The sequence below is a fragment of the Centruroides vittatus genome, unplaced genomic scaffold (assembly GCF_030686945.1).
Source record: "Centruroides vittatus isolate TY-2023 unplaced genomic scaffold, ASM3068694v2 contig_484, whole genome shotgun sequence".
In the NCBI taxonomy this organism is placed as follows: domain Eukaryota; kingdom Metazoa; phylum Arthropoda; class Arachnida; order Scorpiones; family Buthidae; genus Centruroides; species Centruroides vittatus.
This window is the reverse complement of record NW_027122274.1, coordinates 844389-1122178: the sequence shown is the minus strand read 5'-3', so window position 1 is coordinate 1122178 and position 277790 is coordinate 844389. Positions and strand designations below refer to the sequence as shown.

Below are 277790 nucleotides of genomic sequence, written 5' to 3'. Positions count from 1 at the left end.
ATTTTGTATTGTAATATTGTATAAATCTTTCAACTTATATTTCTACAATTAAAATTTATACTGCTGTTAAGGATATATGCATACTGACTTTGTACATAATGTGAAGAGTTTAATCAGTAATTTAGTTTGAATATTTTAAGATCTGAAACAACTATGATAATTTCAGTTGATGATCAAAAGTTTTAAGTTGCCCAAATTTTTCCAAAAATTATTTCACCAAGTTTTATAAATACGATCATATGGCAATTCTGAATTGTAAGAGTGATCCGTCCTCCTCTACCGCTCAACAGTCCTAGGTGCAATGTTTGGGAAAATATTAAAAAAAAAAAAATAATGTACAGTTATATTTTATTATCATATTTAAAAATAGATGAAAGAAATGTCCTAGCTTCATCAAAAAATAAACATAAGTGGAAAAGGTTAACAAAATTAGTTAATTTGTTCAGGTATGAGTGATAAAATAAGTAACAAAAATGAATAACAGTAGTTATATTTAAACCAAAATATCATTTAATTTGACCTAAAAACGTATTTATTAATGCTTATTTATATCATGTAATTATTAATTCAAAATTTTTATTTTCATATCTAATGCAGTTATTTTTGCTAATAATGATTAACTTCTTTAAAAATTTACTATTAAATATTCATTATAATATTGAACATTTCAACACAACTAATGTTATAATTATACTAAAGTCTTAGAATCATCAAAAAGTGATATATTTTTTGAAATTTTAATTCAGCAAAACTGGTAAATACTGAACACTTTTTATGTGAATTATAGGTTTTAAATAAATCAGCTTAAATTTATACAAAAAACTTAATATTTACAACTGATTTGAATTATATTTAAAATATTTAGCCATTTAATTACATTATAACACTAAGATAATAGCTAAATGTGCTAGGATAATTAATATTTTGATGTTATAATTAGTTAAGATTAATTTTTATGTAAGTAAAATGGTTGGAAGTTTGATCAGTAAAATGGAATATGTTGAATTTTAAAGCTTCTAATCTTACAAGCATAATTATTTTTCAATATTGATAACAGTTGATATATCATTTGTCAATTACATATCACATAATAATCTTTATTGTTAATGAAACCTGAATGTTTTAGCATTACATAAATGTCTTTTTTCAGTAATTGAGTTAAAAAATGCACTTTATTCATATTGCAGGATGTCCTAAAGTGCGGAACCATGGAAATTATTTTTATTTTTATTATTTTTTTTTTACATGTAAAACATGGCTGAGTGAGGGGAAAAAAATTCAAGTTAATTTGATGGTGGGGATCCACCACAGTCAACATGAAGTCAATGAAGAATTTAACAGGCTTCTTTCGAACTTCCTATCAATCACACACTGAGTGGATGCAACTTGTTAAACTCCAGTAATTTCATGCTAACTGCAGGTTTCTACCATCAAAATAACTTGAATTCATTCTTCACTTAGCAGTGTTTTACCTGTAAAAAACTAATGAAGATCAACATAACTCCTATTGTTCCAGACTTCTGGGATATTTTATATTTGTAATGCATCCTATTTCTTGGTAAATATTAATAAATAAGTTAAAGTAACAACTACCTATTTGGAGATCAATCTGAGAAAAATTTTCTTTTCTAACACCTTTTTTGTTTTAACTTAATTTCTATACATACTTTATAATTATTTTATCTATTAATTCAACCAAATGCTTGATTTATTTTTGCTGTGATTCAAATTAATTTATCCCAAAAAATTTAATCATTCTTTATTGAATCAAAAGATTTTAGGATAATTTAATTTGAATCATAGCAGAAATAAACCAAGCATTTGGCTTTTTTTTTATAAACCAATTTAAGGAAATTTAAGAATTTCAATTATTTTGAATGAATCTATAACTTCAGTTAAAGGAATCTAAGATAAGAAACAATTATATATAAATATTCCATATACTATATTTAAATTGAAATTTCTTTTTGTTAATTTTGTAATTTTACTTCTACTATTGTTTTTTTACATTTAATGATCATTGCTGTAATTCATGAACTTTCTATTTTAATGTTTTTACATTATCACATTTATTATCAAATTATAAAATTATCAAAACATTGGCTTCCTTTACCAATATCTTGTACAAATGATAAGAGAGAGCACAAAAATGACTATTTTTTCTATATTAAATTATTAATATATTTTAACTTTGTTGTTTCGTTAGTTAATGTTTAATAAATGGTGTGAAGTTGTATATGTCAATGTTCCGATTATATGATGAATTTTAGAACAAAGTGATTGGCATATGTACAAATACAGTATGTATAATTCATTTGACAATCAGTAAAACTGTTAAAAAAAATATTTCATCACTTTTAGCAATAAAATTGAAAGGAAAACACCATGCACAAGTAAAGTGTGCAGTTTAAGAACTTGTTAATAATTTAAAATTGTTGAATTTAGTCAGAAAAAATGTCAGTAAAATGACATTTACATATTCCGTGTGTATGGAATTTTATATCATTTATTCTGGAGCAATATAATTCTAGTCTGTCTCATTTCTACTTAAAAACTGACTTGAACTTGTAGAAATAATTTTTGCTTTTCATTAAATAAAAATTGCTGTAAATTTATTAATCAAGATTTAAAAGATGGCACAATTTAATTCTTGTCTGTATTTAAATAACTTGCATAACTAATTTTATTATAAGACATTATATATTTTATTTTAAAATAATCTGAGATGGTTTCCCCCATTAATTTTGTAACATTTTTAACTTTGAAGCTAAGCCTTGTATTTTACATAATTTTTAAGTCACTGAAAGAATCTCCAAAGAATCATTTCCATATTTTTCTTTTTATATATTTCATATTATATCTGTATTTAGTAATGATTGAGTGTGTATTGCAATTACGCCAATGCAAATAATCCAGGTAATAAACTTTTGTTATGAATTTGTTTATTCAATTTTTATAATAAATTTCACTAATAGATATTTATTGAATTAACTTATAATTTTAAAAACACACTGAAATAATTACAATAAAATCAAAAATAATTTCTGATACATTTATTTTGTAAATGTTAATTTAACAGTTTCATGCAAAATTCCAATTCTGTTAATTGATTTTCCGATTTACAAACGTTGATTTACTGACTTTCCTGTAAGAGCTAATAAGTCCAAAACAATGCAAGCCATTATTGTTCTGTGTATACCTTATAGATGAAGTGTAAATAATTGTTATTAAACATATTATTTCCCTCTACGCTGGAGCCAGCAAGCTGAATGGAAAATAAAATTTAGCTTACTGGATAGCGAATTACATCACAAACCCGCCATATTTAGTCCGGTTATTACTGTTTTCGTTGTGAACTGTGTGCTGCGTTACTTTATAATAATGAAATGACCTGTCATTTTTTGAAATCGGATAAAATAGGGATGAATCAGGCAGATAGATTTTATACCAGAACAAATTAATTTTGGTTTTACGTAAAATTTGTTAATATATTTTGAAAATTGCATCTTATAAAAATAATTTTTTTTTTCAAATCAGATTGTTTACGTATGTTTTAATTAATGAAAGATTGAAATCACAATAATATATAACGCAATGAAAAAATTATTAATAAAACGATGTCGATAACCAAATACTGTGATTTTAAATTTTGATTTCAATTAATGTGTTAAATACTTTATTTTTAATTGGTTATTATAATTCCAATTTAAAATACTGTAGTTGTAAAGAGCTTGAAAATTTCACTTTCCCGTTTGCTTATCGCGGCCATCGAGAGGCAAGCTGGAGGTTTTTCTCTGGGCCTGTACTAGTTCCTATTCCTATAAATTTATTATTTTTACTGACAAAAAATAAAATCTCTAAGAAAATAAATAAGTGCAGAATGTTTTCCTTTTATTCTCTATATTAATTTGTTTTTAAAAAACGTACATAAAGGGCTGCTCTACTCCCCGGGTTCCATACCTAGCTTTCGACAATCCTGTCGCTTATACTGTGTGTGCATTTTACGAGATGCGAAATAATTTCCCCGTCTATATATATAATCGAGACGAGTTGATAACAATAATAATAATCAGCGCAGAGCCCAAACGGTTAGGAGTTAAAAGTTGAAATTTGGTACACGGGACGTCACGAGAACGCACGCTAAGAAGGGATTTTTCGAAATACCTCCCCACGGGGAGAGGGACAAAATTAAAGCTTAACACTTCCATCAACAATGTAAGTGTTAAGTAACAATGGAAGTGTCAAGTAACAATGGAAATGTCAACAATGAAAGTGTTACGTAACAATGGAATTGTTAAGAGAAAGCGACGTGCAAGACGCAGTTGCAGTTTCTTCGTTTTTGCGGGAAATCGAACATACTTTTAGACCCATCTAAAAATTTTGTAATTAATCTAAAAACAGGGGGGACCCAATTCTTGCATTCTGTAAAAACGGGTAAGGATGACTGAAACGTAATAATTTTAATTTTCGCTAAAACGGTTAAGAGTTGAAAGTTGAAATTTGGTACACAGATAGGGTACCAAATTTAAGTACCAAAGTATTAAGTAACGATGATCGTGTGAAGTAACAATGGAGAACAAGAGAAAGTGACGTGCAAGATTTACGGGTTTTAGAAAAAGAAAAAAGAAAAAGAGTAATATGTTAGAACACGTTCGATTTTCAAATTTAAACAGATTAGTTCGGTTTTTCTCGATCTTTCTTCTTTAGAACATTCGATGAAAATCGAACGATATAATCAGAACACGTCGTGAAAATCGAATAATAATAGAACATTTCGACGTTCAAATTCTACCTTTCTTTAGAAATACTTAGTTTGTTGTTGAAATCACTGTTTTTTTTTTTTTTTTTTTTTGTGTGTGTGTCTATAACGTAATAATCTTAATCTTCGCTATCGTTACTTTGCCCTAGCAACGTCGAGCCTACCTGCTAGTACATATATATTCTTGTCGATGCTCAGTCTTGATTCAGTACCGGCATCCAGTAATCGAATAGATCCTAGACCTTATATTTTATACATAGTAAACGTAAACTGTGAAGCCTCATTTTTAAAAGAGGCTTCACAGTTTACGTTAGGCCTCTACCATTCTAAAACCTCCAGAGGATGGGAAGGGAAGGGCTTTATTTCCTTTAAGATTTCTCTCTTGAAATTTCATAAATTGGTGGTATTCACATCTGTGGCCTCCCGAGAGGACTTTCTATGGAAATAACTGGTCATATTTATGTGTTACAACATCAAGTAAACTCGAAAAACTCCACAACGCCAGCCCGTAGGGACTTACGTAACGCTGTATAAAAAACTCCTCAACTCATAAGGCTACATAACGCTGGTATAGATATTCACCCAAACCTTAGGAAGGCTTCCATAAATTATGTAACACTATGGTCAGACGTAACCATTGATCAATCACTGATGATTTGCACGAATTTATTGATTCATCGACCATCGATGGTTTCGAAGTTATTGCACATCACTAGTAACAGTTGTTATTTAAAATAACAATAACAATCTGTTACTGTTATTTACAAATAACTTCTTTGCCTATCACTAGTTTGCTGACATCACTTACAAAACTTTCTTATTGGTAAAATCTAGTGATGTAACGAATATTCGGTTAGTACCCGGTATTCGGCCTATTCGTCCTATTTATCGCTATTCGGCCGAATACCGAATACCTAAAAACAGGAGTAAGAAATAACAAAAAACACAGTAAATTAATCATTTTGGTAACTTTTGTTAATGCTGAACATTAAATTATAATTATTAAAGTTAATAAGAAATAGCATCTAACTCTAGTATTAAATTATTTCGTAATTAAATAATAATATAGCCTTTATCTAGCCCGATATCTTAGGACATTGATGGCATGTAAGTTAGAATGTATCCGGCATTAATGTTATTGTTTGGTTGGTACTATGTACTATAGATTACCCCTATGGAATTTCAGGATTTTGATTATATATTGGAACTCGGGACCGAGACGAGTTCAACGGTACCCTATTTTTGGACCGGAGACAAAAAATAAAAAAGTTATCACACTTTTTAAGTTACTATACTATTTTAAGGCTCTCACGAAGACGGCACCGTAGTTGTTAGTACTGCCATCTTGCGGTAAAGTCTGCAAACCATGACGTCGGACTACAGTCATCTCCAGTAGGGTTAATAACGCGATACGAGAGCGGAGAGAGCGACGCGACTTCCGATCATCGCGCGATCGCCATTTCGGTTAATGTTACTTATGGCAGCGAACGTGGCGGCCGTTCCGACTGTTCGTGCTCTCGACTGACCTCCCGGAGGGGAGCCGCCGGCAGGCCGCCATGTGCTAAACGTCACTAGTTATTGATTCACGGTAGTTATTGAACAAAGTAAAAAAAAGGGGGAAACGTCTACTAAAGGCAATTTTAACGGCAAGCGACGCGACTCCCGATCGCGATAGCGAGGCCGACTTAGCGGAGAGAGCGACGCAACTCCCTATCATCGCGCGATCGCCGGAAGAAAGTATGATAGCTTTTTTATTTTTTGTCTCCGGTCAAAAGTAGGGTATCGTTGAACTTGTCTCGGTCCCCTCAGTTCAGATATATACTCAAAGACCCGAAATTCCATAGATAGTAATCTATAATATCCCCGTTTGGTTAATTATGTTATATTCGTATTCGCGTATATTTTAATATTTTTTTTAATCATATTTTAAAATGATTTACGAAACGTTTTATTGAAACTTATCGTATTTAATGAAAGAATTATTTATCTATTTCAAGAAGATGAGTAACTAATATATAATTTATTTTATATATAAAGCAAAGAATGAGTATTTCTCATTATATACAAAAGATAACATTTAAAATCATGTTAATTTTAAAAATATTGACAAAAACAATAGCAACAAAATTTCACAAATAGAAACCCCAATAATATATTTGAACTGTTCCACAACTGAGGAGAAACTAGACCATATGTTCCCATTAAAGTATATCCTTAGGGTACTATTCAGTCGACAAATACGTAGTAAAAACAAAATTTTAGTGTTTAATTAAAGAGTTAGAATGATCGATTGCAAATAAAATAACTTATAAGTTATAACTTACATCTAAATATTAACAACTGCCGAATCATAGCGGGCTATTTACGGCTATTACATAAATTATAAACCAATTTGGCACTAGAGGTAGATGTTAGGCTCCGTCTCATATTAACTTTAATAATTATAATTTAATTAATTAATTTAAATAATTTAGACCTACTGGAAGAAAAAATCGTAGTGACAGCGGGCCAATAGAGAGCAGGGTGCGCGATCCTTTCCATAATGCGGTTTGCGCGCCAATTTTCATACGTGCGTTAATCAAGCCGAATAGTTTGGCCGAATATTCGGCCATTCGGCCACGCTCCTAGCCGAATATTCGGTATTCGGCTGAGGCCGAATATACTATTCGTTACATCACTAGTAAATTCATAACTGAAAAGTTGAGCAGAAACGAAAAAGTTAAGATATTTTCTACTTTGCATTCATGTGAGATTTTTTTTTTTAACTGAAAGCAGAAAAAAGAATGAAAGTTGCATCATTTTCGTTTCAGTTGTACAGGTACACTCAGGTAATGTGCAATCTAGGTCAGTCTAAAATTGCTGGTATTATTAAAAATTTGACTACATTGGGAGAATAAAATGATAAATGGTTTCAAAATGGCATCTATTTATTAATTTTTCAATTGTTTTTTTTATTTTTTATTCATAATTGTTTTAAAGTTACTTATTGCAGTAAATAATGTGTTAGGATCTGGGGAATCCAGCATCGAATCTGGGCTAGCAAATTACCAGGAATTTTTCGGGGATGATCTATCCGGATAGGTCGCGTTCTGCCTTACCACTGGACGCCTTCATTATGGATATACAGTAATTTACAAACTTTCTTAGTGTTCACAGGGCAGAAAGAACGAAAAAATACAAATATTTAATAAAATTTGTATAACTTCAAATAAAAATCTCGCAAAATTACATTTTTTAATCATGTAATGGTCTTGCAAGAAACAATTTAATCTTTTATTAGAAGCGTAACTTTAGTGCAGTGTTATTTTCAACATTGATAGTTTTCGTATCAAGAGAATGTAAACTATCATAATTTAATTTAGAAGTTTATAACACCATTAAATGTTACAGATTAAATTAATTTTCATTTTATATAGTCAATATTTTTTTATAAACTTCATTTAATATATATTTGATACAATTTATTACGAGTTCAAATATTTTAAATTATTCATTCCTACTTATTTATTAATTTATTTATTCTTCTAACTCAAATTTGTCGTATTTATTTATTTATTTATTTGTTTTTCATTAAACATTTGTTTTTTTTTAATCAGATATTTAGTTATTAGCTGAAACATTTATGAATTATTTTTCTTTAAAGAAATTTAAAATATACTTACTTATTTATCAATAACATTTATTATTTTTATCTTAATGGTTACATTTATATCAGTAGTTATAATTTATTTATTTTACTTCTGTAATAATATGTCAAGAAAAAATAAATGAATTTTTTGCTAATGTCAAATTAATTTGTATACATTTCTGACATTATTTATCTGAAATGCAAGATTTGTTTGTTGTATATAATTATTTAATCGTTGTAATTCAGCAGCATGACAAGAAATTTTTTGAGTTTAATTTAATAATAAATAAATAAATGTTTTCGAAAGTAGGAATCGAATCTCGGACCTTCCGATGGAAATCGTTTTGTTTTCGTTTTACTTTTGTTTGTTTGTATATGGCAACGCAACAAGTGAGCGATCTACCAAGAGGGATGCCTCTCGGGAAGACTTTCTACGGGAAACTAGCTCTAGTTTGGTGTTACAAACATGAAGAAAATCCGTTGGCGACGCGAGAACCAAGACCAGTATTTACTGGTTTTTATCTACTTGGCCACTGGTTGGCTGTTTTTGTTTGCCTGGCGCAGATACAACAAACAGATCAATTAGTTTTATTGTATGTGTAAACAATCTCGGATTTAGAGTTTTAGGTGCCCTGAGCCAATAAGCTTTGGTGCCTGTCCGAGTTTCATGTACCGTACGTTAAAATTTACAAGACAATTTGTAATTAAGACTTTCCACTGCCTATAAGTACAGAAAATTGGGGGCCTTCTATATAATTTACGATATCATAAACTAATAAGGTCTAATTGTAGTTATAGAATTATTTATAAATTATAATAAAGCAATTTTATCATTTCAAATTTTATTTTTATTTATTTTTTTCAATTTCGGAGCTTCAGGGAATAGTGCCTAGAAGCTCCGAAGCTTAGTGCCTCCACTGCCTAGGTACAATAAGGTTCCGGTTATGTATCATTTTATTGTAACTTTAATGTATTTGAAATGTTATTCCGAAAGAAATTTAATATATGTTCACATTTCGAAGTTAAAGACAATGAAGAAAATATACATTTCAAGTCTATGTTTTAATCCATTTTTTACACCAGCCACAGAAGTAACAGCTAAAAATACATGAAGATAAACTTCACGAAAAAACAAACAGTAAGTAGAAAATTCACATGGTTAAAACGATATCAACGTCAGCCTTTCTATGGAGGATCTGACGTTTTCACATTAAAAACGGAAGTATAATCTTCTTACCATACCATCAAGTCCTTAACATATTTATAACTGGTCTGGCCCTCTAATGGTGGTTCTGAGTATTCCAATTTCATTCATTTACATGTCGTTACATAACTCTGGATATCTTCTATTTCGAAGTTAAGACAATGAAGAAAATATACATTTTCAAGTCTATGTTTTAATCCATTTTTTACACCAGCCACAGAAGTAACAGCTAAAAATACATGAAGATAAACTTCACGAAAAAACAAACAGTAAGTAGAAAATTCACATGGTTAAAACGATATCAACGTCAGCCTTTCTATGGAGGATGTATTTCTTGAAAATGTATATTTTCTTCATTGTCTTAACTTCGAAATAGAAGATATCCAGAGTTATGTAACGATATGTTCACATGTTACCGCTAAAGCTCGAAAGCCGTTAATGTGTACATTACCTAGCTAATCTCCAGATTAACTAGGGTGATCCGTTAAAGTTTCGAAAATTGTTCCATTTCTCAAATTACCTAGGTAATGTGCAGATGCTCTAGGTCAGGGGTGGCGAACCTATGGCACGCGTGCCCAAAGTGGCACGTAAGAGAAATCATCTGACACGTGACGTATCATATGATTTTTGTCTTTTTCAATCATCCTTTTTCAATCAGATTTTTTACATTTATTCGAATTAAAGTGTATTCGTTTAATTTCTTTAAATATCATTATTCGAAGTCTAAGACTTTGACACGCATTAAAATCTTTAAAGCTAAGTATGCTTACAATACGGCACGCGGACTCAAAGGTTCGCCATCCCTGCTCTAGGTAATCTGCAAATTTTCTACTAGGCACTCGGTATAAGTGAAAATAAGATCTTTGCTGGAACAACAGCAACGTTTCTGTACGCTTACATTAACATAATGTTATTTATTTAATTTTCGATATCTAAAGAATCAAGTTAATACAATCAAACAATCAACAAATTAGTTTATAGAATCAATTATCAATCAATTAAAAGACTGTAATACAAAAAAAAGGGTTTAAAATATTATTACAATTAGGGAAATGAATTTGCAAAACATATGATAAAATTGTGCTTACTTATTAGTGCAATCTAAAGATCGGTGACACTTTGAGTTACATAGCAATTGGTTTTTGCGACAAGCATACCTATTTGTGGTACATTTAGATGTGCAGTCACATTTTCTGAAACCCTGCCCAGTACCAAGGTATTGTTTTATTGCTGTTTGACGTAAAGATATTTCTACAGCAGGGACATCTTTCGTTAAAAATCTCTCTTTACAAACACCGAATTCAGATTTTGCGTACAATTGTTTTAAAATACCCGTTTTAGTACCAAGTTTATAAAAGCCATCCTCTGTTTTACTAAGAACCACAGCTAAAATTGAGCGTGTATCAGTTTTTGCTCTGTCTTCTTCGGGAAGTAGTAGGGAAAGGAAATGAGAAAAAAAACTTTTGAACTTTAACGATACGGAAGCCATTAATGTGCAGATTACCTAGGTAAAATGCAGAAAACTCTTGATTTCCTGCACGTTAACGGATCAACCTAGTTAATCTGGAGATTAGCTAGGTAATGTACACATTAACGACTTTCGAGCTTTAGAGGTAACACAAACTAATAAGAAAATAAGGCATTAGTTTCAACATTTTTCGCCTCTCAAAATTTGGCGCCCTGGGCCAAGACTCCAGTAGACCCATTTATAAATCCGACTCCGAATATAAATATATATTTTGTATTAAATATATTTTAAAATATATTTTACTATCTTATCTAAGTGGAAGTATACAGAAATGCAAACTTAAACGATTATTCTTCCAATTAACGATATCTTTTTATTTCATGCAATTCACATCTCACAACAACCAGTTAAAATTTCACTGACAACAAGAGCAATGTTTTAAAAATAAAAATTCGTGTAACAAATTTGTTATACAATAAACGTGAAACAATGGAAAAGCGATTTTCCATTTATAAATGAAGGGTTCGGGTGTTAAATGATGGTAAGTGCCATTTCCATTATACATTATAAAATACGTGCTAACAACTAAACAGCAATGTATTTCAATTTAAATATTATATGCAATTTTTAACTATTGCACGCACTTTATTCTGATTGAAGAAAACAAAACAGAAAACTTCTTAAGATGTTTAACTTTTCCATTTTCTGTAAACTATTATTACGACGCTTACCATCTTTTATACCAGAACCGTTCAAGTTCATGAATATTTTTAGTGAGTTTTATTTTTTCTAGTAAATAATGTGTTAAAACATTTTAAAACTTGAAAAATTTCAGAAATTTCATTGTTTTAAAGCTTGAGTGAAAAGCAATATTATTCAAGTTTTGTTTAACATGAAATCGCGAGGCGAATTGGAAGTAACCGCTCTTGAGCATTTGACATTGTAGAATTAGATCCTAGGACTCAAAAACTAAGATCCACTTTAAAATCACGATGATTAAAATGATAACTATGAATTTACGATTGTTTGTTGCAACTTGCCCAAACTGAAACATGGTATTCAACATTTTTTTAAGTATCAATACTCAACATTAACACTTGTAGGCATAAGTATGATGCACGAACTACATTAAAATCAACCAGATATAATTTCTTTAGTTTTAAAACGATCAATGACACACATTAAATCTGTACATATTCATTTCTGGCTCTACAGATAAAACACTTGAAACGTCAACATGAGATGAACTTCAGAATCTTTCATTGTAATGTTTCAGGATCGGTAATAGTCAGATATTCATCAATGGCCTTCTTTAAATGCAAAGAAAAACAATATTTAATGAATGATGAAAGTCTATGGAGTGGTTCCTTTTCAGATTTCTTTGCACAGACATATAGAGAAAATCATTCCAAAAATCTGAAAAAAATGTAAATATATGTAATTTTAGTGTACGGAATAAAAATAATATTTCATATTAAAAATTGTTTGATAACTAAAATTTTATCGGTCTTGTTTAATACATTTAGGATTGTAAATCATACAATATTGATATTGAACGTTGGTAGTTGATTCCGGGATCGAACCGGTCTGAATCTGGGACCAACTACCAACATTCAGTGCTGGCTGCGTAGAAAATTTTGAGTTCTATTTACGTGTCTAACACCTAAATAAGCGATAGTTTCCCATAGAAAGTGCTTCAGTAGCAGATCTCTCAGCAGATCACTCGCGTGTTGCGTTGACGTATCTCATCAAACCAATTAATTTTCATTTGTTATATATATATATATATGAGAAACAATTTTGGCATAAAACTTGCAATTTACATTGAAAAAATAAATAAATAAAATTTTCACAGTTTGGTGAAAATCGAACCTGAGTCTTCCCGTTCAGAACAATATACTTGGTGAGACAAGATATAAATCCGAACTTTCTTTGCAGTCCAAGGAAGCCATATTGTATAACGTACGTTACTTTTTACAACTTTTTACTTTTATTGAGATTATTAACATAATTTTTTATGTTCTGTAAAAGTTTTTGGAAACTCTTCTGAAAACTAGAATATTTTCCCTTTTAATTCAGCAATCATTCAATTCAAAAACTCTGTTTAAGGTTTCGAAAGAAGAAAAATTTCGATAAATTCACTCCTTTGCAATATACCTTTATCTCTGATCATTTCCGAAAAATTTCGAAAGTGAGAAGTAATATAAAAAATACTAAAATATTTGGTAAACGATAACGGAAGATACTTACTAAAATGAAGAAAATATCAATACTTTAGTTTTCAAGCAGATAATTTTAATCTAAAAATGCTGTCAAAATTCAGATGACTCGCTTTTACTTGATTTGAGGCTATTTTTGTAGTACTAAAAGCAATTAATTGAAAAACCGATAATCAGTTTTAAAAGAGACAGAATCAATGTACAAAAGATGGAAATACGATATGAATTTGTTATTATTTAAGTATTAATCTTTAAGAAAAATGTTAGAGAATAATTAGTTTTGGAAATCATTTTCAGAATGTTCAATTTCTGAAGCTGAAAACCTTAGACCCCACTAGTGGTTGAGTGGATAAAACCACTAAACACCAGTAGTTGCAAGCGGGTTCATGTTTCGTCAAAGGATTGGTTGCGCGGAGTTTTCGGGTTTTCTTCTCTTCTCATATAAAATCGAAATAAGAACCATTTTCCTATAGACAGTCCTCCCGAGAGGCACTCTCTCTCGGCATGTGTTATCCTATGTGTTATCCTATCAATCCAATCCAATGTCTAGGGATATTTTTTAAAACACTGTTATATTAAAATGCATTCATTTTATTAACAATAATTATGCAAATAAACTGCAAGTAAGAATTATACTGTAACAAAACACGTTTTAATCGAATTGATATACCAATTAATTTACAACTTATGTGCCGAAACTTTTACGAGCCAAAGTCTACGCTCGGGGCGACTCCAGAAAATGCCTATGGTTCCTCTTCCTAAAGTCGTCCTGGTATAGATGACGAATTGAACTGGCTCCTAGCACAACTGCTAATAATTAATACTAATAATAATCATTATGAATTTAACTAACAACTAATGCTTAATTATTAATAAATAATAGTTTTGAAATGAAATCTGAACGTACGAATGACAATTTTTACTATCTATCACAGACTGAGTGGATAAAACCACTGAACACTGGTAGTTGGTAGTGTTTTCATGCCTGACCAACAAGCTGGCCGCGTGTAATTTTCCGGTTTTGTTTACGTGTCTCAAACCTGAGTAGCGGCCATTTTCCCATATGATGTCCTCTCGGGAGACACTCCCTTGACAGTTCGTTGTATTGTGTTGCCTTATTCCATTAAACCAATCTAATTTTCATACTATTATATAACATTTTAAAATTTGTGAAATATGCTAACACCATTATAATTAATAATTAAATGCCATAACACAAATTAAATAAATATAAATAAGGTCTTGTTCATTTATTCAAAGTATTATTGTACACATAGAAAAAGTTTTCTAGAAATGTTGTTGGGGCCTATCTGTGTAAAAGTGTATTACCAGAAGCCATTGGCATAGTTGTGCACTTATTATTTGATAATTTGTTACGATCGATGAAATTCGATTTGTAAGTATGAATTCGTCTCAAAAACCAAATAGGAGTATAAAGAACAATAAGAATAAACGACGACTTTTGAATGAATTTAAATCGTTTATAGTTAAAATCTTGTATTCGTGTATAGCTTTATTTTATTGCTGTAGGTCATATGCTTTAAACTAATTACAAATATAAACATTAATAAAATTAGAAAAAAACTAGTAAATAGCTAGGACGATAATTGCATTTAAAAAAGGCCCTGAGGTGTGAAAAGGACGAAATATGAAGAAATATAAAGAATCCTCGTGTTTTTCGTCAATTACTTTCTTGTAACTTTTTTAAAATGTAATTAAAAATATGTTTAAGCCATATTTGAACGCTTTTAAACATTGGAAAAATTTAAGAATTTACTTAAATTTGGTATTTTTTAAACATTTTTACTAAATAGCCAATTACTATCAAATACAGGAAATGACGTCATATAAAATATTGTTCAAATTTAAAAAAAAACAAAATTAAATTTTTAACAAACTTTAAACAGGAAATCAGACAATATCTTGAAAAGTAACTGCTGTAAAGAAAACTACTTTTACAAAAGCATCATCTATTTAATGATATTTTAAGTTAGCTGATAATTTAATCTCATAAAATAAATAAAAATATAGAATCAAACGTTTTCACAATTGTTGTCCTAAGTGTCGATATTTTCTATACGCAAAACAATATTTTATTGTCAATTAAAAATTATAAGACAATTATAAAAAAATTTTCATACAGAGATGTATTACAAATTAGCTGTTCTCGCAGTAGTTTATAGGATTATACGTTAGCAGGTACAGTATATGAATTGCTCCGAGAACAACTAATCCACGATACGTCTCTTTTGTCATATGTTCATTTTGTCATATTCATTCATCTAATTGATAATTGTTTTATAAATTCTTTTTTTAATACCTCATGATGTTAAGTATCTTATTTAATGCTGTCTAGAGAGATATTTGAAAGTTCAAGTAATTTCATTATATTACCATCATTTTTATTTACATTTTTCTGTTCCTCTTCAATAAATTATGCAATAACAATCTTGTTTACATTCTTACTCTTTTAAAAAAATCGAAATAAAATTCAAAGCATAAAGGGGAGAAAACATAGTACGATTTCCTTAAAAATCATAACATTTTACGTTGGAGTCAATGTTTGTACTGCACAAGTCAATGATTGCACACGATTTAAAAATTGCAAGATCTGACTAAAAAGGCCGAATAAATTATACTATATTTTCAATTGCAACAGACGAACTCGGAGGCTATTCAAAATTGATCAATCGGAATTTTTTAAAACTTTTTCCGTCCTGTAGTCACTATGAGGGCTTCTTTTTTAGCAAGTCCATTATGGGTTCTGCTAGATTCATAATGAAGCACCTAGTGGTGAGAGACAGGGCTCGACATGTACGGACAGACCACTTCTCGAAAAATTCCTGGGATTTTTTTTGATCCGTCCGGATTCCATCCCGGATCTCCAGAGCGATAGGATGCTACCTTAACCACTCGGCCATCCGCCCGTCAAACCAATCAGAATTAGTATATTCTACACAGGTTTGCCATTTAGCTATTTTGTAGTTAGATCTATTTTAATTTTACGTTTACTTATAAAAATATAATTTTTTTTTATTGTCAAGATAGGGATTTAGCTATTTTTCCATTTTTTCCAGCTATAAAAAAACTAACCTTTTCCAATGTTAATATAGCACTTTAGTTACTTTTATGTTATGAATAAACTATTTTTCTTTGACAACATTGATTCTATGTCCGTGTGTAACAAGAAATCGTCTTTGGTTTAGGTTAGGTTGATTTTAAACAGAGTACTAACTCTTATTAGAAAATTTATAGAAGAACAGAGAAATGTCTGCTCCTCTTTCCCGAAAAAAGTAGATAAAAATGATGGTAATACAATGAAATTATCCAATTGTTGAGAAAAATTTAACAAAAGAACTAACATAAACAGGGTCATTGACTCATTCAATTGAAATAAATAACAAAGCAAAAATGGGCTAACAATGTCACAGTTACTTATCGAAGTGTGACTATTGGAAAGGAATTATATTGCAAACCTAAATTTTTATTTGATATTGTAGAGATTATTTTTAAGATATGGCAATTAATAATAATAACTGTTATCATTTTACATATATTTCCTTTAATGAAAATTAATTGTGTGTATTATTATTTTGATAATGATACTCTCTAGAAGTTATTTTATGCTTTAGAAAAATACAATTTATTTTAAATAATTTAACACAGTTATTTATATTAAATAGTTTATTTTTATAACTATATATCATTTAGCAATAATACGCGTAGTATACTATGTATTTCTTTAAATGTCATGGAATATAGACGACCGATGACCGAGGCTGTTATTAAAGCATCGAGCTGGTGCTCTTTCCGTCTTTTGGGTCTATTAGTGCTCACAAGAGACCGCGAATGGCCGAGCGTTCAAGGCGGCAGCCTATCGTTCTGGGGGACTCAGGATCGAATTCGGACGAGTCGAAAAATTCCCAGGAATTTTTCAGATGGCGGTCCGTCTGAATATGTTGAGACCTGTTCTCACCACCCCGCCTCCCCTTATTAAGACAGGCCCTCTTAGTGCTCATAAGGCGAAAGAGTTTTAAAAAAGTGCTCACAGGACGGAAAAATTCAAAATGAAATATTATAATTAAACAATTTTTTGCTATTGTATCTATTCGTTGATCACTATTTCGTTTTGAATTTGAGTCAACTAGTAGCCGAATGGATGAATCTACTGAACACCGGTCGTGGGTTTATGTCTCTCCAACAGGCTGGCCACGTGGGATTTTCCGGGTTTCCTTCACGTGTGTAACAAACTAAATAGGAACCAGTTTCCCATAAACAGTTCCTGGGAGATAGCCTTCTTGGTAGATCGCCCTCGTGTTGTGTGCCGTATTCCACCAAACCAAACCATTTTGAATTTATGATAAAGAATGAATTTTTGGTTTTTTTTTCCATTATCTGAACTAATTTTTAAAATTCAGAATATATTCTTAAAAATAAATGAAATTTTTAGTCAAAAATAAAAATATTGAATTAATAATAAAAAAAATTTTTGGCAATCAGAAAAATTGCAACTGAACAAAATACCCTGCTTGTCCTCTTTCAACCTAATTCTGGCCGATCATGAAATATTAAAATTGTAAATATAACTTCTGAGAATTGTTGAATACTTTTCACCATCTGAAAGAATTTTTTTTTAAAGTTTTATGATTTACAGGAATAATTTGGATTTGGTTGTTTGGAATTTTTTTATCGATAGTCTAGCCCAGCGTAATTATATAATCGATCTCAATTTCGCTTATTGGTCAGCAACAGCCAGAGCTGTATTTACGTATAAGCTAAACGAGCTATAGCTTAAGGCCTCACGTTACCTGTCCTATTCATAAAAATTTATAACATAGAGCCCATTATTATTTGATGAACAAGGGTCTCCTATATATTGTCAGCATAGCGCCATAACAAGTCTAAATCTGGCTATGGATACAGCTCTCATATTTTAAAGAGAGGAACAAAATTCAACTTCTATGCTTATTGATCCAGATCGAGAATTACTTACTGCACAGTCATTTTGCTGGTGAGACATTAAAATCATTAACAATTAATTAGTTTTGAAACAAAATTTCATTATAAACAAATAATTGTTTTAATTAATATTATCAGAAAGTGTTTTTTCTATTCGAGGGAATTGACATTCAGGACTAGGACCGGACAAAACATTATTAGACCTGTGACACCTGTGGCATAGATATGATAAATAAAGGAATCATATTATGAGAGTAAAAACATAATCATTCAAATAAAAACAATAATTTACTTGTTTGAAATTATTTATAATACAATTTGTGTGGTTTTGTAACGGGAGCAGCAATCATAAGCAGATTTGCAAGACGGCTGGATGTGTTTGTTTCGATAAAATATGGCGACGTAACATGTAGGCGATCTGTAAAAGGGACTGTCTCCCGGAGGACTTTGTGTGGAAAATGGGTCCCTTTTTGGGTGTTAAACTCGAGGAGAAAACCCGAAAAGCCTGTTGGTGAAGCTAACCCATGGCCGAGGATCAGCCTACTGCTCTGAACATCGGGTCGAATCGGAATAAGCTGAACACAACTTCTTGCAAGAAGTTATGTGTTCAGCTTATTAAATAATTTACTCAAATTTCTTAATAGCACCTTTCTAAATAGCGCCATCCTCATAAAGCGCCAATGTATACTCTATAACTACTAAATAGAGATCCTTTCAACATCACCGAATTTCTAAACGTACAATTTTGGATTGCAAAAATCACGTGAGTTTCAAACTTCCAATGTGAAACTTGTATGTAAACCTCTTTACATCATTGTTATTGCTGAGAAACTATCATTTAGCGCCACACTCGATTTAATGCGCCATTTTCAGAAACAAATGACTATGTTAAATTGAATTTAACTATACTCTAGAAAAAATGAATTGATTTTTTCATTTTGAAAAATAAACATAATTGCGAGTACTTTCCGATTTTAAATATAGAATTCCCTAATTAAGGTTCTCGAAGTTTAACAAAGAAAATATTGTTAGCCAGACGAAAAATAATTAGCCAGGTTGAGGCCGAAGTTTTAAACGCGAAAATGTGTACGTCGGACGTTCAGCGCCGCTTTCCTGTAAGCCTAGAAGTTTGACAATGGCGTTTGGAATGTCGAGCATGATTCCACTGACTTTCCAAACGCTATTGTCAAACTTCTAGGCTTACAGGAAAACGGCGTTGAACGTCCGACGTACACGTTTAAAACTTCGGCCTCAACCTCGCTATTATCTTCAATCGAAAATTAATTTAATCTTATACAAAATATTAATATTTATAAGATGAAAAATAATGACATATACAGTCGAACCTCTAATAACGGCCACTCCTCAATACGAACACCTCCAAACAGCGGCGATTTTTTAGGAACTTTTTTTTATTTTAACAAAAATTCATACAAAATAACCTGCAAACAACGACCAATTTTCATGTTCCAGTCAGTGGCCGTTGTTCATAGGTTGGGCTGTATATTTAATTATTAGTCACAGTAAATTAATAGAAGTTAACCACGAATTATTTTTAAAATACTTACTATAAAATATGAGGATAATGAAATTTGAATAATTTCTTATGTGTAATATTTTATTCATTTACTATTTATAGAATAACACTTAGAATCGAATTTGCATTAATTTGTTGAACGTTTGTAATTTCCTCAAAGTAATAATTTGTCTTGAAAATTATACGTCACTCACCTCTAAAGCTGCAATTCCACACCCAATAACCATAAAAAGAAAACTTTCTTCTTTAATAAATTGCTCCAATTTTTCTAGACATGGCTGAAAAAAATATTATTATTTTATTCATGCAAATCGTATTATATTTCTTTATGAAGAAAGTTGAAATGTTACCGTTGTGTGAACGTAATAGGCAGTTTGAGACTGACACAACGTTTCGTTAATGGGATGAGGATTTAAGTAGGCTTCTGGATCGTCCATATTTGATAGAACGCAACAAGATTTACTGATATTGTCACCTTTGCCCATTCCCTGCTTTTTCCATCTGCTTTCTGAATAATCTTCGGCACCTTTTACTCCACAACATTTAAACTAAAATATAGAACTAAATTAAAATAACTTTAATACATATACGTGGTATATTCAAAAAACTATTACTCATTGCAGGGGCGCGACTAAGGGGCAGGTGGGAGATGTGCCAGGTAAAAAGGCGCCTAGACGAAAGGATGGCTATTTGAAAAATAAATTATATGGGATAATTTATCGGCGCCAGGTAGGATGCCGACTCTTTGACAAAGAGCCAAATTTGAAGTGGGACTAAGTTCGTCAACATTTTAACTCTTATTGTTATCTTAAGAATGACTTGAGTATACAATTACAAATTAATAGCTGTGATAATCGTTAAATCATAATTAATTTTCAAAATGTAGATTAAGATAAAGCATATATTTTAATATAAATATTTATTCGATTTTTATTTATGTAACATTGAAAATAATATTCAGTAGCTTGTTTGTTATATGTTTCTAAAAATCAATATTAGTCTAGTTGAGTGCAAAAATAGAGTTGTAAGTATCAACAGGTAAGGGAAAAGGGGTCAAGATACCATTTAATAAAGAGACAGAGAGATTGAGGTCAATGATATATCACAAGAGAAGTTAAAATTCTAGCAGATGAATCCAATTTAATTCATCAAATCTATTTTATTCCTTAGGAAAAATCTTCGAAGTAAGCGACCTTTAATTTGTATCGAATTGGTTTACCTTCAACCGAACGTAAATGCAAATAACTTCTTTTAATAAAAATACAAATTCAACTCTGATAACATTCAAATGAAAATCGTAAACATCTTTTGATCGAAAACTAACTAAACATAGAATATTTTATATTTTTAAAAGACAAACTTTTTTTTTTTTTGTATTCATAGTCATGAAATATCAGGATAATAATGAACTCAATTACTTTATCTAAACGTTTTCTCCTATATAATTTATTGCCAGAACTCTCAGAGTTCGAGAGAGGGCCTTACCATTTACCTTTTTGAGGCCCTTAATAAGTTATTCATAAAAAAAAAGAAAAAAGCAGAGTTAAAAATTATATTATATATTTTTAAAATAAAATTTGGCAAAAAATTTAAGAATTTTTTTCTTAATGCATAAGAAATCAAACAGAATTAATAATTTGTAAGAGGTGTTTTTGAGGAATTCGTCTATCCAGGGTAGGTCAGGCCCCTTTCTTCACCAATCTATGGCGCTAAAAGAAGACCCTCTAAGTGAAGAAAGAGTTTTAAAAAAGATTTAAAGTTTGCAGTAGTTAAAATATTCTGATTAATTGTACTTTTTAAGTCTATTCCTTATCGCTTCAGAATTTAATTAAATCTTTTAAACATCTATATATTATGAACAGCTGAAAATCTTCAATCATTGAATTGACAATTTTCATCCTACTCGAAATAAAAAAAAAGCATTAATTAAAATTAAATTTACAGATTTAATTTTACTATTGTAACTATATATATATATATTTTAAATGTATTAGGCTATTCATTAACGTTATTTAAATATATTTTCTACTAAAAATGAAACTAACTCTTAGAGAATTTAATTAAGCATTTTTTCGTAAAGATGGCATCGTTAAAGGAGACATTTTTGGTTACCTTTGACCAGGGTGTGGTTTAATTACGTCTTTAATGCCTATGAATTTATTATGATTATATTTATGATGCTGTTAGAATGAATTCCTAACCTACCTTTGTTTGTGTTAGATCAATGGCTTGTGTCAATGGTTGGTCAATACCATATTCTGTCTTGAGAATATCCGTAACACTCTTTTCCATATTTGACGTCACCTGATACGGGAAAAAAGGGCAGAAATTATTGGCTTAGTACAAACATTATTCTTAAAATCTACTTATTAAATATCATTAATTTTTAAACACTGTTAAGAAGATTGAAGACTAATTAATAAGAATCCATTTAAAGCATATTGAACTGAAATGAATGGATGTGTTAAGTAAATATTTTCAAATATAGAACTTAAAAGCGTTTTAAAAATAAATTTTTACTATATTATTTCGAGGGTTTAATACAGTCGAACCTCCAACAACGGCCACCTCTAAATAGCGGCATTTTTTTTTCCATTTCTGTCAGTGGCTGTTGTTATTAAATTGCAAAGCTGCATTACTGTTGCTATATAAAGATTAATTAAATATTTAATAATGATTTTAATTAATTTATTACTCGAAAGAAATAAGATATGAACTTATTATATCAGTTTACGAATAAATAACTTCAAAGTTCTTATACAATTTGGTTAGATGCATAAATTACGTTTATTAAAATTAATTAAATTTATAAAAGTATTAATTAGTTTTGCTTAAATAATTTGTTTTTTGATTAGTCAGCGAAGATAATTTTTTTTTGTTTTTTCTTAACAGCATTATGTTTATTCTGGGTACGTTCAGGTTGTCTGTTTGTACACTTAAATATAGCATTATAAGTTTTTTATTAACTTAAATTATCTAATTAATTTTATGAATATATACGTATATTAAATTACATTATTTTGTTTTTAGCGTTATACCAAAGAATATCATGAAAATTATAATGATTAGAGGGTGATAATTTAAGTATGAAGACTTAATATTGTTAATCATTTCGATTTAATGAATCATTCTAAGGCGCATTCGTATTGTCAAAACAATATATATTTTTCGTGTCTATTTGATGTGATTTTGACATTTCGTAATTCGAAAACGTATAGGAATGACGTCAGATTGACGTAAAAGTGTGCAATATTTTGATAAAATGAAAAGCGCTTTCGTTTTGTTAGAACAGTGCACCCTTTTACATCATTTTGACGTCGTTCTTATGCTATTTTTTTTATAATAAATAAGCATTAGATGACATCAAGTTGACTTAATGACAAACATTATTCTGATGTAACGAATGCACCTGAATGCGGTGCTAGTTAATTAAGGTGTGAACCATTTATCTAACTGGTTTTGGTTGGTTTATTCATTTAAGGCAGGGTTTTCCAACAAATCGATAAAACTTTTTAAATATAAAAAATTTATTTAAAAACGTTAAAAATTTTACACATTTTCCCCTCTAAAATAAATATAGGAAGATTTATTTGAGGGGGGAAAACTTATGTAAGAGGCCTATATTAATACATAATATAATATTGTATAATATATAATATACAATATTGAAGTGGGGTCGATGGAAAAAGTTTTCTTAAAAGGGGTCGCTACATGTAAAAGATTGAGAACACGACAACAAAAGTTAGATTTGTTTTATACGGCAATACGATACGTGTGCGATCTGCCGAGGAGAGGATGCCTCCCGGGAGGTCTTTTCATGGTAAACTGTTCCGTATTTAGGTGTTACTAACGTAAAGAAAATCCCGAAAACTTCATATGGCCAGAGAGAAGAACCCAAGACCAACTACCAGTGTTAAGTGATTTTATCTACTCAGCCGCTTGTGGATCGAGTGATTTCGTGGTTGAGGGTTTGAAAGCAGGAGGACAAAAAAGAAATTAGTATAACTGGAATAAAGGGAAAAAAACGTTTAAAACATAGCAAACTATGAACTTCTGATTTCATTCACGCTCGTAAGGATTTCTCCCTTCCCCAAAATGGATAGATTTTTAAAATATATAACAATTTATCTCAACAAAATATAATGTACAACGTGAAAATATATTTTTTCAGCAGTTTTCGTAGCTGCAATTTCAGAATAATTTCGAATTTTGTAGCTGTAAGAAATGAATGACAGCAAATAGTTCGCTGTCATTCAAGTGAAAACATAAGAGAAAAAAATTGGAAAAACAAAGATAGAAAAATACTCGATCAAAATATTGTAGAGAGATTGAATAATATTTTATAAATTTCATCACGACATCATAAAAGTTATAATTATGGTAACTATGGAGGATAACAACTCATTCACAATTCTCCAAGAAACGTCAAAATTCTTTATAGAAAAATATTTTTAGAAAAATGTCTGTAAATACTCTATCTGTATCGTTAATCTGTATAAAATGAACGTTTAGGGCATACATTAGTACGCCTTAATGTTCATTTTATATAATACATCAAAAGCAATTATACTAATAGAAATTTTTACTTTATTATCTTACTGAATTTCTTATGTAAATATTGTTTATATAATACATGTAATTCCTGGTTTTAATATATTAATATTTTAAAATTTTTATGTTTAATTTTATTTAAATATTGTTTATATAGTTCACTAAATGATAAATGTTAATATACGAGATTTAACACTATAATTAATTAAAAATAATTTATTTTAACGGTTTAAAACAGGCAAGAGAAAATTATTTCACCGTTTAAAAATAGAAGAAATTAAAATTAAAGCGTGCTAATAAATTTGAAAATTTCTCATCCATATCAAATAATTTTAAAAATATTTTAAAATAATATATTTCCTAAAATGACGAAATACTCCTCGCTTTAACAGAGCTTTCTTTGTAGGCTACTGAAGGAATTCGAAAGACTTCAATCCTATCTCCAACTATATTTCGCCAGAATTTCTCCGTATAAACCTACAGTAGCCTTTCAATTCCAACAATAGCTTAAGAAGAAAAGTCTGTTTGAGTAAGGACTACAGTACCTCATTTTTAAAACGTTTTTCGTTAATAAGCGAACTTTTAAGTTTAGTTCTACAATTTATTATACAGCTTTTATATTTAAAATTTTTATTCATTTACTACTATAAAAATTTTGTATTAATATCTCTATAATTATATATAAACTTGAATTTATCTGTGTGTCTGTCTGTTTCGAGTGTCACATGAGAACGACCGAATCCTTCTCAGTCTATATCAGGGGTGGCCAATTTTTGTGTACATAACATCTACTTTTTATCTTAAAAATGTGTCGCGATCGACTTGTTGTCGTAGGCATAGTCTAAGTGGGGGGGGGTACGTGTGAAATACATACTATGTTTATACGCTGTGCTTCAGTACGAGGTGCACTGCTTATGAATCGAGTCATAACTGCATGCATACTGTTGCGTTCGGTTACAAAATATGTAATACATTAAGTCAAGACATCGCGAGCGATTGACCAAAATTGGCTTGGCGATGGACCGGTCGATTGCAATCGACTTGTTGGCCACCCCTGGTCTATGTATTTAACCCCTGGTTAATGTATTTAAAGTTAACTTCGATGTAAAATTGTTTTTGGTGATGTCTATTATATTCTAAGTTTATTATAACTAAATATTCTTTTTCTGTACATACATTTTTATGTGTGCGTGTTTTCATATTGTCTTAACTTAATAGCGAGGTTGAGGCTGAAGTTTTCAACGCGAAAACGTGTACGTCGGACGTTCGGCGCCGCTTTCCTGTAAGCCTAGAAGTTTGGCAATGGCGTTTGGAAAGTCAGTGGAATCATGCTCGATATTCCAAAGGCCATTGCCAAACTTCTAGGCTTACAGGAAAGCGGCGCCGAACGTCCGACGTACACGTTTTCGCGTTTGAAACTTCAGCCTCAACCTCGCTAATATGTCGTTCTGTCGAGAAAAGCCAGGCATCTCAGCTAGTAATACAATTAAAACAAACAAAATGTACAGCTGATACTGTTATTTACATAATAATAATAAATAACGAGCAATTATTTATTGTGACGTCGTCACAATTACGGGCTGCAATTTTTAGTTATATTTTAAATTTAAAATATATGCTTGCCACCTCAAATTAGTAGTGTCTTACCTCTGTACGTACTGTACATCATATCTTTCCATTAGCAATGGAGTCGTGCCGATCATCTATCTAACTCTTTTCAGGAAAAAATTTCAATTGAAATAACGTGGCTTCCGGTTTGTACCAGAAGTTCGTATATAGTTAATCGGGGCCTCCTGTCCCCATGGTTTCCTATGTAGTCTCGTCTTTCATCTATCTAACTCCATTTTCGATATTAAGGAAAGACAGACGGGCAGACAGACGGACCACAGTTGGAATTTATAGGGTTACAATTTTTTCAAATGCAGCCCAGTAAAAAACTGTGAATGAGATAAATATTTCTTTATTGTATTAATCTCTTATTTTTTCACATTTCAGCAAAATGCTGCTTTTATTATGTAGCTTGATGTTTTGATTATCTATCAGTAATCCATTTTTAATTACCTAAACTGATAACTCTACTAATTTACTTTAAAGATTCTTAAAATAAACTATTCTACTTCAGTTATAGAACTTACAAAGTCCTTCGTTTTCTATCAATGTAGGTTTTTCTTCCCTCTAATAAAATAATGCTTTGTTTTACTTTGAATAATTAGTGATAAAGTTTTAATTAGATTTTTTAAATGAAGATTTTAATTTAATTTATTTAAAACAAAGCCAAGAAATTTAATATATTTCAATAAATTTTCATGGGTTTACAATAACACGTTTGCTTAATATTTAATGTGTTAATTAATTGTCCATTATCTCGATTTTTAATCAAGAGTAGATTGACATTCACTTCTTTAAAAAAATGGCATTTTAAGTATTCCAAATTAATAAATATATTTTATTTAATGATCAAAAGCCAAATTTATTAGTGCTTTAAATATTTTCGGATCCTCAGCATTGTACTAGTACAGTTGCCTCGAGTATCATTATGATCATTAACTATCATTACTCAGCTATTAACTATAGCCGACGTTAGGAATGTCACGCTTTGGTTTCTAATAATAACTGGATCCTGCCATACAGATGCTTTGTGGTCATGCTTTTATCGAGGAAAGTCATATTGAATTTTCTCTTAAAATGGATTCTATCGCAGTAAAATCGGGAAATCTTGTTCAAAATATCACAGCTGGATACTTTTAAGTTGTGCTACTTTTTCCTTTCAGTTGTTTCACTTTGATATGCCCACTCAGCGTTTTTTATAGGGAACTAAAAGAACATTTATATAATTACAGAAATTGAAATAATAAAAATAACCCGAATATTATTAACATTTATATTAATTGTTAAAGATAATAATCTGGCGTCACAAACCAGTTCTTAGTTTTTTATTAATTACTTAAAATTCATAAGAATTAAAATTGATACCATGTTTTTTAAGCAACCAAGATATTGATTCAATGCCTTTTTGTCAGTTATGGATAAAACCACTGAACATTGGTAGTTGGTCGCGGGTTCGAGCCTCACGAACATGCTGGCCGTATGGAGTTTTCTGGTTTTTCATCACGTTCCCAGCATCTGAACAGGAGTGAGTTTGATATAGAAAGTCTTCCGCGAGCCACCACCCCTTGGCAGATCGTCCATGTGTAGCTTTGCCTTATCCCATAATCCTACATCCTACAATCCTTTTTTCCATTCATATGATATTTTGTTGCAAAGAAAGTCTCCTAATAAATGCTGAGATTAGGTTATTGCTAGAATGCTTTCTTTTAACCTTCTCTCCGTTTCTTTAGCTACAACATTACTTATAAAAATTAATGGGTAATTAGTGGCATTTTGTACCGAAGATCTTTGTTTTATTCAAAAATTCGGATTTAATATTTTCAACTGATTTCGTAAGTATGATTCATAAACAAAAAAATGCTTAAATAATTGAGCTTTTTAGTTTTAGCTATGATCTTGCTAAATGAACGATGTCATAGCTAAGCAAATAGAATTATCATAGAAATCCGGAAGATAAAAATATAGTATTAGAAAAAGCACAGTTAAAATTTTAAATTACAGTCAAAACTCTGAACAATGGCCACTGATGGGAACATAAAAATGTCCGTGGTTTGGAAGTTACTTCGCGTGTATTTTTATTCAAAAGTAGTTCTTTAGGAGTGGCCATTATTGGAAATTTGACAGTATTATTTATTATTATTTTTAATTTAATTGTTGAAAATGAAATATATAAAAATTAAAAACTTGTTTTATCTTATTTTTAATAATAATTATAACTTGAAACTTTAAAAAAAAAAACATGAGTATAAACGTATAGGAAAAAATTCTGAAAAATATTATTAAACATTATAAATACGTTTAGAACATTCAGGATGAACGAGAAAAGAATTTATGGTAGACAAATTACGAATCGACAAGAGCAAAACCAGATATTGACACTTTAAGCAAATAAGATTTTCGAAAGCAGTTAAGCAAAAATAGCGACATTGTGTAATGCTGTAAAGTTCAATACAGATACAATGATTCAATATAGAATAAAATTAAATTTTAAACGTTTTTACGATGTCGATTTTTTGAGACAAATTTATTATGGGAGTAATGAAAGCATTAAATAAGATAATTTGTATAAATAATCATTATAATAATTAGTAATTTTCTGCAAATAGTATTGAAAGCTTATTCATTTCTCAATCGTAAGCAAAGAAATTAATCTTCCCATTGCCGTGTTCTAAAATAAAATTTTTGAATTTTTTCAACAATTACTGTATTCAATTATTCTAAATCAATAATAAGAAGCGCCGAGTGGATAAAATCGTTTAACAGTGATACTTGGTAGCGGGTTTGCGCCTCGCCAACTAAGTAGAGTCTACTTTTCCATAGAAAGTCCTTCCGGCAGGTCGTCCATGAGTTGCGTTACCTTATCCCATAAATTCAAATCAATAATAAGAATTTTGTCTTTGAAATCTTAAAAAAATAAATAGTTATTTTACAAAAATCCGTTCTTTCCTGCCGATAACATAAATTTCAATAGGAAAGTTAATTGTTTCATTTAAATTTAGTGTATCTAAACATAGTTATGTTAACATAGCCATTATTTTCCACGGATCAATACAATTGTTAATCAATCAATACGAATTTTTTTTAAATGTTTAGTATTTAAAAAATATGATATAATATTCTAATTTATCTAAATGTAAAATTCTAAAACACGGACAAAATAAATCAAGTATATAACTAAATTAAATTTAGCGAAGGACGTAATCTAAATGAATTACAATAAAACTGTTACATAAATCAACGAAGAAACGATTAAAATGAGATAATTTGGAAGTGCAAAACGTAAGAAGAGAAAATAATGAATGATGTGATGATAACAAACGTACTGCTGTAATAAAACGTGTATGTTGTTGCACATTTTCTAAATTTTATAGCAAAATTAATTTTCATTTATAGAAACAATATATGATCTGTGGACAGATAGCTTAATTATGCTCGGGATAATCGAGGTACAACACTAAAAATAAATTATTTATATACTACGATAAATAATGAAACAATATACAGTTGAACCTCCAATAACGACAACCTCCCAACAACGGCCACACGGCCGTTGTTGGGAGTCGTCTGTATAATTAAACTTTGCTTTGATTAAGGATATAATTAGTATTTGTTAAAGAGTAAGAGGCATCTTCAGAATTTTATTTAGTAAACTATTCAGAAATTTTTCAGCAAATGCAATAATTAAAATTTTTTACATAAAACTTTAAAGATTGACTTCATTTAGTTTTTTGTAATTAATTGTATGGACTGGTTATATATTTCTATCAATGACCAAAAGATATTAAAAGTAGTATTTATTTCAAGTTTTTCTTGACATTGACCTATGTTATTTTTGTAATATTTTCACATATGTTTATATATATATATAGTAGGTAGCTGTACTTATAAAATAAAATATATTATCGTACTTACCAAAATAGTATATATACATATATTTTTAATGGACTTTTCTATAAAAAGTATAATACAAGTTTTATTTCGTAAGAAATTTTGAAATTTTTTATCACTTATTTCTTTCAATGAAAAGTCAATTTTATTAATAATAAAGTTGACACGTGAAGAAAATCCTCAAAACTGCACGTGATCGGTGCGAACCTATGACCAGTGTTTAATGGTTTTATCCATTCGGCCACTGATGGGCACTCTATGAAAAGTATCTTAATATAATTTCTTATATCAGATTTTATATACGACAAAAGAATGAAAGAATTAAATACAAAACTCTAAAATAGCATTAGAATGAATTTATAAAGTGTAGGTTGTTAGTTAAAGCTTAAACATTTAGTACAGTTAAATCATTAAATCTACGATTACGAACATGAAGAAATGTACGAAGTTTTATATTAAATCAATTTACAAAAAGAAATTTGATAATAGAGAATAATTTGAATTTTTGTAACAGTCTAAACTAATAATTACTTGAATATAAACAAAGAGATGAAATTTAAATGCGGAAAATTAGCCTTAAGTAAAATCTGAAATTTAAGTACGCTTTATCGCATTATAAATAATGTATTTTATTATTTGCATCTTTTAAATTTATTATAAATTGTATTAAATTTCATATATTTCATAATTTTAATATCATGGGTTCTAAAATTATTTATATCAGATTAACAAGACTTAATCTAGTCGAACCTGCAATAACGGCCACCTCTAAACGGCGGGCATTTTTCAGGAACGTTTCTTTTTAAATGCATACAAAATACATAATTTCCAGCAACTGCCACCTCCGAACAAAAATAAGCCCAAAAATAATAAATAATAAAACTTAAGTTCCGAATTTATTATTAAATTTTAAATGTTAGATATTTTACTTTGTAAAAACTGAAAATTGTATTTAAAATTTAGCTTTTCTTTACGAAATTAATAAATAAATAATTGAAGTGTGAATAATTCAATAATGGTTTTTAAAATTATGTGTATAATATCATTGAAGATATTGGACCTTGCAGATAAATTTCGAAACATTTAAAAATAATACAAATTGAAGATTAAAAACAAATAAAATTTGGTGTCTTCTTACATCTTTTCCAACCAGAGAAACACAATTAATATTGGCGGAGTAAACCTTTCTTTGAGGATCTTCCCTGCCTGCTATTATGCAAATTGATTAAAAGTTCCCGTGGAAACGAATTTTCGTAAAAACATTTGTTGTAAAAATTTAAAAATCCGAGGATGAAGTATAGATTTAAAAATAATACAAATTTAAGACTAAATACACAGGATTGAACAAGAATACACGTGTTCCTGTGATCGGAATGCTGAAGATCGCAAATTTTATTTGTTTTTAATCTTAAACTTGTATTCTTTCTAAGTGTATAATTTAAATTTTTGCAGAAAATATTTTACAATAAACCGATTTCAAAGATATAATACAACAGGAAAGAGTCTCAAAGAAAGGTCGACTCTATTATTGTGTTCTTTTGTTGGAAAGGGTTTAAGAAAACAAGTTTTATTTGTATTTAGTTATCAATTTATATTATATTTAAATATATATTTTATCTTTCAATATTAAACTTTAAAAAAAACAAAATATTCCATATAATTTATGAAATTTTTACAATTATAGCAAAAATCTCAACCAATGATGAAAAAAAAAAATAATAATTTTTCACTCTAATTATTTCCAAAGCGTTGAATAAAGACCGAAATTTTATTATGAAATTACTTTCACTATATTTATTACTTGCAGATATAAATAAATGCATGTTTTAAACATTCTGCGAAATGTTTTCCGATTAAAAACGATTTTATATTTTACAAAAATCATTTTAATTAACTGTTTTGACATTTCCCAATTCTACTATATCGCAATTGTCTTGATTGTTATCTTTTCTTAAACAAAATATGTTTGTATAATTTTTCAAAATAGAAAACGAAATATGACCTCTCAGGAAAAAGAAAAATGAAGTTCTGTTTGACTAGTACAGGATAAATTTAGAATCTAGAGAAGTACACGTACTTTTTAAAATTTAATTAAAATTTTTTCATAAGAGAAAATAATCAGATATTTTGATTCTTGCAATAATGTATTTCTTTACGTTAGGTTAGTAATTTTTCGTGTATAAAATTTTTAAAGTAACACTGTATGATGTAAAAAAATAATAGCTTAGGTTGATGGAATAGAGCAACCCAACACAATCTATCAAGGATGCCTTCTGGAAGGACTTTTATGGAAAACTGGGATTTCCTATCTAGATGAAGAAAACCTGCAAAACTCCACGAGTCCAGCTCGTTGGTGAGGCGCAAACTTGCGACCAGCTACTAGTGTTTACTAGTTTTGTCCACTTCGCATCTGGTGGACTTATAAAAAAAAAAAAAATTAATTTTATTTACAGAAATATCTTCATCTGGATACAAATTCTGCTTAACTTTTTAATAGTAAAATTTCTCAAAACATGTATAAAATTTTCAACAGACAACTCTTTTCTCCCTGTAGAACCAAGAGGGCCTTTTATCCAGGTAATCAAAAATACGACCGATCCCACAGTGGGACGGCCGGGAACCCGAAGTATCCGGGACATATCCCCAGAAGAATTCCTGGTGTTGCTCGCTCGGATTCGATTTCGGATTCTCCAGAACGGTAGGTTGACACCTTAACCGTCTTGGCCATCCAGCCGGAAACTTACATGATATAAATGTTAAAATATATTAAAATTAAAAATGATATTTAAATATTCGATATAAGATAATTTTTTTCTTTAAAATAATTGTATAAAAATTAAGATAAAAGTTTCATTTACAAGCAATACATAAATTTATTTGTTGCAGATAATCGCTATCTGCATTTTTTTTTCAAGTAGAGTTTTTTGCATCAAATTAATAAAATATATAAATATAAGATTATATAATTAATTGCGTTATATTCTTATAAAATATCCATTTAAAGTCATTTCCTTATTTATGTAATATTTGCGGTTTTAATGATTTCATCTCATGATTATATAGGCCTATATCATAGAGTAAAATCACGTCCATATCATTCAGAAAAATTCAAATGATTTGTCATCTGTTCAGTTCGACTGACTTTTCCTTCCCAAAGAATTCATTCTGATTTAAATGAGCTTTATTGAAGGATCACCAATGCCTGATCTTAACTTAATTGATTAAGAATAATTAACATAAACAAGATTTCGTTTTATTGATCAAAACTGACATTTTTTAATCATCATAAAAATATCCTGTTCAAGTTCAAATTTTATAATTTAGGTCAAATTAATGACACATCGATCGATTGATTAATAAACGCGAGATATCAACACATTGGAAGTTTTATGTTCGGCTATAATTATATCCATTATATACGGACGTGACCAACAATGTGATAGACCAGCATGGATGAGGTATGGCAAGATGTCCCGATTAATTATGGGATTTGAACCGTGTTCGAACTCGAATACTCATGGAGATAAGAGATCCTCTAAGGCAGGGATGGGCAACCCGCGGCCCTCGGGCCGTATGCGGCCCGCAGTAATATTTTTTGCGGCCCGCGTGGCATAAAGTATGAATAAATATATCAATTTCCCAGCTTAATGAGATATTCGACAAAAATTCAAACGTTATTTTCTACAACTTATATTTGTGAACAGTTTTTTCGCAATGAATTTAGTAAAAATTAAAACAAGAAACCGGGTAACAGACACATCGAAACTAATTTAAAACTAGCAGTGACTGATATTTAACCAAATATTTCCGATATATTACGTTTCAGATCGGTGCCAGAAGCTATATTAAGTATACCTATGCTAATTTATAATTATATATGAATAAAAAATTGTGATTTACCGACAATTCCCCCCTCTTTTCTCTTGTGTGCGGCCCGCGTCAGTTCAAAAGTTTTGAAATGCAACCCTTACGTAGAAAAAGGTTGCCCATCCCTGCTCTAAGGTAACCATCGTATGTCCATTTTATTGACAAAGTTTATTAAATTTACATATATACCAATGTTCAGTAGTTTTACCCACTTGGCCAATGGTGGGGTAAAAAAAAAAAAAAGTTAAAACAAGAAATTGGTTTAGATATGATCGCAAAATGAATGCCACATCTTGAGATTGTTATTGCATGAAATAAAATATACACTAGCGAATACAAAATGTAAATTTTAGAAATTTATGCGTTAGAGAATTTTTTTTACATTATACTAACTCAAATTTGCGAAAACAGAAATAATTTTGAGCATATCCTTTTAAAATTTCAATAAATTTCATTTAGAACAAGTCTTTCCTTTTACTGGAAATGGTGTCACTAAACCAAATAATATATTATTTACTTGACAGTTGACTTATTTCAAAAAAGACATTTATTACTCATTTTATTTTTTTCTTCTGGTTCAGCTGGATAATTTTCTGCCGTTAGATAAGTGCATGCTGTAAACAGTATATTATGTACGAAAAGAATTGCAAACGTGTTTGAGAAAACGTCAAGAAATAAAATAAATATATGTCATATACAGTATATTATAGAAAATAACAATAAATCTAATTATTCTATATATATAAATTTCATTTATTATTAAGTTTAATTATTTAGTTAACATCGATTAAGGTACGGTATTCTTTTTCATGCTTAACAAGGACACTAGCTTATATCATGTTTATTTATTCATTTTTTTTATTTTGTTAATAGCTATGCCACAAATTATGATCTCTGTAATGTTAATACTCACTTTTAAAAACAAGCATGAACATCTATGCTTTACGTCGGATTCAAAATTGTAGTATTGATGTGTTGCATAGAATTAATTATATTTTTGCAAATTATACTATTATGTTATAAGCATATGTGCATGTATATATATACTATATATACGGGGTAATCTACGGGAATCTATATACGCGTGTTTAAAGTGTGTCCAGGAATATTCAGTAACGGCGGTTGCCCTCTGAGATTGTTACTAGATATTTTTGCACACACTTTACATACACTTACATACTAGATATTACACTTTACAATATGTATACTTTACATACTAGATATTCCTGCACACTTGTTCCTGGATGGGTGGGATTTGCAGATAAGCTATACAAGCTGCAGCTTAGGGTCTCGTGTTATGAATCTAGAGCGTAGAGTCTTACATTTTTACATATATCTACTTGGTGAAGGAGAAGGGCCTCCTATATGTTATAGCTTAGGCCTACAAGTCTAAGTCTAGTCCCGTTCCTGGATCCTCCTGCACACACTTTAGACAAACGCGTATATATATTTGTAAATTATAATTTTGCATAAAGTATACAATAATAACACCGATTCAAACAGAATCGAGTCTCCATTATGATTGGCTTTATTTTAGAAAGCGCAAAAAATATTAATTAGCACTTACTATTTTACTAATACCGAAGTAAAAGAAAAATATTTATAAAATTAAATAGGAATTATTGAGATAGGCTAAATCGTATTTTTAACAAGACTAAATAATAACTAACTTGTAAGACTAGAACATCAAGGCACTAAAAATGATATAATTTATAACTTATGAGTTATATGTTATCACTTATAAGTTATAGCTTATAACTAGAGCTAGGATATCTAGGCACTAAAAATTGTTTATATGAATTTTAGTACTTTTATGGCAATGACTAATATTTTATTGATATTTTTTGATGCATAAGACATTCTAAGGACAAGGCTTTAATATATTAATAGTTTTGTTATTATCAGTGTATCCGTTTGTAATTATATAATTTGTTGATATATACTTTATCAAGATTAATGAATTTCAATCGTGATAAGAGTTTCATAAATTCTTTTATATATATATATATTAATAATTTGTCCAAATCTAATAATTTTAAACTGTATTACAAGATATCAGAGTTTTTATCTGTAAGATTACTCAAAAGTCAGTTTGGACTTTCTACACATATTAAGAAGGTTAAAATGTAAAATCTTCAATCTACATTACTATAGTTATATATGATACTTTATATAATTATGTTTTCATTAAACAATTTAATCCTTATATATACTATGAAATTGAACATTAAGGCATTTTTATAACTATAATATATCATATTAAGCATTATAATTCATAGAATAAATATAATTTAATAATAGCAGTCTTCAAATAAACTATAGTTAAACCTCAGAACAACGGCCATTGACGAGAACATAAAAAATGAAAGTTGTTCGGAGTTATTTTATATGCGTTCAGGAACTTTTTTGTATCAAAAAAGTTCCTGTAAAATGGCCGCTGTTTGAAAGTGGAAATTCGATTGCATTAGAGTTAGGAAGTAACATTATAAATTGAAACACAGCTTTAAATTAAATTAAATTATAGAATAGCAGATTAAAACTACATCTTGATTTGCAATATTAGGAAAAGCATTTAAACAGTTTAATGAATTACACTCAAAATGTTTTCAATTCAACATATAACAAATTAATATAATAATTTATGCAATTTACACGATCGACGTTATTCATTTTAGTAGGATTATTAAGCAAATGACTCAGAGTATATTAATCCTAGTACACCTTATCATATTAATCGTCGTACACTAATCCAAACAAATCATAGCCGCAATACCTTAATAATACCTCTACATGATTTTCTCGCAAATCTTTCCTATAATGATCTTATAGACAACCAGGAAGAATTACATAATAATTATGACTCCATACTATTGCAATTACAAAGCTTGCTATAGGATTTTGACCTCTCCGAAACATTGTAAATGGTTGATATCTTTGGAGGGTTAAAATGCTGGTTTTAATTCTTATAAATATATTTTAAATTTTTAAAAATTGAAAATGTTTTGAAATTTCTAGGAATTTTTAAAAATATTTTTACTATTCGTCAAATAAATGTAAACGTAAATAAATAAATAGTTTGTTTATTTATTTACCGTAAACACGAATTTATTGATCAAAAAGTAACTTTCGTTTATTCCTTTTACTTTATAAATTAAACTAAATAGTATACCTTTATTTCTATTTTATAAAATAGAGAAATTTCTACAAAAACCCACAAAATATGCGATTTAGCACGGAAATCCTTTATTCTTCGTATTATAATCTTTATGCTTGAAGCATTTCAGACCAGCCTTGTTCTTAATCCTTTATTATCATTTTATCCGTTGTTCTGAATGGGTTATATTACTCACGCAAAACACTTACCTTCCTCCGCTGGTACAGATAATCGATATATAATATACCATATTAAAACATAAAACTTACATTAACTTACGATCATGCGAAACAAATACATAAATTTTAAGAATAAACTCGTCTGAAATCCTTTTTTTCCTCTTCTTTGTTGCGGTCGAAAGGTAATTAAAATTGATCGAATTATGAATATAATTAAGAATAATACAGAGCCGTCAAGAGGCGAAGAAGCTGGGAGTTTTTCCCGAGCCTCTATAAATTAATGTTATTTTTATTAATAAAGAAACATTCTACGTAGGCTGTTTCATTTTATTAAATAATAATAATAATAATAAAACACAAAGAAGGAAAAGGGGACCCGCTCCGTATCCCCAGACCCCATACAAGCCTTCGACCTTATATATAGGCTATATAATATTATTTCAAATTTAAACTTACTTTTTCTCGGAAAATAACAGCAAGAATTCCAACAGCCAATTCAGATACCAGAATCAAAAACAAGAAGACAAAATACTGAAATAAAATTTTATAATTTAAACTAAGTATAAGATAAATTCTGTGAAATAATGCTATTTTATGTAATATTATATTCTTTAAATTTCGATGCTAAATCACAATCATTTTAAAGAAAAACAAATAAATAAATTTTTTGATATCAAGTTTAATTTAATTAAAAATTTATATCTAATTTATTATTGATAAATTATGTATAACTATATAAAATTTTATTATGCGTAGTTATTCGAAAAGTTTCTGAACTTTTTATGTATCTAAAGCCGAATAAGTTATTTATTAATATAACCTATAACCTATAACCCATAAACTTTTATTCGTGAATTTAGTAGAAAAAACAAATTTTATAAGTTTATATAAATTTATTTTTATAAAATATAGTTTTACAATAATATAAAATATAAATATTTAAAATTAACAATATTCTACGCTAAACAAATTTTGCATTTTACATAAAATGCAATTTTTTTCAAAATATTTTAATTATAATTTTTTTTAAACATTAATTCAATTTTTATTAATTATTTTTAAAGTAGTTTAACCTATACTGAAAGTTGGATACAAGATATTTAATTTTTTGAAATAGTTTTAAAGCATATTTATTATAAATGTTTAACTCACCGTTACGATCATGCATTTATTTTCTTGAATTGCACCACAACAACCCAAAAATCCAACGATTAAAATAAGTCCACCAATTCCAATCAATGCAAATGCCAGATATTGTATAAGAGCATAATTTCCGTCAACAGTAAATAATTGAAACAACGTCTGTTTGTCTTCTTCTACTAAAATATAAATTCCGAAAGCCACAAGTGCACATCCTGACAGCTGGAGATCGGATGCAAATAAAAAAACATTTCAATTTTATTATTAAAAATACTAAATCGATAAATACTTTGCTGTTTAGGGTAATTAAACTAAAAAACTCACCCAAAATACTAAATTGAATGTAATTAGAGCCCCTTTGGCACATTTTGCACCGCAACTAAGTGCCATGATTTATCACATCAATTTTTTCTGCAATTAAATATTTAAAAAATTCAATTTAGATTTTTGAAATTGAATAAATAAATAAATTCTAAACAACCGTGCAAAGCAGTCCACTTATGCAGAACAAATGGTGGACATATTCGCTCCTATCCTATCAACATTTTTGGTTCGTTTTATATTTTATATTCTGATTCTAACTGTTTATAAATATAGTTTATGTTACAATATAAATTTTTTCTAAAGCTTGCTTATAAGTTTGAGCTTACCTTGCAAATTAAATCCGATTTCGAAAAAATCCACGAATACTTCATCACATGCAGCTATCTCCAGTGTTCGACTGATCTTTTGTTAGCCTCCACATCCTCCCCCTTCCGATGAATTTGGAGCATGCTCAGTTGTATCCTACATCTCCAGCATCCCTCAATCGATATACTTTCTACTCTGTATACGCTTTCTAGTTTTATTCAGCACACTTAAAAGAAACGATTTTTAACTTATCACCATTCTATTTTTAACTGGACACGTTTCCAAACAGTAATTCGAAAAACAGATGACTTACCTCAACGGACATTGACACTAAAATTATTCAATGTTTTGGCTACTGACCTCCTATTGTATTTCGATTCATCCTTTTAATTTGTTGACTCCATTTTTGTTGTTTTAATACTTATCATTGTCGCTGCGGTGTTTACAAATTTAGGACAATACTTCTCGTTCTGATTACTTATTTAATTATCCTGCTGTTTCCCACGGGTTATTTACATTTATTATGAATTATATGATATACTGAACTAATAGTTTCCTTCTGAGATATTTATAATTGATATCTTATCAGGGACATAAAAATAAGATGCGGATGAATAGCCCGAGTTTCCACTTAAACTGTTGCTCTTGTAAGCGAGCGATCGTTACAAATACGGAGATTAAACTACTTTAGCTAATACTATAAATAACAATGTTACATTTACAGTTTCATGTTAAAAATATCGGAGTATGCATGAACTGATGGGGGATATTCTTTGAATTTCACGTTCGAATGCACATGACAAGATAGAGGTGATGTCATCGGATGTAGTACTTTTGTTAAATATGAACAGGAAAACGAAACGAGGTCGGTGTTCTTTTTATATATATAATATCAAAGCATCATTTTTTATGGATAAGTCCATCGAGTAAAAAATAAATAAATAAAATCAGAAAAATATTTTTCCTACAAAAATGTAATTGCTTTAATTAATTTAAAACGTTCTCCAAATGCTAATTTTCTTCTTTCTTTTATAAGCGCCTACAATCAAATAGTCTATATATTTTTAAAGTATTTAAATTCGGATAAAATAGAGAATTTATTTTATAGAAGTTTTGCAAAACAGATTTTAATAAATAAGCTTAACGATATTCTAAGCTTATTTAAAATATAATTACAGAGTCGAATCTCCAACAACGGCCACTTCTTAACAAAGGTTACTTCTAAACGGCGCCATTTTTTTCAGGAAATTTTTTTGTTTAAATAAAAATACATACAAAAAAATCTCCGAACAACGTCCATTTTTCTGTTTCCATCAGTGGCCGTTGTTTAAAGGTTCGACTATTTTAATCCTTTTAATGACATTTTAAATAATCATATTAACATAATTATATTTCCTTTTCTTTTTTCAAGATTAAGTTTTATTAATTTAATATTTGTTATTAAATGTTGCAAGTTTGCAGAATCGATTTTCTGTTTTAGAATTCTGCTAAATATACTTTAATTAAAATTCATATATCAATAAACCCTAAGGGCATATTTATTAAGGACAATTATTTTTATTCATTCTCATTCTAAGTTTATACAAATGCATGCAAATGCACGCAATTGCATACGTTTTTTCGTGCAAACGTGCAATTTAATTCAAATAATATTTTATGAAAAAAAGATACTTTCTTATATTTAATACACAAACCTCCAAACTACGGTCACCGACAGGAACATAAAAATGGTCGTTGTTATGAGGTTATTTTGTATCCATTTTTGTTCAACATATACATAACAATATAGCAATTGTATACAAATAATTTTAAAATTAAAAAATAAAATATTATAAATTGTATATTTGCTAAATAAATAATTTAAAAAATTGTAAATAATAACAAAAGATATTAATAAACATTTTAAATACGTTTCATAGATATTATATATATTGTTAAATTACTCTATAGTTAATATTGCTCCAGTCAATAGAGTAATTAGAACCGATATTAGGCGGGCTCGAATTAGAACTTGCAAACCTACATCCACCCCTATATCACTAGCATTGTAGATTGAAGAGTAAACTCTTATATATTGTATAAACCCACGACTGTAAGTGCATTTGCCACGTTCAATCTTTCGCTGGTACTTATTTGATTTTTCTCAATTTATTTATTTACAAAGGTACAGGGGACCGAGCCTCCTGGGCCCCTTCCCGGTTGGACTTCTAGTTTAAATTTTAACAAATTTACAACTGCTCATGTCTCGTTAAGTTTAAATTTTTAAAACTCAGGTGTGACAGAATTTCAATTTAAAAAAAGAAAAAAGTTATCTAAAAATTTAAAATTTGTTTTAAAGAAATTAAAATTTTTTGCATTTCCATTTACTACTACAAATTTAATTTTAATAGTACAAAATTATGAAACTTTATAAGTAATGAAGGTAATAATTGTTTAATATTGATTAGTTTCGAATATTATTATATCCTCTATTAGTTAAATTATTTTTGATTAAATTAATTCTATCGTGCTTGTTTAATCAATAAATATATTTAAGCTTCATTTATTTGTAGTATAAATCTTATATTTTAAATCATATTTAAAGTTTTAGAATATTAAAGTAATTTAATCATTAAAAATATTTATGACTTAGTAATGTTTATTAAACGAAAAAAAAACTGTAAAAAAATTATTATTTTTAATGTTACTTTTGAAAAATAAAAGTAAAAAATTTAACAAAATTAAAATTAGTTTTATATAAAATTATCACTTATTTTTTAATTTTTAAACGTTTAAATTAATTTAAATTCTAATATTATAATTATTTTAATACTAAAAAATAAAAAATTAAAAATAAGTGATAATTTTATACAAAATTAATTTTATTTTTATTTTAAACGAATAACATTAAAAGAATTTATATATATTTTTTTCGTTTCTTTCATAATAATAATAATAATAATAATTAAATATTTTATAGATAAATATTATTTATAAGTAATAGATGTTTTGAGATATTATACATAAATAAAGAATATTTATGTACGATAAATATATTTTTTCAAATTTTAATTTTTTATAAATTAATTAAAATTTATGTTTATTTTTAAAGTATGTATGAATAATTATTTAAAGTTAATGTTGTTTATGTATTAATTGTTATTTTGTTTTTGTTTTAAATTAATATATAAAATATAAATAAATTATACTGGTTGCTAGAAACAAGATAATATCCTGCAAAAGGAGCCTATCAGGACAAATTGCACCAAATATAGGTAAAAAGTAAGTAAATAAATATAAAATACAAGAATTTAGTTAATAATGAACAAGATATAAATACAGACACTGTACAGTGGTTAAGTATGAGAGTTACATACATTAGTGAATTAAGACCATTTCGAGACCCTAGGCACAGATGATTGAAGACTTCTCTACATAATTTTACATCACAAACTAATAACATCTAATTGTAACTATAGAAGTATTTATAAATTCTTATATATAATTACAATGGTAAAATTATTTTAATTTCTTCCCCAATTTTAAGATGCCCGAGACTGGAGCACCAGGTACTGTACAGTACGTGTCTGACGTTCTTAGTTAGCAATTCGACACTGGTTGCACAATCCTTATATATTCATATATTCATATACTTCAAAGTTCTCATATAGTTGCAGTATATAAGTGTATGGGAACTTTATGAGAATTTTTAAAGTACATCAATACACTTCACTTATTAATTCCTTTAAGATGATCAATAATTGTAAAGTTAGTACAGTGCTGATCGTCAAATAATTTCGGATATTTAGAGGAACAAATGACTAAAGATTTCCGAATAGAGAGGCAGAATTTTAATTTTTATATAGCACATATAGGGTAATGCATAGCCGAACCTCCAAAAATGGTAGGCCTACCCCAAAACGGCCATTTTTCAGAATTTTTTAAAATAAAAATGCATATAAGATAACCTCCAAAACACTACAACCTCTGAATGATGTCATTTTATATCTATAAAGAAAGATAGAGGATATCTTATATCCGATATATTATAGACAATGTAATTCTAAACACTACTGTTTAACCCTTTCCTTTTTCTGGAAAGAACACGATGCCAGAAGGCAAATCTTTAACCTTTATTTTACAATTATGCATTAAAAAAAAGCGAGGAAAGGATAAACAGTAGTGACGAGAATTACATTGTCACTACTGTCACAACACATCAGAGACATTTCATGTTCCGTCAAGGTACGTTCTTCAGAGGTTTCATTGTATCATAAAAAAAAATTATGGAATTGTAGCTTTAAGACATTCCTTTATAACATCTAGTTAAAATTTATGGTGATTAACAAAATAAATGAACATTCATTCAAAATAAAATTAACACCAATTTATATGTTTAAATGTGATATTAAGATATAAAAACTTATTTAAAAGATTAATTTTATCTTATTATTTTAAAAGAGATTCCTCATTCTTGTATGAAACATTTAATTCAACTCAAAACTGCAAAATACGGGAATTTATGAATTAATTCTTAAATTTATTATATTAGGTTTTTATGCAAATATCAAACAAGTAAATATATTTCAAATAATCAGCATAAATTTGAGTGTATTGTATAATTTTATAAATAATAAGTTTACAAAAAATTATTCATTTGTAAATTTTATCATATACTTGTAAAGTTTTTAGATTGGATTGATAGAATAAGGCAACGTAACATGATCTGCCAAAGGGGATGCCTCCCGGGAGGATTTTTATGGAAACTTGGCTGCTATATAGGTGTTAAACACGTGAATAAAACCCGGAAAACTCCACACGGTCAGCGTTTTGATGAGGCACGAACACGTGACCAACTATCAGTATTCGCAAGTTTTATCTAATCGGCCACTAGTGGGCCTCACTAATTTAGTTACAGTGCGTATTCAAATATCGGGACACATGGAGTGCATAAATAAACATATAATATAAAGGAACATCGGAAAACATGCAGTGCATTAAAGTTATGCACTTCATGTTATGCAAATTAAAGTTATGCACTGTCAAACATTCTTCATAATCTAATAAGAATTATTCACATATGAAGAATGTTTGATTTGTTTTCACGTTTATTTAACTGCTGTATTAGAAATGCGCATGAATAAGTAATGGTTAAATATTTTTTCAATAATTTTCTTTAATAATTTATATTAAATTTTGGGGGGTCAATGAATAAAAATCACTGACCAACCTCAAGGAATTAATAATCCGCATACTCTTTAGGCCTTCCTGATCTCTATGCCCTTTCGTGCCTTCCGTTTATGTATGAGATTAATTAAAATAAAATGCATTTATATCATTTTTAATTAAAATTTTTCTATAAATAAAAAAAAATTAAAATAATTTGTATTAAAATAAGTTAAATATTTATTCATAGTTCTAGTGCTAGAAAAGGGACCGAATTGTGTTTATTACGATTCCGGAATGCTCAGAAATCCGTAAAAATTTAATCAAATTTTATAATTTTATTTATTCTTTTAATTATTAAAATTTATTAATACACTTTGAAAATATGCGAGTAAATATAAATGTTTTTTAATTCAAGTTTGTCAATTCATGCTTGTTACAAAAAAAATGTCCACATTTTCAGGGCCAGATTAGCTTATATAATCAAATCTGGCCCTGAAAAGCTGCGGTTTAGGACCTTTCGTTATGAGCCGATAGCTTAGGACCTCATGTTTCTACATGTATCATTTTTGATGGAAGGAAGGTACCATTATATATAACTTAGGGCCACAAGTCTTAAATTCAGCTCAAAATATTTGTTTGATTAGTAAAATACTAATTTAAACATTATTTGTTATTTAAATTACTAAACATGATTATAAATTCATTTAAACGACATTAATACGTTTGAAGAACGTAAAAATACTTTTAAAAAATGAATTTTACAAAGTTTATTTTTACTTTTTTTCCACAATAAAAAATTTCGGCGTGTGTAATTTGTATTTATTTTCTTGTTCTTGTTATTTAAAAATTTATATTTATTGTTCTATCAATTTATTATTTTTTTATTAAAAAATAAGACTGAAATTATTTTTAATATCAAATAACGGTGTGGGAATTAGAGCTTGATAGGCAATTTCGTTCAAAATTCAGATTACATTTAAATTTGATATAAATTTTAAATGGACGGAACTATTTAAAATAAATTGCGCCCCTTGCCATCAATGAATAAAATATAAATATTTTATTTATTATAATAATTTATCGATTCTTACAACTCTTATTCGCAGTTTGAGCTGTCAAAATTTCTCATTGAAGTGGTAGATATTGGAAGCTAAGTGCTTTACTGAACAGGCAAGATAATTTATCTCCAATTATAAAGTAATTTTTAAATTATTATAAATAAATAAATTTATAATTTATCTTTCAAAACGTTTTATACGTCTTAAAATTTTATTAATTAGTCGAAGCCATTAATATTGATTTTAATAAATTAAATCCTTGATAACATTAATGCGTATTGCACTAAGTTGTGATAATTACGTTACATGATTTATATTCAACAGAATTAATTTCAAATAAATATAAAAGTATATTTTTTTAATTATTGAATTATTGAAAGAAATTACGCTCTTGCTCTGTTTTTGATACTGCTATTATGCTACTTTAATTCTTAGAGATTTCATTAAAGTGCAAATTACAAATGCTTAATATATGATCGTAGTGGACTCTCAGGCCTCAATGTTCTTCCTTTCGATGATTGGCATCGTTAATTTTTTGCGATAAGGAGAATTATTGAAGGCAACACTCTTATATCACCAGACATGTTACATGTCTTACATACAGGATCAATGATCTGTGCAGTGGTTGCAGTGGTTCTTACCAGTATAAATTAACTGACAAAAAATAAAATTGTTAAGACTTCTTTTTATTAATAAACAAACATTCTATGTATTTCATTTGTTCAAAAAAACATGGCAAAAGGGCCCATTTTAACCTCGCCCTCATACAAGTTTCCGACGGTTCCTTGTACCACATGAGCGAGGTGATGTCTTAACAGGCATAGAACTTATAATTAAGTGGTCATATCGAAAATATTATGCAACTTTGATGCGTTTTGCTTATGTAAGGGAACTCTTTCGCACTCGATATTATTTGTATGTATACTATTTAAAATGTTTTTAATGTAAACAAATTAGTTTTAAATTATATATCTTATAAGAAAAGCATTTTAAAATTAAATGAATTAGAAAATATTTTAAAAATTTCGAAATTCATTCTTAATCTATATCTACATCTAAATATATACAGTATATATATAAATGGACGTGTTTGTGCCTATATCTCACTCTGCAGCCAAAACTACACATCGCACATGAATGGTGTTTGTGTGTGGTAGTAGCCCCAAGTCTCCCATCGTGCACTATGGTGGTTGTGTCTCGATAGCTATAAGGGTGTGGGAGATATGGGGGTTGAAAGTGGTTGACTACAAAAATGTATGACGCTTCAATGAGAATGTTCCAGTTTTTTCTAGAAATTTCCAGAACCTAGAGGTGAAATTTGGTACACAGTTAGGGTACGGCATGAAAATGCACACTAAGAAGGGATTTTTCGAAATTCCCCGCAGGGGAGAGGGAGAGGATTAAGTCTTAACCTGAAGAACGGCTTTCTACTGTACTATTTTAGATGCGATTTTTTGTTTTTAATTACGTTTAGTCTTCATTGAGTACAGTAGACCCCCCTATAACACGGTAGATACGTTCCGTGTTATATGAATCCGTGTTTACGAGTCCCTTAAATATATGAGCCAATCACAGCCCGGCACGTGTGCAGCTTAGGGGCTACCGCTGTTTGAAAGGTTTTCTTCCATAAAATTAATCGATTCTAGAATAATTTGACTCAACATTTCCAAATCACGTATAATTTTTTGGAAATAATCCATATAAATTATGCTATAAACAAAAAATTGTTGGATTACTTACCGAGTATGCACCGTTCGAAGACGCCATTGCTTAAGCCTGTTTTCGTCGCGGAGCGACTCATCGAACGGCGAATGCGTTTCCTAATAAGTTATTCTTTCTGCAAAGAATTTGCTGAACTTTGGAGACATCATTAATAGAAATATAATTTTTATGGCCGTTGAATAATACTGTAAATGATTTTTTCACAAGAACTGTATAAAAATTTATCAATACTTTCTTCTTCTTCTTCTTCTTCTTCTTCTTTGTTCCAGTTTATATGGAGATTTTAGCCTGTTGGCCTTTTCTCCGATGTACACCGCTTGACGATTATACGAAGCGGTTGGAACGATATATGAAACGTTCTAAAGCTTCCACGTGCTGACGAGGAGGAAGGTCGACGTGAGCCCAGTAAATAGGAGTGAGGGTTTGGACTAATGTTAGATCTATTGATAAAGTGCGACCGAGGTCTTGACGGGCCTCCTTGTATTTTGGACAAGTAATCCAAAAATGGCGGGATGTTTCCGGAGCGCCACAGTTTGGGCAGTCGGGAGAGACACGAAGACCTCTGGAAAAGAGAAACCCATTTAGCGGGGCTGTATCGGTTCGAAGGCGGGCCAAGAGGGTTTCGGCGTAGCGAGACGAGGCGTACGAATATGGCCAGGGAGCAAAAGGCCGGAGGTGATCCCGACCTTTTTGTCTAAGACTAGTAAGTAGACCAGGAGTCAATGTAGGTGTTGATAATAATATCGCGTGTGGCCCGGATTAGATCGCGTGCCATGAGGGGCTGCCTCCAGGAGCCGGATGGATTATCTTTTCTTGCCGCCTTGTCTGCTGCTTCATTGATTTGAATGCCGACATGTCCCGGGATCCACCCAATCTCGACTGCCTGGGGGTGCAGACTGATTTCGGCTGCTAAGTCAATTATTATTGCTGGGGATGAAAAATTAACTTTACCCACCGCCTGTATGACAGATTTGCTGTCTGAGAGAATGACAGTCGGATTGTCGAAGCTGGAGCTGATTTGTAATGCTCGTTTTATTCCTAGAGCCTCTGCACCAAATACGCTACAGTGCTCATGAAGGAGCCAAGTTTCCCGGAGTTCGTGAGCCGGGGAAACTATTCCTATCGCCGTACGGATACTGGATTTGGAGGCATCTGCCCCCAAGAGGCATTTGCCCTGCCAGGACGACTCCAGAAGCTCCTGAAAACGAGCACAATTGACCTCCGGAGGGTCAGAGGTAGAAAATGATAACTCGTCGAGGCGAAGATGAGGAAGAATGCTAACTGTGCTTGGTGCCATATGCGTTTGCCGATAGAGGCGAGTCATTGGCAGACCCTCTCGGCGGAGATGGGATAAAACCCGGGAAACGTATGGACGCTGGTACAGGCGCCAATGATAATATTCCAAACAGGATGCCGTGAGAAAAATAGAGTGAAGGGGGCTAAACGGACCTCTGGAGATTTGAACGATAGCGTGGGACATCGCTCTTTGGCGAATTTTTGTCTGTAATGGGATGTAGCCTGTTTCAGCATAAAGCGAGATAAGAGGGGTAGACTTAGGAACACCCAACGCCGTGCGAAGAGCGGTGTGTATTGGTTTTTCAATACGACTAATCGTGGTAGGAGGAGCGCCATCAAGAATAGGAGCGCCGAAGGTTGCCATGGGACTTAGAACCGTGTATACTAGACGAAGAATGTCAGCTTTTCTGGCGCCATTCCGGCGCGAGGCGAAATATTTTAATAAGGAGCTTGCGCGAGTAAGTTTCGATCTCAGGAAGGTTTCGTGTACACGCCACGTAAAGGTCTGGGAGAAATGAATACCTAAGATACGTAATGACGAACGTTGGGGGATGATTCCCGAGTTTAGAGACAGTGTTATAGGTGGGCGGTGGATTTTCGGAGAGAAATCTATAGTTGCACTTTTGGTGGCTGAGAATGATAGGCTCCATGTTGTTGCCCAGTGTTCGAGGTGGTGAAGAGCCGTCTGAATGCGGCAAGCGGCTTGGGAAGGGCTAGTGCTTGTGGTTAGAAGATAAAGATCATCAGCGTAAAGAATTGCCGTTACATTGGCTGGGAGTGCTGTCCATAGGTCCGCCATATAAAAAGTGAAAAGGACAGGGGCGAGAACGCTTCCCTGCGGAACGCCATGCGGAAAGGCGTGAGGTGCTGATAAAACACCCCGCCAGCGGACTTGGAATGAACGATTGCGGAGGAACGATGAGATCCAAGTGAGCAACCTCCCTCTGATGCCGAAATACTCCAGTTTTGCCAGGAGCCCCTCCTGGCACACTGAATCATAGGCCCCCTCTAAATCGAGGGCGACCAGATAGACCCAATGGCGTCTCGCTCGGGCTACTGCTATATGATGATGTAGTACCACTAGCGCTTCCTCCACTCCTCGGTATGGGAGAAAGCCAAAGTGGTGACTATGAAAGAAGTCGGTATGTACGACCAGGTTCAAGATACGATACAGAATCATCCGTTCGAACAGTTTGGTGATGTGGGAAGTTAGGGAGATGGGCCGATACGAGGAGCAAGACGTCGCTAGGCGGCCTTGTTTTGCTATTGGAATAATGATGGCTGAAGACCAATCTGGGGGACAGGTCCCAGAGATCCAGATATCGTTCAAACGGTCCAGTAAGATAGAGAGACCCACGGAGGAGAGAGCCCGTAACGCTAGGGCCCTCACCCCCATCTGGACCTGGAGTAGTTGATTTGATTTTGCGAAGAGCGTTGTAGAGTTCTATCTTATTGAATAGACTATCATCAATTATGAGAGGCCTCTGACGAGGGGTCCCTAGAGGAGCGAAAAAACCCGTCTGACGGGCTCGCCCGAAAAAGGACGCTAGGGCGTCTGCTTGTTGTGTTGGAGTTAAAAGAGTGTCCGAGGTCTGAATGATGTTGTGGGTCTCCTCAAATGCCTGTGGGGTCCTCAGGCGACGAAATATCCGGTAGAGAGTGGACTGGGATGGAGGGAAGGCGCACAGGCGCCCCCACCACTCCCGTCGGGATTGGCGAGATTTTCTTCTGAGTAGCGCCCCATAGAATTTGTACCGGTACCACCAGTCGAGAGAAGCTAATTTGCGTGCTTGGCGGAAAGCACGACGTTTCTTTGCTCTTATCTGGCTGCATTCGATGGTCCACCATGGTGGTTGTCCCGACTCGGGGAGAGAGCGAAACGTGGTATTGGCCGCCACCGCCTTTTGGAGATGGTCAACAAAATCCCGATAGGAATCGGGTTGATTTTTATCTGAAGACCAGCTCTGGTCTAGGTAGCCGGAGTATTTACTCCAGTTTGTAGTATGGTGTAGGCGTCGAGGAATCTGCACACGATGGGTGCCCGGAATTGTGATTGTAATGAATATTGGAGCGTGATCACTAGTGAGGGTGTCTTGACTTGGTTGCCATATTGTTGAGCCCAGTAAGTCTGGGGAGCCAAAAGATATGTCAATGGCCGATGAGCCGTTGGGATGGAAGTGGGTCGGTTCCCCTGTATTCCAGCAGCATACGTTCTCTGATGAAAGCCAATCGAATAATGCCCGATCTGAAGCGTCAGGGAGGATGCACGAGGCATCCCAATGGGGATGGTGTGCATTCCAATCCCCGCATAAGCAGAGGCGACAATCGACTGGTAAGAGGTCATCCAGTGAAATCCCTGGATTTACTCCGTGAGGAGCATATACGTTGACTAAAGTTAGGGGGGATCCTGTTATGAACACTTGGGTCTCCTGAACCTCTATACCTGTGATGGCGGAGCTGGGCGGGTTGTGGCGGGCTGGCCACCGATTGGCTATAGCTGTCAAGAGACCTCCCCCCTGGGTTGAGGGGCGGTCCCAACGGAACAACGTGAACCCTGGGAGAGAGAAGGTCGATTCCGGCGTCAGCCACGTTTCCTGGATAAGTAATACATCGGTCTCTCGCAACCATGGCGACGCCAAGAGGAGATCACGTTTAGGGCGTATACCTCTCGCGTTCCACTGCACTATACGGAAGTTATTCTGACTTCCAGCCATGTTAGACATTTGTTGGTTGAGTTTTTGACTGATATCTATGTATTTTGGCCTGTTCGGCCGGGGAAGTAATGTCTAAGTCATACAGAGTGGTTGCTCTAGATGGGCCAGCGGGATAAGGTAGGTCTATATCAGATTGCGGACCGTCTGTATCTGATGTAGCCGAAGCGGCCGCTTGACGAGGTTTTGGACCTTTTTTTCTTTTTCGGATGAGAAGGTTGTGTAGTTGATCCCGACTGTTGGGATGGCCGTTTGAATGGCAATGGTGCTGCCATCGGTTTGTCTGTGCTTGGCTCGCGTTCGGATATGTAGACCTCCTGGTCTGGAATTGTGGGGTAAGATCGAAGTATTTCGTGGAGGTGACAAATCTCCGCACGCAACGCCTCAACTGTGGATTCTAGTTGAGAGATTCTTTTTGTCAAGGTCGGGAAATCGTCTGTTGGCTTTAGGGGGACGCGGGTATACTTTTGTTCCTGCCGAGGGGGCTGGCGAGAAGCCGACTCATTTTGTTTCGGCTTTGGTAGTGAAGCCACTTTCGCATATGATGTGGGTTGGCCGCTTTGCGATCTCTTTGCGTCCTGATAGGAACATCGGCGGGTGGTGCATTGTTTTAATATTCGAGCCTCTCTCTGGTAATCCGGGCAGTGGGGGGAGTCCGCTTTGTGGTCTCCCCCACAAAGAACGCAGCCACGATACTCGGCATCGCAGTTAGCTGATTCGTGGTCCGCGCCACATTTGATACATTTGCGTCGGCCTCGACACGACTGTACCGTATGGCCGAAAGAGAGGCACCGGCCACACTGACGCGGGCGGGGAATATAGCGTTCGCAGCGATATCTCTGGTAGTAGAGGATAACTGTCTCCAAAGGGGCCGCACTGGCCACAGAGAAGTAGACAGTGGGACTAGGGACAAATATGTCTCCTTCCTTACGAGTGAATCGACGTATTTCGATCACCGGTATGTTGTTGTTGGAGAGAATATCGTATATCTCCTTAGCTGAGATGGACATGTCCACGCCGCGCAGGAGATAAGCGGTAAGGGCGCAATCCGGCGCCAAGCGGGCCCGTACCGGAATCCCGGCTATGGTAGTAATGCGGAGAGTCTCTTCTGCCGTCAGAGAGTCCCGGGATTTCACTATTAGAAATCCAGCCCGGGAGTAACGAATGTCTAGAATCCTGTTTGGATTGGAGAAATGTGGTTGGAGGGCCTTATGAAGTTCTGCTGGACGTAGGCGGTGGAGGGGATCCTGGCCCTCCAAAAAGACAGTGTATATTTGGTCAGAAAGGACAGATTGACGGATGGAGTCCAGTTTCTCCAGTTCCGTGATAGGAGAGATGAATCGAAGCTCCTCCGAGAACGAGCCCGCCGCCGTTTCCGGTAGACGCGGCTGTGGACGTCCGCGCGGAGGGGACGTCATCTCCGAACGTGGAGGGGCCACTACACCGGATAGTCGAAAAATGCTCCTACCTGAGAGTAATGAGTTGGTTGAGAATCCAGAAAAACGCCAACGCTGAGAGACCACCGGCCTGAGAGCACGTTTCGCGCCAAAACTCCAGAAACCAACAAAACTCAATAAATAAGTACGTTAGACTGATCACTGTTACGTCTAATACTCAAGATCACGATTAGACAGAGAATCAAACTCGAACGGTGAAGAACCTTACGATACGAATTGAAAATCGCGCCAGTCGCTCACGTATAATCGTTAGCGAGTAGCCATCTTGAATCCCCTACTATCAATACTTTCCCGCCTAAACTCTCCGTATATACGCCTGGTGCTGGATAGCGGCAAGTAGTTCGGCTGCTCGTCCACTATTGGTCCACAATCGACCAATCCTGTCTCGACACGAGTCGGCGATGACGTTTTACCGTGTTATACGAGTCTCTTTTAGCGTGTTATACGAACCCGATCGCAATTTTTTCGCCGTGTTATAGGAAACCGTGTTATATGAACCCGTGTTATAGGGGGGTCTACTGTACTTAGGGGTATTAAATTAATAACATTTCAGATATTGATATAAATAGTTTTATATACTTCGATTTTTTAACCAAATGTTCGAACCGTTTTAAATTCGAATTTGTTATTGCATATTGGTTCGATTGTAGAACGATTGTAAACGTTCCAGAAAATTTATCAAATTAAAAACAGTTGGTTTGATTCTCAGCAATTCTCAGCGGTAGGTGTTATATAACAATTACTATGGTTGTTGAAATATTGAATGTAAATAGGGTGGTTTGCTTGCAAAATCCGCGCGAGCGAAGCCGCGGGTAACAGCTAGTTTATTATAGAAAGCTCCCGAATCCTGTTCTTTTTTTTTCATTAAAATTACATGTGAAGTTTCATTAAACTAAGAATAAAATATATAGGCCTAATGTATCCAATTGTTTAATGGAATTTTAAAAAATACGAATACAACAGTTAAATCTTAGATCTGATAACTATCGGTGTAATATTAGGAATTTTTCTCAGGATCCAGAATGAAATCCGATCTATAAAACAGGATTTTTAGGTTTGGTTTGATGGAATACATCAACTTGCAAAACAAGGGCGTTTTGCTAAGAGGAGGATGTCCTCTAGAAAGACTTTTTATGGGAAACTGTTTTCTATTTAAGCATTAGACACGTGAGGAAAACCTAGAGAACTCCATGTGGTGGCCCGCTGATTAGGCGCAAACCCACGACGAATGGTTTAGTGGTTTCATTCACTCGGCCACTGATGTGCCAAGATTTTCAACGGATGATTTTGATATATTCAGTTCCTATGTTTATAATAATATATTTGTTTCTATGATTATTATAGCCACAGTTGGATCTTTCTAACACTTTCAATTCAATTTACTAAATCAAAGCTACGGAGAAAAATCACAAACAATAAAACAATAAAATATTTTCGAGTGTAAAGCGAATTTTATTACACACGCTGATCCGAAAGTCTTGTCATTCCACGAATTTATTTGAAGTTATATATTTAAATACATTTCATTATTCATTTCAGATGGTTTACACAAGCTCCTATAGTTTGGAATAATGGCTCATTGCAAGTGTATGAGCTCAGAACGTCCATAAATTTGAAAGAGCATGTGAAATCGAAATTCACGGCTCATATTGATTTGCGTGTTTAACAATGTAACAAATATAACAAAAAACATTGTAAATATATCCGCTTGTAGTAGAATAAATATGAAGTGCAGTACTTATATATTTATTATTCTACTACAGTACATTATATATTTATATTTATTCTACTACAGTACATTACATTTTATGCGGGGAGTGACTTTCGAACCACTTTGTAGATAAAAAATTCTATATTCTATTAATGTTTTATCTGACTGTACGGCTGAGGCGGTTCATATGTCGTCTACTACTCTAGAGAGTCTGGGATCAAATCCGGGTGGTCGAAAAACCTCAGGAATTTTTCGGGAGATGGTCTGTTTCGGATATGTTAGGTACCGTTCTTTACTACTCAGCTGCTTCATTGCGGATCTACCCGAACCTACAATAGACGAACCCATGGACTTGAATAGGGTCTTATTAATGTCCACGGGGCGGAAAAAGTAAAAACTTTATACACAGTATATTTTATAAAAAAAATTTAAAAATTATTTTTAATTGTAATCAATTTATAGAAATGAAGATAATATGTCTGGTCCGTCTTTAATGACCAGGCGGCCCCGTTGTGGGCCTGACCAAAACCATAATGGACTTGCTATAAGACCCTGCTTAGTGCCGACAAGTCGTAAACAGTTTTAAAATATATTGTAAAAATTCATTATTTTTAATTATATCTATATTAAATTAACAAAACAGAGAGTCTGTATTAATTCAGAATTCATTTATTAATGTAAGATTAAAATTAAAAATTTCAATTTTGCAAATGTTTATAAATAATATGATGTTTGTAACATAATACTTAATTTGTTTAAATGTAATTGGAAAAAATTTCACTCATATAACGAAGGAATATTTTAGTTACAAAGATTTGTTAAAATTATGATGTAAGAAAGTTAAAATAATATTTTTGTTTTACAAAAATAACCAATATATATGATTTTAAAATTTATAAATGCAATTTTTTAACGTTTTACTTTCCCTTCTGTTATGTATACATAACGAGAGAAAGTTATTGGAATTGACCCTTCAAGTTTTTCCAAATCTCCACGTTTTCAAACCTCTTGAATTCAAAAACGTAATAAAGAAGAAAAATTTTGTGGATATGTATTTGTGTGTGTGTCTCTATTTCGTTTAATATCTCAGGATGGGGTAAAGATTTAAAAAACGAACCTTACCATGGTGGCTTGTATATGAGAGGCATTGATGCTATTAAATTTTAATGGTTAAACTTAGAGAAAATGAGGAGATAATGGTTTTTTATTTTTAAAAAAACTTTCTGCTCTGTGGGTACTAAGAGGGCCACTTTTAGCAAGCCCATTATGGGTTCAGCCAGGACCACAATGAGAGAGCCGGGTGGTGAGGGGCGAGGGCCGACAAATCCGGTCAGATCATGCCGAAAAATTCCTAGGGATTTTTTCAACCCATCCTGATTTAGGTTGCCCACCTTGAACACTCGGCCATCCGACAGTCTAAGATAAAGGGGGTGTCACGTGTCATATATCGCGAGGGGTAAGACTTATTAAAGATTTTATTTGTTATTAACATTTGTACTTTTATTACATATATATAACTCACCTCTTTCTTCAAAATTAAGCTTTTTGCCATTGTATAGTAATTAAAAATATAAAAGTTTTTATAACAAAATCTCATAACAGATGACACCGCATACAATTTTATTTACTTTGCTTAATAATAAAGAAGTTTTTTAAAATAAAAATTAATAACAACCGGAAAAATTACGCAACTCTTGATGATAATTTTTTAGTGACAAATCGGAAAAAATCATCAGTCAGGTATACGATCATATCATAAATATCATACGATTTCGGTTTATCAACTGTTTTTTTAAATCATCCTTTTCATTTTATTACCCTATTATCTTTTTTCAATCAGTTTCTTTACTACTAATAGAAGTGGAAAAGTGCCAAGTGTTTAATAAATAACATGGTCTTGTGTTTGATGCTCAGAATACCTAAATTATAACAGTTTCTTTACATTTATTCTAATTAAAATATATTCATTTTATTTATTTAATTATCGTTAATTGTAAATCCGAAATTTTGGCATACATAAACATTTTTTAATATAATCATGCTCACTATGTGGCACACGGACTAAAAACGGTTCTCCATCCCTGATATAGGATAAGTTGAGACTTTATGGATCATTTCAAAAACAGGCTTGTTATGCTCGCAGAGAATATTATTTTAACAGATCTGCTTACAATATTTCTATTAAAAATCTTATAGTTATAAGTAATAAGTGATGGTTTTTGGTTTTAAACATCTTTTTAGCAAATATAAAAAGAAAATTACAGTAGAGCATCGATTATCCGACTTAATTAGGGACTGGGGATAACTGGTCGGATAACTGAAAAGTCGGATAACCGAAAAGTATGAAAAAATACATTATTAGTATAGTGTATTAGACCTGGTTTAAATACTAGCCATGGTCGAGCCAGTGCTGCCAGCTAAAACATGCAAAAATTTAACAAAAATAATATTAAAGTAGCCAAGACATAACCAAATATTGTAGCACCACATTACTAGCGGATGTTTGAATTTGCCGACTATAACGCGGTCGGTTAACCGATAAGTCGGTTAATCGGGGGTCGGATAATCGATGCTCTACTGTAATAATAATCTATATATATATAATCGAGACGAGTTGTAAATAATAATAATAATAATTAATAATAATAATAATAATAAAACTCTCCCGTGGTCACCACCTGGTCGTGGTGGGAGAGCCCAGTAATTTTACTGATCCATAGGGCAATGCAGGCTGGAGCATAAGCTCCTGGTAGGGACACCCATGCCAGTAAGGTCTATGGGGAGAAATGAAGCTAAGAGTGACCACGCCCACATTCTGTGGAGATATTCATCATGGTAATAACTAGATCAAAGTGTGATACCGGCTCGGACGTCGCCCGGGTTAACAAGGTCCGCGTTCGTGGGTTAGGCAGAGGCTCACGTTCGAAAAATAGGTCACAGTCTCCCTTGGTTACCGGTGGCGAAAGCAGCACCGGCCCAAGCATGGCTACTGCAATGCCCTCAACAGATGTGAGGAACCAACCCAGCCTTGGTGTTTCTGTGGCAATGCATCCACAGACCACAAAGGCTGGAAAACCACGCCAACGGATGAAATGGACAGTAGAAATGAACGAGTTTATCATCCGTACTTATTACACCATCACAAAACTCGAAACAAACATGACAGCATACAGACAACAACTACACCATAGATTCACACAACAGTATCCTCATCTCACTGTCACCGAACAAAGGGTTGTTGATCAAAAAAGAACAATTATACACAACAACCTTATTCCACAAACAACACTTGAACTTATCAAACAACAGGTTGCTGATCAAATACATCAACAGACAGAAACATCTAACATTAATGAAGATCATGTAACCTGTCAGGATAATCCAGCAACAAGCATTGATAATAACACACATACAACAATTACCACTAATGATACTACAGACACTTCCTCATCCATCACTGATAACATAGACTTGGATTTAGTTAATACGCTCTCACTTATATTTCAGGAAACACTCACTAAATATACAGGTACAGATCCCACACAACGACCACGAATACCAAAAATCAACACGTCAAAGGAAGTAGGAAAAACACTAAATTATGTAAACACTCACTTACTACCACACTACATTCATTCAATTTCTACACTCGCAGACATTCATACATTAGTTTATGCTGGGGCAGTCACAGTAGTGACACACCATGGACTGAAAGTACAATCACAGACAAATACACAGAAAACACAATTCTATCACAAGCCTGCCTGGCAGAGAAGAATAGAAACACAAATAAATGACATTAGACAGAAATTAGGCAGGCTAACACAATACACTAAAAACAACATAACACCCAAATTAAGGAAACAGCTCAAAAACATTTTCAAGAAAATAAAAACACACACAAAACATGAACATCACAACACACGCATTACAGAATACATTGATACACTAAAACAAAAACTTGCTGCCAAAGCACGTAGACTCAAACGATACAAAACATGTACACTACGAAAACAACAAAATAAATTATTTACAAACAATGAAAAACTCTTTTACAGACAAATCAATAACAAAGCAAACACTGATACACAGCACAGTGGCACACCAACAGAAGAAGAACTCACAACATATTGGTCTTCTCTTTGGTCCAGTGCTGTCACGCACAATGCTGATGCAGGCTGGATCGAGGAGGAGAACAGAAACTTGCACAACATACCAACTATGCCCTGTGTTGAAATAAACATACATGATTTCCAATACACTGTTAACAGAACACACAACTGGAAGACACCTGGTGTAGACAACATTCACAATTTCTGGTACAAAAAGTTTACATCACTGCACCAGGAACTAGCTAAACATCTAACACACATCATCATCAATCCACAAGACATGCCAAATTTTCTTACTCAGGGCATCACCTACATGAAACCTAAAAACAACAATACCACAGACCCCACACAATACAGACCAATTACATGTCTTCCAACACTCTACAAATTATTGACATCCTGTATTGCAAACAAAATATACAAACATGTTGAAGAACACGACATTCTAACAGAACAACAAAAAGGTTGTCGTAGAAACCACAGGGGATGCAAAGAACAGTTACTCATAGATTCAGTCATTCTACGGCAAGCACACAGACAACACAGAAACATACACATGGCATATATAGACTACAGAAAAGCATTCGACAGTGTTCCACACAGTTGGCTGCTACATATCCTACACATGTACAAAATACATCCATCACTCATTGCATTCTTTCAAAACACTATGCAGCACTGGAGAACAACACTACATCTCAGGGTTAGTAACACTTCCATACAAACAAACCAAATTTTTATTAGGCGAGGAATTTTTCAAGGAGATTCCTTGAGTCCTCTCTGGTTCTGCTTAGCCCTGAACCCATTATCCAACATGTTAAACAACACGCAATATGGTTACAATATCAGACACAAAAAAACAACACAGTTTACACTGTCACATCTCATGTACATGGATGACATAAAACTTTATGCATCCACACAAAAACAACTTCATCAACTCCTACAAATCACACATTCATACACCAAGGACATACAAATGGAATTTGGCCTAGATAAATGCAAAACAGTTCACATAGAAAAAGGAATCCTGAAGAAAGAAGATTTTGCACTTGGAAATGGAGACATTATTGAATCCATGGAAGAGGGCGAGTTCTACAAGTATTTAGGATTCCAACAGGCCAAACTAACAGAACATACACAAATAAAGCAAAGATTAATTAAAGAATACCAAAGTAGGTTAAATGCTATTCTCAGAACACAATTAAATGCAAAACACACAGTTAAAGCAATAAACACATATGTCATCCCAGTACTCACATATTCTTTTGGAGTTATACATTGGACTCACACAGATCTCGAGCAACTCCAAAGGAAAACAAGAACAACACTTACTAAGCATAAACAACATCATCCTAAATCCGCCACAGAAAGATTAACCCTTCCACGTAAAGATGGCGGACGTGGCCTGATTGACATAGTTAACCTTCACTACAAACAAATACAGTCACTGCGAGAGTTTTTCTACAAAAAACAAGAAACATCACAATTACATAAAGCAGTAACTCTAGCAGACTCGAATAACACACCATTAAACTTACACTCACATCATATGGACACAACACAACATATAAAAAGCATAGACACCATTAAGCAATCGTGGGCTCGAAAGGCACTCCATGGCAGGCATCCTTATGATCTGGCCCAGGATTTTGTTGACAAAACTGCGTCAAACAGCTGGTTAGCTCGGGGATGCCTCTTTGGGGAGACGGAAGGATTCATGATTGCCATACAGGATCAGGTCATAAATACTAAAAACTACAGAAAACACATACTCAAAGATGCAACACTCACAAATGACACATGCAGAAAATGTCACGTCATGCCAGAAACTATACAACATATCACCTCTGGTTGCAAGCTCTTGGCACAGACAGATTATTTACACAGACATAATCAAGTAGCAAATATAATACACCAAGAGCTTGCAAAGAAACACAAATTAGTAGACATCCACAAACCATACTACAAATACATTCCACAGACAGTATTGGAAAACAACACGCACAAAATGTACTACGACAGAGCCATAATCACAGATAAAACAATTTACCACAACAGACCAGACATCACACTCATTGACAAACACAATAAAATCACATACATTATAGACATATCCATTCCAAACACTCACAATATACGAAACGCATGCACTGAAAAAATTAGCAAGTACACAGAACTCGCCCAGGAAATAAGGCATCTGTGGAGGATGGATAGGGTGCTTATTGTACCTGTTGTTCTCTCCTCTACAGGTGTCATACCACACATATTACACAAAAGCCTGGGCACATTGGAATTGGATAGAAACACATACATCACACTGCAGAAAGCCACTATATTGAATACATGTCATATTGTGAGAAAATTCCTGAATACAGACACACACACTGATACACTTCTTTAATTTCTGTTTTGGTTACTATGCCTTGACTCTGGTCCGGCATAGTACACAGCCACCGGTGTTAACCGAGTATATCTCACTTAACCCAACATAATAATAATAATAATAATAATAATTTACAGACAAATTAATAACAAAGCAAACACTGATACACAGCACAGTGGCACACTAACAGAAGAAGAACTCACAACATATTGGTCTTCTCTTTGGTCCAGTGCTGTCACGCATAATGCTGATGCAGGCTGGATCGAGGAGGAAAACAGAAACTTGCACAACATACCAACTATGCCCTGTGTTGAAATAAACATACATGATTTCCAATACACTGTTAACAGAACACACAACTGGAAGACACCTGGTGTAGACAACATTCACAATTTCTGGTACAAAAAGTTTACATCACTGCACCAGGAACTAGCTAAACATCTAACACACATCATCATCAATCCACAAGACATGCCAAATTTTCTTACTCAGGGCATCACCTACATGAAACCTAAAAACAACAATACCACAGACCCCACACAATACAGACCAATTACATGTCTTCCAACACTCTACAAATTATTGACATCCTGTATTGCAAACAAAATATACAAACATGTTGAAGAACACGACATTCTAACAGAACAACAAAAAGGTTGTCGTAGAAACCACAGGGGATGCAAAGAACAGTTACTCATAGATTCAGTCATTCTACGGCAAGCACACAGACAACACAGAAACATACACATGGCATATATAGACTACAGAAAAGCATTCGACAGTGTTCCACACAGTTGGCTGCTACATATCCTACACATGTACAAAATACATCCATCACTCATTGCATTCTTTCAAAACACTATGCAGCACTGGAGAACAACACTACATCTCAGGGTTAGTAACACTTCCATACAAACAAACCAAATTCTTATTAGGCGAGGAATTTTTCAAGGAGATTCCTTGAGTCCTCTCTGGTTCTGCTTAGCCCTGAACCCATTATCCAACATGTTAAACAACACGCAATATGGTTACAATATCAGACATGAAAAAACAACACAGTTTACACTGTCACATCTCATGTACATGGATGACATAAAACTTTATGCATCCACACAAAAACAACTTCATCAACTCCTACAAATCACACATTCATACACCAAGGACATACAAATGGAATTTGGCCTAGATAAATGCAAAACAGTTCACATAGAAAAAGGAATCCTGAAGAAAGAAGATTTTGCACTTGGAAATGGAGACATTATTGAATCCATAGAAGAGGGCAAGTTCTATAAGTATTTAGGATTTCAACAGGCCAAACTAACAGAACATACACAAATAAAGCAAAGATTAATTAAAGAATACCAAAGTAGGTTAAATGCTATTCTCAGAACACAGTTAAATGCAAAACACACAGTTAAAGCAATAAACACATATGTCATCCCAGTACTCACATATTCTTTTGGAGTTATACATTGGACTCACACAGATCTTGAGCAACTCCAAAGGAAAACAAGAACAACACTTACTAAGCATAAACAACATCATCCTAAATCTGCCACAGAAAGATTAACCCTTCCACGTAAAGATGGCGGACGTGGCCTGATTGACATAGTTAACCTTCACTACAAACAAATACAGTCACTGCGAGAGTTTTTCTACAAAAAACAAGAAACATCACAATTACATAAAGCAGTAACTCTAGCAGACTCGAATAACACACCATTAAACTTACACTCACATCATGTGGACACAACGCAACATATAAAAAGCATAGACACCATTAAGCAATCGTGGGCTCGAAAAGCACTCCATGGCAGGCATCCTTATGATCTGGCCCAGGATTTTGTTGACAAAACTGCGTCAAACAGCTGGTTAGCTCGGGGATGCCTCTTTGGGGAGACGGAAGGATTCATGATTGCCATACAGGATCAGGTCATAAATACTAAAAACTACAGAAAACACATACTCAAAGATGCAACACTCACAAATGACACATGCAGAAAATGTCACATCATGCCAGAAACTATACAACACATCACCTCTGGTTGCAAGCTCTTGGCACAGACAGATTATTTACACAGACATAATCAAGTAGCAAATATAATACACCAAGAGCTTGCAAAGAAACACAAATTAGTAGACATCCACGAGCCATACTACAAATACATTCCACAGACAGTATTGGAAAACAACACGCACAAAATGTACTACGACAGAGCCATAATCACAGATAAAACAATTTACCACAACAGACCAGACATCACACTCATTGACAAAACACAATAAAATCACATACATTATAGACATATCCATTCCAAACACTCACAATATACAAAACGCATGCACTGAAAAAATTAGCAAGTACACAGAACTCGCCCAGGAAATAAGGCATCTGTGGAGGATGGATAGGGTGCTTATTGTACCTGTTGTTCTCTCCTCTACAGGTGTCATACCACACACACTGCACAAAAGCCTGGGCACATTACAATTGAATAGAAACACATACATCACACTACAGAAGGCCACTATATTGAATACATGTCATATTGTGAGAAAATTCCTGAATACAGACACACACACTGATACACTTCTTTAATTTCTGTTTTGGTTACTATGCCTTGACTTTGGTCCGGCATAGTACACAGCCACCGGTGTTAACCGAGTATATCTCACTTAACCCAACATAATAATAATAATAATCAGTGCAGAGCCCAAACGGTTAGGAGTTGAAAGTCGAAATTTGGTACACAGAGGACGTCACGAGAACGATCACTAAAAAGGGATTTTTCGAAATTCCTCTCCACGGGAGAACGACAGGACAGGACTTAACACTTCCATCAACAATGGAAATGTTAAGTAACAATGGAAATGTCAACAATGGAAGTGTTACGTAGCAATGGAATTGTCAAAAGAAAGCGACATGCAAGACGTAGATGCAGTTTTTTTTCGTTTTTGCGGGAAATCGAACATATTTTTAGACCCATCTAAAAATTCTCCAATTAGTCCGGAAACAGGGGGATCCAATTCTTGCATTCTGTGAAAAAGGGTAAGGTTGACTATAACGTAATAATCTTAATCTTAGCTATCGTTACTTTTGCCCGAGCAACGCCGGGCCTACCTGCTAGTATCTATATATATAATCGAGACGAGTTGATAATAATAATAATAATAATAATAATCAGCACAGAGCCCAAACGGTTAGGAGTTGAAAGTTGAAATTTGGTACACAGTTAGGGTACGTCACGAGAACGCACACTAAGAAGGAATTTTTCGAAATTCCTCCCCGCAGGGGAGAGGGACAGAATTAAAGCTTCTATATACATTATCGAGACGTGTCCAAACGGTTAGGAGTTGAAAGTTGAAATTTGGTACACAGGGTACCAAATTTAAGCAATTGTGTTACACCAAAGTGTTAAGTAACAATGATAGTGTTAAGTAACAATGGAGAACAAGAGAAAGCGACGTGCAAGATTTACGGGCGCTGGAGGGAAAAAAAAGAAAGAAAGAAAAACTTTTTTTTCCTCCAGCGCCCGTAAATCTTGCACGTCGCTTTCTTTTGTTCGAACATATATGTTAGAACATATTCGGTTTTCAAATTTAAACAGATTAGTTCGATTTTTCTCGACTTTTCTTCTTTAGAACATTCGGTGAAAATCGAACGATATTGTGAGATCTGGAAATCCCCTTGACACAAAATTATAATAAATTATATCCGAATTAATAATTACCCTTTCTTATATCCGGATATAATCCGAATATAAAACGAATTATAATAAAATTGTTCCGTATATCGAATCGAAAAATTTTCCTATTATAAACATCCTGCCTAAAAACTGTCCTGGATATAAACATCCTGCCTAAAAACGGTCCTGGACGAGAAAATATGCGTCCCCGGCCGTATAACTGTCAACTATCCATTGTTCTTACGCTGAGCACAGATCATCTTGCAACTTAAGTTTATAGTTAGCGCCCGAATTCGCCGTATTGTTTCCAATCCCGGGAACACCTATGGCCTAAGCACATGCACGTGACCAAATTTCCCAGCAAAAAGCTATATAAGATGCTTCCTTCCCCCCCTCTGGGGAGTCTATCATCGATTTAGATCGAGTCGCGATCTTACCCTTTGTGCCTACGGAATATATTTGACTATTGTGCCTCAAGTGCCACTGACCCTTCCCTAGAAAGGAATATTCGATCATCGTGACGAACAGCATATTTGAATTACTGATTGTCCAAGAGGTATGGAACCCATTTATGTGAACTCTCTCTCTCCCTTCGCGTGATAAGGATATATAGCTTATTTTATATGTCACCCCTTTTATGTCAGATTTTTGTAACGTATATTTTGTTTTCCATTAAATCGTTGTTATCCTGTTAAATGGTGTCTTGTTTGCTCGAATATTCGCTTATCGCCTTACCACGACTCCACCTTCCCTCCTACACTCGACCGGATAAAAAGTAGTCCCGTCCCTACGGGATCCCTACCGGCAAATAAGCCATCCCTGACACGTGGGCAAGTCACTCCGACTTGTTGCCGAAATTAAACAGAGGTCTGACCTCGTCGTCCCTCCTCGGTACCCACAATATAATCAGAACACGTCGTTAATAAAGTAATGTTTAGCATTACGTCATGCATCATTCAAAAAACAAAACACAAAATTATGAAAAACAAACCACGTTTGTGGATGCCGATGGATTCAGACTTGTCACACCTTTACAAATTTTTCCGTTTATTGATGCATAGATAATCGCTTACATATTTGATATTTCTTCAGTTGTTCGTCCCACGAAGACGTTCCTAGGAATTAGAGCAATAGTTCGAAAGCCTACTACAATACGGATGATATTGGGGGTCACTTAATCCGGAGATTTCAGAACACCATGCTTTCAAGGAGGCACACTACGGTATTTTCCGAGTTCTCTTGCAACAAAGGTTGTGCCCTTATTAAGTGCATTGAAGGGAGAAAGTACTCGAATTCCATGTCATTTTGCCGTTTCAATCTTGCCGCTACCATTTTTGTTTTCGGGAATTTTGCCACGTGATTAATTTTCCGTAGAGTGATTTTGCCACATTGTAAATTTGCCGGAGGATAATTTGCTACTTTCAAGTGGCTACTTAAAGTTGTTTGCTTAAAGACTTAAAGTCAGTGGAAAAAATCAACTGCGTCATTTTTGAAAAAATATATAAAAAAATTAGAACAATTAATTAAAACGTATTTGACAATTCTTATAATTGATATCCTTATTAGAAATCCACAGAAACATACACTAAAGAATTAAGCAAACTAAAAATACCAAGTTAGGACTATGACCCATTACCATTATGACAGATTTCGAGCGAGCTCAAATCAACGCTTATGAGCTAGCGTTTAACTCAGCTGAACATTGCGGTTGTTTTTTTTTCTTTCTGTTTTCATTTGTGCCAGTGCATTTATCACATTATTCATGAAAATTCTGATTTGAGACAGTTTCAACGATGAGAACTTTGCCCTGCACATCAGGAAAATTGCGGTCAAACGATAATCAACTAGTCCTGCAGCTGCTTGTTGATTACTTTGAAGACACACGGATTGGTAGATCAGTTAGAAATGGTGTCAGGAGATCGCCCTTGTTTTTAATAGCGTTATAGAACTGCTACAGTGCTACAATGAATAGATTGTCGTACCAACAATGCTGTTGAATGTTGGTATAAAATTTTCAGTTCACTTCTTTCTGCCAACCATCTGTCAATTTGGAAATTTATGGATGGACTTCGAAAGGAGCAATTTATTAACGCGTTAAAAGTAAACTAGCTAATTGCAGCACCCCAAAGCCAACAGAAAAAGTCTGCAGGAACACAATAGAAAGAACTATGAAAATAAAAAATTATGAAAACCGCAATATTGATGAATACTTGAGTGGGATTGCACATAACTTCCAATTGCAGGTTTAAATTTTGTGATAAACTTCACTTTCTGTGCAGATGTATTGCTTTTTGTAATTTTACAAATAAATGTGTATGCAATTTATAAACTGTGTACTTATTTACCATAAAACCTGGCTGAGCGGCTAAACTGACTACGGAAAATTTACAAATGCGGCAAAATTGCTCGCGGCAAATCGTCCCGAGGAAAATTAATCACGCTGTAAATTCGTCTACGGCAAGTGTGACGGCGGCAACATTGCAGCGGCAAATTGAAGTGACCCCAAATATACCGGGCTGATGAGGCGTAGGACAAATTTGTGTTCTACGGCATGATGAAGAACGTGCTTACAGTGAACATACGAAGCTGATCGGCAGGTGCTAGCGAACTAACAGAAGAAAAGAATCTGAGAAAAGCAGCAGGAAGAACGGCCGGAGAAGCGGATTTTTATAGAATTCATCCGCGGATGGATAATCAATTGGTCCCGAATCTTCCTCGGTTCTTCCCGATTGGTTCCTTTTGTATCCAAGTAAAACTAGACCCGATCGAATCACTAGCCGTGAAACTAATTTATTCCGATACCGCATCTCTATCTCTGACCACGTGATATTTAAACAAACCTTGGAATTTTTACTCGTATTTTGAACAGTTTGTTTTTTCTCCTTGTCTCTTAATAATTTCTATTGGGTGTTTCGCGATATTTTCATTAAACGAAATATTTTATTGCACTTCGAATATGCAGTTATTTTGTCATATTTATGAGCACCGAAGTGAAAGTTCTCGGTCCGGCACGTAGACTTAGGTTGTCCGAGACTTACATTGTTTATTTTCTATCTTTGTAGCGTGTTTATTCTACAAAATTCCTTTCCCGAGTGAAAAACCTTTAGACATAATTTAGTTTGGGATTCGAACCTCGTCTGGAACCTCACATATTTGCCTATTGTTAAATAGCACGTTTGGAACTAATTCACTGAGAACGGTCCCTTACCATGAACAAATGAAGCAAATATTGGTACCCAAATAGTTTTTGTAAGTAGTCATAAATCAAAAATAAATGAAAAAACTATTTCTTTAAATGCATATGAATCTAATAGAATGCACGGTTACACACGAAAATAGATTATTGCGATCTCTGGTAGATAATATAGTCGAATCGCGATAAGTCGACACCCGGATAACTCGACACCCTCGGTTAAGTAGTCAGTTTTCTGTGGTCGCGGCCGACTTACATAGGCATTAATGTTAAAAAACTCCGGTTTACTCGACATCGTTTAACTCGACACCACTGGATAAGTCGACATACTTTTGCTGTCCCACACTCCGATAAGTCGTCACCCTCTCCTGAAAAAATGAATTCACTCCGTTGTGCAAACTCATTTTTTTTTCAGGAGGGAGAGTCGATTTATTTATTAATATATAATTAATTTAGGGGATACTATAGATTACCACCTATGGTATTTCGGGTCTTTGAGTATATATCTGAACTCAGGAGACCAAGACGAGTTCAATGATACCCTACTTTTGACCGGATACGAAAAATAAGAAAGTTATCATACTTTTTTCCAGTGATCGCGCGATGATAGGGAGTGGCGTCGCTCTCTCCGCTAAGTCGGCCTTGCTATCGCGATCGGGAGTCGCGTCGCTTGCCGTTAAAATTGCCTTTAGTAGACGTTTTCCCCTTTTTTTATTTAAACACATGTTTTTTGTTTATTTAAACAAAAAACAACTTACACTATGCACAGTTCTTTACACAATTGAATGTTCGAACGTTTTAAGTGTCCAGGGTGTTTTCTAACGTCGCTCGAAGATAGACCCCGGGGCAGCGGCAGGTGAAGAGATTCGTCGGTTGGTGTCGGCGGCGTTCTCGATGGCCACAAGTACGGAAACTTCCGGGCGTTGGCGCACACGTCTTGAGGCTTCTGAAACTTTTCGGCGAGTTCCCTGTCATGTCCTCCAAAATCGGCCTTCTCAATCTCCGTTTTCTTCCCTTTTCTACCTGATTGGTTCTACGTCCCTCTTTCCCGCTTTGCGATTGGTCCCAGTCTGTTCCCAAGAGAAAAACGACCTCTGTTCGAGTCACGAGAAAGATCCACTTCGAAGAATCTACTTGACACCATCCGTTAACTCTGGACGGAAAGTGCTGATGGAACTTTGGAACTTGCGCTCATATTTTCTCCATTGTTGTCTAGTCTGTGACGTTTTATAATTTTAACGACCCGACGCGATGTTCCTTTTTGTCATTAACCTTTCCCCTTTTCAAAATTTCTATGTTCTAATTATTAGTATACGAGCGCCTTGTCAAAGGTCCATCTCTACTGGAGGACGCTCGTTTACAATTATTGATCATTTAGAATCATTGCGTTCTGTTTTACATCAATAGCATTTTCTTTCTCGTTGCGATTTCACATGACTAGCACAACTAATCCGATCTTTGATCGGTTTTTAATAATGGAGGGTTTTTTTCTAGTTTCGTTTTGACAATTTTCTAATATAAATGTTCAATGTCAACCCGTTTTGGACCTCAAACCAGGAAAGTTACGTAACTCGTTGTTAGATTTTTTACTCTTTATATTCGTTTAAACATCATGCAATATTCCTCCATTTTTTATTTGAACAATTTCTACTCTCCCCCATTTTAAGACCAACTTCATCTAGATGAGAATAAATTTAAATCTTTATACAAACAATTTTATATAATATAAAAGATTTCGGATAAAGATTTTTGTTTGTATTTAAAATTTAATATTTCTTTGTTGTGTTACACTGTTTTATTTTATTTTGGATGTTTACGAGTTATTTGTTTTTCTGTTATTATATTTGGAGAAGTCACTTTCTTTGAGATATTATTTTATATAAATAAAAACAATTTTTTAGAAATCTAATTCGTCAGCTTTCATGTTTCTTTCATTTTATGTAAACATTATCGTACCTTGCTGATTTATCGTGAAATTTAGCACTGCAAATTTTAAACTTAATAATTTTAATATATTTTAAAAATTTAAAATAAACGCTTCTATCGCTCATGTTTTTCAAGATGGAAATGGGAGATGGTGGGTGAGGACATCCTCATCGTATACATTACTACAGTATATTTACCTATTCTATATTTGGTTATGTTTTTCGGGTTGGGAAGGATGTAGATGAGTCCATCCCCTAAAACATAATAAAAAGCATTGTCATCGGATTTATGGATGTCTTCAAAGTTTCAGCTTTTATATCTTAGATATAATGGACAAAATTTCAGTTGCAAGATTTGAAGACAGGATGCAAAGCAAGATAAATAATAGTGTTTAAAAAATGATAATTTCCTTAACATACTCAAAATACTATAAAGTATACACGTAACTAATATATATATATATATATAATATATATATATATCGATTCGATTCTTTTTGAATCTTTTTGACAAACGACTTCGATTCTTTTTGAATCTTCTTACCTACGCCGGCTTTATTTAAACGGGGTAGGAGACCGACTTCGATTTGTTTTTGTGTCTTCTTTCTTCGCCATACGCGGGCTTTATTTAAAGGGGTAGGCGGCCGACTTCGACCCGTTTTTGTATCTTCTTTCTTCGCCCTACGCTGGCTTTATTTAAACAGGGTAGACGCTCCGCAGGACCCGGAATCAAATCTGGACAGGTCGAAAACCTTTCGGAATTTTTCGGTGCTCAGTTCCAGACACGTCGAACCCCGGCCCGTTTCATTCCGCGTCGGACCGAACCTGTAACGATGTTGTTAAAAAAATACGGCCCTCTCAACGTCCACGGAGCGGAAAACATTGAAAAAGATATATATAATTTTTCTGCTCTGCAGACACTAAGAATGTCTTATTGCATTACATCACCGATTCGGCCAGGCCCGTAACGTGGGCAGATTAGTGATAAGTGACGCGACATATGCGAGATAGACCCAGATCGTCAATTCTTGTATCGCTCCATCGGATTCTATTCCGGGTACCCATCGTGGTAGTTCGATCCTTAATTTAACTGCCTCGAACATTCGGCCGATCTTGTAAATAATATCGAGGCTCTTAAATTATGTATTAGTAAAGTTCAAAACATCCGATGCGTACACTATTGGCGACCGACCCGGTGCGCCAATAACATCAGATGAAGTTCCGTAAATTCGGTCAGAAAACACCGTTGATCAGGTTCGTCGGAAAGACACCTTGCGACGATTTAGGTACTTGATGGGTTCACTCGGGTCCAAAACCGATCGTTGAATCTTCTGCTGCTCACCAACCGTCCGAATAGCGTAACGTCCCGTAAGCGTAGCGTGGGCGAACTCCTTCACAACCCGCGTCTATCTGTCCTTTCTCTCACATTCCGAGAGTCAACTCCCCTCTTCCCGCCTCGACCTTTACCCTCTAAACTCGTCGGCAATGGGTCTGATGACCAACCGGTGTTTATCCGTCCACATTCCATCAGTCTCTCCCTCAACCGTCTTCTTGTAACGGTGATCGTTACCAGTCCAGAAGAAAAGGGCGGGAATCATGTCTACTCGATTCCACCCCGACAGTATTAATATTAGTTTTATAGATTTTAAAATGATGTGTAAAAATGAAATTGATCAACATGGATCAAAACTATCTGTACAGATAAAGATTGATTGCAATATAGTCTAATTTACCACACTACATTTTTTGTGTTGCCGAGATAGTTTTATTGAAAAACTAACGTTTTCGGCCTACTCAATAGGCCATCTTCAGGCTTAACGTGAGAAAACGGAACATTGGCGTTCCATTAAATAGAATACATACGTTCAAAAATTCAAAAAATCAACAACGGAAAAAACAAGAAAATAACTGAAAAATAATATATACAAATATAAATATATAATAAAATCAGACATCATAGTAATAATAGTAATAAAAATAAAAATAAAAAAATAAATCTACTGGTGATACTTTATATAAACATAGTAGTAAATTGTTAAGGAAAGCAAAGATTGTGGTACGAAATCTCCAAGTTGTGGTAAGACCACAAGAGCTTTGGTCTTGACTTTGATAGTAGTAGGCAACAAAGTCGAAGTGTTATGGCGAGGATTGAATCTACTACAAGAGAACACTCTATTCATAAAGTGTTCTCTTACGGTATATTGCGTTTCCTAAAGGGAACAAAATTCTTTTAAGGAAACGCACAAAAAATATTCGAATAATCCACATAACACTTATAAATAAAGTTACGTACCCATTAATAATACGAATTCGTATTTAAAATGGCTTTTTTCCATAGTAATTTGTTGTTAGTTGGCTAATGTCGGCTTCCAAATATTTCATTTCAGTTTTGTTTCCTTTACTGAAATGCGGTGTTTCTGTCTTTCCCTTTTCCCTCGATTATTCTTCAATTTCTCAGCTGTTTCTTCCGTTATTTCTTCTAAAACTAGAAAAAATTTCGGTATTTTTTTTTGGAAAATGCCGACGATACGAAAATGGCGATGGATTCCGACGAACAACAATGGCATTTGTGTTGTTGTTCGGTAACAATCATAGATAAGGCTGGAATCTAATTGTTGTCGTTGATGACGTTCAGCTAATGACGTCATTTATTAAATTTCATAAGATCTTCTGTCTTGTAAATTTCGTGAAATTTCGTGAAAAATTTACTCGAATACCAAAGAATTTTTAACATTGGCTTTCGTAATGTTTTATTAATCTGAAAGAAAGTCTCTAATTACATTCTGTACGAGAGGGAAAAAAATAAGTAAAATTATATTAATACAGTCGAATCCGGATAAGTCGACACCATCGGTTAAGTAGTCAGTTTTATGTGATCCCGGCCGACTTACATAGGCATTAATGTTAAAAAACTCCGGTTTACTCGACACCGTTTAACTCGTCACCACTGAATAAGTCGACATACTTTTGCTGTCCCACACTCCGATAAGTCGTCACCCTCTCCTGAAAAAATGAATTCACTCTGCACGTGTGGTGCGAACTCATTTTTTTCAGGAGGGGGATTTATTTATTTCAGGAGGATTTATTTATTAATACATAGTTAATATATTTAATAATATATAATAATATATATATATATATATATACATATTAATAAAAATGTCTTCACATTTTATGTATTTTTATGTATAAAATAATAACAGATAAACAAAAAGAAAATATACAATCTACATCAACATCACACCGAAATCCAATTTTGCATTTTCTCATGTCAGAGGCATTAAGAATCCTTAGACGTTACTTGCCAACAATTGACAATTGCGAAGATGATGTTTTCGAGACGTTCGTGATCGTTGAAAAAGAAAGTCGAGACGGTTAAGTGCTCAAAACCAACAACACTAAACGAATTTTTCAGTTTTTCATCTACAGAGTAATTGTAAATGGAGGACATAGTGTATTGTAAGCCTATACTACTGTATAACGCACTACTGCATTTTCCTAACTAGTTTTGTGGTTTTTTTTAACTTCGCTTTAGTCGTCACATCGGATAACTCGACACATTTTCACTTCACCTTAGGGTGTCGACTTATGCGGAGTCGACTGTAGTTTGTGGTTAACAAAAACATTTGATAAATTTAAAAGCTTACAAATACAATAGCTTAACTTTTGCAAATTATTACGGGTTAGACGGTTGACTTTGAACCGTTTTTGTATTATCTTTCTTTGCCCTACTCCGGCTGTTTTTGAACGGGTAGACGGCCGCCTTCGAAAGGCTTATGTAAAATTAATTTTTATGCATTATTTATTATTATTATGCATTTTATATGTTAGTTTTTATTCATTTTAAGCTAATTTGTATTAAATAAGAATATTTATAGGAAAATTAGTTCTATAAAAATACACTTCCTTATGCAATTATTGATATTGTAACATTTATTTTACACGGATACCATGCTTTTCTGCATAAGATGTAAACAAACTATTAGCCCAAACTATTGCAGCACACCTATTAGTAAATTTGTTTACTACCTCTAATTTTAAGGTGAGAACAATAGGCATTCAGAGACCGGATAATCCATTGACTCTGACACTACTAATTTCAGGTGGATAGCATGTTTTAAATTATTTATATATTGTTATTAAAAAATATATATATTTACAAATATAAAAAATTATCATATCATATTTTCACTCCTTGCATTCTGAACTTGACTGTAAGTAATTGTTTAATCTAAAATAATCTTTACTTATTAACCATGACATCGGAAGGCATCACTGTACTGATTATAATGTTTTTAAATTTCAATACATATCTTTATAAATCCTACAAGACTAAGTCTATGTACTGTTTTACACGTTTCAGATAATTTAAAGAAGATTAAAAATTGCAGTGTGTGGCATTGTGATGATGCCACAATAAATAATCGCTCGTTTTTCAATAAAAATTTCTTAACAGCCCGGGAAAGTTACGCAGCTCGTTGCTGGCTTTTTTAAATGGATTTTTGTGTCCAAAATTTAAAATTACTAAGAAATAAGGAAAATGATTCTTGTTAATGAAGATAATTTCCGTTATTAACTGACATAAGATAGTTGTACAGATATATTATGCTTGTTAATACCGGAAATTTACTTTCTCAAACCAGATTAGAAAGAGAAAATTCAATAATACAAAGCAGTTATTTAATGTGACATCGTCACAATGCGGCCGTATTGCAATTTTCAATCATATTTTTAAATCGTTTAATTTAAAATATATGCTCTCCATCTCAAATTAGTAGCCGCCTGCCCCTGTACATCATACTTTTCCTTTAACAATCAAGTCGTGCTGGTCATCTAACACCTTTCGGAGGAAATTTTTGAATTGAAATACCATAACTTCGATTTGCATCGAAAGTTCGTATATGGTTAATCGAGTCCTCCTACTTCAAGGTTTTCATATCTAGTCTCATCTTTCACTTATCTAACTCCGTTCTCGAGATTAATAAAAGACAGACAAACAGTCAAACAGAGGGATGACAGTAAGGATTTATAAGTCTACAAATTTTTCAAATTTAACATAGCCCAAAAATCTAACATTTAATATTATCATTTTATGTTAAGCAAACTCGATTTAGTTGTGCGAATTACGGGCGGATATGGCACGCAAAGAATTCAATTAGCACGAGTAAGAATAGAAAATGACGTCTTACTCTTAAAAATTTCGAGATCAAGACTGAATCTAAACTTGAATCCTTTATTGTTAAAAGATACTTTACAGTGACATCACTCTTAAAAGACAATATATGCATGAAACATATATTATTAGCTGTTTAAATAAAAATAAAATTAGTTAAAGACAGATATAAAAGTTTTATTGAAACGTAACTTTATTCAGTTATTTTAGATAAAACTGTTTTATCCAAGATAAAAATCTGATGTAAACTAAGAACCAACAGGCTGAAAAGACATATTCTCATTTGGCTTTCATTGATTTGTATTGATGGTTTATATTGATCTTATATTGATTTGTCGATATCAATACTTCATGACATTCAGAACTAATATACTAATACAGTATATATACCAGTATATATACTGTATATACTGGTATATATATATAAGCCTTTCTTTTATATAGTAAAGATTATGTTTAGAAAGCGATAGATAAATTGTTTATTTAGATAATTTCGAATCCAATGAAATTTCATTAAATATTGAATTATATTGACATATAATCAAGTAAACAATACGCATTCAAAATATACAGGCCTAGTTATCTAAGTTACTTTTAAAGTTTTTGAAATGATTAAGTTCATATTGATTTCAAGTCATTTATTAAATAAAAAATTCAGACGTTTAAAATTTAAAATTTTATCCATTCGTATGAATCAGTTAGTTGTTACAAATTACACTCAAGCTATATAAAGTTTATTATTGTACAGTAAATTATTACAATCCATAAAACTTTTGAAATATTTTAAACATCTTTGGGATGCAATTTGAAAAAATTGTAGACCTAGAAATTTCCATTGTCATTCGTCCGTCTGTTCGTCCCCCGTGTTATAATCTTGAGATCGGAGTTAGATGAAATTCGAGATAGATATGGAAACCTCGGTGTAGGAGGCCCCGATTAACTGTATATAAACTTCCGATTTAAATCAGAAGTCACGTTATTTTAATTCAAAATTTTTTACTGAAAGTAGTCAGATAGATGACTCCATTGCTAACGAAAAAATATGATGTACAGGGGCAAGACACTACTAATTTGAGTATGGAGAGCATATATTTCAAATTAAATAAATTAAAAATTACAGCCCAGCATTGTGACGATGTCACAGTACATAATTGCTCGTTGTGTATACATAACATTTCATTAAATATAAATTAAAAATTATTTTAAAAATATATTCTGTTTATGGTGAGATTAAACATTTTGGTTGCATCAAACAAATCAGATGTGATGAAGGTAGATTAGATCATTTTTAATCTTTAATTTGATAAACATTTTCACAGCTGAAGTGAAAAATTACATTAAAACAATTTTAGATTTCATATGGTTTACATGTGTTTTGCATAAACATCATAATAAATGTTTTAATACAATCTGTATTAGGATTAGTATGTTTAAAATTATTATGTACATTTTTGTAATATAATCTTTTGATTTCATAGAGAGCCTTTGTAAAACATTAAATATTAAAAATTTTTTTTTTACATTTATGAATTTTTACATATTTTTTGACCTTTTAAAGAACTAACAAAAAGTAAAAATGTAGACAAAAAATTCATTAAAATTGACAGAAATGATCACTTTTTTTACTACACTATGCGAAACTTGAGAGTTTTTTTTATTATCATTTGATTTTATTTTACTAATAAACCATTTATTTATTTCACGTGTAAAAAATGTATACGTTAATGTGAGTGAGTTTGTACTGTGCACGTTATCGTACTTCTATCACTGCCATTACAATTACTGGGCAGTTGATCATTGCTTTCAACATATTTAGGAAAAGTGGACTTAGTACCTTAAAATGAATGAATGCACATGTTATGTTGTTTACATTTGAATTTTAAATTTTAATGTAAACAACATAACGTGCATTCATTATGTAAAACTACTCCTTATCTGAGAGATCAACTTGTTTCTTCTTGGAGACAACTGTAGCTTTTCTCTGTGATGAACATCGTCGCTTTCGGGGCACTTTAATGCTTAGATAAGAAAGACAATTGGAGAATTTAAATGGAAAAGTATCCGGAGTCAGTGTTCATCTATCACTTGCAAGCTGCACTAATTGGCCATCGATTGTGTGGATGAATGATTTTATTAAGAATTGATGCTCATAATGCTTATCAAACATACGAGCCTTTGTGGTTAATTTCTTATCTTCACGTGGAATGAATCTTCTCCAGAGTTTCAAATGATTTTCTGGCACCCTTAAAAAGTGCCTTTTATTGCATTTTTCACTAGGGTATCCGGAATTGCACCCGGGAACAAAGCACGTTGGCTAACGACTAAATGAGTAAACTCTAAATGACTAAATAACTAAATGCATTAATTAATAAATGCTAATGATTAAATGACTAAAAAACATAATTAAATGACTGAAAAATAAAATGCCTTTTACTATTTTCACTTTGTAGCAGATCTCAAACGTTAGAAGCGTCCGTAGCAGCCAATGCAGTTATTCCCACTAATTTTCCGCTCGCAGTCGGTGACAATTTAATCCATTGACTCTGGTAGTGACTTCCCCTTGTATGTACAGTACAGTACGTAATACTTTTCTTGTTAGCAAGCCCCTGTATACCACACTTTTCCTGTGCAATAGAGTCTTGCCTGTCATCTAGCCCAGCGGTCGGCAACCTTTATGGTCTCACGGACCGCTCAACTCACAATTTTGAATCCCGCGGATCACTATCATGAATTTTTTTAAACAATACGGAATCTGTAGAATAATGATCATAAAAGTTTAATTTTACTATATTAATATAAAACTCGCGTGTTTAATTATAACAAATTAATGCAAGCCTAATGTTCATTGCTGCTTGTTTGAAATAAGTTTATGGATTCTTAGCGCTTTTCCACGAAGGACAACAATCGCATTCACAGTATTGTTTATTGTTCATTATTTATTGATAACAATGGCTTCGTATTTGATTTTAGATTCGAATGAGTGAAAAAAGATGTGAGAGAAAAAAGACCCCAATGAGTGAAAAAAGCAACTAAGCATTTTGCATTTTTTTTTAATACTTTGTGTAACCTTCAGTTGATCAATGACCAATTTCTCCACGGACAATGGTCCACGGACCACCGGTTGCTGACCGCTGATGTAACCAACTCCTTTCAGGGGAAAATTTTGACTAGGTGACTTCCGGTTTACATCGGAAGCTCTTATATAGTTAATCGGGGCCTCCTGCCCCTAACCTTCTAATATCTGTCTCGGCATTCATCTATCTAACTCCATTCTCGATATTGAGGAAAGACAACGAACGGAAAGACGAACGGATGACAGTAGGAACTTATAGATCTACAACTTTTTCAAATTGCAACCCAATAACTTCTATATTATTAGTCATAATAAATAAAACTGTGTGTGGCGCCAACTATTACAAGGCTTTATTATAAAAGGTTTTATATCATTAATTATTATACAATGGCAAAAAGCTTAATTTTCAGGCTAGAGGTGAGTTTTATTTTTAAAAAATCTGTAAATGCTAATAATGAATAAAATCTTTATTAACTCTGACCCCACTCGAGATATGATACTTGACTCCGTTATATCTCCTCATCCCTTGACCTTTAAACAACAAAATTTACGTAATAGCATCAATGGCCCTTATACACAAGCTACCATGCCAAATTCCATGCCAAAGTACTACTTACAACTACTTACTGTTTACTCATACTATCACTTTTATCTACTCATTAGGAGCGCTGAAACTAGGAATCGAATAGAAAGTAGGCCGAGCATATACAAAACTAATACGTAACTTGAATATAAATTAACAAGTAAAACCTTTCTTAATATAATTAAATTCAGAAAACGGGCCTTTTTCAAAATTGCAGAGCTACACTTCCGAATGAATGACAAAAGGTTATGTTTAATACGACCTAAAATTGCACGATTAATTTTTACTTTTTAAATAAAAGGTTATTTAAAATCATTAAAAATTATTTATTTGTCTTTTAAAGTAATGAACCTTTTATCCTTTCCAACGAATAATTGGTTTTTTTTCTTTTACTTTTCCAGTTGTTATGTACTGTATACTTAACAAGGGACGTAATAATCGTGTCAGATTTGGCCCTGCAAATTTCTACGTTTTGAGGCCCCTGAACCCCAAAAAAGATATTTAAAAAAAAATGACAAAAAATTCTGTGGATGTGTGTTGGTGTCTATTTCGTTTAATATCTCAAGATGAGATAAAGATGAAAAAACGAAATTTGGCACGGTAGCTTACGAATAAAGGACATTGATGTCATTAAACTTTGTTCTGAAAGGTCGAGGGGGTGGGGAGAGAGGCTAGTCACGTGTCATATCGCGAGTGGGATCGGAGTTAATAAAGATTTTACTCGCTATTAACATTTACAGATTTTTTTTAAAAATGAAACTCATGTCTACCCTCAAAATTAAGCGCTTGGCCATTTTATAATAATTAACAATATAAAATATTTTATGATGAAATCTAATAACAGATGGTGGCACATACTATTTATTAACCGGGGTCGATAGATATACTAATCCTTGCGCTGCCAATAATTCTAATGCTACTCTACTGGAAAAATAGTGAGGTTGAGGCTGAAGTTTTAAACGCGAAAACGTGTACGTCGGACGTTCAGCGCCGCTTTCCTGTAAGCCTAGAAGTTTGACAATGGCGTTTGGAATGTCGAGCATGATTCCACTGACTTTCCAAACACTATTGTCAAACTTCTAGGCTTACAGGAAAACGGCGCTGAACGTCCGACGTACACGTTTTTGCCTCCTTCGAGCGCTTCGATCGTATATAGTCCTAAGTTTGGCTGGAGCCTAGGGAGAGTCAGCTTTAAATTCGAATTCTTTCGAAATTCGAAATTCTTTTAATATATGAAACTTTCTCGTTTTTTAATCTGTTTTAACGGACTGCTTATAAATACTATTTTAATCCAGTTTTAAACATTACGTAAAGGTCGTTAATATTTATATTTTTATTAACTGTCTCTTTCACGATTTTAGACTTTAAATTGATTAGACTGTTTGTGTTTTGCTTGCAATTTGTGTTCATTTTTAAATATTTTTGGGAGTTTTCGTTAAGGGCAAGAGAAGGTAGTCAAAAAATTTATAGTTAAACCTGTATATACGTTATTAATATGGGATGTCTTCGGGATTCCCGAGAACTCTCTGAATTAGGAAGGAAATGGAATGATGAGAATTATATAATCTAATTATGGAAATGTATGGAAATGTTAAACCATGTGTTAGAGAGAGGATTAAAAGTCAGTAAATTTAGTTCTTGGATTTCAAATATAAACCGTTAAAGGAAATAGAGGAAATTCCAACTATTTAAACAACATATTCAGCATATTTACCGGCACATATAACTTAGATATGATTAGAGGATAATGAGTTAGCGGTTGGCAAATAAAATAGGCAAATATAGGATTCATTTTTATGGACTATATACAATTTAAACAAAAATATCTGAGATGTAGAAAATTACACCTTGTAAAAATTTATGACAATTTAGACGAAGGTCAAAATCTTAGGAGTTTTTCTTTGTTAAAGATAAGCTTGGTGCTTAGATGCGAAACGTCGAAAACAATAATACATATAAAACAACAATAATAATAGTAAAAATCATGTGGGTACAGCTTCTAAGTGCCAAGCTTATCTTTATGAAAGAAAAACTCCTATAAAAATTTGACTATGTCTAAAATTGTCATAAATATTTAAATGGCGTAATTTTTCTACATCTCAGAGGTTATTGTTTAATAATTGTATTATTACGTCAAGACATAAGATGATGACGTACAATACGGCCGGTGCTCGGCGAATGCGACCAAAGCTTTCAAAACGCTGTTTAGAAAAATCGCTATAAAAGTTTGGCGTAAATCTAAGCTTTTGTAATTCTGAGTAACATTTTGAATAAAATTCATTTGTTTCCATGCAATTTTATCATTATAAGCATAAAATTAAGCCGTAAGACTGAATTAGCTCTATAGGAAACCCCGTGAACTTTGACCCATCGATCCGGAAGTTTAGTGAGCACTTCACTGATAACGAGAAAGGCTTAAGTTTTGAAATCTGAGCTTTCTAGACTCAGTAGTTTTTTCTCTATGAGCGTCTGCAGTGCCGGATGAAGAAAAATAAAATACAGCTTTTTTTTGGCGACTTTTGCACTTTTCAATTGCCTATATTTCGACAACCGCATTTCAGAAAATCTTCAAATTTTGCACACTACCTAAGAAAACAATTTTATTTTGAACGAGATATTTGGAAGTACTTCGGGTGTTTGGGAACGGAGAAATCGGCCCCGAAAATCGTGATTCCTGTATATGTCGTCCGTCAGTGACTTTTTACTTGGCGGGGAGTTACTGCCGTGATTCCTGATACAATTTCAATGCATTCTACTGTATAGATAAACTGTAAACATAAAATAATTAGTTCAAATCAATTGTTTTTCTACGTTCAAATTTGATGACGTCTTTATTAACTTCTTAGTGAATTTACATATTTTCTTGTAATGCAATTATAATTGAAATATTTTAAATTTGTAAAGTATTTTTAAAATATAATATTCTAAATAAAAATTAGAACTAGTTAAATATTTACTGTATATTAAAAATAATATAACAAAGATTAAATTATGATTAAACTTTTTAATGTGCAAAAAAGATAAATTGATTTTTTATTAGAACAAAATCATTGTGATAATAGTTTTAGCTAATAAATTGTTTGTTCTCAGCGATAAGGTGTATTGTATGTTTCTACTGTATTCATTAAGAAGCTGAGTCTGAGCAGAAGATAATAGTTACATTGTGAAATTTGGCTTTTCTTCACCTGATCTGCCTACCAGTGGCCGAATGGATAAAGCTACTGACATTAAACATTAGAAGACTGCTATCATCTGTTCGAACTTACTCTGTATTTTTAAAGCGCTTAGATTAGCACGGGTAACAACCCATTTCATCAACTAGCCAAATTCTTTGAGCCCTTCAAAGCAGCTACAGCCACAATCGGCGCGTCCAGCTCGTATGGACTTCAGCATATAAAGACATAACCATTAACGAAGCTGCCGATTAATTATCCAAATCTCTCTCCAGTTACACCATAACGATCCACGCTATTACGGCCGTTGATCTTACAACTATCATCAGCTCTATGTGGAAGTCATCTGGATAAGCTACCAAAGACGCAAGAACTATCCTAGTCTTCATATCAAGCACCAGCGGATCGTAGTTTTCTACGATATTGACTGCCATACAACCTCCCAGAACAGAATACACATAACAACTACATTGGCGATATCAAACACAGACGTGTGCACCCAGTTTCAAGACATAAGAGATCAGGTTCTTTGCAATCAATATCTCATAACTAAACGAATAACCAAAATCAGAGATTGCAATAAGCCATGGCTAACACTGAAACACCTTAAGACTCTATGTAGATATTTTCAAAAATATGAAAACCTTTATGATGCTAATACTCAACGTTCCTTGCACTTTTGGTGGATCGCATAGCCCAGAAGTTTAGGTCTAATAAAGCCCACCGTCATCATCATCATAAAGCCACTAAACATTGGTAGTCGTAGGTTTGTGTCTGGCTCAGCGCCGTAACTAGCCTTTCATGCGCCCGGTGCGAGCATCTGTAACTACGCCCCAAAACTATGACCCAAAACTTAGTCCAGGTCATTTCTGCGCTCTCCAAGGTCTACGCCCTGTGCCTGGGCACCGCTGGCACCTCCCTAGTTACGGCACTGGTCTGGCCACATAAAGTTTTTCAGATTTTTTCAAGTGTCTAGCTCTTAACATGTAAATAGGAACCAGTTTCTCATAGAAAATCCTTTGGAGGCATTTCTCTTTGACAGATAGCCTATGCGTTGCGTCGACTTATCCCATCAAACTAGAGAAATCAGTGAATTTCTTTAAAGATTAAAAAACTTTTACGAATCCCTATACTTAAACTATATATGCATATGTTTGCGTGTTATACTCGTATATAGCTTACATGAACTAAATTTTCTGAAAAGAAATTTCAAACTGTATTTATGAAACAGCTAAACTTTATTCTTATTTTTACTTAGATTTAATAATAACTTTATTTAGCATTAATTTGTAATACGAGGAATACTGAAAAGTGCCTTAAATAATGTACAGGACATTAAAAGATCACCACTTACTATAATGCCATAATTAATGAACAAAGATTCGCTTTTAGTCTACAAACTGTTTCCGTTAATTAATTAGGCGCTTAAACGATTCATACGCGAAAAAGTGTAAACATGAATTAGTAGCGGAGAAAGAACGCATTCGACGAGGAAAATGACCTACACATACTAAGCGTATCGAAAATGAGCAATGTTTTATAATGGAACCTTTGTAACTTTATCAGTATATCTGTAGGAAAATAAACGCATAATGGTAGATTTTTTTTCCCGAACATTTTGTGAATCTTTTGGAACTGGTTTTTGACCCCAGTTTGGGAAACGCTGGCCAATGAGAATCAACCTCAACCTTCATTCTTCTCGGGTTTTCCATAATGATAATGACTACGATGAGTTTAGTCGATTATTTTTCCAAAGTTCTTCTGTTTTTCAAGTTTTTCCAATAAACTCGGTATTTACATAAGAAAATTGCAGAGCTCCAAGGTGAGGTCGAAGTCCTAAAATCGGACTTATCATAAAAATCAAACGTTCTTAAGATTGAAATCGATTTTAAAACGAATACTTGCACATTGAACTATAGAATAAACAGAAAAAAATTATTTATCTGTAAATATATTTCTAAAAATTTGAAGAAATATTTTTATAATTTTATTTAATTTTGACGAAAGTTAATTTTTATTATTATATCACGCGCAATAGTGAAAATATTTATAAAGTTAATGATCCTTTTTACGGATAGAGATAAATTTATGAAATAAAACATTCTGATACTGTTTGTATGTCATCATTTATTTATTTATTTTTTAAAGTTAAGTATGAATTAAAAGTCATTTTTCAAATTTAGTAGAAAAGAAAATCCTTTTTAATTATAATTTGTTTTTTCAAAGCAATATGTGTTATGAGTTGTGACTGAAGTTACGGTGTAAGTTAGGTCGACTTTTTTCCACTTCATAACAGCATTTGAAGAGTCTTGAACATTTCTGACATATTAATGTAAGTAAAGTGTATAATTTAAGAATTCACAAAGAATTAAGTTTTTAAAATATAAATTATTACACGGCGTTCGTGAACTTAGAACACGATAATGGATTAATAACTTAGTATACTTTTATAATCTTTTAATATACTTTATTTAAAAGAAAAGACTATTATTATACAATATCTTCAGGTTTAAACATTTCATAACAGTTTTTTAAAAGTAAACATTTATAATAAGTTTTAACATATTTATATATATATATATTTGTAGTTACTTATCATGAATAATTTATTTTATAGATGATATAAATGCAAGTAAACTGTGCAACTCAGGATCTGTTCTTCATTCAAACCATTCTGAAGAAACGGATTTTTTAATAACAATAAAATAAACTAAACATCAATATGAATTATGTAGATTATAATATCTTTATTTTAGAAAGTTTAGAATATGAGATTCATTCTTTCAAGGATGCAGCTATGTATGCAGCACCGGACTTGTTGTGGGCTTAAGTTATAACATACAACAGGCCTTTCTTCTCCACCAAATAATGATGCATGTAAAAGTTTAGGTTCTTTTATATGTAATGAATGATACATGTAAAAGGATATAAACTGCAGCTTGTTTGGCTTGTCAAATCTGGTCGCTGTATGTGTGTATAAAATAATTCAATTTAACTTATAAATGGGCTAAATATATATAAAATATCTGTTATTTATTTAAAATAAGCAAAAATTTATCTGTTATATAAATATTTTTCTGACTTACAATCTATATATTCCGTATGTGTTTAATTTAAAAAAAATCAAGGCATTAAACGAATTGAACGATAAAATATATAGTTTTTTCTAAAGTTACGTAGTTACGTTTGTATACGATAGGTACAGTACAGTACTTAAACTTATCACAAAATTAGAAAAAACTGTATCCATTTTCACAACACCATTTAGAAGTTTTCATATAAATGAAGATATAATTTAGAAAATAATTCATATAAATTTATGTAATACATTAATATAACTTAAATAATTATCGATCAACGAAATTAAATTATTTATTTATTTAAGAGTGTATATTGTATCGTGTAGTATTGCATTATATGAACCGATACAAATAAAAAAGTTACTAAATCAATTGTGACGTCACCGATTTTTAAAATGAAAACAATTAAATTTGACACGTAATAATGACTACGAAAAAACACAAAAAATTTTATCAAGTAAAAGTGATTGGTTAAAATATACGTTTACTTTTTTATATATATTTATTATTATTATTAAGTGCGAGACTAGTATAAATCAAGAGTTCGTCCATATTCACCGATTTGGGTTGTGTGAAGGATTTATTTTTAAATAATTACGTACGTTTGACCTTCCTTATTCAGCACTTTTCACGTTTCAATTGTATGTTATGTTTTTTTTTAACCATATAAAAATAAGCTATAATTACTAGATACACTATTTAGTTTCTATTAGACCGTAATAGTTAGGCTTAGTGTATGACAAATTGTTTCTTCCTTCCTTTAAATATTGTTTGAGGATTTCTTTTAGTCTCAACTACGAAATGTCGTGTAATAATTGGTAATGATTTGAATCTGAATAGAATCTCAGTTCAGTTAATAAATTTTTTCATTGTATTAGTTATTAGAGATTTGTAAGCTTAATTTAGAATGGTAGCTAAATGGTTAATGGTAAAAAGAGGAATTAGTGATGAGTGATCAGGAAGATGAATCTCCCCTGGACCATATGGTCATAGAAGTAATTAATGTTTCGCCCGAAGGGGCTTTCGTATCTCATCCGAGTGATTTCGTTATTGAGTGTCAAACTGTAGATATTGCAGATTCCGATAAAGAAGAAGGGATGGCTTTGCAAAATACTAGTGACGGAAACTCTGACAAAACGCCTTGTTCGGGTATTCGGTCCAATACGGATTCTCAGACTGAGATAGAAAGCGTATCCGATCCGGACGAAGAAAATGGAAATGCAGCTGGTGTCAAAGAGTTGAATTCTGATTTGTTAGTTTTAGAAAATACGGGTAATGTAATTGTTAACCCTCAACCGTGGGAAATTGTGACTATTCATTGTCCTGAAAATAGAAATGAAAATATAATTCATACTAGTGAAATATCTATAGCCGAGAGTGAAACGGCTAATCGCGATCTGGTTATTGATTGCGCTGATTGGAATATGGAAAATAAATCCGAATTGAACAGAAAAAGTAGTGAAGATGAATTTATTAAAAAAAAATGTATAGGAAATTTATTTTTGGACCATGTTAACTTTCAAGAAAAACATATAGATTATCAAAATTATCAGGAATCTCCTGTCAAGAGAGTTGAAATGGCTAACAACAAATTAAATAAATCTATTAAGAAACATATCTCTAATAATTTGCTAATGAAATGTAAGAGAGAGACAAAGAGACTCTGTAATCGGAATGGACCAAATATGCAACAGAAAATAAATGTATTAAAGTCTTTATCCAAAAAGTCTCGATATGCAAGATCTCATGTAAGAAACAAAATAAATTGTCAGAGTTACAATAGTGAAACAGTAAACGGCCAGAAGAAAAATCTAAAAGTTCCTAGAGAGAAAAGCCCGCATGGTTATTCGAGTAGTACGGAAATTGTTTCAAATAATGATTCCACAGAGAAAGATATACCATCACCTGTGAATTATAGGTATATAATAACACATATCACAAAAGATGAAAATAGTATTTTAACTTGGTGTAATAAAGTAGGGCTTATACCTGTACAGGTAAATTGTGAATGTGGTTCAATGAAAGAGATACAAATTGCAAAAGATAAACCACTTGGATTAATACGTAAATGCCCTCATTGCAAAATTAGAACTTCTGTTTTAAAGGGTACTTGGTTTGAAAGTAGTCATTTATCAATTGCACAGATTATTGAATTAACTTACATGTGGATATACAAATTACCTCAAACATATGTTCAACATGAATTATCCACTAGCAGCCACCACACAACTGGTGATTGGTATATGTATTGTAGAGAAGTTTGTGCTGTAGTTTTACAAAAGAATTCTGAAAAATTAGGAGGTAGGGGAAAAATTGTAGAGTTAGGAGAAACAAAAGTAGGAAAGAAAAAATTTAATAAGGGTAGGTTATTAGAAGGACAATGGATTTTGGGAGGAATTGAACGTGATTCTCGGAGAATGTTTGTTGCATCTGTAAAAGAGCGAAATATTAATACTTTTCTTTCAATTCTTAAAGAATGGATTTATCCAGGAACAACAATTATTGCAGAATGTGCAAAATCATACACTCTTCAAAGTGATGAAAGATTAAAGCGGTTTATTGTCAAATATAAAATTAATTTCATAGATCCTTTCACTAGTACTCATGGTCAGTCAATGAATAATCGATGGAAACAGCGAGATGTACCAGATTCAAGAAAGGAATTTCCAAATACATATTTCTTAGAATATATGTATAGGGTGAAGTATAGTAATAGTGATGATCTTTTTCTAACTTTTGTTAAACACCTATCAGAAGTTTACCCAGGAAAGTAGAAACCAATAATTCAAAATTTAAAGACAAAAATTTTGAAAGTATATTAAAGTTGATTTAGTAAATCTTGTTTTGTTTGCTATATAAAAATAATTATAGCATAAATACAAAACAATTATTTTTTGTTTGAATTTGGGTTATGATAACTTTCAATCAAATCTGACATTGAATTGGCAAGTTTTTGATACTGATAAATTTCACATACATTGATCACAAGAAATTGATTGACCTATAGATCAAACTTAATACACCACTGAAAATGATACATTTTATTTGTTTAATATTTTCTCTCAGTTAAAGGAACTTATTTCATTGCAGCTTGATTCTCAAAATTGTTTGGATATAGTAGAATTTATTCCAGTTTTAAAACTCAAAATTTAAATTTTATTTATTTGTTAAATTATTAGGGAAATTGCAAGCATTTAGTATTCCAAAGATTTATTTAAAAATATGTTTAGCTTCCCCATTTAAAGCTTTCAGAATTGTTTGAAGCTTTTTGTAAACTAATAATTTTCATTCTCTAATTTTAAAGAAAATTTTTTTTATATTCATTTTTTAATTATACTAAATTAATTTTTGAGGCTAAAAGTATAGCTAAATTTAATTAAATTATTAAATGTTTAGATTTCGAACACATAATAAGTTCTTAAATATTTAATACAATGACTTCATTTAATTTTTGATATATTTCAAAAAAATTGTCAGAATATTTTAAAATTTTTGGAAAGTAAAAATATCAAAAGAAATTTCTTAACTGCATTTCCGACATTTGATAAAGTTTTAATGTTAAAAATTACTAAAAGCAATTGAAAAAAACAATAATTTAGAACTTTAAAAAAAATCTGCAGAGTTTTTATAAAATTTTTTTCTAAAGTCATTCGGGTAAAAATATTAACTTTCAATATTTCATAGAAAGGTTACCTTTCAAAATTTAATTTTTTTTTTATATATTATTTGAAGTTTTTCTTTCTTTCTAATCTAAAAATTTAAGTATTAAATGTAAAAGTTATTGTGTTATGGGGAACCTATTATTGTGAATGGAAAGAAGAAATTTTTTTTTATTTTGAGAAAATTACAAGTGATAGACATTTTAAAAAAATATGAAAGAAGAATTTAATGAACATCTGCAATGTGATGAAAAATTAACTTAACATCCTGTTTGATCTTGTGGTGTTTCATCATTCCCTAGCTCAGCATTGCTGGAAGAATCTTAGGTAATGAACACTACTATTCCATTTTAATAAATACTACTATTTCTTAAGTTGTTATTTAATATATTAAGTAATATCAAATTAAAACATTAATTTTATTATGTATTTTTTGAAATTGCTTATCTCCAAATATAAAATTACAAAGTATGCTTTGGGCAATTGAAGAGAATTTAAATATATTCTGATATATAAATTATGTATAATCTACATTTATCAATTGTTGTCTTAAATTATGAGCTATAAAATATTTATATACAGTGGAACCTTGGTATACGACCTTAATCTGTTCCTTATTTTTGGACTTATACCAAAAAGGATATATACCAAACCAACCTTTCCCATAAGAAGTAATGTAAAAATGATTAATTTGTTCTCATGTAAAAAAAAAAACTCCTCTTGATATGGTATATTAATGGGGTTGTGAAATAATTGAAACACTGTTTGAGCACATTAATAAAAGAATTAATTTTATTATAGATTTTTAAAGTTATTACAGTAATAATCACAAATAATTGCTTCTGATACGCTGTCGCCAGCACATTGTTTTTCAGTTATTGAAAGCAAAAGCAATTTTTCAACATGATCTAATGTCTCTGATCTCTGTTTAGAAATTGATTTAACCCCTTTTGCAACGTTAGCAGATGTCTTTATTTTTAACAATTGTCGGTATCATCGTTCTCAGAATACGTTATGCAACAGCTAAATCTCGAACACGCATACCACCTTCATATTTCTCTACAATCTTTTTTTTTCAGTTCCATTGTGATTCTAGTCATTTTTTTAGTTTTCTGTTGCTTTTTATTTGCCTTTTTGCAATTCATGATTAATAAAAATAATAAAGTTTTACTTACAAATTAAAATCAGAAGAAATTTAACAAAGTTATAGACCGTGGCACCGCGAACGTCTAGTCTGGTCTAGTACACCGATAGTGCTACTTGTTCATAGATGGTGCGTATAATTGAATTAAGTTGTATACCAAGCAAAATTTGTTTCGTCCAAACAGGATGTATTCCGATTTGGACGTATTCTATTCAGACATACCGAGGTACCACTGTATCTTATAACAAATATTCATACTTATAAAATAAAGTATACTTTATGTAAAAATTATTTTAATAATGACTGAAAGATTAATTTCATTTTAATAAGGTAACACACCAACCACTGCCATAAATTGATGATTTATGGCAGTGGTTGGTGTGTTATTGCATTGCATCAGGTCAGTAGGGTTGTTTATTTGTATTTTAATGAAGTAAAATGTTTAACAAATTAATACAGATAATTAAAAATATTTTTCAGTTTTGTGTTTTTGTTAATGAATTTGTTAAAACTAAGTAATAGTATTCTTCAATTCAATAAAAAATAGTCTAATTGTGTCTTAGAAATTCTATTAAATATTTAACCTGTAATTTATTACTGATAGCAAAAACACTACAGTATAGAAAACTAGACAGTTTTTAAAATTATATCCAAATGTTGAAGCTTAAGTTGTAATTTGATAAGTAATTAGATGATTTTCTTAGAACAGAATTTTTATTTCTTAGGACTTAGTTTTTAAACCTTAAATCCAATACTCCTTTAACCAACTATTGATGCTTATACTCTTAATCTCCTTGTGTGAAATATCTTCTTTGAGGCAACCAATTTTATCTTCACAGATGGAATGAAATTAAAAACACAACTATATTGTATTAGGTGTAAAAGCTTGTTTTAATTTTTTTTTTCTAGCTTTAATGCCTGAATTTTCTCATCTGGTTCTATTATGGAGAATATACATAATTTGCAACACAATAGGCTACTCAACAACAAGTAACCTATGCTTTATTCTTATTAAGCTAAATAATGTAACAAAGCTAAGGAATTCAATCTTTCCATTTGTAGGGCTAGATAAAATTGTGATTGATGATGACAAACATGGATGGTATTTAGGTATTTTTTGAATTTGTTTAGCCTGAAAGAGGAATCTGTTTGACCAAATAGAAAAGAAATGTTAAAGGCATCATATCAAAAAAATTAAATTAGAGAAATACAAATGTCTATTTCAAATTATTTCAAATCAAATATTTAAGACTATGCATTATATTTTCGCATACAGTATATGTAATTACATGTGATGTATTAATAAATAAACTTTTTTGCAGTATAGTGTTAATCAATACATAGGATTTTAAATAGTTTGCTATATTACCTACATAGTAGACTCTACAGTATTACACTACAAAGCAATATATATCATGTAGTAATACTGGACATAGTATTGTATACCATTATATTTTTGTCACTCCCTTTAACACAGTTGCCTCTTGAAATAACCAGTCTTTCTAATAAAATTAAAAGAGAGAGTTTTTTTTTTTTTTTTAACAGTCTAAGTTTTGGGCTGATTGTTTTAGAGGTTTAAACAAAACAACTTCCAAATTATTGGGCAATTATATGGTAAGTAAATGATTAGAAGTTAATTTGTTTAGAAGTAGGCAGTAATTGATTAGTTTCTCATCATTTATTTAACCATATGATATCCCGATAAGTTGGCAGTTTGTTTAGTTTGAATTAATTATAAATCTGGCTTAGAGGAGGAGATTATATTTAAAGAGGTTTTACTGAATAAAGCTAAAAGTATAAGTTCACTTGTAAAAATTCAAACATCTGCTTTCAAATTACCAAATGAAGAGAAATAGATAATGTAAAAATTGTTTTATTGAAAATAGTATACAGGTACAAATATATTTCAAATTTAAATTTTTACTAACTGTTCATTTAATAATACCATAAGTATTCCTTATGTTACTCATAACATTATTATTATCGTAACATTCAAAGATGTAGAATCATTATTAAATTTCTTAAAACCTATTAATTTATTTTTAAATTAAAGCTTTTCATAATGATTGATTTTCATTTTACTTTTCCAGCTCTGTTATATATAACAGAAGGAAAGTATGGCAATTGGTCAAAAAATGACCCCTCCCCATATTTTTACATTTTTACACTTGGGGTCTTGAAACATCAAGAAATGCAAAAAAAATGACTTTTTTCTGTGTGTATGGATGTTTGTGTATATGGAGGACATGATTATGTTCATCCACTTTGATTTTTGGACCATAAATGACTTATACCATTTTATAATTATTAAGCTGTTCAAATCATTAATTATGTTAATTCTTGCTAATAACTGTTGATCCCCAGCAGCTAGAATGTTTGAATTGGTTTTGTTTGAAAGAAAATGGATGCCTCTATATTTAGAAACAACGGAAATGAATCGGGTTTTTTAATTTTTATTAAATAACATTTTTTCTTGAGTATTTAACATTCAAAAATTATTTTAAATTTGTATTATATATTAAATTTAACTATTGTAAAAAGTGATTGTTTGTCATAAAAAACAAAAACAGATAGTCTTGCACGATGTTTAAGCTATATATTTCAATTTATTTATTATTAATTAAAAAATTGTATTTTAATTTGTTTCTTGAGCAGATAAGAGGTTAATTAATTAAATTTTACTTGAATTATACTTTGCTTATAAATAAGAACAGAAAACAAAATACTATTTTTTAATCTCAATATTTACTTACTTACTTGTTGTTAATTTATATTATGTTTATAAGATTAACATTAGTTTCTGATTTTGGATTGTTGTGGATGTGTTTTGAAATAGTCATGATACTTAGGAGATATGAGAGGAGGTAACTACATCATATCTTCATATTTTCAGATGTAATGGTTCTAGCATTTTTGTACAGTGTTGTTCAAAGGTAATGCATCAGAGGATGCTTCTATGCATATAACACTTATTTATGTACGGTATGGGATACAGTCGGGAACACCTAATTATTGTGTAAATCATCATAACGTAAACATCAAGGTATACTGTACTGATTAGAATGTGTCACATCATATGGTTATAAAATTGTCATAAAATAGTTAAATACTGTAATAAAGTTACATATTCATTAAATAATTAATAATTAACTGTATAGTATACCTTGATTACATGTTATGGCAGTTTACACTTTAAATTACATATTCCGCTGACAGCGGTACAAATGGAAATTTGGTATATATATAGTTGCTATAAAGGGTTGTTGAGGTAAATCTGGAAATTTTTCATGGGCAAGTCTTGCAGATAAGGCTGATGATTAAAGTATACATTTGTCTCAAGTTATTCAAGAAGAAAGCACTGAACAGTCAACAACTGGGACCTGCTCAGACATGTTGCATGAATATGACTAAAGAGCTGCTATTTTGGAATCACTTTGTGACATAAAGTTGCCCTCACAAATCATGCTGTGGTTTTGGCTACAAGAAGACATAAGTTTACAACACAGCTAAGGAGTTCAGAGTGTCTGACAAGTAATATGTGACTCTGATATGGAAACTCACGATAAGAATTCTAATTGTAAGAGAAATGTGAAATTTGTAGCCAAATTGAAGATTGATCAGGATGGTGCACAGAGCTTGAGTGACATCACAAAAGAAATTGGCATGGCAAGGTTGATGATCAGTCTGCCAGCACATGAGGACCTTCAGTAACATTTTTTTTGTCCTCAGGAATTGCCAGCTCTTGCCTGAAAAGAACAAGGACAGAAAAATGAAGAATCAAGCTCTGGTCCTGACTTGTGACATCTGTCCAGCCCTGACTATAATTCCCTTGACTACAGTTGTGGGTTGTGGTTGAAGCAAAGGTAAGTGCAAAGCATCACAACTCCAAGGATGCTCTAAATACTTCCTTCGTGGAAATGGTGAAGAATATGGACAAGGAGCAGTCAAGTGCACATGCAGTTGTTTCAGGTCAAGGAAGCTGATGGAGGCTACATAGAATAATTTTATTCTGTATGTTGTGTACTACTTTTGTACCAATTTTTGTGAGAATTTGTTGATATTTTCTTTTTCTTTTTTTTTTTTTTATTGCTGGATTGCCATACTTTTCCTGTTATAACAGCTGGGAAAGTATGGCAATCCAGCAAAAAATGACCCCTTCTGATTTTTACATTTTTGGACTTAGGACACCTTGAAATGTTGAGAAATGCAAAACAATTTGGGGTAATTTCTGTATGTATGAATGTTTTTTTTTTTGTGCGTGTATATGGAGCACAATTTCGTTCAGCCTCTTTGAAGCTTAATAATTCCTGTGCTTTTTGTCGAAGTTTTATAAAATTTTGTGTATTAGGGAACTGATGCTATTAAATTTTGGTGGTTAAAGGTTTACAAGGTGGGGGAGAAAGTGGGTTGTGTGTTGTATATCTAGTAGGATCCGACTTAATGACAATTTTAATTGTTATTAGCATTTACAATTTTTTTATAAAACTCATCCCTACCTTCAAAATTAAGCATTTTGCCATTTTATAATTTTAAAGATATAAAAAGTTTTTTAATAAAAACAATAACAGATGGTGCCACCAAAATTTTAAACTTTGCAAAGAAAGTTGAGCAACTTGTAGCTGGTTTATTTTTGTTTTTCATTACATGGTGACTTTTCCAGATTTACCTCAACAACCCTGTATATATATACTTGCTATGCGTGGAAGTATCCTCTGGTGCATTACTTTTGTACAACTCTGTATAAAGATGTTAGTGATGGTTCCAAATCTCAGCAGTCTTCTTTGTCTAGTTTGTGATAAATCTAGTTATGAATTCTCCCTCCTCCATCAATGTTTTATAGAAAATTAGATAATCTTTTTTAATAAACTTGTACATTTTTGTATTACATTGTGAGTCTTAGTTCTTAGTTTATTCCAGTGTTTTCCAGTCTGTGAGGCACAGCTTTTACCAAATTATCATTTTTTAATACAGACAAACAAAAAGTCAAATCAGTGTCGGTTATGCCTAATTCACAACCCTTGTCTGTGAACAACTTGGTTACAACTGCTAAAAAGCCATCCACATTTACTGAAAAATCGACAAGAGGAGCCTGGTGAACAATATACTTTATTTAATAAGCTATGTTTTGTAGGCCATTAAGTAAATTATAAGGATAGTATTTATGAAATTAGATTGTTACGAAAATTGATGGGTGCAACAATTTTTTTTTCTGAAAGAGGGGCAGAGGTACAGAAAGTTTGGAAACCACTGGCTTATCCAATGTTTAATTAGACTACAGGAAATGGACTTGTATCACTCATGTAATACAGTGGTTTTGTAAATTTAAAAAGAATTTTAAAACAAACTGTGAATTGTCTATAAATAAAAAGTTAACAGTAAATTATATCTAAATTATTGTTTTTACAATTTTTTCCAAAAATGGACTCCACAACACTTTCATAATAAACGGTCCTCATATTTAGTTTACTTTGTTAATTTATTGACCTGATTATTGTGTTTTCTTTTTTTTAATCTATTCAAAAAATAAGCTAAGGTTAAATAGTATTTAACCTTAGCTTATTTTTAAGTAAAGTAGGTTAATTTTTTACTGTACTTAAAATCTTAATTGTTCTATTGATATCTTTAGCCTCCACATATTTCATAAGTACAAATTAAATTTTCTGTAAATCAAATATATCATTTGATGTGCTTAGATATTTTATGTAGATAATACCTTAAATTAATTTAAATTCAAATATTTTGATTTTAAAATAGTTTTAATTCTAGTTATGTCAAATATATAAAAACATCAATTTTGTATTTATTAAAATAATTTTTATTAAGTTCTTGATATTTGAAAAATGTTTTTGTTCTTATTAAATAATCAAATTCAAATGTAATTCTAGACATTGTGTAGTTTTATGTAATACCAGTAACAATTGTTGTTGATCTATAGACCTGCTATTGAACTGTCTTATTGTTATTAATTTCACTATTATGTATTTTTATTTTGAATTCAGAGTTTTGTTTCATCAGTATATTGTAGATTGTGATGACAAACTACTACTAGTTTTTAATAAATTACTTTTTTCCTAATCATTCATATTTATTAAATTTCTAGGTCTTAATGATTTTTGCTATTATACTAAAATTAAAATTAATATTTTTTAAGGTATTGATTTTTTCCTCTTTCTCTATTAAGTGTGATCAGTTATCCAACATTGTCCTGCCATGATTATTTCAGATAATCAATGCTCAACTGTATTATTCTATATTATTACGAATTTAGTCTCTGTAATCCAAAAAACTTTTGGTAGACTAATCTCACAGCAATATAGTTGGCAAATGATTTTATTAAAAATTTAAATTAGCCATACGTTAATATGATGTATACAAAAATTGTATTTTTAGGATACCAATCAAGGTGAGGAAGGTTTGCCCTCCCACCCATCTATTTAAATATAAATATAATGTTGTAATTTACACCAACGTATATTGTAAGTCCCCCTTTTTTTAAACTAGTTATTGTCATACGTTGATGTCATGTTCTAAAAAATTTTTGTTTATTTGTTTTATCACTGAAGAGGGGTTGGAACAAATTAGACCAACTTGAAATGCATATGATGTAGTTTTAAATAAAATCAATTTGCCAACCATATTGCTGTGAGATTAGTCTACCAAAAGTTTTTTGGATTACAGAGACTAAATTTGTAATAATATCTACTGTACAGCAAAACATTTGTATTATTCTATTATGAGTTTTTTTATTTATTTTTATAGTATTGAAACTATTAAAAGAAGCTAAATTTTTCATTTGTCAAAATTCTTTATCAAAAATCAGCTTTCAATATGGTTTGATTTTTGTATTTTTGTTCATTTGGAAAGTTTTTAATAAAAAATAATTAGTTTCTTATATTTTCATTTGTGACTGTTAGATCGGCACCTCATTTGCAATGCCCAAGTCAGGACTGACACCACTGTCAGGTTCATATGTTAATTTCACACGAGCAGTTACATGTATAAATGGTTGAGTTCAGGATGGAGGGGGTCGAAAGACTGCGCAGTGGAAATAATGCATTTCACTATACATTTAACAACAATTTATTTAACATAACGATTTTACAAGAATGAAACATAAATGGGAGAGTCTAGTTTATAATTGCATAAGAGAGAGAGTTTACAAACTCAGACGTGTTGATAAATACCTAGTTTAGTCGAATTGGCTTGATTAAAGTCTTGATATCATAAATTGTCTTGATGAAGAGTGAAGAGGTTTCCACTGGGTTGGGTAAGGTTGGATTCTTTGATCAGTTGCTATTGAATGTTCATTGTGAAAAGCATTCGGTCGAAGGGATTGGCAGAGCACGGCTAGAAAACATTTGTACTAAAGGAGGTTGATCAGCAAACTCTGCGTGTTGTCATCTGTCCTTTTATTTTCTGGTCCTCCTCCTGGCATTCTAATGCCCATTTTTGGTAAAATGGTCTGTTGCTCCAATCTGTGATTTTTGTCTCTATTTTCCCCAGATGAATAGTCACTCTGAAGCTATGTCACTCATGAAGGAAGTACAGTCCATGGTAAAAAGTTCATTCAGTTCTTGAATGGTATTTACATCATCATTACAGTTTGGCATATAAAATACATAAATTTAAATTGGGAGAATTTTAATTCAAAAAAATTGCACTAGCCCAGGTTCTTGCATATTTATCTCAATATATAATCAAATATGTTAGTAAAGTAACATTTTGTAAACCTGGATAAGAAGAGTAATCATCTCCAGGTTTATAAACTTTAGTTTGAAGAGGGCTTCAAACTGAAGTTGATTTGCATGATGATATGAACTTTTTACTATTATTTTGTTTTTGAAAGCTATTTTATAATTCATTTTCTGCAAAACTAAACTCATGTATAACATACAATTGAAACAAGCATTGCAATTATTCAAACATTACAGTTAAATTGAAAATTATTACTTTAATTGTAAATGTAAATATTTAAAAAAAAATTTATTATACCTTTTCTTTTCTGAAAATAGTTAATTGATTTGTAGATAGTAAAGTACTGGGTAATCCAGAGGACTTTTGACATAGCAGCCATTTGCATTTAAAGAATTTTTGTTAGTTACTTTTTCTTGAGTCTAGTTTTTTGTCCTTTATTTAACATCAAGGAAAGCAGTGATTACTATTACTGTAAATTAAAAATAAGCATTGTATAAATAAATGCATATAATATATAATATTATATATAAACAAAAACAAAGAAATCCATTACTAAACTAAATGGAAAAACCCAGTTTACTGTTGTATAAAAATAATAAAATTTTACATTTTTGATACTGTAAATGACTGCTGTGCCATATGAATACAGGATTATCTGGTATAAGGAAATAAAAATTATATTCTTTACTGATGTTCATGTCCAGTGAACAAAAGTCATAAGGTTGTAAGAGAAAAATTTGAAGGTTTGTTATTTGTAATAATCATATTTTCATTGTGCTTCATTACATAAAATCTGATGTTTGTATTTTTTCTATAGAAAGATTGCACAAGCTTGTTTTAGAGTGAAAAATAATACTTAATGATAATCTCTTAAGTTTTATTTTGAATTAGAATTGCTATGTCATAAATCATTTAAAAAAATAATTTTATCATATTATCTTGATGATGATAAAAATATTTAATTATATAGCTTTTTTTTATTCTAACAGCAAAATAAATTACAGTGATACCTTGTACTTCAAATGCTTCAGAGTTTGAGTGCTAAATTTGACAAAAATTTGCATAGATATTCAAACGATGTTTCAGAGTTTGAACTTTGCATGCACTGAAAAATGCATTTGAACTCTAAATACAAGACATCTCGTGTTATTCTTGTACGTTTTTAGTGCTTTTTATATTTTTGTATGTTTGGTTATATATATTGTCTTTTTTTCATCAATTTTTAACAATTTCTTCCTGCAATTTTTTTTCTCTACAGCTTTTGAATGCCCTGCACATTGAGAACTTCAACAGCTCTCATTTCTCACCTCTGAAAGTCATAAAACAGTTGGGTGCTAATGACTTTGTGAAAGAGAAAAAGTCCTATACTTGAAACTTTGAACTTATTTGGGAGAGGAAAAACTTATCTAGCTAACAGATGATAAAAAAATCGGTTCAAATTTGATACATTTTTTTTATTTTTTTTTTTTATTTTGCCTAGTACCTAGCAAAGTGAGTTTTGTGGGGAAAATTTTATGGCTAGACATTTCAGATAAAACATTAATGGTTTTATTAAATAGTCAGTCAACATAAAAATTAGAAAAATTAGAGCTAAAAAACAGAAAATATAGCTACTTAGTTTGTTTGTTTACCAGTGACTTTGATGAAAGAGCTCGAGTGGGCATGGTTTTGGCGGCAATTTTCCCAGGCGTCAGATTCTCAGTTACTTTAATTGGATAAAGCCAAGTCTTTCAAGCCCAAAAGTGCCAATATTAACTTAAAAGGAGTGTAAGTAATAATTTTATCATCCAATGAAGTGGAAAAGATTCTCCATAGACTTAACATAGAAAGGGTTTGTTTCACTGCATTAAGGTAACATGACCCATAATGCAAAGGAGTGAGTAATCCATAGATACACTTAAAAGAAAGGGATTTGGTCTATACCTTCTGCAGGCCGCATAAAGGGAGCCGTATGTGGCCCCCAGCTGCAGGCTGTGCATCCCAAAATGTTGCATTAATTACATGTTGGCACTTGACATAACTTCATAGAGATGATATATAAGCATGAAATTAATTCACTGTAATAAGTTTCATCTTTTGTTGGTTGAGAGTATGTCTAGTGTGCTTTACTCCAACTACAATTTGTTATCACTTAACATGACTATCAATGTATACATAATGTAATAAAATTTACTTTAAATATTTACTGATTATTAATTGCTCATAATGTTCTATAAAATCAAATGTTACATATGTCATGATATAATAAGCTGTAATAAACTTATCAAAAAAATATATTATTACAAGTTTATCAAAAAAAATATTAACACTATTTTAAAGCCAAACAACTACTGGATTACATTGGGCTACTTTTCCATGATTATATTTAATTAATTTCTAAATAATTTGTTACTAGAGGGTAGTGTTAGGTGCCATCTCTTATTAAATTTAATAATTATAATTAAATAAAATAATTTATAATATTCTGGAAGAAAATAATTGTCCCGGAGTGGGACCCAAACTCTCAACTACTTACTGGGGGATGCATTGCCAGTTATGCTACCCAAGTCTTAAATTATTTAGAAATTAATTAAATATAATCACAGAAAAGTAGCCCAATGTAATCTGGTAGTTTGGCTTTTTTCAAATATCTCAGGTTTCAAGATGTTTGTATATGACTATTATGAAGACTGAAAGGTTTAGAAAAGTGTAATTTATTTTGAAATGAATATATAATTATATTTTTGTTGTAAAAATATTATTTACATCCACTTTAACAGAAAATATATATTAATGCCAATAATTGAAATTTTCTATTTTGACCATGTCGTTAACTTATCATTCATAAAACCTTATTAGTTGGAAAATGAAACGATTGTTGCAACCTCAAACATGTTTCCTGAGACTGCATTTGTTTTTGCAAAATTGAGCTTTCTTTGACATTACTGTGAGCTCAATAGTCAAATGGCAAAACTTTCCTATTAATAATTATCAAATATAATACACAATACAAATGTTCTTTCATACATTTCTAAATTAATTAGCTGTTGAACTTTTATTTATTAAGGTTTACTAGTTGTTTAACATTAATTATCAAGATTTATGATCGATTAATAATAATAATATAAAAAAAATAAAAAGCTTAAGAATATTTTTTGTATTGAATATTAACTTAAATTAATTAGCATATAGAATTATTATATGTAAATAAATAAATTTGTAGATTGAATTTTGTAACTTTATAATAATATACAATTTTTTAAATTACTGTAGAAAAACTGATAATCAAAGTGATAGAAGTTAAGAAGAATGTCTACTGACCGAAGCAATGATGACTGCTATTTTTATTTTTATTCTACATGTACAAGGGTATGTCGACATAATTTTATACATAAATGTTCTCATAATGGTATGAAATTGATGTTTATTCTGCAATTTTTGTTTAAACAGAATGATTTTACTACAAAAGATAAAGAAGTCTTTAAAAAGATTTATTTTGTTGTTTACGTAATTTATGTGTTAATCTTTTATGTTGTGTAATTTGTATAGTGATCTTTGTAAATTGTTTTTACTCAACAGTTTATCATTACTATTCTCTTACTAATGCAATTATAGAACTTTTTAAAAACTTCAATAATTGCATTAGTAAGAGAGTATTTATATACTAAATTTTTTAGTATTTCATTCTTATCATTGATCTCAGAAATATAAATGTATAAGTATGTATAAATAAATGTATATTTTTTTCCACTTTACATTGTGGGCATTAAGAGGGCTTTTCTTAAGTTCTTAGTTCGTTCAGCCAGACCCGCAGTCTTGATGTATATAAAAATTGCTGGTATTTGGTTTGATTTCTCAGTTGGACACTAGAGAAGATCCATAGATCCAGACAGTTTGGTTCAAAATAGGACAGTTGGCAATCCTAGTTATTACAAATAGGTTAGGTTAGTTACATTGATCACCTGAAAATAGGATGCAAGCAGATGGGAGCAGAGGAAAATGATGTGCATAATGCCCAAGCACTTTTAATTTAAGAATCCTGTTAGCTGATGAACATAGATGTTATTTATGTACTAATTATGTCAGTTTTAAGTCAATTACGTAACTGACTCAGTTCTTAGCATCTTGCATAGCACACAAGCAGGTCTGCTACTTACAAGCAAAGTAGATCATGCTCAATTTTGAATTGAATCAAGTTAGTTATATTTTATAAGCAATTAGTTTTTCAGAATTAAATTGTTTGTAATCATGGTCCTAGAATTACTAGAATCTTTAAACTACAGCTTCCTGTATACAGTGATACCTCAGTTTTCATTGATAATCTGTCCAAAAACAATCGGTGAAATTGAAACTAACAAAAACTGAGGCAATTATTTCCATATGAATCAATGTAAAACTAATTAATTTGTTCTAGACACTCCAAAAGATGACACACTGAGTAGGAAAATGGGTGGGTCGCCCTGTGTTTTTGCAAAATTATCAGGAAGTTACATGGGCATGTTAATGAAATCCAAGGCAACCAACAAAAACTGAGACAAATTTTTCACAAAAAAAAAATTGATGAAAACTGAAACCGACCATAACAGTCAATGAAAACAGATATTACTGTACTGTAGTAAATGCTGATTAACTGCTATATTCATACCAAAATGTAACTTACTCTCCAAATTTATGTTGAGTAAAAAAAATGGAGAATTTTTATTATTAAAAATAAATTCTGCATATATACAATATGTACAAATAACTTCTTAATGTAAAAAATGCAAACTTTAATGTTTTAAAGAAATAATATTTGAAAATTTTGTAAAATTTATTTTATTATCTGACATGTGATAGACAAATTTGATAAATTGATTATGAATTTATTTTGGAAATATAACTCTTATTTAGGCATACATAATTACTTAAACTGTGATTACTACAAATTAATGATTGTAAAACTAGAAAAGTATCTTGTAGTTGATACACTAAAAACAAAGTTATACGATCTTCAATAATCAGACAGTGGGTTGATTGAGTCTGTTCTGTGTGAAGTCAATTTATAATAATGATGTTTCTCAAAGAATTTTTCCAAAATTATTTTTAGAGAATGTATACTCCAAATTTTATTCATTTTACTAGATCCTGCTGTAGACAATATTGTATAGAATTTAATAACAATTGCATTTTAAATACAGGTACATTGTAAAATGTTTGTAGTAAAATAGGTTGTTCACATTTTATACTTTTCAAAACTAGGCTGTTTTGAAATTTTTGGATATTACTTATAATTGATGTGGGTTATAATCAGAATGTACTTTTAACAGTAATTCTTTAGCATAATGACAAACTTTTTATAAGAAATATAGTTGGAGACATAATTTTTAAGAAAAATTAAATATTTTTCAATATTATTTTTAAATAAATTGTTATATTAAGAGAATAAGATTTATATATTTTATAAATATTAGTTTAATATAATTTTGCTCTCATGTGCTTTAGGGAAATAAATGCCCTTTTCGTCACTGTGAAGCAGCATTAGGTACAGAAACAGTATGTACATCTTGGAGAGAGGGCTATTGTTCACGTACAAATTGCAAATTTCGTCACATGGAGAACAGAGTGAGTAATTTAAAAAGTTATAAAAATCATTTTTAATAACCATTATAAATGATGTATATTTTAGTTATATCAGGTTGTAACATAAATTTGGTCCAATGAACTGAAAACTAGTGAAAAATAAACCCTTCAACAAGAACTTGCACAAGAACTGGACATAAGTTCTTGTGCAAGTTCAACAGTATATGACCATTCAACAGTATTTGAGACAGCTGAGAAAATGGATGTTACATGCCCTATTGCCATCACAGCTTGAATATTGTATAACTCTATGAATTTCATTGTACTCATGTTACCTCCAAGCTCCATTCTTGGATCAAAGTTTTACTGGAGATGAAAAATGGATAAAATCTAAGAATATTAAATATCATCATCAATGATGATATTTAATAAATGAGCTTATGTTGTATCCATTCTTATATTTTTTGACACAGTCTCTGAGATAAAGTGGCACCTCAGCCATAAGCTAGTCTTCATCTAATAAAGACATTGCTCAGTGTTTGGTGGGATATCTGAGTATGATGTATTTTGAGCTGTCGGGAAGGAATGAAACCATCAAAGCTCATTTATTTTGAAAAATTAGACAGATGAAAGCCCTAGAGAAAAATGTCCAGTACTGGTCAATAGGCCTGTTTCAGTAAGATAATGCCATCACACATGATTCTTATTATCTTTAAAACACTTAAAAATTTGGCTGGGAAAAAATGATACATTCCCATATTGCCCAGACTTTGCTTCTTCAGATTACATTTATTTTTGAACTTAAAAAATTATATTGATGGATCTCAAAAATGCAGTGTTGGCTTGTTTTGATTCTAAGCCAAGAAAATTTTTTAATCAAGGTATCAAAATATTCTTTGAAAGGTGGTGTGAGGTTATATCTAATAAGGAATAATACATCAATGATTGAAAAATAAATGTTTTGTGTTTTGTAAAAAAATTCAATAAAATTTTCAATATTTTTGGACAGAATTTGTTACAACCTTATATATATATATATAATTTTGTTTTATTTCAATTTATTCTGATTTTTAAATATCAAAACATTTTCACTTTATTTTTTATTTGTCATTTTCATTCAGTTAAAATATTTAATTTGAGTATTCAAATGAAATGATAAATTTGTTCAAAACATCATCTTATCTGCTATTAAAATAAAAAGGTTAGTGACAAACATTTAAGCAAATAGCACAACTCCATAAGAAATAACAAGAATAGTAATGCTAAAATTAATAGTCTCCCAAGATTTAGTTGAAATTAAATGTTTTTTTTCCCCTAGGACTAAACATTCTATCATAAGATTGTAGACTTGAAACTAAGTCAGCAAGATCTGGTTATGAAATGTTTGTCCCCACTCTTTTATTTACTTTATTATAGAAAATACTATATTTTCTTTAATAAAGTATAAACAGCAATTTGTTTCTTCTTTTGTTTTGAAATGTAAATACAGTAGAGCATCGATTATCCAAAACAGTTCGGGACTGGGGTTGTTCGGATAACTGATCATGTGTGAAAAAATATATCAACCTGTCTCGTATTGAAATTTTTCAACGTTGCATGTCGCTTTGTGTTGAATTTTCGTCGATGTTAAGCCTAATGAAAATTTTTTAAAATAATAATTGTGGCTATTGTATGGTTAAAAGTTATTTCTTTATTTTGCAAAAACAAAATAAATATTAAAATAATAAAAGAAACCCTTCTAACCTTTTTTACCCGGTGTGGTTCTATTTTTAGAATCGCTTCGTTCTATTTACAGATTAGCAAACGTTTTCACAGCCCCTCCTGGGCTCTTCTTCAGGCTTCGTCGAATAGGCCGTTAACATTGAATATTTTTCAAATGTTAACGGCCTATTCGACGAAGCCTGAAGAAGAGCCCAGGAGGGGCTGTGAAAACGTTTGCTAATCTGTAAATAGAACGAAGCGATTCTAAAAATAGAACCACACCGGGTAAAAAAAGGTTAGAAGGGTTTCTTTTATTATTACAAGTTCCGGTGAATAGAGAGATTATATACAAAATAAATATATTGAAAAATATAAAAACAGAAAAAAATTATATTTTGGAAGTCTGATTCAGCACAACACATGTCTTGACACACAGCCTTCAGAAAAACCACACAAAACAAGCAAAGCTCACCACTCACAATGGGAGAAAAAGCCTTGTTTAAATACTGGCGCATCCTTAAATATGTGCCAGTTCTCATCGTTACACCAGTATTGCCAGCTAAAACACGCACATCAACAAAAATATTGAAGTAGCCCAAGACATAACCAAATATTGCAGCACCACAGCACTAGTGAAATTTGAATTTGCCAATTGGAATGCTTTTGGTTAACCAATGTTCTGGTTGATTGGTATTCGGATAATCGATGCTTTACAGTACTACAAGAAAAAATAGCAGACACATTTTATTTCTATTTTTATAAAATATAAACAGACTTTTTAAAGCTACAAAAACTGCTGTATGACATCAGGCTAAATATTCGCTACAATAATTATAAATTACTGATAAATTTGACCAAAGAGGGAGGCATTAGGCACCATCTCGTATTAAATTTAATAATTAAATTATAATTATTTCTACTTGGAGGTCTGGGTAGTGTAATCGGTAACGCAAGTGGGAGTTGCAGGTATAAGTCCTGCTCTGGGCAGATTCTTTTCTTCCCCTTCAATCTAAAATTATTACTGAATAATTTAGCACAAATAATTAGACTACATATTTAGTGTTAATTTTGAGAATATTCAATTTTTATGTGAATAATATAATTATATAAATATTTGAGAATACAGCTCTCCCTACTTATGAACATTCAATTTACAAACTTTCATATTTATGAACAATTTGACAATATGTTTAAAATTTAAATTTTGTGTGGATTCTGAACTTCTCTTGCCAGTCTTGGAGTGGCATCAAAGTCAGCCTTTGGCCAGTAATAAATAAATATTGTGAATTTATTTCTATTGCGTATTGTCATTTCTTAGTTTTGTGTGAATTCTGACATTCCATCACCACTGGTGAGGTGACATTGAAGTTTGTAATGTTGGAGTAATGGCATTTTTTGCTATTGTTTGCAATTTTTATAAACTTTAATGATTAGTGCTTCAAAAATGTGTTCAAAACATAGAAGTAAATCTAACAATGGTGATGAATGTAAGAAGTAGGGTTCAATAACCATGGAAACTAAACTTGACATGATAAAACTAAGTACATTATGTGAAAAGACTATGTTCAAAACACCTGCTACTAAGCAGTAGAGAGCAAGTAAACGAGTGTAATGTATTCTATTAAGTACATTAAAGGATCAAACATTAACAATACGTGGCTATTCCGTGTAGAAATGTAATTTCTAGATTAATTTTCAACTTACAACAAAACCTTATGAACCTAACCTGTTCATAAGTAGAGGAGCATGTGTATTTAAGTATAAATTTAGTTAATTCTTTAACTTCACCATTAAAACAATTCATTTTTTAACTTTTTATCTCCCTGTAATTTTAGAAATATCGCCATGAAATTCCATGCTATTGGGAAAATCAACCTGGTGGTTGTCGTAAACCACATTGTGTTTTTTTCCACACTAAACCTCGGAATCAGATAAATGCCCAATGGGGGGAGAATTCTGCAAATTGTAAGTATATTAATCAGTTTTCTTATAATTCTTCAAGATTTGACTAACATTACTTTAAAAAATTGCATAGGCATAGTTTCTGTAAAAGAAATTATTCAACTATGTTTTCTTATCTGTATAACTCCAATGAGTAACTTATTTGCTTAATGCAAACAAGTTATTCATTGGAACTGAAACAAAAACTATTTTAGCATTTTACTGAAATTAAAAAGGATGAAAAATTTGAAATTTAACAAAATATTATATTAAAAATGTAAAAACAACTAAATACACTAACTAAACCAAATACCAGATTTTGAAATTTGTTGTTCTACGGGTTTTATAAAAAATTGTAAATGCTAATAACAAGTAAAATCATCATTAAGTCTGACCGTACTAGATATACAACTCAAAACCCACTTTCTTTTTCACCTATGCTAACACCCACATATATACAGAAAAAACTCCCAACTTTTTTTGCATTTCTTGACATTTCAAGGTCCCCTGACTCCAAAAATGTAAAAATCTTTGGGGGGTCAATTTTTGATCAATCATCATACTTTCTCTCTGTTATATATAACAGAGTCAGGAAAGTAAAATCTTGACATCAAAATCGAGTAAACCAGGCTATTAAAAATGAATAATTTCAAATTACTTATCTTCCATAAATATGGAAGATAAGTAATTTGACATGAAATAATTAATTTTCCTTTATTATTTTTATCAAAAATATTCTACATTTACTAATTAAGTTAAGAAGAGTACTTAACAATATTATATTTATTATTCAGGTAAGACATTACATATTTTTGTACATTTTTTGTAAAAAACCAAATTAAACATAGCTTGGTAAAAAAAGTAAATGTAATAATAGTAATCATGGAGGAAAGTTTTAAAAGATTGAGAAATAGTAATTTACAACAAATTAAAAAACCAATATATGTAAATAAAAATTTTTTTGTTTTTAAATTATATATTCAATTTTTAAGTGAACATAGCAAAATTATTTTAGAAAATTAAATTATGTAATATACCAAAATATTAATAGTATGTTAAGATGTAATTATGTTAAAAACTTTAATATTTTTAGTAATACTACCAGTTGCAGACAAACCAGAAAATATGACACCAGAAATAAAAGAAGTGAAATCAACAGAATTATTATTGTCAAATGATGCTGAGTTAACTGATAATAATTCTATTTCACAAGTAATTGAACCTGTTGTTGTTAGTATTGATGAAGGTATGCAAATTTTTTCATTAAGTTTTAGTGAGTAAAAGCTTCACTAATTTTATTAAATTATTTCAGAATCTGATACTGAAAGTACAGTTAGTATTCCAGTGAAATTCAGTTCTCCAGTTAATTGTCAAAGTTTGCGACAGATTACCAATAATAATCAAACACCAGTGAAGAAAATTACTTCCAAAAGTTCTAAAAGTATGTTTCTAGTTTACATTTACTTAAGTTTTTCTGACATTGATAATTTACTATTTACTTCATTTATTATTTATTGAAATTAAATTTTGAATATAGTGTATCAATAAATTATGAACAGATATAATTAGTCTTACTTAAAACATATATCTTTTCTAATAGACATTTATAGTACTGTATTTTTTAATTGTATACATCATAAAATATTAATAATTGTCTACCAATTATTTATATTGTAATGATTAATATTACATATTTTCTATCAGCAGTTATGTTGTTTGAACTGTATACAGGTATCCTTTGATTAGTGTGATTAATTAATTTCTTGATACTATTGTATATATCAAAATCAGATTAATCAAATACAGTGATACGTCAGTTCTTGTCCAAACAATCACAATCCCCTAGTACAAATTTTCAGTTAATAACAAATATTTTTATTTTTAATTTTGTCATCCATAAAAAGTTTCCAATGATAAAAATGGATTACATATTTAAAAACAAAATGAAATCTTAAAGCTGCTGAAATCTTAAAAATAAAATGAAATCTTTGTCACACAAAATTTTCCAGTTTGTCAGATCATGTTGGTGATACATTAACAATTTTTACAAGTTCACAAGTTGTTGTTCATTCATTTTTATCAATTTTTTCCTGAAATTTCTCTTCAACAGTTTTTGGATACCCTGTATGTTTTGCATCCTTTAGTTCAAAATTTCCTGAATGAAACTTTCAGAACCACATTTGATAAGTGAAGTTTAGGACCATTTTCCCCATACACATTAAGAGAATTTTTTACTGTTTGTATAGCATTATATCCTTTATGAAACTTAAAATGAATGACAGGCATATTATGTACAATATGTTTTTATCTGCAGACATTTTTATATGATTTTACACAAACAAATGTGAAATAGTTTTAAACTAAGCTTCTAAACAGAGAATACAATATTATATTAGCAGTAATGTGTTAAATTTCACAATTGTCACAATTAAACTGCATATCTCTATTGGAAATCACCTTCAACAAATTCACTAACACTTTATTTGCCGAGAAAATCATATCTCAACAAATAAAGTGTTGGTACAAATACTTAACATATGTTAAGTAAAGGCAGCTGTTAAAGCCGTGTTAATTAAAACTTCTGCCATATATATCAGGACATCCCATAAGTAATGTCATTTTTTATCACAATGAAAGAATGCAAACATTCCTGGAACACAATCCTCAGTCATTATAATAATCATCATCTGATGCCACAACCCTCTGTCATCTGTCAACCAGTTTTGAATCCCTTTGGATTTTGATGTAAAAAACTCACACACTGTTTACCACACATCCTTTACATTTTGCAGTGTTTTCCCATCAAGATGGTTTTGGAGACCGCAAAACAGATAGAAATCTGTTGGTGCAAGGTCTGGCAAATAAGGAGTCTGGGTATTTTCTCCCATTTAAATTCATGTAATTTCATGCAGGTCATCCTTGCCATGTATGAGTGGGCATTATCTCCATGTATCAGCACATCTTTATGATTGACCAGTGCAAAGCATTTCTCCAACAATGCAACCCATAGCTGTTTCAACTGCTGACAATACACATTCACTGTGATTGTTCTGGTTCAGTGGCAACAATTCAAAATGGATGAAACCATGCATATACCATCAAACACATATCACCACTTTCTGTGGGTGGAGATCTTGTTTTGCCACTGTGCCCACCATACCATCTTTAGGCAACCCACTGACATTTGCATTTAACATTGTGGTACAAGATCTATTTTTTGTCTTCTGTTATCATTCTGTCCAAAAATGGCTCTCTTCTGTGATGGGTCAATGGAGAACTGCAAACCTTTATATGCTGCTGTTTCTGCTCAGGTGTCAACTCATGGGGTATCCATTTTCCCAGTTTGAACACAATCAAGGTCCTGCAAATTTCAGTGAATGGTTGAATGGGGTTCTGTGGCAATTCTTCAACCATTTGCAGTGGATTCTCAACAACTGCTTGCAGAAGGTCATTGTCCAGTTGAACAGGTCTTCCTTCTCATGGCATATCAGTAAGGCTGGTTTTTCCTCCTAAAATTTTTAAAATCATCTTTGCTTATATACAGCATTAATGTTTTGTGTTGCTAAGGTTGCTGAATGTCCCTGATGAAACTCATAAAGATAACATGTTGTATGTGTTTTTCAGACATTGCCATGTTTAAACACATTTCACTGACACACAAATTGTTGTGAACTAATCATGTTCTGTGCACATGCACACAATTAACTGTTCTATCAGGCACAAGTATCAAAACCTTGATGGTAGTACAGTACATAATTCACCCAACGTATGGCATTGATTATATGTACTAGTACATTCAAAAAACAACATTACTTATGGGTTGATGTGATATAAAGGGATTGTCACAATTAATTTCACACATTAAGCAAGGGATACCTGCACTTTAATATACATTGGTGCTTTGTACTTAAAATTTAATTCATTTCAGGAGGCCATTTAAAGTCCAAATCAATTTTTACCATTAGAAATAATGGAAAGTGAATTAATCCATTTTCAGACTAACCCTAAACAATGCCTAACTGAATAAACTTTAAATTATGTGTATTTTCTATTTTATGTAAAAGTAACAAATAAATGCCCTAATAATAAAACGTGAAAACAATAAATAAAATATATAAATACTGTTTAATAAAACAAAAACTGCATTTAGACTACTTAGTTTTCAATAGACTTGAATTTGGCAACTAAACATGGACACCAGATTTGCCACACATGTATGCTTTCATGTTTTGCAGTAAGTTCCTTTTTCATCTCAGTTGTAGAAATTACAACCTTCCTCTTACACTTTGTTGTTTCCATACATTTCTCAGATACCATGATTAATAAATAAGGGTTATAGTCTATTGAACAGAACGTTTTTGTACATTTTTAACAGTTGTCATTACTTAACATAGATGTGTGATTTAATTATAACAGTTATGAAATGTTTATTGTGTTTATTGTTAATGTGAGATTGTGTTCTTTGTTTAGAAGCTTATTTTAAACTTTTTACTTTGCATTTTGTTTGAATAAAATCAAGTTAAAATATCTTCGGATAAAAAAGCATATCAGGCATATGCTTTGAGTTTCGGAAAAGATATAATGCTGTACAAACAGTAAAAAAAGATTTTTAATGTGTATGGGGAAGATGCTCATAAACTTCAAACATGTCATATGTGATTTAAAAAGTTCTGTTCAAGGAATGTTGAACTAAAGGATACAGAATATACTGGGCACTCGAAAGCTGTTGAAGAAGAAACTTTGCTGGGAGAAATTGATAAAAATTAACAAATAACACACAATATATATAACCAAATACATCAAAAACTATGCATTGAAAATATACAATCATAGCATGGAAATGAGACACAACTTGGGTGCATAACAGATTGTATTTACACTTTGAACACATTTTTTTCCATTGTGCGTGCAGTTCAAACTTTAAAGTGAATTTTTGTCAAATATATAGTGTTTGAATATTTTAATATAATAGTATAGTTGTACCTCATACTTCAATGTTCTTTTTACTAGCAATATATTATTGTTTTTATAATTGAAATTATAATAAAAATCTCTAGTTGTATAGTTAAAAATATTTGGTCTCAAATGATTTATATAAATAAAAACAAAAGAACAGCAAATTGAAAAATTACTATACTGATGACTTCGGTTCTTATGTTTTTCAATCAAGCATATTTTAAATTTGTGTGCATTGTAGATAGATAAAACTCTAGGAAAATTATTTGAATTAAAAATTAATAATGTGGATTTTTATAATATATAATGGAAAACTAAATTTACTTTTGTGCATTACTTGACTCTTAATCATCATAATAAAAATAAAATTGTTATATATTTGTAGATGTAGCCAAACAAGATAATGATCTTGGAATAAAAACTTTAGAACAAATCAGACTGGAGAAGTTGTTGCATAGGGAATCATCCCATATATATAATACAGGTAAAAACATTTCCTTTTCTACTTGTATCAGTTATTTTAAATAACTTGAATAAACTTTAAAAACTTTCTTATCAGACGATCAGACTGTTGCAAGTGGAAATATATCTGTTTCAGCAGATGAGTCATTAAAAGGTATGTTTTCTTCTATAAGAATTTTGTTACAAAAAGATTTCACTGAAGTTTCAGTTGCTTGTAGTTGTTTGACTTCATTAACAATTAGTATGAACAAAATTATGGAAAGTTTGAAATTGATCATTTTGGATCAATGGAAGCATGGTCGGCTACAGTTGATATAATTAACTATATTACTTACAATTTGTTTTTAAATACCATTTTTACATAATTTAATAATTTTTAATTTAAAAAGCAATAAATAAGTTTTTCAGTAGAATGATTATTTTATAAATTAATCCAGTTGTTGCAGAATTAAATTAAGTGACAATTAATTAGTGGAGGAGCAATTAATACAATTAACAAATGATTAATAGTAAATCTCTGTTATTTCAACAGATGAAATTAGTAGCAAAAATAATACTATTCTAAATATGCAGATTTAAAAAAAAATTTAATCCTGTTTTTCTCTTAGTTTCAGTTCAAACATTTGATTCACAAGATTTAAGGAATCGTCTCAAACGAAAACACAATTCAAGTATTGCACAAAGTAAGTTCAAATAACAATTTTATGATAGTTTATCAAGTAATTATAAATTAATATTATAAAATAAAAAATAAAATAATTTTATTGACATTTCTTTAGATAATGAAAACACTGTTCCAAAGAAGAGAATTCTTAGGCTAAAACAAAATCGTAAGTCAATTCCAAGTAAGTATATAAGTGTTAGAATATTTTAAGATTTACAGTTTACAAAATTCTTATAAAAGCAAATTGATCCTTCTGACAAAATGGTTCTTAATATCAGTCTTCCTAATGTGAGTCATTACAATCACATTTATATAAAGATTATAAACCAATCTTTTACTTGCCATCGTAATTGTAAGAATTTTGTAAAATTTTTATTGGGTTAAATATTTTATATGATATAGTAGTATATTATATAAAATTAATGATTTGATGAGAGAAGCTGTTGACAAACATTAAAAAATTGTTTAGAAATGTATTTGATTTTCATTTCTTAACATATTAAACAGTCTTTCTCATTCTTTTAACTAAAATAAATTAGAATTATTGAAAATTAAAATTATTGCATTAGCTGCATATTATTACAAATAAATACATTAGAAAATCATGAATGTCAAAGTGAAATATGTAAGATTTTTACATAAGAGAATTGCTTGATGGGTGGTTTAAGTGATATGTTAAAAATACATACTAAATTTGTTATACAGTGCAATCATAAAGTCACTTTACAGTGGGCAGGGAATGAGAGGAGCTTCCGGGATTGAAGTAATGACATCACACACAGGTTGTGTGTCAAAAGAGAATAACCATGGATTTTAATAAACTCACATTTGATGTGCACTCTGTTTTGAAATATTCACTCTTACATGGTTCCTCAGATTCACACAGGAAATTCATCTTTGACTTTATTACATGAACAGGGGTGTGCTACATAGTTTCAAAATTGCCATTTGGCAATATTTTTATTAAAGCTGTGATAAAGATATAATACTGGTGATGAAAATCCTTGTCCACTTGTTTCCACATTTAGCATGAAATTGAACAACAAATCACACTTCAGCAAAAACAGCAAAATGTCAAACTTCCATGTAATGAGAGTACTATGCACCACATACCTAGCAATGTCATGACGTCACATGGCAAGTTCAGGGGAGAAAAAGTAGGAAGTGACATTGAGAACTGAAGGCAGTTTTGTGCAATGCCATCCAACATTTCCAGATTGGGGATTTTTTTATTGACTGACAGAAAATTTGGGGAATTTTTTGGGGTGACTTTTTTCACTTGACTAAAATAAAAATTTTGAGGTGACAGAATTTGTGAAATACTGTTTAAACATCGTTATGAAATGTGTTATTTGGAATTATTAATTAAAAAATTATTCAAAAATGATTCCTATTGCTAACAAGGACAGACATTCAGGTCTCCAATTCAAATGAAACTTGGTGAGCACACAGCCTTAAAAACAAACTTCTGGTACCTAGCATCTCTTATTCACTTGGCTATCTCCTCTCAGGGATGTGAAACTTCCATACTTATAAGCTAAACACTAAATTTTCAGAGGCCCATTTTTTGGACACACTTGAAAAATGGGTCCTATTATTTGTACAAGGAGCTGTTTGTGTTTAGGGCTCTGTGCTTACCAAGTTTTGTTTGAATCAGAGCCGAATGTCTGACCCTCTCCTTAATGTGTTACTTTTGCTTTCCAGACACCAAACTGATAAGGCTACCAGCACCTGCATTAATTAGTTCCTAAAACTGATGGCAATAAATAATTTAAAATTGGCAAAATAGTGGCAATATTTTTAAATTTTTCAGAGCAACCCCTGCATGAGGTGCTGGAAATATTATTTTCCATTCTCTATGGTGAGCATGATGAGAATAAGATGGAACTGAGGCAGTTTTACTCAGATGATGTTTAAGGTGTTGAATGACATCAATAATTAGCCAACCTACATGAGCATAGCCCATTGCAGAGCAACTTTACAATTGTACTATATAATACAGGGTGTCCCATAAATTTGTAAATAGTTATACCAATTCTTTCAACTTTTATGAATTTTTAGTTTGGATGCGGTTTGCGTAAAAGTTATTCTCAAGAAGGGGGATATTTTTGGTAGAGGAAAAGAAAATAGTTCAAATTTTTGTCGATAGAGGGTGCTGAATGCAAGAAAATCACTGAAATTGTGCAAATCTGAGTCATATAAAATGCAGGGTGTACAATTAACAGCTCATTTCTGAAATTTCTGTTACTGGTGCTGACATATGGTTTTCATTATGATGTTGACCTTGGTGGAAAAAGCACTACTGGTGAAGTTGTTTTATTTCAGCCACAAATCGCCAGCTGAAATTTTACGAAGGTTTAGGACACAGAAGAGAATGAAGGTTCAGGTCCAATCACTTCTGCCGGATTGGTTTCCATTTGCAAAGCCACATCGGAGGTACGGACCTGCCAGCACCTGCATTAATTAGTACCTAAACGTGGTGCACCATTGCATGGGCAATTACACAAACTTCCCATTTCTTTGAAACATTGTACTAGGAAATCAATCCGGCAGGAGTGATTGGACCTGAACCGTTCTTCATTCTCTTCTGTGTCCAAAACCTTCGTAAAGTTTCAGCTGGCAATTCATGGCTGAGATAAAACAACTTCATCAATGGTGTTTTATCCAACATCATCAATATCATAATGAAAATCGTATGTCAGCACCAGTAACAGGAAATTTCAGAAATGAGATGTTAATTGTACACCCTGCATTTTATATGACTCAGATTTGCACAATTCCAGTGATTTCCCCCCTTGCATTCAGTGCCCTCTATCGACAAAAATTTGAACTATTTTCTTTTCCTCTACCCAAAAATATCCCCCTTCTTGAGAATAACTTTTACGTAAACTGCATTCAAACATACCAATTCTTTCAACTTTTATGAATTTTTAAACTATTTACAAATTTATGGGACACCCTGTATATTTACACTGGAATCTCATTTTAACATTTACCTTGATTATTATATGTTCATTTTTAATTATTCAAACTGCTTTGCTCCAGATAAACAACAAAAGAGAAGTCTAAATTATGTTAAAAAAATTGTTCTTTAAAATTGAAGTTAAATCAAAATCACATTCAAGTTGCGCCTTTTAACATTCACAGAGAATGGGATGTTAATTGAATTTTATGTTAAGAGTTTTTGCATGGCAGTACAGCAAGCAAAAAAGCAGTAGTGTTAACTTTGTAAATATATTGGGTGGACTCAAAGTGGGACTGAATTGGTTGTAAAAGTTTGTAAGTAGATAATACATAGGTGGTTTTTTTTTTCAACCTCCAATAATCTATAAAACAAAGACAAGTGTAAATAACAAAATGAATTCATTACCAAAAGTTAGGTACAAACATGATACTTTTTGACATAATCACCATGAACATTGGGGCATTTGTCATATCTGTGGATGAGCTTTGCAATCCCCTCTTCTTAGAATGTCGCCAGTGACTTGGGATGGGCCTTAACGTTGTTTTGAAGATCGTCATTAGTCTTGAACCTCTGCCTTCCTATTTACATTTTCTGGTGTAGCGACATCTATCGCGTACACCAGTCAAAGACGTCCCAGCATTTTTCCTGTACCAAGAACAATAAACATGTTTTCTCGCCCTGTTCATGTCCTCCCTTTCTTGTGTTTTGTGTCATCACTACCATGCCGGGAAAGCGTTTCAAACCATGCATTGCTATGTGATTTCCCATCATCTAGGTGTACTCTTATCTCTCCTAAAAGTTTGTAACCGCTGTACTGATACGCCCTGTATACAGTATTGTCTCCAACCATTAGATCCATACCACTGCATTTTCTCTTCCATATTTTCATAGCCTTTTGAATATAAATTTTAAATAATTTTGGGGAAATACAGCAGCCTTGGCATAAACCTTTAGTAACTAGAAATTCTTCAGATAATCTTGTTGCTGTTTTAATTTTAACAATAGAGTTATGATGATAAATAATAATAATAAAATTATATTTTCCTATTTATTGTTTGTATCCAATACTTGCCATAAGTTTTTAATTGGTTTACTATCGTATGCCTTTTCTAAGTCAATAAATTATAAATGTGGAGTTTGATTTTTAGCAACTATTTTCTCAATTATTTGTCTAACACAGAAAATATGATCAAGTGTGGATCTTCCACTCCTAAAACCTGCTTGTTCCTCATTTTCCATGTCTTTGTATTCCTCTTCTAGGTAATGTTTTAATAATTTTCCATATATCCTGCTGAATGGACATGTAACAGTAATACCTCTGTAAATTTTAATCATCTTTTTTACTTTTATATATATATTGGTGACAGATATCCCACAAGACTGAAAAGTTGGATATCATCATCATTTATACATCATTCAATTAAGTTTTTGCTTTACAATAGTCTATACTTTTTCATTTACATCAACTAATGTTTCTTCCTATTGTTTAGTGCTAGAAATAGGCCTATTATTCTTATCATACCTTTCAGCATGCCCAAAAATTTTGGTCAGGATTTGCCCCTGCCGTATGTATTTCAGGCAAAGGTGGACAGGTACTGTTGGATAAAAACAAAACACTATCTGGAGAGTGGTGACTCAAATGTAATTATGGTTGCATATGTAGTGGGCTACATCTTGCTGCTGCGATAATTGAATTTGGAGTGCAATAATTGGAATTTGGTATCAAATTATTCCTGTAGTTCTTTTTGATTTATTGCAGTTTATATCTTGATTTTGAAGTACAGTGGTGCCTCGTACTTCAAACTTAGTTCATTCCTGAAGGACATTCAAACTCCAAATTGTTTGAAGTCCAAATCAAAAAGTTTATCAAAATTGGTATTGTTTGGGGTCTGGAAATGGATTAATTTATGTGAATTTTCTGTTTTAAGGCCTAACTAATGAAAACCCGAAAACTATAAATAAAATATGTAAATTACAGTGTGCACCATCAATAAATGCAAGACTTCTGCATATTAACATAGACGTGTGATACAATTATCACAGTTGTGAAGTCTAACATATAGAAGTGAGAGATTTTTTTTTTCTTTGTTTAGAAGCTTGCTTTAAAAACATGAAGTTGTAATATCTTTAGATAAAAAGCATGTTGGGCATATTATGCTTTGTTTCGAAAAGGATATAACTCCATACAAACAGTAATGTGTATGGGGAAGATGCTCCTAAACTTCATTGTCAAATGTGGTTTGAAAAGTTCCATTTGGGGAATTTTGTTATATTTAGTTATCATTGATTCATATTTAGAACACTTCTAAGAATTCTTTTAAATTTAAACATGATCCTAAGGATGGCTATTAAGTTAGCCAAAAATGTTTGTTAAATAAAATATTATTGCTGGAACAGGCTAGAACTCTAAAAATTCTAGTGCATTAATATCACAAATTTTTAAACTCAAGACTATGTCTGAAAAAATATCAAAGTATTGCAAAATTTGTCTGAAAATTTTCTTCTGTGATACAACTAATGTCCATTTCCAATGTGTGTGTATATATTTATGCAACTAATCTAATCTAGCTACAATATTTATCTGAAAAAATATTAAATTATAGTCTTAAATATTGTAGCTAGATTAGATTGGAAATGGACATATTTATGCAACTAATGTGTGTGTATGTTAGTTATTCACATTTTCTTCTGTGATACAAGTGTTTTGAATATAAAAAATGTTTGTTAAATAATTTTGCATATTTTAATTGATCCTACTATATTTAATCTGAAGTTTTATTATAAATATACAAATTTATTTTCAGCACAAGATGGAACAGTTGATTCTACTGAAAACACTGTTGTTGAATCTTCTTCCAATTCAGAAAGTAAACAGGATTCTTCTACCAAGAAACATGAAACAGGAAAAACAATTGCAAAAAGAAAAATCATCAGGCGGCCTTTGTTTTCTTCAAAAAGAAATGATTCCAGTAATCATTTAATACTTCAGTTGTAATAAATGTAATAAAATTATATTCTAAAAAACTGATGGCTTTGTTTTATCTTTTGAACAGCACCAGATTCCAGTAGAGAGAAATCTGAAATTGCATTAATGATGTCCAGTAAAGATGATTCGAATGGGGTGGAGGATACCGTCAACATGGCGGTAACCCACGAACACCCTGCCGTTTCGAGTTCGTTGGACATGCCGAATTTGAAAGAGAAAAGGTAAACAAAATGTTGTAAATGTTTTTAAATTTAAAGATTTTAGATCAAAATTCTGTATTCACAGATTAGATCAAGAATATATAGAATTAGATTCTGAATGTCATAGTGGCAAAGGATTTCAGGAAGAATCTGAGAAAAAACTATCGCACCCAGAACAAAAATCCACGATTAGCAATGATCACAATACAAAGGACAGTTGTATTATTTCCGAACATAAATTACAAGAACAGACTAAAAGGAAAACGGATAATTCTGCTTCCGGGATGAATGACGACTTAGACGAACTGTTATTGGATAATGACGAGGGAGATTTAATACTCTATCCAGAAGACAACATGGAAAAAGGAGACGAAGAGTTGTTACAAGAATTAGAAAAAATTATCAATAGTAGTTAATTATGGAAACTTTTATAGTCACGTTCTTTCATGCACGTTGGCAACATTCTTCACATCTTTAAAACCAGAAATGCTTGATTTGCCCACTTCAAAACATTGTGGAGATAAATTTTAGATTCATGTACACTATGTATATATTTCAAATTAGTAGTAATACATTTTTTTTTTTTATTAAAAAATGAAAATTTGTAAAAAAAATTTACATAAAGATACCTTTCACCTATATTTTATATGGGGAGAAAGAAGCATTATGTACTTGTGAAAAGTGATCATCTAAAAAAAGAAATACAAGAAAATATTTTAAAATACAAATATCTGAATCCTGTTTGCTTTTCTTTGGGAAGAATTTTACATATGCAGTCTTCGATGATCTATCTTTTCCAGTTGTACAAGCTTAAGATTTGTTAAGGAATATCCCTTACAGTGAAAAATGATCAAATATGCAATAGTTTCATCATACTTTGATGTCTAGCTGCTTCCCCTTAGAACTGAGTCATAATTGGGCTGGATCCAGCGACAAAAAGAAAAATTCGTTAGAATGGAAAAAGTTTGTGAAAATCAAATGAATTTTGTTCAGAATACTTTTTACAATTTTCACTAAGGACTCAGTGTTGCACAGATTAGTACATACATAGGTTTGCAGTCAGACATCAAAGAAAATGACTGAAATGTTATGTTGGTTACCACTTTTTATTTAGAGCCAATTATATCAAAGTACTATGGGAAAAACATTGACATTTACACTTGCTACTCACCTGTACAGAAAATTTAAATGTCATCTTGTCTGTAATAACATAACATAAACAAAAAAAAAACTACCTATTTTGAAATAAATAGTTTACTAAATTTAATAAAGTTGCACTCTGAAAAATTTTATTATTTTCAGATAAAATATGAGGAGTTGCAATATAAAAGTATATAGACTAAAAATCCACAGTTTTGGCAGGCATTTTGGTATTTTTTTAAAAATAAATCAAAATGTGCTGTGTAAATTGTTGCTATGACAACTTGAATAAAATGAAATAGCTTAATGAAGAGCAAAGAATTGTAGCTGAAAACTTTTACAAACAAAAGGAAAGGGGGGAGGTTTCACAGCTAAGCATTTTGTGGATATGGGATGGCAAGAAGGGCAGTTTACACAAAAGTTGAAAAGTGGTAAGAATGTTGCTAGATGTCCAGGGACTAGATGAAAGAAAATTAGTGATTGTCTATCATTTTATCTTTCTATTGACACTTTCTAACTCTTCCAATCACCTAAAAAAGCTTACTGGTGAAATATTTTGAACTTTGACTAGTATGTTTTTAACATGGAATAAACAAAATTTCCTTTGGAATGGAAAATTATGCCAAAAAGAAAAGGGAAAAAAAAATCAACCAAATTGTAAAGAACTGCACAAAAGATGTGCAAGGGAGATTTCAAGATTCAAATGTACTGGATGATGGGAACAACCGGTATTATTGTAAGGATGAGTTGAAGTTGATCCACAGATAGGAAATTTTGCATGGCATTTAAATTTTTAGTGTTTGTTGTTTTGGATTGATTGCTATCCAAACTATCTCAAGCATTCACAACACCCTCTTGCCTCTGCTTCAACAAAGAAACACTTCTACATAAAGGAGTGTATTAAGAACAGGCCGATTCTATTCCTCAAGAAACATTATTCGGATGGCTTCTGGCTGAAGCTGCACATTATGCAACAGATACACTCCATATCCTCTAGCACAGAAACTGTTATGTCAGCAAAAAAAAAAACATTACAAATGTATCTCATCTGTTTCCAATTGAATGATTCTGGTAACATGAAACAAAGTGTATGAAAATGGATTGTCTTCTGAAACATCCCAAATCCAAATTCTGATGGCTGGTGTAAAGACTAAAGTCAGACCAGATGCCATATGAATTTTGTCAATTTCACATTCCTGGATAATCACATTATAAAAATTAAAAAATAGTTTGTTTTTGGTGCAGATTTTTTGTTTACAACCCTTATGATAGTTCCAATTCAAAAGTTAAATGATAAAAGTTTGTCATGGTTGGCAAAATTTTATTTTTAAAGTCACAAATCATCAGGAAAACTCATTTTCTATTAAAATCTTTTAATTTGTGACATTACTAAATTATTATTATGAAATTTTCAATGATTTATGAATTTAAAATATTTTCCTATGCAAACATGAAAATCTTATAGATAAAATTGATAACACTATTTAATATATAAAATCAGTATCTTCAGTCTGACCTAGACCAGGGGTCGGCAGTTTGTCAAGTGAGATGAGCCAAATTGTCATGGAAACAAGATACCAAAAGTACCAGAGAGCTGCACCAAGGCTTAACTGCTTGGCCGATCGCCAACCGTGTTGAAGGACGCCCCCTAGTGCACGTTACAGGCATTCCGTGACAATAATAAATTTCTATTACAAATATATTGAATTATTTATATTATTGGCTATTGGCCAAATGAATAATAACAATTTATGCTGTTAATGTAAATAATAATTTATATTGTTAACTTAAATGTGCGAAATACGACACACGACGGGTGCCTCTAGTGGCCGTTTTCGGCATAACGTTACACGGACGGACAGACACGCGTTCAATAGGTTATATATATAGATATGCTTTAAATGCTACCACTCGCATGCGATTCATATTGATCAATGTGAGTGGTCTTGTGCAGACGGGCTAAAGAATGGTAGAGAGTATGCCGTACGAGTTGAAGTTTGTTCAGTGGCTCTCTCTCATAAACTCATAAGTTATAAGGCTGCTTGAGATGAGGCGAGATTGGAGTTTATGTCCGCAGAGACGCACTTTCCGACCCCTGACCTAGACTAAAGCCAACTCCCTAATATTTAGAGCCTATTAATGGTTGTCAAATATTTAAGAATAACTTCCAGCAATATTAAATTTAAGCAATAATGTTGCCATGTCTACAGCATTCTGACAACTCCATTACCACAACAAAATTTGTGGAAAACTGAATGAACACATTCTAATTGTACCGTTATTACAGAGATAACATCCATTACTGGTGTTAGGTTTTGGTCATAAGTGAGAGCTAATATCTTGACATCTGGCCATTAAAGTAAGGTATATAAAGACAAATTCTTTAATTCAAAAATTAATTAAAATTCAACAAATTTCAATCAAATATTCCTTCTAGAATGAGTAAATGTTTATAAAGTATTTACAATTTTTTCATATGTTGTTCCCTTGCAAAAAGCTTGTTAAAGAGAAATATTTTCTGCTAAGATTAGTGGTCAAATTCTATGATAACTCAACCTATTTTAGTATGCTAACTATAATAGCACGGTAAAACACTATTGATAACTAGTTTTACAGACATTGACTTTCTTAACTAGAAACTCAACAAACTTTAACAAATAATTTAAAAACAGATATAAAAAATGAAAGGATATGGTTTCAGTTGTTCAGCAAAGGCTTTCATTTCATCAGCAAGAGCATCCTACAATAAAAAATGAAAAATAATTTAATTTTGAAAATATTTGTATTATATTTTTATAATAAAAACTATTTGTTTATAAAACTTGTGAATTCAAAAAGAAAAAATACACATTTCAAAGAACTGTATAACTAATTTATCAATTCTTATTTATTTTCATTTAAGTAGCATGGTCAACACTGTCAAAGTGATGTCTTCCAGTTTTTATTTCTCATCATTTCCACATTGGGAAGAAAACTCTAATTCTGAAAATTTTTTTAAGCTTATAGTGTAATATCTGTATTACTAAATTTTATTAGAAGATATATATATGAAGCATGCAATGCCATAAGGTTGTAAATGCCAAAAAACAAATTTTTCAGGAGAGAGAAAAAACACTTTTTCTAATGAACAAACTTTGTTAAAATAATTTTTCTAGCATTTGATTAATTTATAGTTTGGAATAAAACATTGGGTTTAATTTCAAACACCTACGAATAATAGTAAGGAAACAAAAAAAGTTTAAAAACAGGGTTAGAGCCATAACGTTGTAAATGCCAAAATTGTGCAAGTGCATAAAGTTGTAAATGCCAAAAACGATTGCAGTCATAAAATTAATGTTTCTACAGCTGAAAAACAGTTTTGAATACCAAAAACTTACATTTAAATTATTAAACACAATTTACAAATTCAATATCAATTTTAACATTAAAAACTGACAATAATCTATTAATGACTTGAACTGGGCTGTAATCTTTATCAATAAGGTATTAATTTAGTGTAATAAAAGTTAAAACGTATTTAAAAACTACAAATTTGAAAGATTAATGGAAGTCCAAATATCATTTTGAAATATCAAATAATAAAGTGACAGGTTAACTATTAATAAACTGGCATTTAGTTATCCGGTTCTGCTAGCATCTCCTTGAAATAGGTTTGTGCTATTGGAGTTAAAAATGGTATCATTTTACCAATGTCAGGTTTCTTCTTTTGAGGAATCCCAAAATGGGAGCGAGCAAGAGGAAGTGGAAGATTTTTGAAATCATCAATGCTAACTCCATCTTTCAGCACATTAAGCCCAGTGCACCATCTTGCTGCTTTACCTCCATCTTTAGCAATCATAACTTTACCAAAGTTATTTGATGAGAGTCTAATTTGGGATGCTGTTGAGATTCCCAGGTCTTTTGTATTCAAAAATGCGTGGGCAATCGATTTAAAGTCATGAAATTTCTCAAATACGATGCAGGTAAAAGGGTTTTTGGTCCCTGCACTTTTAATGATGTCCACAAGATCCTTTAGTGTGTAGGCTTTGCATTTTTTCCTCTGTTTTTCAATTAGAGCAAAGTCTCGATCACAGCTGAGAAATGTGTGACCCTTTACAGGGTATTTATGTGTTATTTCTGAAAATACATTATTGGCCAATAACACCAGATACATGGCTATCACGTATTGATTTTTGTTTTGACCAACACCATTGTCTGTCCACAAAGTCAGCTTCTTTCGGTCACCAATAGCAGCCTCAGTAGTAATATAATGGTATATACAGGATGATATTTCCAAAGACCCTCTTCCTCCAAAATTCTCACTCCACAAACACATGCATCCTTTCTCTTTAATTGAATCGTGAATTCCAAGGTTGTAGCATGCCAATTGTTGAGCATAATACATTTCAGTGTGTGTTAATTGTGGTATATACATTTGCTGCTGCAAGTCAAAAGATATAACATACGAATCTGAGGTTTTAGCATTTTTTGTGTCATCAGACATGTCTTTTGTGGTTACTTCAGCTCTGTAATGATGTAATTCCAGTTCTGTTTTTGCTGATGCATCACCAGCTTTTATTCGTATATCAAGGCGGTCACAAGTTGAGCAAGTGTCCATGCGAGGTCTTTGAAAAGACAGATTGAATTTGGTCAGGAAAATTTCATTGTACCATTGTCGAGTAACTGGGGCTTTGCTCCCAGCATACTGTTGACAATATTTCTCAAGGAAGGCTCTATACATTCTGCTAACATTGAGATCAGGTGATAAGTACATTTTATCTGTACTTTTGGCTCGAGCATAATGACTTTCTTCACTTGGAAAACTCTTAATGTGCTGAATTATTTTTTCCGTCCACAACTGCTTTTCAGTACATTTTCGCTGGCCTCCTCTTTGATCAGTAGCATCCATTTTTCCTTCCAAAATCTTTTCTCTAATCAACTGAATTCTTCTTGCAGTAACCCCGAATGTATTACACAAAGTCTTAAGACAAACTCTTATTTCACTTCCACCAGGAAGAAGCAAATGATAACTGAAAGAGTGTTGCCTTCTACTTCCAGAAGGATGGTGGTACTTCCCATATCGTCTTCTTTTTATCATCTGGGGATGAACAAGTCTTTGAAGATAACTCTGTTGCTTATTGTAGTCAGCCAGTTCATAAAATTGTTGGAAGAGTTCCTGACGGTAAGCCAACGTTACGTTTTTGCAAGCGAAGGAACACTTGCATGTCACCTGTAACATAAACAAAAAGTTTGACAAACTTGTTGGAAACAGTCATATACAAGTTGTTCACCCATGCATAGACACAATAACTATCCATATCTTGCAAATCTCAAATCTACATCTATATTTTTGAAGTATTAAGTCTTTTACTTACCCCTGTTGGTGGATCCTTTCTCGGATTAACTTTCTGTGATATGGGAGAAATGTACTCTAAGCCACTATTTTTTTGTTTCTTTCGAATGTTCTTCTTCCATTTTTCTGCACATTTCTTTCTTCTTTTAGGTATTTCATACTTTAAGGAATTCATTTCACTCGTAAAAAACTCACTGCGTTACAAATTGGAATAACAAAATGATGTAAAAGTAAACCGTAACATTTTACGCGCCAAAAGTCACGTGGCTTGCGCTTTGGCGCTTAAAACGTTATGGCTTGCACATAACATCATCTTCAAAATATAGCCACTTAGAGTGCCACAATCGCCACAATATTTTTTTGTAGGAAAAAACATTGCATTTAAAATTCATTTCTTCAATAAAACAAATTTTGAGAAAAATGGCATTTACAACCTTATGGCATTGCACGCTTCATATATATTTTTTTTTTACTTTGCTGATGCAGAAACTACAGGTATCTTCATTCATGTCCATTGTATCGTTCCATTACCAATCCAACCATCTAATTGGGCCTACAATGGTGTGACCAAATGTTAATGGATAAGGCCAGGCTAACTGTGAACATTTCTGAAAACCCAATCCAGATATGAACATGAGTTTGTGCCAGAAAGTCACACCTTAGCTGTCTTGGCTGTCCATATACAATACATAGAATTACAGCTAACTACTCTGGAAATGTCATTATCATCAAAATATTATTTTTCGAGGAGTTTATTTTCAGTTTATTGAAAATCATCATTCTATCAATTATTTGTTTTTTATTAGCATAATTTAATTCATTGTGTTCCTTTGCAATATGTCAAATCAGTCAAATTCTTACCTTAACACAGGGATTGACAACCTTTTTCTATGTAAGGGCCGCATTTCAAAACTTTTGAACTGACGCGGGCTACACACGAGAAAAGAGGGGGGAAAAATGTCGGTAAATCAAAATTCTTTATTCATATATAATTATAAATTAGCATAGCTATATTTAATATAGCTTCTGGCACTAATCTAAACGTAATATATCAGAAATATTTGGTTAAATATTAGTCACTGCTAGCTTTAAATTAGTTTCAATGTATCTGTTAGCTGGTTTCTTGTTTTAATTTTTACTAAATACATTGCAAAAAAACTATTCATAAACATAAGTTGTAGAAAATAACATTTGAATTTTTGTTGAATACTTCCTTAAGCTGGGAAATTAAAATATGAATAAATATATCATGCCACATGGGCCGTAGGTTGCCCATCCCTGCCTTAACAGACGTAGTAAATATCTTTTGAATTTTTTATATATTTCCAAACACAATGCATATTGCATTAATATATATAAAATTTTCAAAATCTGATAAAGGTTATACTTGCTATTTTGATACAATGGCTTTAGTATATACCAAAGAGTACAAAGTCAAATAATATAAATAAACCAAAATGGAAACAAAATTAATAAATATATCAGGAGATTCCATCAAAGTTCAACATTTTTGACTGTGCTTTAAAGGCCATCACCACGAGCAGCTCTAGAATGAATTAAAGCATAACTGAAAATGTTAGTTCTATTAAATTGAACTTTACTGAAATCTTGTGGTGGTGTTTATTATGATGACAGGTTAAATTATAATGGTAAACAAGTTACAAACTACACCACTGTATTATCAGATAAATATTTTGGAATTTAAAATAATTTTAAACATGATGTTTGAATTTATACTGGTCAATAGCCTGACAAAGACCATGATAATTAGTTTCATCTAAATCTGTTTGTACTGGGATATAAAAAAGATTTTATTTTGTTGTTTTATCCTTTCCAGGGATTGTGCAAGAAGAAGTTTAGATGGATTTAAAAATTTAAGAAGAAAAAAAAAATGATGATATGTCAGTTTAAAATGAGACATTTGATTTTTATACTAGATGCATTCAAACAGCACAGTGTGGTTTCATTCTTTCAGTGTTGTACAAATATTACTCCTTTGTTGAGTATCAGAGATTGTTGTTTTGCCAGTCTAAATGGTCTCACACTAATGATCCTTTACAATTTAATGCACCTGCTAACTGTTGAGTGATGGACAAGCACATTTCATGACAATTCGGCAACATGGCAACCCACCTTTCTTCATTATGTAGAGCAATAATCTTAGCATACGTAAGCACTTTTTCTTGGACTGCCAAAAGTGAATTTTTTATGTTTATTTTATTGTAATTTAATTCAAAAATGCCAAATTAAACATTAAATTTCAGAAATTAGCTGTAAATTATTTCAACTTATACCAATTAACTTGTGCTTTGTGTGAAATCTGAGAGGAAGGTGTTATTTTTAAGGTCAGGATAGATAACTAGTTGTTAGTCAGTTTATTTAACATTTAATTTTGTTACATGTTTAATTTTATAGTCACTGTTAAACTTGCATTCTGGTAATCCTGGAGATTTTAGCATGCTGGTCAATCTGCAAAAATACGGTAGAATTGAATTCATTCTAAAATTTTGATTAGTTGATTTTGACTAAACTTTGTCATTTTACATAGCATGAGAGCAGGAAATTAAAAATGTAAAAAAAATTGGGGTCCATGATTTCATTTTCAAGATACAAGATTGCTAGCACAAGTGTAGCCTATATACCTTTAAAATTGTTTCTTATGCCAGCAGTAATGTCACTGCCTCAGTAGCAGCAATTGATTGTCATGTTTGGGGACCATCTATTATTGACTTGCTAGCACTTCAACATAATTCTTAGTTTGTGTTTGGATAGAAAATGAACTGTGCCTAGTAATTTTTCTTGATAATTTTTGTTTTATATAAGATAAATATAACAAGTTCTAATGTGTGTACAAATAAATTTGTTTTGGCTATCAGATTACAGTCATTCTTCCATAAATTACAATAACATGTATATACAATAGTCCTGATTATCTGATGATTTTTGGACCAAGAGTACTTTGTACCAAATACTCAGTGTTATCTGAGTGTTTGATTAACAAAAAATAAGAATATTGTTGTAAAATCAGTTTTATAATGCTAAGAAATTTAAATCATATTCTTTTTTAAAATTCATATTTTTATAAGAAGTTGCCAGAATAAATTGTTAATATTTATAGAGTCCTCTAAGCCAAGATTCACAAATTGAACTATTATACTATATTCCCTTGTCTTTGTTGTCAAAGCACTCTTACACAATTTACCTCAAATATTGTGGAATCTTGATAGATTGTGACTCTATGGAAATTGCCTGATAGACTCCGATAAAAGTCAGTGAGTACATCATGCAGATTATATAGTCAGTGAGTCTATGATTCAAAAATAAATGTTTTAATATATTTACAGAAAACCAAACTGTAAGACTGAAAGAAGACATTGAGTATGCTACCAGAAAAATCCAAAATCTTATATAAAGTAAAATGCAATTATTAACTAAATACTCAATATGACTAATTTTTGAAATATTTTTAAAAATTTTATATTGTTAAAATTGTATGAAGTATTTTGATAAAGTTTAAAATTTGTCTAAGAGTACCTGTCCAGCAGGTGCTACTACACTTAATTCCACTAAGTAAGACTGTGATACTGGCTCAATACTTTCTGGGTTACCTTGTTGTAAAATCTGCAAGATATAAAATCATATTAGTAAAAAAAATAAACTATTAAAATAAAATTCAATATTACAGAATATATAAGAAAATTTTAACCTTGCAAACTTTAGCTACAGTTACTTTCATCCTTCCTTTACGAAACATGTATCCTTTTAGTACAAATTCATAGTCGGCTCTGTAGGAAAATAATTTTGTATAATAGGTAATTTTAAATAATTTAGCAAATTTTTCAAATTACCTAAATCCCAACTCATTCAAGAACTGTACAATATTACTTGAGGTACCTACATCAATACAACTACGAACAAGTGTTGCTCTAGATTTATCTCCAACTTCTGGCTGGCCTACATATCTTGTATGCCTAATAAAATTATTAAAAACCTTTATATTTCTGTATATATTAAATAATATAATACAACTTACCAAGGCATTCCTATGTGATCTAAAGCTTGACGAGTTCGAAGGACAAGAGGTGTACCTGTGGGTCCTCCTAAATTAACAAAGAAAATTTATGTTACTTTTTACAAAAATTATAATATTTATTTAAAGGATATACATTATTATCTGTTTTATTGATTTGTACAGACCCTATATAATCATAGACGTGATTAACATAAGTTTGGATGACATTTTCTGCTTGATCCCATTTTTACGTTAACAACTGTTAATTTTTACAATGTATTTATATAAGAAAAGGTTAAATAAATTATATAAGGACAGGGTTTTGAATTTAAATTATTCTTTTTACATAAAAAATTAACACTGTTAAGATTTAAAATTAGTCAATAGTAAGTTTTCTAATAATTCACACACTGACACTTCCTGTTTGAATTTGACAAAACTTAACCATTGTGTAGAAATGAGGTAAAAATTTGAGTACAAAATATTATGTTCTGCACACAATTTACATTATGCAAGTAAGAAGTTTTAATAAAATCCTGCATTTAAGTTACCACTTCAAGCATTCTTGATATGATGAAAAACTTGATACACACCTAAATTTTAATTATATTTCTTATAATTACCTACAGTACATTTAGTATACATATAACACAGTATAACAGAAAGTGAGTCTAAAGAAATGATATAAAAAAAATAACAAATATACATAGAGTAAATCAGTAAATATATCAATAGCAGGATGTATAAAAATTTGTATAGGAAATACTCCACATTTGTTCAAAATTCAAGAGACAAAATAATGGCAACTTCAAATTATCCAAGATTTGCTTCTGTACAATATGTCAAATGCCATGTAACTGATGTAATTTATTAAACAAGCAGAATATGGCTACATATAAAGAACACTACTTTTGTTAATTAATTATTATTATAAATAAACTGCAGATAAACAGCACATGTCTGGTAGGTTGACATATAGGTTTTATAATAAAATAAAACAAATTCTCAAAATGTAACCCAAATTAATTTTAAAGGAGCCCAAAAAGTAGTAAAGTTGCCCAAATCTAGTATGTCCTACAAATATCTGTCAGCTACTGTAACCCAAACTTACAACCCTGAAACCCAGCCATATTTTATGAGATAAGAGAAAAAGGATAGTTGATGGATAAGTGATTACAGAAAATATGTTACTGCAAAAGCAAAGCCATGTTGACCATATAAGAGTAGTTTCTGGTGTATTACAATAGAGCATCGATTATCCGACCCCCGACCAACCGACACATCAGTTAACCAACCGTGTTCTAGTCGGCAAATTCAAATGTCCGCTAGTGATGTGGCACTACAATATTTGGCTATGTCTTGGCTAATTTAATATTATTTTTGTTACATTTTTGCGTGTTTTAGCTGGCAACACTGGCTCAACCATGAAAGGGAGGCCAGTATTTAAACGATGCTATCCAATTGCGGTTTTTAAAACGTGTGCGAGATTTAGCAGCAAAAAACGAGTGTCAGCTGTGAAGCAAAAGAAAATTTTGGACTTCTTTTTCTAATGTATAGGCCTACTTTATGTAAAATATGTAACCTGAATATATTTTTCAATATATAGTACAGTACTGTATTTGTGCAAAATAAAGAAATAATTTTTAACGATACAATAGCGACAATTATTATTTAAAAAAAAAATTTTGTTAGGTATCAACATAAAGTAGGTTAATAGCGATATACTAATATACTATACTAATAATGTATTTTTTCACACTTTTCAATTATCCGACCAACCGCAGTTTCCAATTGAGTCGGATAATCGATGCTCTACTGTATTCTCTTATAGTATGGAGGCATGTGAACAATCTAAACATACAAGTTAATATATAGACATCACAATATAAAAAACTGACACACAAACTGGAACTGTATACTAAACAAAAAACTAACACCTAAATGCAAATTCCAGCATATAATGAACAAATAAACTTTAAATGTTCATTATATACTGGAATTTGCATTTAGGTGTTAGTTTTTTTGTTTAGATATCATAATTTGGAAAGAATTTTCACTTCAAATCTCAAAATAGGCATACTTCAAACTAACTAAATTCCTTAACAAATAAATCTCTATATCCCCTGCAGGAACAAACACTATATAATTATAAACTAATAGGATTTCAAACTATCAGAGTTTGAATTAAAGAGGATTTCATGTATATATATATATATTTTTTTACTATTTTTGATGATAGCAATCAACTCATTATTACATTATTAATAAAATTAATTATTGTAAACAGTGAAATTAAATTATATGACTTTATAGAATTTATTTAACTGCAACTAACAGCCAAAGCAAACACAAATTAAGCTGAAAAACTTAAATCAATAAACATTTTTATAGAAATATAGTAAATAAATGTAACTCACGTTTATTCAAAATCAGATAGTTTTGTCAGAACAAAATGCCAAAAATGAATCATTTGGAATTTTTATTACAAAAAAACAAGCAAGAACTTTTTACATGTTCTCAAGCTATAAACTGAACTATTTACTCTGTACGTATATTACAAAGATTCATGTGTGTTTAAACAAAACTTTTAGAAAGCAACAAGTGAATTTTACTACTAAAAAATTCATGTGAGGTTGCAGACGAGGTCCGTAAATCACAAAATTCTTGCATTTAAATCATAACAATAGATTATATAGAAAAGAGAGAGAGAGGAAAAAAAAAACTCTTGATCTAGACATCGCGACGCAAAATGTAAACGGGTGTCGGAACACGTGCCAAAACACATGTTAAAAATGATCAGTCTATGTCAAACGGAAGGGTAGAATTCCGACACGAAAGCCCATAAATAAATAGAATTATGACACAAAAGTTCATAAATAGGTGAAATTCTGACTCGAGTGCTCATAAATAGTCGATCTAAGAAGACAACTTCGGAGGGGGGACAGTTTTAATAGATAGAAAAACATCGCGCTTGAATCGTAAAAGTTCCTAGATGACAGAAATCGCAATTAATGGGCTAAATTATGAGTTCGAATCTTGTAAATTTATCAACAATCTCCAAACACAATGGTAAAAAGGCGCCAGATGGACACCCCAAATCAGACCTTTCCCATGACCCGAGTCATCCCGAGTTTCGCCTAGAAACAAAGGAGAGACCAATCGGAAAACAGGAAAGGGGATGAGAGGCCAATCGGAAATTGGAGTAGCAAGCGAAAAACTACAAAAATCAGAATCTCCAAGATCGGGGAGTCTCCTCCGCATCCAGCGAAGAGCCGTGATCTGTGTTGTGTTGTGTCGCCGCCAACAACGTAGGACACCTCAGCACCTCTGCGAGCAGCTGTCCAGCGATCTCATCTCGTCCGCCCCAGGGCTTCGACGGAAGGGAAATCCTCGCCACTCCGAAGGACTGTAGAGAAGTGGACTGTCAATTGTGGATGTAAGCATATATGTTATCCAATAAACAGGTTTCCTTATGTAAAACACTTGTCATCATTTGCCTCCTCCGCCACACCCATATGCAAATGTCCCTTAGGTTTATCCTGACATGGGATTAACAGAGCCCCCTGTTGGCAACCTTACATTCACATTTAACATTAAAATATTCACTTAAGCTATTTAGTTTGCTTTAAGAATAGTATTCAAAAAGTAATATAGTAATTCATTTAACAATGTTCAAATTATATTAAACTTTCCATGATACATCTTAACAAGTATGGAAAGTGAAATACAAAATCATCTGATCACTAATTTATCCTATATATTATTTTATTTGTTCATGTGATATTGTGTAAATGTTGAAACAAAAATATTAACTTTAATTTATTTTTTGTTCTTTGCATTTCGAATCTTATATTGATTTACGATGTTTGATTAAGTTTTGGAGTGCATGCTCATTAGGAATATGAAATCGAACATCTTGTAAAGAACTTCAAAAGTTTAAGAACTAGCTTGCAACGGTTTTGAGTGAATGCCTGAAGGGCGGCCCAGGAGGGGCGTCGAAAATGTTTGCACTTTAGAAATTTTGCTCCGGTTAATTGGTTTCCAGTAAGAAGATTTATATTTCGACCCAGTGTATTAAGGAGCCTTTCAGTTATTTAACATTGAAATATTAAGAGGTCTCTCTCTGTACTAAGATGCCCTTCCACAATATGGTGATTTACAACCAACAGGCAACTTTATTGTATGCTGATTAAGTAAACATCTCTTCAATCTGAAAAATTCTTCATTAGGCTACCTCACAGCCAATTATCAACAGATATAACCTTTAGAAAATTTATTGTATGCATTGGAAATTTAATTAAAATTATGACATCACATACATAAAAAGATGCATTATATAATAATTCAAAAGAATTTTTAAATTTTTGAGACTTTTTGAATTTTCTTAAAAAATGGGAAGCTCTTTGTGAACCAAAACATGTTGGATATATGAGCAAAAATACAGTACATCAGATGGATTAAAAAATCAGAGTGAAAAGTACTTTGTCTGTTTTAGAATATCTATTAAGAGAATTAGGATATATATATTTGATGAGAGCAAAGATTAAGTAAATGTAAGTTGGAAAATCTCTTTAGTATCATTAGGCAATCCAAGGGTTGTAATGACCATACTAATCATGATGAATTTTTAACTATTATGGAATGTTTGTGTTTTTAAAATTTGGCTAAAATATCAAAAAAATGGCAATACTTTTCTCATTATTATTAACTCTTTAATATGTCCAAAAAAAGAATTTATGAAGAATAATCAGTCCAGATTTTTTAAAATTGATAAATTCCTTGAAAATGGAGAATTATTAAAGGCTAATGAATATTTAAAATGTGAGAAACTAGAACATTCAGATATTGTTCATAGACACAATAATTTGCAATTAATTTATTATATTTCTGGATATGTGGTAAGAAAGTGTTTACAGAAAACATCCTGCACTAATTGTAAAAAGAACATTGATGCAAAATCTATTGATGCAACTGATATATATCCAGAATGTGAAGATTTACAAAGGACTTTGATAAAGAAGGATTGATCTATCCTTCAATGCCACTATTCTATCTTATTTGTGACATTGAAAATTCACTTACAGAGTGTATTAGTTTCAATAATTTGCATGAAATATACTTGATATTTTATCTAATTTACGAAATAAAAATATAAGATATATAGGTTGTGATATTTGTAAAATCACTTGAACTGAAAAAATTGTAAGGTTTTACATTATAATGAGAATGCATTTTTGTTTGAAGAAAATACAGAAACATCAGGAAGAAAGAAGAAAGAAACAGCAATATTTAAAAATAAAACATACAAAATATATTCATGTAAAAAAAATTTTAGTCAGAAATAAAATGTTTTCATGTTAATGTGGGTATCAAGTTTTTTAATCCATTGCAATTATAATAATACTGAGTTTGTATTACATAATTAATATGTTAATAAATCAAGTTAATGAATTAATGTTTACTTCAACTGTTTAAATATTGCTATAAAGATGAAACTCTGATATAATTTGAAATAATTTATAAGTTCTATAAAAATAACTTTAATTACATTGAATATAGAACTTATTTTAATTTTATAGAAGTAACTAATTTTGTTTTAAAACTGCAGGACTTCTGATTCCTCTATAATAGCAAACATATAAATAATTCTTCTTCTTGTAGCAAGGATAGGGCTTTAGCTCTATTGCTACGAATGTAAACCTCAGTAGTGACAACTGTGCCATCTAGTCTAAAGCACTTATTTCATAGCATATTTTCAGACACGAATGGCACACTAAATATTCTAGCCACTGTAGTTCCAGTGTGGCTCTAGGTATAATCAAACTGTACAGCACTACAGGATGCAGAGAGAAGATGGGTACAAAATTTAACTACTTATATATTGATTAGGACATGCCAAATCTGTTTGTAGAGTGCAAATACGACTAGAGCCATTACTGGTCCCTAAACACTCAAGATACAAATTATTTGTATACTTCCTTCCATTCTCTGTACACATTTTAATTTTTTCTGAAAATTTTTCCTACTGACAATTAGAAGTCATTAAAACAGTCTCTGACAACTGTTTTTAAGTCTTCAACAGTTTTATGACAGAGAATGAATGATTTTTTCACAATGCCCCAAACTAAATTATCAAGTCTAGAGAAGAAGCTACATCATATCAGGTGTTATTTTATGCCATTTATTTATGTATAGAAAGTATTTAAAAGTAACTTCTTCTCATATCAGATCCACACCTAATCCATTATACACTGGATTTGTCATCATGATATTCTCTGAGAGATTCAGGACATAGACATTTCATAAGGCTGGATAAGCAAGATCTTGATCATTTTTCCAGGCAATATGCCCATTGTCTTGCTTATCTAGGTGTATTAAAAGCTGCTCTATCAAGGTCTTTTTGGAAATGCTTACTGATCAGTCGGTCGATATTGGTGAATGATGTCATTAATAATTAGTTGGTCATTCTCTAACCCATTCTTAAGCAGTGGTCACACCTAGTAATTTCCAGATGTGCAGGCGACCACAACTGCAACAAGCGTCGTCATGGTCACGTTGTTCATTGGTATTGCTCAGAAACATAATCTTATAATAAACCAATAAAATTACAGTAGCTTGTTTTTGACTTCTTTCTTGAGTTTACTAATAGTTTACATTCTACTTCAGAGTATTTACAGAATTTTAGCCACTTTTCTTATTAAAATGCAAGTAGTTCTTTTTCTGCAATAAACAAAAGAAAAAAGGCAATCATTTTATTAGAGCTGGCAAGAATATACAAAGAGAAAAATAACAGAAACCATTCGTGCTGAATTAAAACTTGGTGAAATAAAAATCAATGGGCTAAACAATCATGCTTCGAACAGCTGATGAACGAATTAAGGCTTTTGGATGCTGACCGAAGGTTATCGGGGATATATCCGTACAAATACAAATACCCCAAACTAGTATCCAAGTGTCCAAAAAAACATATTTTAAGGAGGATAACCCTCATAATAGCTAAAAAAGATACACACCTTTGAAGTTCTATTTTACCCAGAGAACATCTTTCACTGACACTTCGTTATTTTCAACATTGCCACCATACGACATGGCACAAAGGCATTTGTCGATTGCACATTTGCAATCAGTGCAAGTAGAACAAACTTTTTGTTTCTAGTTGCAGTCATGCTGGTTTACCAGTTAACGAGAACAGTTGTGGCAGTTGCAGTTGCCTGCACAACTGGAAATTGCAAGGTGTGACCACAGCTTTAAAGATTGGCAAATCTGGTAGCAACCAGTAAATCATCAGAAGCTTTACAGGTAAATTTTTTGAATGGCACCTAGTCTCGACAGGCGAACCAGTAAGCATTTCCAAACAGACTTCCAGACATGCTTATTCTAATAAGCTTTCTTGTTTATTCTAATAAAGCCACTCTAAAAGGCAATGCACCCATAATCTCGTGCATAGGGACTTTATGGACACATTGTGTATTTAATTTAATAGTGAAAATAAGTAAATAAATCTTAAGTCTTACTAATTTGGAAAACAATTTCATAATCGTGAAAAGTTTCGGGAGTAGTATCAGCATTATCGCAAAGACCTCTCAAACGATGGAGGAGAACTTCGCAAGAAGTGTCCATAATGCTTCCTTGCAATAAATATTCTTGCTGTTGAGCTATAGGAACATTTCTTCGTACTGATGCAATCGATTCCATCCTTTTCACGACAAACAATACACCAAACTAACTAAAAACTGTAAACACAATGGTTTAAAATTAAATGTTTAATTTAAATCAGATTTCTCCAGCTGTAGTCACATAAGAACGGAATTTTGAAAATCAGTTCCCTCTAAAAATTAGTATTAATATTTAAAACAAAGGTAAGCGTGATAGTCTTGCCATATTAGTTGTTTTTATAGTTATGATAATGGCCACTAGAGGCGGCAGTTATGTTTCTTTAGCTCAAGTTGCCAACCAAACGAGAGAAAATTATCTGCTTGAAACTATTGTATTTTACTTAAGGAGATTTCCTGCCTATAAGTTAAAGAACATAATGGCGGTGACCAAACCCTAAACACCGGAGTTCGATCGGGGTTCGCGCCTCACTCGGACGAGCTGGCAGCGGGAGTTTTTTCCGGGTTTTCCTCCTTGCCAATGACGCTTGAATAGGGGCCAGCTTCCCCCAAGTCCTCCTGGAAGGCAATCCTATCTCCCCCTCTCTCGGTGGCCGTCTCCTATAAGGTCGGCTTTGGTCGCGTCCGTGACCTCTCTTCTGTCTTCCCGGATTGGCTGTCTTCTATAAGGCCGACTCTTCGGTCGCTGGGCGATCCTCCCTCTCTTGCTCTTCCGGATAGTAATAGTATAAACGAATAGCAATAAACTCCTCTATCAGTCAAAGTCAAGTCAATTAGAATTAGAGTAAGTTAAAGAACAATAAATATTGTTTTCAACAATAAACAAAAAAAAAACTTATTTTCAGGCAAGCTATGACAACCTAAAGTTATCTTCGTTTACTCAAAACATTAAAAAAACAACATTTTCTGCCACGTGTCAACAACTCTGCTGATTAACTAAATATGACAGAATCCGAACTTTCTTTATTCACTCAACATGCTGCTGTTTTCACAGGTTCTGTCACTTGCAGCAAATGTTAAAAAAAAAAAACGTTTGTCCCATACTAGCCGCTGTCCCATACTACCCGACCTTCCCCTATAGCAGTTAACAGTCTCGAAAAATCTGAAAAATCGCATATGTAAGTCTGAAAATGCATATGCAAAACTTCGATGCAAACTTGAGCTTATCGAATTGAATTACGGTCCCTGAAATAATTGTCCAAATACGATAATTATCGAACAGATGACAACACTGCTTTAGCTGTTTTGTTCATGTTACAGTAGAGAGTCGTTAATCGGAACACTGGTAATCGGAATCGCCGGTAATCGGCACGATTTTCAGTCGGACTGTGTCGTGCTGAATCGAACGTTTTTGATACTAAATTTACTTCTAAAGTGTAATTTTTATGTTTTTTATATTCTTCAATATATTTATTTTGTTTGTACAAAATGCAGAAATAATTTTTAACGATACGATAGCCTCGATTATTATTATAAAAATTTTCGTTAGGCTTAAAATCGACGGAAATTCAACACGAAGCGACACGCAACGGAGAAAAATTCAACACAAAGCGACACGCAACGGAGAAAAATTTGAACATCGGACAGGTTAATGTATTTTTTCGTACATAATGGGTAATCGGAACAAATGACTAATCGGAACAACCCCAGTCCCCAATTGATTCCGATTTTCGACTCTCTACTGTAATTCATTTACTTTTTCTAATTTTAAATTAATAGATCTTAATATTATATATAAAATATTTTTCGGTAGGAATCCATCTAGATATGTCGGGCCCGTCCCTCATCACCAGACCACCATCATTGTAGGGCTACCGAATCTGTAATGGACTTGCTAAAAAAAGACTTAGTGCCCATAGGGCGAAAAGTTAAAAAAGAAGAAGAAAACAAATACAGCATAATGTGTTATTTAAATTTTTAAGCATATAATATGATTTTCATTATTTCTATAAAAGACGAGATTTCAAAATTACATAAAATAAAACTGTTTAAATCATGAGAGTCTGTACATAGAGGCCGGATGGCCGAGCGGTCAAGGTGGCGGCCTACCGCTCTAGGGAACCCAAAATCGAGTCGGACGGGTCGTATATTCCCTAGGAATTTTTCGGGGGTGGCCCGTCCGGATATGTGGATATGTTGGACCCATCCCTCACCACCAGGCCGCCCCATTGTGGGCCTGGCCGAACCTATAATGGGCTTGCTATAAGGCAAGCCCATTATAGGTTCGGCGGTGCCCACAGGGCGGAGAGAGCAAAAGAAAAAAAAAAACAAAAACAAAAGTACATACAGATTATTAAAAAAAAAAAATGGTTTGGATTGATGGAGTAGGGGTAATGTAACACATGCGGTCCTCCAGAAGACATTCTCTTGACAATGATCTGGCAAGGGGTGTCTCCAGGAGAACTTCTATGGGAGTGAGTCGGGTCGCTATTTAGGTGTTAAACATAAAAAATCCTAAAACGCTGAGCTTGATCATTGGTTTTTGCAAAAATGTGTAAACACTTCAATTAATCCAAATTCAAACAGTTAGAATAATATAACATTTAGAGTTGAGACAAGCAATTGAAAGGTGTGCTACATTCTTTGCAACTACTTGACGAATATTTCCGTATCACTTATTCAAGGATGTCAACAATTCATGGACACTAATGATGAACAATTTGAAAAATTTAAATAATGTCGGAAAAGTTATTGTATATCTTTATACGTACTGTACATTTAATTCTAAGATGAAGAAATATCACGCAAATTGAAATTTAGAATAAAATTTATAATGAATTGATAACGTTACAAAATAAAGATTTATTGAGAAATATTCAAAAATATATTAATAAAATCAAATGTTTAATTTTATTCCAGTTTTATAAATTTTAAACTTATTTTAAATATAATATATATATTATATTTATTTCTGTCAAATTAGATTAATCGATGATAATTTTATATCTTTATCAACATTTCTTAAGTGATTATTAACATATCAATTCTGTTGTTTCGATTAATCTGATAATTTATATTTCTTTTTCTACATTAAATTCTCATTATTTTAATCAAAGTTTTCATTTATATTGAAAAAGTAGTATTCGAATTGAATCAAAACTGTTATTTTGAAAGGAAAAATTGGTTTAAACCTTTACTCATAATTAAATTTCCTATATAAAGTGTATAGACGAAAGCACATTTAATAAAATTAGGTTTCTGGTACAAGGTGAAGGTTTAAAAATTCAATGTTTTTTCAACAAAAGTTTGAATCATTGCTATTTTGAATTATAATGTAATTATTTCAACATTGAAATTCTTCATCCGGAAATTTTGTATGAACTGCTATATGTTCTTATATTTCATTAATACGTTTTCAGCACAAAAAAAAAACAAAAAGCAAAATAATAAAACATTTTTTAATCAGTATTATATTTAGACTTTGTAATCAATTTTAATTAAAAATATTTTGGGGGCTATAGCCCTTATTTCCTTGGCTACACCAGTGCATTGTTCACACGATTGATTTCCAATATTTTCAATTAAAATGAAAATAAATTAATTAACTTAAATGGTGCAATTTGGATTTTTAAAATTTGCACAAATAAAAATCTATTATCATTCTTTCGCGATAAAAATAAGTAAATAAGTATATATACGAGCAGAAATATTTTATATTTTATAAACTTTAAAAAATAATTTTTCGTTTAGTGCATAATTTAAATTATGATAAACATTTTTTTTAAAAATATTACTGAAATTTTCTCATATTTTAAAAATTCAAATGCTAAGCACGTGCAAGTATATTTGGATTAACCAATAAAAATACAATACGGCATTACGTATGAAATCAAGGACGTACCTTATTCACCAATAGGAGACGAGCGTCTGCCGGGCAGTATTTTTCCATCATCTGCAATGGGAATTTAATTATTTCTTGTTTTGGTCACAGCGGCAGATGCTTTTCGACTGAAAGGTACGTTCATTTTTAGGTCCTTTACAATTTTTTCATTGCAGTTATGAAATTTTACATTTAAAATTTGATAATTTTTCCTTTTATTTATTTTGACTACTTATCGATTTGAAAATTCGTCTGCATTTAAACACGAAAAATACATGTATATTTTTTTAAAAAAGAATAACCTCGCAACCATAAGCGTTATTATTTTTTAATAGTTAAATGTCAAAGTTCAATATATACGTAACATGAAAGACCGATATATTATTTTGATATTTAATAATAGAAACATTAAAAAATGAAAAAAAAAAATGTGTATTGATGTAAATTAAAATATATAAATGTTTTTAAATAGCGCCATCTTCGAAAGATTTACGAATAGAAATATAATCAAACCTAACCTGACGTATCATTCAAATTAAACATTGCACTGTAATAGAGCAGTTTGTTAATACATATGCAAGATTTGATATTGATCTCGAATTTAGTTGTTTACATTGAATTATACTTAGAATAATTATATATGCTTTTCTTACCCAATGTTTTGTAATTACAATGGATAATCATGATTAATTTGCTCGTTTTCGCACATTATATTGAATTTGTTGTATACAAAAGTTTTGTTTTTTTTTTTTAATTATTCATTTCCACGGAAACAATTCTCTTTTTTATTTGTGTTGTTTATGATATCATTCGTGTAATATAACTATATCTAATTTACAGTTTTCTGGTTTTTCCCTTATAGTTATTGTGGGAGAAATCTTATGAGTTTTATCGTAAATAATAACGTTCAAAACCCTTTTTTTTTTTTTTTTTTTTTTTTTTTTTTTCGTATTATCAATTGTTACTTGAATTGTTATCTAGGTTTTTATGATTAAAAATATTTATCACACGTTTCCATTCAACCTCCCTCTAGATAATTTAGATATCTTCAAAAATAAACCTTTCCCATAATAATTTTTCCTGAATGATTTTCGTCGTTATGTTCATTTAGTAGTGACACTTAAATTATTTTAAGAAGTTATCTTTGTTAAACTGTATACAGTATACTACATATGAAAATACTGTATTTACTTGCATATAAGACAATCTTGCATATAGGACAAGGTGTGAATTTAAAGATCAAAGTAATGAATATTAGATTTATTAATACAATTCTAATTTTATTTTGTTTAATCGCAAATAAAATATTATCAAATGCACATATTAAGGCAAAAAACCACGTTCTCTTGATTCTATCACCTTTTGTCTACACGGACTTGCTCTTCGAAGCTTTGTTACAACTCCTCTTTTTCACTCTCACTTCACAAAGCATCGTTCTCTGATCTGTTGAGTGAATTTGAAATGCAGTATTTTTTGAATGACTGCTATCAGCTCTTGAGGAATGCTTATCCATGCACGTGATATCCACGTAGCAAAACCAAAAGATTATAATGCGCATGACTGGGAAAAGTTTATTTGTAATGATTCAGAATGCAAATATTCATTAAAAATACCAATTTAACAAATATGAAATAACTACATTTATAATCATTGCAAAGTGACCAGATATTTTTGGACTATCTCTTTGAAAGTGACATTCCCCTTGACTTCAATAGCACCCTGCTATAATGGCAGCACGAACTATACACTGTTTACAAAAATTATTGTAAAAATGCAAATAATCCTTAGCTCATGCATATAGGACAACCTAGGTTTTTGAAGCAGTGAAAAATGAATGAAAACCTCTTATACGCGAGTAAATACGGTATATTGAATTTTAGTTAATAGGTACTAGTGCTTATTAATAAACATTCCAAATTATTGAAATCATGTTAATAAAACATTCATCAATGAGTTCTTATATTTTTTTAAAACAAAAAAATATTTACATTATATTTTTATTGTTTTTATAAGCCAGACATTTTTTCCTTCTTCAGTTTTTGGCATTTTTTACCCTGTAATTTTTCACTCATCAGATGTAATGTCCTTTTTACATAAAAAGGCTGTTACACTTGATATCTTATGTAAAAGTGTTCAAATCTTTAAAAGTTTAATCACCTTGTATTTTAATAACTAATGATACAAAGTTGTTCTTAGTTTATTAGGCCTATGGCATGCACATCATGTAAATTCTCATACAAGTTCTATTTGCTGTTTGTCCATTTTCAAATTCTATGCAAGTTACAGTTTTGTTCTGTTAGTAATGAAGGAACTACAAAGTAAATGTGATGCATTCTATAGCTTTTTCTTCAAGAAATGATAACTTAAATTTGCCATCTAAAACATGTACTGTTAAGGTGACCAACTATACTCATTTACTGAGTTTTGTACTCTTTTTTCGCAAACCGTACTCTTTTCAAATCCTGTACTCTGAAAGTACTCATTTGTATAATTTTATATTCATTTGTATTTCTAAAACATTTTTTTAGATTATTTTATTTCAATTTTATTAATTAAATATTTAAAATTATTTTGACAGTGATTTGAATTTCATGCGCGCATATGGCTTGCCGTTTCTGGCACGTCAGAGGACGGCAAACACCAGACACGAGTTTGACAGTGATTTGAATTTTGCGCGCACATATGGCTGCCGTTTCCGGCACAATTGAGAGGCCGTATTATGTACTGTACCTGGATAGATAGATAGATACTACAGACTTCTTTTTTTAACAACGTCAAAATTACATTTGTGAAAAGAGATGGATATATCTATCTCTCCAATATTTGTGTACGTAATCCCCAGGCTGATCTTTGATGTGCAGTATGTACTGTACAGCATGCTTGACAGTCTAGACGCATGCGTAGTATGTACGGCATGCTTGACAGTCTTGCAAAGTGTACTCTTTTTGAACAAAAAATAGTTGGTCACCTTAGTACTGTACCATTAAGAGGAACAAGGAAACTAACAATATTGAGGATCAACCAAGGGATAAAAGGGCTCCTGGAATACTTAAGGCTTTGAAGAGCCAAGTAAGAAATTTTCACTATTGCCAAAGAAAGCTGGCTTTATAAATGAACATCTTGAGAAATTCATCTATTACTGAGAAAGTACCCCAAGTTTAAGGCTTGATACTTACACAGGCTCCAAAGCAAAAGCTGATTTGCTGTTGCTGTCTTTTGCAGAGGTACAAAGATGTGGAAAATATTTTCCTCATAGATGATGATAACTTTTACTATGGAAGAAAAATGTAACATGTGAAATGATTGGACAAATCAGTGAAAGATATTCCTATGCATATCCAGAACTTTCAAAAGGCTCACCATTCTGGAACTGTGAGGGTTTTGGTAGGGATCAATTAGCAAGGAAAAACAGAACTTCAGTTTATGTTAACAGGGGTTAAAGTTACTGTTAGGAACTATAACGCAAGTCATATGACTTCTCCAAGAAGTAATGACTCCAAGCAGAAACACATCTCAAACAATGAATCGAACTTAAAAAATCAAACTTGGAATTTTCAGCATGACTTTACTTTGGATCACAGTGCCAAAACTACATAGAATTAGTTAAAAGAGAAAGTTCTAGATTTCATTTTGAAGGAAGAATGCCATATCACCTAACCTGAATCCATTAGAGTATTCCTTATGGTCAAAATTTGAGCTGGAGGCCTGTGTTAAATCCCAAAGTGTTGACACTCAAAAAACCACTTCTGTGAGAATCCTATGGAAAGCATCTGTACTGCCATAGAATAGTGAAGAACAAGAATGAAAGACTGTATCAAAGCACATGGCGGCTTCTTTGAACATTAGAAATGCATGTAACAGCCACATTTTTGTTGCCCAAAGGCAAAAGGCTCTAATAATTACATTTTTCATGCTAGATATTGGGCAGTATTGATTAAGGATACTAATTAGATACAACTTTATTTTTATTTTATTTTTTTGAGATTAGAGCTTTTTGCTTTTTGGATTATATATTTACCTTCAGACCATCCTTCTTCAAAGAAGCTAGTCTCAATGGGTCTGTGGCATGCTTTGTGATGTGGCATACTGAGATGCTCAACATTTTTGTTTGACCCCAAATTGAGTCAACTACTTTCATTCAAGATGGAGCACATATTGGACCAAACAGCAGTTTCTGTGACAAAATTTCAGTAATAAGAGCGATTAGTCATGCATTTCCTATTGTGTTGCTACGTCATTTTCTAGAGCTTAGTCCATGTGATTTTTGGTTGGAGGGACTCAAAAAATGTGGTTTATTAAGAATGTTGCAAATTTGGCAATCTTGAAAGACAGTATCACAATGCTTGTGAGAAGCATCATGTAGGATAAATTACATGACTTGCATTAAACAGTCTGTCTGTCACATTAGGGTTTTACACCTTAAGATATAGCACTTGATGTGGTTCCCAAGTCTTTCATCTCTGTATGGAATGAGTACCTTGTAGAAATAAAATGTTTGTCACCTTCAGTGCCGATAGTATGGTAGGGTAAATTTTGTTCCTACTAATTTTCTATGGAAATGCCTTTACATTGAAACACTTTAATTACAATCACATGTTATATTAACATATATGTGAAAAATTAGGATAAATTAAAGGAAAGATGACAACTATTTTCACTCTTTACTAATATTAAGAAAATACTTATGGATTTGCTAATTCAAAAAAAGTACAAAGTAAAAATCTTTTTACTTTCTTTTCAAAAAAATGTGAAATACATATTTACAATATGAATTTGAAATATTCAAAAATGTGGGGGAAAGGAACAGTTATTTCATGAAAATATGTAAGAAAGTAATTGAAATCCTTAATTCTGAAGAAAAAATTTTTGTCATAAACAGTACACTTTAAAAAATCATGCTAGATATTGTATATGTAAAAAACTGTTTTTGTATTGTTTAATATTTCAATTTGTATTATATATAATCATCATTTTCTAATAGTAGTAAATTATTCACAACTTGCTTTAAGTTATTATTGTGTTTTCTAAAAAATTTTCTAATATTACTTTATCTGTTGAGTATACTAAAAGTAAAAATCTATATATATTACAAAATTGAATTTTGATTAATTTATTAAACTTATTACAACATCTTTTTGAAAATAAATTGATAAATTACATCTTAAAGCATTAGTACATGTATTTTACTTCAATTAAATGAATTATGAAATAACAAAATATATTTTAACAGTATCACAAATTGTTTTAAATTTTTTTTAGTGAAGTTTTATAGAAAAATTCTGATAATTCTTTTAAAAAATTTTTTACTTTAAGACATTTAAATTTATGCTTTAAAACAAATTTTACATTTAAGATTTTAATGTTTATAATGAAAGGTATTGGAAGTTTTGCTGACTTGAGTTAAAACTTCATTAATCATTTTGTATATTTATAATTTTCTCTTTTTGCTTTGTCACAGTATGTCAATAAAGAAATGAGTATAAGCATTTTTGTAAATAATTTAAATTATTTTAAACAAATAAATATTTACAGATCTTATTTTAATAAGAAATAGAAACACATTAACTTCTAGATGTTTAACATAAAACAGAAAATAATTCATCAAAAAGTATTAGTTTCAGTATCTTTTAAGACTTTCTTCTTTTATAATTCTATCTCAGTAATAAAATAGGTTTTGTTTTAATTTATAATTTGCATTTAATTATGATATAAAAATGATAATTTAAAAATATAAAAGAAAGTGCATGTCAATTTGTGTCAAGGTCAACTATAATAATAAATTATACACAAAAAGTAAAAACAGCATAAATAAATAAATATTTGCAATTCAATTTCCTGTGGAAAAATATCTCGATTTTAAATTTATAATTAAAAACAATGAATTGTTTTACTAATGAAAACATTTTTCTTCTAATATGAGAGAGAGAATTTATATAAAATAATATTTTCAGACAAATTTTAGAGTGAAACATTGAAACTAAAGTCTAAAGTTTAAAATTACTGCAAACATCAAATTATAGAAAGTCCATTAATGTTAAATTGCACGTTAAAACAACAATGAATTAATACTAGTTTTTAGAATTTATAACAAAGCTTTAGTGAAATGTTTTAACCTGAGTCCAAAAGTAAGTGAAATTATGTCAATGTTAATAAAAATAAATTTTTTTTTTAACCAAAAGAAAAGTTATATAAGTAATCCAATATAAAAGATTTTCAGATTAGAATTAGATAAATATTTTATATTAAAAATCTGAAAGAAATTGTGTTCTATAAAATGAGAGTTCAAATTTTTGTTTTTCAAAAAATACGAATTTCATATCTGAAAATTTTATTATGTAAATCAAAGTTTGCATTGAAAGAAACCAAATACAAAATGTTGATCATGTTATGATGTGTTATTTTTTCCAATATCAGGTAAAAACTTTTATGCTAATTTATTTATTTTTTCATATTTTTCTATAAAATAATAATTTTGGAATTTGATTTAATAGATGAACAATGTCAGTATCTCATATCCGATTTAGAAATTAATCCTAAAAAATTTTTAATTTACACAAATTTTAAGGAAAAAAAATTGACATGGATTAGAATTTTTGATTAGAATAATTTACAGTATTGAATAAATTTTATTATTTATAAAATTTATTTAATAATATAATAATTTAATCCCAAGAAATCCAAAAGTATTTGATTTTTTTTTTTTTTTAATGCAAATTTTGAATTTAACTTACATCCATACATAATTTCTTTATACCGTATTTACTCGCATATAAGACAAGGTTTTCATTCATTTATCACAGCTTCAAATTCCTAGGTCGTCCTATATGCGCGAGTGAAAGATTCTTTGTGTTTTTGCAAATAATTTTTGTGAATCGTGTATTTGCATTTTTTACCAGATGCCTATCCTTCTCTATTTGAAAACATAAGCATTTTATCTGTGTCATTTCAATCGTTCTTGTGTATTGTCAGGAGTAAAGATGAATAGCAATAGGAAAAGCAAAGCTTCTGAATTGATTTCCAAAATTACATGGGAACCCGATATAAGTTTTTTTTCATTCCCATGTGAAAACATGATTATTTGAAAATCAGAATTCGGAGAAATTCATAAGTGTAATCAATGGAGAATGGATTCGACTGTTAAGAATTGGCAAAAATAGGTTCCCGATTGTCCAGATTTATGTGAAACAATTGTTGTCAATTTTATGAGATTTTTCCTTAAAGTTTAAAATGCCAGTAATTTTTGCAGGACAGTGTGTGCATTTACATTCATTTGATATTTTACTTGTGATTAAACGAAATAAAATTAGAACTGTATTAATAAATTTAATTTTTTTTTTGTTTTGATCTTTAAAGTCACACCTTGTCCTATATGTGAGGTTGTCTTATATGTGAATAAATATGGTGTGTGTGTGTATGTCTGTGTATATATATATATACACCATATTATGTATATGTATGTCTTGAAAAAGATTACAAAAGAAAATCTACAAACCGGTGTACATATAAATTAATTAGTAATTAATTTAAAATAATTGCAGTATAATAGCCCAATATAATTTGGTAATTGTTGGCTTATTATTAATAATTACAAATTTAGAACACTGTTTTTCTTTGATTCCATGATTTGGTGATTCAGATATTATCAACAAAAATTGAAATATGACTTTTTTCTAAAAATTTATTACTGTGCAAAGAAACTTTTTCTGTCAGTAAAAATTTTTTATAACGTTTGTACAATATTTGGTTTGTTAAAATATTTGCTCTTTATTAATCTAATGACAATATACTTGCATATTTTGTAATTTTGTAAAGTTAGTTGATGTATCATACATCTTACTCATACCTCTTCCTATCTTAGTAAGATGATCTTACTCACTCATACAGCTTATAATCATGATGGTATATATCTTATTGTCTTAGCTTTAAAATTTGTATATAGTCATGCAAGTACATATCTACATAAATTACTTCAATTTGAATAATCTTAACAAATACAGAAAATAAAATCAAAGGAGTCTTGGCACATGACTGTTTTGATTTTATTTTCAAAGGATCTTTTTCTTTAATTTTGAGTATGAGGTATTCATACTCATGCAAGTACATAGTTATTTCAATTAGTTTAAAACTTATGATTTTAGTCTACAGCATATCTTTAAAAAAATATATTTGAAATTAAAAAGTATTTTTTTAGGGAAGAAAAAATCCTATGAAATTACAGTCCAAATATCATCTAAATTAATAACAATATTAAACATTAATCATCAACACAAATTAAATTTGATAGTCTTTTCTAAAAAAATAAATGAAATACTTTTGCAATTTAGAGGTCATTAATTATGAATCAGAAATAATATTATTTTTATTTATTTATTGTTTTCAATGAATGGTGTGATCAAAGTAAGGTGATTATAATGATCAATATTTTCATGACAGATATTTTATTCAATTGATCTATGTAAATATATTTAATTTTCTTATTCTGCATTATATTCTTCATTTACAATAATTTTGAGAAAAGTAATTAAACATTTTATTAATTTAATGAATTTTTCAGAAAAATTATAACAGTTCTTCAGAATATTTAATTATAGAAATGATTAAGCTATTTATTCCAAATAAATATTGAGATATTAAAGATGTTTATTTCTATATTAATTAAATTATCAACAACCGTGAGGCAGTTAATAGTGAGGGCTTATCAATGATGAGCCCTCACTATTATCTGCCTCACTGTTGTTGATAATTTAATTAATATATATTATACCAATGGCTAGAAGCAACCTTTGTAATAATTTCATGTTTATTTCTCTAAAAATAAAGATTATGATAGTTCAGAAAGTCAATTTTATCAGGACCAATGATCAAGGCTTTTTATTGTATTATCTAATATAATATCTAATTAGGTTAGCAGTTGCTATGTAGTCATTTAATTGAGAAATTTTAAGTTTCTATTTTAACATATTTTGTATGAGATATTTGAGTACTTGTACTGTACAAATTAATACAAATTACTTAATACAAATTAATACAAGTTACTTAATATTTCATTGTAAAAAAGGAAATTACTTAACAAATTATTACAAAATTGATTTTTAATTGTAAGATATATAGGAAATTATCTAATATAGAAGAAATGTGTAATAATCATGTTAAAAAATATATATAAAATTTGAATAACTAGATTTTTAAATTTGAATTACCAGTAAGTATATTTTTTCTTTATTAGATTGAGAAATAGATAATTATGACAATATTGGGTACTTGTTTTCGTCATTTTGGCATTGCCATTTTCAAGAATAACAGGACTTTACTATACAAGTATTCTTCTAACCCACCCTGGATAATAAAATTTTCTCGGAAATTTCATAAAAGAGGTATGTACTTTAAATAAAATGTACATTTACTGAATTTTTAAAATTTTAAATATTAAATTTTTTTGCTTATATTATCTATGTAAATTACAGATTTTCTGTAACTGGCTTAAAAAGCTTATAAATGTTTCTACATATAATAAAACATTTGACTATCTAAAAAAGCATTGTGCATTTGTATTTTACTCTATATTTGGAGGAATAGAGAATAAAATATGCAAGAATAAATCTACATTCTAATTAAAATAAAATGTAAGTTTATTCTTTCATGACAGAATTAAAATTAAAAAGCATACAGAACTAAATATAAACATAACCAAATATGTTTACTTAATTTAAAAAATTACAAAATATATTTTGTAAGAACTTTTTATAATAATTCAGCTTTGAATCTTTGAATTATTAAAATTATTCAGTTTATTATGTGAATTATTTTTGCAACATTGAATTTTATTATTTTTAATATATTAGCATTCTTGAAAATATAAACAGTACATTTAATCAAGTAATTCTTTGAAGAATTAACTCATCCTGAAACACAATTATATATTAGAGTGCAAAATTTTTTTTAACATTTTATAGACTTAATAGACTTAGAATAATTTGTTTATATCTCAGATTTTTTAAATTTTCAAATATATAGTAAAATCATGATTTAAAGTTTTTATTTTCCTGTCTCTACCATACTTTCCCTCTGTTATATATAACAATCTGTAAAAAACTGACCTCCCCAAGATTTTTACATTTTTGGACTCAGCACCTTGAAATGTTGAAATGCAAAGAATTTTGGGTTTTTTCAGTATGTATGAGTGCATGGGGCATGATTTTGTTCATTCTCTTTGAAGCATTTGTCTTGAAGCCTGTATTTTTGTTTTTGAAAATTTCTGAAATTTTGCAGGGAGGTTTTTGTATTAGGGGAATTGATACTATTAAATTTTGGTGGTTAAAGGTTCAGCGGGTGGGGAGATAAAGAGGGTCATATGTCATATCTCGAGTGGGGTCAGACTTAATGATAATTTTACTCATTATTAGCATTTACAATTTTTTTATAAAACCCATCATATTTTTTCCTAATTGTGCTGCAATTTGAAACAAATTGTAGATCTATAAATTCCCATTGTCGTCTGTCTGTCTTTTTCCTTAATTTCGAGAATGGAGTGAGTTAGATGAAAGACAAGACCAGATAAGGAAACCTTAGGGACAGGCAGTCATGATGCAAACTGGAAGTCACGTTATTTTAATTCAAACATTTCCCCCCCTCCAAAAGGAGTTAGATAGATGACTGGCATAACTCTATTGTTAAAGGGAAAAGTATGATGTACAAAGGCAAGCCACTACTAATTTGAGGTGGAGAGCATATATTTTAAGTTAAGTAAATTAAAAAATATGATTAAAAATTGCAGCCTGGCATTGTGACGATGTCACATTAAATAATTGCTTGTTAGAATTAGTTTGGTTTACATCAAACAAAACCGATAGCATAAGCAAATACATCAACAACTGCTGTAAATGATCTGGCTAAATTTTGGATATATAAGGAAATATTCAAAATTTAGCCCGATCATTTATGGCAGTTGTTGGTGTATTAATCCTAGGATGGTTGATTCTCCTATGCCTTGTCTTATTTCTGACCATCTGCTACGTCTTCCAGTTGCCAACACATGAAAAAAAATTATGAAGCAGAAAAAGTCCTCTCGTGGGTTATGCACATTTTTATATCCCCTGCTAACAGGGGATATAAAAATGTCACTCTGTCCCACATGACATGGGGACAGAGTGTCACCTTGGGCCAATCACCAAATCATATGCCCAGCCAGCAGTGAACTGATGGTACCTAGCACCATAACTAGCCTTTTACGCACCCAGTGCAAGCATCTGTAACTATGTCCCAAAACTTGGTCCAGGTCATTTCTGTGCTTCCCAGGGTCTACGCCCTGTGCCTGGGCACTGCTGGCACCGCCTTAGTTATGGCACTGGTGGTACTGAGGAAGGAAACAGAAAAGGACCCATACAAAAACATACATGTGACACGACATAAACAAAAAACAAAACAAAGATAATGATGATAAAATAATAATACATAATAGCCACGAAGCACTACAGTGTTTTTGTACAGAGCATTATCCTCTGTGCTGTCAAGCACATTTGAGTTAAAACACTTTTTAAACACACAAGTGACAACTTCTCTAGAAATACTTTTACATGCATACAAAATTCACATAAACTTATGTGTGATGGCTACTGATGATATTCTCCTGAGCTTTCAACTATGTCAGTAAATCTGCTTTACTGACCATATTAATGATACCAGTTTTAAGTCAAGGGAAATTTTTGGAATCATGAAAAAATTAAAAAGGTCATCTTGCAATTAAATACCGTCATTTTATTATATCACACACTTTATATATATAATTATCATTAAATATAATAATAATAAAATAATTATTGTAATACTTAATGATAATTTTATTACTATTTAGTATTATTCAAGTAATAAACATATACAGTGGAACCTCTCTAATCAGTAATTTGCATAACGAGCAAAACAAATTGTAAAAAAATGACAGTTAAATCTACCTATGGTAGTCAAAATGGTGGCTCATCTCTGATTCCAGCAAATAGAAAAAGGGAAACAGTGGGGACATACGTTCTAACCTAACCTAATCTATTGTAATAAATTACCATAATTATTACCAAATTATTAGAATAGGTTAGGTTAGGTTAGAATGTGTGTTCCCACTGTTTCCCTTTTTTCTATTTGCTGGAATCAGAGATGAGCCACCATTTTGACTACCATAGGTAAATTTAACCAAAATGACTTGCTTAACGAGTGATGTTTTGCATAATGAGTGATGAAGAGAAGTCCCAGATTGTGCTCATGCTACATCAGTCTGTGTTTAGCACTTATTCCACTAGCATCTTAGTGTCACTGTGTTCACACATTTTCCAAACTTGTGTTCAAACATATTACATATAAACATCAACAACCATAGTCTGTTATATAATAAACACTCCAAACGATATGACATGCTAAATTTTTGGGCTATGTAAAGGCCCAAAAATTTAAATATTAGAAATTAATAAATTAATCAATTTCTAATATTTAATTATAGCCTTTACATAGCTCAAGAATTTGGCATATCATTTGGTCTGTTTATCAGACATTATCTGTAATTTTTGTTTTTGTTTCTGCAAATCGAATATGCATTTCAGGTTGGTTCATTCCATGCTAGAAGAAAAGATGAAGATGATTAACACTCCTTAACAATGTATATTGTATAATTTCCTTTGAATAAATGTTATACATAAAATTATTTTTTTTTTTTTTTTTTTTGGGATAAAACACATTATCACATTTTTCATTAATTTATATGGGAAAAATTGTTTCACTTAATGAGTGTTTTGCATTATAAGTAAGATTCTGGAACAAATTATGCTCATTAAGCAAGGTTCCACTGTATAAAAACAAAAAAAAAAGTAGAAATGAGTACTGTACACAAGATATACTTTGTCAGATTTTGAATGATTATAAAAAATAATGTGCAAGAAAAATTCTGATTGTCATTGACCTCCCCACAAAATACATACAGAACAATGTTGATGACTTTATTTCAAACCTCAAAACAAAGAATATATAAAAGCATGTTATTAAAGTAGTAACTTAAACTTTTTTTTTATTTAAATCTTAATTTACAGAAATCTGTTAAATTGAAATATTCATTTGCTGATACAACAATAATTATACAGTTCATTGTGAATTTTTCTTTAATTTTGAAAGAATATCATAAAATCAGTAAAAATCATAAAATAAATATTTCATAAGAATAGAATCATTTTAAAACTTATTATGATTCTTAATTTATAAAAAAAAATTTTTGCATTTGATTTCAATCAACAATCTTCCTGTTTTATATATTATAAATAAAGGTTATTTATCAATTTTTATTTTTATTCATTTTGTTTTTTATAGGAAGTAGTACAGCAGTAAATACAGCAACAAAATTTGACATTGCACCTGCAATTGCACAAATAGTCCCTACAACAAGTCATTCTTTAAAAATAATATTTAAGGATCATCAGGCATGTGACTTCAAATATGTTTGGGTAAGTATTCTATTAATTTTGTTCTAGAATGTAATAATTAATTTTGCTAGTTTTTGTTACCATTTGTTATAAACTCTATTCTGTAAACCTTATGTTCATTTAAATCAGTGGCTTGTTTTTATTCTTTTAATGACATATGACATTTATTATGTGATTATATGACATATCTGAAAATGGTTTAATGAAATGATTTTCATAAGTCCTTATCCCATAACACCCTTAACAAGGTGTCTTAACTTAGCTAATTGAGGAATCGTTCCACTATTAACATAAATATTAATTATCTGTGTAGGTATCAAACAATGCATTTTTAACATGCCACTTATTATTTGGATGGCTGGATTTATGTGACAATTAAGGCCCACTGCCCAGGGTCCTTAGATTGAATCTAGGCCGGCAATTCCAGAATTTTTTTCGAGAGTGATCTGTCCTGGATTTGTTCGGCCCATTCCCTCTCTACAGAGGGCATGAAAGGAAAGGCCTTAGTCTCTGCAGGATGTAAAGATTCAAAACTCAAAATGAAAAAATATTATTCAATACTTATCTAGCAGCAAATATTTTCCAAATTTTGAATATTTTTTCTTTGGTGAACATATGGTTTATAAATAAATATTTGCATTTTAGTATTTAACTATCACTAAATTTTATGCAACTAAATAATAAAATTTAAAATAATTATAATGAATTATGATCAAGAATGATTTTCAAAACTAATGAAATTTATCTTTTAGCCTAGGGTATATTTGAAAATTCAGAAATTTGATTGTCTTTACATCTTTAGATGCAGTTTGAAAAAATATTTGCAATGATATATACTAAATTGTATTTACTTGTGAAAATTGTGGCATTGGAGCAGGAAAGCTGCATGGGTGTCATGTGAAAGTTGACAGCATTGGGAAAACCGTCGAGAAAGTACTTTTAGCATCTTCATTCAAGTTATTATTATATTTTGTTAATGCTTATCATAATCATGCATTTTTTTTGAGAAACTTACTTTTATTGCAATAACTATCAGAAAACAATACTTTTCCATGCAGTTTCAGATTGACAAAGTTTTTCAGATGTAAACATCAGTACAGAACAGTTTTTCCAAACAAAAATTTGAAAGTTTTCAAATACATCTTGACCAAGTCATGCCTATGGTTCAAAGAGGATGATTTTTTTAATTCTCTTGTCAATGCTTTCAAATGGGACTCCAAAATTGGAACATTGAAAAGAATTTTAAATATTTTTCCATATTCTAATACTTCAGTAATTAATTTTAATGTTAGAGAAATTAAACTTCTGATTCAAACTATTTTTTCTGAACTTTCTATATTATTGTAAAAATGAGAAGAATTTCCAATTCTATTGCTATATTTGAAAAGTACAGAATAAGATCAATTTGCATTAGATTTTAAACTGAAATTAAATTGTAATTTTTATATGCATTTATAAGCGTATTTAATAAAAAAAATTATTTTCCTTCTATAATTTTTTTTTATTAATAATGAGTAAGGTGATCAAATGTCTGACTATTGACACCTTTCCTTCATTCAGTCACATCTTAAGATGGAGTTTAATTTGTTGTTCTTTTTGGATTTGCCTAAAAATAATTAGTATTTTGAAAAATGAGTATTATTTTTATGAAATTCATAAAAATTTATAATTTGAATTTTTCAAGGGATCAAATTGTGAGAGACATACTCAAATAAGGCAAGATCCCTGTCAAAATCCAGTTAGATGTCCATCCATCTTGGACATACTTTGCAACAGGAAGGATTCCCCCGTTCCCAACACACTCCCGGGCGTTTACTCGATACCTCTTAAGGAGCACAGGTGTGACAGGAACCTTATTTACATCGGTTCAACCAAACACTCCTTGGCAATCAGAATACATGAGCACAATGCTGACATTCTACATGGGAGGAGCTCTACTGCTCTTGCGGTTTACGTGGCCGATCCTGACATTGAGCTGGCCTTCAACCAAGCAAGGCTCATCATCACCTCGCCTCACCCCGAGCACTTGAGGTGGTTGGAGGCTATCGCTATTTATAAATTTGGTCACACCACCATGTGCATAAATTATAAAGAACAACTCAATTTGTCTGTCGCATGGCAGGCCTTCATTGACACGGATCTTTAATCAATGTCTACCCACATCAATTGCGCATGTCTAATCCAACGATTTTACATGAGACGTGGGTTTGATTCTATTTAAATATCCGTGTTCTATTTTCTGTGTTCTGTAGCTTATCTTTTTTCATATTGTCTGAAGAAGAACTATTAAGGTTCGAAAACGTTTACAATATTATCCATCATTTCACCAACACTGGTAACAGGTTCAAGTACCTGTTGTGTTCATCCATATGAGAAATAGATTTTGATTTATAAAAACTGGTAATTCATACCTGATTGGCCCTGCATGTTTCTCAATTTATAAAACATTTTATGCCTAAATTCTGAATACTGAACTTGACAAAGAAAATGGATTTCAAAAAATTTTGGAAATTGCTGCTCTAGTGACTTAATTTTTCTAAAACTTATCAGTATACTGAAATAAAATATTTATCATTCAAAAATGAAAATAATTATTTTATACTATTGAATTCAAGAACAAAATATTCAAATTTAAATTTTTATTTTTAGGAAATAAATTTCATTTATATATATTTTAATTAAATGACATGTTTGGATATTTTAAAATGCTTATTTTTCAGCAGCAAATTTTATCTAGCAGAGATTATTATTTGATCAGAATTTCCATGGCTATATCTGAGTTTTCAAATATACCACAAAAATTTTATTAAATAAACTAATTCAATTACTTCAAAAAATGTTTAAATTCATTTAAAAAACAATTTTATTATAAGTATCAAATATTTCAATAAATTTTTTTTCTGCAATTTTTATAAAAACTTCAGAAATTTAAATTTCAATATTTATTTAATATTTACTATTTATTTTATACGTTTATTTTTATACTTATTTATTTTATTATTTAATATTTATTATTATAATAAATAATATTTTCAATATCAAATTTTTTTTTAAATTCAGAAATTTAAAAGTATAATTTAAATAATTTGATTTTAGGAAAATCAGTCTATTATAGTAAATAACTATCAAAATTCAAAATTTGATAAAGATGGTTGTTTTTAAGTTTATTCTTTGTTAAATTCAGAAAATATAATTCTCTCTACAGCTTCGTGACAATTGTCAATGCTCTAAATGTATTCATCCAGATAATAAACAGAAATTAACTGATTCAGCTTCTCTGGATATAAATATTAGACCTAAGGGATTTACGATTAATGAAGCAGGACACCTACAAATTGAGTGGCCAGATGAAAATGGCATTGTGCACACCAGCTACTTTGATCCTCTTTGGTACGAATATTTTTCTGATGTAAATTTTAAAAACAAAAAATTTAATTTTATATAAAATTAGACATCAGCTTACTCATTCACAATGAGAATCTTAATGTTATCATAAATTGAAATGATTTTTAAGAATTATTGTTCAATTAACAAATATGATAATCCTCTCTTGTTTATAATTTTACAATATTAATGAATGAAAGAAAATGTCTAATGTATCATTTTTATTATTAGAAATTTTATGTAGGTACTTAGCAAATTCATTATTTTATTTTAAGGTTATATAAATATGGTCGTAGCTTTGCCCTGGATACTTTTGATTCAGAACATGAACATGTTCATCTTCCTGAGATTGAACTTTGGGATAGAGTTTCTATCTGGAGATCTGTACCAGAAATCTCATATCGGGAGGTTATGGAAACGAATCATGGACTTAGAAGTTGGCTTGAAATGATTTATAAATATGGTGTTGCAATTATGAGAAGTGAGTAATACTATTAAACTAAAAAAAAGTTTTTTAAACTATTTTTAATACTATATTAAATTGATATTTGAATAACTTTTAATATTTATTTTTAGATGTACCATGTAAGAAAGATGAAATTATTAATGTTGTTAATCATTTTGCATATGTAAAGACAACTATTTGGGGTCAGACTTTTGATGTTATTTGTGAACCCATACAATCAGATCCTTCTCATCTTGCTTATACAGGAATGTATTTAGAGCACCACACTGACATGAATTATCGAGAAAAATCACCAGGTGAGTAAAGTTGTAATAGTTTGATTTTGAAGTTTTGATATCCTGAAGATGGTCTGTCAAAAAAACTGAAGATGTTTGGTCTATTTCGTCTATTTCTTTATGGTGTTATTAAAGAAGAGGAAAGAAGACATTATTTGAGAGATTGAAGTTTGTGTAATTACCACACAAATCACAAAAGGAAGGAAACAGGAAAGCATATTTTGGCACCTGATTTTCAAGTATATAGGTATCATCTGTTGATTAAGTAAAACTTGAATCTCAACTCAGCGAGGATTATAAGTCAGTGAAGATCAAGAAGCTATTCAAATTTGTGACACACATTCTGGGTCATACAAAAATATTCTAATTAGAAGCATCTGGAAGTAGATCAATGAGTTGACACTGCCATAACCCTACAAAGATCCAATGTCTATATACGAAAAGAAACTTGTGGACTGCCTGAAGCTGACTATATAATAGTGTTTTCTCCATTTTGTTATAGATGTAATTTAAGTAAATAATAATTTTTAAAATATTTGCCTGCAAATCAAAATATAGCAGTTTGAATGATTTGTAATGAATGGATACTGGATTGATTATGTTTTTATCAATAACAAAAACTTTATGCTTAAAAATGAAATTTTTAGCACAGTTGTTATGATTAATCATTGTTAGTTTTAATATTTTTATTATTATAAGATTTAATATTTTTAAATAAAATATAATTTTTAAACTAACAATGATTAATATATGAATAAGAAAATTTAGAGGATTGAAATTTATTCAGAGTAATTTCATGTAGTTTGTTATTTATATATACTTTTCTTGTCTGATATTGGTTAAACATGTAGTAGTGCTAATTCAAATTTATTTATACTTTTTTATAATAATTTTTATTTTGGCAGGATTACAAATGTTACATTGTTTGAAGGCAAATGATCCCAAGGAAAACGAAACAGGTGTAGGTGGAAAGTCTTTCTTTGTTGATGGTTTTTATATTGCTAATTGGTTGAGAGATGTTCATCCAGCTGCTTTTCATATACTTTCTTCAACACCTGTTAAATTTGCCATAAAAAGTCATTCTGTGAGTATTATTGTGTGCATTTTAGAAAATAATTTACCTAATTTAAATTAAATTTTATTTACATGAATTAGCATGAAACATGAATATACAATGTCATTTATGCCAAATATGCACAAAATGGTCTTGTGATACACACACTTTTTTTTTCAATTTATTGGCTACAGCTTACTTGAGAAAGCATCACCATGGAACATTTTTCTTTATAGTGCTTTTCCAGTAAAGTCACATTCAGCCAAATACTAAAGCCAATTGCTTTGCAATTAATTAATTCTTTGTCATTCTGTGCAGTATTTCATTATTTATTGATAACATTCAATTCATAAATACCATTTTAATTTCAACAAACAACTCAAAGCATACATACAATCAATTAGTTAAATATCAGTTAACAAACTTTATTGACTGATTTCTTTTTCTCAAGCAATTAAATTTCCTCAATGAGATAATAGGAAAATTTTTCAGTGTAGTAGATAAATTGATTGATCTTTTTGATCGATCATATGAACAATTAGTATGAAGTCAACTATTAGTTTACATCACAAAAATTAGTGTACATTACAAATATCAACATTGTAAAGGTAATATTATACTTACACAATAAAATAAATAAAACTATAAGTTTTATGCTTAGTTCTTTTTCCAGATATCTAAAATTTAGAAAATGATTTAATATTCTTAATGTTATATCAGTGAGATAATAGATAAAAATATTTGACAATATTGTATATTACAAGAGAGAAGTATACTGTCATTTTCAAAATTTTTAATGTAGATATCTTGATTGGAAATAAAGTTTAATGTTAGTTGTAATGTAATTATTCATTTTTTAAATGCAAATTTAAAAAATATAAGTATGAAAAAGATATTTTAACTTTGTTAAATATAAAGTAGTTCAAAACATATGTTGTTGGTTTTTTTTTGTTTGCAGAATCCTAAATCTATGAAATATGATTTATTTATTTTTATTATATGTTACTTTAATAGTCATTTAGTGCTAGATCTATTTACACTGGAACATATTTTATACAAAACTAAATTTTCATTATAATGTTAATATTGTAGTTTATTCAAAATTACTTAAATCTAAGTGAACCAACTTTTCACATTCAACAATTTATAACTTTAGTGCAGCTCTTGATTTTTTTCATTAATCTATATATGAACTTTGCAGAATAACACTGTGTGTTATATTAGAATGTTTAATAAAAATAATTAAAAATAAATGGCACAAAACAATTATGGAAAAAGTTTTTGAGTAATTTTCAACATTTGGATAATTAATTTATATTTCATTTTTCAACCAGTAAAGACTGATTTGAGTGAAATATATTCTTGAAATAATTTCTGCTTAAATCAAGTTTTGTGAATAGAAAGAATAAATTAGAAATGTAACAAATTTGTTACATAGAAAAATAGCTTTGCATCATAGCAGAAATAAATGGTTAATGTTACCTATGGTAGCGTACATGGCGGTTCATTTCTAAAACAGTGGGGTCGCACGTTCTAACCTAACCTATAATAATAAATTACCCCTATTCTAATAATTTGGTTGGCAATAATTATGGTAATTTATTAGAATAGGTTAGGTTAGAACGTGCGTCCCCACTGTTTCAGAGATGAGCTATGCCATGTTTGCTACCATAGGTAACATTAACCCATCTTTGGTATTCGCTGGTTTTGAGCACGATCATTCAAACTTCGCCAGCCACAACCACGAGGTCTTCCACGATGCATTTTTCAGTGAAATTAACCTATTGAATGTTGAAATTTCTCTCCCATTGCATGACGCCCCAGGTTGAATTTTTGTCAATGCGAAAATTTCCCATGTTTGAAAAAAAATTGGTGGCTATTTTATCGTTCGCAATTATTTTTTTATTTTGCACAAACGAAATATATATATTAATAAATGTAAAAAAAAAAAAATAATTATATTTCGAAAGTTAGTTTTAATATAAAATTATAACAACGCGCCATCTAGTTTCAAGAAGTCCTGATGATGAATCGAGATATCTCCAGTCAGTCATGGTGACCAGAAATATGTGGGAAATAACATGGGACAGGTAAATGGGTATTTTTTCAAAGATTCGTTTGTCAAAATTCAATTTCACAATATTCGTTTTTCTAACTTACCAATGAGCAACACATGCACAAATCTCGCACTACTGCCTGTTTGTAGAGAGTGTCGTCATTTTGTATTTTATTTTGTCTGTTCTTGGTCCCCTGACTACCTATAAGTCTGGTTTTTTTTATGCACACATGATTTGGGCACCTAATACTCTGTGCCAAATTTCAACTCCTGACATGTACTCCTTCATACCTCTAAGCTAATAAGACATCAGGCAGTATGATTTTATAAACAAGACAGTCTTGTCAATAACGTGTAGAAGAAATATAATTATCATAGTAATGATGTCTTATATTTCTTTTCATAAAATAATAATTTTAAAATTTTATAATGATTTTAGTTAATAGCATTAACATGAAGTACTATACATTCTAAAGTTGGAAGATAAAATCGTCGTCTATACTCTAGGGTTTGAAATTTCAGTTGGTGGGAGTTTGGGGGTTTCTGGCTACTTTTGAGTGCTTCGTTGGCAGAAGAAAATTGGTCACATTGATTAAATGTAATTGATAATAGTTTATCTGTGGCTTGGGTATTTGTTTGAAAGTCAGTAATCATTGCTTAGTCTCGTAAGTTAAAGTGTTGAACAGATGCTAGAAAAGTCAAGAATCAGGGATGACAAAACTTTTTAAGCCTGTGCCATATAGCAAGCATTATCTAGCTTTAAAGATGTTTGTGATGCCAAAGTTTAGACTTTGAATAACAATATTTAATATCATTATTTGAAGTCTAAAACTTTGGAAAATTAAACTAATATGCTTTAATTTGAATGAATTAAATTAATGAATGAATAAATTAATTAATGAATAAATAAATTAAATTGAATCATTCTGATCATTCTTTTTCAATTAGCTTTCTTATAAGCTAATTGAAAAAGACAGATGTTAAATAGAAAACTTATGGTACATTACATGCCAGATGATTTCTCCTTACATGCCACTTTGGGCATGCATGTTATAGGTTCTCCTCCCCTGATCTAGAACATCGAATTGTATAGTGTGTGTTGTGAACATATAACACATTTTGTCCTTGTTAGACTTTTATGAATTAATTCCAGGATCACACATTACAATATAGGCTATTGTATATATTTGACATTAAACTGCCAACAAATTTTTGTTAGAATTTATTTTTATTACTGTATTTACAACTTTTCTGGAGACTAAGAAAGTTTTTGAATGTCTTTTCAAATTTCTCAATGATTGCATATATCAAACTTTAAAAAATAAAATATAGAATATTTATTTCTTACTAAAATCATTTTAGATGAAATATAGCCAGACAATACCTGTCATATGCGTCGACAATGACGGAGAAGTTCAAGAAATTCATTACAACAACCGAACCATGGCACCGTTACAAATACCATCTCATTTGGTTATGCCCTTCTATCATGCTTATCAGTATGCTGTTTTTTTTAATGTAACGAACGATTACCTTTTGGTATTCATAAAACTAATTATTGATTGTTATTTAGATTGATGGCAAATAAAATGCGTGAAGAGAGTTGCCAGTTATCGTTTCACATGGTTCCCGGAGATCTGGTTGCGTTTAATAATAGACGTGTCCTACATGGTCGTACCAGTTTCGATCCAACAAAAGTTACAAGGTATTTGTATAAATTTATCTGAAAATTTTGAAAAATCATTATTTGTTCTAATTATTCCAAATGTGTATAATATATATTATAGGCATCTTCAAGGATGTTACGTGGATATTGATGAAGTTTTCACTCGTTATAGAGCCATGATATCTGAGTAAGGCACTACTTACAGTATAAACTGCATTAAATGTATATATTTTGTCAAAAAATTGTTTTATTGTAAACAATTTAAATAATTATCGTATTGGATCTATTTAAAAATGTTTCAAATTACTAAATCTTAAACTGTAATTAGAAATGAATGTATTATTAATGCAAAATTGATAAACCAAATTTTAGACTGTATCAGTCTTAATATTAATTATTATTTTTAATCTCTTAATAATATAATATATTTACATAATATCAAATGAAGATGATGATTGTAAACTTTTACCATTTATTTCTTGTTTCTTTTAATTGTATAAAGTTCTTAAGAAAAATTAGTAATTTTCTTTTCTTTTATGGCTGTAATGTTTTTTGATTTTTGATCCAAATGTTTGAAATAAATATACAAAATAAAATGGCTCATTTCATCTTAAGTACACTGTCTTTGTTATAAATTTGTGAATTTAAAGTTAATAATTTGTGAAATGACAGGTTCGTTTTAAATATCATATTTTGATATTTTACAATATACATAATATATATATTTTATTAATTACTAATTAAGATATCTTAAATTTTATGTTAAATTCTATTTATTTGATGATTGTAATGTGAAACTTTAAACAATGCAATTTTTCTTTTACGTAATTTAAATAAATACTAACGAATTTGAATTGATTGTGCGATTTTATTTTTACAAACTTTTTTTATAAAATATTTCTTTATTTTAATATAATCTAAATAATTCTTGTAGTACTACATTAACAAATGTTTTTCGATTGTGATTTTTAAATATTTACCTATTGGTTAATTTTTTAACGAAAAACATTACATATCAATTTATTGGGCTGCAATACGTATACGTACAGATTCTGGCATGTACGCGACATATACGTACAGATTCTGACGATATACTTTAATAAATATAAAGTTACAACTACTACTAGTAGCTCTCGCCCAACCAGAAGACAAGAAACGAGAGAGCAATAAATTGTACAATTTACTAACAAGTAAGTAATATCTACTTTTACTGATGGAAAACTCTGCTCTGTATTGTCTGCCATCATATTTCAAGCATAGCTCCCATTCGATGAATGATGAGTTCAATATTAAGTAAAGATTTAAATTGAAAAAAAAAAATTTCTGAAAGGAGTTAGTGAGATGACCGGCACGACTCTATTGCTAGTAGAAAAAGTATGATGTACTGTACAGGGGCAAACCATTACTAATTTGAGGTGGAGAGCATATATTTTAAATGAAATAAACATTTGATTAAAAATTGCAGCCCGGCATTATGACGATATGACAATAAATAATTGCTCGTTTTTTGTACAATTTCCTGTATAGAAATATTCTAATTGTTACTAATGCTAAATACGTTGAAAAAATTTTGAAGATATATTTAATTAAAACGATTTTATTTAGTAGCAAATTGATATAATTACCAAAAATTTTTTTACAATAATACTGATTAGCATCACTCATTTAACAGAATATTACCGTACTATATAATTTATATACAGTATAAATGAATTATTTATTTATTAAATCACAAGTACGAAGTACCAGTTGGCTATTGATCTCCACTCACGTATAAATAGAAAAAAATAAAAAATTTTCTTCATATTTTAGTTTTCCATCCCCGTTTAACAAAATTCTGACAACAGTAAAAAGAAATACACAAAAACGCGCTAAAACTCGACACCTATAAAGAGGATATATATAAGCAAGAAAGCTAAGAGAAAACAAACCAACCGCGTAAAAATATAATAAACATAAATAGCAGCTTCAATTATTGTTTTAAGTTACACAAATCATTTGATAAAAATCAAATTTATTTATACTTATATTTTCATCTGGAGAAGCACCAGATGAAGAGAAGTTTTATAAACGACTACGTAATAGAATCAGGATTTCCTTTCCGGGGTCAATTTTTTGCCAATATTTAATTCCCGAGAAGTCCCAGGAAAATAAAATTGTAATATTTTCTGTTGGTAAAAAGGGAATTGCCAAATCTAAAAGAATTATTAATATGACAAACTAGGATACTTTTTACTTTTTAATTAATGTACGAGTACTTAGCCTGTAATATAATTTAATACCAATGTATATATATTGTTGTTTAATAATTTAATAGGTTATGTATAGGCCTATATATTGTTAAAGGTTTTAAATAGTATACAGTATATTAAAAGCTTCCAAAGTAAATAGTATAACTATATTTAGTACATAATGCATTTTTTCAATAAATTGAAATAATCAATAATAACACTAAATGAATTTTTCAAGGGAGTTAAGTATCAGTCTACTGTTCTGGGACCCAAAATTTGAGCTACAATTTTTAACAATTGCAGATCTACAAGTTTCCACTGGAGTCTGCCTGTGTGTCTCTTTCCTTTATCTCTAGAACGTAATTAGATCAAAATCAAGATAGGATATGGAAAGCGTAGGTGAAGGAGGCTCCGATTAACAATATACTAACTTCCGGTCTGAACCGGAAGTCACGTGATTTCAAAAATTTTCTCCAGAACTGTGTTAGATGACCGTATGACTCTTGTTGTTGTCAGTCAAATAATCTTTATTCTCTGGCACCGCTGAGCACAGCCAGGCAGAAATACAAAAAGTACATAGTAGATACATGCCGTTAGTCATACAAGGGATACAATAAAATGGCAGAGAAAAGGGAAATAAAATAAAATAAAATAAATAACATAAATGAATTAAAATAAAAAAGAATAAAAATTAAATAAATGATTAAAAAAAAATAAAAGTGCACTATAACTAAAATAAAATTACTGTACATCAAAGTCTAAATGCTGTAATAGCAGAGCAAGGCATGTAAAAACATTGGCATCAAGGCTAGAGTGAATCGGATCACAAGAGAGCAGGTCAACGGATCCCACATCTAATGGAGTAGAGTGCAACAAATTTCTTTAACAAGTTAAAGTTGCTGTTGTTTTGTAGAAAAAAATCAGGCTTTACTGGCCAGTCTAGATTGCTTATATTGGCATGCTGCATGCACTGATGCCTAATGTCATCCAGCATAGGACAGTTGTATAAATAGTGCATGACACCGTCCCGCACCCCACAGAGCTGACAGCAGTCAGAATTAGAATGGTGAAACCTTTTCAGGTAAGCACGAAAGCGCCCGTGTTCAGTCAAAAATTGGACTAAATCATGTGTGGGTTGAATCCATTTGCTTTGAATACGTTCCTTGACCTTTGGGATAAAACGTCTTGTTATGTGTTGTTCTGGGATCTTGTCCCAATCCAGTTGCCAGGTCTCCAAGGCATTGTCCCAGATAAGGTATTTAAGTCTTGACTTAGGAATGAGATTGTAGGCAGGAGGGGTATCAGGATTAGGCGTTACGTTTCGTGCCAGAAAGTCAGCCCGTTCATTACCCGGAATGCCGCTGTGTCCTTTGATCCAATTGATGGCATATTTGTTAAAAGACGTAGAAGCTGCAGCGAAGATGTCGTTCGCAACAGGGTGAGTGTTATCTTTATTCCCCAAAACAGCAACAGTCGCAGCACTGTCTGTGAAGATGTTTATCAGTTTGTTCACAAAGTTAGTGTTGCACCAGTTGATTGCCATCAGCACAGCAAAGATCTCAGCTTGGAAGACAGAGCATTCTGGGTGTAGAGCAAAGGAATTATTGTAGACCTCTTCACCGGCCTGAAAGATCACAAAGGCACTTGCCGTGCCATCCGTCGATTTGGATCCATCTGTAAAAGCTTCAATCTCTGTAGAGGTAACGCGAGGAGAGAGTCCCTTCCTTAAAGCAGGATGTGGGAGTGTAGATACAGGCCTGTCTAATTCAAACATGGTGGCATTAAAGATGGTTCCATTAATATCAACATCCCTGCCCCTAGAGATACAGAAACGTTTGCTATTAAATTGGAGAAACTGTAGGATGGGGAGCTTCCCAGCCACAACAGGGAGGGCTGCATTTGAAACAGTGGAATAGCACCTGGTAAGTCGTAATAAGGCAATCCGTTGTGCAGACCTCAGAAGCCGATGGTTATGAGATTGAGAGGCAGCAGCGCTCCAAACAGCAGATGCATATGAAATGGTTGGTAAAAACAGGCAATCATATATGGCATTAGTTGCCTCAAGACCGAGGCCCCAATTACATCTAGCGACCCTTAAAAGACCATTAAAGGTCAAGTTACTTCGACTAGTAATGTGTTTTATATGCTGTTTCCAAGAGAGTTTATGATCAATCACAACCCCAAGGAAAGTGAGATGACTTACAACCTTTATCGATTCATTACGAAACCTGATACAAGGTACACGTCTGTAAAGATCGGAGGCACCCGGAGAGGAGAAAACGATTCCCTTAGTTTTTGCCATGTTAAAACTGAGTTTATTACTCATACCCCAGTTGTACACTTTCTTAAGAATGTCAGTAGCTGCCCTTTCTATGTAGTTTCTTGATGGAGCAGGAAAAACCAAGAAGGCATCGTCTGCATATGCATAGACACGACATTGGTAGCCGAAATCAGTACGGAAGAAGTTATCGAATAAAATATCCCAGAACAGGGGCCCACAAACAGACCCCTGTGGACAGCCACGTTGTAGCTTACGTGTAAATTGAAGATGCCCCAGAGAGATAATTGCTTCTCTATCCTTAAAATAATTAGCAGCAAGATGGAATAAGTTAGCCGGACAATTGCTCTCACCCAATCTGCGTAAAATTTGCGGCCACCAGGCCGAATTGAATGCATTTTTCAGATCTAGGCTGAGGCCAAAGACAAATTTGTTGCTTCGTAGCAAATGTTTGATGTGCCCAACTAAGTCCATCAATGCATCAACAGCTCCACGCTGGCACCGGAAACCATATTGGGAATCATGGAACAGTCCTCTGGATTCCCAAAACCAATAAATGCGATTAAAAAGGAGCCTATCTAAGATCTTCCCCAAGATTGACAACAAGGAGATATTTCGCATGTTTTGAATGTCAACAGGTTTTCCCCGATTTTTCGGAATTAAAACAAAAAGAGCCCTCTTCCATGGCTGAGGGAAGATACCGAACTTGAGGCAAAAGTTGAGAATGCTGAGAAGTAGATCTGGGCAGGTTTTCCATATTGTTAGAATAATGTCTTTGTTTATCCCATCTAGACCCGTGGCTTTGTTCCTTGGGAGACGGTTTATAGAGTCATTGACCTCAGAAAAGGTAAAAGGCGGGTCATCCTCTGAGAGCTCACCATCATTCCTGCATCTTCTAATTGCAGAGTGCTCGGGAGTGTCCTCCACGAGGGAGTCAGAAGGACAGAAATAATCGAAAAGGCCGGAAACTGTGGTCTCAAGACTGGCAGGGCTGTCAATATTACTACTAAAAAAACTAGGAGTTTTGAGTTTGTTTACACATAGCTTATATATAAACCCCCATGGGTCTTTACCTGCACCTGCGCAGAAGGACTTCCAAGAATCAAGTTTTGCCTTCTTAATGGCCTCCTTATACCCTCTCTGGTAAGAGAGGTACTGCATTCGCAGTTCCTCCCTCCTTTGATCATGACATCTCTGAAATACCCTGCGCAGTCTGTTGTTGTTCTGGCGCATAAGAGATAAATCCGAATTCCACCATGGAGTTATCCGTTTTTTGTTCTTCCTCCTAGGAATGGATTCCACGCATGCAGAAGAGATTTGGATAATAGCTGACTCAATATAGGCTTTGGCCTCAGTATGTGATACAATCCTAGATGAAGGTCTGCCGATTTGCTGAATAGTGTCCTGAAATTTGCACCAATCAGCTGCCTTGGTATTGAAAGCATTCTTATTGTTCGAAGCTTCTGCAACCTGCAAATTATTGCAGCCTAGATTATAGGTTATACACTCGTGGTCAGAGAGGCAGTCAAAAATGCCTACCTGCCAATCCTGAATAACAGAGCAGAGGCCTTTAGAACAGATGGTCAGGTCAATCCAAGAATGACCATTAGATGACGAAAAGGTTGGTGGAGAGTCTGGGTCATTAACAACCAGAAGGCCATGTGCAGCAATAAAGTTCTCCATGGCCTCACCCCTGCCGTCTCTATACTCGCCCCCCCAAGTAGGCGAATGCGCATTAAAGTCACCCGAAATTAAAAATCTATGGTTACTGAAATGAGTCACAGCCGACTCCAAGTTCTGAATGGTTTCATAGATATCTGACTTACTCGAGCAATAGACGTTGAAGATGATAATGTGTAAATCAGGAAGGCAGACCTCGATACAAATGCAGGTAGATGAACAAAACTTTGGGTGGGAGATAATGGCCAAGGTAGGGTTAGTAACAATGACTGCGGCCCACGGTCGTTCATCCTGGCTCTGAATGATAATGTCTTTGTTGCTAAAACAAGCTACCCTATTCTTGCGACAATAGGGCTCCTGCACTAAAGCGATATCATAGTTGTTAATCTCCTGTCGGAGCTGAGAGCTGGCAGAGATCGCTCGTTCCAGATTAATCTGTACAATGCGTAGTTGAGAGTTGCTACGGCAAGTGTCAGTATTTCTGTTAGATGCCATAGTCTATTCTGGCAAGGAGCTGTGTTCTTGATCGAATAAAGGCAGGACAGACTTTATCGAGCGCATTATGATCTATTTTCTTATTATTCTCTCTAATGCAGTTCATACATTTTGGAGTTTCTGTTTTCTTATCGCAATCTTTGAAGGCGTGATTGCCTCCACACTGACTGCATGTACGATCTTCTGCATCGCAATTCTTGGCGAAATGCCCAAATTTAAGGCATTTGAAACATTGATTCGATGGGAGAAAGTCTACAACACTACACCTAGTCCACTGCAAGTTCACCTTCTCCTCTTTTAGGAGGAAACACCTGAGGTCCGGTGAGACCTCTGCAATCCAAGAAACGAAAGTGGTACTATGCTGTCCAATTGGAAAACGCACTCTAATTTTCTCCAGAAATGTTTCTCTGGAATATAACACGGCAACCCGGCTGTTCTGCTCATAAATGGCATCTAAGAGCTGGTCCCTCTCAATAGATTTAGGTACCGAGCTAATCTTGATTAGTGGGCGTCTCTTTTTCGGAATAACTGAACGTAAACCGGAAACCTCAGAAACAGCATTACATAAAATTCCCACATCTGCTCTACATCCCAAATCAACAGCAATCCCGCCTTTTTGAATACGGCGTATTTTCTGAACACCTATTTTTAAGCTATGCGGATTGATTCCAGAAGTTAGGACCTTTCTGGTAAGCTCAGAGTCGTTAGACTCAGGGTTACTGTACACCAGTACAGTGTGACAAGATTTGGAAGGCACCGAAACTGAATCCAAGGGTAGAGCAGGAAGCTTAACAGCGTCACTATAAAGCCCGGGTGCCCTGGATACCACCGGCCCTGAAGCCGGCACAACCTGCTGCACTCCACGAACGGTTTCCAACACCTCAGAGATAACAGCGTCCGTTCTCTCTGCATGTGCAGCAAATGCATCAGTGAGATCACCAACCGCCGACCCCGACGCTGGAACAACCCGCTGCAATCCACGAACGGCCTCTAAGACCTCAGAGAAAACCGCCCCAGTCCTCTCAGCATGTGCAGTAAACGCGCCATCGAGATCACCCTTGGTGATAAGCGAATCCAACCGAGTGTCAATGGAATCAAGAACAGAACAAGTTGACACTGTGGAACTCGCTAGATCAATCAACCGCTGGAACTGAACAGTTATAAACCGCGAATGGGCTCCTGAGCCCAACTTCCTATTTCTATTTCTAGCAAGATAACCCTTAAGCTCATCGAGGAGCTTGAGCGCTTCGTCAAGAAATTTCGATGAGTTGCCCGTCGCCATCAAACACTCACAAAAGTACTAAGTAACGCAAGCTACCCTGATTCCGATCAAGACTGTAGTCTTGCAACGAAAACACGACAACACAAATGAAAGCTTAACTAATAAATTACAAGAATGTACTCTTAAGTGCAAACTAGCTTAACTTAACTATATATATAAGAAAGAAAGAAAGAAAGAAAAATCGAACGAAAGATAAATGCGGCAATGAGAATAAAAACGTTAGAAAATCGTTAAGATTTAAAGCGGACCGTTAGAAAGAACGTTAAACGGCTCTAACGGTCGTTTTACATTTGAAAATTTCCCATAAAAGCTTATATAAAATCTAAAACTCGCCGTAACTCGATATATAATTAATCTATCCTAACCCAACCTTAGGGGCAACTAAATGAAGCATAGCGTAAAAAAACCCCCCGGTGCCACCTCCCAAAAAAAAACCTCCCCACAACTTAGAAACGATCGAAAACCAAGGACTTAGAAATTAATCTACTCCCCCAAATTAAGATATTGAGACAAAAAGTATATTGAACGAACCGGGTTGACGTACTGGACGAGATGGTAGTCCACAAGCCCGTGGTAATCCAAAATAAACTGGCGAAACTAACGGTTAAAACTAGAGTTTGCACAGACACAACCTTACTTCCAAGAAGCCATCTTGTTGTTGTACACTGGGCCGGACACGATAAAGTTGGAAGTCTCGCCAAACAGGACACTACTAAAATCGAGGGCATACATTTTAAATATTGATAAATTAAAAATTGCAGCCCGCCGTTGTGACAATGTCACTTAATCGATTTGGCAAACGAGCAAAAATTAAACTCCACAAAGTAAAGAGATTAATAATTTTTTTAAAATGTATATTATTATTTTTTAATTTATATAATTGCCAATTGCACGTTATGGAATGTAATAGCACAGGCATAGTATTATCCAACGACATGTATCATAAAATAATAACGATTATTCTAAGGATATATACTATTTTTACATTTTTCGCATAACTAAATATGCAGGATGAGAAAGAAAAGAATGAAACATCAGGATGGTTCGTTCTTTCGGCCGTCTCATTGTGGGCCTGGTAGAAATCATGGTAGATATGAATAAACAGAGTGCAGCAGAGTGGGGAGGATACAAAAGAAAAGGAAACGGAAAATGTTTTCAGATTTTAGTTTTCCCTCCCTTTAAATTTTCTATATGATCTTCATAAAAGAAAAATCTAAGAATGTGAAAGTCAGGCCCGCCTGTGCAACTGAAACCTAATGTAGTTTTCCTCAGCCTGTATACAGAAAAGAGTCCTAGTCAGTTCGAGTCAATACTAAGAAATTTCAGATCTGTTGTGAATATATCGAGCCAAGTTCTCTTCGTTGATATCTTTCTTAGCATTATTTATTGATATCCATTTAATTTCAATTTTGAGGATTTGCGATTTTTCATATATGAAGACATATCCTTCACATGTAATACATGCTCAATGAGTTTTGCAGATACTTTTTTAAAATTGACTCGTTGAAGAAGAAAATATATTAGTCAAGATAATCAATTAGTTGGACAACAGCTTAAATTTTATATTATTAGACCAGTGATTCTCAATCTTATTTGCGTCACGGTACACTTTTAATAATTTAAAAATTTGGCGGCACACACGGTCACTTCGGTAAGTACCGCAGGACAACCGATGACGTAATAACAGTGATTTTTAAGTGCAGTTGGTTAGGGCGCGTTTTTTTTTTTTTTTTTTTTTTTTGCAGCGCTCGAGAAGCGCTTTACAGCTAATCCTCTGAAACCCGTTTCTAAATGGCCAACGCTGCTCGTGACGTCATTTCGCTACACTTTCGCTGCATAAAAAAACGCGCTCTTATTTAGGTAACATTTTCGAAACGCCTTAGTAACTACTGGCAGTTACCGGTAACACCGGTTACAATTTCCAAACGCGCCCTAGGAAGGTAGAACCGATTGAACTACTTGTCTGACATCACTTATGTATGGGCAGTGGCGGCATACTTCATAAATCTCGCGGTACAGTGGTTGAGAATCACTGTATTAGACAATAGAGTCGATCAACAAATAGCATCGGACGCAATTAAACAAGATTTTTAGATTCTGTACACAATATTAAATATTTTAACTTCCAATAATTTCTGTTTTAATATAACATAACTGAAATTTAAAAGGTATATAGTGAGTGATCGGTTAACGAACATAATCGGTTATTCGCTATCCGAATTGTTCGTTAACCAATTATCGATTTACCATAGGTTTTTATGGGAATTTGATTAATTCGTTCTGGAGACCCCAAAAAATAAAAAATATATACTTTCTTATTACGTTTATTTATATGTAATAATAAAAATAAATAAACCTAGTAAGAAAGTATATATTTTTTTATTTTTTGGGGTCTCCAGAACGAGTTAATCAAATTAATATACATTAGAACATCGATTATCCGACCCCCGATCAACCGTCACATCGGTTAACCGACCGCGTTCTAGTTGGCAAATTCAAATGTCGGCTAGTGATGTGGTGCTACAATATTTAGCTATGTCTTGGCTACTTTAATATTATTTTTGTTAAATTTTTGCGTGTTTTAGCTGGCTCGACCATGAAAGGGAGGCCAGTATGTATTTTGTGCAAAATAAAGAAATAATTTTCAACGATACAATAGCGACGATTATTATTTTAAAAAAAATTCTTAGGCTTAACATCGATGATAATTCAACGCGAAGTAGGTTAATAGCAATATACTAATATACTAATTGCATAGGATATACTAATATACTAATATATTATACTAATAATGTATTTTTTCATACTTTTCGGTTATCCGTTTTTTCAGTTATCCGACCAACCCCAGTCACCAACTGAGTCGGATAATCGATGCTCTACTGTATATATATATATACAGTCTTGCATTTTTATTAGTCATGTTTTTTCCGTTTGTGGGGGTTAAAAAATCTGTCTAATGTCGATTGCTTTTCTCTCTTCTTCAGGATTTTCCAGAAGTAATTAATAGCATTGTAATTGTAGAGATCTCCCAAGCCTATTAACCTCAACTTGGTTTGGATGCCATTCTTAGACCGTCGTTCAGGTTCCCTTATGAGCTTTTCAATGTTCTTTATTTCTCAGATGTGATTTTTGTTATTCCTTAAGCTGTTTGCGTTTTCTTGATTATATAGTATCTTTCTTAGATAAGATTGAACTGCGACTTACTGTAGACATGTTCAAGCTATACTGCCCGGCAACATCAGACATCTTCTGCCCACTTTCTATCTTTGCTATATACTCTCACCTTTCGAAAATAAAAACCTACGCAAAACTTAACGAGTGCTCGCCCGACAGTCTCGCGAATACTATAAAAAAATTGTTTTTGTCAGAAAGATAAAAGACTGGAATTACAAGGAAGAGTTTCAAATATATTCTGAGAGATAGGAGTATCTTGAAAACAATGTACTGTACATTTCTCATGAAAACCATGAAGAACACTTTTAAAGATATCTTGTTATTTACTTTAGAAATGTTTAAACGTTTCAATTTCCTATTTTAATTAGAAACATTTACGTTTTTCTTTCATTTGCTTTCAGGAAAGTAATGAAAAATAAATGTTATAATTACTAATTTTATCTCACTGAATATATCATTTGTTACTTCTGTATACTGCTTCAAAATATAAACACATATTATATTTATATATATTTATTAATGTCATTCTTATATGCCTTCTCTCAACAGAAATAATATAATGCCATAAGTAGACAGGTGCTACAGGTGCACAGATACAGGGTTCAGGATGAAGGAGGCCTTTGAAATATCAAAAAATTATCAGCATTATGTTTTCATTTTCAAATTTTAAATTTTTCCGCTGTGAGTGCCAACTCCGTACCGTTTTTGTTAAAACTAAAAAATAACTGACCATTTCTATCGTATTTTTTAATATGTTTTTTCCAAAACAAAAGGTGAAACAAAAAAACTCTTGTACATGATACACGAAAAGCTATGGCACTGTTTGCATATATTTATGCTATTGACTTTATTAAAATTTTAAGAAACGTAGATAGATTTATCTTTGTTCGAGACAAGCTTCTGTGCTGTACCATTTATTGTGTGATATCGTTATTCGTTTAGTATTTTTCTGTTGTGCAGAACAGAAAAAAAAACCCCAGAGCCAAGGATAGCAAACAGGAATGGCATTCATTTTGAGTTTCAAAGTCGGTATTAATCTTACTATTTAACAATAAAATCTGTGATAATGAAGTAATTATTCTGACAAAATAATCGATTCATTATTGCAATCATCAAAACAATAAATAATAATGGACAGAAGTTATTATCTTAGTCTGGAGTTTCAGAATATCTGGAGAGATGTTGTTAGAAGAGAAAAATGGAATAGATTAGAATGGCAAATGCGATATGCTCCTTATTTTTCTAATATCTCGTATGGATTCGTGAAACAACCCGAAAATAGTTACCGGTCGGATTTTCTATACGAAAACGAACTTAATCACTTACCAGTCGATGAATCTGATAATAATTCTGAAACTATCCCGGTCTACCAGGCTAAATGCAGCGTACCGTTAAAACCAGATGCAAAATGGTACGAAATTGCACCATCCGCAGATCAAAGATGGACAAACATCTGTCCTCAATATAAAGCTACAAAAATTCAACCTGAAGAATTGACATTTAATCCGACTACAGGTTAGTTTTGTTTAAAACTATATAATTACACAGATCGCCTGCGCTGTATATTGTTATCGGAGTTTATAAGGTCGTGTGTTCTTTGCCAATTCAATATTTTTGAGTAATGGATGCATATCGTCTTTCAATCATGTATATTTTCGAACATTTTGAAGATATGATTGGTAGAAATTTTCGAATTATTCCATAAATACGAAAAAAATTTCAACTTTCGAAAATAAAACCTTGTGTAACTGTATAAATGTATGACGTCACAAATTCAGTTCAAGGTTCCTATTTTAAACCTGGTTAAATTCAGGTTTTAAGTTCATACTTGAAAGCCGTTAATTATGTAATAGAGCAAAACTTCCATTTTAGTAAATTATATTAAACAGATTTATCACCTCCATTTTTTAAAAAATGATTTTTATTTAAAAGTAATATTAAATCTTTTAAATCTAATATACTGAAATGGCATTTTTTCTCTATTATAATTAACAAACTTTAAAGTAAAACTAAAAGTTAACCATATTTAAAGTAGGAGCTTCGGCGGCATTGTGACGTCTCATATCGAGTGTTCTATCCTTGAGATGACGATGACCACTCTATAAATCAGTATAAACCGGTTCAAACTAATCTTAGCCAGCATATTCTAGACCGTCTTGGCCAATGGGTCAGCTTTTTCCTAAAAAACTGTACAATAGGGTAGATGGAAATGAATCCAGTCAAGATGACTTAAGCATTCATCATAAGGACTCCGAATCGAATTCTTAGAAGTTTTCATTGGTTGTCCAGTCTGGACACCGTTCTCTCCATTGCAATCTGGCCGAGCCCGCGATGGACGTGTATAAAGACCCTCTCGTTTCTTCAAAGCTGCAAAAGAAAAATGGGATGAATCAGTCAGCCAAATCACTAGACAATAATAGATATTTTTTCAAGTCCTGTATAGGAATTTTCTAAGCTTTATGAAGCCGATTTGGAAGATAGTACAGTATATTTGTGGAGTTTTATATAAGAAAGTTATTTATTATTTCTTCAAACAATTTATTTGCGATTCCACGGGATTGCTCCCATTCAGAAATCAAAATCAATGCTTTTATTATCGAGAAAGACTGCGATGGGAATGACGTGAGCGGAAAGTACGACACATACTTTATTGTAGTGGATTTGGAATGAGAGAATACTTGATTTTGTCTCAATTTTTGTTTTTAGAGAGAGAAAGTTACCTATATAGGTATGGATGTCTCTAACAATACAATTCTACAACAGTTCAGAGTTGGGACCTCCGATGTTGCTGGACAAGTAAGTCTTCTCCGGGCTTCGATGATTCCGGATGCAATTCAGTCCGAACTGGAGTCTCGTAGAATCCCTAGTATGCCTAAGCCAACGGACAATTCAATGGCTCGGTGGAACCGCACTGGATAGGGATCGTTGTTCTTGAGACACGACTTTTTAATGGGTTGCGTCCCTCGATCTGACATCATGATTGATTTCAAATCTTCTCTCTCGCGATCCGATGGTCCCCATCTGTCTCCAAGTGAAAATTGAGACGCCTTTCGTTAGGATTGCGAGAAAGGTCAATGTCGATGAGAATTTGACATTGACTTCGATCCCAAGTGGAGACGCCTACCTGATTTCAGAATCTTTACTGTTTAATCTGGCGGTGTGTATATTTCTCAACGAGAGGAAATGTCGCGGTAATTTTCTGGCAAAAATGCTAGTCCGATAAAATGATTAAAATCTCTTTGCGATGATCGCGACAAAATGTATAGAATTTTTTAAAAAATTCTTTACACTTTGCACAACAACGAGTTGCACAACTTTCCCGGGTGTTAAGAGATTTTATTTAAAAAATAACTTATGTATTATTAATCATAATAATAATAAATAAATAGTGTATGGAACCATCTGTTATGAGATTTTATCATAAAAAACTTTTTATGTTATCAACTATGATACCTGGCAAAACGCTTAATTTTGAGAGTAGCGATGAATGCTTTTATAAAAAATTTTGAAAGTTCGATCCCTCTTGAGATACGACATATGATTCCCCTCTATCTCTTTACCTTATTGACCTTTAACCATCAAAATTTAGTAGCATCAATATCCTTTATATACAAGCTACTAAGACAAATTTCGTTTCTTAATCACTACCCCATTCTGAGATATTAAACGAAATAGATGCTAACACATACCCTGAATTATTTTGCCCTTTTTTTACTCGTTTTGGGTTTAAGAGATCTCAAAACATGGACATTTTCAAAAAAAAAAAAAAAAAAAAAAAACTAGGAGGGTCAAATTTGATCCAATTTCAATACTTCCCTTATTAAGAAAGAAATTATTTTATAAGAAGAGTATAAGGATGTTTACTTGAGTGCCTAGATATTCTCAGAGCGTCACACAGAAAAGAATGGATAGGTTTCAAATATTTGCCCAATTGTAAATACAGAGCATCTTGATTTGAAGAATAAGGTGGAAAGTACTCTACAAAAGTTCAGAAGTTAGGATACAAGACAAGTGTAAAACTTTATTTCTTGCATCTCTGTTTAGAGACTTTTTCCGCTAACTTAAGTGCAGCCCACCAGTGGTCGTATAGATAGAACTTACTGGGTTTAGTAGTTGGACGTGGGTTCGCGCCTCATCCCCCTGGCCACGAAGAGTTTTCTGTGTTTTCTTTACTTGCTTGACATCTAGCTAGATAGGATAGTTTCTGCCAGAAACTCCTCTCGGGAGACAAATAGAAAATGTAAGTTTGATTTGGTTTGTTTTGATGGGGTATGGCAACGCAACACATGAACATACGCCCATGTGTTGCGTTACCATACCTCATCAAAACAAACAAAAAAAAAGTTACATTTTCTATTTTTTCTTTTTTTTTACTTTCTCTAGCTTCAAGAACAAATAATTTTTCTTAATTAAAACGTCTCACGGCCAGATGGCCGATGGATTATGCTGGAAGTCTATTGCTCTGGAGGACCGAGATCGTATCCGAACGGTCGAAAAATCTCAGGAATTTTTCTAGAAGGTCCATCCGGCTATGTCAGACCATGTCTTTCACTACTAGGCCACTCATTATGAGAACCTGGCCAAACCCATAATGGACTTGCTAGAAAAAACCCTTTTCGTGCCCTCATGGCGAAAAATTTTTATACTTTACTAATTGAAAATATTTTGTTATCAAAAAGCTTCACATAACAAGAATTTGTTCTGTGACTATAGATTTTACTAACTGACGCAACTATATTTTTTCTAAAAATTTCCAAAGTTTTATTAAAATTCGTTCAAATCATTGTATACAATTTGTTTAATCATAACTATATAATAGAATATACCGCATATATATTTCTGCATTTATCATAGAATTTTATTTATATAGTATTTAGAAATATCACAAAATATTTATTTATGTATTTTATTTTCTGTAACTATAAAACTATAAAATTATATACTGTTGACTATAAAACTATATAAAGGTATTTAACACTGGTAGATATGATTCCTTGTGGCATTCCATAGACAAATCAATTCATGTCAATATTTTAGGGCTGCAATTGTAAAATATAAGACCGATAAATTCCCACTATCGTCCGTTGCCTGTCCATTAATCTCGAAAACAGAGACATATCCGAAAACAGAGACATACAGGTAAAAGCTTAAGTGCCCCAGGTCCCAATTAACTACACAGTGAAAACACGCGCCTTCCAGTCCAGCCTGAAAGTCACATGATTTCATTTTAAAATTTTCTCGAGAACGGAGTTAGGTAGATGACCGGCATGACTTCATTGTTATCAGGAGAAGTATGATGTTCAGGGACAAGACACCACTAAAATCCGGATGAAATATGGAACACTTAGGGGTCGGAAACCCCGATTGAACTTCCGGTCTGGACCGGAAGACACGTGATTTTTTAAAATTAAAAGATGATTGAAAATTTCAAGTTTTCTGTGAAATAAGGACTTTCTATCGAAAACTAGCGCCCATTACTGTTACAAAGATGAAGAAAATCCAGAAAAATCAAATAGCCAACCCGTTGTAAATAGGTCAGAAAATCAAATATGCTATGCAGTAAAATAAAAGTTTATTTGATTTGGTTGGTTTGATGGGATAATGCAAAACAGCTGATAGGCCATCTACCAAAAGGGGAGAATGCCTGCCGGGAATCTTTCTGATCTCTATTAAGGTGTTAGACACGTGAAAAAAACTTGGAAAACTTTACGTATACAGTCTGGTAATGCGACAACGAACCCACGATCAGTGGTATCTACAGTAATAGCCACTTGTGGGTTCTACGAAAACTATAAAAGGAATCATTTTTGAATTTGGTCATGTTTTATGTTTAAAAAATATATTGTAACTGTATCAAAGAGATTAATTTGAAGCAATTAATTAATTAAGGACATATAAAAGAGGGGCGAAAGTAGGCCTATATTATGTTTTTGTTATAAAAAGCGTGTATTTCTAGTTTTTCTGTTTATTCTTATATTGGTTATTTTTAGTAATAACCAACCTTTCATTGAAATTAGAATTTATAAGAATGTTCAATCTTAAATTATATAAAATCTTTTCGGTACATGTTTGGATATTTTTATAAATCTTTGTGGTAAGTTGTAGCCAAAATAACCCGAATAATTTCTCATAAATAATCCCAAATCACGACAGCCGTATGACAGAGGGGGTCCTTCCCATTTACCTCTTTTAGGCTAGAGGTAAATGGGAAGAAGCAGAAGAAGGAAGCAAAAATGAAAATTATAGTAAAGACACTAATCTGATTTTTTTATTAGAAAAGTGTCAGGATTGACTCTGAGTGAGACTGCCAATATAGAGGATATTAAAGAGTATATGCAAACAACGATGCAAACAACGATGTAGAAGAAGTCACTAACGATGACATTGTTCAAATATTCAACCACATATGAGACACACTGACGTGCTTGACTGTATAGAAAATGTCTTATTTTCAATTTCCGTGTTGTCCGATTCTGCCGTCCAGCTGGATAATAGCGAATCTAAATTTATAATGGATATAATTAATAAAAAGATAATTAACAGTCATTGATTGAAGGAGTAAAAACATTAAAATGCGATCAATATAAAAGACTTTTCAAACATTGACTATTGAAAGAATAGTCTACAAAGGAAGTACAAGTATTTAAAAATATAGAAAGAAACAAAAAATATTTTTAATTAATTGAGTAATTTCATTTCTTCATAAATTAATAATTTTATTTTAAAATCTATTTTACTATATTTTATTGATGTAAAATATATTTATTAGTTACTAATCAATGAAAGCTAAATGGTCAAATTGATTAAAAAAAAAAAAAAAAAAAAAACGTCAATTTCTCTTTCTCGCTCTAGGATTGAGGTTCTGGTAGGAACTTCAGGTGTTTAGGAGTGGTTATCGGGCTTAATCTTTCATCACCTGTCTATCATTGTAGACCTGATCAACGGTCTGACAAACGGTTTGAAAAAGAAATAATCTTATTGCTTTCGGGAAAAGGCCCAATGGCTGAGACAGTTAAGGTAACACTCTACCGCTCTGATGAGAGCTGGGAAATTCCGTGTCAACAACCCCAAAAATTTTTCATGGGTGGTCTGTCCAGGATACATGGAATCCCTTCCCCCTCATCTGGCTGTTCCCATTGTAGGCCTGACCAAACATTATGGAAAAAAAGTCTCAAAAGAGTAAAAGTGAGAAATAATTACTAAAGTATGACTATTTTAATCATACAATCTTATATTTCTTTTAATTTAAAATTAAATAAAATTATAATGCTTTGTAGAGTGTCTGTTTTCGCAATTACACGATTTGAAATTGTATGATGAAATTATCGATTTAAATAATACAACTTGTTAATTTCAAACGTTTTTAAAAATTTTGTAACTTAAATTGTTATCAGGGAGAGGAAAACAATTACAAAATAGTTAATTGACATTAATTCTTTTGCAGCATAAAAATTCTGCAAAACAATTAACGTTCTTCTTAGAAGAAATTACACTTCAGATATTAACTTATAAGATTTAACGTTTGCCTTTATCTTTAACTATTCAAATATTGAATAATATTGATTAATATTGATAAATTAGCATTAAAAATACTATAGTGTAGAGTTTTTGAACTTTTTAACGGAAATATATTCGGCATGTCACTATGACGGGTCACCTGAAATGTCACTATACTAGATTTTGTTGCATCTGAACTGTTAAATATGTCTACATAGCGTCGAATAGCGTATTTTAATTACAATCAACCGGTATAACATTCATTTTTTAATATTACACATTTAACAATTAGAAGACAAAATAGCCACGTTGTTCAAACGTAGAAAATCCAGCAACAAGTTGTGTAACTTTTCCGGCAAAAGAATTTAAAATTGTGCATGGCGCAATCTGTTAATATATTTTATTTTTTTAAAATGATATAATTAACTATTATAAAATGGCAAAAAGGTTAATTTTGAGGGTAGAGATGAATTTTATAGAGGGTAGAGATGAAAAAAACATTGTAAATGCTAAAAACGAGTAAAATCTTCATTAGGTTCGATCCCACCATATGACACGTAACCTCTCTATCTTTCCATCCTTTCGATTTTTAATCACCAAAATTTAATAACATCAATCCCTTCCTAATACACACACCTTCCAGCAAAATTTCAGAAATTTTCGACAAAAAGAAGAAATTATCAAGCTTCAAAGTGAGTGAACAAAATCGTGCTCCCACACACTAACATCTATACATACAGAACCCACCATATTTTAAAATTTAGTAAAGCTAAAATTCTGTTCTTAGAGCTATTCAGAATAAAGAAAAAATCACAGTAAATGAAAAGTATTAGACAAAGAAACAACACAAATAATTTATTTTAATAAAAATAGAAAATTTAGTCATTGCATTGATAATCGCAGAATAGTGATAATATCTACTTTGAAATTAATATTTAAATTCAAAATAATAATTTATAACAACAAATTAATAGTAATGAAAATTTTTATACACATAGTCTTATTTAAAAAATAAATTATTTAAAATGAATATCGTATATTAATTTAACAACTGTAGAAGATGATGGCCGGATGGCCAAGATGTTAAGGTAATGCATTTCAACTTTTTTTTAATAGTGGCACCCCTACCTGGTAATTTTTTTCTTTCAACATCCCTACTTCTTTATCAATGTAGTTTTTGCGTTTTTCGTATTTTCAGTAATATTAATAATACATGTAAGAAGTATAATAATGGCGCTACTAATTCACTATACAGGTGTATTTCGCGGCATTCCGGTTAAAAATTACTGTGTTAACTGATCAGCCAGCCGCTCTGGAGGGTGCGGGATAGAATCTTTGCCAGAATCCCAGAAACTTTTCATAAAAAGTTAGTTCTGGAAATGTCGGACCTCGTCAATTATCATTCGATCGCTCCCTGCGTGGTTTGGCCGACTCCACGATGGGTATTTTTAAAAAGACATCTCTATATTCACAGGGAGAAAAGAGTAAAAAAAAAAAAATAATAATCGCCTTTATGACAAGTTAAAAAATAAAATATTTAAATAATAAATACCAATATTTAAAATATAATTCTAAATTTGTTTTTAGAAATTCGCCATAAGTCTCGCCTTGATTGTAAACACGAAACATTTGACAGAAAAAAACTTCCAAATTATTTTAATTATGCGGATTTTAAATATAAGAATCTGATGTTAAGACAGCCTACTCGTAGATATAACGGTAAATATAACTTTTAATAATATTTCTAGTCCATTTTCTCAACTAATTAACATATAATTTATGAAATAAGAGCATAATTACGAGACCCTTCCTGGAATTCAAAATACATCTCCCCATGACAAAGTTCTGTTGAAAGATGACCCGATGCCACACTCATTTAACAGAATGACATATGCTGCAGCTCGTTCACGTGACTATAATTTAGAAATGATGCGGTAAGTTTACCTATTTAGTAATTAAATCATCATAATTTTATGTTTATAACTTTATTCTTTCGATACTTTTATAGAAGAAAGACCATCTTCGGTGACTCGAAATAAATATGGAAAAAATTTAGATTTGTACAAAAAATATACGTAAACTAAATTAAAATTCGATGCATCATTCGTATTTTTAGTATATTTAATGAAAGAGCTAAGACATATTGCAAAATAGGAAGCATGACGGAATATGATATATTTGAAAATATAAATACAAATCGACATTCTATCAATCATATCACGTGATTTACTGTCAATACGTGACGTCAGAATCGCGTAAACTTCTATCAAGTTTGTATAGCAAGTTAACATTCCTTTACAGGTGGAGACTTTCAAGACTTATCATTTCGATAAGAACTGGCATGTAAAATCTCACTATGATACAAAATAATTGGTTATTGAGAGTTGAAAGACTTAAAACATTAGATCACGCGATCTAGTGTTTTAAGTATTATTCCCATTCAAAATTCAAATACTGTATTTATTTCATAAACAGCACAAAACAGGTCAATACTCAGTAATGCAATAAAAAAAATAAAAAAATAAATGAAATCGAAGTTTTTCTCACCACTTTCATTATCGACTCCTCCTCTACCCGTTACCTGGGTGACCAAAGTGCAAAACACCAGAAAACAATGCCACGTGACTGGCTGGAACTCGTCCAATAGGATTGAATGTATCATGTGTGGAGGTTTCGCTCCATCACTTAATCGTTAGTGTTTGTTTCGTAAGGTCGGTTTTTATCCAGATAATTTTTATCCCCCCTTCAAAAATTTCTACCTGTCCATGGGATAAATTATCGTGACGTCATTTAATACTAATTGGCTTAGGTAAGATTACAATTTAAATTATGTGTATATTTTTAATTCATAACGCGTTAACAGTGTAATTAATTTACGTGTTAATTGAAATTTAAATTAATTAACATCAACATTAATCAGCACAAAAATTTAACTGTTGAAATCTTTAACTGTTGAAAATTTAAAGTCAGAAATTTTTTTTTATTCTTTAAAAATCTGAAATTATTTTTTAATTTTAAAAATAAAACACTGTATATAGTAGTTAGACTGTTTATAGCATAATATCGATAGGAATTTACGAGACTTATGAACTGCAAAACATACATTTAGAAACTATAGATAGAGACTTCAAAGTTTTTAAACTAAATATCATTAAAGAAAAGAGCATTTTTTAGTATTAAAAAGTAAGTGTTATCTAATTTTACTTAAAGATTTATTTTAAAATATTTAAGAATAAGCACTTATAAAGTTATAATTTATATTTTAAGTAATGATTCTATTGCTCAAATTTAAAATTTAATTATAAAAAAAACTTTACTTTGATGATAGTAATATTATATAAATCAGCACGTATAATTTTCTTGAAATGAATTTCATTAAATGTTCTCAATCTAAAGTCTCAATTAATATATTAAAAAGTTCTTTCTCGGTTTCATAATTGATAAATTCTAACAATTATAAACTAAATTAATATATAACTGATATAGTTTTTGTTCTTCTTTATTAGAGATAAAATATATAGTTTGTATTTTTTTTAAATTTTTATAATCATTTGCATTCATCTATCCGAAAAAAGTAAATCTATAACTTTATAATTTATAAAATCGCTCTTATATTTTTAAATTTACTGATTATTTATATTTTATATATGTGTGTGTCTTATATTCCTGCTAGCTCAGATATAGGGAGGTCAGCAGGTCATTTGACTAATTCTTTGAACATAGAAAGACCCAAAATTTAGTCTTTCGCGTAGAAAAATAAAAATAAAAATTCATATTTACACTAAAATTTCTAATGATAAGTGGTGAGAAAATTTATTTATGTTTATTTCGTTGATATTATTTAAATATTTTTACAGTTTGGAAGAATGGAGTACCATATTTATTACTTTTCTAGGTCTGTACTCCTCTCAGCCCCTGCATATATATTTAATTTTGAGGCTAGAATCGAAAAAGTTTCTTTCCAAATTTTAGAATAAATTTCATTTCTAAAATTTAGATACAAAAGCTATTAGAATTATAATTTTTAGAGGAATATATTTGATATATGACAATTTAATTCCATTTATTCTAATGTTTCAAACATTAGAATTTTCATTAAACGTTACAATAAATGTCTTTAAACTTACCTTAAATTTTAATTTATAACTTCCAAAATAATAATAAAAAAACAGAAAATTTTATGTACGTTTATGATTATAAAAAATAATAATTATTGGATATTTAGAATAAATAAAATAAGCTAAAATAAGTCGAATTCAATCAACCTAATTGTTTTTATGAAGCGTGCCTTTGGAATAATCGTCTAAAAAATATTATCAATCAAAATATTAAATACTGAAAAATCATCGTATTAAATTTAATGAAGATAATTTAAACGAATTATGGCGTGACGACATTAAAATTTTAAGTTGGATGTATCCTGTGTTACGAAATAGTTATCAACGGTATTTAAACGTAAAATCTAGCACAACTCTAGCGAATAATGATACGTTGTAAAGTGTTAATGTTTTGTTAATGAATTTTGTACTTTTATTTTTTCTTCGTTTTTTTTTGTTGGTTCTTTCCGCCCTGTGGGCACCCTAAGAGGGCCTTTTTTCATACTCGTTGTGAATTCGACTAGATGGGGTGACCGTGGGGAGGAATGGGATGGAAGTGATGTGGGTCTAATGCAACATAAGAAGGATACCTCCCGGAAATACTTTCTATGGGAAACTGGCTCCTATTTAGATGTTAGATACGTGAAGAAAACACGAAAACTTCAAGTGCCAGTCCTTTGGGAAGGAGCGAACCCGTGACAGTATTCAGTGGTTTTGTACACTCGCCCATTGGTGGCGGTGATGAGGGCCGGCATCCGATATATCCGGGATGAACCGCCTATGAAAAATTTCTGGTGAGTTGCTCGCCCGGATTTGATTCCGGGTCCTTCAGAACGGTAGGCTCGATCATCCAGCAGTTGCTTTTATGGTTTAAAAAATAAAATGATTGTTATTTGACTCAACTTTTCTTACTGTATATAATGTGAATACACTTTCGAATATCCGTAATAGTTTAATTTTTTTACATAATGATACAATATTCCATAATTAAAATATTTGGTCGACTGCAGTCTTGATCGATTTTTTTCTTTTTTCTATTCAAAAATTGATCATTCTTTCGTGTGGTTTTAATTTTGCATTAGAGAAGAATTAGAATTTATGAGTAATTTTTCCAAATATGATATTTCTTGGAAATTTTTGAATCGAAAATGCTTCCAATGCATGTGGTTTTTATTACTTACAATTTTTACATTTGTTTAGCATTTAGAATATGTATAAAATAAATTCGGAAAATATGTTTAAGAAGGCATTCATGAATATTTTTATTTTATATTTTCTCTGCCCTGTAAGCACCAAGAGCGCCTTTCTTCCATACCCATCGTGGGTTCGATCAGGTTCAAAATAAGAGCAATGGATGGTGAGGAATGGGACCCGAGATATCCGAGAGGGCCACCCATAAAAAATTCCAGGAATTTTTTATGGGTGGCCCTCAGGAAAGCGCCAGATTCGATTCCTGGTCCAGGAATCGAATCTGGCGCTTTAAATTACTCAAATTACTTTAAAAGAATTATCTCAAATTATCTCAAATTACTTTAAAAGAATCTGCCGCTTTGGGGGACCCCCAAAGCGGCAGATTCTTTTAAAGTAATTTGAGATAATTTACTGCTTTACAGAGAAGGGTATAAAACCATATTAAAGAAACACGCCAACCTATATATAAAAGCGCTTAATGAAACACTTCATCCATAGAGACTTATTTAATACCCCTTCAGACTAGACTGCTCAAAGTAAACGGAATAATTTTGCCTTAAGCAATCTTATATGAGATAAAAAAAGCAATTTTTATTTATGGTATGTCTCAAAATTTATTGCATTATTGCTTTGCATTGCTTTGTCTATCAGTTTTTACTTCAACAATTTTCGTTAAAATATCAATAACATTTTAATGCTATCGTTCGATTTAGTTTAGAGGTTAGAAAAGTATGTGTTATACTAGAATAATGATTTAAAAATCGATATATCTCGGTTAGATTTATTGACCTTGGCCGCTTGATTTATTGTTAACTATTTTGAGGAGAGCCGATAAGATAGAGATTCGATAATATTAATTATAAATTGTTTTTAATTAAAATTATCTGTTAGAAAATTTACCGATGTAATTAATCAAGATACTGCGTAAAATGATTAATCTTGTAACTATTTACGACCTATTCTTTACAGTTTCGTAGTACTAAATTAGAATAAGTTTCTAATATAATAATATTTCTGTGGCTTGGAAGAATAAGGGTCAATGTCAAAGATATGCCCATGACATTGGTCCTTATTGATATATTTTCAAATAAATTATTAAATAGAAAGATAATTTTATGATAATAGCCCTATATTTGATATGAACTTAACTATTATAAGATTTTATGTACAGGTTCCTATAATTCATATGTTATAAGTAAGGAGAAGCGAAATAAAAATAAAGCCTTGATACTAGTTTTACTTCAATTTAGTACCACCATTTGTTCGTCTATGAAACTGGCAGTAAGTCGAGTATGATATTAAACTGAAGCACGTTAAACAATAAGAATTATATACCGTATATACTGTAGTAATGAGGTCTGCAAACAAGTTTGAATTTTAATTAAAGTTATAATAAAACAATAAAAATTCGTACATTGAGTAATTGACTTACTGTACATTGAAGGGTCTTCCATTTAATATTCACGAGATCCGTTCATAAGACGTATTCTTCGTTGCTTTACGAAAGTGATAGTATATCAAGGTTTGACTTCACTTAGCTCTGCCTTGCAGAGAGTAAAAATGTTTCCAATATATCTAAGAGTGAAACAGGTCCAATTTAGCTAAGTCAAACCACTCACGAAAATTCGAGGACTCAAGCAAGATCCTCCAGAGAATCGGGGTAATAATCCCATTATGTTAAAATTTGAAATATGAAAATGAAACACATTTGAATTGAGGAAATGATTTAATTATATTTTTTAAAATTTTAAAAAGCTTTTATTGGTCAATTTTTTGAAATTTACGGTGGAGATGAAGGGGATGCTCACACACATCATACAATGCATTTACACACTTCATTAAATTTCACATTTGTTATGTTTATAGGGTTTCCGAATGGGGGAAATGACGGAGATGAAGCCACCCCCTAAAACTCAATAAAATAAAATGTTATCGGACTTGATACTGGGACTTGAAGGTATTCCGAAGTCTATGCATTTTAACGAAGTTTCATCTTAATTAGAAGTGGATGAAATTTCAGTTGTAAGATTTCATGTTATACCATAATAAAAATGTTTTTAAATCGCGAATTTTTTTCAGTAAAATTCAAATGTAGGAAATAAAATTGTATAATTTTTATCCACTGAAATTCAAAATGAGACTGTAAAATTAATTTTTCATCTTCATAAATTATATTACAGAATAAAAAATCTTAATTTTTATGATATTAAAATAAAACAGATAGATATACTTTTGCATTGAATAATTTGTAATGCGGTTATAACTTATCTGATAAATGGATCTAGTGCACCAAAACCTAGAAACCGAGTTATCGAACCATGCATCAGCTACGTTTTTAGATTACGAAATATCGACACATGGTATAACAGTAGAGATCGGTTCGATTGAAATACCTTCTGTGATACTATTCGAGATATCGAACTGATTACTTCAGATTTGATTTATTCTATAATAAAGTCACTCTTTACATAATGAAAGTTAATTAAATAATTAAAAAATTATATAGTATTTTTGACAAACGAAACATTCCATTTCATCTGATCAAATAACCTTGCTTTAATTGGTAAGTAATAAAAATACTAGTAACATGCTTTGGTGCTCCTCTAATATCTTTTACACTGTTTTTATGAGTTCTTTGTATTGATACAATGCACTTTCATTAACTATTGGAAAAAATTCGGGGAGTGTCCATGTTTTATATTATTTAATGGACAGCCGAATGATCGAAACGTCAAAGATATCAGCTAGTCGCTCTGGAAGATCCAGATTCGAATCTCAATAATTGGGTTGACTTCTGTAATGAATGTAGTTCGAGAATTTATTTTAATAAATTTAAACTTAATTTTTCTCATTTTTGACTCTTTCCGGTCTACAGGCACCAACAGGAACTTTTTCAATCTTACTCATCGCGGGTTCGGGTAGGTCCACATTCTTTTTAATCATACCTATCACGGATTCGGCCGGTGAAGAACTGAACTCGACAAGATTATATGCTGAACAAAGAAGCGGATTTCGGAGGAATGTGCAGGGTGCAGTTGCATCCCCTTTTGAGAGATTTTATCGAGTAGAGCTGGATATCTCAGGTAGTAAAAATTTTTGTGCGACATATTATTTCCTTTTGCACTACCCTTAATGGTTTCTAGATCCGCTAATGGCTGGACAAGCCTTCCAAGAAAAATTAGATGAGAAACTCTGCACGAATTTTTCTTGAGAGGTCTGTCCAGCCATTAGCGGAATTTCTCGCCGAATGTTTTTTGGGAGTCCCGTGTCTTCCAATACGGTAAGCTAACGCCTTAACACATCAGCCATCCAGCCGTTATTTAAACTTGGGTGGGGGCAGCCAGATGGTGAGGGCTGTTTCTTACACCCGTCTGTCCCTTGGTCTGGCCAAATCCATTATGAGCACACAAAAAAGGTTATCTTAGTGAACACAGGTTAGAAAATGTTAAAAAAATTGTCATATAGTGATAATATTTTCTCTTTCACAAGTGTCTCACTTTCATGATTTTCAAAAATTGTACAGGAAAGTACCAAATCAAAGATAATAAAAAGCAATTCCTGGAAGAGAGTTTTAAACCTTTAAAAACTTGTGGAATAGGCTAATTTATTTAAAAATTCAAAAATTATCAGTTACGTTTTTTCTGATATGTCGAATGTCGTTAATAATATATACTATCATATATAATACGAATTCGCAACTTTTTATATTGTGTATTTCCTAGAAACTGTCGTTCTTCGAACTCCTTCCCCAAACATTTTTTCACTGATATAATATAAATTAATTATAATATAATAATAATTTAGTTATAATTAATTGAATCAGCAATAAAAATATTTATAACCTAAAATAAATGCACAAGACAAAAATTTCCACTTAGTTATAACAATGTCTTACTGGAATCTCAATCCTAACACAGTATATTGATTGCAGTTAAGAAAATCCACAATGCATAAAATTCTGTTTTATATTATGATTTTCAGTGAATTTTGAAACTGGTTTAAGTTTCTATCTCGAAACTGGATTGATTGTAGGCTTATAACGCCATTTTCTTATAGAAAGATTTCGGGAGATCATTCTATTCTTTATTTAGGTGTTACACACGCGAAGAAAACCCGGAAAACTCCACGTGCCAGCTCCCATGATCATGTAGTAGGAACCTGCGACTAATGTTCAGTAGTATTATCTACTCAGTCATTGGTGAGCTGAAGGAAAGAGACTCCCTCAGCTCGATAAAAATGTAATATTTGTTTTTATTATTTCTCGTGTTATTGCACATAGAACAGTATTACAAAAATGAGAAGAAAGGTATCATAAAACTGAGAGATCGTGATGTCTGGACTTGATTGTTCGATTAGAACTTTTGAGTGTTAGAGCAAGGACATTATTGATTATGAAACCTTCTGTTATTTGATGCTTTTAAAATGTTATCTTTATTAGTCAAAATAAAATAAAATCTATTCCTAGTTGCTACGTACTTAAAAATTATACTAATTAATAAAAATATTTATTGCATAAAAGAATAAAATTTTAATAAGGATGCTAGAGGAATATTTATATTTTTGGTTGATTTTCTATTTTATTTTTATTCTACAATATTTAAAAATGTTCATTGCAAAGCGAAACAAGCAAAACTTATTCTAATGAAAAATTCAAAGTTTTTGTTAACATTCTCCGCCTTGCGGGGACCAAGAAGGCCTTTTATCTCCACATCCATCATGGGTTCGGCCAGGCCCACAATGGGACAACCGAGTAAACAGTTCTGGATTTCTCTTGATTCCCTCAAAAATAGCATAAAATTGTAAACAGAACAATCAATATATAAACAATTTTTAAAAATAATCCAAGTTTAGCTATTTTTATGCCTACTTTTTTAGTCACCCAAAAACTGTTCCAGTTTAGACGTAATACAATATGGTCAATCTACTTAAGAGTCTCGGCCATCCGGTATCTTTCTAACATTTAAAAGTATTTTAAACTTACTTGTCAGATTTATATACTTCACTTATTATTCTTGAAACAAACTATGTTTTATAAGACAGATATTGATTGATGCCTTGTTTGCCTATTAAAGATTTTTATGTTAACATGCTTTATTTTCGGAAAAGAATTATTTAAATTATTATACTTTCTTGAATTATTTAGGTTAGGCATGCCATTTATCATTTCTCATTTTCCTACGGCATGCTTGCATTTTTGTACGATTACATGAAATGGAGATTTATACTCATCTATCTTTTTACGGAAAATATTTTTATTCCTAGTGTATTCATTTATTTTTTAAATGAAAAATAACTTTTAGTATATTGACGCTTATAGTAAGTATAGCAAAATATTGCAGCCGAATTAGTTATTACTTCATTCCTATTCTCTGCCGTTTTGCTTTTCAATTTTCTATAAAAACTGGCATCAGAATAACCAATACTTTTGACTTAACTCAATATTTTCCAATTAATTTTCAATTCTTATCATATTGAAATCTGTGGACTACTGGGACAACTGGGCCCGAGGGACAACTGGGTGATGAAGGACAGGGCCCGGCATATCGGGACAAACCACTCCTGGAGTTTCTCACCCTGATTCTATCCCAGAGCAGTAGCCTGTCTTGATCGCCTCGGCTGTTAATCTGATAATTATAATAAGTATATACAAGCATAAAATAATCATAATACATATTATAAATATTATGCACGTTTAACATTTAAATTAGCTGTAGGTCTATGTTTATAGGCTACATAATACGTTATTATTTTCTTAACCAGAGAACAACACACACAAAAAGTGAGCACAAAAAATGTCCCAATATAAATGCTCACGCGTATGTTCAGTTTCAAGTACCATAGATATTTATAATTGTAGATAATCATTCATCTTCCATTTATGAGAATGAATAGTATTATCTATATTTTAAATTTTTATTAATATCTCGAGATTAAAATATTTCTTATTCATATAAAATGATTTGTGTTGTGTTGTAATTCGTGATTTTATAGTGTAATCAAAGAATAATTTTTCTGTTATAAAAATATATGAATTCATTGCAATACAAAACTGCGTGGAAAGAAGACTTTAATGTTTTTGAATATAAATGTATCTTACATTTAAAAAATGCATTTAAAATAAAATATGGAAGTTTTTTTAGTCCACAAACTTTATTCAGAAAGACAAGCTATAGTAATGAGCAAATAGTTATTTTGGCATTATCATAATGTCGGGCTGCAATTTTTAAATTAAAACCTGTCCACACCGGAAGTTCGTATATCGGTGCCTTCTGCTCGTAAACTTTCCATATCTGGTCGTGATTTTCATCTAACTCCATTGTAGAGATTAACGAAACACTGATAAAGCTTCGAAAGAACGCTTAATGTACAATTAAATAGCTAAATTATTGTTTATTATATAGGCTACAATAGTATATTAGCAGATATGCCAGGCACTTCTCGGGAGAAATTTGATAAAGAGAGAAACTATAACAAATAATCTAGAGAGTAACTATAAAAAATTTGGTCCAGCTCAAAGGGCTTAGGAATTAATTGGAAAGATGAACTCAGAAGGGGAAGGGAATGTCGAGGTTTTATACAATAGTTCTATATTTTTCGCAGGGCCTTATAGAGTCCCTTTGAAAAATGCGGAGAAGATTGGTTAAAGGTTTTAGAAGTGTTTAGAGAACAGACAGACATTTTATTTTATATCTATAAATAATAAATGAAACATAAAACATTTCCAGATGATACTGAATAAACGATTTCAATATTCTTATGTGAATTAAACGTCTAAAGTAATTTTAATGAATTAAATTTATGACTTCTCATAAAATTTACGATTTTCAGGAAGTACCTTTTATATATACAGCCGTTTCTTTAATACTATACAGTGAAACCCTAAACCTTTTGCTCGAAACTATTGGTGATCGCAAAGTAGGGATTTTAGTATACTTTAATTTGCTACTTTTTCACTTATGTAAATGAAATTATTGTAATATTTCTCTCATTTATTGATATAATTACTAATAAAAATATAATAAAAAGACAATTTATTTAATTCAAATTCTTTAACATTGTCACAAAATAATTATTTAGACACAATTTTCTAATAAAATACATCTAACAATCGCATATAATTTTTATGACACGCTTCCGACCAAATTTATGGGCTGAAAATTTTGTTTCCATAATGAAGCTTCTACCATTTCACCACGGTTCTCCTCAGATCGCGGAATAATTCTCTTCATTATTGTCTTCCCAAAATCCTGTATGGGCTCTCCGATTAAAAAATCATTTTTTTTTATTTTATGACTTAAAAACTATTATCAATGTTGCTATTTTAGAAATTCTACATACCTTAGTTGTCTAAAATCTTTTATTACTAACCAATTGTTTGAGTCTCACGTATCGAAAATTACTACCAGAGAAACGGAAAAGTGAGAAAACATCGTAAAATCAATGTTAGTGATACGTGCATTTTATATTTAAAAAAAAAAATGTATTTTCTATTAAGATTTTTCCAAATTACCAGAAAACGGAAACAGAAAAATTACTAATTCCGTTTCCCTTCGTTTTCTGTTTAGTTCTATTTCAATACTAGAATACCGTCGGCGGAATTAGGAGGTCAGAAAGTATTTTATTATAGATGAAGGAACTCTTTCTAATTTCTAAAAACAATTCTAATTCATCGCTTATAGGTTTTTTATTTCAATAGTCCACCATTTTTCTTCGATACAAGATATGACACGACATAGCTGTGGTGTTTTATAACTGTTATGTTTTTATATTGATCAAAACACGACAAAAAATCCTAAAAGAAACGGAAAAGTTGAAGTGTTTTCTACTTCCGTTCACCAAAATCTGAAGGGAATTTTTGGTGAACGAAAACTTCTGAATAGGAAGTGGCATCACTTTTTGTTTCCTGTTTTTTTTCAGTGTTGTGGAAATTAGCCTTTACATTTACAGTGATACAATCAATTTTAATTTCCAAGTAAACACATTACTTACGACAGACGAATCTGTTACCATTAAATTGACATTTAAAGAGAGAAATAGTGAGAATTTTAAGTCTAATTTGCATACAGTCTATGTATATTTTATGGAATATTAATAAATTTCATTGCTTATATTTTAAAATAAATAAATACAAATATTAAAATAATATTTATTTATTTTTGAAACTAGAAGTTAGTAAATTAATAATTTTATCAATTCCAGAAGACTGAACTTTAGTTTTTTTCTATATCAAAGTGAAGAAGTGTTATAATATATATATATTTTTAAATATTGTACTTAACAATTATATTTAAGTTAAATTATTTACATTAACTTATTTAGGAACAGGAACTTAGCAATATTTATTTGTTATAATATTTTATAGAGAAAAATTATAACCTAAGTACAAGAAATTATTAATTAAAGAAAAGATGAAATTATTATTTATAAAAATTTCCTGTTGTTTTTATAATTAATATTTGTATCATTAAAATTCATTTAATAATAATATTTACATTATCAATGCAAGAGTAGTTTTATATGTCTAATTGCATTTCTTCTTATTTAAATAATAATTCTACTGTTGTAAATATTCATACCATTTAATAATGAGTTTTTCTGTCAGTTTATGAACTTTATGTTAATATATAAAAAAATTAGGTAAAAGCTATATTATAAAAATTAATGAAATTCACTTAACGACTCAAGAATACAATATTATAATGGAATTACAATATTAAATATTTTTTATTTATACTGCTACATAGGGCTAATTTATAGTCTGAGTTGTCACAGGGTTTTACTCAGACTGTACAGTATTAAAATGATAATTTTTTAAACTTTGTATTTAATTTTTTGAATTAAATTTACAAAATTGAAATTATTATCGAAACTAAAAAACTATTGTAAAGACATTTAAAGAAAAAAATAATTTATATATTAAAATTTAGAAAATTTTTGCTTAAATTTACTTCTAATTAAGCATTAATTGTTGTTTTTAATCTGCAAGATGAATTGCTATAAAATACATTAACGTTAGTAGGAAACAATACATTAATAAGAGATATGGAAGAAAACAAATTGAAATAATTTATTTAAATACAGAAAGTTCTTTGCTAAATATATAATATTAAACATTTAATGAATTTTTTTAAGTGATTGCTTGGAAATATAAAAAATATGTGCATTCCTGCTTGCCTACTACTTCTACAATCAATTATCATTATGGCAACTTATCTTTAGACATTTTATCATACACACTGCTTAAAATCAAAAGTATTTTACTTAATTTTTCCTCCTGTTTTTCTTTAAATTACTGTATTTCATCCATTTACATACGTTTTTGAAATAAAAACCACTAATTATATTGCTACGTACAGTACAAATAAATCATAAACAATAATTAACGATACCAAATAGGGATGAAAACCTCGTTAAACGAAACAAATTTTATAAAAATAAAAAAAACTATTTTAAATTTCAAGCCTATAACACAAAATTACTAAAAGATATTTGAATATGTAATTCAATATAGTATAAAATATGCTATATAGCAGAAGTCTATAATACACACACCATTAAAAAAAACGATTAAATTATTAATATAATTTTCTACAAAAGAAATCATTTTGGCCAAACAAATAGAAAAATTAAACGATTTTTCGATATTTAGGTCAATAATATACATCGAGAGAAATCAGAATTAATAATTTATTTGCAGTTTTTTTCATTTCATTTTGAATAATGATTAATCTCTAATCTCGAAAATTGAAGGAAAATTCCTTCTAAATCAGAAACTTTCTTTACTATAATGAAATAAAAACAGCAAATTATTTGCTGTTTTTATTTCATTATAAACTGGTATGGTCTGTCCGAAATATATTGGACTTCCCCGTCCCTCACCCCAACCTCTGTATGTGGGATAAAGGCCCTCTTAATGTCCGCAGGAAGGAAAGAGTTTTAAAAAGTTCGAGTTTGATACGTAATAATCTTTAGTTATACAATGTATTAAATTAGGTATGTTTTTGACAAATTTTTATATGGGAAAACGAAAAAACACTATTAATATATCTGTTTATTATTCTTATTTTTAAATATTAATACAGAGAGCTGGAAATAAGCCTGTCTATCTGTACTAATTTTATATAAGACTACATGTATATCTAGAGCTTCAAATTTTTATGATGTGTAATTGTTCATAACGAACATGATATAGAATTTCGTGTGTGATTGCTTCAATTTTTTTTCATCTAAAAGTGCTTCTTCACTTATTTGTATCAACCGTATAATTAGTTTTTATCAAAACCATTTCCAATTTGAGCTCAGTTTAAATTTTTTTAAATTGAGTTTACAATAACCTTGGAAAACAGCATCAAAGTGCACATCATATATACTACACATTCTCTGATTTAATCTTAATTAAACAAAATGGCGCATAAAGTTTTCTAATTAAATTATACAAAATTGAATTTATTAAACTTGAATTAAATATTAGACAGTATTAAACATAAATATGCAGTGCTTAAATAAATTAAGAAAAAAATATTCACAAAATTCAGACCACCTGGGCTTCAGGTTTTGCTACTGTGAATACTTGACGTAACTATTTTTTATATGAATAAACCCAAAACTATTCCAGCAGATAAAATAGCAATTTTATATAGTTTTGATAGCAGATTTCTATTGGAATTTTTGGAATTTGGAAGAATTAATTTCAAGTAAATGAACTTCCAAAGACTCGAATTTAATAACAGAAGAGGATTCACGAATAGAAAGAGTAATTAGACAAATCAGAATATGTCAAAAGAATCGAATGGGTAACGCCCAAGAGACATTTTTCTCCGATGACCCACATTTTTCCGGTTTGTCTTTTCTAGAAAAAAATTTATATAATAACAATATAAAAAATAAGGCTAACGAAATGTTCTTTCAAGGTTCAATTGTTTTCTATAGCAGTTAATAGAATGGTTTTCTAAAGATGAAAATTGTACTTATATGAGAATATTTATGCCTGCTTGACGATGGATTTTTCCTTGAATTTTTCTCGATCCGATTTCTTTTCATTTTATAATCTAAATATTTCAAAGTTTGTTTTTAAAAAATATCATATTTTAATAATAATAATAATAATACTAAATAACTTTCGAAAATTAAAAGTATTCATAAAAATTTATGAAACTAAAAGTATAATTTTTATTAGAAATAAATCTGTATTTGTTTATGGATATTTTTATATACTTTTAAATACTATAAGTAAATATAATTTTAATGTCATTTATAACGAGCGAAATATCTAATAATTTTAAATGTTTTAATATTTCATTTTTTTATAAATATATAATCTTTAATAAAATTTTTAATATGCTATAATTTTTTAAATTTATGTTAAGAACTCTGCTGTTATAGTGTTTTACTTCTCAAATATTACGTATAAAATGTTCATTGATAACACTTCCATTTATATTTAAATTGATTTTTTATTTTTTCTCTCAAATATTTCTTTCTCATTAAATATTTTCATATTCCTTTCTCTGCCATTATATATAAAAGCAAAGGACATTAATCTATAATATTATCATAATATCAATAAGATAATCATCATTCCCATGACGATCTTATGTATATCATCACTGAAAGTTATTAAAATTTTCCCATAGGAAGATACGAGAATCAAATCATAGAAATACTGTATATTACCATTCGTATCTTTGTGCTTGAATCTTCAAATATTAATAAAATAAATTTATATGGAACATCAATAATTATTTCTGAAACGAAACGAAAATGAAATGAATTAAATGTGTTTAATATAAGTAATTTAAAATTATATTATTTTTAATTTTCTAAACGTTTACGATAAAAGATCCTCTTAGTGCCATCAGGGCACTAAGAGGATCTCTTATCGTATTCATTGTGGTTTGGCTAGACTCACAATGGATTAATATGATACTTTGTCATAGATTTAAAAAATGAAACGTGTTGCAGGATGTTAAAAAAAATTTTAAAAGAGAACGATAAAATCTAGTCGTTTTCTTAAAATATTTGAACATTTTCCAAATTTTATTAAATGATATCAGCAAAGTATTTAACATTTTTGATGTTTTTTGACATTCAGGATATCCTCTATTTCATTTTTTATTACTCAATATTATTTTATTAAGTTTTTTAATCTTGAAATAAATTATTATATCAAACCATAAATATGTCATAACCATAACAAACTATAACCATTATATCAACATAAAACCATATAAAAAAATTATATCGATTTGTTTAATTACAATGTTCTTTATACTCTAATAAAATCAATTTAATATTTTATTTAAGATATTTCTGAATAATTTTAATTAAAATAATTAGTTAACGTAACTAATATTGTTAACTAATAATTTTAATGTACGTAATTAAATTTACAGATGTAAATTACCGTGATTATTTAATGTATTTTTTTCACTTTTTTGTAAAGACGTTTTTCTAAAATTTACTCATTTTGCTTTAAATGAAACAAGAAAATAGATTTTTGAAATTACTTTCATACATAGAAACAAAGTATTGTCAATTATAGTTTCTATGTTATTTTTTTCAATGTATAGCACGTAAACATACAGTCACACAATAGTATACGCTTAAAAAATAGTTTGCCTAAATATAAGAATCTGTTGTTTGGTTATTTTCTTTTATAAATATAAAATAAGTCGTTTAAACTTAATTACTCAATTTTGAGAACGGGGTCTTTCATGTTTAAAGTTTATATTTCTTCAATGTATTAATAATTACATCAAACTACATCAATTCCTTTCAGTATACGATAGAAGATAATGTAAAGTATAGTAATATAGTATAGTGTTATCAATTTTCTTTAATTTAACGGTTATTAAGCTTCTGTATCGGCTTCTAATCTGAGGACTTATCACACCTTTACTAAACAATAGAAATTATTTACTGTAATTCAAATTTGAGTTTGAGAATTTCAAATTCACTTGTTTTAGTAATAACAATGTCCTTTCCAACACCTATTTGTACGTTTAGTAATTCATAGATACTATTTAATATTTATGAGGAATATTCGTTCTTAAATATACGCTTTACGGGAGTAGCGGTGTTCAGTGGCACACTCAGGATTTAATCTTGGAAAGCCAAGTTAAACGGATAAAAAATCTTTTTAATGCGAATTCAATAAAATTTCCCATCTTATATGATCACTAATTCATAAGTAGTATAGAAATAGTATAGAAATACACAATATAAATCAAAATATATTACTTAGGAAAAATTTTTTAGTTGTAATTTAAATCGAACTTTAACATATTTTATTTTAATTGTTACTTATTTTTTCTCATGATCTAGTTAATTTTAATTAATGCAAATAATTTAGCTAATCTTAAATATTGATATTTAATGACGTTTAATTATTTCATATTAACCCCATTAAATAATTTAATAATTATATTTAAGGAATGGTCTTTACTTTTTCAATAAAATATTGCTTATGATAGGTCATTTACTACATTATAAGTGTTAAAATATAGAGAATTGCATTACTGTATGCTAGAGGTGTTGCTGTTCTTATTAATATGCAAAACATATCACATTATCAATTAAGAGAATGATTTTTAACATTTGTAGATTAACAAACTAATCATGTGTTAGCGGCTATTTCGAATCTGTTAGTCAGCATTTTGAAAACGATTAAACATATGATAATATTTTTGCAGAATTTCAGGAGAATTTCTCCAAAAATACAAGGGAAAATGAATAATTTATGACACATTAATTGCTGTGAAAACATCTTTTATAATTGTATAAAGTGTTTTCTTCCCCTTGTTTTTTTATCGCCTTTTAAATCATAATCATCATGGATTCAGCTAGGCCGAAATTATCTTAAAATGACTATTCCGCCTCTGTTTTCCCTATCGCCAAACCGTCGAGAGCTTCAAAGAACCCTGGTCTCTAGACGGAGTAAATCCATTTTTCTTTTCTTTTTGCCGTTTTATGAACAAATGAAATACGTAGAATCTTTCTTTATAAATAGAAAACAGTTTTAAATATTTATATTAACAAAAAATAAAATAATAATTTATAGGGATAGAAACTGTTACGGATCTCTTTCTCTGGGCCCCAGGAAAAAATCCCAGCCCTCTCTAAACGGCCCTAATGGGACCTAAACTCAAGTTCGATTAACTCAAACTTTCATTGCGGATATATCAAACACGATATTGTAAGCTTGGTCGAAACCACAATGTTCATAGGAAAAAATACCCTCTTAAGAGCACAAGGCGAAAAAAAAAATTCTATAATTTTTCCTCATGAAAAACTAACTTCTTTATTTGTAATTTTCCATAAATTCACAAGAATCAGCAACGAATTTTCTATATGAAAATATTAAATTTATTAAACATTGTATTCATTTTTTTTCTTTTATTTTTACCATTTTCTGTCTTGAGTGCACTAACAATTTTTTTTCCATTTCCATTGTGGGTTTGGAACTACGTACTTTGTTGTGTAATATTTAAAATACTGTATATTTTTATTATGCAAATACTTTTGAAATATAATTTTTAAAAAATCAACAGTAATCTTATTCGTTGTATTTTGCACTAAAATTAATTTTATACAACACTTTTTAAATTATTCAGTAATTTCAGTTACTTAATCCAGTTATTTAATTTTAGAAAAGTTGAATTTACTTACTAAATTAATTGCATGTAACTGATAGGAGAATCTGGTATGTCGTGCTTATAAAAATGAAAATATTTGGTATAGCTTTTGTTTGTTTTCCCGCATCAACTGTTCTGTTTACCACATGACATTTAAAACACGCATAGTGTCGCGTTATCACTACGCGGCGCGTACCTCGTTAAACTGTAACATTTAATTTAAAAACAAGAAAAAACGTTTAAGTATAAAAATCCCAATTAAAAAGCAGTTTAGTTATATTTTTGTGCAAACTTCTATTCTTTTAGACATCAATTTTTCTTCTTTGCGTGCTCCATTTAATCAATATCAATATTTACAGACTGAAAATATCATAAATTAAGAAAAATAAGATGTTTAAAACAGAAGCAGAACTCTAAGATATCGATAATTTATCGCGTTTTTCATTCCCGATGATGTTTACTTTAAAATTAATTAAAATTAAGCTTAAAAATATATAATTTTGTTCAAAATATAGTCGAGAGGTGTCCATTATCGGACACCTTTCAACAACGGCCATTTTTTCATGAACTTTTTGAACAAAAATGCAAATAAAATAACCTATAAAGAACGGCGATTGGATAGATTGGCCATTGACAAGATCTTAATAAGACCTTGTCAATGGCCGTAGTTCAAAGGTTTGAATCTGTTTTATTTCTTCAAATTACTATTTTTAAATATATTTCAGCTACTTCGTTATTAATTGTTTTAATATTTTATAAAATAAATAACATTTTACACTCCATATTTAATTATTTTCTATTTTATTCATCAGTCAATAATAAAGTAACCTTCAAAGGCTAAATATTGATCAGGGCTAGATCACGCAATATACATTGTTAACGTAAGTTTTCAATGTAATATCGTTATATAAATTATTTTATATAATTTTTATATAAAAATAAGGCACAAATAAAAGCAAAACATTTTTTAGTATTATAAAAAATATTTAATTAAATTTAATAGATAATAATAATACAGAAATATGTTCTCTGACTGGATCTTTGGGGAATTTCTAAAATAATTGGTATTGTATTTTTAAATTCATCGATTATAAGCCAGGGTTTATACCATTAATAAAGGAATAAAAATGTAATTTTTTTAAATTTATAATGTAATCACTAGCATTAAAAATTTCAATGATTAATTTAGCGAATTTTTAATTAGAAATGGAGGACCGAGATGTCGTTTCCATTCCCTACTCATGTCAGTCGATTCTCATCAGGAGTCGGACGTAAAATTTATGTAGAATTATTTTAATAAGATTCTTGCAATAGAATCTTCATTATTTTTACAAAATTAAAGAACTTTTATAGGAATTTATTATTTTATGGTACTGATGATTAGGGTTGTATGAGACTCTACGCAAGCCTAATGATGTGAAATTCGTATCATCAATGGCGCATCTAAAATATGATGTCCCAGGCCCACAATATACAGGCGTTTCCAAGCTAATAGTGCCACTTTTATACCGAATGATTCTATTTTATAATTTTAATTTTGCAGTAATTGTACTTTTAGAGATTTTTGAAAGGGGGCAAAGCCGCTTCTATTGAAAACCTGTCATAAGCACTATCATTCTTGTTTATGCAAAATACATTTATATATGTTCTACATCCATATAAACATATCTCAACCGATATGTTTTATTTTATCAGTACTTAAGCTTTTTATTTTCACTGATTCCTTTATGAATTGTTTCTACATAAAATTAAAACAATCTTATTTCATTTTATTTTATTTCTGTTATTATTATTTTGAATTTTTGCATCCACAAACCTGAAATTCCCACATTAAGGTATAATTTCTTGAGGTTTCGAATAAAATCTATATTTTAAATAAGATATCCTCACTCAACATTTCATTTACTTTATGTTAATATCAAAAGTTAAAATTTTCGGGTGAAATTTATATTATATTAATTAATGTTTAATGTATTTCACGTATACAATAAAACATATCCAAAACCGAACCTGCTAAAACGAAAAAATGTTCTTCGGAATAGAGCGATTTTCTATATTAAATTACAGTATTTAAAAACAGGAAACCTATCCAACGCGGAAACGGAAGAGGATTTTCGTATGAAAAATCAAATTCAACTCGGATAATGTGATAAATTAAAATTTCTTCGTAAGCAAAATCGTCTCAGAGTAAACCTTTATCACAATGAATGATATAAACTGTATTCTGAGAACGATTTCGGGCTTGTGAAAAACGAGATATACGAACACAGGGTCTTTGTAAATGCAGTATTTTATTTATTGGATTGATTTTATTCAAATCTGTTTTAAAATACAACAAAACGTATATTACATACATAGAAAACCCGGACAAATTTTATAGTAATTTAGAATTTGTTAACAATTATAATTAACGAGTAATAATTATTATAACGAAATTATAATTAATGGGTGCTTTCGATATTAGGAAGTTTTTGTGATACTGTGCATTATATTACAGTAATTAGTAAGTTACTAAGCACGGTACAGTATATTGCAGTATACTGCACTGTCATGAAATATTTTGATCTCATTTCTATAAATAAATTCAGCAGTATAACCTTCTAACGTCTGTATGAACTGATCGTAATAAATTGCTGTACGTCCATCTCTTCATCATTGGAGAAAAATCTCGGATATTGGTCACTTATTAGTCCGAGTTTACTGTATATATATATATATAATACAAATATAAATACAAAATAATAAAATGTATACTCGTATATATAAGTATATATACAATGTTGTTTGTTATATTTAGAATTCAGACCCACGTATGGTCTGGAAGAGGGCACATGGATTCAGTGGGCCCACAATAGAGCGGCCGAGTTACGTGGGGTGGCTTTCGACGTATTCGAATCAGACCACCTCCCGAAAAATTCATGGAATTGCTCATCCAAATTCGATTTCGGATTCCCCAGAGCTATAAGCTGACACTAACCACCTCGGATATTCTTGTCTGTAATAAATATTTTTAAATGCAAAACAATAAGAAATTTCATATAATTATAAAATTCTTCCCTATTTACTTATTTATTAAAATCGGACGTGTTTTTATAATTTTCATTTATATTCAATTACAGTTTTATTGAATTAAATGCAGTTTAGGAGATTTCATTTTATATACAATTTAATATATTTTTTCGATTATTAGTAATATATATGTATATAAATGTTCTATACTTTACTTCTAAATAAAAACACAATATTCAAAGATACTCTTAAAGTTATAATCATAATTAAATTTTACTTTGATTATGAGAGTTAAGATTTGAATACTAATATAAAAATATTAGTTTATATCTTTAAAACAATTTTAATGATTTATATTATGAAAGTAATAATAATTTAATTTAAAAAATTAATATAATTTCAGCCGGATTTCCTTTCTAAGAAATGTCACTTTAATTATGCTCTGTAAATTTTTAAAACGGTTATAACTTGACACTTTTCATGTTAACGAATAAAAGCGTTATATTTTCGTTTCATATTCATAATATAAGCAAATTTTCTTCATAATCGTATGAAATAATCCTATTATACTTATACATGGTGATTTTATGTGGTGATATAGACGTATAGTGAGAAAGAGGCAGCTATAAACTCTAGTAATTAATAGTAAAAATTTTGAAATTATTTTTTAAAAAAATTTAATTGTTATGCTAATATTAATAAGGAAAATGTTTGAAAAACTGCTATTTTATTCATCATCAGTGCACCGTATTAAAACGTGCACAGTTATTTCTGTCATAAATTTTTAAGTTGAAAGAGAAAAATATACGGAATAGGCTTATAGGAGAAACGAAAAAAAAAAAAAAAATGCAAAAAATATGATTTCTAGCAGACTTAGGGAGAGTAAACTATATACAATAGAAAAATACATTTAGAGTTATACACGCAAATATAAGATCGAACAAAAATTATTTGTAAACTAATCAATAGGAGCTAGACTTGTTATTAAAAGAACTCGAAAACAATAAACTTCGTATATAATTTATTTATTATCTTTATTTATTACTTATAAACTCGAAGACAATGAACTTGAAAAATTTTTTATTTGAATGAGACAATAGAAAATAAATTTAAAATTTCATTTAATGTAATTTTGACTTTTTGTTTAATATTTACTTTTCGGACTTTAAATATTGCTATTTTGCGTTGAAGGAAATAAGATTTCTAAATATAATTAATAGTTGAATAATTTCTAAATATGTATAAGTTTCGACTTTTTTCCAGTGGCATCTCCAACTTAATTATTTTCTTCTTGTATCATTACTACTTCCTTCAATAAAGTTGTGTCACCCCTACTTTCTTTCAAAACCCTTATCAATGATTATTGAGTTATTGCGCTTTTAGTATTTTTAATATATTTAGTATTTTAGCATTTACTATTATTATGGCGTGCTCATCGCTATATTTCACGGCACCGGAGTCCACTAATGGCTGAGTGAATAAAACCATGAAAACTGGTCGCAAGTTTGCACCTCACAAAAGTACTGACTGCATGGAGTTTTTCGAGTTTTATTCGCTTGTATGACACTTAAATAGAGGTTTTTCCCATAGAAAGTCCTCCCGAGAGGCACTATTCCCTTGACAGATTGATTGCCTTCTTCCATCTATCCATTTCGAAGCATCCCGGTTGACGTACGGTACAGTACATTATAGAGGTATAATTATTAATTAGCAAATTTAAATATAAATTATCTTAAATTAAAATTAGAATAAAAGTTTTCTTAAGAAGCTTGTCAAGTTCTTTGATTCCGTAAAAATTCAAAATAAGTCTGTTAATTAATTCAAATACAGGTTCTTCCTTCGCTTATAAGTAACTCTTAAAAATTTATTTATAAATAACGTAAAACATTAAAATAACAAACTTAATAGAAAATTTATTATTTTTTCTTAACTAACTAAACTTGTAATTCATTGATTAGACACGCATTAATGCCAAAGGTAGATATTTATCTATACAATCACGTACCCAAATTCTTATTTTTTGCACATAAATTTACATAGCACTTTACACAGTTCAATTGAGGTATTTCGCAACTACATATTCTATATATTTTTTAAAATTTTAATTAGATTATTTTTTAAATGGAAAAGCTATTTTTTATAAATAATTTTTAAGTATGAGCTTAAAATTTTAAATCAATAAAAATAATAACATGTTAGTATTATCGTTTTAGTTTATTATAGATGTTAGTAAAGAACGAAATATATGCCTATAAAAGGCCATAATGGCATCTAATTTATCCATTCAACAATGTAATCATGTAAGAATGCTGAATGAGTTTATCACAATTATGCGAGTTTTTAAAAATAATTATAATTATTTTCCTAATGCTAATATATCTGTATACAGTAAGACGTCTGAGCTATGGTCAGTGACGAGAATAAAAATGACCCGTTGTTTAATTCGATTGTAATAAATAAATACGATTGATTTTACTTTCCCGGCTGTTATGTATAAAAGTATTGGAATCGTGTCAAATTTGACCCATCGGGTTTTTTGCAAATCTCGACGTTTTAAAACCCCTAAAGTCAAAAAAGGGGGAGAATTCCGTGGATATATGTGTGTTGGCATCTATTTCGTTTAATTTCTTAGGATGGAGTAAAGATTACGAAAAGAAATTTGGCACGATAACTTGCAGACTATATTGATGCTATTAAATTTTGGAGTTAAAGGTCGAGGGGTGGGAAGATAAAGGGGATCATGTATCATATATCGAGTAGGGTCAGAGTTATTGATATTTGCAATATTTAAAAAAAAATTCATTTCTATCGTCAAAATCTAATTAATTAAATAATATATTATTTGGTATTTTTGTGAAAAATCGCTTCACTACAGCTTATCTTTCATTGTACAACATTTGCTGAAAGAATATATTTTTACAAATATTTAATTAAACTAAAAGTACGAAACAATTAAATATCAAATAATGTAATTTAGAAAAAATATAAAGATTAAAATGTTTCCTTGGGTTTATGTTCTGAATAATAAATGGATTATTATTTGCGTATCGACACGTAAACTTTAAATTAAATACTGCTTGTAATGGTTGTAAATTATTTGTAATCGATAATTACACACAGAGAGTTTCATTTTTAATCGGTAATATATAAAATTTGATATATTATATTTATTATATTAAAATACATCTTATATTTTGTTAATTTCATGCCGTTTTTCTGTTCATTATCGCAATTTATATAAATCTAATAACGGTTTAAAGTTAAAGATTGGGCGCTATGCATGTGGCTTCAATACAACTGGATGACCAAATTAATGACAGTTTGTTCCAAGATAAAACGAGCTATGTCATTGGCTATCTTAACCAACTTTGGATTAAAAAATCGCTTTTACCAGTAAATGTGCCTATCCAGCTATATTACAGCCGCTTTACCAGGCAATATGTCACTATGTTCTAACAAAGTATTTCTTTTCCTGTTTTTTAGAAGCATCATGCAATAAAAAGATATCTTTTTTGATATTTTAACGCCTATTTAATTTCAAAAAGACTTTTTAAAAATTTAAACGATGCATTTCATATTTTATTTCATGAAATTGATTGGAAAGCAATAAATCCCCAAAATATGAATTAGAAAAAAATTTTTTAATGTGTGTTTCATATTTCATAGAACGTATAGACCTATTATTAGAACATCCATTTAATGCTTGCTACAATGACGACTATTGGCATGTGTTAATTTGCACAAATGACACTTTCGTGGAAATCTTAATAAAGTGAAAAGTTCTAAATCGAATACTGTTATTAGAGAAGTCATGCGAAAATTAAATGAACATTTTTATAAAAACTTTTATAGAATATAATCTGTAAGAGTAAATTAAAACTTTAATAGTTTATTTAAAATACTTTTAACATTATGACAATCATTCTATGATATTTGTTAATAAAAGTAATACAAAATGTTTATGTAAATAGCCTGATTGTGGAGATAAAACAATATACTGTATATATTATTTAATTGATTTTTTAAAAACAACTACCTACGTTTTTAAAGTAACTTCATGCGATCGTATGCGCATGAAGTTACTTACACATACACATAGTTTGTAAATTACCATTTTTAAAATTTGAAAATTACGTCACGGAAGGAATTCGCTTAGTGCATCGCAATATCTTCGTATACCGATTATTATTTACAGTTGAATTAGGGCTACTTATTACAGTTTCTTCTTAAACTACTCTTTCCAAACTCCTAAAATAAGTTGGTGAAAACACTTTAAACTAGACTGTTGTAATCCTAGTTTTATCACAAGATGACCTTCTTCAGGAGTTTCGTACAAACGGTGTCAAGTAAGAACCTTTTGATAAAAAGCCTTAGGATGAAGATAAGATTGTAGTACAGTTTTAGAAAGTAAAGAAGAGTACTTCAGAACAAAGATTTGAAATAAGTTAGGTTATGCCTGATGAAAGCATAACCTAACCAATCTTAGGATCTACTTTATTTGCTGAATTGCTGAATTTCATTGAATCTAAGATTGGATTGTCAGGAAAAGCTACGCAAAACTTGTGCGATCTGCAAAAGGAGTTTGTCTCTCGGAAGAACTTTCGATGATAAACTGGCACCTGTCAAGGTGTTACACAGGTGAAGATAGCCCGGAAAACTCCACGTGGACAGACCATTGGTCAGATGCTAACCTGCGACAACTACCAGTGTTCAGCGGCGAAAATCAGAAGATTCAATGGCACATCAGTGGTCGAGCAGATAAACCACTCGGTCACTGATGAGCCATTGAGTCTTCTGATTTTGTAAGCATGTTATAAATTATTATGTACAAATTTCTTAATCATTTATGTAAGAAACTGTTTTTTATTTTATTAGAAAAGTCTGAAATAAATACAGTATATTCTTTTTTGTTCTCTTATATAACAATTAAAAATTGAAATTTTGTCAAGGCCATTACTTTGAATGGAATAATGATACGAAATTTTTCATAAGATGTTAACTTATTTATCTTTTTTAAAAATAGTATTAACATATTTTCAGGAGAATATTATAGAATATTTATTTATATTTTATTTTTCAGAATATTTATTTATTATAATTTAATGTAGAAAAATTTGATATTTAACATCTATACACTTAAAACACAATGATATAGATTTTAATGAGCAATATAAATTAATATTAGAGTAACAACAAAAGGAAACAAAGAAAAAGTATTATATTATTTCATACAGTCATATTCATATTTGTATGGGTCAAATGTAATTTTCCTAAAATGTAATTATTATAATCACTAAATACATAACAATATACAGAAGATAATTTGCATAATATATGCTCCTAATGTAAAATAAATGTAGACAATTATTTATTCTCTTAAAAATAGTGTTTTTAGAAGCAACTTAAAATTTGTTGTTTTCTTTCAATTTAAAAATTTATTTTAAAAATTTTGTATCGTTGAACTGCTATATTTGCACTCAAATATATTTAATTCCTATAGTGAATATTCGTTTTATATACATTTATTCTCTTTTAAATCCTCTATTATTTTAAATATTATACAGGGTGTATCAGTACAGCGGTTACAAACTTTCAGGAGAGATAGAGTACACCTAGACGATGGGAAATCACATAGCAATGCATGGTCGGAAACACTTTCCTAGCGCGGTAGTGACGACACAAAACACAAGAAAGGAAGGGCACGAACAGGGTGTAAAAACATGTTTATTATTCTTAGTACAGCGAAAATGCTGAGACGTCTTTGGCTGGAGATGCAGGCAAAGACGGCCCAGGGTCGTAATTTCGAACGCCTTTTTTGATTTTTGCTGTACTAAGAATAATAAACATGTCTTCTCACCCTGTTAGGGTCCTTACTTTCTTGTGTTTTTTGTCGTCGCTACCACACCAGGAAAGCGTTTCCGACCATGCATTACTATGTGATTTCCCATCGATTAGGTGTACTCTATCTCTCCTGAAAGTTTGTAACCGCTGTACTGATACACCCTGTATACGCGCTTATTATCGAGAGCATTAGTTATAGATTTCGAATTTAAGTTTGAAAATGTGTGATAAAGTGTCTTAAACGTTTCTTAAATTCAGATATTCTTTGTCGTTGTTTAAAAGTTTTGATGTATGTCTTATATTTTATTCTAAATTAAAGAATAAAAACGTCAATAATGTATTTCCTTTTAAACTATGTCTTTTCTAATTAGTATCACTTTTTTCTTGAAATCTCTTTTTAAAAGTCTGGAGCAACTTAAATTTGAATTAATAACACACTAATTTATATTTATTAATTAATATATATTTTAATATTTTATATGATCGCCGAAAAATTAAGATGTCAACCTATCCCTCTGAGATATTCGGAAACGAATCCCAGCCATCGAAAATTTTTCGGGAGTAGTCGTGCCCACCAATGGCCGAGTGGGTAAAATCACTGGCCACTGAGAGTTGGTCGTGGGTTCGCGACTCACCTACGGGTTGGCCACGTGGAGTTTCCTTCACGTATCTAATACCTAAATAGTTTTCTATAAAAGTCCTTCTGAGAGGTACATACATCCCCTGGCAGATTGCTCGTGTGTTGCTTTGCCTTAATATCAGTCAATTCAGATGCTCTGTCCCGGATATGTCGGACTCCGTCCCTCACTCGATAGACTTGATAAATAGTAAATATACATATTTTATAGAAACAATTCATGTATATTTTATGAAAACGCGTCTTAATTACAGGACACAAAGACTTAAATATTATTCCTTAATTTACTCCATTAAGCATATTTTTAGTGTAAACTTATATTCTGTAAAATGTAGATCAAATAAAGGTTATTTTTAAATCTACTTTTATATATTTTAGCTATTCATTGATTAGTAACTGACAAACTTTTATAGAGGTTCTATCTAGATATAAATCTAAATATATATATTTATTTAAAATTCAGAGAATTAAATTTAGAATTAAACTTTTATAAAATGATCAGACAAGTTATACAATGTAGACTAAAATATTTTGTTATCGATTCTTAATTTAACAGCTGAATTTTTAACCTTTTTTTTTATTGTGATAAATGAAATTCGATAAAATCGAAAGTTTTAATTTGCATACTTCGTAATATTTTTATATAACGATTGAATATCTTATCAAAAAATCAAATTATATGTCCATTCTTTTGATACCTAACATTTTTATTGCATTTATATTTTACATAATTTACTTTAGAATTATGTTTTCATTGCTTATTAAAAATTAAAAAAAGAAATTTACGTGTTTACGGAATGAAATGTATACACAGCATCACGCTACCTTCGAATTATTCATTTATTAATCTAAGAGAGAATGTATAAGAAGAGTTGAATACACATATCTACATTTAACTCTATAAATATTGATTTTAATTATTTGTGTAACTTATCTTAATGTTTTGCTGAATTGATTTTTTTTTTTTTTTTGTCATTTGAATTTTAAAAATTTGAATTTATTATAGGATTATTCCCAGTTCTGTTTTAAATTTGAAATCACAAAATTTAATTAAAACTGTTCCTTAAGTTTATTTAAGGTGTATAGCATTACGTAAATTTGACGTCATTTTACGCTTCCTCATTATAAAAAAAATGTACAAAAATGACGTCAAAATGGCGTAGATGTGTAATATTGTGACAAAATGAATGCACCTTTAGTGTCATAGCTCTTATATAAATTTTTAACGACTTTACATAAAGATAAATTTTACAAAATTCTTCGAATTATAACGAATATTTTTTGTACTTATTTAAATTCTTTAGGATATTTTAGCTGTTTGTAAAAAGGAAACTTAATATCATCAACAACTACAAATCCTAAGACCACGCCCGTATGATTATCATTATCATTAAGATTATAAGCATCCTGTTACATATTTTAACATCAAGTAAATTATTTTAGTAATATTCTATAGATTTATATAACTACTAAGCTCTAGAAAAACATTAAAAATTTTATTGTTAACTTTGTGTTGTCAATACCAACAACGATATCAATCAAATCGAGTCACGAAAATTACTTCTTACTTTCAATAAAATGATATACTATTTTCATTTTTTTTTAATTCCTTGAATGGAGTTTGTCAAAATCATATTGAAAATATACGTATATTAGTAAAAACTCATCAAAAAATATTATGATTTTGTATCATTAACTACTCTCAACTTTTAATATTCATGAAGGGTTTTTTTCCGAATATGAATGGCTTAATATAGTAATTTTCACGAATAATTCGTCGTTACTCTCATTAAATCCTGCAACACTTTAAAAAATTAAGCACTAGAATTTAAAATCTATTTAGCTAGCGTTTGAATTTCTTTAAAATTTTGTATAAAAGAAAAAAGAGAAACTAAATATAATGAAAAAAAAATCCATTGTCTTATCCCGTGTTTAATATGTACAGTACATTATGAACAGGTTGTGCGTGGGCACGTCAGGCTCTCTTAACGAGTGTAGATAATGTGCGCGCGATTCAAAAAAAACTTCATAGATACGCCATATAAATTATTTGTTTCTTTAATTATCTTTCACGAACAAACCGTAAAACAGTAGCGTATGAAAGTTACGCGAATATGAAAGGTTGAGCATACATTGTATAGAATTAAATTAAGTACTATATTAGGATTGAATGACCATCAAAAACCAATGATTAAAAAATTATCTTATTGATAATTGAAGAGTAAACTCCTTCCAATCGTCACAATGGCAGCCTTTTTTTCCGTGCATTCGAGATACACGAGCAGCTGGTTAATTAATAAGGAATGGCACCGACATGAAAATTTATGAGAATCACACTGGCCGAATGAGAATCAGAACGTCTATCCACAACCAGATTTGTCAAATTGCAGCTTAGGATCTCATATTTTTACATGTATCATTATTTGGTAGGGGGAAATGATTTATTATATATTATTCCTATAACTTAAAGCCACAACCAATTAAAGTCTAGCCGTGAGTCTGGCTTATGTGTTTATCGATTCGATCGCCCGGCTCTCGTCAGTAAGATCCTATAGAAATCTAGAGAATTGTATTACATTTCATTATTTAGAACAGTGTCCTCAACCATTAAGTTTGCCACATTATAATAATTTGCATATCGTGAAAGTAGGCCTAATAGTGCGATGCATGACTTTTCTTAAAAATCTTCATCTACTAATTGAGAAACATGTTTTTAAATAAAGAAGAGAAACGTGTGTCTATCAGTAGTTTAAAACGAACCTTTATTGCTTGTCGACAATAATTTTAATATTATATAATATAAAGTAATTTTTATATGAAGTTTAAATGAAGAACATCTTTCATGTGTTCATCTCTCTTAATCTACGCTGAATATATCATTATGCATTAAAAATATATGTAACCATTCTTTTCTTATTGTTATAAAAATGCTTTTATACAAGTAAGCATAGTAGAGCGTCAATTATCCGAAATAATCGAGGTGGAAACAATTTAGAATAATCAATTATACTTGGTAGAGAAATTAATAAGATCTTATGTAAAAAAAAAAGATTAAATCTTAATTCTAATACACCAGTAAAACAGGTTAAGGCATAGAAATTTAATGCGGACGACGAATGGTCTGAAATAACTAAAAATTTTGTCTATTTTTTTAAGAACAGCACTAGTCTTTCCTTGCAATCTACAATGTACTGATCAGACTGAAAAGAAAAAAATACATAACAGTTAAATTAATAATAACGACTATAAGAAGATACCGAGGAATTCCCTAAAAAATCCCCGAAGAAAAATGTGTGAAGTCAGTACTGTACTGTACATGGGGTTCCTTAATTCTAATTTGCCTAGGCCCCATGAAGCTATAACGCACTATTGGGGAATCGTATACAAATTTAGTAGCTTAATAGTGAGCCTATTAAAGACCGTCGATAAAAATTATTACGTGAAAATTTCGTAATTTCTGGAACTACGAAGGTGCGCGCGATCTCTGCAGTCGATTTCGGTTAATCGATTTTTGGATAATGACGCTCTACTGTAATTGTTTAAACTAGTGTTTGAAGCACCACAATAAATTGGATAAACGTCATCATTGAATGTTCAGCACTGAAGATTAGCCTGCTTCAGAGCTAATATTCATTCTAAAGATATTCAATGCGATCTGATGAATGTTTACAGAATGATATCTATAATATATGTATATTGTGAAAGCTACTATAACAGAGTTTCCATTCTCCATTATATAGCCTATTGTATTACATTGAAGAAAAGAAACTAAACCTTGTTTGAAAATTCATAAACTACTTTAGATGATCAAAATTTTTATTTGAAAAACTATTAAAATTAACAAATTAATAATATAAATAACAATAACTTAACTCTCTTTTTAAACACAAAAATTTGCAAAACAAGAAAATTTAAATTCTCCATTGTTAATGTATAGATACAAAGGAATTCAAGGAAGAATAGTTTCTACCATTCCTAATGTGGAGATAATTTTAAAAATATATTTGTCAATTCTTGTTTTTAAAGCATCATCAGAACGATAATTCAATCCTTAAAAATTATGTTAGAAATTAAATTATATTAGAACAAGAAAAATTATATAATTGTGGCAATATCATGCATTGAGAATGACATTTCAAATAGGGTTTATTACAATGAAACGATTGACAATTTCTCATCTCAAAAAGCACAAAGAGTGAAGGTATAATAAATTTTGTTTATTCATCCCTGTATTCTTTCTTCTAATTTAAAAATTTTTTAAAATTTGTAATGTTTTGTTAATAATTGTGTGTTTTTTTAATTTATAAAAAAAGTTGTCTTTTCTTTGTTACATTAAATAACTGAAGTTTATAAGTAAATATTATTTTAAATTTTTTAAAATTAATCTACTTTATTATTTGATGCAATATTATTATAATAAGTGTATTATTTATGAATTTTTCTTGTGAATTACATTTAATTGTTCATAAATGTCATATTAATTTTGATTTGTCTTTTACGAAATTTTATCTAAAATTGTCTACAGTTTTTCTCTGAAAGAACAGTGTTGAATATAAGAAGATACCGAGGAATTCCCTAAAAAATCCCCGAAGAAAAATGTGTGAAGTCAGTACTGTACATGAAATTCCCTAATTCAAATTTGCCTAGGCCCCATGAAGCTATAACGCGCCATTAGGGAATCGTATACAAATTTAATTCAAAACCATAAAACAAAAATTTAGAGCCAATTTTTCGCTTACGTACTTTTATAATTTGAAAAATTATTACAGATCAGACGACTGTTGCGCTGACCTATTCAATTGAAACATAAGATTATGTTTCCATTGTCAAAACTTAAAATAGCTTACAATTTAGAATATGTCGTGATTTTATATAATAAATAAAAGATTTATTTTACGGAAATAAAATTTGGATATCAAGTAAAATAATTATAATAAGTGCCAAGTGATATGTTGTACAACTAAGTATAGAGTTACAACCCACACATCATTAGTAAATTAGCATATGACGTGCGTCTTGTATATTAATGTAAAAAAGAAAAAAAAAATCGAATCGTATCAGAAACACGGTGATAGATTTCATGGAAAACTTTTAACGAGATAATAGGAAACAAAATAAGATAATTTTAATTTTATTATAAAATCAAAAAATAGGAAGTTAAATATTTTAATAGTAAAAGTTTCATGAATGAATATATTTTTACTTTTCAATTCATACTCTTTGTCTCCACATCGTCTGTAACAGAATCATTGGAGAAAAATCCGTTTTCGTTCGTATTCTGTTTCTGTTCTGTATCCATTTCACCAGAAATTGAGCACAGACTCTCGTAGCCAATAACAGAAACAGTAAGAAACAATGGAAGACGATGTTTCGGCAATGCCGCATGTCTTGTTAAGTGACAAATTTTAAAGTTAAAAATAAATTGTAAACGAATTAATTCCGCTCCTTCCGCCATTTAATTTGAAAACTAAGCTGTCGAATAGTGTTTCTAGCAATCAGAAAAATTACATCACCATGATATATCTCTCCAATTAATGTAGTATTAAAACAGAATGTATAAAAGGAACGGAAAACTAGAATTATTTTAAACTTTTTTTATGTCCGGAATTTGTTCATTCCGAAATTAGTAGACAGGAAGTGACGTGTATCTTTTCTTGTTTCTGTTTCTGGAATATTTTCTGGTAAAAAAATCAAGCTTTACTGAATTAATATGTTTTAATAGTTTCAACTTTTACAATATTTCTGCTCACAATATTAATTCACATTGTAAACAGGATAACTTTTTAATTTTTATATTTAATAATTATATAACTTGCCTTTTATATCAATAATTAGGTGCTTATTTTTTTTAATTTATTAAAATTTTTATATAACATTTAGCATTTATGATTTTTTATTTAAAAAATTATAAAATAGGATATATATATTAATTATTAAATAATACAAATTACTGTAATGCTTGAAGTGGAAGTCAGAACACGTCACGAGTCGTGGATTTTACGTGTCATTTCGGGCGGAGTAACTGACCTATGAACTGTAAATTCGTTATAGTAGCACAAATGCTCCCATGCGTAATGTTCTTTTTTTTGTAATAGTTTTCATATACAGTGAATCTAATTCATAAAAAGTATGATAATAAAACATTTCAGAAATAAAAAAAACAGGAGCTACAAAAGAAAAAATTCAGTTATTTCAGCAACATTTCAATGTTACCTGAATATCAATGTCAATGAATATCAGTTACAATACTATTTTACCCAAATTTAATGTGAAGGTTCGAATATAAGAATAACGAGATTCGATTAAAATTTTTATTTTATTTGCCAACCGATTTTCGACAGTTAGGGTTAAATCAAACACAGAAACAAAAAACGGAAAAACACCGACAAATTTTCTCGTAAAAATTAATCATAAACTATCGTTCCCACGGTAATACTTCCTTGTAGAAGATGAGTTAACTGTTGAAAAATAATTATATCATGTAATTCACCATTGGTCAAAAGGGACTTCCACCCTTGACGTACTTCACAAAAATCTCGAACCCAAGATCCCGAAATAAAAGGAAAAACGAACGAAGATGACGAGAGAGGGAGAGAGAGAAAGAGTTTCGACAACTGTCAAGTGTGTGTGTGTCGTGGATTATCATCTCCCGCCGTTGAAGCCGTCCATTTCATCTATCTACAGTCCATTGACTCTTATTTTCAAGCGAACTCTCGTTCCTCGGACTTTGTGCAAATCTCAGGATCACAAATCTCCGGATCACTAAGGTATTTATCCTACTCGCGATGTTTTGTAAACTCTCTCTCTCCGTTCACTCGAGACGCGGTTTAATAATTCGATTCGATGATATAAATACTTCCAAATATGTTAATTGATGTATTCCCTATCAATCTCAAAATAAACGGGTACTTTTGTTTAATATTAGAAGAGTGTGCGTTTCTTCCTCCATTACCCTCATCATCGGCATCTTATGCTTCCGAAAAACGCGTATCTATCCGCGAGAAGTTTGATAGATTGGTGTCAGTTCCTGACGTAAACCGGATCTTACGATCCCAAATCCATAACTAATCATTGACCGCTCGAGCCTTAATCATCCTTTCGACAACCGAGGTCGGACCTCAAGGTCTTGTGCCGTTAAGAGGTAGAGAAGATAGGAATCATCCTCCATCTCCTACCCTCGGTTAACCTCACATTAAGATCTAGCAATTCTAGACTAATACATTCAATTATTCGTTATAAAATTGCAGAAATAATAATTATTTATTTGTCATTCAGATACCGATATTCACAATCTCGTGTAAATAGGTGATTACTAAATTAATCAATATTAATAACTTCAAATATGAAATTTTATCACGTGAATGACACATATTCCAATTTTTCGTAAGAAAGTTGAATCGTTGTAAAACGAATATAATTTATAAATTACAGATAATAACGGGGGGATGTTAAAAACATCATAAAATCAAATACTATTGTAAATATTAGGGAATGTAAGCCTATCTTAATCACTCGGCCGCACTATTGTATCCTTGGCCAAGCTGACAAGACACTGGTGTTCTCAACCGGTGTGCCAAGAACTTCTCATAGGAGTACCAGAAAACTTCCAAGCCTGTGGCCGAGTGAATTAAATCACTGAACTGTAAATAGTCAGTAATCACTGTAAAGGGTTCAGGGTTCGTGGTTGACCAACGAGCAGACAGCCTGGAGATTCTTGGGTTTTCTTCATATGTATAACACCTAAATATAGGCCAGTCTTCCAGTCCTCTCGGGAGGCATCTCTTTTGGTAAATCGCTCTCATATAAATCAAAATTTAATAAAGTCATAAAAAGTAGAGAATAACTTATTTTTTAAATATTATTTGTATATATTTATATATAAAAATTGCATATCTTCAACATCGCGTTTCGTTTATATAGCTGAGGAAATCCTTGATGCGTCACTAGCTGGTCGTTGTGAATCAAAAATATGAGCGTGTCACTAGCTCAAGGAAGTTGAGAACACTACTATAGAATCATGAAGAACGAGATTATTTTAATATAATCTCAAAGTGGAGTTAATTTTAAATATATAAATCCTCGTAAACTCGTCGTTTATATCAAAGCTATTTGTATTTTAAACCACATAAATTTCATTATTTCTTATTCATATTTAACGTTTGAAATACTTTAAATGCTAATTAAATAAAACATTTCTGTTTGTTTAGATATATGAATTAAACAAAGCATCACGAGATATTATATTCTTCTTTCGTTACATTGATTAAAAATTTATGTAATTTTTATAAAGACTGTCCTCTCTAGATCTAGATATAAACGTGACATTCAGAAATTTATCGATTTCTAAAGTAGTATTAAGTTTATTTTCTTTTGCTAGTTTAGTATAATCTAAAACATATTGAATAAACCTTATTTCAATTTTTATAATTGTAAGAAACGTCTTGTCACAATTACAAAACCAAAATTATTTTTCATATCCATTTTCTATTGGCATATGATGTAATTAGTTATATACTATTTGTATTATTGAATTTTCGCGTCTCAATGTGCCAATCTTACTTTACTTTTTTAAGTAAAGTAAAATTTATTTATCAATAAATTAATTTATTTTTACAAAAATTAAGCAAAAACGTATTTACATTTTCCCACTGTACCAAAAGTAGAACGTTGAATAATCCGTTTTCACCTATCGGTTTCCTTTTTTTTTTTTTTTTTTTAATCACACTACAAGGTACTAAAGATTCCTTTAAATTGTATCGTTGTGTTTCAGGAAATTGTTCCTTTTGCTACGATATTGTAATCACTTATTACCATTGTCATTACGTTCGCACTAATAAAGTTTCATTTGATTCCGATGCCTCCTCCTTGATGAATAACTTTTTTGTCAATGAGTGTAGTTAATTATTAGTACTTTGGCAGGCGTGTCTTCCTTTTTAGGGGCCATTAATTTTATTACTATTGTTATTAATATGAGTAAAAGAGAGATAACTATATTGCAGATCGAATAATTTTATATTCGATGACCAATAAATTTGATTCTACTTCAATATTTGTTAAATCATTAATATTTAACATTGAAATATTTGACATTCCTGAAATTAGATACAAAGTAAATACAGAAATGTTAAAATTAAAAATACACACTATTATTAATTCTTACGTATTGATTTTCATTCTATATATGAGTAAAATTAACAAATAAATCTTGGAAAAATTAAAGGATACAAAAAATTAATTCCTGAAAGTGAAGGAATCAAAATTGTTTATAACTTATAGAAAGAAAAAAATGATGATTTATTGTCTATGGTGTAATTTAGTTGCGTGTTGTTTAGCTATTTAAGACCTAAAACAATTTCAACCACGCGCAAGCCATTAAATTATATGAAAATAATAATAAGTTTCAGTTGCCATTGTAAATTAAATCTGGTTTACGGCTGCTTTCTTCGTTTTTCTTTTGAAGCTTTCACTTAAATTGTTGCATTAATGTCATTTCTCGCAGACGGCCGAATGGCAGAGGCGATTGAGGCTTCAGGCCGTTCTGGGATTAAAACCGGACAAGCAACCATAGGAATTTTTCGGAAAAATGGTCTATCTTTTTGTCGGACCCAGTGCCTGTACAGCCGGGTTACCCATGTGGGTCGGGTGAATAAAACGTAGGATTAATGGAATAATGCAACGCATCATATGGGCGATACGCTAAGAACGGAGTGTCTCACAGAAGAACTTTATTTGGGAAATGGATACCCTCTGTTCAGTTATCAGATACGTGAAGGAAACCCGGAAACTCCATGTAGTCATCCCATTGACGAGGCACGAACCCCGACCGATTACCAGTGTTCTGGGGTTTTATCCTCCGAGTGGATAATCATACCCCTATGGACCTGTCCGAAACCCACGCTGAATATAATTAAAAACAAACTCTTAATGCCAGTAGGTCTGAAAGATAAATATTAATATGATATTTTAAAATCAGTTTTATGATATCTTAGATCGAAGAGATAAATCTCGTCTTTAATACGATTGAATATGTTTTTAAATTGAGTTAGACCTGTGTTATGGAGAAATACATTGAATGAATATCGAGTAGGCCTATGTTAATCAATATCTGGTAAAAAGTATTGGCATACTTTGACGGTAAATAAAGTATTCTAATAATAAAATTGGAATTATTTTATACAATTTCATATATTAGATTACACGCAGAAATATGTGAAATATCACAAAGTTATTTTTAAGTTGAATTTTCAAACTTAAATTAAGTAAAAAATTTATTTTAAAAAGTTATTTATTTTTTCGTTTACCTTACAATTTTATATATTTGCCAATTGATTAAATTTATTACTAATTTTTTAATTTCTACGCAAAATTTGATACTGCACTCATGACTCAAAGTATTTACATTGAGAGTCACGCTAGAGCAATAACATAACAGAACAGAAATGTATAGAATACTAACATATCACAAATACTATATTTAAGCTATTTTATTTAAAAGTATAAATTCAGAAGTTAGAAGTAAAATTGTTTATATATATATATATATATATATATATATATGTATAAACAATGGCATATAATAGGTTATACATTGTAATGGAAATCTGTTAAAGTTTCCAGAAAAAAAGGGAGTATAATAGTGTTGGATTTGTCTATACACCTATCCCTCGTTTTACACGGTACTTCTTTTACACGTTTTCTCTTTTACACAGTTTAAAAAATAAATGTAGAAAATAAACTGGCTATGATCAAAAGGAACAATTTTTAACTCTAATCTACATCTATATTCCAATCCACCTTATTTATATGTTGTAGTTGATATTTAGGATACTAGGTGACAGTTTTATTTCAATCTGTCAAATAGTAACCGATAAACCGATATAGGGTACTCCCCCATACGCACGAAGTTGCATTCATTGCACACAGTTTTAAACCAGAAAATTCTAATTTTTCATATTCATAAGTAACAAACGATTACATTATTTTTAATTACATTTTTTACATTACATTACATTACATTACATTACACAATTACATTACATTTTTATGAATCTTTCAGATTTTATTTTTTGTTCCTTTGTACTTTGTATTTAATTAATAAAAAAATATATTTTTTCCCTTTCAATATTTTTGTTTGATTTATGTATCTTTAAAAAATTGAAAAAATTTCATAATTAATAAACAACGAAATTATGCGTTTCTTGCATACTTTTCGATTTACACGGTTTTACATTCAAAAAGATACAAATTCGATTTACACGTTTTTCTCAGGAACCTATCTTCCGTGTAAATCGAGGGATAGGTGTATTGTATAATATCTGACTTGAGTAGAATTTAATATGAATATCTTCACAACAACCAATCTGAAAATGTCTCCACTGCAGTGTAGCCACTAGAAAATGCAGATTTTGTTAAAGGTAAAGCACTTATTATGAGGAGAAATTATACTAAATTTTAACATAAATAGTTGCATTCTTTATCTTTTTTAAAGAGGTATCATGAGAATAAAATAAACAAAACACGTGTTTAATTCTCATCTTGTTATCATATAAATAATTTTCACTTCGTAAACTTTTTTATTAATCAATAATAATCAAAACATTTAAGTAAATCATTAAACGCTTAAAAATAAGAATTTCTTGAGCTTCAGTGAGACATTTTTAAGTTTTTGTATTAAATTACAACGCGTCTAATTGTTTTATAAGGTTATAGTTGTATTTAATTATAGATTCTTTCAAACATAAATATTTTCATACTATAATGAAAGAGTAAGTTTATTAGGCCTATTTTAATTATATAATTGGAAATTTCGTAAAAATTGAGTATTGAAACAACGTTTAATAGTAATAAAAATGATTCAATTCGCTACATATATTATACAGTATAAATAACCGTAAAATGTAGATTAATAAATGAATTGTAAAAGTTTGATTCTAGATAACTAAATAAATATATTTTTGGCCTATTTTTAATAATTTTCTTATAATCTTATTAAACTTTTACACATTTAATAATTTATAAAAATTGAAATTTCATGTGTAAAATTGAGATAACAACGCATAATCATAAAGTAGAGATTTTTATTTTAAGTTATTATGACTTAAATAATAAACAAAAAAGATATATTAAGTAAAATATTATGTTCATAATCCTAAGAAGTAATGCTAAGAACTTGAAACTTTTGTATTGATAAAATGTCAAATATTAAAGCTTACGTTCTGATCTTTTTGAATTCGGTTTGCATTGATTCGAATATTATAATTAAACATTTTGAAAATTCTTAATTATAATTACAGTGCGATCTCGGTAATACCGCCGTTTGTTAGTTCAACACGTCCATTAATCGACTCTCGGATATTATTGGTACTGTTTCCAAGTTGTATACTAGTGAAAACACCAGTTTCCATTGAATTTGAACTTTCTAACACCTTCCTATTAAATTTGGCATATTATGGAGCCCGAGCTCGAATACAATATTAAACACTGTTAGACTCGTCATTTAAGGCAACTCAAAAAAGATATGATATCCTACAACCCAATAAGAAACTGTTTAAATGTAAAAATTTCCACCAAAAATACTATAACTCCTACTAAATTTTCCACGTTCGTTTCAATTTCCCACTAAATTTAGTGGAAATCCACCAAATTGGCAACATAGAAATGGCAGAACGTTCAGATATTTTGATCATTAGCTCCAACTTGTTTTTCTGCACCATAAATGAGTTTAACAGTATGAAATCAACTTTTAATGTGCTCAATTGTTTGCATTACGTCAATTGTATTCATATTCAAGCATATTTTCATTGTATTTAAATCTCGAAAGCATTAAAATGTGTAAACTTTAAACAACTCCGCAATCCCCTTAATCCGACACTATTCCGTTCTCATATATGTCGGATTACCAAGATTATATTGTATTATAATAATACTTCGCTTAATGTTACGTTGTGTAGCGCTGTTTCCATAAATCGTCCTTATATCTGAAAAAGGAAGCTTTAAAATGACAAAAATCCATTATTTACGCGTCCAAACACATAACTTGTCAAGAGCAATCACCATTGTTTACATTCACTTAGTGAATCAGAACTCTTTACACATATACATTTGCATTCAGCAGCAGTATTAGAGTTTACAGTGTATGTACTGTACGTACACTTTTTATCTCAAAAGATGGAAACTTTATTATTTAACCACGCCTAAAAATAAAAAATAATATTAATTTACGTCAAAAATAATGAATACTCCATGCTTTTTCTCAACTTATTTTTTTTCTATTTATAATAATTCCAAGATGTTTCAAATTTTTGATTAAATTAAAATTGCATTCGTAACATATTTATCCAATGTTTACTTAATACAGATACAGGTCGGTCCAAAAACCACGTCAGGTCAGTTAACCACGAAAAACTCGAGCAATCTATCAAAATTTTTTAGAGTTATAACGCTAATATAACTCTTTAAAAATTATTAAATAGAATTTAAAATAATCTAATATTAATATTTTTATGATGTTGACAACTTTCTTAATCACAAACTAAATTCTTAAATAATACATTACTTAAGATTTACCCCAATATTCAATGGTAAATAAGTGTAAAAGAAAAAAATTCTTGCTTGGGGCCTCAACTTAAAGGATGCCAAATAGAAACAATTATATAAAATTCGAATGGCAGTTTTACTTTCGAAAAATAATAGTTTTCTTTTATATTACATAAATACACATTTGTATTTGATAAAACTTCTATACACGTATTAAAATAAAAATTTGTAATATGTTGCATTCTACTAGTCTTTCAGAACAAAAATGCAAGAAATTTTACTATCAATTCTCTTCTAAACTGGTTAATTTTAATAATACGATTTCTGCAATAGTATGATCATTAGAATAATAATTAAAACACCATAACATATATCGAATAATGTTCTAACATAATTAAGACAACTTTATCGAATCATTTTCTAATATAATTAGAAAACTTAAATAATGTAATATAATAGCACAAGCAGAGATAACTTGGGGATACAGTAAGAATCACCTTATTCATGAAATTATTATTGTTGTAATTATATTTATTAGTACACGATGCTTATCACTTATTCTATACTTCTTAAATCGTCAATTATATAAATTATATTATATTATGAATATATGTCCGTAAAGTTTTTAGATAGATTACTGTATTTCTACTGTAAGGTAAATTATAGAGGAAAATACAAATGAAGCGTTTAAAAACAATATAAAAACACATTGCTTAACAACATAATATTGTTATTTTAACATCCAGGAAAGTAATAGAAGAATTGAAATTGGTCAAATTTTGATCCGCTGGGTTTTTTGCATTTCTTAACGTTTTAAGATCTCGATTCTAAAACAACCAAAAAACTGGGAGCAGAAATTCTATACGTAGGCCTATGTGTACGAGTAAAATTCTGCATTTTGTTTTATATCTCAGGTCCCGCCAAATTTCAAAATTTTCGGTCCATTGCAATACTTCTGCAGGTATATATAAGGGGGTAAACGAACTGGGAGATGGTCAACTGGACGATAGTTAAGTGGGCGACCGTCAACTGGGCGATAGAAACTTTTTGCACGCTTAGCAAGCATACGATTTGGCGGATATTATTTATTTATTTATTTGTAAATATTGGTAATATATATAAATAACTCGTAACTCGTACTTCGTAACTCGTAATATATTTATATATTACGAGTTATTTCTAAGTTAGGAAAAGGAAATACGTACTGTAGCATTGTTAATAATTTTATGTCAGAACGGTTAACAAAGCACATCAAAGAAAAGAAGTTCTTCAAAAACAAATTAGGGGCCTAAATAGGTGCCAGTTTCCCTTAAAAAGGCATCCCCCTAGGCAGATCGCCCAAGTGTTGCGTTGCCATAACTTAAAAACAAACACACAATTACATGAAATATTAAATTAACACTAATTAAAATTGTACAATACAAAAATAAAAACTCATCGATGGTTGTGGTTAGATAAAGCTGTTGTCTTCATAAATCATAGCATTTGGTTCTATCAATAATATATTAACTAATTTAATATCAGTCTATAAACTTTGTTTTGCTGCAGTATTTTAGATATTGATTGTGTTTACTGCCGCGTGTCTACTCTTTAAATGGATTGATAAGAGGCTGAGCACCCGAAATGCATTCCCATATTAATAAAAGTTATATTTGAATAATTGAGTCTGGTTACATCTCTTCCTATTGTGATAAGCCCTTTCATTTAGCCGTGTTTTGATAAGCTATTTGTTTTAAAGAGTTTGCTGTTCTTTTATCTTTTACTTTTATACATTGTTTAAAATTTATTAGATATTGCGTAAATCTTCAAAACTTTGGCTTCATCATGAATATGATATGGCGTTTGAAGATTTCGAATCAGAAGAAATTTTGCATTTTTCATTATGATAAATCCTGGAAAACAAAATTTGCAATCATTTTATTTACTCAAAGACAATTCTCTTAGTCTTCGTTAGTAAATTATAATAATTTGAGAAAAACAGAAACAGTCTTACTCGTATCAGAAAACAAACTTATAGCTTTTTCTAAACAATAATTTAAAATATTAGATCGTTTTAATCTTTCTTGTAATACATACAGCATGTAGAAAAGAGGATATATTATTAAAGTCACGTCGTCGACATTCTCTAGGAATCATCAGTATCTCCCGATCAATACCTTTTCTCTCTTACAATATCAATAATTTTGTCAATTTCGAAATTATAGATTTCTTGTATAACTCCAGTGCCGGATTAACCGTTCCTGGAAAGCACTAGCCTCTCTGGTATTTGCCAGAATTGCCAGATAGCCAATACTATTCTGCTTTCTTCAATGATAAAAATCGAGGTTCGGAGGTTCAGATATTACTATTTATCGGCATTTAGGGCAATGTTTAGAAATTTCAAAATTTATTAAAAATTACCGGATTTTCTTTCTTCGCTTTTATCTCTTTCCACCCTATAAACACTAAAAGGATCTTTTCCTCGTACTCGACATTGGTTCGGCCAGGATGACGGAGTCCGACATATCTGGAATTAACCGCCTATAAATTCCTGTAAGTAACTTTCCCAAATTCGATTCCAGAGCCTCCTGAGAGAGACTGACGCCTTAAACGCCCTGACCATCCGGTCGGCAATTGTTGGATTATAATACAGACATTATACTCGTATACTAAGCACGTAGTTAATTGACAAGTGAGAAATATGATTAACTTAATACTACAGATTCGAAAAAATTTTAAAGGCGAAATTTTTAATAATTTCGCATTTAAAATTCCCAAATAGTTTTTAAGCCTGAATTCTTTTTTGTTGTGCTGAGAAATTTTATATATATATTTAATTTTATTTCTGCGTTATAAAACCATAAACCACTGAAATCATTAGTAGGTTAGGGATTCTGACAGAGCTAACAGAGTTTTCCGGGTTTTCTTCACATGTCTAATACCTACATAGGGTCCAGTTTCCCATAGAAAGTACCTAAGAATGCATCCCCCTTGGCAGATCGCCCATAAAGTGGTTTGATGGTAATGCGTTGCCTTACATTTCTGTTTTATCTTTCCCTTTTATTTGCTGTTTTTCTAGATTTAATCAGTAATTAAACGAAGTCAAGTGCACCATAAATGTAAAATTTTTAAAATAATAATGAATAATAAAGTTGAAAATCATAAAATGTTCTGCAAAAAATATATCGCGACCGAGAACATTAAGAGAAATTTATGATAATAATTTCGAAAATATTTAATATATCTTGTTTTGGATTTTTCTCCCATTAAATTGATGTTTGGTTTCTTCATTGATTCGAAATCATTTACACTCGCATGTAAGATCTAATGCAAACCCATTAATTGATGGGTGATGCCCGAGGTAGTTAAGGCATAAATTTACTACTCTTGAGGATTTGGGATCGAATTCGAGCGAGTTAATCTTCAGGAATTTCTTATGGGGAGTCAGTCAGTAAGGATACGTCAGATCTCAGCCATCACTGCCCATTGTGGGTCTGGTCGAACTAACTAGGTGTGTGAAAAAAGGATCCTTTTAGTGCCCACAAGTAAAAAGAGTTTAGAAATTCTATTAATTGAGCATTTGTTTCAATTTTCGTATTTAACAAGCGAATCAAATTTATGAGTAATTTATCCATTCAGCTATAATAAGAAGTATTTATAATGACGATAGAATTTCCAGACTTAATTGAATAATCCTGTTTTATGATTTATCTATTATCAGTTATTGAGATTAGATCGAATTGTGTACTTAATACTGAACTAGTTTAATTAAGATAAAAGAACAAATGAATTTATCAGTAACGAGAAACATATTAAGCAATCCTATTTACTCACTCCTCAAAAATATTAAGAATATAAGTTATTGTGCCCACTCGCATCTACAATGTCAGATATATAAATTAATTTTCAAATGTTTATGAATTACTATTCAAAATTTTATTATACTTTATAAATATTTCTAATTTTGTATTAAGAAATCTTATAATTTCTAACACTGTCATTTTGTTCCTTGAGTAATGTTAGCTTTATTTACCGTTTACAGCGACATAATTTTTTTTAAGGTTTCAGAAGGTTAAGGTTAAGGTTTAATTACTAAAGGTTTTCTGAACTAAAGTTTTGAATATGGTTTCATGGTTCTAAGTTTTGAATCTACGAAATGTAAGTCAAGCTGAAACTCGTCGTAACGCTTATTTTACGTTTCTTTTAAAATTAACTGTATGAAATTAAACATTCCATTACAATATCTATGATTCATTTATGCAATGTATAATGTAAGCCGACAGCCCACATATTGAGGGCTCTTCGCTTATGTTTTTATTATCCTTTAAACCAATATATTTTCCCCAATGTTAACTTGGAACTAAACTCTCTTTTTCGTATTCTTAAATTTTATTAAGAATACGAAAAAGAGATATTTTAATGTAATAGTATAAATGGCTTTAGATTTTAATTATAATTATTCAGTTTGTCCTCGGCCAGTTAATGGCACAAGTTAATTGGTGGATAGATGGGACAAAGCAACGCAATATATGGGCGATTAGGTAAGGAGGTGCCTCTCGGAAAGACTTTTTACAGAAAATTAGTCCTTATTTAGATAGCGACACATCAAGCCGGAAAATTTCACGTGGCCAGCCCGTCGCGAACCCGCTACCTATATCAATATTCAGTTTTATCCACTCAGCCTCTGCTGGGCTTAAAGTTAAAAAATATTTAAAGAAAAATTAGAGAAATTCCTTTATGTAGCCTACTATAATATTTATATATCAGAAATAACCGATTTGAGTATTTATTAACTCAAATCTATTTTAAGCTTTCCTGAATAATTTATTCTCACAATTTCATTTATTGACAAATGTAATTAATTAATTAGCATATTAACATCGTTAACAAAGTAATTCTGATAATTACAAAGATAAATCTCATTTTAAAATATACTATATATTATGTTATATAATCAATATTGATACTGTACTTATATTATATACAAGATATAATACTGTTGATACCGACAATAATATAATACTTCTGTATTGATATTGTTCTTATATATTATATATTAAAATAATTATACTACTTTCCCGCTCTGTTATATAAAATGGTGGCAGATGGAAAGTATGGCAATCGCTCGAAAAATGATCTCCAAGATTTTTACATTTTGGACTCAGGAACCTTGAAACACCGAGAAATGCAAAAAAGAAAAAAATTCGGTTTTTTTCTGTATGTATGGACATTAGTGTGTGTGTGTGTGTGACACGATTTTGTTGGCCCTATTTGAAGCTTAATAACTCTTGAGCTTTGTGTCGAAAATTTCTGAAATGTTGCAAGTAGATTTATTTATTAGGGGTTTGATGCTATTAAATTTTGGCGATTAAAGGTCGACGGGGTGGAGAGGTAAAGAGGGATCGTGTGTCATATTTCGAGTAGAGTCCTTCTTAATGACGATTTTACTCGTATTAGCATTTATAATTTTTTTTTAATTATAAAACTCATCTCTACCCTCAAAATTAAGCTTTTTTCTATTTTATAATAATTAAAAATATAAAAAGTTTTTTAAATAAAATATCTTAACAGATGGCACCAACAAATGTTGCCGGGATAGTTAAGCAACTCGTTGCTAGATGTTTTATATGGTATTTATAACAAAGTTGAAATTTGAATTTATGGCGTGACCTCCTTAAAATAGACTAGAAGCTATCTTCTGATTTTCGTATTTTCGTTGATGAATAAAGACAAACTGCAAGCAGAAAACTGTTTTTGTGTTAGGTATAAAAAGTAAAGTGTCTGGCAAAAGCCTCCTCCTGAACATTCATATATTTCGGTTCTTCCATAACCTATTCCATTATTGTTATGAAAGGTGTGACTGATGAATTGTTTATCTCTGCAAAGGATGGATGAATTAAAATGTAATGATGTATTGATAAATTACTTATTTCTGAGACGTTATTATCAAAGGTTTTGATAATTGTAATAAAGCATGTCATGCCTGGTAAGACTCGAATTTGTAAATATTCATGTGGTGGTTATTTGTCAGATCCTATTTTCCATACATAAGTAAAATTAGTGTTTACTTGATTTTAAGTAACAGCGATTAGTAAACAATCGCTGTTACTTAAAATATTTTTAATTAAGTTTTTCTAATTAACTTAATTATAATTATTATTAATAAAGAGGTTATGGTAAACTTAAAATGTCAAGCGTTTTCGATTTACAGTTTTTAAAGCTTTGCAAGTTTTCGACATTCATTTTCATAAAAATAAACCTCTTTTCTTTGATACCTTAGAAAGTATTCTGTTGCTTTATGTAAAATTCAGGGATCCTCGACCGACGTGTCACAATACACTGTGCACCCTGAAAGTCATTTTAACTGTGATATAATAAACGAGAGATATAATAAACATTTAAAAAACGATAATTTTATGCGTTATTGACCATAATTTGAAACTGTACCAGTTTTGTATCGTTGTTCTAAGTACTAAAGCTATTTTAAGAATTTTTAGAAGTCCGTTCTTTGGACTAATTGTACCGATATAGAAGTAGAACAAAAGTGTTAGTAATGGGCAGTGAGTTAAAGTCCAGAATAATGCGAAACCCTCAGCCAGTAATGCCTATTCGTTAATACTGCCCTGATTATAAAGATATGTGGAGGAATTAGGTTGGATTAACAGAAAGAAACAACGCAGCAGGTAGACGAGCTTTCAAGGAGAGTGCCTTCCGGGAAGAAATTTCTATGTGAAATTAATCCCTATTTGGGTGTTAGGCCGTGAAGAAAACCGGAAAACTCTAATTGACTATCCCGTTGGTCAGGTGTGAACCCACGACCAACTGTCCTTGTTCAGTGTTTTTATCCACTCGGCTACTGGTAGGCGATGTAAGGAGAGGAGAATCGTGTTTTATGCATAATTTCAATACAGATTTAGAAAATTTCTGCTAAATTCTCCTTTGATTATACAATTATTATTCTCCTTCTGGCTATAACCTTAATTGTCGTTTTATTTTAAGCTTAATTTGTCACAATTCTTGGCAATTAAATAATATATCTCTATCACAAAATAAGAACAGATTTTATGTTACAAGATGATTGGAAACGCCTATTTCATTTTTTCTGTAATGAATATGACGTAGATTCGTGGTACCAAAATTTTTACTGTTTCGAAAGAATATATTATTGTAACTACTAACTCTGAGTATTTTAACATTAATTTATAATTATATATTAATGCTTAATGGCAAGTTAATTGAATCTTTATCTTTAATGACAGTTAAATGATAAATGGAAATAAAGTTTATGCAAATGTTCGAATGATAGGAAATTATCTCTCAAGTAAAAAATATACGAGAAATGATTGTTTTTTCTCAGTGATTTCAAAATTAATTTAAGCAGTGGACAAATTTAAAGTTTTAGCTTAAAATATAAAGAAAAGTACGATAGAATACTGAAAAAAACAAGAGAAGGACATACTGTGTGACTAACCGATTAAAATTGATAATTTCGACTAACGGGCTGGCCAGGTGTTTTCCGGGTTTTCTTCAAGTGTAACGTCTAAATAAGACCAGTTTCCCTTAGAAAATCATCTCGAGAGGTACTGTAGCTCCACCTCCTTGGCAGTTCGCGCACGTGCTCAATTAACTTGTCTAAATAATTGCGAAAAAGTCTACGTCGTCGCGTTGCCGCTTTGCTAACTACTAGACTGCTACTAATTACTTACTCACTACTTTACTAACACTAATAATTAAATTACTTATAAATAAACTATACCTTAATCAATCCAGCAAAATTTAATAAAATAATAACGTACTCAATCGCTTTTAACGATCTTCCTCAGTTACAAAAAAATACATTAACTATAGAACATAAAATGTGTTTCGAATAAATATAAAAAGAATAGTGCTTAATTACATCCCATTTTTTTTAAACTAGATACATAGATGTACTGCCAGGTCTGATAATTTTCGTATTGTATGCCGACGTAATCCCACTGTTTTCAAACTATTAAGAAACGATAAAAAGAAAGAGGATCGGAATTCAACAACGGGTATATATTCGGTGCCTTTACACAACCAACGTTTCAATTCCAAGCTTGTTTATGTGGGTGCAACGATGCGCAGTTTAAAACAAAGGCCCAAGAGCACAAATATACAATCAGTAAGAACCTTGACAACACTGCGCTGGCATCATACGCAAGACAGAAGGATGTTAACGTCTAATGGGATCAAGCGACAATTATAAAAACGACGACGAATAGGCAAACGGTCAAACATCTTGAGAGATTGGAAATCTGCAAGGCGCACATGACAACTGGTTGTATAAATCATAGAGATGCGGACTCATTGTCTACCATGTGGAGATCCTTTTACATTAATTAATGTTATTAACGGACAATGCTGGTTTCATTGGATCTTATATAGGCTACAGAGTGTTTTTTTTAAACTGACGGTACTCAGAGACATCTGTAGAGCAATCTAACAGCCGAACTGTCGCCAAAATTGGGAGAGTGACTAAGGACGACATGGGAAAGAGATTCCGCGAAGAAAAAAGTAGTACCCAAATTTTTCGGTAGGGGTGGATTTGGCGCTGTTGTAGCAAAACAGCTAAGAATCTGCATAAAATCCAGCTGCAATTAACAAACACACGAATGAATAATCAGACAGAGGCTTCAGTGTAATAACGAAAGTTTAATTAATCAGCAAATAACCTTCTCCCTTCTTCAATGTGATCACCGTCCTGCTGGACAACTCATTGCATCCTGAACACCGTGTTCTCTATGGCCGAACGTAACATGGTCCGCAGGAATGTTCATCACAGTTCGAGAAATGTTGTCCTTCAAAGTCATCAAGTTTGGGACACTACTAAGATATACCTTGGACTTTAAGTAACCCCACAGGAAAAAGTAACATGGGGTTAGATCCGGGGAGCGAGGCGGCCATGCAAGTGGAAAAAAGCGACTGATGACCCTTTCTTCAGTGAAGTGCTGGTAGCTTTTTCGCTACAACAGCGCCAAATCCTCCTCTACCGGCGAATTTAGGTACTACTTTTTTCTTCGCGGAATCTCTTTTCCATGTCGTCCTTAGTCACTCTCCCAAATTTGGCGACAGTCCGGCTGCTAGATTGCTCTACAGATGTTTCCGAGTACCGTCAGTTAAAAAAAAAACACCCTGTATATATTTTTTCCGCTATTTATTTTGTTTATTTATCTATATTTTGTCCGTTTGGGCGTTTTCCGTTAATTTTCATATTTATTCCGAACACATTTTATGTTCTATATTTAATGTTGTATTTTTTTTGTAACCGAGGAAGATCGTTAAAAACGATTGAAAACGTTATTATTTTATTAAATTTTGCTGGATTGATAAAGGTGTAGTTTATTTAACTTATTCTACTTCAGTACATAGTTTTATATACCTGTAAATAACTACAGACTAATATGTAGAGCCTATATATGAAAACTGGTAAGACTGATAGCCACTTAGCCACTGATTATCCGTCCTTACATTATTATAATATATTAATATAAATTAATCAGTAGAATTACCTTTGCTATTATTTAACTTAGATTATAATTATAATGTAAACTAAACATTTAAAGTTAATTATTTCTATCTCAAATGTTAAACCGAACCAAAGTTAATTTTACTACCTAAGTGTGTAAGAAGTTTTACTGATTTATAGTGACCAGTTAAATAATAAAAGCTTTTAAAGTATTTTTTTAAATGTTTTATTTCATTAAAAAAACATAAATTGCAGGATAGATAGATAGATAGATAGAAACATTTATTGCACCAAAAAATACGATCCACGCTGGATTCGCGCTGGATCTCAAGCTGAATTAAGCAGTGGACAAATTTAAAGTTTTAGCTTAAAATATAAAGAAAAGTACGATAGAATACTGAAAAAAACAAGAGAAGGACATACTGTGTGACTAACCGATTAAAATTGATAATTTCGACTAACGGGCTGGCCAGGTGTTTTCCGGGTTTTCTTCAAGTGTAACGTCTAAATAAGACCAGTTTCCCTTAGAAAATCATCTCGAGAGGTACTGTAGCTCCACCTCCTTGGCAGTTCGCCCACGTGTTGTATTACTTTATCCTATCAATCCAATTGAATATTGATAGTAAGTTAACAAAATTTCCTTTATTGATATTTTCAAACGAAATTAAGGCCGGGTTCGTATTAATTTAATAATAAAGTGCATGCCGCTACCTTACGGTTTCCCAAATGTGTCGTGAACCTAAAAAATCGAGAACCATTGAGCTATATAGCAGGCAAGATTGGCAATGGAGCTTTAGGGACGAGAAAGACTCCAGATCGCATTTAATCCGAATCTCCAACATTGATAAGTGTTGTAAAGGAAGATGCTACTTTACAATCATTAAAAAATCTTATTTTGATAGTTATTTATGAATTCTTTTCCAATATCATTAATATTTTCTGTCTGATTTTTATTTCTTTTAAGTAAAAACATGTAATTTATGCAACAAAATTTTATATTTTGAGTGCTATTCGTTTATTTAAAACGCTCCGACCAAGTTCTGGTATAAACTATAAATACTTTATGTAACATTTATCGGAGTTGAATGCCTTATAGCGTAATTATATGATTTGCTTATTTGTGTTTTTTTTCTTCGTCAATATTAATATTTATTTGTATAAATTAGTTTAAAAGTCGTATGTAAATGATGTAGTTTCTAGAACTTATTCAAGAACATTATAGAAAAAAAGTTGAACATTATAGAAAAAGTTAAACATTAACAAAACTTTCCAATAAAATATAAATGCTAATGAGATACATTATACTATAAATTATATAATAAGAATACAATATTTAAACATACATTAAGTTTGAAAATAGGTTACATGAAGCATTAATAATTTGAATGAAAACAGATGAACAATAAATGAACGGGAGAAAAATTAATTCAGTTTAAAGTTGATTTTTATGTCATTTTAAATTTTTTAACCGAAAAATTAAAAATTATATTAACAAAATAATTTAGTGTTTATTAAACAGTTTAAATACTGATTTAAAAGTGTGAATAATTAAATAATTCATTTTTTACAATGAAGAAAAAATACTTAGAAAATCAATTATTATAAATATAAATCAAATAATCTTTTAATGTGATTATAACTGAAAAACAATTTTAGATCTGTATGATAATACAATTTGTACGTATCACAAAAAATAATGTCGGACCCAAGTTTTATCCAATTGTGAATTTGCTTGATTCTCAATGGAATAAATCACTGAATGAGACGGAAAATAGAAGTAGATGAGAGCATAATAGATGTTCCTCATGCATATGGGCATAACTTAGACTGGTCGCAGCTCCCAGATTAAGTATTTCGAAAGATAGCAGCGAGTAAAGGACATTTAAAGACAATAAAGGAATTACTCGTATTATTGAATTATCTTCTAAAGCTCGATGGACGCGCTGGACCGGATCCTCTTATCTAGAGGAAGTGGACTCCGCTATCCGTTATGTACAAATTTCTATGGTAGAGTACTAAACTTATTCAATTAGCACAAACTATAGGCCTTTTCTACAGTTTGTGCTATTTGCGTGAGTTGGATGAAGAGAGTGAAAGATGAGGGTGGCTACCAGTTCTGAAGTCTGTATTACCGCTTGAGCCAGAGCACTTCTCGTTCAATTTAAGTCGAAAGGTCTCAATGCCCCGTTATCCAATGACCAAACTCCACTCTGGAACTCAATCGTGCAACATGGTTGAACAGAGTATTTCCTTTCAGAGCTCCTTTCATAGAAGAGAAAACGCTAATTTCTTGAAAAGCAATAGAAGCGCTAATATAAAATCAAATTTGTTAAAATTATAGCAAAAGTGCAAAAAAAAAATTATTATAAAACACGTTTTATCCCACAATTTTACACTTCGATATAATTTACCTCGTACATTCATTATCAAACAAGATTGAATATGCCATGCTTTATTGATTTTCGTTTAATTTTCAAATCCATCAACTTTGCATCATTTAAATGTAACTTTTAGTCATATTTATTTAAGGCGCTAACTTTCACTAATATTAATAACTTAATTATAATTAATAGGTTTTTAATTGCTTAACTGCACGCGCTTGTTTGAATCTAGTCATAAAAATGTCCCGAATATAAATATAGTAGTTGTATATTAAAAATTCTAGTTAATAGTATTACGAACATTCTTGAGCTTGCAGTTACTGCTTAGCACCTCTAACGTAAGTTGCAAACCAAGAATTCGCAACTTGGAGGAATTAATATGTATTAATTCTCAACTTAGTATTGAAACTATTTTTGATCGATTAGTTTTAATAGTGATATAAGATTTTAATTATGATTAGTTATAAAATATATCAATGAATTACAAGATTATCAATTTTTTTTCGACGTATTTTTAAAACAAAACGAGCAATTATTGTGACATCGTCACAAGGCTGCAAATTTTAATAATATTTTTTAAAATTTATTTAATTTAAAATATATAATTGCCAACTCAAATTACAGTAGTAGTGTCTTGCCCCTGTACGTCATACTTTTCCTGGTAGCAATAGAGTAATGTCAGTCATCTAACTCCTATGAGGAGAACATATTTGAATTTAAATAACGTAACTTCCAGTCTGCAGCGGAAGTTCATATACAGTTAATTGATGCCCTCTGCTCCAAGGTTTCCATATCTGGTCTCGTATTTCATCTATCTAATTCCATTCTTCAGATTGAAGAAAGACAGACAACAGTGAGAATTTATAGGTCTACAATTTTTTCAAATTGCAGTCCAATCAACAATAACTGGATATTCACTCTTTAAGCAATCCTTCTCTCTAAGCAAGCTGAGTGTTACTCCCAATTACTCTAAAGCCCTGGTCACACTATGCGATTTCCAGCCGCGCGGGCGACTGCAATCGCGACGGCTGTTCCCGTTAACTGGTAATCCCCCTCGAAAACCGGCGCGACTGCAACCACAACTAGAAACAAAAAGTTTGTTCTACTGGCGACGGTTGCAAACGCGCATCCAATCAGAAAACGTCTTTGTGCCACGTCATACTTTGTGTTGTATATTTGTCAACATATCTTGATTATAACATTTGTATTAACTCAGTTTCAGTACATTTAAATGCTATATTTAATATAAATCAAATCTGAATTTATAAAAGTTATTGTTAGATTTATTTTAAAAAGCTTGATTACTTTTAATAATATACAATTGAATAAAATAAATGCTTATATAAAAGAAAAAAAATATTTCGATTATAAATGAATTAAATCATTCAAGCTTTCCTCTAAATAGCATCCAAAACTTCTGGGATAATGACTGATATCGAATTATGGGCCACTCTAAATTGATATGCCAAACTACGAAACGTTTCGCCTAAATTATATATAAGTATTGGTATTCATACGGATATATCCCCTATAACCTACGGCATCCGAAAGCCTTAATTCATTCATCAGCTGGTGAAAGCACGATTGTTTAGCCCAGGGATGGGCAACCTGCGGCCCCCGGGCCGTATGCGGCCCGCGTTAGTATATTGTGCGGCCCGCGTCGCACAAAATATTACAAAACAATATAACGGTCTATAAAATAAAAATTTAAAATACTAACATCTACTCGTCTGTAATCGTACTAAATACCAAGAACCCGCTTCGTATATATATTCGACACAGCTAGAGACGGCCCTTGGGTTGATTCATTTTTGCGTTTTTAAGGGGTGCTACAATTGTTTACAAATGCACGTGTACTTTTGTTGACTATCCATACGCGCTTGACCCTTTTTCAAGACTAAATAAAGCTCGAGGGAGTAATATGCATTCGTAAACAATTCTATTGCCCCTTAAAGACGCAAAAATAAACCAATCCGAGGGCCAACTCTAATTGCAAGGTATCTGGTAATTTAACCCGACTTCACACGATACTTCATATTGAGCTGTAAAGTTTTACCAACGCTTTGTATCGTTGCATTTAATTTTTTGGTATTTTCTACATTTTTACTATTAATCTACTGTGGTTTGTCCGAATTATAGAAAAAGGTATGTTAAATATTTGAAATTTTACGAAAATAGAATTTTTAATGTGGAATTTCGAATTTTAAATATCCAAGTTAGAATTTCTGTTTAATAATAAATGTTACTATTAATTTCCAAAATTGAAATTAAAAATGTTTGAACTAGAGAATTATTAATATTTTAAGAACAATTTAGACTTAGAACTGGACAGTAATAAAATACAAAACCCACATATGAAAACGTTTCAACTTTGCATTATTTTCAATGCTAAAACTGTCCTTGAGGTTCGCACGTGGTTTTGTACAATAAAAGCTCGATATAACAAACGGTTGCTGATGTCGGTCTGGCCAAAAGTAAAAGAAAATTATTAAAAAAAAAAAAAAAACTCATTCCTTGTAACGGACTCCTGCTACTTCGGATTATTTTTTAGTCCTCGCAGACCATGGTTCTTACGGACTTTTTAGTCGCCGTTTCATTTAGTCAAGTCATTGTTTTACAGTCACTTCTCGAGTTACGATCACCTCGTCCGAAGTTGCGGAACCGAATCCCGTCGTAAGTCGAGAAGTGACTAGTTATTTCCCCATAGTCGTAGTTTTATTCATTTTATTTGACAAAAGTAAACGCAAAATTAATATAAAGTTTATTTTAATTATTTTTTCGGTGTAGATTTTCACCTTACATGCAGTTTTGGTTTCGTTTTCTGATCGACTTGTTTTTGGACTGCAACTTGAAAAATTTGCAAATCTATAAATTCCCACTGTCGTCCGTCTGTCTTTCCTTAAACTAGGGGCAGGAGGCCCCAATTAACTATTTACGAACTTCCGGTTCAAAACCGAAGTCACGTTATTTCAATTCAAAAATTTCCCCCGAAAGGAGTTAGATAAATGACTGGCACTACTAATTTGAGGCGGAGAACATATACCTTAAAAATTAGATTAATTAAAAATGTGATTAAAAATTGCAGCCCAGCATTGTTCAGTTTTGGTTTCATTTCGCCATGAGTGATGCGTCGTGGATTTCAATTGTTTGTAAAGCGAAGATATGGATCATAAAAGAAGACGATAAGCTTTAGATTTAATACAAAAAATAGATATATTTCGTTAGATTTAAGATGGAAAATATCACGATGAAGTTGGTAAAGAAATGTCTGGGAATAAATAGACAACTTCAGACATTTCGATAGAGAGAGAAAAATAACAGACTTTTCTTAAATATGACAGTTCTACTAAAACTAAAAAGTCTTTTACTTTGTCTGATATAATTTAGGCTGCGTAATAGGGTAACATTTTAAATTAAGAAAAGTACAGCAGTAGTAGCCGTTTTTACTATTCGTTTTTTGCTTTAATCTAACAATATTTTTTTTTATGTAGACAATTTTGATACAGGTGGTAATTAGTCTAAAGTTGAAAATCAATTTAATCAAGATCCCGTTCTAACGTGATTCTACTATATAATAATATACTGTTCGATATAACGGACGAGTCCGTAGTAATGAGTTATCGCGATAAAATGGACTTTCATTGTGATGAACCAATATCTTCAATTCCATAGTAGTTTGTTACATCGAGCTTTTACTATATTTATTAGTGCAGTATTTTATTCATTTTATTTTTTATTTTATTTTTTTTTTTATGTGCGGCCCGCGTTAATTCAGAAGTTTCAAATGTGGCCCTTACATAAAAAAAGGTTGCCGCATCCCACTTTAGCCCGTTGATTTTAATTTCGTCAAGTTTTAACCCAGCATGAACGTTTTTTCTTATTTTTCTCTTCGTATATTCTCGCCAGCTCTAACAAAATTATCGCCTTTTTTTTTTATTATTTATTCCAGAAAAGGAACTGCTTGCCATTTTAATAAGAAAAGTGGCTAAAATTCCGTAAATACTCTGAAGTAGAACGTAAAATGTCGGTAAACTCACGGAAGTAGTCAAAAACAAGCTACTGTAATTTTATTGGTTTATTATAGGGTCACGTGTTCCGAGTTGCAACGTCAACGAACAATGTGTGACCACGAGAAGACGCGCGCGACTCGCGCTTGTTGCGGTTGCAGTCGCCCGCGCGGCTGGAAATCGCATAGTGTGACCAGGGCTTAAGAGTTACATCGAATAAAACTTTATATCGTAAATAATTGGCAAATATTGTATAAATTTATGAAATCAATAAAGAAATCCAGTATTTCGTCCTATGTGGACAAATCCATAATCCTTAAAGATTATGAGTCCTTGAGATTAAGAGTCCACTCTACCACTGAGCTAACTAGGCCACAAAGAAATGATGTTGATGGTATCTACAATTAGTTATCCTCAAATACTATTTATGTAGGTCATCGTACCAATTTACTTGGTAGTAGACCTATATACGTGCAGCAACCAGTTTGCTTGCCTAATTAATTTTTAGAAAATGTTGATTCTAATTGAGTTGATATTGTCAGATACAATGTAGTAAGTGCATAATGAATATTAAATACATTTTTTTAACTAAATAAAATTGCAAGCTTATCTGTTGTGGATCAAAATCCAGAAATTATTAGATTTATTTTCTAGATACTGGCACTTTCCTACTTGAATTAAGTCAATACGTGAAGAATATTAACAGTTCAGATCACAACTTGGCTATATTTAAATATTTGTTATTTTTCTTTTTAAACAATTTCACGCGAATAATGAATTTTGGTCTATTTTAAGCTCTTTATTATTTCTTCGATCCCCTTTCATTAGAATGTTTTTCGTTTTAGCAAAATATTATACCTTATAAGAATATTGTAATTAAAAATTAAAAAGTTAAATTGCTGATTTGTTACATATAATTGTTCATATTGGAAGGACTAATAACAGAAAGTAAGGCAACACTTGGGCGATCTGCCGAGGGGGACTTTCTATGAGAAATGGCCGCTATTTAGGTGTTGGACAGTGAAGAAACCTAGAAAACTGCACATGACAGCCTATTAATGAGACGCCAATCTACTATCAGTATTCACTGATGTTATCTACTCGGCCATTGGTAGACGACTGTTTATATAATAAAATATTACATTACTATTTCAAAATTGTCGTTCATTAAGTATATATAACTGGAAGTTTAGCAAATAAATGAAACTTGATTAGGATTATTTTGGGATCAAGAAAACAATTAAGCAGAAACTAAACTTAAAATATTTACGTTGCACGTAATGTCGATAACTTTAAAATCTGTAGTTTTCACAAAATAGGACAATTTAGTCTCATCGCACAGCTTATAATCTTATATCTTCTACAGCGCAGGTCCCGTTGAACTTAATTCACTCATTAGGCTTAAGACCAACTGATACCTAAAGTTACTACTGCTACTTCATAAAAAGTGAAGAAAGCATGCTCTCTTTTTTCTTTTCTCCTCGTTCCTCATGCTCTTCTTTATACTGCTGAATTTTCTTAATTCCGAAAAAATATATTGTTAATTTTTAATGGCGTGACTTTGTCCACTATACAGAAGAATTTGCCAACGTAGGGGGTAAGACCACATCTCAAACCCCCAGAATTTGTGCTATCTTCGCACCTGCAAGTACACATTCTCGGCGCTGCTCGCAAGGAAGTCAATGAAAACAAACATTAAAACGAAAATCATATTTAAAAAATTTAGTTATTTTAGTCTACTATTGTTACGTTTATCACGAATGTCGAGGGGACATAATCAGAACGAGGAATGGAGTGTTCAGATTTCATGGTGGCTTATATTCTCCGCAGGATCCTAGCTTTTCTCACATCTGTTTAACTGTGAAAAATTCGGTGCAAATCGATTAAAGAATTTTGCATGGTATGCAAGAGTATTTAATTTTACAAATTTTCATAAGCGAGCCTTCCAGGCTCTAATACAATTTCTATGCTAATATTATGCCCCCTTTTTTACTAAAAATTAAAATCTTCAAACATTTTTATTGTCAATTTAAAACAGTTTAATGAACAGAATACCGATATTTGGACATAATATTTAATACATTACTGGTTTCAATTATATATTAGAACTTTTTAATTTGCATTTAAGGTTGACAATTTTTGAAATTTCAATAAAACCTCGATTTAAAGACTAATTCGGGCGAGGGAGTGTCTGTAAAGCCGAAAGCCAGTTACATAATAAAATAATTTTTCCAAATGCGTATCTTAAAAAGTTGACAAATTAGTTAGTTTATGTTTTTACTTATGTAGACACATTTGTGTAATTAAAATTATGTATGTATGTATGAGAAATTTAATTTCACAGAAGTTATCTATGTGTTATTCTTTACGTATTCACCGTAGTTCTGAGACTGTAATAATGTATACGGCTTAAATCGAAATAAATAAACATACGTTTTTGATTGAAAAATACACTTTAAATGAATTTAACTAAACAAATAATTAATGTTCTTAAAAAATAAAATTTAAATTTGACAAAAACACAAAAAGAATTTCCTACTCATTCCTCTTCGGATGATGATATATCCAGACATTTCCGTTGTGGAGGGAAGTTAAGAGAGGTGACTCTGGGATTTGAAAAAAATGGAGGATTTAAGGGCCCTTATATCGAGGTTTCATTGTATTATTTCTTTTGAATATTTTTTGCAAACATTTCTTTCGCAAATTACAAAATATTTCCATTTTCCTATAATAAAGATGAAAGCAGGATTTATTTGAAGAATTGTAGTTAAAGGCAGATGAAACATCATTTCCGTCTTTTTTTCTTCCGCCGCATAAGACGACAATAGAGGCAATAATGTCGTGTGAGATGGTCCATTGTTACAGAAGAAACAACTAACCATCTCACACTACATCATTGCCTCTACTGTCGGCTTATAGAGATTTTTGACTGTAGAATATCTTCTCATGTTGGGTTCGATCAATTTCTTGCACATAAATCTTTTGAGAGCAGCCGTCTTTCGTCACATCTGATTGTGTTGTGTGTGTGTGTGTGCAACACAATTAAACGTGACAAAAGGATATGTACAATATGTATGCATTGAGCGATAAAAACGTCAAGAATACTGTAAAACAATCTTAGATCAAGAGTTTTATTTGTCTTTTGCATGTACACTGCTGTATCATTTCATTCGTAGCATCAACACCTATTTGGGTTTAAATCTAAAATGTTACAATTACAGACTTTTTAATCTTCCAATTAAACAGTTACATCTTGATTCATTGTACTCATCTATTGCACTCCAATAAATTCCACTTTTGGAGTTTCTTCATCATCTAGTTGTTGTTCTTGTTGATCGTCTTCATCATCATCATCATTATATTATGCAATTCGTGCAACCAAATTTGAGTTTGTATTTGGTATTAGTGTAATGTATCATCTACACTTTCCTTCAGACTAACAGTTCGTTTGTCATTTCATCATCCATAGGATATCAGCGAAAATGATACAGTTTCAATGCTTTATACTAGGGGATTTAAAAATGCCCCGCTTAAGAAAATTTTCAATGTTTTATTTACATATTAATTACAAAATCTAATTCAATGAGATCAAAAGAACAAATACAAATAATAACTAGAGATAACAATAAAGGAATATTAAAAAGGAGAAAATGGTTTAATTTACTGTTTTTTTTTAATAATGAAAATAGACTTAAAAGGCCTGGCTTCTGCATACTAGAGTTAAAAGTGCATAGAGAATAGACGGACATTATTTTATAAACTTAGATTCTGAATGATATTCTATTTTTCGTAAAAATAATCGAATCAAATGATCATTTGTAAAACTGTTTACAGTATTATTCTTAAAATATTGTCGCTAAACATTCGGCTTGCATTTGTTACGCAAATAATATAAATGGTGAGATCACGTAACTGAAGGGCTCTAAACAATTGGAATATTAATGTTACTTTTTATGTAAATAGGACTACATATTTATATGATCGATTTAATGTCAGTCGTCATTTTTATCTAGTCTTTTTGGAAATAGTAAGATGTATTTCTGCAAATATAAATTTTACTTTGAAGCTATTTTCATTTTCTAGTGACTTCATTATTTCTAAATTCGATCCATTTTCAGTAAGTCCGAATTATCATAAATAATTTTTTCAGTCTTGTAATTATCCTTTGGCAGATGCTCGAAGTGTTTATTTTTTAAAAAAAAACAGTTTGATTGCACCAATTATTTGTGTTAAAAGAATGGAATATAGAAAATTCTGGGAATAAAAATGTAACTGCATCGGAGAAAAGGCATAAAAAATTCAATATGTAAAAAAAGTAGCGTTCTAATAGAAGAAGAAAGGAGGGAAATGTAAAATAAAGTGAGGAAAGTACAGAAACGACACAAAAAAGTCCAATAAGGAAGAAACAACAGAATGCTACTGTTCCATTTTCACTTTTCAGTCTGTTATATATATATATAACAGAGGTAACGTATGACAATCGGTCAAAAATGACTCCCACAAGATTTTTACATTTTTTGGACTCAGGGGACCATGAAACGTCGAGAAATGCAAAATATTGAGGTTTTTTCTGTATGTATGTTTCTGTGTGGGAGTACGATTTTGTTCACTCGTTTGAAACTTATGCCTTGTACTTTTTGTCGAAAATTTATAATGTTTTAAAGGGAGGTTTGTGTATTAGGAGCATATTAAATTTTGGTGGTTAAAGGCCAGAGGTGAGGAGATAGTGGATGATCACGTGTCATATCTCGAGAAGAGTCGGACCTAATGAAGATTTTACAAGTTTTTTTTTTATTTTAAATGTATAAAACTCGTTTTTACCCTTAAATTAAGCTTTTGCCATTTTATAATAATTAATAATATAAAAAGTTTTGTAAACATATTTCATAACAGATGTCGCCACATACAATTTTAACTTTGTGCTAAAGTATTTTCGTGTTTCTTAAATAAAAATATTTTTCTGTAATAACGAATTCCTCAGAAATATCAAAAATGGGAAAATTGAGACAAACGTCAATTTCGAATGAAAAGGTAAAAAATTGAAAATCACTTTTTTTCTTCGTACAGATTTTTATTTTACCAAAAAATAAATGTATTTGTTTCGAAAATTTTCTTCAAACAACTCACCCTCGCACTCTCAATATTAACGTTTTCATGCTTCTTTGTAACTTTTGATAGAACAAACCAATTGATTTTTAACTATTTCAATAGATATATATTAATAAAATACAGTAGTTTTAAGAAATTGATATATTCCCAACCACAAACTTTAGGATCCGAGGTAAAAATAAAAAATATAAAAAGCAATTTTTTAATGAAATTCTTTGAGACAAATGTTTTTGTGTTATTAATCATAATGTTCATGGAAATTAGACCGAAAGATCGTTATATGTTGAAGAGATGCGGAATATAATACTTTTACAATAGTTAAATGACTGTTTTATGAGTAATTATTCGTATTAATAATTTTATGTGAATATGAAGACTGAAAGATAATAGTAATAAATAAATTAAAGAATGACAGGAAAGTCCAGCATTTTACTTTTCTGGCTGTTATATATAACAGAGGGAAAGTATGGCGATCGGTCACTCAGATTTTAACATTTTTGGACTCAGGGGATCTTGAAACGCGGAGAAATGCAAAATAATTTGGGGGTAATTTCCGTGTGTATGGATGTTTGTGTGAGAAGTACGTACGATTTTGTTCACCCTGTTTGAAGCTTAATAAACTTGGTGACTAAAGATGGTAGGGAAATAAAGGGGGATCGTGTGTGTATCTCCAGTAAGGTCGGGCTTAATGGCGATTTTACTCGTTATTGGCATTTACAATTTTTTATAAAAACCCAACCCAATTCTCAAAATTAAGCTTTTCGTATTTTATGATAGTTAAAAATATAAAGTTTTTTTATACAAAATATCATAACAGGTGACACCACCAAATGTTGCCGGGAAAGTTAGGCAACTCGTTGCTAAATTTTTTATATGAGTTATGAAGTTAAGCCCTTAAAAAACAAAAATATCGCAATGATGAAAAGACAACTAGAAAACCTTACAGAATTTAAAAATTCACAATATTATATGTTTTTTTTTTCCTGTATTATTTATTATTGATCATAGATTTTTACTTAAAATAAACATCAAACCAAAATATCAGGTAATGAATCTAAAACAAAATAATAATAATAAAGTTGGCGCTTTGATATTTTAATTTTATAATGAAAATTGATTATAAACTTTCTATTTTAATAGGGGAAAAAAGTGAAATCTACTCCGTACGCGGCGCTAGTATCGACGAGGTTGTAAACAGACTAAGCGATACGTTGTCGGTTCTAAAGTACGATTTGTTAATTCTTTAAACGAAAATCCAATAATTATTTTAAGACTGGGTAATGGCTGATAGAGGTTTTAACATTCAGGAATAACTAATTACTAAAGAAGTTGTGGTAAATATACCCACTTTTATGAGAGGAAAAGCACAGCTGAGCAGCAGTTTGTCATCTCGAGACAGAAAAACATCTAGTAAAAGAATACATATTGAACGTATTATAGGAATGGCTCGTACTCACGTACTGTACATATAAAATTTTGAGGCAACACATGCATCCGGCAGTAACGAAACTTGGCAGTGAAATTATATTTATATGTTTTATGTTATGCAATTTTAGACCATGCATTGTTGGCAGAGATTCTTAATTTGTTTCACTGTTAGTCTAGCTCTCTATTAATACCGTATATAATTTTTTTTTCCATTCTAGACCCTAGCCTAATTTAAGTTTTCCATCTATAGTATTTTTAAATTTTTGTCTGTTTATAAATTCTAAGATTAAGAATGTATACTATCATACACAGTAAGGTCTTCATTGTGGAACTTCAATTCAAAGTAATATAGTGGTTTTAAAATTTGTACTATAGTTGAATAAATACTTGTAAGCTAATAAAAGAATTTTAATCTTTAAAACAAAATCTCTTTTTATTATTTAAAAAAATTCACACTATACACCATCTAGAAAAATTTTACATAAACTCAAATTGTAAAATAACAATTAGCTCAATTATTTTATAAACTTAATGTTTATAAAACATTTTTTTTTAAAAAAGAACTGGCTTAATATGCTCATGGAAAAACATAATTAGTGTTTCAATCATGTCTGCAATGAATTTATTATCTCTTGGAATGATACAAACTTTGAAGTCACTTTTTGTGTAAATAAACAGATGAGCAACTTGTCTATTTGTCACTGCTAATTGTCCTTGGATTTGATGAAAATAATCATGATTCCGTTTTAAAGTAATTTTGTCATCAGTACATTCCAAATATGGTATCTTTAGCACATTCACAGGAAGTTTAAAATTGGAGTAAGGACATTTAACTTCTAATATTTTATCATCATCCACTAGCCCATCTGGACTTGCAGCTAAGAATGGGTATTTTGAATGAAGAAACATGCCACATTCTTTCACAGGAGTATTTACAAAAGAATATGTTTCAATTGCTTCTTTTTCATACCTTAAGCCGTGAGAAATTGCCTTACTTTTTATTGGCCTACTTGACAGTAATGAGCCACACAATTTTACTCTGTCTGTTGATTTTAATTTACAAACTTTTCCAAAGTTTGAAGATGTCAAATGCAACAAATGTTCCTTCTTCCAAACTGCACTTTTTCATTGTAATCTGGTCTCTTTTTCCAAATGTTTTATGTACTCCCTACTTGCTTCAGTTACATGTAAAGCACTTAAAAAACATTTCAGACATTGTGCTTTTGCAATAATCATGATCTGATTCTAAAGCCCTCATGTTTGCTGGTTGCCTTAATTGCAATATCGGTATTGCACAACCACTTTGCATGTTCATTGCCAAATTAATAACAAAGTTTGTATAATCAGGGATTGTACTGCCAGATGGTCTGGGGTCAAATTTTATGTCTTCCAATAATTTTCTTTTCATTCCTCTCTTCTTAAATAAATGAAATGGAAGCTCACTAGCCTTAACTGGGGAACCTTTATGTTGGCGGGTAGGCTGATGGAATGTTTGCAGAACCTGTGTGCATGTTTTGTGACACTTATATGTGCCTGTTCTTCCATATTCTTCTATTGCCAATAGTGTTACACATACATGTTTGCAATACGCTTTAGGCCCTTTACCTGCTGTACATTCACATATTACATTTTCTATAACCCCATCATCTGTAATTACTAAATCTGTGTAAATCTGTTCCCCTTGATTAATTCAGATTTTACATTACCTTTAAAATATAAAAAAATGTTTCTCTTTTGTTCCTCTTATTATTAATAAGAATTCATTAAAATACATCTGCACAGCAGACAGTGGCATTCTTTGATCTGACATCTCCATGTAGGCATCAATTGTCTCTATAGTCAAAACTGGTATTTGTAAACTTGGAGAGAGATCCTTATATTCAGATGAATCAGGAAGTTTGAGTTCAGGAGAGCTATCACAGGATATAGAAAAATTATGAGTTTCCTGATTCCTCTCATATGCCAGTAACCTGAAAATTATTGTAAACAAGTTTAATAACTAGTTAAGATATGATCACCAATATTTTATTTAGTTTTTTCTGTCTCATTGACAGGAAAGGCAAAAATTATTATTATATATTATATTCTTACCTTAATATATTACATATAATATAAAAATAAACAGTATAAGGTAACTGAACAGTATTGACAAGCACCTAAATATGGCATATATATAGTGTATGCCAGATTTAGTAAAAGAAAATGGGCAAAAATTCACTTGTACAAAAAGTTTATTGGTGAAGAAATTAGTCTTATTGCATTAAATTATTGAAACAAGATGACTTGTGACCAATAAAAAAGACATTTTGATTATATTTATTTTAAATACTCCAAATATTGTTTTCTCTTGGTAAAAGATTAAGATATATATCTCTTATATTGTCTTAGAACTTCATAGAAAGTAGTTTTGTTTGTATTGATTGTTGTTCTAAATTACAGTGATAACCTATTGGTACAGTTAACATTTCAGATACTGATATAAATTGGTTATAATATATCAGGCTCAGTACATGACCATATTCCAAAGGAAAAAAAATTTATTTTAATTAAAGTTTTGACCTTATGTATTGGTTAGACAAATGTGAAAGGAATCAATGAGAACTTTACTGATCTTTAAATGTTTTTATAGACGAAAAATGTGCATTTTGTGAAATCTTATTCTTAAAACTTTCATCTACTGGTAAGTTACCTTATCATGTAATAGTTATAATGACTTGAAATTATAAATGTAATAATTAACGATAAAAATATAGATGTAGATTATTTTAACTTACCTTTCTATTAAATCGGCTTTTCTACCAGCTAACTTGGCATTGTACTTTTTTAATTCTTCCTTTAATTGTACCGTTGTTAACCTTCCTAAAAAATATTTTCGTTCTTCCTTTATTATAAAGTAAGCTATCCTTCGAACGGAACAGCTTGTTTACAACCGTATCGATATGCGCGACACCTATGTCACGTGATCACTTTTTTCCCCTATTATTCAAAATTTCAGAATTCAAAAATTAAACAAACAAACAAAAAACAATTGTTTAATTCTTCTCTCTATAATTTTAAAATAAATTTTTGTTGACAGTTATCTCTTATTGGAATTCGATAAATTGTAACTAATAGTTATGAAAAAGATATAAAAAATCAAATTGCATCGAGTAATGTTAAATTTTCAATTAAATCTTATCATCCTTATCGAATTTAAAAATATACACGGTGTAGGTCTATATCGCTTTAGCATTCTACATGTTTAGTTTCATACAAACTTTATCGAAATTTAAATAGAATAAAGAACGATTTAAAAGAAAATTTTATTACGGGTTTTTAATTCATGTCTGAACTTAGTACATGTAATTGATTGATAGTATAAGGCAACTCAACAGATGGGTGATCAGCCAAGGGAGAGTCTCTCCCAGGTAATATTTTGTGTGAAATTAGTTCTTATTAAGACGTTAAACGCGTGAAGAAAACCCAGCAAACTTTACGACGCCAGCCCGTTAATGAGGCGCGAACCTACGACCAACCAGTGTTCCTTGGTTTTATCCTGTGTTACATGGCTGAGGTACTTAAGGCATCAGACTGCTCTTCTGGAGAACCAGGGAAGTCGAAAAGCCACAATAATTTTTCATCAGTAGAGCCCCATTCCTCATCACCTGGCTGCCCCCCACTGGTATGTCTGAGTCCAAGTTGAAAATGGAAAAAACGTCCACTTAGTCCCAAAAGGATAGTTTTAAAAAAATGTATAGTATATTTTATGTTTTTCTCACGATTAATTTATATGTTAAGTGATATAAATATTTTTTTAATCATATTTAATTTAGCAGATGTGTTTTTACACTACATGTTTCATTTGTAGTGCTTTTTTATGACCTCTTTTTATCTCATTTTTTTCATTGCTTACTTAATTTTTGCCAAGCATATTTTATTGGTGTAATTAATAATTGAATACGTTTCGTCTCAGTTTTATGTCTTCTTAACAATCTGACAAATATTATTAAATCTAATCCAAAGTGTTTACATTCGAACAGAGTATAACCGCATAAAATCATACTAAATACGTCTTTTTACTTCATTACGGTTACCATAAGCTTAATGAAAATTTTTATTGCTGTTATATGTTAAAAATTTGCCCTCATAATTTCTGTTTTAAAAATTAAAAATACATTTAATATGTTGTTATAACGTATTTTTTTAATCACGCAGGCACTACACGATGATCAACCTACTACTACTACTACTATTACTTCTACTACAAGGCACTACTACTGCTACTACGAGTATTATTATTGATGTCTTTTTGCTGCCAAACTGAAAGTATCCTTAAAAATAGATCAGAATAATTTCTCATACTAAACTAATGAATTAATTTATTTAAAAAAAAAACCCTTAAAATCCTATCTTAAAAAGCCCAGAACATTAATGTAGGTCTATATGCAGAGAACATTCTTTAAAATTATTCAGGTTTGTGTTTCCAGTTCTACTTTATATAAGTTGATTATGAAATACATTTTAACATAAGGATGAAGCTTAAATAAAGGAGATAGTTACTAAATTTAAACTTTTATTCCTTTAATGTTGAATTACATTTAAAATAATCAATTTTGCTATTACATCGACTCACAAACTTGATTTAACTTCAACGACTGTTCAGCTGTACATGTATTAGTGTTTGATGGTTGCTTGGTGACCAACAAATAGTTTCGACCCTTGATCAATTCTTTATTTTAAAAAGATAGAATCCGGAAAAAAATTGGTTTATATCTCCATATATCTCATCTGACATATTATAAGTCATTTTACTAATATTTTTGAAAATTATTCATTATTTTCATAAATTTCGAGGGTCAACAATCGGTTAAATTGAAAAATATTCAATTAAATAATTATTAATAAATTAGAAAGAGGGGGAAATAAAAACTACTAACATTTGCACTGAATATTTAGTAAAATTAACATTAAATTTATAAAATAAAGACTTTATTTTTAAACTTTGACTTGAAAAGTTTAGAATTGTTCTAAATAAATTTTATAGATATTTTTAAAAATATTTCTATAGCTTAATTCATATCTATAATTATGCAGCAAATTACATTTAGTCAGTTACACATACTTCGTTGTTTAAAATGCATTTAGTCAATATTATATTAAATATATGATATAGAAAATGCATTAAAATTGATATAGGGGAAAACCCGGTTATAAAAACAATAGTGGTAAAAATTTATGGGAATTATAGGGCGTTGGTGAGTCTTAGAAACGAGGCTGACTATATTTTGATTGGTAACTTATCCAGGCGATTACACAGTGGACTGTAATGATCGTGTAGAGTAACAGAATGTAGGTGGCTGGCCGAGTGCCAAACTGTGAATGAACCTCTATTATAAACAACTTTACATTTCTGGTGTTCATTATGCTCCTGGATTAATTATTATTTCTACTTTCAGGATGGGTTGCGGTTCAAGTAGAAATTCTCGTCTAATATCTCCTTTTAGTAAAGCAGTTATAACACCAAATTTAACATGGACAAACACGGGTGTAATATCACTTACGAGGAAGAAAGTGGCGGAAAAGAGTGTACAAGTGGGTGATATCCTTGGTAGAAAGGAAGTATCAGCCCAAACGGATAATTTTCGCTTTCCGATGGATGAATTAGAAATGCTTCTCGAAGAAGATTCTGATCAACCAGAAAATACTGATGTGGAAACACAGACATGGAACCAACAGTCTTCCACAAGGGATAATGTTAAAAGTGTGTTAATGCAGACAGAAATATCGCCTTCTCAGAAGAAGTTCGCTTATTTCAATGTGCTTAAAAACAACACGGTTCAATTAGTTACCATCGATATAGGTATACAAGCAGTTCCTTTAACGTTAGACCGATGTACTCAGACTTACAGACTTATAAAAAAGCCGAAAACTAGTTCAGGAAAAGAAAGATCGGTCGACCCGTTAGTAAAGAAAATTGCTGAGGCGAACAGGCATAAAGGTCTGGCTATGGCGGATTTTGAATCTCAAACGGACCCCGTAACCAAAGCTTTAGCTGCCAATGCCGCAGGAAATGAGAATCTTCTAGTTATGGAAGCCGATCCTCCTATAGCTCACATACAGAAAGAATTATTTTCCACGACCTCGAAACCAAATCAGACAGCGATACATGAAAGTATCGCTCGGCTGTTGGAAGATGTCGAAGATAGTTTGAGGTACGATTCTGATTATGACGGACGTTTTGCCTACGCTGATATACTTAAGTGCGATGCTGGTGTTCAGACTGTTAACGATCCTATTACTGATGAAGCACCCGAATATGCTGCTCGTCCTCCACCTTGCAGGAAGAGAGAGATGATACCCAACATGGGTGCATTCAAAGAAATCGATAGGCATGCGTTAGAGGTATATATATATATATATATATATATTTTTTTTTTAAATTTATTTCATAACTAATACTGTACCATAAACATATAATTTGTTAATTTTAAGGCTCCTGAATCGACTAAATCATCAGTGAGAAATCTAGTTAATTATTTAAGTGCTTCGGCTAAAAATGATTTACAAAAAGTCAGAGTATTCTTCCGATGGATTACTAATAATATTTCGTAAGTATACCTTTCCATATCACTTTTCAATATAATAATAAGTCTATAATGTCAACTCGGTTTGACCTTTATTATTATTATTATTATTATTACGTTACACTATCCGAATCACACGTAGCCGTGGTCTATAAAATCACTTTTAAAATACAAAACGAGCATTTGGTATACTTTTTTTTTATTAAACGATCTCCAAATTAGTTATGCACGAATTTATTGCGTGACACTTATAACAGTCTCACCATTTATTTAGTACAGCCAACAAGTGCATATTTCGCAATTATTTTTTTTCTAATTTTCTTCCATATAATTTCAACGTTTGGTTTTACTTTAGTAAAAACATAGTTTAAACCTTCTTTTAAAAATTATTTTGTTCATTTGATAATGTAAATCGGTACTATCACAGTATAAGATAAATATTACAAATTTTAAAGTTAAATATTTTTGTAAAAATCGTATAAATTGATTTAGTTGGTTGGTTTGGTGGATATGACAATGCAACACATGGGCAATTTGCCAAGGAGGGATCCTCCCTGTAGGATCGTCCAGAGTATGTATGGGGCCTTGGGATAGAGTAGGCCCCTTTTTTTGCGAAAGATAAAATATATAGAATGTTTTTTTCATTAATAAAAAAAAGCGTTTTAAAGTGCAAACTCATGACCAACCAATGTTCAATGATGAAATTGATTAGTATTCTATTAAAAATTTGATAAATTCAAAATATTTTTTCACAGTAGAAGAGCTGCAAATAAAATAAAAATATAAAAACAATTTATCTATTTTTATGGATAGATGATAAACACAACTTTCTAGACTTTGTTTATCGATAAAAATTACATTTTACTCTAACTTAATCAATAAAGTTACGCACGTAAGTTTTCATGTAATCGGTTAACCACTAAAGAGAACAATTTTCGATTCTGTATTTTCTTTTTCATTGATAGAACAGTTTTAATATTTATAGAAATATTTCATTACTATATTATTTAATCTTATAATATTCTTTCAGCTACGATTGGCGTTACATGGAAGTAAGGTTATCAGCTGAGGAAGTACTTCAAAGAGGAGAAGGTGTTTGTAAAGATTATTGCAAATTATTTAGCGAAATGTGTAGGTAAGTGAAATAAAAATATTTAATCTATTTATAAATTTTCATATTCATAAATCAAAATATATGTCATGTATATTATATTGTTTTCACAGAATAGCGGGAATACGTGTAAAAACACTTAATGGTTTTGCCAAAGGTTATGATTACAGGCCAGGTGAACAATTTCTTCCAGGAGAAGCTGTGACACATGCTTGGAATGCAATTTACATTTTTGGTTCTTGGAGACTGATAGACACTACATGGGGCACAGGTATTTTTTTTTTTATAAAATTTTTCTTTAAATTGTGCGATAAACTGAAACTGTTTCACAGTTTATATGGTAAGTCCAGAAGATATTATCTTTTTTTAGTAAACTATATTTTAAAAGCAGATAGAACAAAAGATGAATGATGTAAATGATTTTTTTATTAAAATGCAATAATTATTTTACTGATAATTCGAGATTAGATGAATTATCCATGTTAGGGATGGAATTAGACTTGCTCTGGACGTAAGCTGTAATATATAACAATTCTTTTTTCCTTTCCTCAAAAATAATACTGTACATGTAAGAGTGGGAAAGCCTATATAATACACTCATAACGCGAGACCATAAGTTTCAGCTGGTTTAGCCCTGATCCTTGTAACAAGATTCTTAAAACAGACATATTACTCTAATTATACTTAAAAATATATTATTATATTTACATGCCTAAATAAATTACAATCGAAAAATGCAAAATGTTTTCCAGTCTCACGTATAGCTCTTGTATTATTCTTATTCACATATGTATATATATGCATGATTATTATCGAGAAACTGCACTTTAGTATCAACTTACAGAACGCGATAATCATAAAAATTAAAGTTTTTTCATTACTTTACTTCAAGATCTTTTGTTAAAAATTCACTAATCAGTCTGTTATAGTCTAGATTAGGGTTTCTCATTTCCCGGTCTTTTGCTTGTCCCGGGATTCCGGGATAAAAGTGAACTGTTTCCCGGGATCCCGGGAAATCCTGGGACAAAATTAATTATTTTTAACATATACAAATTATTATGAAATCAAATGATATAATTATTTTTCGTCTTTTAAAGTAATTTAATACGTTCCGCAACCTCCAAAGTCATATTAATAACGCTGTGTAAGATATAATATATTAAAAATTTCCTTTGAACTACTAGAAATTTTCACAAATAGAAAAAATTTATTAGAGCTTTTTGGAAACTGCATGCAACAACAACAACAAAATGCTTTGAATTGAGTTTTAAAAAAATGAACTTAGATCAAACTTCTAATTTAGAAGGCAATTTTCGTTATTTAAATAAAATATAATACAAAATATTGTAAATTTTTATAAGATTTTAAAAAGCAAAGATGGTCAATACTCCGATCACTCAATCTGATTCTTATTTTAGTAATGAAAAGTCTTGCTACCGAGAATGCCTTTTTCGATTCAATTGATGTGATTGGAATCGTGTTTAATGCATTTAAGAGAAGACAAATATTATGTGTTTTTCACCAGTATCCTGAAAGATTTCTAGTTCGTTTTTGAGATTGTAGTACTTCTTTTGTTCTCTAGTATTCTTCATTTGTCTACCTCGACTGCTTTAATAGAAACATCATAGCCCAATAATTCGGCAGTTCGTTTGTTTTTAATAATCAGGTTATGAAGAAAAACTTCATACTTGCAGACTTCGTACTCGTTTGTATCCTTGCCCAATTTGCACAACTTGGCGTTACGCAGTTATTGAAGTTACTAAGCATGGTTAAAAATTAAGACAACATAAGCACAATTATTACAGATATTACAGGTAAATAATTTTGAGTGTCCTGCCACACATAAGCTACGTATTGATTATTGACCATTTGTGACGTGCCATAACGAGTAAAAATTTAAAAAACTAATAAGTAGGTTTAAAATTAATAAATACAAATGTATTCTGACAGTTTATGAGTTAATTATACTTTCTATTTGCAAAATTTTCCCAACCTTAACACAAAATAAGAAAAAAGTGAATTTTTAAGAAATTTGCGGGATTTCCCGGGATATTTCCCGGGTTAAAAAAATAACCGGGATCCCGTTTGAGAAACCCTAGTCTAGATATTTTCAATTATTGATATGGCTTTCAATTTAATACTGTATATCAATAAACAGTAAAGCAATAAAACTATCAAATTCATTCGGACTTAATTTATGCACACGCAGTATATATAGTATTTAGTTCAATTTCAATACAATATTTCCTAAAATATTGTATTGAAATTAGGAAATGCTTAGATTACAAGTATTGCCATAATGACAATTTCTTTAATGATGAAGTACTTTATTACAAAGTATCCTACGTTTTGACATTTTATGAGTCCAAAACATATAAAAAATATCCTTATAAAATTCTATATTCTTAAATGCAGACACACACACACACACACACACATATATATATATATATATATATAGTTTGTGTGTGTACATATATATACAGAAATTCCGACATACTCTTGCGCACGGAGTCTATTTTACTTCATATCTTACGGAGAAAATATTTTGAAACTTGACAGGAATACTCCTATATATGGGGCATTGATGCTATTACATTTTGCAGATTATAAGTCAAGGGAAAATAGATAGGATAATGTGTCAAATCGGAAGTGGGACCAGACTTTAAAAATTTGTAAATGCCAATAACGAGTAAAGTTTCATTAAATACTCCTATCCACAAAAGTAAAGCTTTTTTTACTTTTTGGGGTAGATTGATCATTAATTGCATCTGATATATTACTTTAAAAAAGTCTGATAGATTACAGAAGTGATATTTTATATTTAATACTGTATTTCCTACCTAAACATTATCTTTTTTTAAAAAAAAAATTTATAATAGTGGAAGAAAATTTTTTGACTTTTTAATTTTAATAATGGTTACGATAGAGATGTTACTGAACGGTTACATAAACAGTAAAGCAGTGCCAAAACAAGCTGGTACGTATAAGAGCATGCTCTTATAACTTTTTTAAAATTTTGTTTGAAATTCCAATAATTTTGAATAATTTTCATTAAGTTTGTGCAACATATCTAAATGTACCTAGAAGTTTTTGATCTGAAATCTCATTAAGATTTTCATGTGAAAAAATGCAGACAGACAATTAGAAAGAGTATTTGAAAGTTAGTTTGAGCAATACGCATTTAAATAAGATCGATGAAGAACAGTAACAGTTTTAGCATAGCAAAAAACACATTAAACAGATTACTCATGATGCAATCACTTAACAAATAAGGAGAACAATGATCACGTTTGTGTAATAAATCTCTGACATTTATAACAAAAAGGTAAAAAATTAACGGCTTCATTATACATATTTATGTCTCATATCTCAAACAACTCCGATAAACGTGCAGTGAAGCATATTAATTACAAGTAATCTTAACAGATTTCCAATTATCGAGTGCTTTACATTAATTCATTAAATTCTTTCGCGAATTAATTATTTGTTAAATATAATCATAAGGTGTGTGTTCATTCATACCCCCGTACAATTGTTGAATTGTATAAATTATGTATACATATATAATAATAGTATACCTATATATACAATTCATAATAACAATATACATGATTTTTATTGAAAAATTTAAAAATGACAATTACTTTAATTTTTCTGTTAAAGCTGTAATATGACTATACAACATCCTGTACAATGTTGTAAACTTGTAATTTACATTAATTACTACCAATACTGAATTAGTTCAGGTTGTTGGCATTCTTCATTTAATTTTCCCGAGAGACGTGCGCTTCAAAAAAATATTCCACTTCTCAGAAATTGACTGTATATTTTATAAGATGCATGCTCCTGTATCAATTTATCTGTTATGGTGATTTTTCAATGCCTAAATGAGTATAATTTTTCTAGAGCACACATCATTGAAATGTCTACAGGTGTCCTGTACACGATCCTCTTATTGCACATTCTCATTTTACACGGTAAATTCGGAAACCACCTTCGAGGATTTTATGTATCTTATACAGTTATCGTTTAGAGCAATAAAAAAAGTTATACACAAATTATTAAACATGATGTTTTTAAATTTTAAAATCTTACTTTTCACATTAATTATTCCTTTCAGTTCTCTTATATCTAAAAGGAACCAAATGACAAAAATTTATTCATTTCTCCTAAGTTTTACTGAATTGTATCTATTATTGATCGATTTAATTAAAATTTACAACATTTATCAATAACTTGATAAAAATTTAAATAATTTAATTTGTTAATTAATTTATTATTAAATACATTTAAACTTAATATGTAAACAAGTAGCCTATAGTATAACCTATGTAAACCATCTTTTCCCATTTACGCACGTTTCTGCTTTAGATAGGTTTTATATTGTTTTTACAATTATAAATGATATTAAATTTATATACTTTTATATTTAAAAAATAATGCGAAAAATGCAGTGAATTATATAAAAAAATAATTTGTATAATTCACAGAAATTTATCATATATTGAATTTATATAATTCAGTATAAAGAAGGAAATTCCTGATAATCATTCGTTTTTAATTATTTCTTTTACCTTCTGTAAAGCAAATAATAACATAAAATTTGCATTGGCATCGTCGTTGAAAAAGATCGATAATTAATATAAATTTCTGGAAATTTATCTAATTTATTCGTTCAAAAGATGTTGATTTTTATATATTTTTTAAATATTATTTCATCATCTGTTTAACGATTGCTTCAACGCTTTAATCGAATTTCTACTTCCTTCTACATAATTTTCTAATTGTATAGGAAACTAGTTACGTAACTTCCTATGTAATTCATACTACTTTTATACATATTAATTATAGAGTTATATAACAAAAAGGAACTTATAATTTAACAAAATTAATTAAATAGAAATAAATTAAACTGAAAATTAAATGAAAAATGTTAAATTGTAACAGTGCTCGTGATTTTCTTTTTTACTTTATCATGTAACAATTAACCTAGAAAGTGAATACAAATCGATGATTTACACTCTAATTAATCTAACATTAAATGGTATTGTGCATAGAAGTTATAGAAATTTTAATTGCAGATTCAATTAGACACGCTCTATATTTATAACTTTCGGAATTATATTTAGAAAAATAACTTTTAAATTTAATATTTGTTATTTAAAATACTTTAAATTGTTAAAGATTAAAATAAAAGCTATAATATTAATGGCATTATTTTTCTGTTATATAGCCACATAATTATCTAATTTTAAAATTGAATAATTAAATTTTAGAGAAGATAAATTAAATTTCTAAAAATATATTTGCAAGTAAAATAATATTTTCCAAAAAATTTATAAGAAAAATATATTTAATAAGCAAACAATATAAATATGGTTATTTGCAGACTGTCATTCAGATATTTTATAAATTGCAAGTGAAACGAGTACGAAAAGCCATTCCTAGCAACATCAACTCGATACCTTGAGGAAAGAACATGTTAACTCAGTTTCTTTATTGAACATTGCTAAATGGGCTGATATAATTTCCGGACTCATGATCAATAATTTCTCATATCAGAGGTCCAAAAGCCAGTCTATAATTAATCACCTGCGATCTGTCGTAAAATACAAAGTAAATTCGGAACTTTGGGGGTGATTTTCCCAGAAACGTAAAAGAAGAAGGATCAGGAAAAAGAGTTAGCATGTTCTTCAATCTTCAATCATGAATGTTTGAGTCATTAAATCATGTTGTAAACAATATAGCTTATATTGTATACAATAACGTATAGCTCGCAGTTTATAAATATCACCTTTAAGTGAAAGATAAATATTATTTATATGAATTTAATTAAATATTTATCATTTAGTATAGAGGTAACCACGAACCGTAACGTATTTAGTATAATATGGAGAAGTTATCCAAGAAATTAATCCGTTTCAGATGAGATTATATTTTAAAACAATTTTGTCATATTTTTCTAAAATAAAATATTAAATTTAAAAAACTATAAAGTTAATATTCTTAAAATGGAAGATTTCAAAATCCATACACGAAACAAATGACGTTTCGGGAGCTATTGAATATATTTGAGAAAAACGAAAATTAGGTTCATTTTTATGTCCGCAAAGTTTTGATGCAACAATACAGAAAATTAAACCTAATATTAAAGAAAATCCCATACCTTTGTTGACTAACATTTCTGTCGCAAAAACAAATCGCCACAATCAGTTATAAATACATAAATATACACAATAAATAGGCAACCGAATATTGATTCGAACCATGTAGAGAAGGAAGAAAACATACGTTTTCCCATTATAACTTTTTCAACGGAATCTGGTTAGAGTGAATTACTCGTATGTCTGTATGTGTCGCAAATTTTGAAGCCGTTTTTTCTTATTTAGAGGGACAAAACACAAAAATGAATCTCATTTTCGTTTTTTTTTCAAAAACAAATACAAATAGCCCTCTAATCTCGTTTATTTCACGTACGGGTTCAAAGGGTTCCTTTGTTAGTGCATTATTATAAGATGATTTTGATTAAAAAACAGTAATTTTTCCGAAGTTAAATATGTAATTTGTATTTATTAGCTTAAACATTTTTTAAAATAATAATTTCTTTCATCTATAATTAGCGTGACTTAAAATTTAATTGCAAAAATAGTAACTGTTGATCGCATTATAATTGCACTGAATAACCAATTTCTATTCATTTTGTATAATATCAATGTTGAATATATGTGAATAATTTTAGAATGAATTAAAACGGAGTGATTAACGTACCACAATTCAACGTTGTCTAGATAATAATACAATCTAATTTGGTGACATTACAGGACATGCGGAAGTCATTTCCTAAAACGAGCAATTATTTATTGTGACATCGTTACAATACCGAGCTGTAATTTTAATCATATTTTAAATATACTCTCTATTAGTAGTGTTTTGTCCCTGTACATCATACTTTTCCTGTTAACAATAGAGCTAGACTGGTCATCTATCTAACTCCGTTCTAGAGAAGACCATCATTAGACGAGTGAATAAAACCACCGAACACTGGCATTTAGTTCGTCGTGGGTTCGCGCCTAGCCAGCGGGCTGGCCATGTGGAGTTAACTAAGTTTTCACTTAGTTATACCTAAATAGGGGCCAATTTTCCTTAATATCTTTAAAAGACCTTCCGGCAGATATTTCCCTTGGCAAATGACCCTTGCGTCGCATTCCCGTAACCAAATAAACTAAACCGTTCTGGTGAAAATTTTTTAATTAAAATAATATGACTTCGGTTCCAAACCAGAAGTTTGTATATAGTTAATCGGGCTTCTTGCCTCTAATTTTTCCTTATCTGGTTTCGGCTTTCATCTAACTCCGTTTTCGTGATAAAGAAAGACAGACGAACGGACGCATGTGGGAATTTATAGGTCTTCAATTCGAAAATTTTAGCCCAAAAAATAGCTTCAAAGCTCTCCACTATAGCACTTTTAGCGATGCAAGCAACTAAAAAGTTTCATTTATGAGACATTTAGAAAGTGTTTACCGAAGACGTTTGGTAGTCCTGAAAGACAGTATCAAATTGCATGTAAGAAGCATCACAGAAGATCAATTATGGCCGCCGTCGAACACACAGTTTAGACTTCACTTCAGATTTTATTTTAAAATTTAGAGTTGGGCTCATATTATTCGATGTTCCTTACATCGCTGAGACCTCTACACAGTATGAATATCTCATACAAGTAAAATGTTTGTTGCTTGCAAGTTAAAAGTGCAATAGTGGTGAGTTATGGTCGCATTTGGACTGCTAATTTCGCAGTCGAAATGTCCAAATGTGACCAAATACGGTGACATTTCAGAAGACATTTTCGTTAAAAAACCGTAACTGAAGTTTTTTCAAAATTGAATTACGATCGTTTGCAAAAATCTTATTAGTATATCTAAATCTTTGATCGATACAAAAGTTTTAATATTTATATAGTAAAAAACTAATTTTTAATCTACTGTATCTGCAAGAAATGTTTAAATGCAAGGTAAAATGACCGTATCTACGAGTGCCAGGAAAATGAGCCGTAACTATTCCCGAATACTGTAGTTATCTTCTTTCCAACGAAAGTTTTTGTTCCTATCGGTAAGATTGAGGACCCATCGAAGGTTTTGGCTATCCTATGCCACGAAGCTGTGTCTGGAAGAAGAAGAAAAAAAAAATTATTAGCTATTTTCACGTATTTTACCTATTGTTTTGTAGACATACGACAATAAAATATTCGAACCAGGTAGTGGAAGTTATCTAAGAACATGTTTATGTTCACAAAACTTCCACCGTCAAGTAGAATTTAGTTTCAAGAAGGGAAAGGTTTACGACTTTTTCGACTACGCTGTCAGTAATAGCGAAGCATGTTCACGTAAGCCCAGAGACATCATGAACTGGTCTGTCTATATTTCAATGTACAAGTTCAAGAGGACTGTTCAAAGTCCGTATATGGCATGAATGGTTTGGGTAAAAGAGCGGCGTGGCAATTAATTTCTCGCTTACAATACTGCCTTCGGAACAGACAAAAGGAACTAAATTTCCTGATAGCAAAATTAATGCGAGACGGAGTACCAAAAGCAAGGACTAGAAAGGATCCTCAAAGAAAAGAAGAAAGCCATCCTCACAAATCTGTTACCTCTAATGCCAGAATCGCGCCATTCGTTTCGAAGAGGTTTGCCAGTTTGCCACCCCAACTCTTCGAAACGATACTGTTTAAAAAATATAATATTCCGTTAAATTATGCTCATCTATATATATATTCGAGATGGGTTGACAATAATAAGCACACGAGTTCAAACGGTTAGGAGTTGAACGTTGAAATTTGGTAATGTTAGCGTACGCCATGAGAATGCACACTAAAAAGGGATTTTTGGAAATTCCCCCCTCGGGGAGAGGGAGAGGGTTAAAGATTACCCCGAATAACTCGGATTCTACTGTATTATTTTGATGCGTTTTTTTGCGCTTTTACGATCTAATTAGCCTCGGAAGAGGGGGGACCTAATTCTTGCACCCGGTAAAAACAGGTAAGATCGGCTATAATCTAATCATCTTAATCTTCGCTACCGTTATTTTTGCTCGAGACAACGCCGGGCTCATCTGCTAGTATAAATATAAGATTCAAGGTTGGTTTTGCAGGATAATTTTGTTAATACGGTAAGTACGAACAGTAATTCATGTTTATCTACACATATGTAAGATTATAGTTGAGGTCGCACGGCAGAATTGTTAAGGAGGAGTTTTTTCATCTTTGATACAAAATATGAATTTTAAACCGTTTCATCGATGTTAACGTAGTTAGTAATCTAATCTAATTTAAATAAAGTCATATTCGAGACTAAATATCAGCGATGAATCATATATAAATAACTTTTTGTTTAAAAAAGTATGATCGTACGCAATTCATTTGAATTTCTGTATTTAATACTTCCGAACGTTCTTTAGCAATGTGTTTCCAAAGGAAATTAATTTATATGATCTACAGACGAAACGCGAATATCAAATTTAATCCAATAACACCATAATACAATCGATATGAAAATTACATTGGTGGTCATTTTGTCGCCATACGTCAAGGACATGGTTTGATACATGCGGTGTATACTAGGTGAATAGGACTAAAGAATATTGATCTGTTTTCATTGTTATTCTTACTACTATGGCAACATATCATCGGTTTTCAATTAGAGGACGCTTCAATCAGATTGTTTATTAAAATGAAAATTGATTGGATAATTTAAATATATCTGATAGAAATCGGATTAACTAACTTTTGGTCAATTATATATTTAGTTAGACAACACTTTCATTGCTTTTAATTACTTCAATTTCGTTAATATAAGAACTTTCGATTAGATTAAGATATTGATATACTTAAATATAAATGCTATTTTATTATTATTTAAGAAGATCATTTAGTTCAAAATTAAGAGCTTTAAAGTATTCTTTTGAAACGCCTTTAATTTTTTTAATACATTTATTTTTGAATTACAAGAAACTGTTCAATCAACGTCTCATGAGAAACTTTGAAAAATCATTACTTATATTATTGGCTTCAATTTTAAAAATTTAGACCTGTACACTTCCAATGGCGTCCGTCTGTCTGTACACACATGAAAAACTTAGGAGCAAGAGCCCAGATTAATTATATACGAACTTCCGATTTAAATCGAAAATCATGATATTTCAGTTCAAAAATTTTCTCCAGAACAGTTTGATAGATGACCGGCATGACTCTCTTGTTAACAGGAAAAGTATGATGTACAGGGGCAAGACACTACTAAAATCAAGAGATTGTGCATCGAGATCTAAAAAATTGCAGCTTGGCATTGTGACGAAGTTATAATAAATAACTGCTCGTTCTATAATAATTTAGTTCTTATATCATTTTTTTTATTTTTAATAATTTATTTCTAAAGCTGATTAATTTAAACTGTTAAAGAAAATAAAAACATTAAATTTAATTTAATAACTGATAATCAAATTGATGTTTAAAACTGAAAAGTAATGGTAGCAATGAAATAAATTTAATGTATTCTATAAGAAAGCTTAAAAGCACATTGTGATATCTAACCTAAAATACATTATTATATAAACAATGAGTAATAATATAACAGTAGTGATTTAGGCATAGGCAACCTGAACTTATAGACATCGTACTTTTAGAAGTCTCAAACACGCACTAATATAATATAGTAAATATCACAAATACTCTAAACCTATTATTAGTTAGGACCTAAACCTTATACCATATAAAATTTCGTGTGATAAAGAAGATCGCACACTCATATTATATGGTTAAGTAACAGTCATTATATAATCGCATTTAAAAAGCTTGGAAAATTGCAAGCCCACCCATATGTAGAGTCTGGTATAACGTTTAATAAATTGATAAAACAAAAGATTATTTTTCCGAAAATAATCTATAAACAGGTTTTATATTTTTATTTTGGTTAATGGATACGAATCATGAACTTAATTTTGATATGAACACACAACGATTCATAATCTATGGAATCATTAATAATAATATAGTGTATGAAGTAAGTACTCAGCATTCTCTTTAAAATACCAACAGTTAATAACCCGATATATTATAAAAATATAATTACATAAATATGTAATTGTTTCTTATATATCACGTAATAGTAGTAGATTGTTCTGATATCTGAAGAAAAATGCAATATTGATTTCAATGTAGAGGAAGTATATATAGATAAAAACGAAATTTTGGATTCAAATCCGAATCCCTAAGAGATTATTATTAAAGAGTGACTATATTCTATGAGAAAACTGATTATATTCACTAAATTTACATTCATTTTGTGCATTGCATTTGGATAATCTGTAGTCATATTCAAAAATATTTTGCAACAAGTTATTTTTTTTAAAAAATAAAGCGCATTAAATCTTCAACAAATTATATAAAAAGTAAATTTATTTTAAAATAAACCAAACAATAAAATAATAAAAATAACTCATTTTAATGAACCTATATGTATGAAAAATAGATTGCATATACAGTATTTAGCTAAAAGATAGAAATAGCTTAAAATGTAAAAGAAATATTGAAATTTTTTATTCTCCTCTTCTCATTACATTTCTTCTCTTTCGCTTTCCATGTAATAATAGAATTAAATTCTCTGAAATTTACTTTATATTTAATTATGATTAATTTATAAATTATAATATTTAGTGCATCGACCTTCAATGTCACGTCCATAATTTCTTTTGAAAAAAATATTCTCATTTAGATATGAAATATTTAATTTATTAATACATAAAATGTGATAAAATGAAAGAAGTATATTAAATAACTAATGCAATATCCTTGACACTATACATTAATTCCAAAAATAAAAATTGCGAGAAATATTTCAGTAAAACATGAGAAAATAGATGATATTAAAGATACTAAGTAAAAATTTAACAAACATAATTTAAAAAAAAAATGTGTAAAAGTTAAACGTCATTATAATTTTGCCACCAAGAAACAATTAGAATACTTCCTATATTCAAGAAAAGAAACGAGTTTAATCCGGTACACGCAATGAATAATGCAAATAAGTATTTCCAGTTCTTACGTAATATTGAATCTGATTAAATGAAAATAAAACAGAAGCCTACCCAAAATTAAGACAACGATTCGAAAACAAATAATTATCAGATATACTATGAGTTATACAGTAAGTGAGTGAGAGAGAGAGGGGAGGATTATATATATATATATATATATATATAATGGTATTTAAGATAAACAAACAGACATTTTCTGTTCTCTATACACTTCTAAACCCTTTGACAGATCGTCACCAAATTTTTCAGTTACTCTTTAGGAACACGCAAAAAATATGAGCTGCTAAAAAACCTTGCCATTCCACCCCTTAATCTCCTCTATTAACTAATTTTTCAATGTACTGTACATTTAAACAATACTTATTGAGAAATTAGAGAGAAAAAATTTCTTACAAAACATATTTCTGTAGTCATTACATTTTTAATTAAGGAAAATGATAATTTATAATTAAAAAGTAAATTAATAAACAGGTATAAGAATAATATATTAACTTAATTCAATGCTGTACAAAAGTAAAGCCTCATTAAGGAATGTTTACACATCAGAAGTTTATATTGATTTTTACGTATCCTAATCGTCAATTTGTGGCGTGTCACAAATAAATTGACTGACAAAAAATATTATGCGTTTAAAATTATAATTTTTAATATTCAGGCATTTTGGTCTATTCTTTTGTCTTTAGATTTGAATCAATACATCAAGTTTGCTCAGCAATAATGACTTGTATTGCACGACTTGTAAAGCCTATTCTATTAGAAAAGGTGATAATCATTTAAGAAAATAAATAATAGTCTGTATTTTACAAATGACAAGGCTTCTAAATTCTTGTTGATTTATATTAAATGCTTTTGTAATAAGATATTTAGGCCTATACAGAGATCTAGAGTTTATAAGAATATTGTCGAATATAGAACTTTTGAACAAGTTAATAATAGATAATAGTCAAAATAAGATAAATTTATCAGCCCTACGAGAGGTGGAATGATGACGTAAAACTCCCCGGGCCTGGGATTCACAAGAGCCCGGACATCATCCCACAATTTATGTCTTTACGTACTATTATAATATAAAATGAATAACAATAAACTATTGTTTTTTATTTTGTAAAATGGAATATAGCCATAAAAAGGCCCATGTAAATTTTTCCTCGGACCCGGCGATGTCTCTCGTCGACGACCCTGAATGTCAGTATCTTTTCAGTTCTGTATAATTTGTCCAAGTTACAAAAAACGTGATAATTCATCCGTTTGAACAAATGATATCTACATTTTACCTCACAAAACTCGTGTCATGCCATCTTGTTTATCTTTAAAACTTATGAATAAAAATCTATGGAAATATGAATCACATTAAAAAACCACGTATAATGTGATATGATAACCTTGCTCAAATAAATCCGTTCGCTTTTATATTCTTCGAATTCTACTCACGATTTTCTTAATATAAAACAAAAACAATTTAACCACAATTTTAAAGAATATCATTAGAAATTTGATATTCAACCTGTCTTACAGATGTTTAACAATTAAGAGATAACCAAATTTAAATGCTGTGATATAGTATTTTATATCACGAATAACTAAAGTACAGACATAAACCATCGCTATTTTAAAGGCTAATCTAGGCTTTAAATACTTTATACATACTTAGACAATATAAATATTGCTCCACGATATCTCGATGTCTCAAATAAGTATAAAAATATTATAAACTAAATTATATTTTAAAATACTATAATTATAAATTGTTTCATTTCAATGCCATAAGTTCAGTAACTACTAAAGTTTATATAAATTTATAGTAAAACTTTATTGAAGATGTGTCATTTCTATTTTAACTAATTATATATAAATTTTCAGTAATTTACATTTATTTTAGAAGTTTATTTTAGAGCTTTACAGGATATTTGAACTGAATACGTCATAGGAGAAAATGTATTAAAATAAATACTGTAAAATTAAATTATTGTTAATTTACGATTTTATTCTACCTTAAATATTAAAATTAATAATTTAATTTTCTTCTGTTTTACTCCTACATCAGTTATGTCTTTTCAGAGTCGTCGAGAGCTCGGTGGGCCCGAGGGAATAGTGGGTCTCTTTTTGCATTTTTGTTTTGAATAAATGAAATATTTAGAATGTTTATTTATTAATAAAAAGCAGTCTTAAAGGTTTTGTTTCTTGACAATAAAAATAATTAATTTATAAGAATAGGAAAATCTATGGGCCTCTACATATTATCCGGGTCCGGAAAACAGTCAGCTTCTCAACGATCCTGCTTAAATTTTTACTTTTTCCCTGAATAGTCAATGCAATCTTTCAAAAATTACAAGCTAAGTTTTTTGCTTACGTTGCTGTTAAACTCTTGTTCTTAGTTTACTTCAGCAGGATTAGATTAGATTGGATTAGTGGCAACACGATACGTGGGCGATCTGCCGAGGGGGCATGCCTCCCGGAAGAATTTTCAATGAAAAATTGGCCCTTATTTAGGTATTACAATTTGAAGAAAATCCGGAAATTTCCAACTGGCCAAATAAAATACGATATTTCGTTGCAAAAAAAGAAAAAAAAAATACAATGGCAATTGACAATTTAAAATTTATTGATTCGAATGCTTTTAAAATTTGAGAAACCAAATAAAGCGCGATATATTCGTATCCGCGATATAACGAGGGGCTACTGTATTATATATTCTGTATAACATATTCATATGCATTTATCATTATAATTTTTCTATAATATAGCTTCATTTTCTTTAAAAGTATACCATAAAATATATGCACCCTTATATATTTTTATTACAGTATTTTTCTTTTTTTATTGGGATATTGTGTCAAGGAGTATTTTCCTGGCAGCTATTCTAAAAATTACTCTAAAATTATAGTATTATAGAATTGATTTAAAGTATAAAATCATTATTCAATTAGTAGAGTCCGCATAAGTCGACACCCGGATAACTCGACACCATCGGTTAAGTAGTCAGCTTTCTGTGGTCCCGGCCGACTTACATAGGCATTAATGTTAAAAAAACTCCGGTTTACTCGACACCGTTTAACTCGTCACCGCTGGATAAGTCGACATACTTTTGCTGTCTCATACTCCGATAAGTCGTCACCCCCTCCTGAAAAAATGAATTCACTCCGCACGTGTGGTGCGAACTCATTTTTTTTTCAGGAGGGGGAGTCAATTTATTTATTAATATATAATTAATATTATTAATAATATATATATATACATATTAATAAAAATGTCTTCACATTTTATGTATTTTTATGTATAAAATAATAACAGATAAACAAAAAGAAAATATACAATCTACATCGACATCACACCAGAATCCAATTTTGTATTTTCTTATGCCAAAGGCATTAAAGAATCCTTAGACGTTACTTGCCAACAATTGACAATTGCGAAGATGACGTTTTCGAGGCGTTCGTGATCGTTGAAAAAGAAAGTTGAGACGGTTAAGTGCTCAAAGCAAACAACACTAAACAAATTTTTCAGTTTTTCATCTACAGAGTAATTGTAAATGGAAGACACAATGTGTTGTACGCTTATACTATTGTATAACGCACTACTGCATTTTATTAATTGTAGTTTTTTTTCCAACTTTAGTTGTCACATCGGATAACTCGACCCTTCCACTTCCCCTTGGGGTGTCGACTTATTCGGACTCGACTGTAATTAATTATAAAAAAAAAACTTTATTTTTGAATTATTCTATAATATTAATAAAACAGTTTGACATTACAAATAAACTCATAATACATCCTTACACAATTTTATTTAACAAGTCTATTAAAATACATTTAAAAGATTGTATTATAATCATATTAATTAATCTATATAAATAATTTAATATCATATTAAAGTGTAAAACAGTAATGAAATTTTTTTGGATGTTAAAATCTAGTTATTAAGGTAAAATATTGAAAAATATTAATAAAATTCTTATTAAGTAATTTTTATTCATTAATAAATACCGAATTTAACTAATATAGTCAGTCATTCCTGTATAGAATAACTAGCCTATATTAGTTATATTCTCTTCAGGGAATAAAAAAGTTCCAGATCATAGTATAAGACAGAATGCTATGGAATTTCCTTAGATTCAACAGCTTTTCAGTTCATGTAACTAAAGATTATCCGTTAATAAAATGTTTTTTTAATTATTATTTTAAATGTTGTATATACCAGAATAAGTATTATTATCAATGTTTTGTATTTTATAAAATTTCAGGTTACACTGATCACACAGGAAGATTTCAGAGGAAACTAAATGAACATTTTTTTCTGACGGATCCAGAAGTTTTAATCTGGACTCATTTTCCATACGATGAAGTGGAGAAAAATTATAGCAGGTTTGCAAATTTTTCTTTCGTAAATTCTAACATTTGTATAGAAACGTGTGTTTAATTGTATAATTAAATTTAAAATTTGTAAGTGTAATTTTTGCAGATTCTTAATCATCAAAATTTTTTGCAATTAGAAATGACTGAGAAAATGTTTAATGACAGATCCTGTAAAAAATCTTGTATTATCATTGTTATTATTAATGCAAAATATTTTAAAAATTAATAGACAAAAAATTGTATGTCAACCTGTTTCTCGTTTTCTTTCGTCTAATATAATTAAGTTAACGATTCCGAAATCAGTTTCGTCAAAATTGTTTATCTTTTGTCTCAACTGATAAGTCTTTTCATTTAAATTTGTTCTCTTTTAATGTTAACCGCACGAACATGGCCCATATATCGAGTGATCCAGAACACCTTCGACATGGTAGCCATTTGTGGTGTCAGGAATGCAAATTTTATTTATTTATTTATTTTGCAACAGTGAATTGGATATTTTCCTTTTAATTTAGTATAGGTTTTTATTTTGGTTTTTCTTTGGTGCATGTATTTATGAGGTATTATTAATACACCTTTTACAAACGGCTGCTATGACTTATGTCCGACTGGATCATCTGGTATAACAGATAAACTTACCAAAGAACATTTATTTCCAAGTATTAAAAGTTTTCACGTATAAACGCTTTTCCAGAACAAATCTCCTCATCAGTGTACGTCTGTATTACACTACAATCTTACAATATTTTTAATTTACATAAATTTTTAACAAGAACATACTTTAGGTTTTCACGTCAGGTTCGTATAAATGGTACAATTTCAATCTTATCGTATAAATCCTATCTAGTTGGCACAGAAAACTTCTTAAAATAATCTGAAAAGTGTTTTCCTAACAAATCGTCGATGCCTTCACCATATTTTAAGAAAATGTAACCAGTTTTTGTTAAGAATGAAGTTTTGATGCAAACTAAACTTTCCCAATATATAACATTCCTTAGCCCTTATGTAAATTTAAATGAAAAGACTTATCAGTTGAAATAAAAAACAAAAAATTTTAACGAAACTGATTTCGGAATCGTTAACTCAATTATATTGAATGAAAGAAAACAAGAAACAGGATGATATACAATTCTTTGTCTATTAATTTTTAACTTGAAGGAATCAAAGTACACATATAGTGAAAACGGAAAATGTCATGACTTATTAAAAATACAAAATTTTTCCCATTATGAAGGAATATTTACGAGTTAAACTCAGTTTATTTGAATTAATAATGGCATTCAGTTGATCTAAATTTCTACTATTGTCGCTTATATTTTACAAAAAGTAACAGATATTAGCAGATAATGTAGCTTAAATGCACTTAAAGACCAAAAACCACTGAACTGATTATTTTAAAACACGAAATTTGGAATATTTTTCTTTCATTCTTACAGGAGAACAGCAATTTATCTTCCTAAAGTAGATGTAACGGCAAGATTAATTGCTTTGATGAGATAGGGCAACGCAATACATGGGCGATCTGCCAAGGGTCTATGCTTCCCGAGAGGAATTTTATGGGAAATTGGCCCCTATTAAGATGTTAAACACGTGGAGAAAACCATAGAAACTCTACGTGGAAAAAATCCGTTATCAGGCGCGAACCCACAACGAGTGTTCGGTGTTTATATTCACTAGTGGGTCACGTAACAGAATTCATAGTTCTTTAAAGTATTCGTTCTATTATAGAGTAATGATAACAATAATAGTATTCATCAAAAAATTAAGACGATCAATAACGTTTCTTGAAGAAATTAATTCATTTGTCGTACGTCAATAAGCGGTTTGGACATTATAATGTTTGTTTTGCTAAAATGTTTGAGAAGAAAAATAAATAATAACAAGCGTGACTGAGGGAAAATTTAGTTTTCTGTAACTGGTCGAAAAGAGACTGAAAATATTAATTATAAATTTCATACAAAAAAAATAGATAGCCAGGTCTTAAATTATATAAATTGTAGTCCGTTTAGAATGCAAAAAAAAAAAATAATAATAAAACAATGGAAAACGTTTTAAAACAAACGATTATCCTATACTTTTCATTTTAAATGATAGATTTCATTGTATCCATTCTTCAAATCATCTTTAATAGATATTTACATTATAAATCTTTATAATAAAAATTAAAAGGAATGCATAACAACCTCCAGTAGATAATTTATAGACTTAAATATCGATTAAAATATCTAAGTTAGTAGTAGGCTGCAAATAAAATCTAAATGTAGACAATGAACAGCTGTTATCATGAAGATTAGTCTGCTATGGATTTTCCAATTGATTCATCTTTGCCCCACCCTTCGAAGAATTATGAAATTAGGTTTCCTCCATTGTTTTATTCTGTAATTTAAAAGAAATACCTCGCTGAATTTTACTTTCATATCTCGAATGCAATTAATTTTAGTGTCATAGCAAAAGATTTTATTAGTAACTCAATAAGATCTATTAGAATTGTCGAATTCTGACATTCATGACAAAACGCATTAAAGAATTATTAATAACATATTTTAGAACGGCAGTTTAAAAAAAGTAGGTCCACAAGATAATACCTGAAAAATAATTTTTTAAAAAAACCTACGCAAAATTTCAATAATTTTGAAAAGTTTAATTTAAAACAATTAATTATTCACTATTTTAATTGTATAAAAGGTAAAGGGATAGGACAATGTTTTGATTGTACAAAATTGATAGAATAAGACAAAACACTTGGATGATCTGCCGGGTATTATCTCCCTGGAGGCTTTCTACGGAAAATTGGTCCTTATTTAGTTGTTAGAAACGTGAAGAAAATCCCGAAAATGCCATGCGGACAGCTCATTGATTAAGCGAGAACTCGCGACTAACTATTATTTTTCACTGATTTTATCCACTCATCTAACGATATGCTAAAAATTAGGACATCTGACTATTCTAATATGACAGCTGACATATTTTAATATTTTTAAAGACAAAATATTTTCTCGTATTACTTTCGTGTTAGTTACTTTAATCGTTCTCATTTCAATTTTTAAATTTCTTTTTTTAAAATAAAATAATGTATTCATTAGAAAAAGACGTTATTATTATTGCTTTATTTTAAAAGAAATTCTAAAGTTTTATTACATTTTCTTCAATTTTTATTTTTATTTTAAGGTGGCAACTTTTAGACAATCCTTTATCATTGGACGAATTTAACACTTTACCTAAAGTGACACCATTTTTCTTCGACTATAACATAAAGATACGTTCCAAACCGACGAATCCTGTTGTGTTCAAAGTACATAAAGAAATTAAACTAGCTTCTCACGAACCTCTCAGATATAAATACAAAATGTATCCCGTAGACGAGATAGAAAATGCATCACTGAATAATTATGTATTCTGTCAATTAAAAGAAGACCGTCTTGTGGGATCTTTTGCAATCACTCCACCCGTGGAAGGAAGGTATTATTTCAAAATATATGCCAAACCTGAAAAAGAAATGAAAGAGGATACCAGTCTTCACAATATTATCATATTCCTCATCGAATGCCTTCAAGCCAAGAAGTATCTTCAACCTTACCCCCTTAACGAAGTACCGTGGGGACCGACACAGAGTTTTTATGACTATAACATGCGATTAGTTAATCAGTCTGGTCCTATGATCGTATCGTGGGGTGGGAAGAAGAAATTAGTGATACAAATTTCGGACAACATGCTGTTCACACATCAGTTGTTTGATGTCGATGGTAAAGAAATGGACAGCAAAGGAATCATTTCAAGAGAAGAAAAAGACAATAAAATTACAATTAATGTTACTCCGACAAGAGTTGCCATGTATAAACTGATGCTTTTCGGAATGCCAAAACCGAAACAAAAAGGAAAATGGCGTTTACCTTTAGTGGCATCGTTTCTAATCGATTGCAAACTTACGAAACAAATTTACGATGAAGATTATCAACCTCCTCAACCAAGAAAAGAAGAAAAAGAAGAAGAGAAAAAAGACGAAAAGAAGAAAAAAGAAAAAAGAAAAATTAAAATAGCTTTTATACGCTAAGAATATTTTATTTTTCAGATGGCAATTGCAAGTGCCTTCTACGAATTGTATAATAATAATGTATATAAACGAAAGTTTGTATATAAAGAATGTGGTGCGTAAGAGTGTCTGCTTGGCGTTATTGATTTAGACGAAAGTATAAATCTAGCAGCAGTTGTCCAACTTCATTCTTTTTTTTCTTTTGTTTATTCCCTGTAACGGGTAGTTTATATGTAGACGTCTCTTGTCTTATATGTAACGTGATGTCGAATTAGGTGAAAATTGTGATGTGATGTCTAGTGGAATTATTACTAAAATTTTATTTAAATCATCAAAATTATGATTAATAAATTATAATATTTATTAATTTTATTTAATAGTTAAATAGCATAGAAATTTTTATCCATTGAATTCTATAGGCCAGTGATTCTCAAATTGGGGGTCGTGAAAAATATTTGGGGGTCGCTGAAAAATTGATGCCAGATCAATTTTTTCAAATATTTTATAAATTTACTATGGATTCATGTTTAGAAATAATAGAAATAAAAAATATATAAAATAATTTTTACTTAAATAAATTGCACATATAAATAATAAAAATAATATAAATATTTAAATACGAGCCTAACCCCCTCCCTCCGGAATGTTTTTCGACACATACTTATTCTTCGGGGGTCCTTTGAAATTTTTAAGTGCAGAAGGGGGGTCGCGGTCCAAAAAGTTTGAGAAACACTGCTGTAGGCCTATTTTCTACTGAAGAATGTTAAGGAAACGCCAAGTATAATATTTAGTATTTATTTAATATAAAAGGCGGTTTATAGCAAAATAAAATAAAACTTTTTTATTTAAATAATTTTGTTATTTTTCCACTAAAATAAAAGTTATAATTATATTAATATATACTTTTAATTTATTGCTGAAGTTCTACTTTTGACCTAAATAACTAATTTTATTACTTCTATTTAAGAATTTAATTGATTTTTTAAAGGTGGTTAAAGTTCATTGAACTACTTTTAATTTATTGTAATTTTATGAATGTTTTAATGTATAATGTAAGTGGGCCTGGGCCTATTTCTAGGGTGTTTTTGATAATAAATAATTTAAATCTCATTTTCTGATTTTGAGAATTATAAAATTTTCACACAAATTGCATTTTCTTCCAGAACATTTTTTATGTAATTATTGAAAAAGCTTTTTAATACAATCAAACCTTTGAACAACGATGCAAACAAGAAAGAAAAGATAAAATGGCCACTATTCAGAAGTGACTATTATTGGAGGTTTGACTGTATAAGTATATAATTTTAGAAAACGTATTAGATTTGTTTCTTTTTAAACAAATGATAATATCTGCTTGCGTTATTGATTTTATAGCGTCTTATCACTTAGCTTTGGCCTGTATGTAGGTTAGTATTATGCTATTAACTTGCAATTTTGCCAAAGCAGATTTAGGAAGTCATAAATTACGATCAGATGCAGACAAAAGTTTTCAGAAATTGTAAGGAATGAAAATCTGAAAGTCTTTTCTCAACGTGCAGATGTCGGATACGTGCTGTAAAGTCATATTTCATTTTTCTTCTAACTGACGAGTGAGTAAAGTTATAAAATCAACAAGATTTTTTATGTAAAACCTTCTACGAAGAAAAGTTACCATTGAAAAAATCAGGTCAATATAACATAAATTGAATTTTTTATAGTCTTGAACTTTCTGTAGGCTTTTCTGTAAAATGGCATACAACCTTCTGGCATGCATTCGACGACTTCGTACAGTGATCAAAAATCACTGTGGATCTGTATCGAATAAGTTTGGATTGATTTGATGGATAAGGTGACGTAACCCCAGAGCGATCTGCCTAGGGGTGCCGTCCAGGAGGCCTTCTATAGGAAACTGGCCTCTATTTAGACGTTAGACACGTGAAGAAAGCTCGGAAAACGCCACGTCTAATTAGTTTATTTTAAATATTTGTATATTAAATTGATATACGATGTACATATGTGAATTATTGTTAAATAGTTAAATATAAATATAAATTAATTAACCGAAGTATATTTTAAGATTATTTTAAGAATGGTTAAAAGTGATTTAGTAATTTACAATGAAGTAACCGGATCATGTTTTAACTGTTTTTTTTTTTAAATAAACATCAAAATATATCTCAATTAACTGACTTTTGGCTTGCCCGTATTTATATCGATTATGTTTAATAATAACTTCATACAACTATTTAACAATAATTAACGTATCTACATTGTATATGAACTTAATATACAAATATTTAAAATAAACTAATTTAATAATGAATTATTTTGTTTACTTATTAAATATAAATTGTGATTTACATTTCTATTATTGGCATTTGTTTTTATTTATGAAATGAAAATTTTATTTCTAATTATTGCATTAATCTCTCTAAAAAATAAATGAATTGTTTAATTTTAGAAACGAAGAATAAATAATCTCCTTAAGGCTTTTATTTTGTTTGAAAATCAATGCAATTATAATTAACCAGCAATCCTTTCCTACTGAACTACAGTATAAATTAACCGTTCGATTCCAGATTCTCCAGAGCGATGGGATGTTGCTTTAACTGCATCGGACAAATTTTAAAATGTATTCGTAATTAGAAGACATACAACGGAGCCTGAAAGCCTAAAAAGATAATAAAGACGAGTAGATTTTACTGTATGATTGTGTGCTCATATGATTTAAAAAAAAAAAAAAAATGGATGGATGGAATAAGGCATCGCAACACATGGGTGAACTTCTAAAGGTTTGTGCTTCCCGGGAGAACTTTCTATGAGAAACTGGATCCTCCCGGTTAAGCACAGTCTACGGAAAAATTTAGGTGTTTAAACATGTAATGCAAACGCGAAAAACTCCGTATGACCAATCTGTTAGCCAGGTGAGAATGTTCATTGGCGTAATCCACTCAACCCTGAGAGTAAAATAGAGATAAATTATGAAAATTGATTTATTTGTGTGTCTTCTAACTATGAATAATATTTTTAGTGAATTTCTCGCCCGGTTTACTATTACAAATTGTATCAATTTAATTTTTTTACAGACATTCATCCACGTAAAAAATCGAAGGTGTTCAAAATTATCAAATTTATTCATTGAAATATTTAGATATTAAATTATTTATTAAAAAAATTAAAAATATGATACTGTATAAAATTTTTAGACTAAATTTATGAAGGTTTAAATATAAAATAGATTACT

The 277790-nt window shown here is 30.6% G+C and overlaps 7 protein-coding genes across 12 annotated transcripts; 5 read left to right on the top strand and 2 right to left on the bottom strand.

The window, feature by feature from the left end:
- Window positions 1-11406: 11406 nt before the first annotated feature.
- On the bottom strand, window positions 11407-39017 carry LOC136977962 (tetraspanin-8-like). Of its 2 annotated transcripts, XM_067273577.1 has the most exons (8): window positions 38812-39010; window positions 38486-38572; window positions 38174-38383; window positions 37478-37552; window positions 21980-22078; window positions 20125-20322; window positions 19969-20052; window positions 11407-12475 (listed from the first exon to the last, which is right to left on the bottom strand). In XM_067273577.1, the coding sequence occupies exons 2-8, from the start codon at window positions 38549-38551 to the stop codon at window positions 12431-12433; spliced, it is 777 nt and encodes a 258-aa protein (XP_067129678.1). In that variant the 5' UTR covers window positions 38552-38572; window positions 38812-39010; the 3' UTR covers window positions 11407-12430. The 2 variants fall into 2 exon arrangements, with proteins under 2 accessions (XP_067129678.1, XP_067129679.1); XM_067273578.1 differs by lacking the exons at window positions 38174-38383; window positions 38486-38572 and having other exon boundaries at window positions 38812-39017.
- Window positions 39018-84716: 45699 nt separating this feature from the next.
- LOC136977992 (zinc finger CCCH domain-containing protein 11A-like) lies at window positions 84717-118914 on the top strand. 2 transcript variants are annotated; one of them, XM_067273619.1, is made up of 15 exons: window positions 84717-84916; window positions 87672-88261; window positions 100026-100121; window positions 102234-102353; window positions 105848-105977; window positions 107047-107199; window positions 107266-107394; window positions 111295-111393; window positions 111469-111525; window positions 111980-112054; window positions 112151-112216; window positions 113740-113778; window positions 117805-117969; window positions 118054-118218; window positions 118277-118378. In XM_067273619.1, the coding sequence occupies exons 3-14, from the start codon at window positions 100062-100064 to the stop codon at window positions 118209-118211; spliced, it is 1251 nt and encodes a 416-aa protein (XP_067129720.1). In that variant the 5' UTR covers window positions 84717-84916; window positions 87672-88261; window positions 100026-100061; the 3' UTR covers window positions 118212-118218; window positions 118277-118378. The 2 variants fall into 2 exon arrangements, with proteins under 2 accessions (XP_067129720.1, XP_067129719.1); XM_067273618.1 differs by lacking the exon at window positions 113740-113778 and having other exon boundaries at window positions 84723-84916; window positions 118054-118207; window positions 118272-118914.
- Window positions 84910-87635, top strand: LOC136977991 (uncharacterized). The gene has a single exon (XM_067273617.1). The coding sequence runs from the start codon at window positions 85223-85225 to the stop codon at window positions 87047-87049; it is 1827 nt and encodes a 608-aa protein (XP_067129718.1). The 5' UTR covers window positions 84910-85222; the 3' UTR covers window positions 87050-87635.
- MED18 (mediator complex subunit 18) lies at window positions 117742-136571 on the bottom strand. 2 transcript variants are annotated; one of them, XM_067273620.1, is made up of 7 exons: window positions 136185-136571; window positions 128692-128758; window positions 128507-128629; window positions 128365-128443; window positions 128193-128279; window positions 122021-122066; window positions 117742-118989 (listed from the first exon to the last, which is right to left on the bottom strand). In XM_067273620.1, the coding sequence occupies exons 1-7, from the start codon at window positions 136363-136365 to the stop codon at window positions 118823-118825; spliced, it is 750 nt and encodes a 249-aa protein (XP_067129721.1). In that variant the 5' UTR covers window positions 136366-136571; the 3' UTR covers window positions 117742-118822. The 2 variants fall into 2 exon arrangements, with proteins under 2 accessions (XP_067129721.1, XP_067129722.1); XM_067273621.1 differs by having other exon boundaries at window positions 118861-118996; window positions 122020-122066; window positions 136185-136568.
- A 3518-nt stretch (window positions 136572-140089) lies between these two features.
- On the top strand, window positions 140090-162989 carry LOC136977990 (gamma-butyrobetaine dioxygenase-like). The gene is made up of 10 exons (XM_067273616.1): window positions 140090-140242; window positions 149336-149477; window positions 153445-153578; window positions 156763-156947; window positions 157217-157422; window positions 157518-157703; window positions 158588-158766; window positions 162155-162291; window positions 162366-162497; window positions 162580-162989. The coding sequence occupies exons 2-10, from the start codon at window positions 149348-149350 to the stop codon at window positions 162647-162649; spliced, it is 1359 nt and encodes a 452-aa protein (XP_067129717.1). The 5' UTR covers window positions 140090-140242; window positions 149336-149347; the 3' UTR covers window positions 162650-162989.
- Window positions 162990-174668: 11679 nt separating this feature from the next.
- Window positions 174669-183456, top strand: LOC136977961 (uncharacterized). The gene is made up of 4 exons (XM_067273576.1): window positions 174669-175113; window positions 182683-182814; window positions 182885-183029; window positions 183104-183456. The coding sequence occupies exons 1-4, from the start codon at window positions 174729-174731 to the stop codon at window positions 183132-183134; spliced, it is 693 nt and encodes a 230-aa protein (XP_067129677.1). The 5' UTR covers window positions 174669-174728; the 3' UTR covers window positions 183135-183456.
- A 266-nt stretch (window positions 183457-183722) lies between these two features.
- Window positions 183723-275176, top strand: LOC136977960 (kyphoscoliosis peptidase-like). 3 transcript variants are annotated; one of them, XM_067273574.1, is made up of 8 exons: window positions 183723-183904; window positions 250625-250882; window positions 251866-252811; window positions 252902-253017; window positions 254024-254128; window positions 254218-254375; window positions 270429-270549; window positions 273706-275176. In XM_067273574.1, exons 3-8 carry the CDS (start codon window positions 251867-251869, stop codon window positions 274586-274588), a joined length of 2328 nt encoding a protein of 775 aa, XP_067129675.1. In that variant the 5' UTR covers window positions 183723-183904; window positions 250625-250882; window position 251866; the 3' UTR covers window positions 274589-275176. The 3 variants fall into 3 exon arrangements, with proteins under 3 accessions (XP_067129675.1, XP_067129676.1, XP_067129674.1); XM_067273575.1 differs by lacking the exon at window positions 250625-250882; XM_067273573.1 differs by lacking the exons at window positions 183723-183904; window positions 250625-250882 and having other exon boundaries at window positions 251625-252811.
- Window positions 275177-277790: the final 2614 nt, after the last annotated feature.

What these genes read in the sequence shown, in the direction of transcription:
- MED18 (XM_067273620.1), bottom strand. Translation starts at nt 136,365, where the DNA reads ATGGAATCGATTGCATCAGTACGAAGAAATGTTCCTATAGCTCAACAG. An exon ending in TGAAATTGTTTTCCAAATTA is followed by an intron (nt 128,759 to 136,184) that starts GTAAGACTTAAG and finishes TTGTTAATTTAG; the next exon opens with GAGGACCCACAGGTACACCT. An exon ending in CTGTAGCTAAAGTTTGCAAG is followed by an intron (nt 128,280 to 128,364) that starts GTTAAAATTTTC and finishes TATATCTTGCAG; the next exon opens with ATTTTACAACAAGGTAACCC.
- LOC136977991 (XM_067273617.1), top strand. Translation starts at nt 85,223, where the DNA reads ATGAGTGATCAGGAAGATGAATCTCCCCTGGACCATATGGTCATAGAA.
- LOC136977962 (XM_067273577.1), bottom strand. Translation starts at nt 38,551, where the DNA reads ATGGCACTTAGTTGCGGTGCAAAATGTGCCAAAGGGGCTCTAATTACA. An exon ending in ATAAATGCATGATCGTAACG is followed by an intron (nt 37,553 to 38,173) that starts GTGAGTTAAACA and finishes ATTTTATTTCAG; the next exon opens with TATTTTGTCTTCTTGTTTTT. An exon ending in GTGGAATTGCAGCTTTAGAG is followed by an intron (nt 12,476 to 19,968) that starts GTGAGTGACGTA and finishes CATTTTTTTCAG; the next exon opens with ATTTTTGGAATGATTTTCTC.
- LOC136977990 (XM_067273616.1), top strand. Translation starts at nt 149,348, where the DNA reads ATGACAATATTGGGTACTTGTTTTCGTCATTTTGGCATTGCCATTTTC. An exon ending in TCGGAAATTTCATAAAAGAG is followed by an intron (nt 149,478 to 153,444) that starts GTATGTACTTTA and finishes TGTTTTTTATAG; the next exon opens with GAAGTAGTACAGCAGTAAAT. An exon ending in CCCTTCTATCATGCTTATCA is followed by an intron (nt 162,292 to 162,365) that starts GTATGCTGTTTT and finishes ATTGTTATTTAG; the next exon opens with ATTGATGGCAAATAAAATGC.
- LOC136977961 (XM_067273576.1), top strand. Translation starts at nt 174,729, where the DNA reads ATGGACAGAAGTTATTATCTTAGTCTGGAGTTTCAGAATATCTGGAGA. An exon ending in GACATTTAATCCGACTACAG is followed by an intron (nt 175,114 to 182,682) that starts GTTAGTTTTGTT and finishes ATTTGTTTTTAG; the next exon opens with AAATTCGCCATAAGTCTCGC. An exon ending in GCCTACTCGTAGATATAACG is followed by an intron (nt 182,815 to 182,884) that starts GTAAATATAACT and finishes TTATGAAATAAG; the next exon opens with AGCATAATTACGAGACCCTT.
- LOC136977960 (XM_067273573.1), top strand. Translation starts at nt 251,789, where the DNA reads ATGAACCTCTATTATAAACAACTTTACATTTCTGGTGTTCATTATGCT. An exon ending in TTATTTAGCGAAATGTGTAG is followed by an intron (nt 254,129 to 254,217) that starts GTAAGTGAAATA and finishes TTGTTTTCACAG; the next exon opens with AATAGCGGGAATACGTGTAA. An exon ending in AGACACTACATGGGGCACAG is followed by an intron (nt 254,376 to 270,428) that starts GTATTTTTTTTT and finishes ATAAAATTTCAG; the next exon opens with GTTACACTGATCACACAGGA.
- LOC136977992 (XM_067273618.1), top strand. Translation starts at nt 100,062, where the DNA reads ATGTCTACTGACCGAAGCAATGATGACTGCTATTTTTATTTTTATTCT. An exon ending in GGGGGAGAATTCTGCAAATT is followed by an intron (nt 105,978 to 107,046) that starts GTAAGTATATTA and finishes TAATATTTTTAG; the next exon opens with TAATACTACCAGTTGCAGAC. An exon ending in TGTTGTTAGTATTGATGAAG is followed by an intron (nt 107,200 to 107,265) that starts GTATGCAAATTT and finishes AAATTATTTCAG; the next exon opens with AATCTGATACTGAAAGTACA.